The sequence below is a fragment of the Accipiter gentilis genome, chromosome 5 (assembly GCF_929443795.1).
Source record: "Accipiter gentilis chromosome 5, bAccGen1.1, whole genome shotgun sequence".
Lineage (NCBI taxonomy): Eukaryota > Metazoa > Chordata > Aves > Accipitriformes > Accipitridae > Astur > Astur gentilis.
Genome location: NC_064884.1, coordinates 38,272,644 through 38,561,001, shown reverse-complemented (window position 1 = coordinate 38,561,001; position 288,358 = coordinate 38,272,644). Strand labels below are relative to the sequence as shown.

General features: G+C 39.6%; 1 protein-coding gene and 1 long non-coding RNA gene across 10 annotated transcripts; both read right to left on the bottom strand.

The window, feature by feature from the left end:
* Positions 1 to 30,656: 30,656 nt before the first annotated feature.
* On the bottom strand, positions 30,657 to 84,949 carry LOC126038771 (uncharacterized). The gene is made up of 11 exons (XR_007506080.1): positions 84,898 to 84,949; positions 74,386 to 74,657; positions 72,964 to 73,295; positions 71,755 to 71,800; positions 62,031 to 62,368; positions 46,450 to 46,574; positions 45,250 to 45,390; positions 44,912 to 45,099; positions 35,959 to 39,956; positions 34,698 to 34,850; positions 30,657 to 31,339 (listed from the first exon to the last, which is right to left on the bottom strand). It is a non-coding gene; the product is annotated as an uncharacterized LOC126038771 (long non-coding RNA).
* Positions 84,950 to 93,923: 8,974 nt separating this feature from the next.
* On the bottom strand, positions 93,924 to 258,902 carry QKI (QKI, KH domain containing RNA binding). 9 transcript variants are annotated; one of them, XR_007506109.1, is made up of 9 exons: positions 258,077 to 258,900; positions 220,062 to 220,204; positions 193,347 to 193,463; positions 168,811 to 168,865; positions 148,151 to 148,290; positions 107,159 to 107,246; positions 104,549 to 104,845; positions 101,811 to 102,649; positions 93,924 to 97,107 (listed from the first exon to the last, which is right to left on the bottom strand). XR_007506109.1 is itself a non-coding variant. In XM_049801198.1 (9 exons), the coding sequence occupies exons 1-9, from the start codon at positions 258,216 to 258,218 to the stop codon at positions 97,091 to 97,093; spliced, it is 1,071 nt and encodes a 356-aa protein (XP_049657155.1). In that variant the 5' UTR covers positions 258,219 to 258,902; the 3' UTR covers positions 93,924 to 97,090. The 9 variants fall into 9 exon arrangements, 6 of the variants coding, with proteins under 6 accessions (XP_049657155.1, XP_049657156.1, XP_049657154.1 ...); XM_049801198.1 differs by having other exon boundaries at positions 101,811 to 101,885; positions 104,549 to 104,842; positions 258,077 to 258,902; XM_049801199.1 differs by having other exon boundaries at positions 101,811 to 101,885; positions 104,549 to 104,821; positions 258,077 to 258,901.
* Between the last annotated feature and the right edge of the window lie 29,456 nt (positions 258,903 to 288,358).

The window sequence follows — 288,358 nt, the reverse complement described above, 5'->3', positions numbered from 1 at the left end:
TGTCTTGTGTTGCAACGTGTCATCAAGAACCAGGTGCAAAATGCATTCTCACCTGGCTTGTTATGTTAATTAAGAACCTGGTATAAAACTATGGTTTCCACAAGAAATGCCTTTGATTTCATGCACAACACGTCTCATTCAAATGGGAGTAAACCAGAAGTAGCCCTCTCTAAAACTTACCAAGTAACATGATTTCAGACTAAACTGGCACACCAGTTGATGACAAACTCTCAAAATAGAGCAGTAAAACACATTTTGGGGGAAGGGGAGGAATTTAAAAAAATCAAACATCTGAAAAAACTTGCTTCTTCCTGAAGGTTTCATTTATTTATTTTATCTGGAATCCTCTACCGGCCCCTTATCCATGTTTCTCTAATCAGTCTATATGGTACCACTTTTCTGCTGGCAAATCAGCCAGGCAGCTGTGATGCCAATATGCCTGAAGCAAGCTTCAGGCATATCTCTGCCAGTTTAAAACCTTTACCACCTTCCTGAGTTAGACTAGCTCGGCAAAGAAGTAGTGATCCAAAAATCACAACTTAGGAACTTGTGCCCTTGACAGAGAGAAATGTTTCAAAAGCCTGAAATCCCCAAGTCTTCCCTTTAAGAGGAAAATATATGTATTATATATAATATATATATATGAAGCCTTAAATGAAAATTGCTATATATACTTCAGTCAGGAATTAAGTCTTCCATACAAAATGGTTTCCCCTTGTTATTCTTTTCAAACTAGCTCCCCAACAAATGTTTCAAACAATTTGTCCTTTAAAATCCACTCTTCCTCACTTAGAGAGTCATTCAGTGTCACCAGGAGGCTTGGCCAACAAAGGCATGCTAAATCAGACCATGGAGCAGCATTTATAATCAGACCATATTTAATGTTTGCAGGATATATCTGAGTCCAAGAACCACTAAAGGCTTTCAGCCCTATAATTTGTGCTGCAGCAGCAGAGAAGCAAAACAAAATCAGATGGGTGTTAGTGGCACGGTAACATCTTGTCAAGGGCATCTTAGGCATGGCTAAGTGAATCCAATGACATAGGTCACCTTGGTTGATAGGTGTCCACCAGTGAAAAGATGAGGCACCCCATTAAATGCCACCCTCATGATTGAAGGGCAGAGTCTGATGGTCCTTATGGCTGTAAGAAAAGAGGGAACAAGGTGACTCCTGACTTCAGAGGCCCAGGAAAAGAATAGTTGCAATCTTCATGTTGAAAGACAGTCATGAACATCTCCTTTCTCACTCCCCTACGGGCAGGTGGTGTCCCACATGGCCCTTGAGAGCAAGTGCACGACATCTACCCTCCCTAGATCTGAGTTAGCAGACCAGAGGATGCCACAGAAGATGCATTAAACTGGATGACCTTCCCCTGTATGCAGAGAAACCCCAAGCACACCCCCTGCACTGCTAGGTGGATGTCCCTCAACCTCTGTGAGGGTAACTGCCCAGCGCCTGCCACAATGAGAATCCACCCCTTTTTTTTACTGTTCATTCCAGCAGCTGTCTCTCCATTGGTTTGGGCCTAAGGCTGGAGGCAGCAGGAGGAAGGATTTTAATCCCCATCTCAGTGCCTTCTATTTTTCAAGTTTTCCAGCCTTGAAGTTACAGAGGAGGTCCCAGATGACTGTGCACGTAGCCAAATGCAGTTGTCTCCAGCACTTGCTAAAATAGACAAGGTAGGGGGACTAACTCAAAACTGCCGGGTGGTACCTGATTTACAGGGTGCTGGGGAGGGAGTGCCAGTGCCAAACAACTGCAAAAGAGTCTCTTGGAGCCAGGCAGAATTTACTGCACTTTTTATGCAAGACTTAATCACTCTGATGGACATTTTTGTAGAAGGAGCACATTTAAGCCCAATCAATATGGAAAACTCTCAAAGAATAAATAAGACATCTCCCTAGCTCAAACCACTGGTAACACAGAGCCTTTTAGGTGTAGGTAGGCAAGATATTCCTCTAGAAGTTCATTGTATTACCACTCCAATCACCCCATTTCCTACTCTCCTAAAAGTTTTCATGCTGACACCAGAGGCGAGAGGGAAAAATGCATGTTCATAACTAAGCTACTTCAAGGCACTCTTCTTCTTTAAAGTAACTTAAACCAACGGTTTAAATCAAAATTTGTCTTGTCTCCAAGCATCTTAAGGGTCTCTGGAAGATGTTAGAGGGTTTTCATCTCCATCGCAATGTGCTAAATACTACTAGAATTACAGGCACCATTCTCAGCAGCCTCAAATGCACTGGCCTTGACTGCCTTTGAACTTGCCCTTCTAAACTCTTTCCTCACAGAAAACACGATCTAGGACAAGGAAGCTTGTGCTGGTCTGCACCTGCCCCAAGAGCCAGCCTCAGTGCAGTCAGAGCACAAGTAGCTGCCACGTTTTATCTTGACCAGTTTGAGCAAAAGCTGAAGTTTGTACCCTGCAACATCAGTGCTGTTGACACCTGAGCCACTTGGATGAAAGCCGGCTCAGCTAGACTGCTCCTACTGTGGTCACCCCCGCAACTCTGCCGTTGTGCATACCCAAAGGCTGCTGAGCAACTTGCACTGGCTTTAAAATTCCTTAAAACTCATTTTGATGGGGAAATACCTCCTGTCCAGAGGGTTCCAGCTGACAAACACATGTCCACTCTCCAGACCAATAACCCAAGTCTCTTCCAGAGGCCTGCCCATATGGGGGGATTTGTTTTCCGTCCTCCCCTTCCTCCTCCTCTGCCCATGAAAGAGCAGGGTCTCCTCAGTGCACAGCCGGGCGTCCTTGCCAGGGTGGAAACAGAATTAAAAGAACTAGAGAAATTTTGCTACAAAAATCAGCACAGCATCATACCATGCCCTTTGTGTGATACTTTTCCATGGGTGGCTATGGCCTCCTTATTCTCCGCAGGATGACGGTGAGCACACCCTGTAAATATATAGCACCCAAAGAATAAAGTCATGCTTCGTTCAGCAGCAGCCTGTCCCCACTCTGCCAGCCTTTTCTGGTCCTTTTTGTATCACTTCATGAGCCTCAATATTTATCCGCTTCCTCTTTTCATCATTAATAAAATTGTTTTATTTGCACTTCTCATCATCTACAAGCAGTTTAAGAACCATTCAGTGTTCCCGGCACCCAGAATAAGAGAAAAGCCAGTAGCCTTGGCATATAAGAATAGATATATAGTGTCTGAAGGGAATAAAACACAGATCCACATACAAGCCTAGGAAATAAATTTCCTATCAGGGAGAATTTATTCCCACTTTTAGCTGGACTATACTAAATTATACCAGCTCAGAGTGCCCAGCAAGTGATACAAGTGATAAAGTGATTAGTCCATCCTCTGCTACACCTCCGCATTTAGTCCCTGTGGAACATAATTAATGTGCAGTTTACACTTCTCTTGCAAAACATTAATAAACACCGTAAACAAAATCTAACATCACACTGCCCAGCACCACCTTACTTGGGCACCTCCCAGGATTCAATATTTTGCTGCAAATCACCACCATTTGTTTAGACTCTTTCCATGCATGAGACAATACTTATACCCAAGTTGCTAAGAAATAATCGTTCAGGGTTGGAGGCATTGTATCAATTTCTTTAATAATATTGAGAAATAGCTGTATTTCAGTCATGCCATCATTACCATTGGCTAAATATTCAGCAATTTTTTAAAAAAAATGTATCAATTTGGTATGTCAGAGATTATTTTATGTATGTATAAAGGTGTGATTGCTCATCAGCTGTCACCCCTTAACATTTGCTTCATTACTTTATTAATGAAAAATGGACTTAGCAGGTGCAGTCCCCATTACAGCTCCCCAGGCTCTCCCATTTATACTTTTCATAATTTTTCAAAAATTACAAAATATCACATCTTCTTTTCAGTCTCCACCTCAGATTTCCACAGTCACAGCAGTTACTGTCAGATATTTGAAAGGAGTTTACAAATTCATGGGCTAATTTCAGGAACATCACAGAAAATCTATTAGGGCAACTTACCATGTACTGCAGTTTCAAACGCTAATGATTCAGCATTGAAGTCATAGCCAAAACCTTAAGAATCAAATCTAGGAAGTGTTATATATAATATAGCATCTAGTTAGTTTCAATGTGAAATCCAATTTGTATTAAAAGAACTATTAGTTACAAAAAAATTGAATAATGATGAAAAGAAATGATGTTTTAAAGTATAGCCCTGAAAGGGTAAACCTAAGTTTAATCTTTGAAGTTCAGCCTTCCATTTCATTACTGTTTCATTTCGATTTCTCAGACTTAGAATTGTATTAAGACTTAAAAGTCAGGTACACAGCCAGTATGTTTGGATTTATTTGGGGTTCATTTCTTTTGAGAACTATGGTGTTGTGGTTGGGTTTTTTTTCTTTTTAACCTGAAATTAAGGACACTTACAGACTAAAGTGACCTTTTCTTTCAGCACAGAAAAATGTGGATGCTGGAATTATTTGTGTTTGAATCTGTCCACAAGAATCTAGTCTTCCTGAGAAAATATATGTCTTTAAATATATTGGTAACTTCTGAAAATAAATAAAAAAAAAGAGGAGGGGGATGCTCATTTATTAGTCTATCAGCTTTGCTAGTGTATCCTTTAGGACCTTTTTGGATGCTTCATATTTGTCAGCATTTAGGTGACCCACATCTCTATTAATCTTTAATAATTGCCATTCTTTACCCCTAGCAAAAACCAGTCCTACCAGATATGATTGTTAAAGATCCTTTTTCTCTCAAGTTTCCCCCCCTATTTGTCAATGTGCTTACATTGTGCCTTCTGTCCTGAAAAGCACTTACAAAATAATGCTGTGCGGTCCTATGCTTGCAGTTTTTCAGTCTCAAATGCACTAAGTTTACAATGAAAAAACTCCTAATTCCTGATCCTTCAAGTTCTACCTGGACTTTGACAATGAAACTATGTCCTTTCCATTTCAAATATCACCAGAAATAAAACTACAATCTGTCAGATAAATTAAGCCTTTGCCTATACCTGTCCATGTCCCCTGTTTTCATTGGGCTTGTATAGATGTAATTGATTGGAAATTACTATCCTCTTGTAAGGAGCAATCAATAACCTGCTGAAGTCTCAGCTACTTAGGCTTCAATGCTCACCACTGAAAAACCGAGCTCATTAGCTCTTAGCTATAGCTGATGCTTAGCTATGTAGTCTCTGCAGGGCTAACAAGAGTAAAAAGCAGTCAAGACTTATTTCTGTCATAAAGTCAAAGATCTGACTGAATGCACACAAGTAGCAGTCATGCTGAGGAAGAAGACATCATCGTTACCCAGCCACTTTTCTGAGTAGAGCCAGACTATAAAATACATCTATCCATCTATCAACCTTCATGTTTAAGAGTTTAGTGAAATGGCTGAGCTTGGGTTTGCTTGTCTTTTGTTAAGAAAGTAAACAGCAAATACTTAACATTTGTAAATGAAACAGAAAAAAAACACCAAAAACCCCTAAAATCTGTGACACTTATTCCAGTTTTCCCAAACACAAACCCGCATAATTTCCCATGAAACTCAGCCTAAATATCAAGCAGCTTGAAACAAATCAACCACAACTATTTTTTTGACCATTTTAACAACTATGTTTGCAAGTACTCATCGCACCTGAGAAGGCCATGTAGAGGAACCAGATGGAAAAGTGATGATGACCACCTTTTAATCACAGAGGTACTTGATTTGTCACGATGATGAAAATTATTTTGTGACCCATTGCTAACAGTGAGGAGAAGGCAATTTTTTCCTTTGGGGAGGCTGCCGGGCACAGAGCAGCTCCCTCTCATTGCTCTGCCCCGGTGCCTCTTCCAGTATTCCCTTCTGCAGAGGGAAAGCCAGGGAGGGAAGACCGCGGGATACAGCTTTCGATATGAACTGGTTGAAAGCTCCAGCAGTTTAGCACAGTAAATATTTTTTCTCCCACTTTCCTTAATGGCAGAAATCAATACAGTTGACTAATAGCAAGTCTCTCTTTCCTCCAAATGTTCTAATGTAGGAATTTCAGGGAATTAAAACAACCTTCAAAATGACTCTTCTTTGCATTTCTTGTTTTATTTATCTTTACAAGAAATGAACACAGTTCATGTCACTGTTCTTGTTTTTGTAAGGGATTGGCAACCTCCCCTTTTCTGCCTGCAGGCCTTGGAAAAAATGTAATCTGTAGTCGTTGTAAGACCATTCGTAAATGTTTGTGTATTAGAAGAGCAAGTCCCAAAAGAAATGCAGATGTGCAAGTACAAAAATAAGAGGTTTGAAAGACCACAAGCTTCCACAAAGCCGTTCAAAGTAACTTAAAGTGGGCAAGTCTGAAAACGTACAGGTTTTGGGTTTTGAATCTTCCTCCTCATAAAAGTTGCAGACCAAATACAAAGTTCTGGTTTTCTTAGAAAAAAGGGTGTTTTTTTCAAAACAGGCAGAGAGCCCAGCTGTAGCTGCTTGCTTTCTGAAGTTCCTGTCAGCATATAAAGTGTAGGTGGTATACATTATCATTTTTGCTAAAATGGAAAGAAAAACTTCCCTGATTGGTGGCCAAAGTTAATGGGAATTGATAAATTACTTTCCATCCCAGTGGACATGAAATCTCCAAAGTTTTAGATTTCAATTGAACAAGAAATTACTTCTGCAACTCAGTCAGCAGGATCGAATATAACTGTGTTTTTTTAATCTTATCAGACTGTGACAAAAATCAGAAAATTCATAGCTTTGCGACCGCAATATGTGAATGCACAAGTCGCAAGCATCCCGTTTAGAGAATTGTAATTTATGAATTCTGCCTTCGCATTCACAACACTCGTTTAAAATTTAGGAATCCTTGGGATGCCGGGAGGCAGCTCCCCAAGTCCTGCCAGCAGCATCGTCTGGAGGGCCTGGAGGAAGGGACGATGCCGAAAGGGTCGCTCCTTCAGCCAGACAAGCCCTGTTTTCGCACTTCCCCGGGCACACCTTGCTCTCAAAGGCACTCTGAGCGCGCAGACTCAACAGTTAGTTAAAATACCGTGCTAGGCACGAATCCACTGGCTAGAGCTGGGACTTTTTTTCCTTTTTATGTCTCTCTATTTGGCAACTTGAGCAATAAACACTTCCAAACAGTCCTTTAGAGGGACCCGTTGCTGATGTGTTTGCTCTGCCCCAGCAGGCGGGGTGGAGGACCACTGGGGCTGGCGTTCGCTCCCGCAGCGCTGCACTCTGGCACAAGCCCCAGTTTTAGCAGACCGACAGCAACAAGCTCTCGTTAGAAAAGGCGGTTTCCGAGTGGCACCTAAAAGAGCCGAGAGAGAAACTGCCCTCTCTGCCGGAGGCGTTTGCCCTTCAGACGGTTAGGGTGAGCGGCGTGGAGGCTGTGTGTGCCGTCGCACTCCGTCTCCCCCAGATATAAACAGCAGCCGCAGCGAGATGTGCCCTCAGCCGGCCAAGAGATTGCGCCCATCCCTCCCATGCTCTAGGCTTTTCTCACCTCCAGGCTTTTCTCACCTCCAGCGCTGTCAAGGCGACGTGACACGCGGCAAATCCCAACAAACACGGCGAATCGCACCGTGTTTGAGCCTTAGACAAGCGCTCTGCCCCTCGCCCTCTCCCCCCACCCTTCCCCTCTACCCCCTCCCCTGCTGCGAGGTCCCGGTGCTCCCCAAGCATCCCGCTTTGCCCCACGGGCCAAATTCTTTGCCCCGTGGACCAAATTCTTTGCCCCACGAGAGCCTCCCCCCCAGCACAGCCCGGCGGCGTGGCCTGGCGGGGTTTCTCCTGGAGGGAGGCTCACGCTGGGAATGACCTAATTTAGGAATGTGGCACTGAGTTCAGATGCTTATCCAGAGTTTAAGGAGCAGATGAACTTTGTATTCTGAAAAATTTGGCTAGATCTTGTGGTCCTTATTCAGGCAAAAATACGGCTGGCTTTAATGAGAGCTTTCTGAGGAGGGGAGGGGGAAAAAAAAGCAACAATAAAACACCTTAACCCTTAAGCAAAATTAAACTTTTCCCTGAAATTCTCATGAGATATCTGGGCAGGTTTTTTCGGTCTACAAGAACAATTTCAACACTCATTTACCCTTCTGCTTCCAGTCACAACCTGGAGCCTCAGATGTTGAACTAACTGTCAATGGAAAATATCTGAGAAACACTGAAGAGTTAAAGAAAACAAAAAGGTCTCAAGCACTGGACAAACACAACAAAACTTCATTTTTATTCCTGGATTTGTAAGGAACAACAAAAGCATGCTCTCTCACCCTTCAGTAAGAGATCTGTATTTTAAATATGTGTTCTGTAAACATCAAATGCATGTGCAATACCACGTACACAAAAGGTTCTCCCTTTTGACTGTGTAAAGTCCCTGTTTGGTCTGAAATACGTACAACCGGCAAAGGCTGCCAGTGATGCACATCTACCTATGCACAACAGAGAGAGAGTGCTGCTGCGACGCACATGTACTTTGTTATTTGTGGAGGCTCTGTATGAGAGAGCTGGTCATTTCCTCTCTGACAATAACAAGCTCGATAGCCATCTAATCGTGTATGGTAGGAGTGTAACTGCCTACTTCCCACTACAGCCACAAGATACCATTTTATTTCTGGCTCATCTAGCTGTTCAGTCTGTTGTGTCCCTGAGGATAATTAGTCCTGAACACAGGGAAACTCTTTATCTTACACTGGGGATATTCCATCAAATACCTCTTCACACAAAAACTCATTTAAAAGGATAAAAAACACTCCCTGAGGAATTGAATACCTTTTTGGTCTTCTAGTCATTTCCAGCAGGTGACATATCTGAAATCACAGAGCCTCCCTTTGGTGACTAGGTGGAAGCCAATTAGCATCATTTTGAACTGGGGAAGCTGCATCACGACAGTCTCCGAGGAGCAAGTACTATTTGTTGTAAACAAATCTGATTTGCTCAGTTTTGCCTCCCCACAAACATTACACAACAGTCATAGAGAAAGTTGTTTTACAGGGCAAGCCCCCATTGTCACTGAAAACAGGCATTGTTTTTTTCTCCCCGGGAGAGGAAAAACAAACATGACAGTTTGCAGCTACCACAGGTAGTGGCTGCAAACTAAACTCTCTCACCAGAAGTTCCCCCCAAGGCTCCTTTAAATATTCCATGAGTAGCTACGTCCAAATGCATCTCCCAAAGGATCAAAGTACATTTTTCTTTCACTTGACAGGAGGCACTGAGTGGTTGCTATCGGTTTGCTCTTACAGTCCTCTTGCATCGTTTTCTCACAGAAAGAAACATTCTTTGAGGTTTTTCCTGATGCAGTAACTGTCCATGCCACCAGGGCTTTATTTTGGCCTGACATACCCACAGTGTTTTTTCTGGGAGGACAAGCATCTTGTTCAGACCCCACTAAAAGAGGGAGCTCAGCTGTTACAGCAGCTTGGCAAGTCTCTGACTCTGCAACCAGAGGTTTGCTGGTCTGGTAAAAGAAAAAAAAACCAATTAATAGGACTAGGGATGTAAAGCTGATGAACCGTCTAGAGGTAAGTCCTGGATATGCACTACAGCTTACCTAGCAATGCAGGCATGCCCAGATTTCCATACTGGGAGAAATAAAGTACCTCTAACACATTTTAAAAGTAAAGGAGTTAAAGGAGTAGTGCAGCTACACCTGTCTGGGTCTTCTGCATGCAGACACAGCCCTTGTGCACTGAAGTCTGCTGGATGAGAAATTCAAGCAAAGCCCTTCATGGATCTTGGTGGAAGACTGTCTCCTCTGAAGCATGCACAAGAAGCACTTGCTCCTTATGAGCAACATGATGTAAATCTGAAAGGCTTGCATGGTGTCACAGTTCAACCCTTACTAAGGAAAAATTCCCTAATTAAGGACTGAATAATGGTATAGAGCTGAGACATGTTCTTACCAATCCATCAGGCTAACTGGCCATGATACGCTGTCTGGATAATAAATGCCATTCAGTCCTCATTAACGTCCTTTATTAAAACCTACATGGAGAGGGCAGAAATAAAAATTACAAGAAATAGTCCATAAAGCTGACATTGCACATGGACCCCATGGTGTAGGCAGTGTGACATGCTGGCTCCATGGGAGTTCGCCCTTGCCTTGCTGGAGGAACTGGGATTTCCAAGCTTAAGCAGCAGGTCAAGTGCAAGACCCATATCCGAGCCTGCTAAGTTGTGAAGCAGAGAGCTGTGACCAGCTAGAGGACAAAGTGATTTTAGTATTCACGTTAACCTAATATGGACAGATCGGCACACATGTTGCCTAGGTTGAGAGCCCTCTAGTTTTCCTATACTAAACTCCTAATAATCTCCACAGAAATTATTCCAAATTATGAATTCTTTACTGGCAAAGCTGGTTAATAAAGTTCTTGCCCTCTCTCCAATCTCAGGCACTAATTGTTAGTCCTCCCTGTCCCCTGTTTGTGAAGTCATGGCTTAAGGAGGTCACTGAACAAATGCAGATTTAAAAAAAAAAAAAAAAAAAAAAAAACTAAAGAAAACACACAGAAATTTGGAAAGGGCTGTTTGTATTGTTTTACCCTCACAAAACATTCCTTCACATTAGGCAGGGTGAAAGGTTGTCTCCTTCTGTGCATGTACAGCAAGGAGAACATGCTTCTTTTGAAAGGGACCGTCATGCTGTCATCATGAGCAAAATCTGAAGTCCTGGTTTGGTTTTACTTCCATCTTTAACAGGCAAAAACTCCCATTGGTATCAGCCCTCGTTAAGTGCTGGATAAGATGGGGCCCGAATGTACTCTTTGCTACACATTGCTACCGATCTGCTTTCCAGAAGGTCCCACAAACAACAGAACTGTTGTGGCTGAGGGGAAGGACAAACTGCTGTGGGAAGGGACAGGAAAAAATTCAAATGGCTTTGCCACTGGAGAGACCGTAACACAACATCAGGCTCCTAGGTACCTGAGCACCTTGGGAGAACTAAGCTTAGCATCTCTGTCCTGCATTGTCACCATTTTTCCTGCATTGTAAAAGGCCTTTCCCACCTAAAACCACAGTGACAGGGTTTCATTAACTGAGGTCTGTGAAATACTTTAATGAAGACAAATGTTGCGTTAAGTTGCCAAGTATTATACTTACATGCATATTAAGCTATTAACAACAAAGACAGGGAGCTAGGAAGATCTGGCAGAAGCATGCTGAACTTATCACGCTGCGGTAGACCAAAGTGAAGTAGACACACTCTACAAGGCACGTCTCCATAGCACCACGAATAGGATTGCATTAAATGTCATATTTATCTAGACTTCACCATTAACTTAATCATAGTGAGGGAGAAACAGACCCACAAGGAAACAGCAAAGTCTTGAACAATTATGATATATTAAACCCCTTAACAATACTGAAACTTCTGATGCTAAAATTTTTCTACATTTTATTTAATTCTCTTTAACCTCCTGGGGATCTGAGATCAGGAAAACAAAAGGATAAAGCATCTGCCTTCTGCAGCATGCACGTGAATACAAGGACAAATACTGTCAGATGCACTCGACATCTGTAAAAGCAACAGATTCTCTTCAGTCAATTTCTAGATAATGAAAAGGAGTCATCTGTCCCTGAGTCATAGGCAAGGAAGAAATGATGCTTCCAGAAATTCCCCCAAAATGAATTTTGGCAAATACCTCCTTCATAACTGAGGTGATTTTTTCCATTTTCCAATGGAAATTGAGGACATGACAAAGCAAATGAATAGGACTTCTTTAAACTTGTGGGCACAGGCATTAACATTCTGCTGGTGAAACAGGACAGATGAGGAATGGGGCTGGATGAGGTCTGGGATTGGGTTTTGCAGAAATGAGGTGTGTGTTTGGAGCCTGTCAGAGGTAGGAGACATGGTGTCAGATAGGGGTTTAGGAGCGGAGACTGGAAAATCTTATATATTTTGTTTAAAACTACTCTAGAATGCTTGTCTGAGGCCCTGAATCATCTAAGGCCATCCCTTTCTGGGAGACAGGTCATATATAGTTATATAAAAAAATTACATAGCACACTAAATACCTAAGGACTTGCTTTTAAACATGTGTATTATAGTCATCCCACTGCTAAAATCTTTACACTGACCTATCCTGACCCATGTACACACATTTTTTGAAATGCATGTCACTCTCTTTAGATCACAGCAATTTTAAAATTTCTTACCACAATTCCTCCAGGCTCACATATCATTATCAGCAATGAAGACTTTGCAAAGATGAACAAGGTGAAAGCTCTGCTGATTGCACACAGGGATAAAGAATTTGTAACATGTTTAATAATAGTTTTAAAAAGCAAATAAATGCACTACTGTATCCTTGAGTGTGTGTGCCTAAAGCAAAATACATTTAAGGAAAAGCTGTTGAATAAGAAAATTGTGCTTTACAGGTTTTTTTCTGACTTAATTAAAGCTTAAATTTCCCCTTCAGTTTTCATGAGGAGAACATATTTTTAATTACTGTATGTGACCTTTTTATATTTTAGCCTGAGTATCAAACATCCTAAGTATGAAATATCTGGATCAATGAAAAGTAATTTAAAGCAACCTGAATAAATACATGCTTATCTGAAGGAGGAAGAACGTGAAGCTTGCACTCAAATTTCAGCAGCTCTTGATCCCACCGTCTCATGTGGATGGTCCAGAGCATTCAAGAGACCTTGCGTGAGGAGCAGAGCTTTGCCTTTTAACTGGTAGTACAGAGGGTCACACACATGCATTTTCCCAAAGGTTTTTTCCCTTCTGTATTCCCTCTTCCTTTTTCTTAAATTAAATTAGTGCTTTTCATGGTTCTGGGGAGCCAAAGCCCAGCGCACGTGGGAATTCAAAGATTTGTGCGCCACAGGACCTTTTCTGCTACAGGAATTTCTACCTGCTTTTGTGGGACTTTTTCTTCCCCCTGTCCTAATCTGTACTCACTGTAATTAAAAATTTAAAAAATAATAAATAAATCAATAAGCCTATTCATCCATGTAGTAAGGAGTGCTGTGGACTCTGAGAGCTGCTGCTGAGATATATAAGGTTACGTTTAACAAAAGCTAGAAAACAGACATTTGACAATCTTCAAATATCTTGGTTCAAGCAAAGGTACAAAGATAGAGTAGGTTATCAGGAGTGTACCTCACCCCCCCAGCCACAGCACACCCTTTCCCCTCCTTTCATTCTGCACTGAAGTGTAACCACCTGGTTAGGATCAATTGACCTCAGGTAATGAAAGTTTAACACGAAAGTTTAACATAAATGTTTAACATAAAAGTGAAAAGCATGTCTTACATTAGTATTGTGAAAACATATTCTTTTACTGGAGAACAGCACATTTTTATTACAAATAATAGTAAATCTATGAGTTGGGTGAACATTTCCCACCAAAAGTAGAAAATACAAAACACCTGAATGACAACTGCATAAACATCATATAAGTATCCAGGGCAATATGCAATCAAAAATCTACTGCTTTAAAGAATGAGTTCTTAAAAAAAGTCATTTAGCATCATTATAAAGAATAATGCAGTTTTAATGGCATGATGGAACAGAGGGTGGGGAAAGACATGATTACACCACACCATGCAACCTTCATTTGTTAGGCATTGTACAGTTCTTCAGAACTGACTCATTAGACAAATTAACTCTTTGTAATCAATATTGCACTGTGAATTTATTTTGCAGATTTAAAATTTAGTTAGAATTTCATTTAAAAAAGAAAAGAGTGCTTCTGTCTGCCACACTCAACTCGTTAGTCTTATCTAGGACTTTAATTGTGACTTTGTAATCTATAAATGATAAAGCCTGAGTCATGCAAGCCATATGGAAGCATAAAGGCTACTTAAAACACAAAGAAATAAGAAAAAAATACTATTTCCCAGACCTTGCTAGAGGAATCTCATTAAACAGAGGAAAAAAATAGGTAATTCTAGATCATAAACTATTTAATTAGATATGAACGTGTCTGCAGTTTTCTGTTGAATTGTGAAGTATTGTTGAAGGCAGAAGACATACTGCTTTTTTAAGAAGTGGCATATATATATATATATACACACACGTGTGTATATATATACACATTTATATGTGCATTTATAACAGACAATATTAAGTTTAATAAGTATTTAAATTTAAAAAATGCTGACTCATGCTATGTTAGCTTACACAGCTCAGGTGCCATGGCAGTCTCTCAGACTACACTGCCTATGGTGACTAATACCACCCATGGTCTCCAGTGATTGCATCACTTAAATATTGAAACAAAACAGGAGGCAACTGCTCTAATGTGTGTGTTCAACAAGGCACCTAAACGGAGAATCTTTAACTGTTCTAAGAAGTGTGGACATCCTTTCGCCCATGACCGTCCCTCTCTGTCACCCCTCACGCTTCCTCCTGGTCCTCGCCACCCCTGCGGTCCCTGACGCGGTGTTGCTTGCCCAGCTGGTTTTGTGAGGCCACGTGCCAATCCAACAAAACTCATTGTCATTGCATGCGAGATTAACAGCAGTACACAAGCAAACTGATTTTTAGCCTGAGTAGTCCCTGCGTTGCACTGGCTGGCACCCTCACAAAGGTGGGGGAGAGAGATGCTTAACATAATACTGTCATTAAAATAAATGCTTGTGAAACCATGCTGTTAAACAAACAAGAACAGGTCTTCTAAGACTCTAGTAACTCACGGCTTCACATACAGGTGTAAACAACTTTTGTGCCATGGTAGCTAGACACATGAGGCCACAGTGCTCACTGATGACTTCTCACCATTATCAATAAAAAGATTAAAGCTAAAATCCCTAGGTTGCTATCAGAAATTCTCAAACCATTCATAGTAGACAAATGCCTTGACTATCTATAACAAGATCTACTGGACTGACATGGGTTTAGCATGTAAAACCCATCTCCTGGAGAAACTGAACCCAGTCAAAAATAATGTTCCCTAAAATATCCTTAATCTCCAAATAACCCTCCCATAGGGAAAGGCTTCTACTGCACTCTGCACCTAGGACAGAAAAGATCGTGACTCTGGCTCTGAAGAATCTCCCTCTTGACTCTGCAGGAAAGGTCGGTGCCTGGTAATACAACACTTCTCTTTGCCACCCCCACAAACTAGCTGCAGTTCTGCTGAATTAATTTTTTTTTGACAATTAACACACAGCCCTTGCATGTGGAAATACGGTAACTGAGGTGTGGGGGGTGGGGTATAATTAGAGTGGAATATTTAGAATGATATGTCAATATTCCCAATTAGACTGAATCTGAAAATCCAACGTGATGGGTTTAGAGAAGATGGGATTATTTATTTTTAGTGAATAAATCTCGGTATTGGGATTCAGTTGATTGATCCTAATCCTAGCTCTGTCACTGCTTCAGAATGGGAGTTTGAGCAAGTCACTTTTTACTCATTTTATTTTGCATCAGAAATGACAAACACTACTCCTTCCAGCAGAACACTTAATGATGTCCCTGAGGAAACACACCAATGTTTTTACTTATCAGTCTTATTTATGTGATGTAGACTGTGGTACAATGGAAGACCAAAGGGATTTGCCAAAGTTGCCTTTATGGATCAGAGGTAGCTCGGTGGGAAGAGGACAAACGATTTCAGAGGAAGTCTATTCTAGGTGGCCTCACAAGGGTATTAGTCACACCGATGACTCAGAAAAGGTAACTCTGATTAAGCTATTGGCAACCAAACAAAATATGAGTAAGGCCGGTTTCTGAGCACTTTAGCACATAGCACTGCTAATGGCTTTTATTTTATATTAAAAGCTACTACTCAGCAGGAAGCGAAGGACTGGAAGCAGCATCAGAAAGCCTGCTAGCGATTGGCAACCCAACAACAATGTTATGTTACATACAAATCATTTGATGTCGTTTTGAGTACCTTTTCTAATGGTTGAGATAACTCTCCAGATATCAAGCTAATAAAAATGACATGGTGTAATTTGACAAGCCTGAGCAATTGACAGGCCTGCAGAATACAACTGTCAATGAGATGTTGTTAGTTCAAGGTAATACAGCTGCTGTCTCAGCCAGCTCGGTCTCATTCTCTGCAGAAAATCATGAAACTTGTAACCTGTATACTCCAGGCAGTCATATCTAAAACCAAATATCTCCTCCACCCTCCACTCCCTCTGTTTTGGCCTGTGACCCGTGCACCAGGTCTATGCTCTTCCTGGCAATAAACAAACCAACCAACCAACCAAACAATCATAAAGAGCAGCACAGCCAACATTGATGGAACTCATTAATGCTCCTTTCATGAAGGACAAGTTTATCTGCTTAAGTGAATAAAGTTTATCAGGTGCCTTGCAAAAAGCCATTTCAATCACTTTGTCAGATCTTTCTCATCTCTGCCCTTCCCCCTTTGGCAAAGGAGTGGGAGGGAGCTGAGGAGAGAGGGCTGCAATGATTAACTAGAAGGAAATCACAAGACAGCACTAGTGCACAAATTTTCCAGGATTTTCTTTAATCCTTGGCATTAGGTTGCAGGCTCTGTGCTTGTGTACGAATGAGATCATGTTGGTTTGATGATACCCTGGCAATGGACAGTAATAAGAGATCCACACTTAATTCTTTCAGATTTGTGAGAAGTGCCAAATATCATTCTAATAGGAAGCTCTGCTGACAACCGGGAGCTGTGGCAGTGGGGAGAACTACTACCAAAGTGACTCACTGACTGCCCAGAGAGATCTGGGCTGTACAGTAGCAAGGAGTACTGAGTACAGATTATGCTCCACAGCGCAAGACCAGCATGGAGCAGTTACTTATGAAACCCTGGTCAGACAGAGGTAAAAACCACTGACTGCCAGAACCAGCTTATCTCATTTAAAGGAGTTGTGGATAAGTCTTTTTAATGCCTTACTTTCATAAGCTGCAAAGTGTGTCAGACGTCAATCTGGGCAGATCTAACAAGTGCAGGAAAGAAGGAAGTAGAGGTTCATGATATTGCCAACACCATCATTAAGATAATTTAAATGCTGTTTCAATGTATTTTTAAAGTCACTGTGTATGAAGTGAAAAATTGACAAGCATATTGAAGTTACTGTGAAGAGTGAAATATGTTGGCACCATCAATGAACTCCAGCTTTTATGGTATATTGAAGACATGTCCAGGATGTGTGAGAACCATGATTATAGTGCACTCCAGAACAGCTGGCCCAGAAAAAATGCCTGAGGACATTGGAGGATTATCCCTAAAATGTGGCAGGACAGCAGTCCAGAGACATCAAGTACGGTGCTCTTAACCATCAGCTGAGTCCCCGTGAAGAGGTGGAACAAGCTTGGCTGAAATGGGAGCTGTAACCTTGCGGCTGAATGCGTTGCCAAAGAGACACAAGCCCCAGGTACAGCTAAGAAAAGCAAGTCACTGGCCATTACTTGGAAGCGTGACTTGTGGGAGAGACATGAGAAGTTTTATCCTGTAGCACTGCCCAGGTGCAAGAGAGGTAAGGTACAGGGAGAGGTCAGGGCCTCCAGTATTGTTCAAGTGCTTTTAGTAATAAGGTGATTGTGGTCAGGCAGATCTCTGCTACACCTATGTACGGCATTCTGTTGTCCCCAAGAGGTCAAGCTGAAGCCTGAAGGTCTCCAGCCAAGGCGTGAGACAGCTGTGCACCCAGATGTGGGGCCCCAATCCGCACAGAGGTGTAATTCAGTAGGGGTAATTGCAAAATGTTGCCCTTAGGTAGGAGTAGGTGGTGGTGGTTGGCTGGCAGGGCAGCATCTCCGCACGAAGGGCTGGGCACAGACGTAAACCCGCTCTCGGGCATGGCTCGGGCACGCAGCATGGTGTTGCTGTGGGTAAAAGCAAAATGTCATCGTGGCATTAGCAGAGAGGCTGTGTTAGTAGGAAGTGGGAAATGGTCCAACTCCTCCCCGCAGCACCGCCCCAGGCATGATGTCCTCTCCAAAGAAACAGTGGGTCCACTTTTGTGCCTCAATAAAGACACGTGCCAAGCCAAGGGAGTTAAAAGGAGGGTAGGGTGAACAGTCAGAGGTCTAGAAATGATGGTCTGTGAGAAGAGAGAGGAGGATGGTGGTTGTTTAGTGTGGGGAAGAAAGGACATGATAACGCTTTTCTAAAAGGCTGCTGCAAAGAACAAGCAAATAAACATTCTTCATCTCTAGGGAAGGTAGGATAAGAAATAGTGAGCTTAGGCTCAGCAAGAGAGACTTAGTTTAGACATTAGGAAAAGTTTCTAGCGATAAGGATAGTTAAGCACTGGAAAAGGTTATCTAGCAAGGCTGCAGACTCTCTGTCACAGGAGGAAATTTAAGGCCAGGTTGGACAAACAAACAACACAGGAATCCTGTCTCAGAAAGGGGGATGAGCTAGATGATATTAACAGGCCCTTTCTAAATCTACTTTTTGCTGATTCTCTGTACTAAACATAAAAACCATCCGTGACTCTCTGGAGCAGCCTACGTTAAGTAAAGCATGGTTTAGATGCTTCCTGAATAAGTTTTCTGAAAGCAAAACAACCACAACAACAACAAAAAAATCCTAGTGTTGCAAGCTCTTACGGCTTTGTCTTCAGTCTCACTGTACTTTTGACCCATTTCTTAAATCTCTGGCTCCTGGAGTCAAGCAGATTCATGAAAGCTAAGCTTAAATAAGCAAAAATCTGTCTAAAATATATGATTCAGGAAAAAATAAAATAAAACAGATTAAAAGCATGACAGATAAGTACTTCCAGCAGTTGTAAATCCACAAGAGAAGTAAAATACATCATTTAGCTTAAAAATCAAAAAGCAGTCAATTAAAAAAAAATCTTATGATTCGGACTGACTCCATTTTTCAGTGTTCATTCATGTTTAATGTTTTTAATGGTCATCTTCTAAGTCAAGTCTAGGCCTGAAGTCAGCAAAAAAGGAGATTGTGTTGCTGAAGGAAAGGTTCAGAAACCAAATGTCCCTCCCAGTGGGAGGCATAGAAAAATTAGTATCCTCTTTCCAGTCCAAAACTGGGGAGCATCCAGTGAAACCAGCAGGTGGCAAGACAAAAAAAAAAAAAAAAAAACAAATTAAAAGAACCCAACAAATGTAAAAAATGTTTTGTTGTCACAAAAAAATGCAATTAAGAAAGTGTAATGTCTTGCCACAGGATGCTGTGGGTCCTGTGTATGTATGTGACGATGCTGTGAGCATGCCTACGTGTGTGAGACTCCAGCGTGGGAATTCTCTGAGTCACAAATGTTGGTGACTAGGGGAATATTTGGGAGAAAGTATCACCCTGCATTTCCTCTTCTTTCATGGTACCCCCTCAGGCAGCTCTTATGGGTCACTGTTGAAGGCAGGATACCAGACCAGACTTTTAATGTGACCACAGAAAGATGCTCTGATGTTCTTTTACTCTTTTGTTGTGGTCCTGATGAGCTGAGGCATACTGGCAGGGCTGCATGAGGAAATTTTATATCCGTTCTCTGAATAGCAGACTTCTTTTTCCAAGGCTGTCAATCACACCCTGCCAATAAATTCCCTAAATAAAAACTTTTAAAATAAATAAAACCCACAAATAAAACTGATAGTGAAGAATTAGTTGAGTGCATGAATATAATGATACTTATCATAAAAATCGGTGCAGTGTGAGTTTTCATCATCTGACCCGTCATCACTCTGCAATCTTTTTCATTATCATAAATCAAAAAGCATTGTTTGGTTTAAATCACTTGCTGCTTAAAGATGAATCACCTTTGATTTCCTGAGCTTTGCTTACGGCAAAAAGAAAAAAAAGCTTTCAAAACTGTACAACAGTGAAAATTTCTGGTCTCACTTTGCATAAAAAAAAAAACTGAGAGAGCTCTAAAATTTAATCTAGCAAGCAACATAAAATGAAACAGAACTGTGATTTAGGAAAAAAAATATTTCTCCATCTCCGGAGCTATTAATCTACAGTTTGGTCCAGAGAGTGCATATACAGCAGTCTGTGAAGAGGGACCCCAAGCTCTAATGGCTTGAAGAAGATAGGCCCTCAAATGTTTAATCTAACTACAGGTGCATATCTAAGCTTCTCTGTAACATCTGTCCCTGCGGATAAGAAACCACTAAGCGTCCTGCACTGAATTGTGCCGACACCAGCTATGTGGCTTAAAAGCATATCCTGTAAACTGACGACTGATGTGCAAATCACCCAAGCCACCCCAATAGGTTTGCCCAGTGAGCTCTTCCCCTTCTGAGAAGCAGAGTCCTCCACTCCCCTCCCTTCATCCCGCCGCCCTGACATTACACCCTGTGCCCAGAAGTGCAATTAGATTCTTCCCACTTTTTCCAAAGTCAGGAAAAATAGGGTCATTTAAAAAGTCAGTTGAATAAACTGATGAGCCCAATGGGCTGGAACAGCAAAACAGATCACAACTTGGTGTAAGTCATTCCCAGGGGGGAGACGCAGAAGAAATACGCTGCATGCAGTCGTATCTAGGTTTGTTCTGTGAAGAAAATGCTCATAAGAAAAGAAACAAGCAAAAATAAAACAGGCTTCATTCTTTATGTCTCCCATTAGTTAGAACCCTCATGGCAATTCCCATCAATTTAACTTTTGGATGTCTGGCTAGTATCCAGAGAGCACTCAGCTTCCATATGCTTGGCAACGAGAGCAACAGCAACAATGCGCTGCTGTTGTCAGGTGAGGCAGGTAAATCACTGGGTATATCTTCACAAGCCCAATTTTCTGAAACTTGCCACCCAACTTTAGAAAACTGAAATTAGCAGAGTTTGGTAATGAGCCCTGGATGTCCCACAAGCAACCCTACATTTCAGAACAAGCCTGATGGAGCTGGCTGTGTTTGTCCACTCAGCCATATTTTTTGACCCTCCTTTATGCCCATGAGGAGAAGTAGAAATTCTTTCCTGCACAGTGACTAGTTATTTGTTATAGTTATTATAGTTACTATAATACTACAGTTGTTATAGTTACTAGTTATTATAGGCACTATAATCTGAAGAGGGGGGTGGCTGGAGTTGGATGGACATGTGTTTGAATCTCAGTTCTGCTGCTGTCTTTGGGGAAGTCAGTTCATCTCAGCCTCACTTTCCTCTCTCCCTGTAAAGCAGAAACCTTACACACAATTGTGGGGAAAGTGTGCAATTTGTTAAACATATGAAGCAGTAAAAGAGCAATTCATCTTGCTAATTTTAGCTGTCTGTAAGTTAGTATCTGGTCTAACTTGGTTCCCTCTACAGCCCAGGGACAGAGAGAGGCTGGATAAATCACCTCCTTTTCCTCCACTGATTGTGGAAGGAGGCCAGACACCTGGCCACATTTAGGAAAAATTAATACCATCTTCAATGTCCAGAGTCATAGTAAAGGCCAGGAATCTTCTGTTGTTGGCACATCCCAGCCTCCTCTATTAGAAAGCTGAAGGATGCGTTGTTCATGGTGAGCCGGCTTCTGAATTATTCCTTCCAGACATTGTGCAAATTCAGAAGCTCTCTTTTCCTTTCCTTAGCCGTTGATTATTTATTTGAGACATTAGGAAAACAACACTCTCTGGCTTTGGTCTATCACTGCTGGTAGGTTGCCACCTTGCTCCATTGTGGCAGCACATCGTCCCCTATGAAGTACAGAGGTAGAATTTTTTGTATGTGAGCATCCCTTGTCTCAAATTTAAATAAGATTATTGTGGTAACATGCCCACATGCTTTACTGAATATTCCTGGCATTGTACAGACAACCAATACAGACCCCACTTCTCACAATCTTTAACCAAAAGTTAGGTGTGTCTTTCGGAAGAGGACTGATGAAAAGAGTGCAACGGGCTGTTTAAGCCTATAGTCTCTCCTTAGGAGAGAAGACCTCCAAATCCCATGTGTCTGCAGAGATATTGCAGAACACCCTCAAATTTAATATAAGCTGAACAGACATCAAAGAAGAAAGGCTTGTGGTCACTACTGCCTGACACTGAATTCATATGCAAGTCACAAGGAGCTTGTACTGAGTTTTGAAGTCTGACCCGTTGCAGTCACAGGATTATATTCTTTGCTTTACTTTTGGGTGGTATCTTCCCCTTAAAGCTGAAAGTTCTCTTCATCATAAGCAATAATAGCTGGTACTTCAAAAACCAGCTGCTGGTGAATCTGTGGTGCCTTTTGCCCTCCAAGTCCCTTGGCTGAGCTAAAATTTTCTAATATATTATATCACTTCCATTAACGGTAATAAACAAGCATTTCCATAGCAATTTCCATAATCAAAGTTCTCTACTCAAGAGCTCCTCTGGAACTATCAGCTGACTTTGCAGGGAGGAAACCAAGGCAAAACAATTATGCAAAATGCTCAAAGCCACAAAGTGACTCAGACTCCAAGGGGGGGGGAGGGGGGAATTTTAAAAAAATCGCAAAAACTTTACTTCTCCTATCTATGCTTACGCCCCAAGACAATCCCTGTCTTTCACAGCTAGGGACCAATTCGGATACTATTTACACCAAGATAATTCCACTGACACTTGCAGAGTTAGCCCTGATTTACTGCACCATCTGTGAGATCAGCATGCGGCACAAGACACTCTTATGACTGGAAAATACTTTACTGATAAAGAAAATATATATACATATTCCTTCCTGCTCTCTGTTGCTAATCTTTAATAGCCACCTTTCTTCAAATGCTTTCAGCCAAATTTAGACCGAACCAAGAATTTTTCAGATTTAAATAGCCTTGTTAATTGGGTTGGGTGTGATACGTCGTACTGGCCACGCAGCTCCTTTGGCATGCAGTTTGACCTTGCTGAGACACTTGTCCTAGTGCTTCTCTTTTCCATTTGATTCTGTTTTCTGCTTCTTGGTAATAGAGCCATCACCTAGATTTTGTCATTTGCATTGTATCTCCCATCTTCTCAGCAGAAATAACAACCTGCCTGTGGAAAAAAAAATCCTGAAAACAAAACCCTGTATCCTCTACCTACTCATTTGATTACAGGGAAGTCCCCAGTTATACCTGGCGAATTTTAACAAAGCACTGATGTCTCACTGAGTCATCAAGCACTGCTCCTCTCTGGAAGGTATGTATGAACAGCACTGCCTGGCAGCTGTGTTCATGTAGATATAATGCATTGAGACTGAAATAAAATGTTTACTAACACACAAATAAAAAGAAGTGGTCTATAACTAGTGTATTTCAAGTGCTTCTCCAGCTTCATCCTGCCTTTCTTAAGGTATACTTTCAAAGTCATTGAAAGACTAACTTATTAACCTTATTAACAGCAAGCATGAAATGAAACCACTAAGATTAAATCACCCCAGTGGCTCTGTGAAAGATTTGGTTACGCAGGGGAGCCCACTCGCTAAGTTACAGTTTAGATAAATTCCCTGTATTGCTGGTTGCCAGAACTTCTGAGCCACTGCCATTTCTTCCCCACTTTGGCGCAGGTGCCCGACTGGGATGTCCCCATCTCTGACCTTTCCCGTGTTGCAAACTCTAATGTAAACAGAGAAAAAGTCCAGAGCCAAAAAAACCCCCACCTGCCTTGTTGTAAGCAACAACAAGCTGTGTCCTCCTTCCCCCTGCCTCTCAGAGAACAAAGGGAGTGAGATATTAGCAACTTCACTGATGCTTTCCCTTGAGCTTCTGAGGTAACTTTGCAATGGAGAAAAACCTCTGCATCCCAGCAGCTGGGGCTGCTGCCCAGGCCCCCACGGTGGGAGGACCAGGCTTGTTTGCTCCTCGGAGGGCTCTGCAGCGACAGCAGTTGTGTTGGGGCTGCTAGCTCTGCCAACGGAGCCAGCGCAGGTGTTGTCACAGCGACCGAAACATCTGGGTCTGAGACCCAAAGCATCTGTGTTGTCTTTCTGGTTACTGACATCAGTATCTGAGTTAAATTAAAAATACATGGCCATGGGTATTTGTAGGTATAACACGTGTAATTTGTTCTCATGAGCATGTATCATATGAAACACTTGAAAAATACTAATTCTCAGTTCGGATCTTACCACTAAAAGGCCAGTGCTCAGAAATATTTCATTTGGATAACGATTTTAGGGCAGTTGCTCAGATTTCTGTGCTGTTAAACTGATAGTGAGAACTGCGGTTTCTAAAAAGTGCCATAATGTTATGTTAAGGCAGTCTGCATCTCCTCCTGTCTTGAATGTGGCTTTTGTGGGACAAGGTTGGAAAACAAAATTCTTCTCTTGGTTGGTTTGGGCAATTTATTAGTTCTTGATGGTACCTGGATTTTTTACTAAGTATGGAATTATCATCAGCGATATAGCTGGCATATAAGAAAAGATTAAATGGTGTAGGGCTCCTTAGCTTGAAAAAGGAGATATGTGATTGAAGAAAATCATGCAGGATGTCAAGAATGATTATTAGAAGTACTTGTAAAAACTCAGCGGGGAATGCTACTCACTATTCTTTGCAATGCAAAAGGTGGGGGTTGTCACAGAAATCGTCAGGCTGCAGGGTAAAAATGAGCAAAAGAAGTACATTTTTACACAGCACCAAGATAAACTGTGGAACTCATTGCCACTGCATAGTGCAAAGACCAAAAGCACAAGCAGATTCAGGTGCTAATTATAAAAGTTTATAGGAAAGAGCCACAAATTGAAGCTAAATACAAAGATGTGGACCTAACCTAAAGTTCAGGAAATTTGTAAGCTTGCAAGTTATCCCAGGGTATCCTGGGAGAAGGACAGACACAGCCACTAAGCAGATATCCACCTATATCTGCTAACAACATATATATCCTTCTCGCTGGATGTGGCTGGTGTGAACTGGTCAGGGCCAGAGACAGATGGCAAAAGAGGAGCAGAGCCCTGACTGGGTCTCAGTTCAGCTCTGGGTGTACTAATGCTCGTTCAGGTAAGGAACTAGCAATCTGAGCAAATGATTAATTGGCATAAATACCCAAATCCAGACCTAAATTCTGCTTTAGCAATCCTGGCTAATCTCCCCACCAGGAAAACAGGAACTGTAAAAACTTTCTTCTCAGATGTATTTTGAGGACTAACCACATCAAGGCCCTGAAGTGTTTCTAATTCTAGCAGCAGTATCAATAAGCCACTTAACATGTTCATGCCACCTTTGGCCTATGCCTTTAGAACAGCAGCTATTAAAAGTAACTTCATAGATGTTAGTCTTGGCCAGGATCTCAAAACACCCCTCCTCTTTATCAGCTCACAGATACAAGAGGTAGCGAGGGAGCTATTTCCATCAGCGCTGTCCCATTTATCTATGAATGGAGAAAGTCAAATTTTGTCTCTGAATTGGGAGGGGGGAAGAAAGGGGAAGAAAAAGAAACCTGAAGAAAAAGACAAGAAATTCTCACCGCACATATGACAGGTTACTGTAGGTGGAAAAAATGTAAGCTCCCTGGGGTTAATTACAAAGGAAATCTGGAACCCTTACCAAAGTATTAGTTCTAATTACTGCCGTTAGTTGAATCAAGCTGTGTCTTCATGGGGGAGAACTCTAGAAAGATGCAGTGCTCATCTCCTGCCTCTGTCTCCTCTCTTTGCTGCCCACCACCACGCTGCGGTCACACACGCCTCAGAAAGCCGCTGAAATTGTTGTCCAGCACACGCACCTCCGACAGCTCTCCTGCATCCCAGTCTGCAAGCACACCAGCTCTGGCAAATTCTACATGTGTCCGTATACTCCTCCGAATACGCATGGGCCTTAGGTCAGTGCCACAGCTGCTTCAGAGGTCTGCAGAAAACCACCCATTCGCTGTTTAGGGAGATGCCACGAGCAGCAGGGCACAACCATTTTTCTGAGGAGTACCAGCCCCCACGTGCCGTGCTGGCTGCGCGATCCCATAAGCCCCGGGACTGGCACGAGCATCCTGGTCTTGGCGCTCACCGTCACTGGAGCATGGGATAGGGAGGCAGCTCCAGGCTCCCCCAGGCCAATCTCTTGCAGTCGGGGCAGTCACATAACAGCTACTCGGCATCTACAAACACCAACCCCTGTTGCTCACCCAGCACTGCAATCCCCACCATGGGGGAAGAAAGGGAAGGCCAACGGTCCAAGAGCTTCAAAATCTTTTGTGCATCCCAGGCATCGTCCTGGTGCAGAGACAGGGAAGAGCTGGGAGCCCCACTGTCTCCATACACCCCTGGTGTGACTGCGGTACATCCCTTCCCCTGCTGTTTAGCTGCTGGTTTGCATGTTGAGATCAGACTAATTCTGTAGGACCTGAATAGTGGCCTGAAGGTTCCTCCATATCAGTTGCTGCAAAACCAGGTCCTTTGGTTTCCCTGACTCCACAAAACACAAAATGTGGCTACGCAAGGCGTTATGGTTAGTAAAATTTAGTTTGGGACCATTTGATGGACAATGTCTTCTTTATGCTAGATGTTGCACAAAAGGAAGTGAATCTCTTCTGGACAAGGACAGTCACATCAGTTAGAACAGGATTTTTTTGTCTAAGTTTACCTGATTTCCATCAGGCTTATTGCTGTCCAGGACAATACTGTTTCTCCACATACAAATTAGTTTCTCCTTTTGCAGATGTGTAGCTAAAAGGCCAGAATGACCTTAAACAGAGCAGATAAATCAAGAAGTAAGTTACGATGTTCAGCCTGTCTCAAAATACTCGGGCATGCCACACATGAGTTGACATTTACTTTTAACTTCAAAGTAGCTGAGACTGTCTAGTACTCTCAGATATTCTCTAGTATGATCCAGTGCCCTGCAATCTGACCACCTAGAGACCTGGACTCTTTGGAAGTGAGATCTGAGCACTCACACGGTTTTTGTTAAGCACAGGACAAAGATGGAGAGCTCAGGGCAGTCTCATTCCCCAAAGCTGGAAAGGAGACAAGTCACAACATACCTCTTCTGGGTGTATTTTCCAATTTGCATTGTTCCCCCGTTCAGCCATCCCACCAGGTTTACAATCAGAGCTGGCACGCAAGCTGAGCTCCCCACTGGCCCAGCCTGTGTTGTTATGTCCTTTGATGTACGAAGTTGGTTGCTTTCTCCACTCTTCAGTAAGAGGTGCAAGGACTGGAAAAACTGGCAGCAGACCATGCATGCTCCCCCTACCCTGGTGATTCCCCGAGTGACATTTGCTGCTTCACATGGACTCAGGATGTTAACTAAACTGACAAGGACTGCACAGCAGAAAGAGGAAGGAAGGAAAGCACCTGCCTTTCCAATCCAGTGACTGCAAATAAAGTTTCTCTGCATTTAGGAGTCTCTCAAGCACAGCATACAAAGGGTTTTGAGAATCTGGGGGCTCCTGATGAAAGGGCTGTTATGTTATTTTCAGTGCCACAGCCAGGCAGGGATTGTGTTTTGGTCTTCTGAGAACAGAGAGCCTGTTTCCATGTCTACTTGTGCTGTTCCTTAAGGCTCTCGGAGCAACTTCACTGTACAGACTCACTGAGCATTTACAAAGAGAGCAAAGGAGGACTGCTGCTGCCTAAAAAACAGTTTCCATCACCTCCTGCATGATTCATCCATGCCATACGTAAAGTCCTAAGGAGCACACATCCTATCTTTTCCACAATAAATAGATACTTTATTTAAACTGCAAAACCTGGCCTTTTGCTTAACACTGTGAAACATGTAGCAGAAGCCTGCTGTTAGCATTCATACCGTAATGAATGTTAGAAAGGAGATTTAGGTGGAAGTGTTGATTCATGACATAAGAATGGGACCTGAGTTTTTTACAGTACCTCCCTGACATAGTGGCACACCTGCCGCTTCCCAGCTCCTTTCAAAGCTGTTGTCACAGGACCGCTCTTCCACCTCGCATTTCAGCAGTTGGTTGACCGCAGCATCACTTTGCAGATTTTGGGGGAGTGGCACCATACAAGTGATTCTGGATGTTGGAAGCCCCTTGAAATTGAAGGACTTGTGCTCAGGATGAGTTTGTTCCACATTTCCTCCTTTTCATTGAAGGTTGGATGTGCAGATCCATCATGTCTCCACTTGACTCCGCGCTGTAGGCATGCACACTGTGACACAGAGGGATTTTGGCAGTAGAAAAGGAAAAGCTTCAAAACCACTCCACTGAGCCCTGAAATGTGCCAAAATACACCAGGCACTAAGGATGGAAGCCTGCCAGGAAGAAGAATTTCTCAGTTAGAGGGAGGCTGGTGTCCCCAAGAAGGAGAGGGAAAGCTGTTCTCCAAGGACCTCTCAACAAGGCATGCCATGACCACACAGCAGATGTCAGTCCTTCATCCCTTCCACGCCACCCACCGTTTCTCCAGGTGCCCGGTTCCTGCGTGGTGGCAGAGGACCTGAGCCAGGGTGGCCCGTCGTGGCCGATGGCTCTGCAGAACGCTGCCGGAGCTCCAGCTCTGAGCAGAGCTGAAGGGCATACAGCAGCATCTGTGGTGGAAGACAGCGGACCTTTTTCGTTTCTGTGATAATGCACAATTGTCGCAGGTTTCCTATCGCACTGCCTCATCTCTATAACTGGTTTTCATTATGCCTGTGCGATGTCCCATGCCTGTCCTGGTTTATTCACCTAGAGACACAGGAAGCATTGAAGGTTCTCACTGTACACCTCATTTTGTCTACATGATCGCTCAGACAGCCCCCCCAGACTTTGTTTCAATTTACTTGGTTCTCCTTTGCCTGTTCCCTGGGTCCTGGCCAAGGCTTGCATTTCCCCTGACCGTATACTAACATTCTTTCATTTTGCACTGTGTCCTGCTTCCCCAAAACCCCAATCCAAGACTAAGACCTTCTTCTACGCTTTCAAATGTGACCTCCTCCTTTAAAAAAAGGGATGGACACCCCATGGGGTGACAAAGCCGGGCCCCGCTTCGGGGCTCGGGAATGGGCACTGGGCACGCTGGAGCTGGCAGCACCCAGTGCGTGGCTTGGTGCAGCAGATTTTGTAACCACGCTCCAGCGAGAGGACAAAGCCACCGGGGAGGACTTTGGCAGAGGTGGCAGGCAGGGTGATGGGAGCCACAGCTCCTCTGCCGGGAAGGGCAGGGCAGAAGGGAGAAGGGAAGCCCCAACCCAGCTTGAAGGCTCCATGAACAGCACCCCCCGTGCACAAAGCCACCCCCCATGCTCACAGCCACCACATTAGCCTCAGGTGCCGCAGCGCTTAAAGCAACTGTTTTAGTGACAAAACTTCCAGCATTGCACCTTCGTCTGTGGGCTAGAAGCGTAATTTAGATTAAGCAGGAAAGCCTTTACAGGTTAATTAAACACCAATTGCTAAACCATACCCCACCAGTCATTATCTGTGTTTTGATATGGACTTATTACATAACTGTTAAACTTGGTATTTAGCAGATAACTTCCTTATTAGAGAGATTAAACATCTACTTGAGAGACTTCAGTTTTTAAATGTCACCATTTCAGTTTACTAGACTTCTTGCTGTGCTTAACACAAACAGTGGGTATTTAAAGTAATAACAAATAAGCTGTCAGCTGGGAGCACTCAGCAGCAGGCAGGACCTGCCCCAGGACAGCCTTTGCTGGTGCTGCCGGGGGGGCCAGTCCAGGGCCAGGCCACAGGCCCCCTCCCTAGGGACCCCTGCTCCCGCCTCGCTCCCAACCTGCAGGCTGACAGAGAGAACCATCAGCACCTCTTTTCAAAAGCAATTCTTCCCGGCAGCGGTTTGCTGAGGACACGGTGGAGCGAGATCCACCGACTCGTATCAGCGTGTGATGGATGTGGGACTACGTCGTCACCTCAGCTCCACGGTGCCACTAGCACCGGCCTCCGTGGGGTAAAATACGCACATGGTGTTCTGTGCACACAAAAAAAAAAAGACAATCCCCAGCTGCTCTTCAATGAGACATCTGCAAAAATTACCTGGGGTGGTGAGGGTTGCCACTGCCCGATCTCTGCTTTCATAATTCTGGCGTTAACAGGTCTGAAACAATGAACCAGCAACCCATCCAAAGAGTGGTTTGGATGGTGGAGGAGACCACGGGCAGACGTCCCGGAGTCAGAGGAGAGGATCTCGGTGGAAGCGTGCAGTCGGATGCTCACCGGCGCAGGGGACAGGGAGCGCCCATGGCGCAGCGGATCCCCCTCTAACAGAGGCAGGGAAACGACGGCACATTGGAGGACGGCTGCGGGGGTGGTGCAGGAGCTGGGCTGGAGCCACAAAGCCCTGATCTGGGTTTCCTCCAGGTCTTGGCTTTGAGGCCAGTTTCTCTGGAAATCAGCATTTTAAGAGCTAGACTCAGTCACTTGCTGATCTGGATGCTGGTACCTACGCGGGGCGTAGTCCTGGTACCGGGGTGTTACAGCCGTGCAGCCTTATGGCCAAACTAAGTCTCCCTTCATTAAATTTTTGGTAAAAGTGCTTTTATCACTTCCAGAGACAGGGATCTCCAGTTTCTCCAGCAAGCCCCAAGAAGGAGCGGTAGGCCCTGTGCCGGCTATCTCCTTGGCAAAAGTTGGCTTATGCCTTCGGCAAGAACTGGCAGCGAAGAGGTTAAGAATCAGTGAGCCTAAAAGGGTGGTTTTGGAGGGGTGGGTTTGGGGCAACCTGAGTTAAGGAAGCAGCCTTAACAATATAAGAAAAGGAAGTGCTGGTCCTCGGTTTGTTTGTTTATTGTTTCAGCGGTTTGTACTGTGTGTCTCATGTGCTATCTTCATTCCTCAGTCTCCCAGCCGGTTAATTAACCGGGGGAAGCGGAGCTTCCTGCCAGCGACCTCCTGGGTCCCTTCCCATTGTTCCCTGCGCTGACACACAGCGCTGGAGACGGCAGAAAGGGCCACTTGTGTCTCAGCCGGTGAGAAACACTCCAGAGACCGCAGTTAGTTAATAAAACAGATGGGTTTATTGGCATCGGCAAATTTCGACACTAGTGATGCGTTTAATAGGGTTCATCTGAAGAAAATCCCAATAAAAAATAAAACAAGGAGTTTGGGGGCAGGGTGATAAATATAGGAGAGACAAGAAGATGATCCATACCTCCGGCAGCTCTGGCAGCTCTGCCACATCTCCACAGCCTTCGGGGCTCAGCAACATGGTTGCTCAACAACTCTTTCTCTGCGAGGATTCATTAGTCAGCACAAGAAGAGATCCCTACCTCTAAAAGTCAGGCTCAGCTGGCCTAAATCTCATTCAATCCCTGTGCCAAGCGAGGTCTTTAAGTTCCCTTATGAATGCTCCTCAAAGGCCTGGTGCTCTCCTTTCACTTGGTACAGGGGCTTACATGGAAATGAGGATGATTTCAAGCCCCTAATGGTGTAAAAACCTTTTTTTCCAAAGCCCCAGTGCCCTACATGCCATCAAAGTTTCTTTTCTGTGCTTCTGTAACAATCAGGCAGCAGCACCTTATAGAAGGAGTGTGCTTCTCTCAAATGCTGTACGGATACTTCAATATTTATTTTTTTTTAAAAAGAACACTTTGTACAATCCCTAAGCAGGGCCTGAAGCAATGCAAACAATAACAAACAGCAATGGGCTTAAGCTGTAGAGCTGGGATCCAGATGTGCATCTCAACTTGAGGAAAGTTTGAGGGTGCTTAAGCCGGGCGTGGGTTAATCTCCCTGGAAAACTGAAAATTAAGAGGAAGAAAAGGAAAAAAACTTAAGCAGAACATAGTTAACAAAACATAGAGGGGCAAGTCTGCATATCTGTGTCTTTGATAACTCCAGTTTTTTGAAAGATGTGACCCCACCACGTGAGAAGTCAGGAACTGTGATTAGCCAAGAATAAAAGGATTTTTGCTCACTGACATTGGTAAAGGTAAAGCAATCCGTTTTGAAGAACTGCTTTAAAGCACGTATTGCCACTTCAGTTATACAGGTCTCAAGGGAAAGTGGGCTTTGCTCTAAGTCACATAGTTCTGTTCACTTTCTCTGTGTGTTTCTACTTTCACACGAGCACTGTCCTATGTAACTCCAGTCACAGTATGCATTTTAGAAATTGTGCCACATTTGCGCCACTCTGAAGGCATTTGGGGGTCAAAATTCACTCATCTAAAGTTTTAGAGGAAAAGCAAAACACAGACCCTGGGTTTTCTCTTCAGAGGGAGACACCATTTCCAGGGACAAGCTGGTTCCTCCCCTTGGGGACAGGACACGGCCAGAGGAGCGCTGTCATCACTGCAAGTTTTCTTTCATGCGGAAATATTATTTGCACATGCCACATCCAAATGACAAGAGGACTGGCAATCGATCCTGCTTTAAATAGCTAATTTTCTAATGCAGGGAGGAGCGTTTTCGTGGCCATTTCCGTAACAAGATGTTCTACTCACTTCTGGCCCAGCGGCACAGCATCTTGATCTTCCCTTCCCTTCCCTTCCCTGCCTGCCTTCTGTCAACAAACATGTAAGAAAAGAATTTCACCCTGTCAGGAATTTTAGGCTTTTGAAACAGAGCTCACACACTTGACACTACCCAGCCTCATGACAGAGCTGAGCTGTTGCCCAGATGGGAGGTCAGTCATGATTTTTTACAGATGCTTTGGATCAAATCATAGTGCTTAAAAGAAAAAAAAAAAAAAAAAAAAAAAGAGAGAGAAAATAATCTCCAGACGTTTCAGAGCCATGATAAATAATTTAGAGAGTGGTTAGACAAATCATGTGAAAGAGCTCTAAGACTGGATCTTTCGGCTTCCTGATAGGGATACATTTAAATTAAACAGCCAGTAAATAATGAGCCAAAGACCGTCATGCCACTGGATAACAAAAGCATTTAAAGAGCTGGATTGAAAAGATGAGTGGATATTGAGTGCCTGCCGTCATTTCCCTCTTCCGTCTTTTGGTGATGAGAAAGAAAAGGGAAAATAGTAAAGAATGAGCAGGGTCCTGGCATTGTTCGTCTCCTCTTTCCTGGTGAAGAAGTCATCAGAGATGAAGAAGCAGAAGGAAAGCAGAAATTATTCATTCCCACCAGGAGAAAATGGGAATAAAACAGTCACAAAGGCAGGATAAAAGTGTCTGCCTTGGGGAATGCAAAGCTGGTCTGTCAGAGTAAAACCTGCAAGAGCAGAGGGACAGCAGAGGAATGCCCGCCCCCCCCCCCCTAAATTATGTATTTTTGCCTTGCTTCTGTTAGTTTGCATTATTTAATATCTTAAATAATTACAAAAATCCCTGACACCAACTCTTTCAAATGTATTGTGGCAACTGAACAACTTAAAGAGCTGTTTCTCCTGCAAAGTTCCTCTGGGGCAGAAATTAATGTACTGCCACTTTCCAAATATTCCCAAGTCCAGACTGGAGGGAGAAGCGGCTACTCATTTTGTGAAGGACTAAGGAAAGGGGAGCACTGATTTATGCAGAGTGAATAAAAAGCTGAAAGTGACCTGGATACAATGGATGGGAAGGCAAATTGACAAACACTCTCAACTCAGTATCACCTAGCTTGGCAAAATCCCTAATACAATTTGAACCTAAGGACCGTGTATCAGAGCCTGTATGCTTTTGAAGGTGTACAGGCAGCCAGCTGGCAGAGCAGTGGATTCCCCACCCTCTTTTAGGGATGACAGAAGACAGTCCGCTTCTTGAGGGAAACATTTCTACTATGCACCATGGAGCAAGCCTCCGGCTAAAATCAGTGGGAACTGTGCATGATTAAGGACACTGGATCAGGCTCCACATCTGAGAAGTTACCTGCTGCTGCTGCAAAGGCGAAGAGTAGGTGCTGCTCACTAACCAGGCAAAACTCTCTATTTAAAAGCTAACGAGAGATGGCTGAACACAAGGGCTCATGCTTGGGACACCAGCTGCTTCCTGATGACTGCAGCTAATTTTGGCAGTGGGGCAGGAGTGCGGTGCCTATGCAATTTGAGGCAGGATATAGATTATAAACATTGTTTCCCTGAGATCTTGCTGTGCATTGCTCAAAATTGTTTTCAAAGGCGGCTCAAATTAACCCTCCACCCACTCTCCACTGAGGTTAGATGCAGTGATGTTTAACATAAAGACAACAAACAGCCTTTGGACTGCAGACCAGGGCCCAGACTCCTTCTCTCCCTTCCTCCAAGACTTCTTCCTTAACAATACAACTACGCCAGGGCCTTTCCCAAGCCAAAGTACAATAACTATGCTTTTATAATGCCCATTGGCGGTGTATGTGTGCCACCCAGGACGGAGCCTGGTTAATTAAGAAATTCTCTCGGACTGCCTGTTGCACCAGGTAAGCAGCCAGCAAATAAAGAAAAGCAATGTCTCCATTCAACCCCTGCCAGCTCACGTGCTCCCAACTTTGATTGCTGGTGATTGCTTTGGGGCGACGAAGGGAACATAGCAGATCTCTGCCAATGGCAGGTCTAAGTTATTTGCAGACAGAAAGCTGCACTTTTTCTTCTTCAATTACAAGTAGTAACACAAGCAACAGCTAAAGCAGCCAAGCCTTGTTTCCCGTGAGCAGTGTCCCCAGCTGAGCTCCCATGTGGGGTCTCTAGCAAAGGGTGAACTTGCAGCCTGGCCTCCTCCAGGCTGCAAGTTCAGGAAGCAGGAGAAAGAGCTTGCACTGACGATTTCCTCAGATCCTGTAGGATTTACTGTCCGTAAGCACTGTACCTCTCTGCCTCACCAGGCTGAAATCAGCTCATGGGGACAGCTTGGAAGGGGTCTGACACATCTACCCACACACGAACATGGAGCAATCACACAAGCCTTGTTTCGGAGGAAACCGGGTCTGCATTCAGACAACCTTCTTGCCGAGATTAATTTCAAGACTAGAGGATTCAAGCCTTTGGCAAGAACTAAAGAGGACAGAAAAACCTCAGCACCTTTCATTAGCAGCTGTCCTCCCAGTGGTGCTTTACTTAGGAAGTTACACTCAGTTTACGGACAGGGAAACTGAGGCATGGCTTTTCCGAGTTACTTGTCAAACATCGGTCACAACCCAAAATAAAACCACCGCAAGCATGCTCCTGCTCCAGGGTTATGAGGCACAGCTTACCGGCAGGGTGAAGGTCTCCCTTGCCAGCCGTCAGACCATGGCATGGAGTGATGATGGCACAGGGCACCGGTGCACAGGGGCTGTCGGTGGGAAGCCTTCTGCTCAGGCAACCTCCCTCCTCTGACCAGATGAGCGGCGTGGCCTGTGAGAGCTCTGAAACAATTGTTTTTGTAGTGCCAGAGTTAGTTATGTCTGAAAAGGTACCTGCGAGCACGGCGAGGATGTCATTAGGCTGCTGGCTGGGCACTGGAAGATGGATGTGTTGTTCACTTTCGTGCAGGCAGTTAACAGTGCAGCTATTTGGTTACATGAATTTACAAGCTTAGCTGCCGAATAAAGGAGACCACAGGTTAACAGCAAGGGGTGAAGGTACTTGTAAAGGTGCAAGCTGAGCCCTGAACCAAGGCGATTGCCGCTCACTGGGAGCTCCTGAAGCCCATTAGTGCCAGAGCAAGGAGCTGTCAAGATCCACAGATGAGCAGTTAAGTTTGCAAGCTCAGAGGTGACCACGTGCAGGGAAGGGAATTTGCTTTGCTCTCGCATAGTCTTTCCCTCTTCGCTCTCCCTCACCAAACAGGCACTGGCAAACCAGCCCCGAGCTTCCTCCGGCAGGGACAAGGGACTCCCAGCCCATCTTCCCCCAAAAACCACCCTCCTACCTCCACCCCTGCACCTCCCCACTGGGCAGGCAGCGTGCCCACACTCACCAGCACCTCTCGGGAGCCCTCTCGCCAGAAATTACTGCTGATCCCCGACCCGCACCAAGCCCTCAGTCGTGCAGAACCGCTGCACGCTTTGGAAAGCAACCAAAAATAGTTTTCCCTAATAGGCATCTTGCTTCCTCACGCTGTCCTCTCCCCCAAAATAAATAAAGATACTTCAAGGTGTCAGACAAGCCGTCGCACTTTAATTTCTCCCTTTGGCAAGCCTAGCCACTAATTCAGTCTTGTTATGGTTTTCCCACTAGGGACAAAATATATACTGAGCTTTGAAAACCCATTGTGTAGCAGCAATCGTTGCTGTAAGCCAGTGGCTGTTTTGCTTTGTTCAGCACTGTGTGCTTGTGTCTCCTGTGAGATATTGTTTTGTTAAGGCGTGCTATTGATTAACAGGGAGAGGAATTGAATTCCAAATGGGAGTAGCTGAAACGTTCCAAAATGCTGCATAAAAAATGCGAACGTTTAAAATCATCTTAAAGACAGGTAGCTCTCCTAAACCAGACCCATTTTTCCCTCAGGCCGTACCCACCGCAGTATCTTACCTTAGGGCAGTCTTGCAGGTCAGGCTCAGGATCAGGGCCGCATCCTCGCCCACAGCTTTGGGGTTGATGGACATTGCTGAGCAATCCGGGGGCTGCGCCGGGGGCGACATCAGGCTCTGGGGCATTCTATAGGGAACAGCTCCGGGCATTTGTCCTGTCTCCTAATGCTGCCTCAGCAGCACCACAGTCCCCGGTGTGGATACGGTAATAAGTAAATAGGCATAAATGCATCCCAGTCTCCTACAGCTTCATCTTCTACCCTATACAAAGAGATTGATCATTCCCTGGTTGAGCATCAGACAGGTTATCTTCATCTACAGCAGAGGATTTTTTGTCGCCATAACTACCGAGCTGCACCAGGGTAACAGGATGGGATGCTCCAGCAGAGCAGCCGGCGCTGAGCGCTGCCGTCCTGGGGCAGGGGCTGAGCCCACCCGGCCGCCGCCTCGCCACAAGCGGCAGGGAGGGAGGGCAGGGGTCCCATGGGGTGCCAGGCGACAGCCCCCGGGTCAGACCTGCTCTTCTGCATCACCGGCACCACACAGCACGCACCCACGGCTGAGCCACGGGCGATCGCCCCGACACGTCTTGGCCCCTCTCGGTGGCACCGGTGGACTCTGAGCTGCGGCACCGGGAGGCTCGTGGCGGTTTCACAGTCTCCTGCTCCAGACGCTGGCCCATGTATTGTTTTAGCCATGTTGTGCAGAAACCCACAGGAATGGGGAGATGCTGTGACACTGGTTTTCATCTGTCTGGGCAAAATTTATTTCACGGACCTTTGAAGTAATTTGGCGGGGAGGAACTGAAGAGAGAAGGGATAGATTTCTAAATCCTCTTCAACCAGTGCAGCATTTGCACTAGAATAATAACTGCAGGGTTGCAATCTCCTTTGTGCAACCTGCTAGGGGTACTGGATCTACCATCTGGGAAAACCTCGTGTCGTTTAATAAGAGGGCGATGCAAGACTGTACTGTAGGAGTTAGCCAGAGAGATTTTGATAGGGAATGGTATAACTCCTCTAGGATCTTCTGACCATCCCGTAGAAATAATAGAGAAGAATGGAACCCATATCAGGTTTGCTGTAGGATTTAATAGAAAACAGAGGTTTTCATAAGAGCTGATAAGAGGTTTTCATATGCAGCCTGTTGCTGACAGTCTTCAATCACAAAAAGTCTACTTGTGCCACTGTGCTGGAGACAACTTACCAAAAGACACAACGGCAGAGGCAGACAGGAGGACCCAGGTCCCCCTTCCTGCCTGCTGCTGGAGGAATGGCCACAAATAAATGCAACTGAAAAGCACAAGGGACCACAGCTTGCGCCCCCACCACTGATTCCCATCCACTTTACCTTAGAGCCCATTAGCCTTTGTCTTCAAGAGTTTCAGCTCATTTTGCACGTTACCACGTCAACATTTAAGTACGAATGATAGTGGTAGCACATCTGTAAGAACTCATCTTGGGCTCAAGAGTTCTCAATAGCCGCTAAGCCCAGAATTAAAATCCCTATTAGAGGAATATGGAGCTAAAATACTGCCATAAAGCAGGTGGTCTGGAGGATGCGCTTCCTGAGGTGAGATCCTGGCAGTGCTCTTGCCATGAGCAACACCTTCCCAAGCTAGCTGTGCTCAGCCACACAGCTCTCCCAGAGCAGCCGCTTCTGAAAGACACAAACTCTGCGTGCTGAATAGCGCTACTGTACTCAAAGTCTTACATTTCAGCGTCAAATAGAAACGCACCCTGCAAAAATAGAGTAGTGGTTACAAAATACGGGCACATTTGTTTGAAACGTTGTTATCGGAGACATTTCTGGAAAAGGGAGCTTGGCAGGGACAGTCTTGCGTTTCAGCTGAAGGAGCACCGGCAGCAATGCACCCCACCGCGATGTGCGGCAGTGTTTGTGGAAATAAGGGTACAGGGTGGATCAAGAGCGTACGCAGATTACAGCAGCCTCCGCCCGTGTATACATCCCTGGCCCTGGCCCAGGTTGTCACGTAACCCTGTGCTGGACAGTGATCAAAGGCTTCAGCGTGAGCTGAGAAAGTCGCAGAGGGAGGAGGGGGAGCCGCGATCCCCAGCCTCCAGCCCGCTCTTTGTTCGGTTCGCTCACGAGTTTCCCAGTTGTGTTTGAACTCTTGTCTCACACTCGCCGGCGCTCAGCCGCTGCTGGTGTTTTCAGGAAGATGAGCAATCAACCTTGACTTCACATTAACTTCTTCTGAATTACATTTGAGTCCTTTCTAGAAAAGCATTTTAAAGCTCTTTGTTCAAGAGAGGGTGTAGACAGGAGGGGAAAAAAAAAGAGACTGCAAACATGGGGGAGGGAATTAGATTTAAAAGAGCCCTTTGGAGTTATTTCAATTAATCTGGGTACCGGAGACCTCTGGAGAAAGGCTCCTCTTAGAGCTACTGAAGTAGAACAGAGCATTTCAGGGTCTCACTTTCACATTGAAATAACAGCAGCACAGCAAAAGCGCTTTTCCTCCCGATTCATTTATCTTCACAAATGCATAGGGCTGCACTCTATGCCACAGCTCTCAGCAGCAGCTTACCTCTGACATGTTTTATAGAAGCGCGTTCCTGTGCCCTGGCAGAGGGGACAGATGTAGGCGCAGTGCTGTTTTGAACCCTCAGACACGGCGGTTCGAGAAACAGAAACAAACGTTTAATCCTGGTGCTAGTGAAAGAGAGGCCTGCTGGTCATTCCTTACTTTGCTGGTTGTTGATGCTAGTGGCGTGGTCAACGCTTTGAAGCACGGAGTATGAAATAGCTAGTTAGAGGATCCATTTGTATTAGCAGAGCTTTTGTAAGGTGCTTTCTTGATGAAGCAAGGCTGCTTGCCCTGCTGCAGGAGCACTGTGTTTGTTTTCAGTATTTCCATACGTTAAAAAAAAACAAACCAACCAACCAACCAAAAAAAAAAAAACAACCCCAAATCCAAAAAAACCTAAAAGGTGATAGGAAAAATCCTTGCCTAAAGGTCTTACACTTGCATCAGTGGCAGAACTAAGAAAGTCTGATGCAGGCTACCTCTCAACTATACATTTCCAGGCTTTCATCAATCTTAATAACACCAAGAATCTCCCTTAAAACCATCCGGCCAAGACCCAGAGGAACTCACTGACTGCTTTGCTTGAGAAGACTCTTGCCATTTCTGTCTCAGGTAGGTCAATCATTTTAGCAGGAGAAGCTGTGACTGTGTACATTGGCCTAAGTATGTACAGCAATATTTATTTACAAGAGAAATGTGAAGCAGAGCAGTAAGAGGAGCAAGGCTGGCTGGGCTGCACAACGTATTGTAGAGGAGGTTGTAAACGTAAGGTGCCTGGGCCTATCTATTTTTCTTGCAAGCTAACAGGCCAGGTTTCTCAAGCAGAAGTCCCTAATTGACAAGAGTATTTCCTGAAGGTTGGAAACAGATTGACGGCTGACACGGAATAAAAGCCCATTTCCTTTTGGTTCACGGGGGTTCGGCACTGTTGCTGATACCACAAATGTCTGAGCCCAGTATCAGCGCGTACGTAGCAGAGCGAATATTTGTTGGAAACAGAGCCTAAATTATTCATGAAGGCTTTACAGTCGTGAATCCTTTAATTCCTTTATGTCTCCAGTACAAAAGAAAACACCAATGTTCCCTACTTAAAGATATTGTAAAGCAAAATTGGCCAGCAAAGCTTGACAGGTGAAACAAAAAAAAAATATTAATTGTTAAGCATCAGTTACTGTACCTCCCCTGCTGAAATTAATAGAGCTACCACTTGAAACAAAAGCTGAGACAGAGCTCTCAAGGAAGCAGTGGACAAGCTTGTTTGCAGGTTGGTTGCAATCATCCATTCCAGCAATATTTGCATCTTCCTCCAAATAGTGTGACTACAGACAGGATTCAAGGCCAGATGGGCTACAAGTTGGGTCCAGGTACTTGGCAATTCCCATCAATGTACATTTGTTTCCCAGCTATTCCTTCCAGAAGAGGGAATCTGAGATAAATGCTTGTTGCCACTAGAAAAAGGAAAATAGACCTGAGTTCTATAAACTGCTGTTCAGACTCCAAGTTCAGTATCAAAGTACTTTATAATTACTAGTCAAGTGCAGGTCCTGTGGCCCATGACTTTTCAGCAGGAGCTCACAGATACCATTAAATTTTAGAACGAGCTTTCTCATGGGCAGGAAAATTCACTGATGGGCTGCTGGAGTCATCCTTCATCTTCTCAAAGGGTGCTGTGGGAGCTTTCAGCTGGACAATATCTCTCTACACAGAGCAGAGAAATCCTAGTTTGGACAGAAATGCCTTCCACCTGAAAACCTCCATCTTGGCTTACTTCAGAAGGCAATGGGCTACAGCAGGAAAATAAGTCCTTTGTCAAGAGCAACGTCCAGGTCTTTCAACCAGGGCTGCAACTTACTGCTGATTTTCACACATTACTTCTCATTCTTGTGTATGGAAGATCCTTCCTCTGTTCCCAAAGGGGAACTGGCTGCCAGGCGCAGGAGGAACACCAAAATGCACTGTATGCAAAGTTGCCCAGTACGCAGAGGAAACAAAGGGAAGATGGAAAAAATGTCTCCCCTGACAAGTAATTTTACATGTTACTTGCAACAATGGGGAGTAAACAACATTTGGGCAGAAAGGTGATTTTTCAAGCTGACAGAACTGCTTCCAAGCGCAGTGCCTAGCGGAGCCCCAGTCCAAGTGCGCAGCAAGCGCTCGCAAGGCCCTTTTTTACTTACAGCAGAATAGATGGGGCCAGACAGTCTGGCAGCCTCACAAAGGCACAATGAGCAGGAGCCCTCTCTCCCCGTACGCATATAAACACACGCACTCTACAATCTTTCACAGCAACGCGCCAAAGCAAACACCAAATCGACTGTAGTATTTCAGAGAGATGGCCAAAGCTCACAGATATTTTCCATGCGATCCCCTGGAACAATCCAGTGCTTTCATTAGCACAAAGGTGGAAATATGCATAGTGGAGAAAAAAAGAGATTAGTTTTAGAAAGGAACATAAACAGAAGCGGGTCTCGGTTTGGCCGGGATTCATTCTGATCCCAGCAGAAGTAAGGCCAAGGTTGGGCACTAGGGTGCAGGATCAGGCCCACCTCACACAAAAATCCTGTCCTCCTTGGCACAAACAGATTTTCTTGAAAGTGAGTCATGCATTCACATCCTTCTGCTCTGGTTATAAAATAGCAACGAGGTTGAGGCGGTCAAATAGAGGACAGCAGCCAGGCTAGCTGGTCTTAGCGCAGCCATTGTAAAACAGCAGCAGGACCTGAAAAGCTGCAAGGTCCCATCCTGAACTGCTCAGGAGACACTGATCATCTCGTCGGCCTACAATGAATGTCAGTGCCCAGCAGCAATGCACGATGGGGCCAATAAACAAACGGTTAGATTGCAACCCAAAAGATGGCAAAACAGCATAAGTGAAGTATGGTGCACCGGTTGGGTTTCATCATTCTTTGCAGTCTATTTTTGCCACAGAAAAACTTGGCTTGAAGTCTCATTTCATAAACGGTCATCTTCAGCTGGTGATCTGTGGAACCATGGAGTTGGGTGCTTTTCCAGGGGGCTCTTAAAAACTGAGTGTAAAGCCACAGTCTGAAAAGTGCCTCTTTGAAACCGTGCACCAGCTAGAAGCACTCCCTGCTGTTAGTTCCTACTCTTGCACTATGCCTCAGTTGCATCAAGATGAATTTTCATGGAACCGTGGGACGAATCAACTTAAAAACAGGTAAAACCAAACAAACAGAAAAGGATAACTTTTAACCTGAACTGGGTCCCCTGATGATTTGCCATGTAGCCATAGCAGACCTTTGCTGGCACCACTGAGTTAACAACACAGGATTGCAAGGGAAATGCTCCTCAAATTGCATCCTAAGGGAAACAAGGCTCTTGTCAGTAGACTGCTGTGGTCCACTTTCCAATGGGAAATGTCTGTCAGCTAGGTCTGTAGTTTCAACTGTCCAACCTGTTCAGCACACTGAAACTAGTAATACTGAAGCTAAATCAAGGACTTGAGCTGCTGTTAGGTTTCCCCACAGCTATCTCTTCTCCAGGCTGAACAGGCCCAGGTTCCACAGCCTCCCCTCACAGAGCAAGTGTTCCAGCCTAGCCATCCCTGGAGGACCTCAAGATTTCCCAACTGAAATTTTATTTACTGGTCTAAATTCTCACTTGAAAACCTGCATTCACAAGACTCACAAGACTCTCATACCATTATAAAGTGAAACTCAGGATAAGTTTCCCAGAAGACTTGTGACTTTCATGTGAAACCACTATAAAGAAGATTTAATGGTTCTTGCAATAGGAATCTTATGCAACAAAGATAACTGCACGAGGCTCAGCCTCCAGCACACTAGGGCCATGCATAGGGTTTCACATGAAGGTCATGAGAAGCTTCAAATGTTTTCAGGTTTCAAAAGAAATATCATAATAGAGAAACAAAAGCCAGGACATCTTCCATTTGCCTGCTAACTGAAAGGGATCTGACTTGCATGTGTGGGATTCATTTAGCAAAAGTAAAGATTGCAACAGCATATCTTTGGAGATCCCTCCACACAGCGTGGACCACGCTTGAAGGCAGGAGTGAAAACAAGACAGAGAAACAGAAGATGGCAAGAGGCCTGCCCTTCCACCCCTGCTTTTCCAAAATTAGTTCAAAGAGTTAACTCAAAGGAGTTCATCTCCACCAACAGCTGGCAATTCAGGCTGACCAGCAACTGGAGGTGCAAGTCACCTCCTCCCAAAAAGAAATAAAATACAGAAAAGCAATGTCAATTTTAAATTAATATAGGTAGAAAAGCACAACTTATCAGTTCTTAATGCCATTCTACTTTATCTATGCCTAATGCCCTAACTAATTTATCACTATGTAAGATCCATTTACTTTTGGTGTTTCTCCCCAGGTGAATAATAAAGATCAAATGAGTCATTTAACTTTTATTTTTTACTTTCTGATTTTGAGAGACAATTCAACTATGGCCCACAGAAGTTCATATTTCTCTATATTCAGTGGAGAAAGACTGAAGAAACCAGTGAGGGGACTGACGCAAGACACCCTCGGCAAAATTTAGCCTTTGCAAATGCTATCCTCTCCAGGCTTAAGTGCTCTATAACTTCTTTGTTGAAAATACAGCAAGGGCAAGGCTTAATAAACTTATCTATTAATTTGCCTATTAATTTATTAGTTTTTGTTTAATAAACTTAGTTTATTTTCATATTACATTTTCTTGGGGGAAAAGTCCTACTCTGTTCATAGACTTTCCATTTTTATATTTTAAATGCAACGTAAGATAAATTTTAAACCTAAGATTATTTCATGCAGCTCCTTAGTTTTCAGAAATCCTTCTTATATCCGTATCTTCAAATTACATGACACGTGTTGCTTATAAGCTATGTAATAAGTACAGATCACTGAACACCTGAAAAAGGAAGAAATAAACTCAGAAAAGCCCGTATCTAAAAGTAATATATGGAATTCTGGTTAATCCCTCTCAAAAAGCATGCAGCAAAATGAGGAAGGGGACAGATGCAGAGATGACAAGGATAGTCAGAGGAATGGGTCAGCTTCACAGAAGGAGAGACTAAATAAGCCTTGGAAAAGAAGGAGACAACCAAGCAGGGCGAGACAGACATCTCTATGTTTATGAAATAGAAAAGATGAATAGCTAACCCTTATCCATTGCTTTTCTTAACACAAGAGTAAGAAGGTACTAAAAGAAATCATCAGGCAGAAAGTTGAAAAACAAGAACAAAAAAGTACTATTTTACAAAGCCATGTGATAGCACTGTGCGACGCAGCACCACAGGATGCTGTGAAGCCCAAGACTGTCCAAAGGTTCAAGAAGAGATTACGCAAAGCAACGGAAGAAAGGTCCCTTCCAGGCTGTTAGACGGGCACAAACATGTCCCACAGCTCAGAACATCCCAAGCTGTGCAGGATGCAAGGATCAGAGAGGGTTAGGATGTGGCCAGCATTACTGTACGCTTGCCCCATTTCTTCTACTCCTTCCCCAAGTGCTTGCTGTCGTCCACAGTTAGGCGCAGGGCAGAGAAGACTCTGGGAAGCTGAAAGGCCCTGCTCTTGCATTCTCCCTTCAGGATTAGTCTGCTTGAGCTGGCACGCTCTGTTGCTTAGCCGAGCTTTAGAGGTGACGGCATCAGGCAGGCTGAGAAGAAGCACCACAACACCTCTAAATGCTTGCAAGAAAAATGATCCCTCTGTCTTTATTATGCTATAGCTTGTCATATAATAGCAATAATCACAATTGCTTTGTAATATACTCGGAACAGCTTTGGAGATTGATTAAATGCTTCGGCTTCCCTTCAGCTTTAATCAAACCCAGCAGCTGTTTATCGCTTAGAATACTTTAGATCAATAGAGCTTATGCCTTACTTATACCTTTAAAATACCTTTAAAATAGTGTGCTCTATACCAGCTCCCTTGAAGCTGCAAGCAGTAATTACAATGGGATCTTACTCTGTAGAGTTAAAAGTAAGTAGCTGTTATAAAATTGATAAAATGACTTCAGCCACTAGCATAAGACACTTCTGAAAAGTGGCCTTTCCTAGTTGCATATTTGTCCCGCGTTCTTTGATAAAGGAGGGACTATAAAGGCTGTGAACAAAATCCTGCTCAGACCCCACCAGCAGCTTGAACGTAAGAACCAGAGAGCAGGAGCAGGACAGAGCAGGACACCTGCCCCATCAACTGCAAACCTGTCCTCCAAGAGCCCAGCAGCAGAGAAAAAGCCAAGGGTAAGGTCGCCAGGAACTCTGAAGTGCAAATGAGAATACCTCAACTTAGATAGAAGTGCAACAACTAAAACCATCAGCTTTAATGATTCTATGAGATACACTTCTGTCTTGTGACTGCACTCAGCCAGCGATTTCAGAGGCATTACATCAGTAAAGCTTTAAGCATATTTCGATTACATAAAAATAAGCAAAATCCTACCAAAGGCAGCATGAAAACTTCTGCTGACTTCCAGGAGTCCAGGACCTCACTCTCAGTGTTAATCATGGCGAGTTAAGTGAATGAAAGTTGAACTCCAGGCATAAAATCATCAAATCCAGATGAAACATACTGGAAAAGTCCATTTCATCATGCTGCCAGACAAGACAAGACAAACTCTTGGCTGGTGCCTTGAAAAGACAAATATTTGGATAGGAAAAGAAAGAGAGGGTAAAGTCATTGCTTCTAAAATGATATGTTATGGAAAATCATTGCATCACTTTTACTAGCAGTTCACAGCTACTCATTAATTTTGCAAAACTGCAGCAGCTGCTACTTACTGTCTGAGGCCTTCTGGAGCAGCAGAGAGTCTTGCCTGCTCATAAGGGGACAGAAAGCGATGCCCAAGAGTACCACCACATGAAAAATAGTGTTTACGTGGAAGGTGACAAGATTTGATTCATTGTATACACAGCCAGGACCTGTGTTTGAAAGAGACAACATCAGGACTGTTTTTTCCACTGACACGTCCACAGCGATACAGGTCATTTTCCCTAGCAGGAAAGACATAGCAAAGTGGTATTAATGTCATGTTGTGTCAACAAATACATAGCACACCAGGATTTAGGAACCCTTTAGGTGGGCTAGCCCTCAAAACGTCACCTGATCCCAGCACAGAAAAGGGAGTGAGAAAATTGTCAGACCACTTTTAGAAGCACTGCAAAATATGCCACCTACATTTGCTTTGTTAGAGATTGAGGGATATTAAGTTAATGATCATTAAAATCCAATTAAGAATGGGGGGAAAAAAACACTCTGGATGCTTAGAAGGCCCCAGCCTTCCAGTTGATCAGGCAAAGGAAGGAGAAAGCGGATAAAACAAGATAAAGGCAGCCTGCCGTTATCATTGCCATTCAGAAGAGGAGGAATGCTGGATAATCTAGAGCTTTTCTGCTTTATTTTGTTTTGCTGTTTTTCTCAGACCTGTCTGGGATTTCAGCTGTTAAAAAAGGGAGGGAGATGGGGGAAGACAGGCTCTTCAAGTTATTTTATGAACCCAGCAAACGCCTCACACATTTCAATTTCTGCCACTCTGTGTTCCTTTTCACACTGATAACCACTTGAAAGCATCTTGCAGGGGAGAAGGTACCAGAGAAAATAGTTTTGGATGCTCCTTGTTTATTGTATGCAGATCAAGCAGTTCTTATTAACTCAGTTTCCGTTCTTCCTTCATAGGTAGCAGTGCTGTGATATTATTTGCAAGCAGCCAAGGTAATTACCATCCAGCAGGGTCCAATTGTTTTCAATTAAAAGCTTGACTGAAGTCTTTAGTTTTTAATACCATTGTGACCATCTGCTTTCACTGAAGTTCATCAGCAAAGGCACAGGCCTCATTCTAATGCTGCTTAATTATATGGAGGAACTTTTTTTTTTTTTGGTCAGAGATTCATTTTTTCCCTGCTAAAGAAACGGGCAGCAAAAGGGCTGCCTGGTTTCGCTAATAGCCTGCCACAAGACGGAGTATCTGGGAAGATCATTACCTTCCTGGGAGATCCAGCTGTTATCGCACTGACAAGAAGATCCAGGGGACCGACACGAGAAAGCAGTTAACCTCAGCCACCCTCCTCTCCATTCAGTCACTCGCCTCCTTTTTCTTCCAGCAAACCTGAAAAGGCCACAAGGAAGAGTAGTTCATCTAAAAACAGGCAGTACAGTCCTCCCCTGCTGCTTATGCTTTTGGAGTCCTGGCCAGGCCAGGAAGGCAGGCAGGCAATCCCGCCTGGGCACCCGCTCCCTCCTCCTTGCACGTACGGTGAATCTTTTGCAGTCCTGTATCATCTCAGATCTGAGGATCTCCAAATCCCTTACAGGGATTTATTAAGCCCTGCACAATCCTCAGGAGAAATAAGTAAATATAATTTTCCAGACGGGGAAATTAGGGCAGCAAGAGGTTAAGTGACTAGCCTGAGGCCAAACAATAAATAAGTGGCAGAATCAGCATGAAGATCTGCAAAGTCCCAGGTTTAACGAAAGTCTCTTGAGTCCCCAGCTCCAGAGAAGGAAAAACAACACCCCAGCACTCAAATCCTCAGGATGCTTAACTCGTTTACTGCAGTTCTGCTTTATATGTGCCAGCGCTAAGTGTGACTCTTAATATTTCCAATTGTACTGTGCAGAGAAAGGCATTTTGTAGATTTAATGCGGGAACTGCTGTCTGAAGGCAGGGAAGCACGCTTGATATTGCTCCATACCATCAACACAGGCAGGCACACAGCTTCCTTACGGGTGCCTCCTGTCATTTCTGTTACGCACGGCTATTTCCAAGAATCACCCCCGCCGAGAGGCAGGTACTTTGCCAAGTACCAGTTAAAGAGGAAGAATATGTGGTACGACACTGTCAAAGCTGGGGAGATGCACGGCACTGCTCTAGTGGTAGTTTGAATCCCTGAAACGAGAAACCAGAGACCTTTCCATCTTCTTGGCCAGCCATATAGGTACCCCCAGCCCTCGGGTAAATCCCAGAACTGTTCATCCAAGACTTAAATCCCTGCTCCTCACTCATCTTTGAAGAGACAGAAAGTTGGGTTTCACCCTTGCACCCGGGGTGCCTCTCTCTCTCTGGCATGTCTTCACTCTCAGAGCAGTGTTAGACCCATGTAACGCTCCCTCCCACAGGCCAGAAATCCTGCTCCGAGGTGGTACATCACGCAGGAGCACTGTATCTACATCAAGGCTGTTGTACAGCCAAGCCCAGGTCTTCTATGCTATATTGAGGCCTCTGCAGCACCTATGCAACAAAGGCATTGAAACTGGAATCTGAGGCTTGGGAGATAATTACTTCAGCCAATGGTGTAAATTACTTCAGTATTTTGAAAGGCTTGAGGTGGTGTTGTTCAACTACCTTCAGCTATTGCAAACGTAATGCAATTTGTTTCCATAAAGATTTCTTTTAAAGCTGTGTGCAGTATGTGTCCTAAATACATAATTACACACCAGAGTATAATGGCTCATTCGGGTTTATTTTGTAACCAATATGCATTTAAAAGCAAATTCTGAAGGAATATGCAGCAACAAACATGCAGCACACATTCTGGAAGATGGTTTTCTTATACTTTCACTCCTAAGAAGCTCCCAGAGGCCTATTCCTGCCAGAGAAGCAGACAAGAAAAAGTGAGAAGAAATAAACCCTTTCTTTAAGAATTACCTTGAAGGAAACATAATGACCCTGTTAAGAAAATAGTCCAGTAAACACATTTTTGGCATGGGTTTCCTGTGAATTGGATGGCCTAGGAAATTAGTAATAAGATTTTTGCAGCTATCCTTCCTGCGTTTGAAACTAATCCATGCTCATAGCAAGTCAGTATAGCTATTCTGAAGAGTTTTTCAGTGACCTATGCAAAATCACTTGGCAGCATCCGTTTGGGCAGCTCTTACGGAGCTATTTGTGCACTGCAAGAATTATAGAGAAATTTCTGTCCTTTCCCAAAGTACTCTATAATCCCCCAAGAAGCTGGTTTCTGGTGAAAAGTCCTACAGTGACAGGAGCAATAACGCATCAATGCATGCAAGCAAAAGATTTAAGCAGCACTCGGAGTCACCTGGGTTTGATCTCTAAGAGAATTTTAGATAACCACTCTCCCTTAAGTTATTAGTAGTTCAACACGCTGCTTTATTCACTAGCTGTAGCCAAAATTATTTGGACTTTTTTTCCTTCTTTTGTAAATCCACAAGTTGCCATAAGACAAGGAGCTGCCTTTTGACAGGAGTGCATGACCAGCAGTGCCTTTCCTTACATCTTCTCATCAAGATCCCAGCACTGTGAAGAGCACTAGATCCATCCTGCTTAATTGAAAGCACTTAAAATTGAGATGCTGAAATCAGGTACCATCTGCATCAGGAATCAGGCACTTCCAAAGGGCACCTAAGATCTAAATCTCCCTTCAGAAGCATTTCTCTTTCTCCATCAACTACAGAGGCAATTTAGCACAGACTCCTAATTCTGGCACCTGAATTATTCTGCTTAAAGAAGAATAAAAATTAATCAATTCTGCCTCTTTGAAACTACCTGTTGGCTATATTTAAGCAGAGGAGCTACTAGATGTAAGAAGTTCCCTGTTTTAAAGATGAAAGGGAGAGAAATACCTTGCTTTCTACCTTATTGTCATTGTGCATGTAAGTAGGTGAGGCAAAGCAGGACTTGAGGTATCACGAGTCTGGAGCCCGGTGAGCAAAGCCAATGGTTCCGTCTGTGAGAATCCACTTAGGCAAAGGGGCAGGGGGCTGTAGGTCAAGGCAAATATCAGAGTCTTTGTGCGAATAACAAGGACTTGTTCTGCTTTTGTATCTGCCGATGACTCTGCGGCATCCTTCGCAGCAATAAATAAATTAACCCACGCTGTCATGCAGAGAGGCTTTGCCCGTCTTTGTAGAGGCGACTAAAACAAGCATGGAAGGCAGCCCAGGTTTAGCAAAGGCAGGAGGAAGAGCTTGAACTGCATTCTGGCTACATATGAGGCTATGCTATCAAATTTTACATGCAAAGTACACAGCTCATCCCACTTACTCTCTCTTTATGGGCCTGTAGCCTATGCACCCATACTGTATGGAAATGTGCTTTCCTGCCCACATGGAGACCCCGTGCATCAGTGAGCAGACAAGACCTGCACATAAACATACATGAAGTACAGCTATAGGTTTTTCAGTTTGTTTCTGGAAGTGCAAATAAGTCTGAGGGAGGCTGACATGGAAAAAGACAACAGTGTTTGGATGGAAAGTAATAACCTCTTCCTCATCAAGTGAGATAATCCCGTTTTCCCTACTATTTTCAATCTAATATGACTAAAGTAAAAAATCCAAATGTAATTTTTTTCTTTTTCTTTGCTCTTTTGATTAATTCAATAAAAATACTAGAGAATTTTTAAGTGAAAGTATATGGAAAATCACTCACAGCCCTGGGATTTGTCTGGAAGGTCTGCAGCACCTCCCTGCTGGAGCTCCAGAGTGAGGAAAGCTTCATTCATTTGCCTTCCTCCAAGCTGCAGATTCACTGAATCCAGATGGGATCTGAATTTTCAGTGTATGTATTAGAGGTCAAAGAGCTGCAATATTAGTGTTCAGATTTTACCACACTTTTTCAGACCTGAGCAAAAATGAGATTTCCAAGCACATCTGCATCATAACAACTCTATTATATCTCATAGTCTGTTCTCTTTAGATCTAATAATATTGCAGTTCAAGTCAGAGGCAGCTGAGCCTAATGAGATGGATCACTGGAAGATGACCCTTCAGCCTCAAGACACAAGAGGTGTGCCACACCAGTCAGTGCTTAGGGGGAGGCTGGTCACTCTTTTCGGTCTTTCCAGATGATCTCTGTTTTGGTTTCCTGACTTCTTTTACCTCTTCCCCCTAAGTCAGCCCCCCACACACTTTTGGAAACATGTATGGTGCAGCAAAATGCTTCAGACTCAGCTGAGGGTGAGGGGAAAGAAAACTAGTATCTCACACTTTGTACATTTTCCTTCTGCATAAAAGGAAAAGCTTCCTCATTTTTTCCACTGTCCTCATCCCTTCTTAAAGCACCCAGACAGCTTAAAGACATAGATGTAGAGTCTGAGTATCAAGAATCTATGTGAAAAACAACATTATCAGAGGATCACTCTGAAAACCTGTATTTCAGTGAGCTTTGTGCCAATTCCTGAATAACACCCTTAGATCTCATGTACTGTCTTATAATTACGAAAAATATAACTTGGTATAGCATGCACTATGTCAGCTTTGATTATGCCAGCAGAGAAAGACATGGGATAGAGAGAGAGAATAAAGGAAGAATGATGGCTGTCTACTGGCTTATCAATTTACATCTCTCTACAGTAAATCTAAGTCCTTTGTGCTGTCAGTCATCCACTCCTACGGCAGTGATTGCTGGAATATGAAAATCACGGCTTTGAGATCCATTTGTACATTCACATATTTGCACAGCCTTCCTGGGTTTATTGCTTCAGTGGCTGCAGCATCCCCCATCAGCATGGGACCTGTGATTTGAGGCTTGATGTTTCCCCCTACTATGCAGCTTATGTGCAACAGTTCACACCAACATTCTCTGAATCACCACCTCTCCAGTTCAAATTATGAAGGAAAATGGAAAAAACCCTCAGGAAACTGTAAAGGTAACAAATGATCCTGTGTTAGATGACATATTTTCGGCCTATAAATCCCAATAATATGTTGTGATTGTGGCTAAAAATAACACACCTCCTCATCAAATATTTACTGTGACATAAACAGCCGCCTAGCCAACATCATGCTTTTGAACACATTAACAGCAATGGCATATTTTCAGCTGAAATGACACACTGAAAATTAATGAAGACAAGAAGACATGAACAAAAACCATCTCACTGCTGCTGTCGCCTCTGTAGCAACTGTCAGCAGCAAAGAGCAGCTTCCTGGAAATTTCAGAGGTGTGGTGTTCAGAAATCAAAAATCGTACTTGTTACAGGCACAACACGTGGTTATTTACAGGCACATACTACAACTAAATTTCCTAGGCCCTGAGCAGTAATTTAGGGCCTCACCCTTTCCAAGCTCTCTCCCATCAGAACCCACAGCCAGGAGTAGGTCAGCGAGGTTTCTTACTGTTGTAAAATACAAATGGTGGTAGAAAAGCACTTTTTAAAACTTTTTATGTGCCCAGTGAGGGCAAACACTCCGCCATGTAAAAATACCCACAGGACCACAGGTAACCAGCAAAGAGGAGAAGAAGAATCAAAAACCATCCTCACCCTAAGAACCACCTTCAGCCATTCCCCTTACATGGAGTAAGCATTAAAATCTGTAGAAGAGTACAACCCTCATCTAAATACTTGAATAAAATTTGCCTCTAATGGGTTAAGAATTGTGATGCAAGGAAAACAAAAGCCACTGGAAAATATGGCAGGATAATAAATTATTGCCGATTTCCTGAACTTACGTAAGTTGATCAGAATCCCTTAGAAAACTCTCCAAGAAACATTTCTGTCTTAAAATTCTCTACATTAAAAAAAGAGAAAACTGTCATATTCACGCGCTCAGCTTTTGAGCTGCATTCCGTAAGTACAATTCTTCCAGATCAGCAAATCTGTACAATATGGCAGTGTTTGGTTCCCACACTGAATAAAACATGGTCTGTCCTATCCAGTGCATTTATTAGACTCAGCATTATTTTCTCACTATAAACATTCCTAATAGCTTTGGATTATTTTCTTCACAAAGTAACAAGAAGAGCACGAAATCACTACTGTCTTTAAAATAAACACATGTTATGTTTTGGGTTTTTTCCTTGTGTTGAGGCTGAAGTCTCCTAATGCTTGGCACTCCATGGGGCTTCTACTGCAGGAGGTTATTTCCTCCTTGCCATCTCATAAAATCACAAAATTCCCGTGTATGGGAGGAAGGGGTATTACAAGCAAGTAAATGACAACAGAGAGAGCAGAAGGCCAATGTGTTCATAATTTACCCTTAATTTTAATATTTGAGTCCTGGAGTTTGATTTGAACCAGTAGGGATCCTTATCTGGGAACAGAAAATTACCAGCAACAAACAGCCTTTTGCAGCATTTGTTACTGGTAATAAATAACCCAAAATAGCATTTGCTATTTTTGCAGCTCTTTAGAGATCCACGTTACCTCCAATCAAAGCCAGTCTCCCTTACGGCAAGACCATCACCTTCTGCACCATCAGGAGGAACTGGGATTAACCCAAGGTCCACTGAAGTTACTGACAGTGGCCAACTAAGGATGTCCAGGAAGCAGTAAAAGCAAAGAAAGCCCAAGTGAGCCACAGTTATGGCCTTGCATTTCTATTCCATGTCCGTGTGTCATTTGAGCCAGCCTGAATTTTCATTTTAAGCTGCTGCCTGCTAAAATTGCCTTGGTGAGTCAAAGACAGAGCCCAGAATATAGTGTGGCTAACGTCCGGTCTTGACAATCTTGCCAAAAACCTGAAGATGTATCTGTGCCCATAACACCAGAAAATCCATTAAAACGCTATTCAGTCCTTCACCTACTCCGTGTTCTTTCACCTTTGAGACACGTTTTTGCATGAGAAGTACTTGAATGACAGCTCTAGCAGCAGCCTATCACACCAGAATAATAAAGGATTAATTACCTCCATCATCAGCACTCTATTATTATTTGTAGCATCAAGCGCCTGCTCTTTTCTTGTGAGCTACAAACGCCTGGGAACACAGAAAAGAAGACACTGTGCATTAATTCAACAAGTCTTCTAGCCTGCACCTGCTTTTAATTAGTTACTCTCAAATCAGACCTGCAGAGCCAGAAGCTGCAAGCGAGAGCACCACTGACTGCTGGCCTGGCTGGGCTGCCAGTGTAATTAATTGCATTCTTACCATGGCTCTGTCCTCTGCACAAACAAAAGTTAATCATTTACTGGGAAAGTCTGAGCTGATGCTTCTCCGCTATTTGAGCCAGGATGTAGAACACTTCAATAATAGCATCCCTCCCTTTGTATTTACTGCTTGCCTCTAAAAATGACGTGCTGACCACCTCAGTGCCGCTGGGGACCTACACGGAGGCAGGGCTTGAGAAGGTATAAAGGGAAAAAAAAAAAAAAAAAAAAGAAGTGAAAATCTGAACTAGAGAAGTGCTGACCACAGAAAACCACCACTCAGCAGCTGTCCAGAAAACAAGGGCTTGCTTGGGCAGAGGCTTGGCAAAATGACAGCTAATAACCTGGCTGTGTTGGCATTCCTCTAGCCCTCAACGTTACAGTGTTCATGTAACGTTCAAGCTATTCATACATATTAATGACTGTATCCTCAAAGCGCTCTTTCAGAAAGAGGGAAGCATCATTCTTGCTATTTAATACATGGCAAAGAGAGTGGCTAAGGGTCCTCTCCAAAGTTTCCACAGAAACCAGCAGAAAAGCAAGGTCCGCTGCACCTTGGCACGGCTGCTGTTTTCAGCACAAGAACATCCCTCGCTGCTGGGAGCTCAGGCGACCACGGGCTACACCTCAGAAGAGGGCTGGCAAGAAGACAGTGCAGAAACAGAGGTTTAGGCATGGAGCGGATACCTGCGAACCCAGTGGTACCTGTGGAGCGTGTCTGAACGGAGACGGAGGTGTACAGGTCTGAACAGGAGCCTTACGCTTCCACCACTGCAAAGGAGCGGGTGGGTTATTGCTCACAGCTCCACGTCTTCTGCTCCTTCCTCCAAGGATGGCCAGCACTGTTTCCAGGCGGTATTCCTGGGGCTGGAGCGAGGGCAGGAGGGAGAGGGATGGCAGAGCTCGGCAAGCCTGGGAATGCGGAGACGCTTCCTTTCCCTGCTTGCTGGAATAACCCTCTGGGGTGATGTGAACTTTCTTCCATAGGAATAAACTGCGAACAGACTGTTTGTTTGTGAAGTGGGGAGAGGGACTCAACCAACAACAATCTTTGAAGCTTTCCAAACATGACGTTTAGAAAGTGTGGGCTTTCTTTTTAAATCTTTTTATTTCACTTTTTGAGAGCAGCCTGGTACCTCTCTGTTTAAAATTAATGGCATATACTTGATCAAAAATGCTAAAATGCTGGTTCCAGCAAATTACACAGATAATTAAGCCTAATTTCAATAATGCTCTGAAACACTACTAATAAATCTTTGGGCTCTTGCATTCCTTGAATATACACAAGCTACTTCACGAACACCAAATTCCACCCTCACAGCTCCTTTTCTGTCGAGCTTTGGCAACCCCGAGCTAAATTCTGCTGTCAGTTATATCCCTGTAAGTCTGGAGCAATTGCTTGTCCTCAGTGGCATAACTCAAGATTACAGCTGTGTAAATGAGCACAGAATGTAGCTTGAAATGTTGTAAATCTGACCTTCAGCTTGCTTCCATGAAAGGGGAAAACCCAGGAACTTGTTTTCACATCCAGTAAGCTTCTTGAAAAACTACCCTGCATAAATATTATGATTTCAGTCATAGATATAGCAGTATTAAAGCAGAGTTAAAACTGCCCAGTATCTAGGTCTACCGGGAGGGGGTAAGATGCCGAGTGTTATATTTATGAGCTACCACAAGCAACACTTGCTTTTAATCCCTGACACACATTTGCCCTCTACTACAGCACATCAAGACCTTCAGCCTATTCTTGGTTAATAGGTTGCTGTCTGACCTCAAGATACTGCGGGACTTCATCACCAGCAATGCTTGAACATTGATCCCCCAACCTCCCAACCCCCATAGCTGGACCTATCGTTTTGGGGGGGCCCATGGGGTGTGCACCTCCCAGACCACCGGAGAGCATGACACCTCTACAGACCTGGGCATCACCATTGCTCCTGCAGAGCTGTTAGCTCACTGTCCCCTGAAAAACTGACACCAGGCATTTGGGGCCACATCTTCACATGGGGTGGACAGATTCGGTCCTTGTGCCCCCCTGTGCAATGGGGTTTTTTACTGGCTCAACGGCACTTCTGCCTGCACTCTCAAAACACCCATGGGTGGACACAGACTGGGGAATTGAGATCTCCCTTGTTGCCCCGACTCCTCATGATAAGCAGGCCCAGCAAATACAAAAAACTCTCTCACAGCCCTGAGAACCTTCCCAGACACCTTTTAGCCACCATTTCTCTGAAGGGTATTGTAGAAGACTTGTCAAACTGAGGGTATTGCAACACACTTAAACTGAGTTAGAAGGAAAAATATCAGAAAAAACAGGGTTCTACACAAAACACCGAAAAGAAAAGAGAAAATAATAATTTCAGTGTCTTTTGTTTGTAGAAGCACAAGTTAAATAATTCATGATTTTTCTAAACAACTGTTTTTGGAGAAAACATCATTTGCCAAAAGTGCAGTACAATCCTTGCAGGGTTGCCATTTGCAGTTATGAAAGCATAACTTAGTTATTACTTATATACACATCTGAAGCGTTAGCTAGATTCAGGCTAGAAAAAAACCACCAAAATGCTGCACAATAAGTGCTCCTAACATGTTGATTTTGATCATCAGACTATCCAAATCTCTTTGCCCTGTCCTCATATGTCGATGTAACATTCAGAAATCTCTATCAGGCCACTAAGTATAACAAATTACTGGCCTATACATTCAGGACTTTTATCTGTCCAAAGAATAAAATGATGGCTCTGTACTACAGCACACAGCTGGACAAAGCTGGACAAAGATGCACATATCTGTGGCAGCAAGGGTATTTATTAACAGAAGAAGAGCTTGCAGAGGATATGCCAGCATTTTATTCGCTTCTAGACTGCATTATCAATCTCTGGCATTACTGAAAATTAAAAGTCACTGCATTTATGCAAAATACTTTTAAACAAGCAGCACCTCTTGTCTTCATTTCTGATTTTCTTAAAGCATAATTGGATGCATTACCATAAATGAATGAAAAAGCCACTAAATCTCATCACAATGTGAAGAGAGACTGGATCCAAGTACGATGGCCTGTAATTCACCTGCCATTGCAGGGCTGCTTTTAAAAAATGGACCAAACTCACTTCACACTGATTGCTATTTTAACCACTTTAAATATTTTAAAATAACATTTCCATTTTTCTTTCTATATTAAGGAGTGAATGTGCTTTCCATTTTAATTCCCAAACTGAAAAAGCAATAGAACAGTGTTTAAAGAAGCCATTTCACACACATGTCAACACAGACATGTACTTGGATATAGCAGAGGGGGCAATATTCTTCACTAGCACCATCAACAGGTCAACAGACTACTAGGAAACTCTGGCAGGTCAGTTAAGGACCTATATCAATGATTAGAAATAAGAGGGAATTTCTCTTTACTTAACAATGAAAACAGTTTCCGTGACAAAATCCTCCTAGCACCTGGTTTGTTTTGGAAAGTCTGTGGGATCTGCAATGCCTTCGGCAAAAAGGGGCTGTTTCTGTGGAATTGGAACAAGATTACCCACAGGTATTTCAACTAAAAAATCATTAATAAAATTACCTAGATTTAATTTATTCTTTTATTTTTCCTCCCCTGTTTTCCACTAGCTTATCACTTCTTCAGAGTTTGTCTTGAGCTAAATGTCACTGCGAACTGATGTGCTGGGTGCAGAATAATAAATTTCTTCTGAGACCTTTTGAGTTACAGGTCATTTAATATAGTAACTGTGGGCAAGCCAGGCCCCCATTGTGCTCCCACTAATGTCAATGAGTATTTCTTGCCCATGAGTTCAGAAATGGATACCATCCCTGGCTGTGACAGATTGCTCCTAATCTAAATTTGTCACACACTGCCACTATCTGTACCTCATTTTCTGGGTGCCCATCTTCAGGCATCCAAAGATTAATTTGCAGAGTAGGCAGGAGCTATTGGAAGCGGAGGGAAGACAATCTCCGCTTTGCGTGCAGAAACTCTTGCCGTTTGGATGCGGTTGCTGTCCTTCACGCACAGCCCTTACGAAGGAGTCTTCCCCGCTTCCATCCTAAATGCAGGCGAGTAAATGCAGGTGCAAAGGGGAGAGCTTATCTGGTTATTGCTTTGTGTCTGCAGCAGAGCGGCAATAGTCCAGAGAAGCAGAGAACATAAAAAAAGGAAACAAGAACTGGGAATTTATGCCCAGGACAGACAAAAAAAAAAAGCCATTTTGTGTTAGTGCTGGCAGAAAGCTGGGTGCAAAGACACTGTCATTTGCTCTTTGTTTCTGGCTGTAATCAGGATTTGTATGTTTTTGTAAAGACGACCATCCTGAGTTAAAAAAAAAAAAAAAAAAAAAAAAAAAAAAAAAAAAAAAACCAACAGCAACAACAAAAACCACAAAACCACCACACCAGGAAAACAACCTTTTTCTCCTTTCAGTAAAAACTAACCATGACCTCTTGTATCTGGCTAACTTATCAGGTGGAAAAAGATTAACATCATGAAGCTCCAAGCAATTTCAACAAAAGCAAGGTCCTTGAGTTCCCTACAGAGACCTGCCCAGTTAGCTGACCCTCTTTTTTGATTTTCCTCTCTACAACTAAGTTTTTCTGGAAACAAAAAGAATAAGAGCACTTCGGTGCACCCAGTCAGCTGTGAATATGCACAGGACGAAGATGCTCTCCTGAGAATGCCACAGGGAGAAAATGACTGATCCTCTGCAGAGTCCAGGAAACCCAAAACTTCCTACTGAATAGTGAAAGTGACAAATAAAGAGATAAAATAAACCCAAGCCAACCACAAAGGATACTTATTCAGTCAGGAAACACCATCCACCCATAGCCCAATGTTTCACTTCACAATTCTGAAAAGTTTCAATAAATTTTTTCTGGCCTATATACCATGCATTAAATGCATGCATATATACTAGTCCTAAAAGAGTGAAGAGCTTCCCTTGCCAGTTTTTCTGTATCAGATTTTCCCATGTTTACAATGTCTTTCTCTGTTGCTGTGAGATAGACCTACACAAACAAAAATCAATCCCTGCCTCACTGCACAGGGAAACACAGACCCTGAGTAACCACCACGTGCAAACGGTGTGGAGAGCCTAGATTTCAATTCTTTAACCTGTTCAACTCTTGGAAGATGAAAAGCAGGTCAGGATTTTTGCAACAGGACTTTGATTTTTTTCAAAGACTTGTGCTCCTGAGGTCTTCAGATGTCCATTGGAGGGTAGGAGTTACTGGCTGAACAAGAGGATAGCCCCTGGCACACAGCAAGTCCGTAAAATGTGGACTCTGCAAACCCTTAGATGTGCATTTAAGCATATGAGTAGCAGGTGAAACCCTGGCCCCAGTGACAGTTTTGCTGTCAACATCAATGGGGGCAAGATTTTAGCCAGTGGGATTAATTTATGAGATTAATGTAAAGGAGCAGGGCCCAAATTGTTCTTTACTCATCAGAAATGAATAATACTGATTTTGAAGTAATGCCAGATAACCAAATTACACATGCAAACAAACACATTATGATGGACTGCAGCAGTGTAAGTGAAAAATATTATTCACCTTCCAGGAGAAAAGAAATAGTTTTTAAATGAACCTTTAATTTAATCTACCCCTTTAGAATATTAGCTTAAAAGAAAAACTTATTACTCTTTAGGAAATATACCCATAATGGAAGCTTCCCAGGTAGCTCTCATGAAAACATTTAAAATAGATGTGAACACACACTCTAGGTTTCCATAAATGTCAACATTTATTTCTGGTAAATATTGTCCCTTGCTTTATCTCTGCCAGTGGTATCCCCTCAGACCAATAAATCCATGTAGGAGTCCATACCTACTTATTACTCTCATTGGATTAGGAAAGATTACAAGTGACTGCTGCATAGATGTACAGGATGGAGTCCAAACTCTTCCCCCATGGGACAGTCTCACACCGCTGCACGACCCCCAGGAGATATTTTCTGGCTCTCAAGCAGTACGGGCATTCCTGGTGAACCAGGAAAGTGCAAGGGCTGCCCCTGCTCTCAGGTCAAAGTGACCACCGAGCATTTGTTAATGAGTTGTCCCATAGCTAGAAGAGCCCTCTTAACATCCTACACTGCCTTGCTACATATGTCTACCTGGTTGACATGCGGTAATCACATATACTAATAACACAGACCAGAGGTTAGGATAATTTAGCATATTTTCTTCAGAATTCCCCTAGGAGAGATGGAAGAATTGCCATGCCCATTTCTCGAATGAGAAACAGTCTGTACCAATACAGCCCTATGAGCCGCCCTTTCACTACGAGTGTGGCAAATGGCAACCACAGCCAAAGAAGTGGGGCCGTACAGAGAAAAGACTCTGCTAAAAATGAAAGGACTAAATTCACCCTAGGACTGCACTAAGCATACAGGGTCCTGCAAAGCAGACAGTCCGAGTGCAGGGAAGCGAGGGGTAATACAAAGCAATTCACTGGTTTCCCAAAGAAGACAATGCTGGCTGAGGAGGGCTCACAGCCAAGACAAATAGAGATGTGCTGATTGTACATCTGCCCACAGGCTAATTTTGTTGTGGGAGAAGGGAGCCTCGGAAACCTTAAGCTATTTTTCCATCGCAGGAAACCCTTGGTGATGATGGGAATGCACAAACTGCCCATTCTTTCCCTGGGAGTGATTTGTCCCTGGGTTGCACCAGGTGTGAAGAAGTCTGCTGGCACAAGGTCCCTTTGAACCAAAACTGAGGACCCAAGGGGAGCAGGAGGGAAAGATGAAAGCAAGAACAATTTCATGAGAATGTGGAGAATGGCTTTTAGCCTTTTGCTAAAGGCAAAAAAAGGACCAAAGCCCACTGGCCATGAACTCCAGTGCCCCTGAGCAAAAGCCCATCCCTACCTCAGGAGGCTGAGAAATCAAGCGATGGAAAAGTAGCCGTGACAACACATAGCAGTCAGACTCACTGTGAACTTCTCTTTTATTGACCACAAGCAAGGAACACTCAAGAGAATCCAAGGAAAATACACCCTGTGCTACTGGTGAAAAATAAATACTTGTTTTGTGGCAAAGAAGTAACCTGGAAACAAAAGAGAGACTGGGAAGCCACTGTGGTAACCGAGCCTAAAGAGCAATTGCAGTGAAATGTCTGGGAACCCTGCCTCTGTACAAGTAACGATATGTTTGGTGCTCCTGAAGCTGTTCTCAGAACATGCTCTAACAATGATGCATTTGCACAGTTTCAAATTTGTGCTGAAGACAGTTAATTGATATAGATGGAGAAGGCCAAATGGATGGCTTGACCTCAGAACTTGGCCTGGAAGGTATCCTTAGTCTCAGCAGGAAAAGCGCTGTTGATTTTGCATACCAAAGCCTGAGGAAAGGGCATGAGAAACCCAGGGACGTGCTAGTGACCTACCTGGGGTTTCTGTGCACTTAAAGCCACCTCAAGCTTCAATTTGAGTCATTCTCTACTTGGTACAAACATTCCCCAAACCCCATAGGGGTGTGAAACCTGATCCAGTACTTTTCCCAACGCATTGCTGCACAGACTAAGAAGTCAGGAACGATGGGACATGCTCCAGGTCAAACCTTCTTCCCAGGTTTGGGGGATGCTAAGGCCTGGCCTTGCAGTGCATGTAGCCTTCTGCTGGGAACTGGCCCTCCTGCCCCAAGACCCTTTCACCCTCAAGAAAGGACAAATGCAGCAAGGAGAACCCATCCTCAGAGCCAGATAAACCTGCTCGCTCCTTTCCACAGGGTGGATGGAGCATTTCCTGAGATGCAGCTCCTGCGTCCGCAATAACAGCAGCTGGTTGGTCTTCTGAAAGGTGGGAGGTAGCTATCAACTAGATTACTGTTACTGGAGCTATCCTGAGAATGGGTGTTGACATGGATATGGAAGATACCAATGGGCAACGATCCCTCTTGCCTTTCAATCTCTGTGCTGGCTTATTCTGTTGAGTTCAGCCTATGGATTGGAGCCTGAACTGAGACACCAAGTAGCTTCACTGCAGTTAGGCACATTTAGATGCTGCCTTGAAATCCTTCTTAAGCCCACATAAAGCCCTCAGACCTGAACTTTGTGGGGGTTGTGTTTACGAGCAGTGCTTTAACTGCTGAACTCTGTCCCCTGGGTTGGCAGCCCGCCTGCTTTCCAGCAAGGATTCAGGGAAAATCCCCAGTGCTATCTGTACCTGAATGCTAGAAGGACAGCCAGGATCTCCAAAACAACATGGGGAAAAGCCTCAAGGCACCCCAGTGTATTGCAACACAACTGCTGTCATGAGAAGCCTGAGCAGACTCCGAGGGGTGGGGATGCAACGCAGCACCGATGGCTGCGATGTGGCAGCTCTCACATGGGCTAGCCTAATCTGTCTTTGCTCCCCACGGACCTGCTACTAGGAGCCACCCTTTCCAAGAGTGCCACAGTCCTTCCCATCTGCTGGAGGCCCACCTCCTGCCCGGGCTGCTTCTGCCATCCGCTCTCCCCAGGGCGCCGTCAGCAGACCCTCCACCCGGGGTGACCCCCGAGGACACACACACACACACCTACGCCACGGTGGGTGGCTCAAGACAAAAACCCCACAGTGGGAGATCAGCCAAGCTCACGTCCACCCCAAGCAGGAGCCCTGTCACCTGCTGACAAGTGACACACCAGAAAAATGTAGAAACCTTCTCCGCTGCCTTCCCCCCTCCCAATCCAGCATAAATCATACCAAAAGGCAGAAAAGGTAGAAGCCAGTTCGCTTTTCCCCTTCGCTCGCTCACCTGTCCCTCCACCCATGTCCCCTCGCCAGGATGGGAAGCGGAGGTTCCAAAAGTCCCAGACAGCTGTCCCTCAGGTTGTCCAGCCTGGTTGGAAGCAGAAGGTCCTGATGCAGGTGGCATGAAACCTGGTCTTGTGAGAGCTCACCTTGGATGTACAGAGAGCTCAAGACATGGTTTGAATTTGGCAGCTCCCCTCCAAGCTGCCCACTGTTTCCTTGGCGCAAGAGCGAGCCTGGGACGTGTCCCAGCTGGAGTCTGGGATCCATTTTCCTCTATGTGAGCCTCCAAAAACAAAGGGACAGAGACTGTCAGCTGCAGAAGGCCTCCTCCTGAAGTCACTAAGAGTAAAAAAAAAAAAAAACCAGTTCATTGAAAATACAAGCCCAAACACATTTCTTAGCATTTCCATCCATAGTACCATGCAATATACCTTCTGCAAGTGCATTTTGACTATGTCTCTGTTGATCCTGCCTTCTGCCCACTCTGGCTTGTATTTAACTTTCCACAACAGACTATACTCAGCTTTTGGCACAATAGAACAAACAGGTTTCTTCCTTTTTATTTGTGTATGTCATTAACATTAAACACATGATGCTGCAATGACAATGGAACTGATGGCTTAATGGGATGAATTTTAATTTAAGTAATATTTCCATTAATCTAAAAGCTCTCCCTTAAAAGTCTGTAGAATTTATTTATTGGAAAAATTCCAGCATAATTCTACTGAAAATTCTCCTCTGAATGATAATATGTCAGACTTTTAAGGCTCTCTTCTGGCAGGTTTTCTTTTCACCTTTGAATGTTACTGACATAAGAATACACTTCTCCCAAGTCTTCTGTGTAATGAAAAAAAGCAAAAAGAAAAAGAAAGAGGGACTGCTGCAGAAATCACAGTCGCTGCAAAATACCACAGCCCCAGATCTGTCCCCTTGGCTGGAGAAGTGCATCCCAGATTTGTTACTGGTTAATTTTAGGTTATGGAAAATGCAGAGGATTAAAAGGCAGAGGGAAGCAGATGCCATGCAGGCAGAGGCAGCTAAAAGCCAATATCTCTCTCCGAGAGCGCAGAGGCACTGCACCCAGCACAAGAATGTGTTTTGAGGCAAAGCTAAGCTGTGGCAGCTGGGGCTGGGACAGAGAGGTGCAGCTGCACTCGAGGAGGTGAACAAGCAGGCGGCATTCCTGCTCTCAGAAAATAGCAAAAGCCACCATGCAAACCAAATAAACACTGGCCTGTGCCGGCTGTCCTCACACCCACTGTGTTTGTGCTTGCTGGTTGCAGAGCACAGGGGAATGGGATGGAGTCGGAGCTGCCTCCAAGCCCGAGCTCAGCCTGCGGAGAAGGGCTGCTTCAGGTTTGCTCCGTGCAAAGGGCATGGCTCTGTTTGTCTGTCCTCCAAGCATGTGCCATCAAGGGTGCGTGCACGCACGTCTGCACGTGCTTTTCTGTGGGACAACAAACCCAGGTACTCTGCTGTGCAGGCTTCTGTCAGGGGGAAGAGGAAAGAACAGAGACACGTGACGGTTGTCATCACGTCACTTTGTGCTCTGCTGGACGACACACACGATCCGTGGCAGCTCCAATTAGGCAATGGAAAGTGCCTAAATAGGACAGCATGGAGCAGCTCCCCTGGGAGCACATCCCTGAGCTCAGGATGCCACAGCTCCGTCCAAGCGCATTTGTCCAGCCGTCACCTCCCCCAGCCTGGGGACGAGGTGGTTGTGCAAACACCGGGGAGATGCAGGCACGTGAGGATGACTACCTCTCTCCTAAATGGCAGCAGGCTCCCCACCAGCACCGAGCCCCGTGAGTCAGCATAGGCAAAAAAAGGCCCACTCCGGCAGACCCACTGGGCTTCCCTCCTCTCCACACCACCCGCCTGCCCAAACCAGCCAGCCCCAAGGCACAGCTGAAAATGAAAATAAGGCACAGCAGCCCAGCACAAGCCTAGGGCCAGGCCAGCACGGCCAGATCCTCCACCCTGCTGCAGCTGCTCTGAGTTTAGATCCAAACTGAGCACGCTGTGAAACCACCTTGCCTACTCTGGCCGGCATGGGTGGATGTCCCCACGCTGTGGCAAGTCCTCTCCTGGGCTGCGCAGGGGTTAGGTACAGGGCAGTGCTGTACGGAGGCCCTGAAGACATCTGGAGCAGCACCGGTGGGCAGCGCTGCTCCCCCCTCTCCCCACTACAGACCCAGGTTAAGCAGCAAGAGCGAGGTCTAGGTCAGGACACAGCATCCCTCTCCCTTCCTCTCCCCCATCCACTTCCCAAACATCCTTGGCTGTTCCGAACAACCCTGCACTGCAGCCAGCCGCCTATTCATTTTAATTTAGGGTAATTGTCAGTAAGAGCTCAGAAACGAATTGTATGAAGCAGCAACACCTCAGCAAGGCAAAAGTTGCTTAGGTTTTGGAATCGCTTTCAGCCCACGAGAGCCTGTCTCCACCCATGGGTTGTACCTCCAAGACAGGCTGGGCTCTTGAGGAGGGGAGGTGGAGCTGTTCCAGCAGCTGGAGGACTTTCCACCCAACTACCTAGCTCAGTGGTGGGAACGCAACACTCCCAGCAACTCTGTATGGGGCCAAAAAAACCCCCTACTTCTCCTTGCCAACAGGAGGTTTCTTCTGGAAGATGGCACCGACCCCACTGTTCCATGGTACTTGCACACAGACGTGAGTGGAAAAGAGCGTGCTCCCTTCCAGCCGCAGCCCTGTCAAGGTCTGTCTTTCTCCACGGCTAGGGAGGGTCAGGAAGGGCAGCCAGCCCTTCATGTGTGGCCTGAGCCTGGTCAGCATCTTTCACTCTTCATCACTCAGCCATGCCGCCCATCTGCACTGGCTCTGGATATCTCTTTCTCTCTCCCCTCCTCCCTCCACAGACCAGTTTTGTGATACGGCCAAAGGAAGACAGTGAAAAATACATTAATGTTAACTCTTGCCTGGACAATATAAAATGCTCCCACTTTTTGCCACCCAAAGAGCCAAGTAAATCCACCTGCTTTCCACTACATACACCATACCGCTACTGACCATCTCCTTGCAGCCTTGTGTGGGGAAACACATCGCTAAGACGCAGCCATGCTAAATACCTGATACAGAACGCATTGAAGAAAGTCACTGTTATTAGCAGCTATTCAGTTAGTTTGTAAGCCTCTGGAGACAGATGAGGACTTCACCTTCACATGCCTCCTTCTTCTCATTCATGCATTACCCTCTTTCTTTTTGCCTTGTCTCCCCCTCCACTCCTAGCACCTCCCCATGCCCTCTGCAGGTTTCAGCCATGATTTAGTGGACTGGCAGCTCTTATAACTGGGGAGCCAATTCACACTTCTGCAGCTGCCTCAGCCCTTATCACTGAAGCCCTCAGTGGCTCTTTTGCCCCACCTGGGAAGCAGTCATGCTTATCTTCTCTGAAAATGACATTATTCCCACTTAATATACCTAAGAATAGCATGGGGTGTTGTTAAATTGGAAATCTAAGATGAGAGAGCTTGTCTATGGACTGCTTTGCATGGCCACACACAGCTCCAGGAGAGCCATCTAGGATTTGCATCCCCCGGGGCTGAACTAAAAAAAGCAGCATCAAGATGGCATCTGGAGGAGTCCATCCATCTCCCTCCCAGCAGGGCGTTAAGCAGCTACACTAACAGCAGTTGACAGTGGGAAAGTTAATGGGTGCGTGCATTAACCTACATAAGCATGTTTAAGCTAGGAGGGCTATGCAGAAATCAAACGGGTTAAGTTTCCAGGCCTTCTGTTCCAGAGATCATGAAACCAGCTCCAAGGGCTTGAGCTCTGTCTTAGAATGGCAGTGACGTGACTTCACATCATCACATTTTTTACTTCAGACTCATCAGTGCAAACCTGTATGTGTGTGTGCATACATCTGTGTGTCTGTATATGCTGCTCAAACTCCTTTTTTCTTTCATTTCTCCCCACTACCTTCAGAAACACAGATCTATTAAATGCGTGATAAAGGAGGGATTTATTCTTTAGATTCTGAAATTTTTGAGTTTAAACATACCCTGACTGTGTTCACTGGTCCAGGCAAGTGTCAGCAGGCAGCTCGCTGTGGCTTGGCACAAGCCCAGCACCAGCCACCTAACAGATCCGTGCCATAGCACCAAAAGGTTTTGGTGAAATTTTATTTCCTTGGCACAAGCAATAGACACTACTGTTGGGCTTAACAGCAGATGCAGAGCCTTAAAGTAAATATTTCATGATAAACAAGAAACCAGTGTAAACACAGAGTATAGATATATAATTAATGATGGATGCACTCAGGAATGGAGCAAGATCTAGAGCACTTGGCTTTAGACACGATATCCAAAGGAGTTACTCCTCCCTCCAGGTCTGACCTCTGACATGTCCTCCAGGGCAAGCTTGTTCAGCCCAGCTGTATCTAGGAGCTTGAGCTGCCCTAGAAAGCTTGAGCCACGTGGGCTGGGAAGAGGGAGAGGGAATGGGAGCGAAGCCAGACTTGGTGAGTGGAAAATCTCTCCTGTAAAAGCTTGCAAGACCTTTAAGGATCATCGTAATGGCTTTTTGTTGTTGTAGTTGCAGGCATCATTTTTTAAAACAAAGAGATAACATTTGGTTCATTTCTTTCATTTTGGAAAAGGGCAGCTCCTAAGCCCTTATCATTAAGAAATAAGAGCAGTGTTACATGTTCAAACAATTTATGTGAGGATCCTGCCGTTTGTTATGGGAACAGCAAGTACAACTGCAAGTCCATTATCATCCCTCCCTGCCTCTGCATGCACAGCATGAGCAAGTGAGGAAGATTAGGGGTAAAAGCAATGGAGCCCGCAAAGTCAGTGACAAATATTCCGTACTTAAAACCCTCTCTGAGGCTTCCCACACCGAAGTGAGGCTTTGGTTTGGTCAGCAGCCAGACAAGGACCCACTGATTCTTCTCCAATTTACTCCAAGTCTTAAAACCCAGCAACCTCCATTCGTGATCTGACGGCTGAGAAACAAGCGACCCAGCACTGCCGCAGCACTCTCACGATGCCCCGATGAGCAGTGGTGATGGGAGGTGGGTGACAGAACCGATACAGATAAGTTACTACCATTGAAAGGAGTTTCTGGACGCTTGCCCATGTTAAAACCTGCCAGTTTTATCTGCCTTTTTACTTGAATAAAAATCACAGAGCAATAGTATTACATTCTGGTCTTGTTTTCAAACCCACGCTTCCTCTGACCTCCACTCCCCGTATCTTCACCCTCCCACTCACAACTAATCTCTCCCTGCCTCCCCTCGCTTCTCTGTTGCTTCTGCAGACAACACGTTTATGTTGCTGCGAGTCTGCAGCAGCCGACAGACCATTTCTCATAATAAACCACTCCCGGCTGCACAGCCAGGCTGGGCCCCGCCACGTGAGCAGTCGTGAGTTTACGGGTTTTGAAAAGAAGGATCTTTGCACACAAGAAAAAAACCCCACATCTCCTGTAACAAGAACCCATGCCGGGACAAGCACGGCGGGTTGGAGGAGGCAGAGAGAGGGGACCGGGAGGTTTTGGTGCAGCCCTCCACGGCATCCCGCGTGAGAAGTTCTCAGCAGCGAGCCCATTGCGGGCAGGAAAAAGGAAAGTCAAGTTACCAACAGGCAGCAAGGAGTGGCAAGGCACCTGCTGGATTTACTTAGCAAAAGCTTAGCTGCCTTTAAACAAAGAGAAGGTTTCTGAGGAGCGATAGAGATCAAAACAGCAATTTAAGCAGCTTTCCGAGAGCACGGTCTAGCTGTTCGGGCACATCCTTCTGTTGGGCGCTTCTGCCTGCAGATGTAATTTAGGCTCAGGTGCAAACGGAGGGCCCTGGAAAGAAGACGCCGTCTGCTGTGCCGCCGTGCCTGTTTAAGCAGAGAGCTGCGACGTTCCCCTCACGGCGACCTGTCAGGGCAGCGGCCGATGCCGGGCCAGGTCTCAGGGGCAATTTCCAAGGGAAGGTGTCCAGAAATGAGAGGTTATTAGCTCCTACGCCGAAGCTGGTGGCAGCGGGAGAGCCGACCCTACACCCAGCTGCCTCCGCCACCCCGCAGATGCGGCGATGCTCCCGGCACGGGGTCGGGCTCCAGCGTACCCGAGTCTCCGGAGAGCGTGGCAGCTTGCTCCGGTGTGCCGGGCTGTGTCCGAGGGGCCCGGCCGGCAGCAACGTCCCCTTCAACCATCGCAGCTGAAGCTGCCGCCGGAGCAGGCGGCACCTCTTCATCGCTCCTGGCAATGATGCTTTAGCACGGGCAAAAGCAGAAAAGGAGGCGGGGGGAACCTTACCTGGGGAGACTGGGAAATAAAGCAACGAGACCCTGAGCTGATGAAATGCCAGGGGACCAACGGGGCCCCTCGAGCTGAGGGTCACCCCCATTACAGACTCGCTGCTTTTGGAGACAGCAGGGCACCGAGGGAAACCCTCTTCGGAAAGGCTACGTGGGCAGCAGAGGAGGACCTTGCTGGGGCGGGCAGAGGAGGAATTGGGGGAAGTTGCCGTAATTGTTCAGCCTAATTGCGATCAAGTCCTCCTCAGCGGCATTCCCGTGCCTATGGTGTCTTTCTCCCCCTTCAGAGGGAAACAGATTTACAGGCTCAGCTGACATTATTCATTTCACTGGAAATTTGAAAGGGAGCCACTTGTAAAAGTCTGTGTAAAACAACAAAAGAAAAATGGCAGAGGGACAGGGCTGGTGGATATTGACAGTTACAGATGTCTTTATCTGCCTGAAACAGAAGAACTGCATGGAGTACTCCAGCCACCTGCACCAGCAACGGGGTAAGAAAGAAAAAGAAAAAAAAGGCATAGTTAAAGGACAAACAGGCCCCTAGGCTTGAAGAAACACGCATGCCCCTACACCTGAGCCAAACTGCTTGCTGCAGGCCCCTGCGGCTGCCCCTGTGCCAGAGCAGGATTGTCGTGAGGGGCCAACACAGCTACAACGCCGAGCCTGAAGTACAGCGTGGTAACTTCTGAAGCCACGGAGATGTGATAGAGAGTACCAAAGCTGTGGGAACAGCAACTTTGCTCCCTTCTGGCTCTTCTGTTGGAGCCTCAGATGCTTTGGACAGTGATCAATGAGGGGAAAACAACAGCATTTTCCATCTGTACTTGCGAAACAGACACACTGGTACGAGCAGCTGCTGCAACCAGGGCATCCCACTGGCATCTTCTGCCCATGAATCCGTGGCTGGAGCAAGATGATTCCTGCTACAGAGGCTTGGAAAATGCACCACTTTATTGAATAAGAAGTTTTGTACCAGTGAGGGAAGAATCAAAGCGATGTTCCCATGAAACACTGCTTTTAGTATCAAAACTCTGGTGTCAAGGCACTAAGTGAAGGCTGCCAAAGGGCACAGCCAAATGTGCTAAAGCAGTGCGGCACTGAGGAGTTGATGGCTGCAGCCTCCAGAATAGCTCTGGCACCCCAACACATAGCAGGATTCAAGGCCAGACACCTGGAGGGTCCAAAAGCCCTGGCTCTGAGGCTGAAAGAGACACAACTCAAACCGAAGCTACCGAAGCTTCCTGGAACAAAAGAGCCAGTGCAGAGGAGGGAAATAATCACCTTATGGGAACGAGCAGCAAAAGAAAACTTTGAACCAGAGGTCAAAATGCAGACATGAGCCCTTGGGAGCGGAGGCATCTTGAGATAAGGGAGCTCAGAAGAGGGCACGTGGTTGAACCTCCTTGTCTGAATGGGTCCGGCAGACTCACAAGTTCAGCAACGTGGATGGTACTGGCTATCCCCACGCCTTAAGGAATGGCCTAATTTCAAGCAGTGCTGAGTACCTAGCAGGTTCCCACTGAAAATTCAGTCCTTATTTCAGGCCTAGTAAGTGCCTAAAATCCTCACCTTAAGCAGCTCTCTAAAACCACCTCCTCAGGAGTGACAGCTCAAGCTCCATGCGCACACACATACCTGGAGCGCATCCTCACGTTCAGCCTCTGCTGTGCCAGGGAAGAACGATCCCTGTACACAGCTCTCCCTGCTTCATCCCTCTGAACCGTTCCTCCTCCGACACCATAGGAAGCACTGGGACACCACTGCGGATGGTGGGGACCTGGTGCTCGGAGCCAGGATCCCGAGCATGGGTATGCCCACTGGGACCAGCTGCTTTAGCTCACCTTCCTGCTGCTGCCGCTACCCGGATTGCGCTGGGGCTACCAGTGGTGTCAAGGGCATGTTGGCAGGGACAGGTTTCTCAGAAGCAGAGGAGGAGGAGGAGGAGGAGGAGGAGGAGAACCGACCTCTCAGTAACAGAGGCTGAATGACAGTGCGAGTGTAAAAGCAAAAAAAACCCCTCAACCCCATGTTGGTGTGAAATCATTCCTCTCTCAAGCACCAGACCTGATCACCCTAGGGCTGGGACTGCTGCAGAAGACTTTAATCTGTTTTGGTAATGCTTGTGCCTAAAGCGATGGTGGTGCTTGCAAGACAGAAAGACAGGCCTAAGTAAGCCCCTGCTCCACCACTCAGCTCCACAGCCTACCTGATGGTGCCATTGGCACGTGCTAAAGTCTGGCCTAGAGTGAGAGAGGTGTGGGTGCTTGGCATGCATTACCTGCGTTACCAAAAGGATCCTGTAAATATTCCCTCAGCCTCTCCATTGGAGCGTTCAGTTCCTGCAGGGTATATACTCTTTCCTCCCAGGTGCTAATCACACCAAGGATGGGGAGTCCTTCCATGGCTCACTATCCTGGCTCTCCACCAACCCAGACCTCCTCTTCCTCTCTACTCCATGATCCTCACGGATTGGGGATTTCTGACCACAGGGACCTAAAACTATCAACTGGTTCAGTGTCCTGGCAGCAGTGAGCAGGAAACTCGGAAGCTTTAGCACCATCCCTGTGGACACGAATCCAGCTCTCCTGTATCTCCTAATGCTTTTTGCCCAGCAATCCCTCATGCAGAATTTAATTCATACAGTTCAGCACATGTTGGCAGAGACGTGCAGCAGAAGCACCACAAAGGTACCTCTCTTAGAGCTCGCCATAATTCCCCAGTTTCTGTAACTGAGTCCTGTAATTGAATGGATGGGAACGTCAGCAGAATTTTCTATTGCTTACAGAGAACAAAAGCCTTAAAATTTAGCCTGAGTGACCTCTGTGGGCTCAAACCCATAGACTCAATAAAATGCATGGCAGAGAAGAACACCAACACATTTGTGTGGTGTTTTCATGAACATTTTTTTCAGCTAGTCTTGTAATTTATGAGTCAGGGAGATCTGACTTGTGATTTTGGAACATTTGGGATTGGCAGCAAAAGATGCCCCATGCAAGTTTGTACCTCGCTGTCTCTGAAAAGGTCAACACCACTCATTAAGTGATGTGTCAATGCTTTTGCGGATAAAGCACCCACGCAGCTGGACAAGAGATGTACAATGAAGTTGTGGTGTGTGTTATGTTTCATGGTGTAGGATGCTATTTCACTGAGGGGCTGACCTGAATAGGCAGCTTGGTCTCCTTCTGTCTTTGTAATTTCCTTAGATCCTGTGATGCCGGACAATGTTTATGCAAAGAAAATGTTACAATATCCAGCATATTCATGTATCCACCACACAGTAGAGGTGTAAATGTGAGATTTATTTCTGCAAAATTCACCTTCACCTATCTATTCTAGTCAGTAGCACCCTTTTACACAGCTCAGGTGACTTTCCGTACTGAGCTAGAGAGTTCACCAAATGAACGGATTACGTTACAATTTACTTTTGGGATTAAAATCCCTACTTACTGCTCATCTGTTTCCAGACAGTCATGGAACCTGTAGATGGGCAAACCTGCAAAAGAAAAAAACCAAGAAAAAACTCATACACATCTATTAAAACATCAAAACTATCTATAACATGAAAGCTTTCTCCTTGCTCTTCTTAGATAAACAAACCAACCAACCAACCATGTTTGAAATCATGAGCATGTAAAGAAGGATTTGTTTCTATTATTGTAGCAAGCAGGATGCAGCGCGTACTACTGAAAGGTTCACAACTGTGCAGCTCTAAAGGGGTTTATGTCAGAAACACTGCAAAACCCAAACACGGAGCTATACAACAGCAGGGTAGTTCGCTATGGCTCAGTCTTATTATGCAAGTTAATGATTCTGCTGTGTCACAGCTGCACACCCATGCCAGGTGGGTCTCCGGCAGTGCTGGTTTGCATCCAGAGGGGCTGCCCAAGGCTGTGGGGCCAGTGCCCTTCCCTGCCTGGGGAGGTGGGAGTCGGGCAAAAACCAGGGGGTAGGGGGCCAAAGGGGGACCTTGGTCACAGCCCTGATGGCTGGAGAGGTGGGAGGGGAAGGTTGAAGAAGTTTTAACTGTGAGGAGCACTGGGAAGGGCAACTCCTCCTTCTTGTCCCTTCCCAGCAGGAGCCACTTCCCTGCATCCCCCCTGTCCTCCCTCGACAGCTCTAGCCAGCTTAGCTTCTCAGGGCTGTAGGATGGACAAAGCAAATGATGAGGACGGCAGCCGTTTTTCTGCCAGAGGCTTGCATTGCCCGTGCCTGAAACCAGCCCCGTGTGCTGCACTTCATGCTTGGTTATAGCTTTGTGATCTTGTTTTAAGCAGACAACCCACCTTAAGACCTGATGGTGGCTGAAGTTCCCTGCAGGGACCAGAGATGGCTAAGAAAACAGTGTGTTAGTTTGGCAATAACCACGCTTATTGTCCAGCAATTAATAAAAGCTGTGCTTATTAACATGCATTTGATGTTTGCACTGAATCATACATCCGAAGCCTGTTTGTTTAAGCCAGAGACAACTTGGTCTTCATCATGCTGGTTTCACCAGGTACAGTTTTTGGAAACCCTTCCTCTCCTTTTTCTTTACCTACATCACCCATTTTCCTGCCTCCTCCCCGGCTCCTGTGCCCAACGGCAGAGCAGGGGAGGAAGAGGAGCTGCAGTCAGAGCTCAGGACCCTGCTACGGCAGACAAGAGCTCAGGACTCACCTCACAGGACCTGGCTTGCCGTTGCTTTCAGTCTGTGTGCGCATATTGCACCAATCTGCAGCTGCAAGTTCAACAAAATCAAAGTAGCGTAAGGCTAGCGTCACGCTGCACTGAACCAGATCATTGACATCCAGGTGAAAGTTTCAGAGCATCGAATATATGTTTCTTCTCCTATAAGGGTTGCAGCTAAGAAAGGCTCTTCTGCATGAGACTCAGAGAGGCTCTCTCCTCTAATTCCCTGAAGAAAATCCAAAAGCAGAGCGCGAGACCAGCATTGCATTGGTATATTGGCTGATGGGCACAAAATCTTCTGACAAGTCGTTTGCTCGGCCCTGATTGGAAAATATCTTTAATTAAAACACCGCCTCAGAATCCTGAACCAATTTCATCCCAGCTCCACTAAGTGCTTTGTACAAAACATTAACTCTAAAATCTCATTACACATTAGCAATCCCTGTGACAAACATAAATGATAATTTAGCTCTAATGCATTCTGGAGCAAGCCATTTTTAAGAGAGACACATGATATCAGCTTGCTAGGAGAAGAGGAAAAGCTGAATTTGTCTGTCTCTTTATTTTTTAAACAAATGGCTCTAGCTGGTTCAGCAGTGGGCTGTACAAATCATTGTAGTGTGTAGATCTGACAGTACACGGCAGCTGTTTAGCCCAAATCTGGCACTTGATCCTGGGCTGGGTTTTGAAATCCCACCAGCAGTGCCGAGTTCCCAGGTCTTTAAGCATTCAGAGAAGGGAAACGGGGATGGGGAAGGTGGGAATGTTTGTTGATTTTACAGGACAGCAGGGAGGGAGATATGCCCGGAGAATGAAGGTAATCTGAGCTTGCTCAAAACCAAAGGCAGAGTCAGGGAGTGGGAAGGAGAAGGTGGGACTGACTGCCTGCAATCACTGCAGCTGGCTTCGGGGGCAAGAAGTGTGCGTGTAAAAAAAGGCAAGACTTGCAGCGGTGGTGTGATACCTAGCACTGGTGGAAATTTTGCACTACTAAACACTGCACAACCCAGTCGGGACAACAGTGGACACTGCAGTGGTTAATATTTATATTAAGCACAAGAACTTTTTTAACAGTACTTCTAGGCCAGAGGGATGGCAGTGGAACTAATGTTATTTGCACTGTTCATTGTCAGAAAGAAGCTAAACATCCCTTCTTTGATTAACAGCAACACCCCCAATCTCTCCCCAGTCTTGAAAATGACCTTTCTAAATGCTGCAGGCTGCACCTGGAACAACTTTTCCGTGTGCAAGCGGGCATGTGGGCATTTTAACTTTGTGAAATGGGAAAATTATGGCTACTTACGGTGGGATTATGAAGCATGTACATGATGAATATTATACAGGGATTTTAAAACCAGGCAAAACCCAAGCAGCCTATCTTCCCCCACATTTCCTCCAAGTATCACCTACCAGATTTGATCATTGCCTTGAAACCTAGAGCTGGAATCAGGCTTTGTACTAGCTGACGTGCAGTCACTGAAGTTTTCAGTGAAGGGAAGGCTTTTCCCTCATCTGCCACTTTCTGGTTGCACTAGAAATCAGTCAAATTATTTCTGATCAAATTTTGTTTGGGGAAGTGGGAGGGAAGAGGTCGCCTGCATCCATTGTCTTGTCAGAGCTGAGACATATCCCTGTGGCTTTATGGATGCGGCAACATTTCCAGTGGAGACAGACTGTTGCATCTGGAAAGAAAAAGGTACAAATCAAAAAACCTCAACTTCCACAATGCACATCTCTCCCCCATAAAAATACTGAAAAACAGATACGTTTGCTCCAGCAAGGAACAAACCCCCTTAAAACTTGTTGCAAGATGGGTGCAACCTTCAACCAGCTCTTCTTTCAGTCGTGGCTGTGCTGTCACTCTGCCCCACCGAAGTCAAGAAATGTTTACTACCGGCTTCAGTGGGTGCCAAGGCAGCTCTCGAAACCCCTTTCTTGTATGGCAGAAGGAGGAAAATGACCACATTAGACTAAAAACAAGGGCTTCATTTTTCCTTGCAATTGAAGTGTCATTCTGTGATTTTCCCTATCTCCAGTCCTGAAGGTGCTGCCTGGTAATGACAAAGCAACGCGGCTCCATACGGGGAAAGGGGCCGTTCCTGCCCTCTCCCAGCGCTCTGCAGCGGGTGCGAAGCCCAGCGGTCTCTGTGTAGAGATCCGCTAAGTGCATGGCGTTTTACCTACACCTCCAGTCCAAAACATCTAAAAACTATCACACAGATCAATCAATGAATCTCTGCTTGAGATTCAGGCAAAAATGAGAAGCCCCATAGAAGGATTTTGTGAAAGGGCAATGAACTTTTCTGCAGGGAGGCTGACAGCAGTCAGATGGTGGGGGGGTTGTCTGGTTACCGCAAGCCCAACAGTTCCTTGATTTTTACTGCTTAAGTATAGTAGCTTGGGGTTGCATCTCTCTCTCTGTCTTTGCACTGAAGACCAAAGTCCCAAAATCATTCAGCTTCTTTAGAAGACTGTTCCTTGAAGGGTTCTGCTTTTCCACCCTGGCCTGAACCCACCGGTTCTCAGGAAAGCCTCTCTGATACATACTTTCTGGTTAGCTACTCTTACCTCTTCAACTGCTAGCTCTTGCAAAATTCAAAGGGGGAAGGCAACTAACAGTTTACCTTCTGTATCTAATTTTCCTTCCTCTTAGCTTTGATCAGATTAGATTTCTCTTTTCTGAAAAAGACAGAAAGTGGACTTAAATCAGGTATTGGACTTTGCCACTTTCTTATGTTGGGTTTTCCTCCTTGCCTTGCTGCTTATTGCTGCAAAAGCCTCCTCTGCCTTACATTCAGATCAGATCACTTGGAGCCTTTCTGCTGAGCCCACAGATCTTAATTTCTTCACTTACAATAAAGCTTTCCTGAATTACTTTCTTTCTTCTAGAGGGTTTCTCTTCCAAACCACCATCATACTGCCAGATTTCAGCATGATTTCCCTTCCTTCCCCCTTGCCACACTTTCATCCAATACTGAACGCTTTTATCATATACTTTAAAAAATCTTATTTAGTAAAACTTTCAGTAACAAGTAGCATGATGTGAAGGTAGCTCCACTGCTGTAACTGCACTTCTGTTAGGCAGCTGTACTGTTTCTGTCCTCTGGGTTGAGACCAGTGCACCACATTTCAAACAGTTCATCAAAAACTGTTGCCCATCGAAGGGGTGGGGAGTAATTAGAGCTGATAACTCTTCTTTCCTCCTCTGCATGGCCTTTGGCTAATCGCTAAGTCACGTCTGCTGGCTCTGCAGACACTAGTCCATTCTGGAGGGGACCAGCTTGATAAACACTGCAGGCTGGGAACAGGAGCTGTGCTTAAATTTGTGTTTGGCAGTGACGATCAGCATTATCAAGTGATGCTTCATTAGTCATGTGAAGAACTGGACAATGCTGTTGCTTTATTTTACAGCCTTCTGCCTCAGTTACAAATTCATATCCTGACCTTGGTCCATATAACTCCAATCATAACATTGTCCTTCTGTGGTATATCTAACAAAAAGTCATTAAGGTCTTTGATCACTCTTGACATGCTTCACAGCTCTGCCCACATCCCTGTACAGTTGTGTGCCACACGTGCCCGGGACCTCACCGCCCTTGCTCAAAGGCAGCAACTCAGCCAAGGTAGATTAAAAAAAAAAAAAAATAATAATAATAATAAAAAAAATCATTCAACTTGCCCCACTCCTTATTTCAGCTTATCCTAGTGGAAAGTCACTGTCTGTATACTCTGTGCCAATCACATGTTCAAAAACTACATTCGGTTCACATCAAGAGGAATTTACTTCTCAACACTGCTCCAGCCGAAAGCATAAGCTTCACTTTCTGTGGAACACATTGCATTGCTCCAAAAATAGTCTGATACTTCTTCAGCTTGTTTAAGAACAACCAAGCTACCTGTTGGAGAGAAAAGCTGTAGCTACAGGCATGGAGCAAGGCAGAAGACAAACTAGCTCCTGAGAAGCAGCATGGTGCAAAGCAGCAGCAGGAGGGAGCAGGGGCAATACATGGGGATGGGAAGCCTGGGGAGTGCAAGGGAACGGAGGCGGTGAAGGACAAGAGAGAAGCATGGACAGCCCTTGTGTGTGCTCTCAAAAGCATGGATCGGACAGGTCTGAATGCGAGTCAGTTGGGTGGGTGGGTCAAATACAAATAAGCCTGCATTTGTGAGAGGTGAGGTAAGACTAAACTGGCAGCGACACCGCAACGGTTAGACAAGGACTATTCCAGACCTGCAGCTCCTCGTGCTGCTGACTGTGGTTCACCTGCAGCCTGCTTGTGGTTGCAGGAAGGCTCCCCAGTGCTCGTACTGCCTTCCCAGCAAGGGCCCTGATGCTGTTTGCTCAGGTTTTGTAGACTTTTCCTCCGGGGTGGTGTCCACCCCATGGCCTGCCCCGTTAGGCTGCAGCTTCTCCACTCGGCTGGCACCTGGGGAAGGGAAGCAGGAGGCAGAGGCATCACAGCCGCTGGAGCAGGGGCTGCCCTTTACCCGGGACCCCCCCGGCAGCCTCTTCCTTCCCGTTGAATGAAGAAGACATGAATGCATCAGTCTTCACAGGCTAACCATTGCCCGGGTGGAAAACACTCCCTTGGGACTTCTGCTCTCGGTTCTTCTCTCTCCCCCTTTGCTCGACCAGATGCTGTTCTCGGTCAGCAACATTTCTGGAAGGAGTCCGTGGTAGGACACCCACAAGTGCTGCTGGAAGCAGTTGGGAAGCAAGGGATGGGAAGTGGAAGGACTGTATCTGCTTTCACACAGGTCAGTGCCCCCCTTCAGGAGGGGCCTGTGGGGATCGTTGTCCAACTTTGCAGCCTTTGCAATTTCTATGGCACCCTCTGCATAGTCTCCTGTTGCTGGCTGTGCTACGGGGAAAAAATTGCCCACCCCATCGCACCAGCTGTACCAGTCCCAAGGAGAGGCCGCCCCAGCTCGCGGTGGTCGTGCCGTCCTTTTCAGTAACTTGCATTCACAGTGATTTGGGGCTGCCTAGAAATCCGCCACCCGTGCCTGGTGCCATCAGAGCTCTCCCAGGACAGCCGCTTGCCGTGGCCCCTCCGCCTGATGTTGACCCTGGAAGGGAAGCTGGGATAAAAGCGAGCTGTGCCGTGCGTGCTGCTGCAGGCCAGGCGTCCCAGGGCACAGAGTGCGGCCAGACCCGGGAAGCGGCTGGGCTGGCCCGCAGGAGAGCAACTGGGGTGGCCCACTGGCCACGCAGGCGAGTCCTGTAATGGGTTTTGCTCCAGCATCGTCCTGCGGAGCACAGTAAGGGCACAGCCACGGCCGCCCAAACAAATGCAGATTGACTGCATCGGCTGAGGGGACGGCAAACGTAAGGAGGAGGAACGGGGTGTGCAGCAGGTCCTGGTGGGATCAGAAGCAGCGCTGCTTTCACACAGGTTTTGCTTAGCATAAAGGCTCCTCTGATGTTTCATGACTATCAAAGGCTTTGAAATTCACAGGAATTTCAAGGAAGGCAGAAGTTCATCTGAAATGAGAGAAAGATTGTATTTTCCCTCCCACCATATTTCCAGCTTCCCAAGAATTTTCCTTTGAAGACTCCACTGCTCCCAGAAATGTCTTTAGGATGTTTTTAAAGTAATTTCCCATACAGGATCATCACTGCACAGAACAAGCAAACAGTAGAGGTTCAGAAAGCAAAGTATGGGGGCGAGAAGTGAGGCTGTTGGTAAGCTTCAGCTTCTCAACAAAACCAAATCATCCCACCACGTAGTAGCATGGTTAGGAGGCAAGTATACCAGATGTCCGATATTGAAGAGACAGCGGAGGGGCAAGTCTGACCGAGCAGTGTCTTACTGCCTCAGTGCTGGCTAGAGCAAGAATACAGATTTGGGCTAAGGGAGAAATTCCACGTTTTCAAACTTTTTTTCTCAAGTCTGGGTACGGGCAACTCTCATCGGGGAAAGAATGTGCCTGCAAACTGCCTGCAGCAAGGAGGAAGGGAGAAGGGTCTCATGGCGAGGCATTTTGCTTTCCAGCCCCTGAAAGGGGACCCCTCTAACTGGTCTGCTCTGATATCTGGACACAAGGGAGTAGATAAGCATGGGGCAGACTGCAGAAACTATGAGATGAAACTGCTCCTTTCCCTCCGATAAGAGGGAGCTGGTGTTGAACCTATTACTGAGATTATGGTGGATCTGAATTCGTTTCCCCTTGAGCAGCAGCTAGAGAGACAGAGCAGTTGGATTAAGTTTCACTTTCCTATGTAAAATGACTTAACTGCGTAGATAAAACTTCATATATTTGTGAAGCCTCATGTGTTTCCCTGAGACTTGATCTCAATAATGTCTTATGAATGCCTTGCTGATTGTTTAATGAATTATTTTTCTCCCTCTCAGACTGTTAATAATAAATTTTAAGTAGAAGGAATGTACAGGCTGCTTGAAATAATTCCTCTAATATGAATTCAGCTGCAGAACTTGCACTGTTTTGCCTCCCTCTACCTCTAAGCAACTACTTTTTGAAGAGGATTTGGGGGCAGAGGAGTTCCCCCTGTTCTTGCAAGGTAGGAAACCCCTAGGGATGTGAAGGGCAATGAGTGGGCTGCATCGGAGAAGGTCAGCTTCACAAATCCGTGAAGCTTCAGCAGAAACCAGCTCGCTTTGTGTGCATACTGTTGTATACCACCCAGATGGACTTCCACTCTGCAGAGCAGAGGCAGGAGGGACAGAGTAGTTTTGGAGACAGAAGAGGAGGGACAGGCCCGTTTCAAGGCTGTGGTACAGGACTAGAATCTCATCGTCTACCTTGCCTGCTATGGGCTTCGAGAGAGGTTCAGCACAAGTCACATTCACCTCATGTAGGTTTTGCTGTCTGAAGGACTCACATCCAGCCAAGCCAACTAGATGGGGAGCCCAGGCAGGTAGCAGGAGAGGAACGATTCCCCTTGTTTCTGTTGGACTTTTCTCTTGATCTAGGATGAACTGCCCTTGGAGCTGCCCGTGTCCTGCAGCTGATGAGGGAGGGAGGCTGGCCGAGGAGCCCAGGCCAGGACTGGAGTCAGGCATCCCACTGCTGGTGCCGACAACACCCACCCACATAGGAGCGTTACGTGGATGGGTCTCTGTTAAAAGCTCTTAAATGTAAGAGGGTTTTTTTTTAACAGCCATGAGTTAGAAGAACTCCAAGTTCTTAACACCTGAAACTATTTTCAGCATAACCCACAGATTACGAAAGGCTGTCCGTAGTGCAGTTCACTCTGAAGGTTTCATGGATCATTTCACTTGCGGGGTTAAAATAACAGCCCACGCTATACCCATAGGCACGCAAACAGATCAAACTCAGCTACCCCAGTTACTCTCAGGAGCACTATGCTCACAGGGGGAAAAAACCAACTGAGCATTAAAAGAGAAGGAGAGAGTGCCAGGAGAGTAAATGAAGGACGGCATGAAAGACACGGAGTGCTAGAATGTCAGCTGCATTTATAAACTTCCATTATTAGCCTTCACCTTCATCCTTGCCTTTTCCAAATCAAAGTGCTTTCACTTTAAATAGCGCCATGCACGCAGTGGAAGCTGCTGAAAACACCCAGTGGTACAGTTTTCTGCATGCAGCCAAGCCAGCCCATACCTTGCATTCAAACCAAAAGCAAACAGCTTTCCTAATCCCCGACGTGCTGGTACCACAGGTGGAGCTCAAAGCCAAGCGAGGATATTGAGGACATCGCACTCAAGGGAGTGGAAGGTGGCAAAGCGGCCTTTGAAGTGGTAGGATGGGCACTGTCCCACCCTGCAGGGTGGGCACGGTGGAGAGCAGGGAGGACAGAGGGTGCTGGCGTCCTTCGTGCTGCCCCCAGGATCACAGGACCACAGACGTCCCCAGAGACAAGCCCACACGCTTCTCTGCCCGGTTGCTGCACGCCAGCCCAGCCGGCTCTAGCTGGCCAGGTTTGTGTGTGCAAGACGAGAGAGCGGTCTGCAACTGAAGTCCTACTGGTGAAGGTTAAGAAAGGGTTATTCAAATAAAAAACAATTCTGTAGCTTCAGAGGGAAATGCTGAATACAGAAAAACCATGGAAAGCTTCCTAATTACTAATACTGAGTCTTGGGGCATACGTACCTACTACAAAAGCATTTCTTCCTTTAGGAAGGTTTGCGTTAAAACCGCTGTCCCAGGGTCTCCTCTGCCCAAAAGGTGGCCCTGAGGCACACCAAGGCTGCAGGTTGACTTGAAGTCTCAGGTGAAGAAACATGAGATGGGCAGGTCAGCGCTTTTGGTATCGCTCATTAGAGTGACTCACAGCTTAGTTACAAAGCCAGGTAGGTGAGGATTACTCACTGCTCCTTTCAGCTGATCAGAGCTCATCTCTTTCCAAAACCAGGGTCAGCAGTTGTCACCTTTGCAAACTAAGGGAGGGCCGCACTTGCAGCTGGACTCATTACGGTCGTTTAGGCACGTATAAGTCATCACGTGGCGAGACGCCACAGTGCTGCAGAAGGGCAAGGAGGGATGCTCTGGCTTCTCTGCTCCCTCTGCTTTCCCTGTGGCTCCCACAGCACTGCCCAGCTGCTGGCACGTCAGCCTGCCACCACACGGGGCCAGGGGCTCCTGCTCCCTGCACAGGGCACAGTCAAGTCGCAGGTGGTTCCTGGGTCGGAGGCTGCCAGGTTTTAAGCCACTGAATAATGTTGCTTCAAAACTGTCATCTGCGTGAGCCAAGCTGGGGGTCTGCCTTTCTCGCAGGACCCAGAAGCCAGCGAGGCCATTTCGGGAGGGAAAAAAAACCTCCAAGAAAAGTGTGAAAGAAAGAAAAATAATGAAGAACAAGTTTGGGCAGCTAGGAAGCAGAGGCAAGAGGCAAGGGCTGGAAAAATACAAATGACACCAGAAGTCTGAAAAGTGATGACTGGCAGACACCTGTGTCCTTAAAGACATGTAGGCACCTAACTGCTAACTGAAATCAAGGGTGAGGTAGGTATCTTGACACTGTTAGACTTTAGGGTGTAGATTCGTCCCACACTAGCACCTGATTGTCAGAAATCATAGAAGGAATCATGGAATGGTTCAGGTTGGAAGAGACCTTAAAGATCATCCAGTTCCAACCCCCCTGCCATGGACAGGGACACCTTCCACTAGACCAGGTTGCTCAAAGCCCCATCCAGCCTGGCCTTGAGCACTTCCAGGGATGGGGCATCCACAGCCTCTCTGGGCAACCTGTTCCAGTGAAGAACTTCCTTACACCTAATCTAAATCTACCCTCTTTCAGTTTAAAGCCATTACCCCTGTCCTATCACTACGTGCCCCTGTAAAAAGTCCCTCTCCAGCTTTCTTGTAGGCCCCCTTTAGGTACTAGAAGGCTGCTATAAGGTCTTCTCCTCTCTTCTCCAGGCTGAACAACCCCAACGCTCTCAGCCTGTCTTCACAGGAGAGGTGCTCCAGCCCTCTGATCATCTTGGTGGCCCTCCTCTGGACTTGCTCCAACAGGTCCATGTCCTCCTTATGTTGGGGGCCCCAGAGCTGACCACAGTACTGCAGGTAAATGGCACAGACTAACTGAGGACTGAACGGCAGAGACCCAGAAAGGTTCTTCTGTTTCATCCCAGGTATTACAAAGTGGGATAATACAAACACCTGAGGTATCTCCTTTTGCTCTGATAATGAATGTTTTGACCTTAGCTAGTGTCCCCAACCTCCTTATCTATATGAAACCACCATTTTAAAATTAACACTGTTTTCAGTGCTGTATTGCTGACTCCTGCACTTGAGCAAAATTGCTTCAGAAATCAAAAACCACTTGTAGGTCAACATTTAATAACCTTGTATTAAACTGTGTGGTCATTATTGCCCTTGTGTTACACTATGCTCTTGGCAGTCACTACAAGCTCACTTGTAAAAATACCTACTCGTGTCTATACTTTCATCATGCTGGCTTACTAAAATAGCTCCCGTATGGCAAATGCTCTTCCATGATTAGTTCTCTCTCTGCAGCTGTATTGCTTGTACAGCTGCTTCTCCTTTGGTTGTCAGACCCACATGGCACCAAACCACTGACCTCTCCTACATTTGGCAGGGAGCTAGGAAGCATTTCCATATTTCCCCACAATGGTAACATCATTATTTTTAGTATTTGGGATGTTAGAGAATAGGTAGAGAAAGAAAAGGAGATTTCTGCCAAAAATACATGCCCCAGTTCTTAAAAAACCTTTATGTTTCAGGCATTAATACAGCCTCTAGTTATTAGGGAGATGGCTAAGAAAACCCTATAACTAACAAGCACTACAGCTTCTGGTTGAAAGATCTTTGGGCCTTCTTGTAACAATTCACAATAAAACGTCTGGTGGTTGGAGTTGTAGCTTATTTATGAGGATGCCTTAAGCAAAATCAGTATGAGAGGGAGAGGAGGGGAGAAAACATCTGACCAGAAATTGTATTTAATCTATGGAGGAGCAGGTGATGACTTAGGAGATCCAAGAATACTGTTCTTACAGTCATGAAAATAACACCGAACACCGTAGGTCTGCATTCAGGCTACCAAAAGAGAAATCTTGTGAAGCAATAAGGTGGGGCTGATTTTAATGCAAGGAGGAAGCATTTCTGAAGTTTCCATTTTCTTTTCAAAAAGATTCTAGCAGCAGGCAGGGATCAAGTAATTACTTTGCTCCTGTTCACAAGATATCTCAGAATAGTAACAGACCACACACCCAGGAGATGATTAAAGGAAGTCAGGGGTCAGGAACACAGAAAAGCTTGTGATACAGAAGAGAAGATTTGCATGGCCATTAATATTTCATGACTTACCAGCCATGTGGTTCAGAACAAGTATCTGCACAATAAAGTAGAATTGTCTGCCGCCAGGTTGCATCTTTCAAGACATACCTGAGTCACAAAGGTATTATTTACGTGCCTTTACCCATGAACAGACTGCAAAACCCTCTGGATCCTTGTACTTATCGTAGGGGAACCTGGAAGCCCTGTCTGAGGGCTTAGCAGGATTTAAGTGGGGCCTCTGCCCCGGGCTAGACCTCTGCACAGAGTGAGTTTCAGCCTAAAAGCAAAGCATAAGTGGTATTTTTTGTACTGCAGGCCTATTAGATCTGGTGCAAAGGAAAAGAGCTACTGCACCGTTACTACGTCTTTTTAGCCATTATTCTAACCCGTGAAACAAAAGTGCTATTTATAGATGAGTGTACAGGTAGCAGTGCAGACAAAAGACCTTGTATTCTCTGCCATTAATCCCATTATAGACACGTCAAAGCTGGTAATTAAATTTTTTGGGGAGAACCCCCTCATAAACGACTACTTTTCTCCCAGTGAAAAGAGCAAGCAGTGTCAGGGATGAAGCAGAAGTACTTCATCCCAGGATTTTGGCAATTATGCTTCATGAGATTTTATTCTGAGCGAACAGTTTACTGTGGCAGCACAAGCACGTCCTTTCCTCACACGCAATCAAAGCTCGGAATTTTCCCTGCCTGCACATGCCTGTACGCGGCTGGAATAAACAAGCGGAGTGAGTGGTTCGGCTGACTCACCGGCACAGCCAGACCCTCCTGTTGCCGCCAGCCACTGATGTAACTTTTTTTCCTGCCTTTGCAACTGGGCTCTCCCTTTCCCAACCTGCTATCAGCCATGAGGCTCTTGACTTGAAAAGAACATTTGAGAGCCAGAGTGACATTGCTAAATTGTCCAAAGGAGTCCCTCGGGGGCACAAGGCATGTTAGCGTTGCTCGTCAGAGCTGCTGCTACTCTCATTCTCATAGTGCTCTGTGTGTGTGTGAAGAAAAGGGCGAGGGAAAATGAGACGTTAGAGATTACAGAAGTGGGGGGGGGGAGCAGCACAGCACCAGAATTGCACCCAGTGTCTTACTGACAAGAAATGTAAGTCCTTGCCCAGAGAATTTATAGCTGAAATGAGTCTAATAGCACAGGGTCTGATAGCCCCGTCTGCGTGCGTTGCAAATTACTCACATGAGCAGCCCCACCGACTCCGTCTGAAGGATTCTTGGACGTGCAGTCTGGCTCACAGTGATTAGTGACAGGAAACTGCAAGGGAAAAAGGGATGACAAGGGAGAAATTGCTCTAAGGCAACATTATCTACTGCTTCCTTCCCTTCTAAAAAGAGCCTGAAGTTTGAGTATTTCATTCATTGGTTTCACTTTTGTTTTAAACCAGGCGCTTGCCAGAGTGGAAATAATTTATTTCAGGGTTCGCTCACACAGGGAAATCTGAAGACAAATCCAGAGCAGGTGAAAGTCCTACTTCATTAATATAAATTATTATTATCACTGTGACATACATGACAACTAATAAAACTAATAAAATAATGTTTACTTCACCAACATAAAACCTTAGAAGAGTCCTGACGGAGGAGCTAAATCCCCACTTCTACACCTTCCACTATACTGAGGCTGGCCCAAAAGTGTTTGGGTGCCAGCTGACGTGGTTGAGTGTGACTGAGGATAAATTAGCTAATATTGGGCTTTGCTGGGACTAGCAGTATGGCTGATGAGGTGATTCTGTTTTATACCTACCTGCTAATGCTGGCTCTTGCTTGAGAAACCCAAAATGCTGTCTCTTACAAACAGCATTTATCTCTTTCCTTCAGAAGCAAGTAGAAGGCTTACTGCAAAATTGGCATCCTAAATGTAACCGTTCACAGCTACAAGCCTGAGGCTGCAAACATTGTTGTTCTTGCATCAAAGTTAATTATTTTAAGGCATTTCAGTTTCAAAAATCTTATGGTAGCCTGAGAATTGAACAATCAGAGCCTCATGTGATTGCAGAAGAGACCCGGTGTTTGTATGCTAACTTTTGTGTCAAGGAAGAGCCATACCAACAAAACAAAAGGCATCATCCAGCACCTGGATGTGGATTTCAAAAAAACCACCCAATTTTTAAGTTCAGCTCTCAAATGAAGATGGTATATGTCGCAAGCATCCTCTCCTACAGCCAATAGCACTTACGTACCTCTGTTTAACACTAATGCAGAATGCTGCCTCACTCCATCTTTTTCCAGCCCCTTGACTTTACTGTGTATTATAATAGATCTAGGTTTGTAAAGGGCATCATGTGTTAAACCGTCACTGTATTGTAATGGTACTGGGATTGCTATAGTCAAAAGCTCAAAGCTGTTCAACCTCAGCACACAAAGATCAGTGAGAGTATCTGCATGCTGGACTCTTCAGCAGGCTCTGTGAATACCAAGAGCTCTCGGAGCAGATCAGCATTTTCCCAAAAGGCAGCAGAAAATTTAAAAAATCTTGATATTTTGCTGTCTGACGATACTAACAATCCAGCAAGTAAAAAGTGCTGTGTTAGATACTCTAGCACTATCATCATGCCCATCTCCCGTGTTGCACTGGGAAATTCTGCCTTCCACCAAGCAGGTTTGCAATACAATCCCATTTTGCCTGTCCTCCTGGGTCTCAAGTACCATCAGCACTCCCCGCTTCTACATTCCACCTGTGAAGAGACAAAGCAGTGCTGTTCCCTGCAGCTGTGTCTCTGTCCCTTTGCCTGTCCTCGGACTTGCCGACACTGTGCAAAACTGGAATGCAGCTCAGTCCATCCACAGTGAGCCTGCAGGACAGAGAAAGTTATGAACACAAACCAAGGGAAAGCAAGAGACAGCCATCTCTGTCACTGCTGGTACCCACGGAGGTAATCTGGTCTGAGACTAGAACTCAGCTGGCCTACGAGATCATGCAATCTTTTTATACCGTGGGTTTGACTAAGTAAGAAGTCAAAGGTATTTTGTTTTGCTTACAAGCTTTATTTTTAAGTACATTCAATATCGTAAGACACTTGGACACTGTGATGTTACTAGAGAACACTCAGCGTTGTACCGATTGAGCACTCGGCAGTCTTGAATGCAATCATCCACAGCCGACACTCTACCAGGGTACTCCTATTAACCTCATTTCACCAACAGCGAACTGAGGTACAAAGATGCAGAAGGCTAAATTACGACCATACATGCTGTGCATGTGAAAATGGGGAGGGAGACATACCCAAGCAGCTGAGCTGCTAAGCTAGTTACTAGATGGGGATTTGTTGACCGCTACTTTTCCCTCTGCACTCAAGCGGGTATGTTGTCTCTGGGTACCAGGGATTTTCTTTTTCGTTGATGTTGTTGCTAAAAACGGACAAAAGAAGATACGGTGATGGTGTTTTCTTTTATGGAATAACATAAAAACACTTTTCTGATGAAAACCTATGTAATCACGCTCTGTATTTCAACACCTGAATAAGGCCTAGTTCCCACTTCATCTGACTCTTTTTTGTGGATTTGGCTGCAAGGGTCTTGCCCAAAATTGCACAAATCATCAGCAATGAAAGAAGCATCTCAAACCCAGGTGTTCCAAGTGTTAGATTTGTGTCTTCGCCAGCAAGACGTTCCTCCTCCATCTGCTTGGACCGAGTCACGTATATTTAAAACAGGCTTTCTAAATAATCTCACACTCGCACATCCCGATTTAGACCTGAAGTCTTGCTTGTAGTTTTTGTACACCAAGAACAAACTGTGCCACCTGGCCATCCTAATGAAAGGAGAATTTGTCTATGAAATGTAAGACAGCACAGAAGGGGGCAGGGCAGAACCTTAGAAGAAAAGAACATGAAATTCAAATTAGGCTGAAGGAGGGAAAAATTTCCAACAGAGAAATTAACAAGTTTGCTTGAGATAACAGGGAGATATGGCAAACCGGCTCTTCAAGGACTGAGATAATTTCAATTTCCTTCACTTAAAATTCCAGCCTACAGCCTCTGATGAACTTCTTGTCAACATAGCATGGGCTTCTTGACAGTGCTGCTCTTGTTTAGGTTTGTCTCCTCCTCCTGGCTCATATAAAGTCCAAAGTAATTTTATTCATCTGTTCAGGACAGGATTCAAAGCTCTGACATTATTGTTATTCTTTATCTTCTTTCAGTCCAGATAGGTATACATTTCCTATTTTCTCTCAGAAACAAAGCTGAAGATCTGCTTCATTCGTTGCCTTTCAGGGAAAGAATCAAAATTGTCTCATCACTAAGGTTATATGGGAAAAGTCACATAAGAGCATGCAAGTAACTGGATCCAACCTCTACGAAACAATCCAGAGGAGTTACTACTGCACGTGAAGGACTCCAGATTGCACCCATGTTAAATTGCTATTTGCCATGGCAATTAACATGCAGTAACATCTCAGAATTAGTAACAGATGTTTAAACTTTTGGAGATTAGCAGGTAGGCTAACAAAGAAACTATGCTCCCTGCATCACAATTTTACCATATATCACCTAACATCTGAGGCCAAGACCTTAAAACCTTCATTTGAAAAAGGCTGTGCTCTGTGAAAAGGCATATATGTAGGAGTGATTTGCAGTATCTTGTCATTTCACTGCCTCTGAACTGTACGAGGTACATTCTTAGTCCCATGAAAACCACCTTGTCTGGAAATCATAGTTGGAAAGGTGTGCACAACTAACAAGATAAGTATTACACTATTATTATGTTGTGCATTTCTAATGCACATAATACAGTGAGACTCCAAAATAGCAACCCTAGTACCTTTATCATATATTAACATGCTTCCCATAATATTCTTGCTCACTCAACCTGCCTTTTCAGTGTAGTAACTTCAATTACAAAAGTATCCCTTTGAAACACTGTCCTAGAAGGCAGGGACTGATACATCTTTCATGATATTAAAAAGATCCAGATACAAAAGATGTCATTTCATTTTCATAATTTAAGAGAGTATGAAAGCAAACCAGAAGCAACACTGAGACAACTGCTTGCTGAATGACTGACCTATGGCAAGAGGACCTGGGACCTTCCCAGCTTCAGGCAGTGGAAATACCTCCTGTCTCAGAAAGGCCACCCTCAGTGAACTGAAAATCCACAGAATTCATTCTGAAAAGGTTCCACTACCAAAAGTAATTTCTCTGCTTAGCCTCCTCTCTGCATAAGGGGTTTACAAATACGTAAAATTTAGAGAAAGCACCTTTGTTTACTGACGAGCTGCTGAAATGATGCAGTGCTGAGAGGTACCATTATTTGGTGTTTTTTTCCTTGAACCTCACCTCTGAGTTTATCCAGTTTACTATTCAAAGTAGTCAACCTTGTTTGTTGCTGAAGATGAAAACACTTTGAAAATGCAGTGACTGAAATTAAAAAAGGCAAATATTTGCTACGCTATTCTGTAACAAAAATCTTTAAAATATATAGTTTGGGGAGTTACAGGTTATCTGTGGTTGATAATTTTCAGAAGAGTTCAACTCAACAGGAACCATCTGTTTTTAACTGTTTGAGAACTTGATGTGGATACTGAGAAAACAATTGGATAATATCTCTTTCTACTTCTGTTGGTAGACCTGAATGTCAAAGACAGTCATTTCAGACATTGCATTTTGCACTCTTTGGTATGAACGCTTCTTGTTATTTTGACACAGATAATGGTTAAGTTTGTATTTCCTCAAGGGAACTATAGTAACCGTAGTAAAACCATTCAGGAGACATCTAGAAATGTTAGGCCATCCTCCAGAAACATACCAAAACACTTATGCAGACAGCACTGGTAGAACAGTAGTAAAGTCTGTTGATGAAATTTTCCAGTCATTAAATTCCATATACAACTTTAATTTGTAGACCAATTAATGCAATTCCTAGCCGGCACATGATCACAAATAGGTATTACTGACTGCGTGCAAGAGAGAAGGAAGATCATCACAATTCTGTTTTCTAGGGATCTAGATGGATGAAGGAGGGGGTTTGCACAGCACAGCCAAAGACGGCACAGAAAGCGAGGCCGTGCCCACGCTTCAAACCAGGACTGCAGCGCACAGGCGTCCTTGCGTTGGCACCCAGAGTAACGGCAAAGAGGTCAAGGGCTGCTTTACCTCCTCGAGTGGCACCCGGCAAATACCATCTCTACATTCGATGAACTACCGAGATGAAACCTAGCTCAGATACGACTGTATGCCACCACTGTGTTGAGGCTCATCATGGAAAGTATCTTTCAATGCTAATCATGCCAAATTTTTCTTCCTGCCCAGAAGAGTGCAGGAGGGAAAGTGTACCTAAATGTTGGTATTTAGCCTCCTCTCCCCTATTCTACCAGACTCCTAAAGATGCTACATTTAACCTTATTATATGCTTACTTCTGAAGCAAATAATTTTTTATTTAACTGCTGTAAAGTAGACAGACTTCTTAGCAAAGAATACCTTGGTAAAGAAATTGTCTTAAACTATAACTGGTTATTATCGAAAATGTTAAAACACTGTAATATTTCTTCTCCAAAGTGTGTCTCACTAGATTCATACTAGCTAGGGTGGCAGATTTCTTATCTTCATTTTCTGTAGTAACCAGAACCTCCCCCCCAAACCAGTGTGTTAGCTTTACTACAAAGTAGTATCCCTCTTCCTTATTTGCTCTAAACAATTCTAACAATGATGCTTACAGAAGTACAGTAACATCAAGATCACTTGGTCATCTTTAAGAAATTAATAGAACCGGTGCATCCACAAATCTACATTCAAAATGTGCATTGCATGTTTACAGAATGTATTGCATACTCACTTCATTTACAGTTACAAACAGCAGCATATGCAATAAGAAACTCTTAAGCAAAAAATACCCTGGTAATCAGATGACCATGAAAATTTAAGCTTCTTCAACAGATAACACCTTTCATAACACTGCTAAAAGCATTAATGAAAATTGAAGTGTGAAAAATGTACATTCTTTATTCTGCTGTTTAGATACAGAATAAAATTTAACTTTTCAGAAAATAAAACTATAGCTACAGCTTTGAGAGCTGTCAGTTTGCTTTTGAGGATAAAGTACATGCACTTTTTCCAGTTACTTTATTGCACATAATGTACAGTCATAAATGGTGTTTTATTTACATGTGTTTTGGCAACGTCCAGGTTTGTTCTTCCCTCAGAATACATTATTTTGCACAAACAAAACCTTAAATGTTTCACACAAACTGCTGCAATACAAGTCAAAGCATATATGTATATATGTTGTTTTGTGGTAGCTGTTTTTTCAATTAATTCTTCCAAGAGCTTCAGACCTCAGTTAATCTTTGCCTTGGGAGTCAGATTCCTCCCAGTTAGTCTGTCGTCAAAGACGGACATCCGAACGGCTGGCACCAAGAAATTAGCACTGCAACCTGCTGTGCCTAACACCCACCTCCTGTGCAGAACCGTACCACCTGCAATTAGTGCGCAGGCACATAGAAGGAAGAGCACTGTACTTTCGTTAACCAGTTTGATTCAACATTGATTACCATGTGTTAATGTTACGGTTCATGTGTTATTTGGACAGTGTTCCATTAATAGTGTTTTAGAAAAATATATCAAATATGTTAAAACCAAAACAGAAATTCCAATGACGACTACATGCTTTCAGCCCTAGGAATGTGTTACTCAGATTCCGTTCTGTACAATGTGCTATTTATGATGAATGCTATTTTTACCCAGACACAAAGAATTAAGTTTCATATACTCATGCTTTCCCCGAGTTAAAGTAATTGCTTCATGGATGGCAACACACTTCGTTTCCCTGCATTTTCAGGGCAGAGAACTTTTTAGTGGACCCCCTCACAGAGTACAATCGGGGAATAAACCATTTGTTACATGCAGATCTTTGACATACATTTTAATGATATGTTCAAATAAAGTATCGTCAGTATACAGTGAACATATGTTCATTAAAAACACTTGAAAGATGTCCTTGAAGACTCTTTATGAAATATATTCTGGATTGGTAACACCAAATAAAAAATACTCCCTGTGAAACCAAATTTGTTGTACTTTGGTACAACAGTTCACTTTTAAGAAGTGAATAGCATTGCTCAGATTTTACTTTGAAAGGCCCTATGATGTTTTACTTTATATTCTGACCTACCAAAAAAATTAAACAGATTTATCCTAAGATAAATCCCACTTTATTGGATGGAACAGCAACTGTCTAATTGACTTGAATGTATGATCTTTCAAATGTTAGGACAATTTAACCCCAGAAAAATAATAAAGAAAAAGAACAACCTAGCTTCAGTGATGTAGTAATATTGACGTCATCCTCTAAAAATAGCTTGCTTCTTTCCGATAGGCAGGCGAAGTATAAAATAGTTAAATTTTCAGGCAGGCAGCACTTAGGTAAACTGAGAAATGCATTTGGTGGACAACAATAATTAGTATAAAATTTTAAGAGTTTTCCTCTTTTTTTGCGGTTCTTTAATGTACTTCAAAACTTACAGCAACTTTCACTACTGCATACAATGAAGAATGAGATGAAAATGCACTGTGGACAAAGTATGACAGTAGTTCATATCTAATAAAAAACCAAAATATTACAGAAAAGCAGTAGTTCTGGGAATAGAAGTATTCTTCAATATAAAATACTCATCTTTTAGTATCTGAATAGTTTCACCTAAACCAGAGAGAGTACTTTACCAAGTTTAAATGTGTGCCTCTTATAAAATTCTTTAGGAATATACATTATTGGCTCTGAAATGACAACTGTGCCATTATCCAATCAAAGGCCCTGATGTTATCTGTTGTAAATACCTGATTTTTTTTTTTCATCTGCCTGTGGCTGACTTTTAGGATAGCATTATATTCATGATCTGTTAAATTAAAAATTATTTCTGTACAAGCAAAACTATTCTAAATGCATTGATATTTCAGCTGTACCTATACATTTTTGTAAAACAGAGCTACATGCCATTAGAAAACTAACAAACATCTTCATCAGAGCTTGACTATTTTTCTCCGTAAAATAAAGATGCATTGTATTTTAAGTACTACCAATACCGTGAGAACTTAAGTTTTATATCGCATGGATTTCAAGATACGTAGTTTGAAACACAATAAATTAAAGGAAGCATTTGAACAAAGACTCCTCATCTGAATTTTTACTATCTACAGGAAAAAATGGGCTTTCACAAAAACTGTCGATATCTGAAGAGTTTATCAACATCGAGGATCTCCCTTGACATTAGACGTAATTACTGTCCACTTAAGATTACTAATCTAGGAGGATGACCCGGGATATGTAAAGGAGCCTCAGACAGCAGAAGCCTTAAAGAAGAGAAATGTTTCTGTAAAAATATTTGCATAGATGTACATTCAAAACAGCATTTTCACCATTTCAATTCCCTGTGTTCATGTTGCTACAGTCATCCACAGGGACAAAGATCACATAAAGGCAGCCCTGGAATTTGAAATGGCTGTTGCTTGGTAATTTAGTGAAAAGTGTATTTTTGTACTTTCTGCAGTCATTAGGAAATGATCCAGTTTGACCTTTGGCTTACAGAAATTGTACTCCCCTGAGCTAGGCAACACTGATAGACTATAGCAGAAGTACAAAAAAAAAAAGTTCCTTAAAAATAGTGTGGCATGAAGAAAATAAGGCACTTCTGGCAAGGAAAACCCCCAGATTTTGTATTTCGATGTATGGTAATTCTATCTAGAAGTATTTTGTGCTTAGAAACGTCATGTGATGCAACAGTGAATCAGGTGCCAAAACCAACAAACCACGATTACTGTGAGATTAACTGCAACCTCTGAATGGTTCAACAAAGAATCAAACTGGTTTCTGTACACTGTCACAATTTACCAGTACACTGGCATCTTTGCTCTTTTGCTGTGAGCTGACAGTAATTATTTTAGAGAAAGGAAAAGAAAGTGTGGAATTAGTAATGCAGATGCTGAAAGGCAAGTGGCAAGACTCTACAAGAAGAATGCCTCAAAAAATGCTACTTTGTTCCCATTTCTACTGGCACCTATTCCCCAAGGTAAAAGGCCAGAATGACCAAAGCCAACTTAATAGTAGTGTGCAGAATGTCAGCCGACAAACAACATAAAAACAAGTCACATTGTGTTATCTGTGGTCACGTTCTTCAGGGTTAGTCCAGTAACTCAAGACTTTACATTCTTCCGTCTTTATTTGTTTATTTTAATTAAACATGTAATGGTTAATAAACAGACATAGTCCAGAGTTAGTAGGTTGGTATTATAACATTTATTAAAATAATGCTATGGGTTAATAGAAACAGCAAAGAACCAAAGAATTAAAATGCAAGCTATGTAAAAACCCAACTAAAACCCAAATATGTCTAATGTATTCATCCAGTAGCTAACTAAAAGCCCAAGAAAGACAACACTCCCAATATAATAAAGTACTGCAAAACAATTGGCAATTTTTCAGTTATCAAAATTGTGGGTTTTGCATTTTGTATCCTTTTTTCTCAATCAGGAAAAAAATTCTTTTGAATGTTATATAACATACATATAAAACAAGATAGAAAAATACATTATAAACTTGTAACAATGGCTGTAAATACATTATCTTACATGTTTCTCATAGGCAATAGGTTGGTTATGGTACATACATAGCATGAAACTACTAAGATAATAAAGAATAGACAAATACATGTCATCTGTACGGTTACATACAAGCGACACTCCCATCTACCCACTCTAAAAAAATTACATAATACTGTCAGAAAGAAGTCTTAAAACTACTTATTTTAATAAAGAAAAAGTCATTAAAGAATGATAATACTGAGAACCAAGGCATTCAGAGATTTCAAAAGTCATGCTTTTTTTTTTAAGTTGATCCAAAATTTTGTCAACTAAGTTTTCAGAAGTTTGTTCAGAGCAAACATTACTTTCACATGTCACACATCTATTTCATACACTTCCCCTCCCCCCCCAGTAAAAGACCTTTGATAAACATCTAAAATGTCCAGGTTTTATCATAGTTGAGATGAAACTGGATCAAATACTGGTATTATTTTAGCAAATCTCTCTTCAAATGTTCGAGTGTCGCAAGTTTATTCAACCAACCAACCAAAATAAAATCAAAATGGCACAGCATATACTGTAAGTAAAATCAACACAACTGTATGTGTAACAGGAAGACAAAGCCGGTGGCACAATAAACAAAAAGCTAGCTGAATACGAAAGGATGAATGTCTATTGCATAGTAAATAAACTGATAATTATTTCCAGGTGAGACAAGATGTTAGATGAGGTCACCATGCAGGTGCTTAAAAATGTAAGCCCTCTTAGCTTACTATTGACCTTTCATTTGGAAGCTGTGAAGATTTGCAGGAGGAGAATAAGTTGACAAGAGGGGAATAGTTATCACCTGATATTTGCCAAGTTTAGTACTGAGCCCCACACAAAGTTAATACTTAATGTTTTCAGAATTAAATACTGTGCGTTCAACAGCTTCAGCTCTTACAATTGCCCAGCTATATGAATCTCAGGGAAATAAGGGTTAAAAACAAAGCATAGCTGGACTTCAAACAATTTGCTGATGTCCCCCTCCTGCTTATCTTATCTTATGAAAGCCAACGGGCAGGTGTAACAATAGTCAAAGAAGAGCTGAAAATAAATAACTCGCATGCTGTTTGCCACTGCAGGAGCTGCTTGCGAAAACCGGGGACATGCTCAGAGACTATAACTGAAAACTAGCTAAGCACTTCCCATTTCATTATCCACAAAACATCAGTTTCCTGGGTGATGCTGAAGCCTACTATTTTTGATGTATATTTATTCCAACCAAAATCAAGAAATCTCCTCTCCATCCCTGAACAAAAATTACATACTTCCAGCTCTACGAACATTTGTCATTTGACAGTCTCATTTAGCAGGAGACAGTCTGTATCACAGAACCCTTTGGTTTACATTGCACAAGTACGGCATTTGCTATGATTTAAAAAGTAGAGTGGTTGAAATAAAAATGGGCTGGTTTGACAAAAAGTTAGCAAGTATTTTACATAATGAGATTTTGGCAAAGTCACATCACACTAGTATGGCAAAAATCAGGTAATTAATATGGTCAACTCATCATTTGTCTTTCCTCACAGCTTCTTTCACATACTGGGCGACTGAGTGGCATGCAGTAACTTGTCTGAGGGAGAAGCTGATTATACAAGACATTTGACTAAATGACCATGAAGAAAATAAGGCACTTCCTTTTCTTTAGACTTATTCCAATACTTAAAAAATAAAAAAGAAAGACTAAAAGGCTCTTTTGGTCTTTTGTTTCTTGACAACCACCAGAAAAAATCATTTAATGAAATAAAGGGTTTCTTTGTTCTTTTTTTCTTTTTTTATAACACTTGAAAGTATAAAATGCTACATTTCCAAAAATATATTTTTTTTTCTGCACCAGCACCCTTGTATAGTAAAAGTATCTACTTTTTTGTTCATTTTGTTTCAATGCACTACACTTTATCTACAATTTCATTACATGTATACAGCAAATAGGCAAGCATGGCTTTTACATCCTTAATGAAATTTTTTTCTATACAGGGAGGTTTAAAAAAAATATTTGAACAGTTTGCCCAGTAATGTGACACATAATGCATGTACCTTGTTCTCATGTAATCTTCCAAGGAGATTAAAATATGGTTAAAATAATTTAAACTCAGATTTTGTTTTAATAGTGTTGCTGTTTTGTTCTCTGCATTAACGTAGTTCTGAAAAGTCATCGTAATCTGCATTTCATGGCACACGTTCCTTTAAAACATCCAATTTGGCAGGCAATAGAAAAAAAGGCTGCAACGTCTGCCCTTTGAGGGCACCGGTAGTGACTAAACAGCGTATCAAATTTTGAATACTTTTTGGAATCCCTTCCCCAACGACATCCCTGACCAAAGGTTCATGCATGATGCATCATCACACAGTACATTCAGAGAGAGCTTTGACTTCTTTTTTTTTTTTTTTTTTCTTTTTTTTTTTTTTTTTTTTTTTTTGAGAAGAAAAATATTCCTAGAAGTCTCTCACAGTAACTGCCTCTGTCATCGGGTAGTTAAGGGACATCTGTCTCCATCTCATGCGAGGCCTCCTTACCGTTCGCTTGGGGCGGGACACTAGAGGATGATCAGTGCGGAGGGATGAGTTGGACCTTATTGCTTTACTACTATTCAGTGCAGGTTCTAGAACCACTTTCACCCAAACAGGAGAACAACAAAAAGCGGAGTTGGAGGACAACAATTTCTTTGTCTGTTTTGTTAGATGGTAAGACGAACGGACAAGTGCCCCAGCTCGCTGCACTGAAGACAGGCAAGCAAAGGCGTTTACCAGTTAACTGATCAGCAGGCAGGCATGGTCAGGTCATCATTGGGTGAAGAGTTCAGAGGTCAGAAGGTCATAGGTTAGTTGCCGGTGGCGGCTGGGTGGTTAGAAACAAAAAAAAAAACAAAACAAAAAAAAGAAAGAAAAGATAGAGAAGAGATTAGTTCCAGCTAGTGACGGCTTAATGACAACATGAAAACTAATCACAACTAATAAAAAAAACAAGCATGTTTAATTCTGACATACTGATCGACACCATCTACAGAATGCAATAAAATCATGACAGCCCTCCATCATGATTTGGACACGTGAAGGAGAAGCCCGCTCCCACAAAACCGGTTAACAGGAGAAATAGAGATAAAATACGACTAACGACTAATGGTTAGTAGCAGTCGATGAAGGAAATTGGAAAACAAAAAACGATGAACAGTTTTGGAACTGGGTAGAAGATTTCTGGAACAACAGTCAGTGCACAGCATCAGTATCTGACTGCTATTAAGCATTAGTACCTCCCCAGGTGCAAGCATTAAAGCAACTATTAATGATGGATGTGATTATTAATAACTGGTTGTTAAAAGAATGGAGTCATCTAAGGAATTCTGGACTTAGAGAAACAATTTGGTTCAACAAACTATGGGCCAAACAAAGGGTTTTTGTTCAATAAATTTTTTATTGCCTTTCATTTATTCTATTTACAAACAACATGGAATTTCTTGGCCTCATGATACAAAGCAATACTAAACTGTAGTCTAGCAACGTAGGCATCATCGTGGGAACCAGGAAAACGCTCAGCCTGCTACTTTAGCCAGCATTTTCCCGTTCAAAATACTATTTTACACATATAGGACACTTATAAAATGCACTTGCATGTAAACACTGTAAAAGTCCTGCCATTTTAAAGTCTATACTTAAAAAGCTCTAAGTACATCAAAAAATAGAGAAAATATCTAATTGATACTAATAAGGCATTTTAAAACTACAAACAGCTCTCTTTATTCATTTTCAAAGCTAATACTCTGCAAATACAATAAAATCTGACATTTCATATACATTCCTGCTTTATATTTTTATATTTTAAAAGAAGCCACCTGTAAATACTATTTTCTTTTGCCAAAAAAAAAAACAAAACAAAAAACAAACCAAAAACAAAAACAAAACAAAAACAAAAATAAAACCCAAAACCACAAACAAATTACAGTAAAACATAAAAAAGTTCTCAAGTGGAAAGTTATCATTCCCAATGTTCTTGAGCTGTTCCTTCTTTAATCATTCTCTCACATTCTCCTTCACCAAACTTGGTCCACTTAACAGTAGTATGATTTTTTTTTATATATTTTTTTAAGACTTATTCAACAGCTTAATTATAGCTAATAAATTCTGAGGTTGATAAAGTTTTTGTACTGTTGCCATTTTGACTAAGGCAGAGGAGATGAAAGTGAGAAAGGTATTCAGTGCAAAGTCAGATTTGTGCCATTACATAAAATGAAGTCCAGTAGGTGTAATATTCACAGATAGCATCGATTTAGCAATCTTTCTTGTGGGCTGATTTACTTTCACGTAATAAAAATGGCCTATCATTTAGGATACAGTTCATAACACTACGAAAAATTACTACTGTAACATAAATGAGACCACATACTCCCTGAATTTTTTCAGAATCATGCTAAGTGGGATTTGTTTAAATTAAAACGGCTGTTTCAAAAATAAAAAAAAAATAAAAATAAATATTTTATGTGGCACAATCTCACCACTTTACAGGTATACTAGAAACAGACTCTTAAAGCATTTTGATACTGATTACAATTTTGATTAAATGGTATTAAAATTTATATATAAATTATGTGACAGTTGGTTTGGATAAAACATTCAAGAAAATTCTTAGCATTAATATTTCTTGTGGAGTTTATAATCAAAGCAAGCTACCTTTTAAAAATACCAGTACACCTGTGATACATCCTCTGCCAAGTCTCTGGCCTTCTACAGTACACACAGGTTTGTCAACTGTGCAACACCATTTACAGTTTATTACAATTAAATCAGTCAGTCTCTCTGTTATATGCATCAAATTCAATTTTGTATTATTTATAAACTGGGGTTTTATTCTGAGTTAAAATGAGCTATATATTTTTCAACCCTTCACCAATTCTAAATGCTTAGTTGTAAGAGTAAAACATTTACACATTTGGGGATTCTTGCTTTAAATGCAGTGCTTATCTCTAAAAAAAAACAAAACAAAAAACCTCTATGCAAAGAATAAAAACCTACTTAAAAAGTGAATGCAGTAGTACTACAAAGTCATCTGAAAGTTGATTTAGAATTTAAAAATAAACTTTAGACCCAATGAATGCAAATATAGACTTAGTGACATTTAACTATATAAAAAAAAGTTTCTGCATTGAAAAAAAAGTATTTCGGTTTGCTGACATTGTTTTTTATGGCTATAGCTACAGAAGTATATTGGTGGCAGAAAAACCAAATAGGTGAATATGATAAATACTGATAGTATTTTAAGTCTACAACACAATTTTAGCACATTAAAAGAAACTGTTTTATTGCTGAACAAAGTTCTGTTCAAAACCTTTTGTGAAACTGTTAAATCTGTGCAGCGATAATCTAGGATTTCAAATTCAAAATACAATGAAGTACAGTTGTAAAATTAACTTTGTGTAAGTTTCTTAATACACAATGGGTTTATTTAGATAAGACTTTAAAATAACTCTCCTGAAATATCCGCATGGTTTTCATGCTAAAAGAGAGAGGTATGCATGACTTATTCCACAGGAGATAAGCCATGTGTATTTATTTATCTACTTAAGACAGTGGGCTTCCAATACTGCTAGAGATTAACACTGTATTATCAGAAAATGGCTATATTTTAAAAGAAGGTGAAATGATACCAATAATTACTTTCAATTACTTGTAAGTGACCCAGGTGAAACATCTAGGCCCTTCGCAAAATATTTAAAATCTATGTTGAGTAAACACCACAATGATGAACTTAAACTACAAATTGGTATCCCCCTCGATCCCGGACTCATGCTTTCATCAGTGTATTTACTAGTTGTCTCAGGCAAATATCTAATTAAACAAAAAGGTAGTCTCACCTGTCACCTGAAACTGCCACTGCAGATCATGAAAGACCATTAGCAAAACCTCATTTTTGCAACATCAGGTCAAACTTTCAAAGACAACCAAATCCTTACCACCCATTACACTTGACAGAGATAGGTTTTAATCTTCTTTTCTGTTTGCTTTTTTTCTATTTCCTTCCCCCATCTCTCTTTCTTTTGGTAAACACGGGCTATGACCTTATTCTGATTATACCCTGTTGCCCATTGAAGAGTTCTCAAGAAATGAGAACAGGCCAACGGGCTGTAAATAGTGTGCGGTGATTTAGAAGAAGAAGCAATCTTCTAGAAAATTTAAGTAGTGTCTTGTTATCAGCTTTACACTTTCTGTAAAGCATAAGATCATATGAAAGATAAAAGTGTTACATAAATATAGCAAATATCCAGAAGGGGCCTTTTTACTGTATTGACTGAAATATGTATTGTTTCTTGTAGTTAATTTATGGAAGGTTGTGAGAAGTGAAGTGTAGTCAATGTTAGGAGATGTCAAATCTGTCACCTGAATTTAGCTTTTGAATATTACAATATCATGGAAGCCTGCACAACGCTGATTTTGATGAGAGCAGAATAATAATACTTGGCACATAACGCTTTGCATCCTCAAAGCCCTGTACAAAACAAGAACCCCCACAACACCCCTGTGAGGTAGGGAAGTATTATTATCCTTATTTTACAGATGGGAAAACATACATAGAGAGATTAAATGACTTGCCGAAACCCAGAGTGAGTCAGCAGCAGGGATGGGATAAGAATTCAGCCCACATGCTGCTTCCTAGCCAATGTCAATAAACCGAAAATATCACTTTTCTCAATAAGCTTAAATACTTCATTCAGGGGTCCAAAGGCATTACACTTGAGGAACAGGAGAAAAATGAAGATTTACTTTCCATTCAAGGGTTAAAGAGAGATGCCCAAATATTGGATGTCATCTCACCAACAGGACTTCAAAAGTTGCTTCTCCTTCAGGTTACACATTTTAGCAGCAAAAGGCAAATACCAAGAAATAGATTTTGGCAAAAAAAACCAAAACGCCCTCCTTTCCTCCACCCTTAGTAATTCGAACTCAAACAACTTTTGAAGTATTATCTTCACAGCCCTTACCTTTCTGAATTCAGTCAGGTATCTGAGAACATGCATCCTCCTCATAATATACAGTACAGTGGCTCAAAAGTTTATTGGAAAAAAAGGGAATCTAAATCTTCAGATTTCTCCAGACACAGACAGGAGGCATTTATTCCTTTACTTCTTTCTCATTAAGCAACCATCCATTCATTTTATTTTGCAACACCAATCTGATATTTCCACACCAATTAAAAGAACAAATTGGGGGAAGAGGGGAGAACATGACCAAATTAATTATTGCAGCACTGAATTCATAGTGTTTCCTGATGCAGATGGATCTTTAAATAGTTTTTAAAAGGGAATCAGTTATAGCATTTATATTAAATATATCACAAAGTTTATATATTTAATCGAGCTGGGAAAGCCAAGTTTACAAAATGTTTTTAAAACCGCAAGCATTCCCAAAGCTTTAAAATATTAGCTATTCAGATTTTTGAGAAAAATAATGAATGGGTCAAAAGAGGGTATTTGGTTAACCAGCTGTGGTGTTGCAAATCTCATGTACACTCAAAGCACTTCTTACAAACAAGAACTGCAGAACTAAACTAACCTCGGTCTGCGGTCACAATCCTTTGGTAAGGATGGACACGCATATCGTGCCTTCGAACTTTAGTAGCCACCGCACCTAGTTAAATTGCAATTACCAAGACAAAGTTAGAAAACATTCAAAGAAAACATTAACAGCAGGTTTATCAAAATGGATTTAAATGATCATTAACTACAAAAGTTCATTTTAAGAAAAGCAACAAGTTAAGGCACAGTAGTTTCAAATCTTAATCTTAAAAAGAATCTGTGCAGATTAATATTGCATTTATTTTAAACATCCTGGCCTTAACCTGTTTAATCCATTCATTTACAATCCCAAAATTACAGTATTTCATGAAATCTATTAGACCCAAGCACATTTAAGCTTTACTAGTCACATATTCACTGAAGTGCCTTTATTGCAGCAGGACTATTTTAAATAATGCCATCTTTTAATACTGACAATTATTTGCTAACCTTAAGATCACTTCCAGTTCTACCACAAAAAAAGTTTTAAAGCAATTCTTCAAGCCTACAGATTGTGATTTTAAACTTTAAGTCAATAAGTATGAACTGCAATGAATTAGGTGATTAGTAAAGCAAACACTATATAGAACACTTAGCAGTCAGTATACTACTATACACTCATAAATTACAGCTACTCTGTAATAATAGGAGCTAATCCAAATTAATAGCACTATTTTATTTTAAATCTATGTGCAAAAAAGTGCAAGTAAGTCACTGACTGCTAGGCCAAGCTTTTTTCAAGGCTGCTGAAACTAAGCATTTGTTAAAATTCAGATCTGATGAAGGATCAGTTAAGACCGTTCTTGAATTCTTAGCCTTTCGTTGGGAAAGCCATACCTGAAGATAAAAGGAAGGGAATTAAAAGTTAGTCACCAACTAAAATTTGATCCCAACACCAACATCCCTGAAAATACTAATAGGGATGAATTTCTCTGCACTTTTAACGGAATTATGTTAAGACATCTCAGAGGTCCGCCACAAAAATGGACAAACTATAGCATACTATTACTGAGAATGAATGCATTACAAAATAAAACACAATGAAAACCCAATTTAATTCAATTAACTGTATACAACTTCTCAGATAATAGAGCAGATTACTGAGTTATTGATTCTATGCTACGTAAGTGGGAGTGTGGTCTTTTTTAAATAAGATTAAAGATTAAATAAGATTTGGTGAGATCTGTTTTGGGCAATATACCTGTGCTCTCAGCTAAGCCCAAAAGTATGCAGTGGTTTCAGATGCCATTTTAGGAGTAGCTTTCCCCTCCTCTCTCTTTATAGAAAATTCTACAAGAAATCAAAGTTCCCTGCATTGTATTAAATTACTACTATGCAATGATGTATTTCTTTACTTGCTATTAACTGAGTTCAGGAGAGGGGTTTGCCACTAACCAGCAACTCATAGCCACTGTGACGGTGCCTGTAACTGTGACTTTACCCCAGGATGTATCGCAAGTGGACTCACAGATTGAGAGTGGAAGAGCTGAGGCAAATATTTGCATGTTTGTGGGAAATTAATAAACGATGACATTATCATATGCTCACTGAATTTCGGCTATGGGGCAACAGACAACAACCATAAGCTGCTCAAAGACAGACCCACTGCATCCTTTTGTCCTACTAAAATCTTTATTATTGACTCACTAATCCTGAAAGGCAGAAGTCTGAAACACATTTTCTTTTTTAGTGTACAAAATATAACGTGGGAACATGCACACATACAAATAACTCAACAAGTATTTTTCACGTGCAACACTGATTTTTTGCAATACTTTCAACAAAATATTGACTTTGAACCTTATTGCCCAGTGTTCATTAGAGATGTTTAGAATTTGTGTAAATCAATAACTGCCACTGAACACACTACGATCAAAGTCCTATAAAAATCAACATTATGCAGCACCAAGGTCATATGCAATTCCAAAAGAAGTGAAGAGAAAAGAAGATTTAGATTCTATAGTGTAGGGAAGGAAGAAACTATTGAAACTGCTTGTTACATATTGACCAGTTAACTGAATTGTCACAGCTGCTTTATCATTCTCACCTTCACACAGCAAGCCAATGGTCTGAAATATTAGGAATGATGGACATTTCAATCCAATGTATATAAAAGAAGCCATCGGTAAAGTTGCTAATTGCACCATCCTTTGGTCAGAACTTAGTTTGCTTTATATTCATTCACTGAAATTATTTTCTGCTTACAAAATGATTTACAGCTTTCTGACACTGAGGAGAGATGTATCAGTTGTGTACTAAATAAAGCAGCAAAACCTCCAACAAACTGAAAAAAAACCTTTCCAGTCTCTCCAGTTTTGCTACTATAAAGGTATAGCAAAATAGGAAGCTCTCTCTTCCAAAGATCACTGGAAATTAATTTATGTTAAAGAGAGCACAAACAAGTCTTGTATTTCTGGGAGCCCAAATGACTTATAATAGATATCAACTTCCACTTAATTTTTTTTCTTGCCTATGTATCCACCATGTAGTGTCATAGAAACATTAAGATTTTTATTTTCAGTAACGTTATTAATATACTAAACACACACATTTAATAGTGCAAAACATGTTTAAAATGTTGAAGAGTCACACCATTTGAGCAGTCTTCCTAAGCAGTTTTGAAATACCTGAGCTAAGATCGTTGCTTTGGATTTTTTTTCTTTGAGCCCCCTGACCTCTACCTTGCAAATATCATAAAAGGATAAGCAATATGTCATCCACGTACAAAGTTCTTACCTAATACACCACTAGGTTCAATAGGATACTCAAGGATTGATGTAGCTGGTGCCAGCGTGTAGGGGTATTCATATGGTGTGTAAATTAAACCAGCTTCGGGTCCGGGTGGAACTATTGCAGCGGTGGGATGAGGAGTTCCGTTTGGCATGACAGCGGTTTGTATTTGTCTGATCAAAGGCATTATGGTAGGGCCAGCTGGCGTAGGAGTACGCAGGGCAGCTGGTGGGAGAACAGGCGCAGGCCCAGTAATAATCCTTGGAGCCTGGGCTGTTGCTGCAAGAGAAAAGGCAAGGGCTGCTACAGTAAGCAAAGAAATTCAGAGGAAAGTATGGAGATAGCAGTACAAAACGTGGGAAGAATGGGAAAAAAGGGGAAAAGTAGGAAAGAAGAAAAATAAAAGGAAATCATTAGTACATGCGCTGATCACACAGTGCCAAAGCACACCATTCAAATGCAAACAGCTTTCCATTTTCCAGTGTGATTAAGTATGAACATGCAAAATAAAAAAGCCATTGTAAAACAGTGAGGTAGATTTCTCAAACAGGTTACACAGCACAAAAGCTCCATTTAGACCACATTTCTTCATTTATGCTTTCAAGACTACATGAGACTGAGATGCATGCAGGAGATACAAGGAAAATACTGTCATAATCAAATACAGAGTACAAAATTTAGTGCAACTATAGAGTCCACAGATACTCAGTTATGCAGAGCTGCCGTATGAGTCTACAGTTTTTATACATCTTAAAAATGTATTTAAACATACACACAATTCCAATTTCCAGGATCACTCAAGTTAAAAATGACCTAGAAACACAATGCATCTCCTCTCCTACCCAGCATAAGTAAAATAGACTCAGAAGTGATTTCCATATCAAATTCCCCAAAATAAAATACTTCTGTTGTATCAGAAGTTCGCTATGGCCTGGGTTAAAGAAAATACGTGCTTTTGGGGTTTTTTTAAACAGTGCTAGCACATTTCATTATATGTTATTTGAAGCCTGTTGGCACACGAGATGAACAACTTCTTAAACACTAACACATCACCTGGTAACAGTCAATCCTAAATGGATGTAATTTATACTTTGCACTAGGGTTGTTCTACATTGATTTAATTAACTTATAGGTGGTCTGAAAACAGAAAATATGGTGGAATTTTTTCAGATTTGAGATTTCTGTGGCTTTTTAATGATTTTTATTTTTTAAACAAAAGTGCTCAGACTGAATGTGTAATTAAAAAAACTCTCAAACATTTTCATTTCCTTTCTCAAATGGAAATAAAACTAGTATGGCTTCTACAGCTTCAAGTTTTCAGTAAAATCATAACATGAACAGTGAAATTGTCTTATTATCAAAAAGTGAATATTAGTGTGGAAATCTCTAGTCAAAAATGAAAAAAATAAATCCATCTTCCCACTTATACAATAGACCAATGGGAATAGATCAGACAAAGAAATTGCTCAAATTAATATAAAGGTTTCTATGCAACAGCTGGCATCAATTTAAGCTAATCTGAAAGCTATTTTACTCATAAATTTGCAATAATTTAGAGACTAAAATATATTTAAAACTGATCTAGCTTTAAATATTACAGTGTTCATTAGGGCTGAAAGATTTACCACTACCATTGTAGTGGTAAAAACCCTTGCTTATGTCTCTTTTCAAATCAGAATAATTACACTGGTGTAAGCACTCTCAAACTGACCTAACTGCATTCCAACCTTTAAACATATTCAACATTGAAATGGTGACTGTGTGGAGAAACAAATTTGCAAATATCAGTAGGCCCTTAGTGAAAAGACTGATTTAACTGTGCTTACATTTGACATCTGTATCACAGCTACAGCTCAAATTTACTTTGGAACAGTATCAGCAACTACATTTTCAGGAGGAGAAATCAGATTTTTCAACTAGAAAAAATAATTTGTATCACACATAATAGCTATATGCTTTCATTAGTAGGTGTGTGTAATTAATTTTCAAGTGTAAACCTGTGCATACATGCGTTTGCGAAAGCATTTTCACACAAATGTAATGGAAGAAATAGTAAAAATGGCTCATTACATTACTGATCCCTGTGAACTCAGCTGTGAAATCGGTTGATGAATTGTTGGAAAACATAACATTGGGGGGACACATGCAAGCAAGATGAAAGGAAGGAATATAATACAGAAAAATGTATTCACAGTATCCTGAACATCTGTAACATTTTCAAATTAAATCTCTAAAAATAAAATTGAAAAGGAGTCAATTGTCCTTTACATGAATCAAGGAAAAAATGACTGTAAAATAGAAAAATCTGGCTTAAGGGTTGAATTTTTTTCAACTATGTATTTGTAAATATTTCAACCCAGACATACAGTTTAAAAAAAAAAAGGGGGGGGGGGGGGGGGGGGGGGGCGGGAGAACAAACGAAAAAAACCCATAACTGACATAACTTATCTCCAGAAAGTTGATCTTTTGCAACAGCTACCTGCTGTTTTGTTGGGTTTTTACTGCCTTTCATTCTCCAACACAGTTGCTACTGTACATTTTCCAAAAAGTAGCTCTAGGAATCAAAACCTGCAAACATTACTACAGCATTGACCCTCGAGCTTATGACATGCTTACGTGATTTGATGTTGGCATCTCTGTAGGTGCCATTCAGAATTGCAAGCTCCATCAGCTGCATCTTTTTAAGGCTGTCTTCTCCTTCTGCCTGTGTGTGAAAAGATGGGAAGAAAGTCAGGCTTATTAATTCACTAGTGCACAAGATCTAAGGGACCTAGAATAAAATGCCATCAAGTTTTAACCAAAGTACCTGCTTACCATTAGTCACAAAACCAGTAAGCTTTGCCAATTTTCCTTAAAATTAAGTGCAAGTTGCTTGTTGTCTATCATTAAGTGGGTTGACAAATATCTTAACAAGACTTTTGAAAAAGGCTCATACCATAAATTATTAAAATAGGGTTAAGTCTAAGTCATGTTTGATAGAAACCGTTTAAGGAAATTTTTTCTCAAGTTTTAGTAAACATTTTCAAGTACCCCTAAAGAGATCTTTTAAAAAATTGTATTATTGGACTAGAGGAAGAATAGACACCACAAATTTTAAGCAACTTCAATTTATTGTAACTTGCTCCACTGTAGTTGATACTGACTACGGGGTGTGGGGGGGCAGCCACAAACAAAAAATAAACAATAAAGTTCAAGTAGCTTTCCAAACAGGACATCAACAACTGCTGTAAGATAGAATTCATAATTCTGGCACATGCAGATGTATTCTGATTCTGACATAACTACTATTTACATACTATACATTATTCTTGGTTTTGCTTCAATATAAATTACTGCCCTGAAGTTACCTAACGCCATTGGTATCCTGCAGCTTGCGCAAACATTATGCAAGCATTCAGTGCAAAAGCTTACTCTTTCAGTAAGTAAAAAAATATTTCTAGTTAGTCCAATTTTTGTTTTAAGACCTGACATTTTCTCATCTGTCTTTCCAGAAATATTACTATTTGTTTAGTCTACATCCTATCAAGCAGAAAACAAGATTGTGATATAGGAAACCCAAGAGAGGTGGGTCAGCATCTACTCTGATGTTAAGTTACCTACCACCTTGCTTCTTGTATTGAATGTCACTGCTGAAATTCTCAGTCAGATGGAAAAGAGGGCAGCTTCAGTGTCATCTGCATTGCATTCCTCCTTTGCTAAACAGGGTTTCTTGTATTTTTACTTATCTTGCCTATTCACACAATGTTTTCCAGATATTTGGAACAGCATATTTCAAGTTAATGGGAACCTGGATAATAACATACTGTGACATCCACTTTGAAAATCTTAAAGTCTGATTTCAGAGAGAGTTGTTCACCTGTCTTAAGCTACAACTCTTACAAATGGTTTGAACTAGGACTTCCAAGAGCATGAGTGATTACAAACCCCACAGAATTAAAAGCCACAAAGAATAGCAATCACCACCCATAGCCAAAAAAATTCTATTAAATAACTTCGCATCCATTACAGCACTGCACCAGTGAAACATCCATCTCAAACTAGGTAAGAGTTAATAGGATTATCAACACACAGTGTTCCAAATGTACAGGAAAATATTTTTTCAGGCCAGTTTGCAGCAAAATATTGTTATACATATTTTACTCCCAAACTACAGAGAAGTAAATTACTAAATTACAAGACAAAAAAAGTTTTAAAATTGTATCTAAGCAACCATAGTACTTGGCGTGAGGTATGCTCACAGACCACCACCCATTGCAATGGAAACTTTAACATCTGATTTTTGTCAACAACTTAAAAGCAACACAGTAAGATGGGTCAACACTAAATTACTTTCAGATGCCAGAAATGAAAGTCCTAACTCTAATACTGAGAACTTGCATAAACACAAAGATTACACACAGTAACAATTTATGTTGTTAAACATTCAGAACGTACTGAAAGTTAGACATTTTCTTTATATGTTAAGTACTGTGTGACAGACCAAGTTAACACTAATATTGAAAAAGTAAATACACATTCAATTACCATTTTAACTACAAATTAATTGTACAGTTAAGTACTGTACTATCCAGAAGCCTCAGACTCCATACTCATTAAAATGAGACCCTCTGGAATACAAAATGTCCTGATTATAGCATGCTTAATGTGAGATATTCAGACTTACAATTTACATGCAAAAGAAATGTATTTGTTTTTAGAAACTATTATTCCTTTGCATCTTTACTGGTAAATTGCCTAGACAATCAAGATGCAATAAAACCAATTCCAAATCTATCAGCCTATCCAGAGCTCACAAATTCTTGTAATTTTGGATATACCTTATCTAATTTATTTCAGTAATAAAGATTTTTAACACATTGATTCCTCTTTTCCCCTCCCCCATAATGGTTATATTTTGTTATTGGCTTTTTGCTTGGGCTCCTCTATTTATTTATTTAATTGAAAAACCCCCAAACGCTCCTCACAATGTCACCTGCATCTCCCATATAGTTCCATTAATGTTACTAAAATCGCTCACTTCCTCCAAATAAGAGTTCAGGTGATTGATCTGGCACCATTAATGAGTCTCAGTAAATGCTGAATCTTACATTCCACTTGCTAGGATAATTTTAGTAACTCTAATCCCAGATTTTGCACCACAGTGAATACTTCCCAAATGTAACTATTTATAGGATAATAATTTTAAGACAGAAAACATTTTTTTCCTTCTGACATCCCCCAAAGGAGGCATTAAAACAACTTAAAAAGCAATAAAAGACAAAGTAATCGTTCTTACTTTGGATCTCTAACATTTGCCTATGGGTCACTATGCTTGCTATGAGAAAAGATGTTGCAATTATTTAGGTTTTACGAAGTATGTTTACAAAAATAGTAATGGACTTTGGCACACAAAGCAGACCAACCGCTTAACTTTTATTTTTGAGATTTACTTCTCCGGAGTACTACTCAGCAGCTGATAAACTTTTGTTCTTTTAGACAGACTCCAAAACATCGTTTAAAACTTCTCCTTAACGACCGTATCGGTGATAATTCACAGGTGCAAGACGTGGACTTGCATTACTAGACGTTGACACTATCTTTCAACTTCTGGTATTGTGTTTTCCAAAGCATTTATTAGAGAGAAAAAAACCCCGACCCGAACAAACCAACCAACCAACCCACCCCCAAACAAACAAACATAAACCCACTTAAAAGACATCTTCCAGCAGACCACAAGGTCACCGTTCCCGCTCCTCCCAGAAGATGGCACTGTTCGTTACACAATACCGTCTCCTCCAGACTCGGGCGCTTGGCACTAATTGCACCCCCTGGCAGTGCCGCTCCGAATCCCGCTCCCCCCTCAGCCCCTGAACCTGCAGCGGCCCCTTGCCCCCTCCCTTCAAGGGCTCAGTCACAGAAGCGGTCAGGACCCTTTCGGTACGCTGTCCCGTCCTTCCTCCTCCGGCATCAAGCCCTCCGCTTGAGCATCGGTCGCCAACAGCCAAGCCCTCAAATTTCCAAGAGCTGGGCTGGAGCGATGGGCACACGCCTTCGCCTGCCCTACCCTCTCTCCGCTGCTGACAGCTGATGAGATGAGGCACACCGCTGCAATCTAGCTTAGCTCCAGGCATGTCTGCAGGCGCTCTCTGTTCAAGCAAAGAGAGGTTGCATCAGGGACACAAAGGCAATCTCTAAAGGGACAGTACATTACCTGTACAATACCTACAACAAAGCTCAGTCATTTGTACCGAAAGGAAGCTACTTTGAGCAAACATCAATAAGGTCACTTAAAGCCAGATTTGCATTGCTAAATTGAAGCTCAAGTGATTGACTCAAACCTCTCATCCCCTTAAATCTCCAGTGCTTTCCTTGTATTTCTCATGTACGATATAACATGCAGATTAAGAAAAAACCTTAAATGGTATCTTGAAACATAATTCTTTCAACGTAAGCACTTGCAGCTGCTCACTGAATACAAATACTGAAGAGATGCAAGCAGTAAATCCTAACAAAGCCAACTGTGCGCAGACAGCAGCGGTTACCATTCTGCGAACACTCCACCAGTACTCCTCACGGTACCTCAGCTCTACTTGGACCAGCAATCAAAACACCTGAAGGAGACCAAATGCCAGTGACCACTATCATTTTAAGTAACTTGTTTTCTGATCTTCATCAGAGTAGGAATTATAGTCACAAGGGTCAAAACGCCAGTAACAACTACAAGTGCCACCCACCTATGTGAAGTCTCTGGAGAGACACTTCCCAAAATAAAACGATTTCAAATGATTTCAATTTCAGTGCTGACCACAGCGATGCCCAGCTAAACCCACAATTCCATCTCCTACATTGGGAAATACCGTGTTTAAAAAAAAAAAAAAAAAAAAGGAATGCAGTTACGTAAGTTAACGTAGTAAACTGCTATTAGTAAGGGCTTGTTTCATGTCATGGAATAGGGAGCTCAGATAAAGCACTCCATCTGATTTTTTTAATAATTTTTTTTCATTATCAATGTTCAAGCTATAGTTCAACCTCAGATACCCCAAGATCCTCAAAGAATTCATTTAACTAATGCTTCTGAAATTATTATTAGGCACTTAAATGCCTCCGATTCTCACATGCATACAGTATAGCCTTAAGAGTATCATACAGTTTAACTTCTTATTTATACACAAAACAGACACACTAACGGTATCAAGGTGGAAGACAGACAGGCATACAGACCCCAAACAGAAGCACATTCACTGTGCTATGTCAATTATGGACTTCAGAAGATGACAACAGTCTTCAGAGGTGACAGGCAGACTGTTAGATTCTGTGTACAGTCAACTCTGAGAAGCCTATAACAAATTACAGTAGAGAAGGAAAGACAGATACTATCTTAAACAAAAAGAAGGATCAAGTAGCAACGTTTAGTACGGAGCAGAGATGCACCAGGTAGCACCCAGTGGAGCCAGTCCGTGCCCATACTGCCCTGCCATACTGCTGCTGGACCCAAACTGACCCACATGGAAGGGGACTGCTGCTGAGTTAATTCAAAAACCAAACGATCCCCTCACTTGTATGATAGCAGGGATACCTTATCCTGATAAAGCTCCTTGAGCCTCACAGTCTTACCCAGCTAAGTCGCAGAACGTACTCTGATTCTCATTATTACCAACGCTGGCAGGGAAGGCTTTCAGCACTTCTGTACAAACGTATATACTTTCCCTGTATCATGCCCATTTTCCTTTTAAAGTAACTGCTTTAGAAAATATAACAAATCTACTTTTTTCCTACATTCATGATAATATAGATACACTTATTTAGGTGGTGTTAGTGACCTTCATTGACAGTCTAGCTTCCAAATATCATGCATTCTGGATGACATTTTTTCAATCCTGTCACGCATCCCTGCACTTCGGCTGAATTCTCATGAACTGAACTGAGCCCAACTCTAGGAAAGGCTGCAGACAGTTTTATCTTGCCCCAAATACAGCCAAGTCTGGCTCTGGTTAAGGGAGCAGTCCTTTATAAGCTGTTCCAAGGCTATCCTTTCAGGTTCAGAGCAGGAGAAGCCAGTGGAAGAGGAAACGATGGTGAAGCACAACGATGGATTCATGCAGACTACCTGCCTGCCTGCCCCACACCACCTCTGGTGAGACAGCAATACCCAACAGCAGCTTGGCACCTTTCCTGCCACCCCTGGAGAGACCTCTTCCAGTTACCACATTTTGTCCCAGTCCATATGCTTTTCTCCACATTTACTTCAGGTAGAGAATTTTTCCAATAACACATTGTATTTTTTAGTACACCGGTAAGGCATTAAATAATTGTACACATGCTCCAAACAGAAGGGCAAAGAACTTGGCAGTTACGGAAGAACCCTATACTAATGAACACGAATAGATACTTAGAACTCTTCCTCAAATAGAAAAGTCATTTAGAGTTGCCACATACAATAAACGTAACTTTCCTACTACTGTGTCTCTGGAAATACACATATTAAATACAAAGACTTTCATTATTCTTTAAACTGCCTATCTGTATAGTATAAGCCACCTGCAATTTATTAATTTAATAAGAACTGTGGTAAGACACAATAGCACCACTGAACTATTTTAGTGTTACTGATCTTATCCTTCTTGTCCAGGAGGCACTGCAGCCCCTCAGGGGTCTGTCACCCTGCCTTCCTACAGTTCCCAGCTGCTATACAGCCGCACAGCTGCAGCTTGGAGGCTTGTGCTGTGACACTCCCTGGACTCTCCAGGCTCTAGAATGCTTTTATCTCCCTGACAAAGAAAAATGTTCCACTGCAATTCACTTGTAGATCAGTAAGTATTCCTAACATACCATGCGCCAGTCAAAGAGCCTTTACACATGAATGTCTCCATTCAGGGACAAAAACCTTCCATTCATAATTTATAAACAAAAAAACCTCACAAACAATATACTACAAATTCCTAGACATACACGTATTAAACCAAAAAACAGATCTCGGACATCAATATATAGTGAAATGCATTATAAAAGATCATAGGCTAGAACACATTGGAATTCTTGAAGCTAAGGTATACACGCTTAAAATCTATTCTATGTTTGGAAGGTCTTTTTTTTTATATCTAAGTTGTTAAAAGACTGAAGTATTTATAGCAATGAAATCCTAGGCAAGATGATGACAGGTAACTAGATGTAAAACACAAAGAAAAGAGCTTTTAAAAAAAATCTGAATGTGAATACTTAAACTATTAATCAATTACCCTCTGCAAGACATCAGATTTCACTTTTGTAAAGGCTTTTACTTCTGGTAAGCTACTCTATTACTCCGTGTTAAGGAAAACATCCCATCATCCCTTCTCCTCAAAATATTTGACAAAGAATCCCAAGTTTCCCATGCCCAGAATGTAAATATTGATAGTTAGAAGTTGTTGGTAAACATGTGTTACTTAGACTTTCTCATCCCTGATTACACATGCCTGACATTGACGGAGCAGAAAGCCTACAACATAGCTTTGTTCACGCTGAGAAGAATTTGCCGAAGAGGTCTTTTCTGGCATAATTTGGCAGCTATTCTTGTATCGGAGGAAAATTTTCAAAATACTTTTGAGACAAAGTATAATAAATCACTACTTTAAGACCAGCCACATTTCTTAGAGCCCTGTATGCCATCAACAACGCTGTGGCATTGAATAGGTGGCAAGCTACAGCTCAGTTATTTCTCTATTTCCTTTTCAACACCGATGCACACTGCTATGTCTATGAGGACAGGCAAAGATAAATTAGCATCATTATTTCTTCTGGGCAACATAGTCTGCTTATCTTCTTCAAAGCAAGCTCTCAGTTCAAATGATATGCAAAGAAGACTGTGCTGTTTCACTTGACAAATTCATTGGTCATAATGTTAAAGATACACTAGGGGGAAAAGGCAGCGTATCTTTTTACACTTCCCATCATCTTATCTGACATATCCCTGTTTAATCATGATACTTGGCTTACCAGTAATATTTTCGAGAGTCCTTATGCCCTCCCTCCCCCACCTTCCATTTCTGCAAGAAGAAAATACAGATAAGGTACAGAAAATCAGCATGTAGTGCATTTTATAAGCCAGACTGAAATACAGCATCAGTGAAAGTCACAGGTTTGCTCTACCATATACCCTCTGGGTTCTAGTTGTTAATATATTGTGGGGGAGGGGGAATCACCAGGAGCATTCTGCTTGACCTTAACAGATTTTTACATCTGTCCCAACATTTCTTTAGGACAGACGTGATGGGCTCGTCTTTAAATCACAGGGTTTTGGGCTTTCAAGGAAATAAGGTCCCTTGGGTCAGTGATATTAGACACTCAAAAATACTTCATTCCAGAATTTGCTTTATTTTTAGCCTTTTTTTTAAAATTGCTATTCCTCTTTCGGTCACGCCTCAACCTTTTAATGGTGTTAATAAAATCAGTGACAAGAATCTCTATACACCACACAGAACAGCTTCAGCAATTCATAAAGCTCCAAAATAGGAATGCCTCTTTCACAACATATATATGTATATACCAACCCCCCCAAAACCCTAAAAGAAAAAGAACATTTATACAGTACCTTCTAAAATGTTTTGAAAAAGACAGAATTATACTGAAATACAAGATTTACTTGTTAGCACAGACTTTTGCTAACATTTGTATTAAGATTCAAATGAAATAACTATCGATAATGCAATCTAAAGCATTAGATCTATTTTTAGCAATGCACAAGCCCAGTTAAAAAACTTTCAGAGCTAAACACTTTGGTTTTGGTATTTCTGATTTTGGAATCCTAAACATTCAAAATTCCTCCTCACTGATTAGTTTAATACTGAAAGCAGGAGCTAAACCATAAGCACACTGAATGAGATACTACCAGGCTAGCGTCTGCTACAAATTGCCCACATACGGCTCTACCAACAGCATCTGGGGTACCACGAACATCTAGGAATCAAAACAGAGCAGAAATCAAACATGACCTATATTATGCAGGTCTTTTTTCCAGCAGTAGCCTTTTGAACAGACTGAATGGTGACAAAACACTTTGAGACTGCATTGACACACTCCACTTATATCGGGACAAGTGCTTTAACCCATCCAGAGTTTTAAGTTAATTATAAAAATAATTTAAACAACTTAAGCTACACAAGTACTAGGATCAAGGTGGTTGTTCTAACAGGTACAGATTAGAGGCCATTGTTAGAAACATAACAATGGAATGATGAATTAAAATACTTGTAGATAACTCTGGCCTGACCTGTACCATTTATTTTTCCTCTGTCATCCCAGGAGATTTCTATTCAAAGTTTAAGTTTATACACTCTGAATGGCTGTAAATTTCCCTTAAGTGCAAAGACAGTGAACTCAAGATATTGGGGGGCGGGGGGGGAAGGGCAGGGATGGGACAGGACACAACACACAACAAACCCAACCCCATTAAGGGCTTTCAAAACTTGTATTTTGTTGCAAACACTACCAGTGCCAGCTAATTTTGTTTCCAACTATGCTAATGTTTTAGTACATAAACAAAGCCTTTCATTCTCAAAATGGTTTTGAAATATGGACCCCACGTTTTCATATGGAAACCATGTCCATTATGTTTTTAATCTGTTACCACACAGAAAGAAAAAAAAAAAGGCTTATCATATAAAATTTAGTAACCTAGAAAGAACGTGAGAAATCTCTCTCTTTAGAGTAACAAAGGAAAACTAACTGCTGGTGACAAGGAGTACAAAGACTTTCGCTGTGAATTGGCACACATCTTTCAAATGTACCTTCTCTTACGTGTTTCATTAAACACAGGATTTAGGGCTGCAGACTACCACATGGGAATTCAGGCTGCATTAGTAACTTTTAAGACATTTTTATCTTCAACTTGAGATGTCCTGAAAAGGTAATATTGACTACTTAAAATAAATTCATGTATTATAACACAGAGCAAACCCATGAATGTTTAGGCTTATCCAATTATAAAATGTTAGTATTCAGGGAGCAGTGGTCTTCCAATAGCTTCTTAGACTGTCACACTTACTGCTGTAGTCACATTTTCAACAAGACTCCTGAGAGCTAAATGTGATTAGAAGAATTGTTTTCTGCATTTCACCTACATTCCCTTTTGTAAAACACTCGCATAAATGGTTTTATTTTCAAAATAAAGTGCAAAGGCACAGTGTTGTTGACGCTGCTCTTTCTGCACACACAACCCCTAATGTGGAGTTGTCTAATGACTATTTGATTTAGAACTCTGTATAAAGCTACCATCTAAATATTTTGTTTTTTAATGTAAGATGCCCCAGAATTCAACTGACCTAAGTTTTAAATTTCTAGTCCAACTGAGGAAACACAACATTGGAAGTTTAAAAGTATATACTTTCAGTAATTCTCCACAGCTGCTAAAAAGTGAATGAGTACTAAAAGCTCACAATTACTTCCAGCTGCTTACAAGTATATGAGCAACCCATAGCTCTGTTGAATGTATCATCACATCTATGTCTTATGTGCATTTTACTGGTACTCTAAACAGATGCTTCCCCTGTTCTTCTTGAACTCTCAGAGCCGATGAAGTCCAAAAGGAGGAGGTGGTAGTATTCCAACTGGCTAGTCTCCTCTCTTGTGCGGCTGGCCATAACCCGCTTTCACACAGCTTAAAAATACAGAGAAGTGAAAAAACGAATTGTGTGCACTCTCTTTAGGGGACAAATATGTCAATCATATGACCTTCCGTTTGAAGGCTCAAGCTGCTGAAGGCAGCGTGTTGCTAGGGAGAAGGCTTTCTTTGCTATTTATTGAGCTTTCTTTTCAGCTGTTACAGACCAACCAATGCTTATTTTCCAGAGACAGGAGGGAGAACTGGGCGCTGCCTGGCAGAGGCTGGCACAAAAGGCCTTTGAGGAGAGCCTCTTCTTCCCCAGGGACCCGCACTGCGGGCCCACCGCACGCCCCGACTCTCACGGAGAGCCGTAACCCGTGCCCACCTCGCCGGCCCCGTAACCCCCCGCCTGCCCCGAGAACGAAAGGCGAGCGATTCTTGCCGCCGAAGGCTGCTGCTGGGAGCCCGCGCTGCCGAGGAGCGGCCCTGCGTGCGTACCGTGAGTTGCGCACCGGGTGAGAGCATCAGCTATTACTAAAGCACTCGTCCGACGATAAACCGACAAAAGGCGGCATGGACCCCAGCTAGCCCTGCACGGTTATTCCTGCTGTCACGTAGGAGCCGAGGGAAGGCAGGGAAGTTTCTTCTATCAGTATGTAGCATCATTTCATTTCTACATAACACAAATTTAGCATGAAAAATAATTTTAGAGGCCTTACAAGGCCAAGCCTCATACATTGAGCCAAAAGACTTTTGACTTTGTAAGTATCGCAGAAAAATATACATGCAACGGATTTGCATTTTGTAATAAACTCCTTCAATCTTAGCAACTTCAGTTACAAAAGACTAGTGGATCCTTAGTAAATCATTAGGACTCATGCACCATACTTCAGTTTCTTGTAACTACTCCAGAATAGCAGAAGTGATAATAATTTGACTTTTTTATTTTAATGCAGTCACATAATTTTCCAGTGTAATCATCCAGAATAATTCAAACATACGCAAGTCTTACTTTAATTATTCATTATAGTTCTTGGGAAAAAAATAAAATAAAAGAACTTGAAGCTGGAGTAAGACCCACTGATCGTGTTAAAGAAAATTAAACCAGCTTCTTGTTTCAAGATATTCACGTCTTTGGCTTCAGGAATTTATCACATACTTAAAGGTCAGTTTTTAACATCCAGATTTTGACGAATAAGAACCACCTATTTTCCATAATATAGTAACACAAAGGAAGTTCCTCATGATATTCAACTTCGTATATAAAATTTTATTCTGCTATATGTTTTAAGGGCAGGTTATAAATACTTAATATTAAAATTAGGAGACATTAACAGTAACAATAATTTAGTTTTAAAAGTATTACTAGTGCTTTAAAAAAACAACTTATATTCTGAAAAAAGGTTACTCATTCGCAATAAAAATAACTTTCCATTATTTACCAATTTGCACAAGAAATATGGATTTCAACAATTTATATATATAGCATAGTTCGAGAAACTTTCCTAAAACTGTTGTTGTTCAATTTAAAAAAGCTACCCCCCCAAACAAAACCAAAAAAAACCCAACAAGAACAAACTACCCCCAAAACCAACCAAACAAAGAAAACGCAAACCCACCACAGTTTCCATAAAAAGTGTTTTCTGGAGTCTGGGGCAAAACCTACACAATTTTGATTTTTTTTCCCCACCCAAGACTATTCAGATGCCTTGCATAAATAACAGCATCTACCACTTTTGTATGTGTGCCATGTTTCAGAACTGTATCTCGCACAAGCAATTATAGGTAACAACAGTTCACATACAGAAAAGAGACTGTAGTGTAACAAAGATGTCATCTTCTCTCCAGAAGGGACTGGGATCATGAGGTATCCGAGTATCAGTGAGAGACTCGACAAAATAAAGGACTGGTTAGGGTTAGCCTATTGGAAAGTCCCCAAGAAATTATTGACCAGACTTTTTTACCTCTTCTGTCCTAGAATGCTATGTTACCAGAATTGACTAATTAGCATTTGTTTTCTATATAATAATTAAATGAACCTACACGACAAAACAATTAAGTTCTTTAAGTCTAATTTTCTGTCCTAGAATGAGAGAAGTATGCATCAGACCTATCTTAATTGATTTCACCATCCTTCCCTGCTGCTCTACACACCAATTTAAAAATCTGCCTCCTCAGCAGAAACAGACACTACACTTAAGTAACCATTTAGCAGGACTCACAGTACAAATTTGATCAAATTTCACTGCAAGTTCAAGGCTATATATCAGGACAGAAATAATAAAGTTTTCTGCGCTTCTATTTGTTGCTGGTCTTCACATATTTTATAGTGTTGTATCTGAACAGCTTGCTACAGCCTCTGGATCAGATATTATACCAAAACTGGTATTAATGGTTTTCTTTTTTGATTTTCTAAGCAGCTGAGTACCTGAACTGAAACAAACTGCAGCCATCAAGCCACCCTGGATCAATGTTGTCATGTCATGCTCAGGAAACCATTCCTGATAGGATAATCCTACAATATTTCTACATAGGATCTCCCTTGTAGCCTTCCAACTACCCTTAAAAGCCAAATGCTATTTTATCAACTTTGCAGAGAACAAGCAATGTTAATATTAAAAAAAGAAATCCACCCTAATAACACCTAACTGTTCCAAGTGGTAACTTACTTTCTTCCTACAAGATCCACTACAAGTGCCTTGCCCATCACTCTCACTCTATATTGTATTGTGAACTACATATTGACAGGCAATTTCCACCTGTTTTCAGAATGATCCTTGAGTCCTTGTTATACATGTAAAACTCTCCCATTTCTAGACTTCATCCTTGATTGTTTCTTCACATCTTTCTGTATAAATCTGTTTAAATATTGTTCAGACATTCTGGTTCTCTTAACACTTATTGTTCTAATCCAATCATTAGGAGAAACCAACTCTTTCCACTTAGATATTTGAAATGCATACAATTAAACTATCTTTCAGAGACTGTAGAATTATAATTTCATATTCCAGTAGACAAAGTACAAACCCATAAGCAAAAGCAGCCTAAAATACATTTTCTACAATCGGATAAATCACCTTAGTCCCGCTTAATCTCCTGAACTCCAGAATCTCATGAATATTTCAAAATAATACCTAAATTCACATATTCTCTACCTTTATGGATTATATACTTATACACAGTATTTTGCATTAAAAAGCTCCTTTAATGTGTATAAAAATTATACAGAGAAATACATCTCCCCCTCCACCCCCCAATCAAAAAGTCAAAACAGAAGAAGTACAAATAAAGCTTTCAGTTAAAAGAAGTGGCTCAAAAATTAAGAAGCAAGCCTAAAAAGGAATGCAAATTTTTGGACTCTGAGAGTAACTGAAGAATATTCATTTACTCATCATCAGTGGGAAGAGACAAAAGAAGTCCTTTTCCTTAAGTCAATGGAAATATAGACAAAAAAGGTCCAAAAGGCCTAAAAAGCTAGGGCAATTCTGAAGCAATCCAAATAAATGGAAAAAATGAATGGAATTTTTTTCCAGAATTTGTAAAAACAAGCTGCTGTGTATCTGCACATGATTGAATTCAGAAAGCTGAGACCTTAACAAACAGAGAATGGAATGGGAATCAATCAGATGGAAAACTTATGGAGAATAATTTCAGAGGAAACATGTTCAGGCAAGTTTACCTAGGAAATACAACAACCAACGCTAGAATGTAAAAAATTAAAATGCTATCTTAAAACTTTTTCCCAGGCTACCAATTAGTTCTGGACAATTAGGCTAATGTTTTACACTGCTATCAAAGGAGTCAAAAATTATTTTTGAAGATGTAAAAGGCCTCTCAGCTGGCACTCCTGTGGTACTTTAAGCCAATTTAACTGGTGGTGGTCACAATCCTACTCTTTTCTCACTGTTGCTCTCCTGTATCCATCACTGAGCCATGTCAACCTGCTAATCTGTCAAGACAATTTTTTTTTTTTTAAAAAAAACTGAATAGTTTTCTGCCAGATTACAAAACTGAAAGAGCTCACTGCAGGCTCAAATGTGTGCCAGCATAAGGGAGGAGAGATTGAGGGGAGCTGAGACCTCCCCTGTGCAGAGCTGTCAATTGACTCAGCTGCATGTGGAATTAAGAGTCTTAGTCTTGCTAATTATGAAGCCCAGCAGCCTAATTTCCAAACTAGAAGCACAGATTTTTCTTTTCTAACTGGAACCCACCACCTGACAATGAACTGAATTATTTTCTTATTAAAATATTTAATTTCATTTTTCTTATTCCTCTTTCTCCTACAATATTATTTTTTTATTTTACTCAGTTTCTGCCCTTTTCTCTTTACTTACAATCATTCTCCTTCCTGATTTTCTTCTCTCTTGATGTTGCCCTTCAGAGGAGGAATACCATTATAGCTTCCTTGACCAACTGTACTAATCACGCTCCTCTAGTGGTTACCTTAAACTATGTGAAGTACACTTTCTCCATTTGCAGATTTGCTTATCAGAAACAAAGGCTACAATCTCCACCATTTACTTACTACTACAAATATCTGTACACATTCATGTTTTGCAAACCTTTGAGCTTCTTTGGTATTTGCACTCCATGTTCCAAAAACACTGGAAAAACCTAATTTTAAATATCTTCTAAAACATCATCATCCTGAACTAGCAGTCATTTTTACACCTTAGACCACCAACTTTAAATCCGTACCAGTTAAGTAGTACATACAATACTTACAAAGCTCCACATTAACAAACTGAAAATAATGCATGGTCTGACAGTGTGAGGACCCTATAAAAATCAATTTCCTAATATTTTTTTTCCTTTTTCTGTATTATATTCTTCTACAGAACTATCCTAAGTAGGAACTGCTGATTTTTTTTAGCTCAGAATTGTATACCTTAGGATAATGCATTTTATTTTCAGGCCTCCGAGTTCAATGTTAATTTTAGCATAACAGTATATAAACACTATTCTGATCTGGCGTTCACATACCAGCAATACACATGCATAGCTTCTGCTCCCAAAAGCTTACCAGTTAATGACTAAGTGAAAAGAACTGCAGAAAGAATCAAACTGTTGGAATCTAAAGATCAGAGGCCATTGTAACAATGCCCCAGCAGAAGCAAAATTAAATGGAGAATGGATAAAAATACTTTAAGAGAGTTTATCAGAAAAGGGGGAGTGCCTTGAGAAGAAACAGCTGCTACCCCTACTGGTCTAGCAGAATGCACATTTCTTTGATTCTCTGGATTCCTGGACCACCAGGAGCCAAGTAGCCTAGAAATAAAACAAATTAAACACAGGAACAAGTACTTTCCACAGCTTCCGACTTCTTCCCCACCACAGTATTCCTGTGTCCATACCCCTGACACTTCCTCTGTGTGCTCTGGTGCTTGTGAGACATTCAAGCAAGGCGATTCCCCTCTCAAAAATCACCAGAAAATTTTGTGGGTTACTTTTCTACCATTTAGCAAATAAAATCAACTCATGGAAAGGCCTGACAAGTGTTATTTTATTATATCCATCCACAAAATAAGTAGTCTGAAGTTGGATTCAGCAGCGAAGAAGAAAAGGAACTTTTGCTTCTAACTGTTAAACAGGCTCATCACATCTCATGAAAACATACCATAGTTGGAAACAGATTCAGAACTTAGCAGGTCCAAATCAGTTTTACCTAAGACAACATAATAGGTAACTTGACTTCTATCCAGATTTTCTTTATATGTAATACTTTTATGCGATAAACCCATAGGTTTCTCTCTGCACTGCTCATGAGGTAAAAGAATATTCTTCAAAGAAAAGATGCATCTTCTGTTAGATAACCTCTCTGATGCATGTCTTCATTCACTCCAGAGAAGGACGTTTCTGGTGTGACTGCTCAATAATTTTCAGGTTATGAAAACCCTTCATAAAAAAATTAAGTGAAATATTAGGTAAGAATTCCACTTTTTCCTCCACTTTGCTCCCAGGTATTGCAAAACTGTACGTAGCCCAGATTCAGTTATCAGTAATTATCAAATATCCCTATCCCAACACACAACCTGGCAGAAAAAAAGTTTAAGCTGTTCCTGTGCTCCCATTGACACTTCTTACTTCCACCTTGGCTGTGCAAGTCAAGCAGAGGGGAGGTGAGGAAGAGGGCACAAGACTGGAACTAAGATAGGTCCCAATCAAGCCCCCAACCTATGGAACCAAAACTCTGAAATGCAGAAAGAAAACCAACAAAACAAAAACAAAAAGCAGAGTATGAAATTTGAAAACTGTAATCCAATAAGCCTTTTTTTTTTTTTTTTTTTTTTACTGCCTGCTTTCTGTAAATACCATCGGTTTGCAGAGCTCCTGTAAGGTATGGGTACTATGGATCTAAGCAAAGCAGTCAGTTCAATCCAGTATCCCAAACAGTTTGCTGTAGCACTGCCTTTTCTGTATTATTTTTTTAAAATGCTGTTAAGGTCCTCTAATCATTAGGCATCCCTCCTATAGCACAAAGTGTAGAAGTACTCATAGTTTCAGTTTTGCAAGCCACTTGACAAACACTTAGATAATAACTTTAAATTTTGCTGTCACCTTCCACTTCATCTAAGAAAGTATGGGGGTGGGGATCAAGTCTGATTAAATCAATTTGCTGGCAATTTTAAGCACACTCACTCTGGAGCACAAATAATTAATATGAGGAACCAATATTTCTCGAAGTAACTTTAAATGAACAGCTAAAATTCTGAGTATTAGTAGTAGTAAATGCTGCTCTTGTCTTCATCTAATTTCTTTGGAGATAGTTCTAAAGTTTCACAGAGACAGTACCCTGAGGCTACCAAACAGAGGTTCAGCTGCATCATTAGTAACAGTTCAGGAATTTGTTAGAACATAGCAGCTGTTCAACTATGGAATCACCAGCACAAATTTACTATTTTGCTTTGCTAATTTACAGGATTCCTGCTAGTGATGTAAGATTATATCAAGGAGTTCTAAGCATATTTTTACTGCTTTAAACAAAAGTCTAAATTACTGCCATTACTGCAGTACTGCTCTCTTTTTAATTAGTTCCTCCACCATATCCCAATAGTTATGATGAGTAAAGATTTGAGAGACATACTAAAAAGGATCACAAGAAAACATTTAAGCCTTAAGCTACATACCCAATATAAATTATTCTGCAAAAAATATTGCATGCTATTCCTAGTATGACATGTCCTTGAATACACATCTTTAAATCTAGTATCAAAGTATTCAAGCATGTATAAGCTTCCCTACTTCCGTCTGTAAGTTATCAAATCTAAGTGTCTGGCAGAACATTAGTACATGCTTCCAAACAAGCAGCACAAAACACTGGTCATCAGTTCTTACCACTACAGCTGACTTCTTGAGCACAACTGAAGGTTAAACAAGCATAAGTGATGTTCATCACTTGAGGCATTTGTGAAAGCACCAAGTCCATCTTCTCACATTTCAATAGCATTGGTGCTGACAAAGAAGTCAGCGGGTCAAAGCCCAACTCCCTTCAGAGAGAAGGCAGGCCTGAGCTGGGAAAACATTTACATGTGACCCGAAAAAAACAGTTCGAAGGGCCAGAGCACCTTATTTGTTTTCAAACGAAACCTTCACTGCCCTCCTCCCCTTTCAGAAGCAGATTTGACAAGTGTTGTAATAAATATTACATGCACAGAGGAAAGTTGAAATCAATAGCAGGTTAATGTTTATTGAAACAATAGAGAGAACCATTTTTAATAGCATTACTTGAAAATAGATCTAATCTAGCAAAGGAAATTCAATTTATGTTTAGAGCAATCAGATTTTGTTTTTTACTCCAGGGATTTGTTGCAAACTCTGTCTCTCAAAATGTGCTTACTGTACTGTATTTAGCAGAAACAGTTTAACCTTAATAAGCTGATAGTCTGCACGGGAGCATGGATCAACTTATTCTCATTAAGAATGTAAGCAGCTTTCTAACAGCCTTCTTTGCTGTTCAGCCTATGCCAGAGAAAGCAGGGTTCTCTCCTCTAAAACCCATAATTTATGAGTTTATTCAAACCCGCCAAATTGCTTTAAGTAAACGCCTCTTATATTTGAAAATTCCCATGGCAACTCATTTAGTTTGGCAGGAAGGCAGACCCAAATTCAATCCTTTTATCCTCCAGCTAAACCATTACAATGGTAATTCTGCTCTGACACTCTGAAGAGACTGCTAATTACTGTACTCGGGTCCCTAGACAGATTTCCCATTCAGATTAAAATGGCTGTGCACAGTAGAGAACAGTAGCAACACCTTTGTGTACAGGAAGGGATGTACTCTCACATTACGGCTTTTTACAGGAGAGGCTCCATGACTGCAAAGACGAAGAGTCTTCTATATAGAAGTTCTGCAGAACAAACATTAAGGAAGGAGAAAACCAAGGAGCATGACAGCAAAGTAGACAACTGAACCACTAACTTAAGCATTTTGACTACTGAAGAAATTCAGTCACCTCTCAAAGGAAATTAATTCCTCTTCTGTTATTGCTACTATAAACTGCATGATCTGTAGCTTAGACTATTACAAGGAACTACATAAAACACTACTGAATATTGTGTGTTGTGTCATTATACTGAATGGTTAAGCGCCCACGGTCTCACTGTCACCAGAATATCTCAATTTTTAAAAAGCCAGCCAGGGCCTTTTACAGCGTTATCTATTTTGAAAAGGGTGTGTGGCTATTTTTGTGACAAAGCTTCCCCCCCCGCCCCCCGACATTTTTAATCAAGAAAATGTGAAGGAAACTAATGACTGCTCCCTTGCTCTTCTGCCCCAGCTGTTCCCTCTTCCATTGAAATGTAAACAGCAGCTCAATGTTGAACAGAACAAACATTTGCTGTCTCTGGACCAACATGTATTTTATTGGAAAAGCCTAAAGCCTGGCTTAATTTTGTCTTCTTGAAAGAACGAAGATGGTGTTCTTGCTGTCCTCCCATAAAATTCATTTTCTCGCTACTCTGAAGAAGTGGAAGGGGTAACTTTTGTTTTTGAAAAAGTGAGGAAAGGGAAGGCATGGGTATTACAAATGTGTACAGCAGCCGGAAAATCAGACAAGAGAACATACTCCCTGAGATGAATTAACAAAACCAACATCCTCCCTAGACTAACAACTTCCAACTCATTGAAAGAAATGTTCTTGGAAAAAATCTTAAAATACATTAGCATCTTTTACAAGCAATCATAAAAACAAGCACTAATCTTCAGATAAAATTTGAGTATGCTCTCCTATACATACTACCTTCTTCCCTCCTTAATGTGGCAGGACTAACTACCCTACACCAATGGTTTAGCACGGACATCAAAAACAGGAGTTACCCAAAAGAAAGCTAGGAGGAAAGAGCAAATGCACTAGATGATAGTGATTACCAACTTATGAACCCTTAAGTATTTTTTCCAGTGGAGGCAATGACCTCTTTACCAAGAGTTCTGTGCACATGAAAATAAGTTTGTATGCTTTTATTTATTTTTAAATCTTCCATAGCTCCTTTATAAATAACCTACAACTCCGCAGTGTTATGGGATTATCTCTTGAAAACCTGTTTTAACAATGTATCCTAGTTAGCTACTGATGGGACTGTATTAATGAATATGGATTAGTTTTGATCAGCCTGCATTTCAGGTTCCACTAAACAGTGTAGATCCATCCAGTGAAAGAGTCAGACAGGATAAAGAAAGATACTTGTCTAAGTACTGCTAGACCATTCTGGCACTGAATTTGAGGCCTTCTATGGCATTTAACTTTGCGAACAACATCCATGCCAGTGAGCTGCACTTCAGAATGCATGTGGCTGGTTTGCACATGGCTGTTCATTAGTGAAAAAAGTCACAGGTGCGTGGTTAACCAAACATGCATTTTAAAGAACCATAAGCTAAATGGTATGGCTATGGGTGCAAAATTGTCTCATAACCCTTTTCAGAAAAGTAAATATCAACCTCAAAATAGGTTGTCTCTAAACAACAACTTGTTAATTTTTTCAGGAAAGCCTCTCCATTTTGCATAAGAATCTGGCTGAGACACATAAGGTATGTTTGACAGTGCTGGCTCCAAGAGGTCCTTACTTCCAAGTAACTACTAAAGCTGGGAATGCTTTGGATACAAACCTGACCTCCCTCTTTCTCAAGACTACATTTAATAACTGACCTATCTTGAATGACTTTTCTTCACTTCCTTTCACCTGTATAACCTTAAGATAAAATAAATTCAACTATTCTCTAAGTTTTATAAGGATGCTACCTCCTCTCTTGTTTATAACCCACAGAAGAAACCCATTTATTGATATGCCTTAGTTAAACCTTTGTAAGCCCACATATGAAACTGACTACTTCACTTTTACAAAAAAAGGTTGAGGCTATTGTCATAAACGTATTGCTAAAACTTTTCTACAAGGTTCAGAGATACATGAATACCAGTGCTCCTCCCACATTTTCCAAAATTGCTCACATCTACAGATTAAGTCTTTCTTTTTCTTTGTTTTTGTTTTAAACTCCATCTCTTAATCAGCTTGGAGAAACAAAACAAGGATGCCACAGATATGGAAGATGCTTATAAATCACCCCATCACTTTAAAACTTTTATGAAGAAATACTCATAATGAAGCATGCTGTTGTGCCTTTCATACAATATAATGTGCACAGCACAATCTGTTATCAGGATATTACATCGGTTGCTCCATTCAGAAACCGAACTGGTGCACAGTTAGGTGACCTCTCAGTTAGGACTACTTTTATCCCTTTTCCTGAATGCTGAAGATCCGCTAGACTGAAGTGATCAAAGTAATTTATTTCAATGCTGTATTCTTGCCATTTTTTCCTGATTTACACTTGACTTTCTCATTTGCTTCACTTACATGTTTATTAAGCTAAGCATTTAATTGACATTTCTAACAAGCAAGTCAGTGAGGAAAAAGAACAAACTGTTGAATACCACCTTCAGTCAGTTTGTTTTCCACCAATGACCCTGACCTGAATAGCTTTTGTTTCTAGTCATAGTTAGTACACTTAAATAATTTAAAAATAATCTGTTTACACGAACAGTATTTTAAATGGTCAGCATTAAAGTACTATTTTAACTCCATATGGCTGCCACTGGCTTCTCACCAAAGTGGCCAATCTGTCATACAACCTATCAACATTTGCCCTGAAGTTTGACTGTCTCTTGCAATGCTCTTCATTAGAAAGAGGGTTTCAGACTTTTTTATATATATATATATATATATAAACCCCCGTAGTTAAGCTTTGTTTACACAACGCTGGCTATTCTTGTACTTATCATCACATTTCATTCAGACATTTCAGCTGCAAAAAGATGTGTTGTCAGCTTCCACTCAGAGGCCTCCATTTACTCCCATAAGCAAAGAACATACTTTTACAATTCAAAGTGTTTTGACATTTTCACATAAGAAAACATTGTTGCAGTGAAATGAAAGATATTCGTACTACAACTACTCTATTAGCTTTTAAATCCTCAGGATGCATGTATACATTTATTGTCTTCTTCTGAACAAAAGCACTGCAATTTTGGAACAATTAGCTGAGGTGTCATAGAAGAAATATTCAATTTAGCTGTAGATGTGTAAGTTCAATAGGTATTCATCACAAGAAAGATAACTGTAATACGCCCAGCATATCCAGGGCTGTACGGCAACCAAGACAAACAACAGGAATATGTCTCCAAAAAGCTTAAGAAAATGTAGAAGCACCAAATCAAAGCTATGTGAAAAGAATGGTGTAGCGTCACTAAATATTTCACTGATGAGATGAAATCAATTAGACTCGATGCTTTCTGAGTCATTTCAGGGAACACAGAACATAAGCCTAAAAGCTGTTTCAGATACATGCCCAGGACACGACTACAGCAAGGAAGGAAACAACAGGTGTGAGCGTAACAGAGTTACACTTATATAGTAAGCTGTTGTAGGAAAACCCGCAATGAACTGTTGCAGGAAAAGTTATGATCATTGGTGAAGACAGTGTTTTAAAAGGGAAAGATCTGAATGTAACTGGAAAAAGACAGACCCTTTATGTAAAATGCAGGACTGAGAACAACTATCCTTTTACTCATAAAACCAAGGTACAAGGATGAACTTTTGACCTTTTCTACAAATGACCTAGCTTTGGTCATTATTACCATTTCTTTTAGAGCAAGAACACCTACAGTAAACATCACAACAGTCTGTCTTGCTTTCTCCAGATGAAAACTTATCAGAACTAGTACAGAACTAGATGTGTAAAAGTAAGACACATTCTTAGAAAATTACACAAAATGGAAGCAAAGCCAACTTTTAAAATGTTGGGAGAGACATCAAGCAATGCATTTAATTTCAAAACATATTGTCTGCTTTCCCTTTTTATCTAAAATGTTGTAATAGCTAACATCTCATATTTGTTTTCTCAAAGTATGATTTTAAATTCCATAATAGCTCAATTCATAACAATTGAGAAAGTTAAACTTTCAGTAGCTTTCATTTAAAGAACTACTGAGATATTCTAAACTTACTGCATTTTTGCTTTAAGAACAGATTTACTTCTAAAATCCTATATGCAATGGCAAACAAGAAACCCAAAGACAATTTAGCATGAAACATTTCTAATTAAATACAGCCATATTATTAAAAGCATCTTTTAAGTATAGGCTGACTCATCTAAGAAAGCAGTCAGACCCATCTGGCCCAATTACTGAAGCAAAGTCTAGAACTTCTATCAACAGGAAAAAAAAAATTACTCTGATATATTGCTCCATCTGACCTCTACATGCAATTCATTCAGTGGTTTATAAGGATGCTAGTGAAGTCAGGACTAGTATCAAAGAATAGGTACAAACAATCTAAAATAATGTGCTTTAATCTGAGATGTAAGGAGCATTTGAGATAAAACCATACTGACGCATTAATTGTGCTTTCCCAAATTATATTAATTTTTTCTTGAGTGCCTGTTGGTGTTCTGGAAGTCTGTTACATACCTTCATATGCCTGCAAAATATTCAATGCGTACCTAGGCTGCAGCATCAAACATTGCAGGTATTCCTCCACATAGAGTGTAAGTACTACAACCAGAATGGAAGATCAGTTCCTCTAAACAGGAGTAGTGCAGAAGCCCATACAAGTAAACAGCTCTTTAAAGTATTTTGTACAAATTTTCTCTTCAGCATGTTAGACAGATACTGAAGTTTACAAGCATATTACCTGTGAGACACCAACTATACATATTAAATATAGTATGTTCCCAAGTACTGCATATAAATTCTTCTACAGTTGAATGAGTTTCACTTCCACCCTCCCCAAAAACAGCTCAATCTGCAACTCCAGAGATATTGTTCGTCTTCATTTAAACCAAATAAGAATTAATGCCTGGTGTTATTACTTAATATTTTAATAAGGACACAATTTCATTTTAATTTTGGGGTTTCTGATCATTTTCTAGGTTGAAGACTACACCGTACACTTATATTTAGCAACTTATGAACAGAAAGCTCCATTTGCCTTCTTTGACAGTCTAAGACTTACATGGCTAACCTTCAGAAAAGTGTAACTGCAAAAGAAATCAGTGTCTAAAAATACAATTCAGCATTCTAAATAAGAAAGATCTTCAAAGGTGGTATTCAACAGTTTTCTTTGGCCTTTTTCATTTGAACCTATTTATACTAGCATACCATGCTGCCTCTTCCAATACCTACTTACAAAGACTGATTTTTGGAGGGTAGAAACATCTGCTATGAAGAAATCCTTGAAATAATTTCTTGATTCACAGGAGAGTGCATTGGCCTAAATCTCCATTGCAATACAAAATACATATTAAGTGCAACCATGTACTGCAATCAGAGAAATGCCACTTATTCTATTCCCTACCACAAACTTATTTTTGTATGTTTTACAGTGCAGCACATTTGATCTCAAACTCTTGCCATACAAAGAAATTCATATGGAATACTAAGAATTTTTAATCAAGAGTTTTGTTACAGAGATATAATTAGCAGTACTGATATAGTAAGTTAAATAAACTATCCCTCCACAGTTTAAAGACTCAGAATATAAAATCTGAAAACATTTAATGGTAAGGTAATGGTTAAGCAGTCATTTCTAGGAAAGTTCCCCATGAAATCATCATAGTAAAACCAACATTTGATAAAGACATTTCCTCAAAAATCTGAATCTATTGACATTAACTTAAACTATTTTGGAAATTATATTTTGTAATAGAGAAACTTTCTCCAGGAAGTTGTCTTTAGAAAATTATCTGTGAAAGAATACTCTCTCATGTAACCTCCAGAAATGAAAATTAAATAGCATCAGGATGAAGTATAGTAATGTTCCTAATGAATTAGCTCCTCCAAAGAACACTACTTTGTTCTAACTTTTTATTACCTATGCGATACAGAAAGGACATACGGTCTTGGGAACTACAAACTCCAGAACACTTTTAGAGCCATGCCTATTTTTTAAAACAGTCAGGAAAATCCTCACAAGTCTTACAATGACATAATTCTTTTAGGATTAAAAAATCAAAACAATAAATCAAATGAATAACATATATTGTGGCAGGTTGACCCTGGCTGGACACCAGGTGCCCACCAAAGCAGCTCTATCACTCCCCTCCTCAGCCGGACAGGGGAGAGAAAATATAACAAAGGGCTCGTGGGTCGAGATACAGACACGGAGAGATCACTCAACCAATTACTGTCACAGGCAAAACAGATTCGACCTGGGGAAAATTAACTTAATTTATTGCCAATCAAATCAGAGTAGAGTAATGAGAAATAAAACCAAAACTTAAAACACCTTCCCCTCCCCACCCCTCCCTTCTTCCTGGGCACAGCTTCGTTCCCGGATTCTCTACCTCCTCCCCCTGAGCAGTGCAGGGGGATGGGGAATGGGGGCTGGGGTCAGCTCATCGCACCTGGTCTCTGCCGCTTCGTTCTCCTCAGGGGGAAGACTCCTCACTCTTCCCCTGCTCCACCATGGGGTCCCTCCCACAGGAGACAGTCCTCCACCAACTTCTCCAACATAGGTCCTTCCCACGGGCTGCAGTCCTTCACTCACTGCTCCAGCGTGGGTCCCTTCCCATGGGCTGCAGTCCTTCAGGCACAGACTGCTCCAGCGTGGGTCCCCCACAGGGTCACAAGTCCTGCCAGAAAACCTGCTCCAGCATGGGCTCCTCTCTCCATGGGGCCACAGGTCCTGCCAGGAGCCTGCTCCAGTGTGGGCTTCCCACAGGGTCACAGCATCATTCAGGCATCCCCCTGCTCCGGCGTGGGGTCCTCCCTGGGCTGCAGGTGGAGATCTGCTCCACCGTGGACCTCCCTGGGCTGCAGGGGGACAGCCTGCCTCACCAGAGTCTTCCCCATGGGCTGCAGGGGAATCTCTGCTCCAGCGCCTGGAGCATCTCCTCCCCTCCTTCTGCACTGACCTGCGGGTCTGCAGGGTTGTTTCTCTCACTCCTCTCTCCAACTGCAGTTTCTGTTGTGCAGCAACTTTTTTATTTTTCCCTTCTTAAATCTGTTCTCCCACAGGTGCTACCACTGTCGCTGATGGGCTCGGCCTTGGCCAGTGGTGGGTCCGTTTTGGAGCTGGCTGGCATTGGCGCTGTTGGACATGGGGGAAGCTTCCAGCAGCTTCTCACAGAAGCCAGCCCCCATTACCAAAACCTTGCCATGCAAACCCAATACAAGTTTCAATTATGGCACGTTTTTCTTTCTGCGAAAAAAGGTCACGTCCTTTCTGTGGTTAGTATGACACTTCAGAAACCAGAATCAGCTGAGCTGTGCTGCAGCAAGAAATGCCATCTTCATCTTAAATGCCCAAGTCACTCCTGAGAGCAAGAGATCCAGTATTAAAAAAACTGAATCAGACATGAACCTGATTGGCAATGGAGAAGAGCATAAGTGGTCGCTGAGTGGCTTTTCTTTTTACCTTCCAAAGAACTGTTGAGGAATTAACAGGATAGTCAGGACAACTGGTGCTGACTGATCATTTGCATGTTCTGGAGGATCTTCCACTATATAACTACTCGTAACATGAAGCCATCACTGCTGCACCTTCCATTACTGCCAGCATACATTGCCCAGGGAAAGCAGCTGTAAGACACCCATGACAGTCCTCAGTTCCAGAATGTGGATGTACAGCCTATACTGATTTGCAATCTATAGACCTGTATCACTTGATCTTGAGTGAGGTTCACCTATCAGAAGCAATAATTATCCTTTGCACAAAGCGGAAAAACAAAATAGCATTCCACTACAAACACTGCCAGGATTTGCAACAGATGTGAAAACTTGGAAGGTTGACTGTCCCTTCATAAATCACTTAAAATCTGACATCTGAGGTCATCTAAGCACACAGGTGCCAAGAGACCTGGGTCTCAGAGTCAAAACAGCTGCTGGTATTACTGAAAGATTCCATTTATGTTCAATGCATGAAATCTGCTACAAGAAAGATGCGGCATAAACTCTGAGAAGTCCAGCATTGCTCTCTGAATTCTGCACAGTAAGTAGGAAACAGATGTTATTTTTGTAAATGTCATCCTGAAATTTAGTGGAGATACAATGTTTAAAGCAGGACCAACCACATCCTTTGCAAAAAGCTAAGAGTCATCTTCTACAAGCTCATCATTCAGATATGGAAAAAAGGTGAAGCTTTATCTTTGTTCGGAGACAGTGCTTCTCTGAGGATCTTTGGACATGGACAGACAGAAGTCTGCACTGAACTGACAGTGTCTCTGGCCTACCAGGAAGAAGTGAAAAAAGTATCAAAATCCTAAATGACTCAAACAGGGTTCTTAACTCCTTCCCAAAGCAATGGACCCATGGATGCTAGAGTCCAGATAAGAATATTTTCACAGATGAAAAGTGTAGTTGCTAAAGCTGCAAGCCTTTCGAGTTCTATAAATATATTCATCATTACGTGCCCATACATGAAGCAGCAGAGATGCTGTCGGGACCAGCAAAAGAACTCTTGAAACCAGGAACCAGTCCCGAATTCACAGCGAGAACAAAGATTTATCTGTTCTACATTTGAGAGTGGCAGAACAGTACAACAGACTGTCAGTTGTACTAGGGAGAGTAAGGGGTATCTCAAGAGTAAGAAAACCCAACCAGTTTACCTGAAGAAGGAAGACAAGATAATGAGCAAATAACATAGCAGAGGCTTTTGTGCAAGTCAGTACATAAAACTGCTGAGTGTGCACAGAATACAGAAGCAACCAAAGGTACTCTTTGTACATCATCTTGTAATTTTGAGTGCAAGGTCTGGATGTGAACCACAAAGACCTAAGTGACAGACTGGGTCATATACCATTTTAAAAATTCTTTTCCCAGAACATCTTCTGTAGGAGGCTGCAGGACTCGGTAAGGATTCAGAAATACTAGTTGCTACGGTTTTCCAAAAGCAACGTATTTGAGATGAGGCAGCAGAACACAACATATAGCAAAGATTCTGAAAGATGGTGGAGAGTCTACAGAAGACCTAAGAGACTACTTCCAAATGCAAGCGTGGATAGATTTATGTACCATAAAACTGTGCTCGAGAAAGGCACTCATTACTGACATGAGAGGCAACTCCACTTGGATCAAATCCTTCAGGATTATGAGTGCTCTCCAAGCAGGTTGATACTGTGGGTTTAAGGCATTCTTCTCCTCCCTTATTCAAGTGTACAGAACTAAAATCTACAAAATGGACAGGAAAGCCATGCACTGGTTAGCATCCCTAATATACCACACTTGAGGTATCAAGAGAAAAGGAGGGCCCTGCACTATAACACCAAGTACTTCCTCTAGGAAAAGGAATGAAGACTTAAATAATAATAAGATCTTTTTATTCTTCTGGATCAACAAACACTAATACAAGCGTAGGAATAGTCACCTGTATCAATCTCTCTTTTCCAAGAAACTCAATGGAAAAACCCTTTAAGTTCAACCACGCTTTCTACATGGTGCCATTGTTTCTCCTTAACTGTGGATTATGTGCCACACAGGACAGATGATGTTGTCGGCCAGAAACGCAACACATCCATGTTCTTTTGAGGAAAACAAACTTTTATCACCAGAGATACAAAAATGCTCCCAACAAAGTTAAGGAAGTGTAGCCATACGCCTGACGTCAAAGCCAGGAAAAGAACCGGTCTGATTAGTTACACATCTAAAGAATGCCATGATAGTAAACTGTGAAGGTATGTAGAGAGGAGCACTGAAAAGATAATTTGAAAAAAAGATTCTCCTCTCCCAATCCACAGAAAACCATGATTTCTGTGCTTTTAAGTGCATTATTTAACTTGTTTGGATTGGTAATACATGTTAATTATATTAATGCTTTAAAGGAATATAGACATGTTTACTGTTGAATTTCTATAATTACAACTCTCAAACTAAGACTTTTTTCTGAAACTATTTTTTTTTTTTTATTATAAGTAACAGGCTGATGTTCTAAAGACCTTTAAAGACAAAACTTCATTTTTCTACTTTTTACATAAGCTTCCCTTGAAATACAAGCTGCTTAGAGAAGTCACAAAGGAGTGACATTTACTGTTCTCATGCCAGTTAAGGTTCCCTGCTAATAAACTGGTTTAATTAAACAGGATTGTACTTTGGCACATCTGTGAAAGAAATTAAAGTAAAAAGCAAAGATTATAAAAAAACCAAACTGATATCAGAACAAAAAAAGAAGTGGGTTTTTTCCCCGCTATGAGCTACTAGAGCTATCTCCACCAGAAAGAGTTCACTGAATCTATTAAGAGAAGCCATGCCTTAAACTGCAGGTGCTTTTCATTAAATGATATTTAATCATACATCTAGTTTCCTTGGTTCCCTTCAACCTTAAAATTGGGCTGAAAGGGTATGTGTGAGTCACATGAAGGAAACTGATTAAACAGATTAAAATGCAGCAAAAAATAAATAAAACCAGTACCTAGAGTACATTGGGGATTATTTCTCAACTACATCATCATAAAAGTTGTCTCAGCAAAGATTTCTAAAGTTTCCAAATCAATTTGAGACTTTTAGTAAAAAAAATCAATTCCTAGATTTCAAACCTAAACCAGAGATTGTTACTATCATATCCACACAATCATGCATCTTACTTTAAAGTTCCTAAAAGTAACCTAGGCTAGGATTTTTAGAAGAGCCTGTATGCCTCAGAGGTACAAAGTACTATGAATTTTAATGGGATCTAGTTACTGGACTCACTTAGGATCTTTTAAAAAAAATCCCAGCTGCAGTAAGTAGTGAAAGAAGGTATTATTTAGTGATGATTAACATTTATATGTTGGGACTGCTACAAACAGATTACTTCTAACAGCTGCAAAATATATAGAATGTAAAGCATGGCATAGTAAGAATAAATTACACTATTTATCAGCTTTAGTGTCTTACACACTTCACTTTATTTTCCAAGCACTACAATAGGATTTACACAGGAACGAGATGACATTTTCTCAAATGGTACTGTTAAGAGTCCCTTTAAGGCTGCCCAGTTGAGCACGATTCCTAGGTGACTCTGCAGAACAGCTAATCTTCCTATTTACTTTCCTAAGGAAGACAAGACATATCATTTAATACCTGGTTCACTAAAGCCTTAAAGCACAAAGGCCACATAGCTGGATATATATAGTTTTAAAAGTTCCTCCACAAAAATATTTCAGTAATACATAGAATTTACATGAAGGCTTATGCAACAAAACAATTTCTAAGATAACTTTAAACTAATTCTAAGCTGAAATCAATGAAAATATTTTGTATTAGCACAACTTTCTGCACAAACACCAAGAATGTTTCAGTTTCCCCCACAATCTCCAATCTTATAGGATAACATAAACTTTGCTCGCCCTTCTGTTTTCAGGACCACCTGCAAAACTACAGATTGCTACAAAAGAATTAAGTGTTCCAGTAATGACCTTTCATATAATTTTTTTTTAAGTAAACATTTACCCCTCAGAGTATTTTACAAATCAGTAAGGAGCTACCACCACACTTCTACAGATGAGGAAGTTAACATTTATTTAGAGTATCTTTGCTAGCATAGGGGAAAACAAGTGTCTCTATGACCAGAGGAATTTTTAAAGCCTGTTTTTTTTCATGTGTATCTTTCTTGAATCTGATTGACCTTTGGATCTTCGCAAGTAACAGATTTCCCTGAAGCTTTCCTCACTGGTGAGTAATAAAGCGTCTCTTTGCAGAGTTCTCCACCATCCACTAAGACAGGAGCTCATACTGCAAGGATCACTAAAGGAGTCCCTCTCTACAGCCCAACCTTCTTTGGAAATCAATCAGTTATTTCCAGAATGACTACTGAAAGGCAAATACAGGCCTTGCTTTGCAGGCTTAAGAAAAAACAGTATTCTTCTCAACACTACAGCAATAGTCTATCTGTTCCAAATGACAAGAAATACCATTAACTGAAAACTCAGATTAGCACATTATTACCATATATACCATAGTGGGTTAAAAATGCGGGAGGAATTCTGACATTCCTCTTAGCTCCCTTTGCCTTTCATAATTTATCTCTCAAGGTAAAACAAGTGGTTATACTCTCTCAGACAGCTTTCCTGCACAATATGACATGAAGATTTTATTATTCAACACGTCTGTTGATAGCACTGATTTTGATTATAAATTCTAACAAACTAGGCAAGCAAGCTTTCATTTTAAAACTTTGAAACTTTTCTTTAAGACCCTGGCAGCTGGAGGTCTACTCATTAAAAACTAAAACCTCAGACCAGCTGATACAGAAAAATAAGGCCACTGGCTGCCTAACATAGCCAAAAGGCTTAGCAAAGAACTAGAATTGCCTACTTGTGTAACTTCTACCACTACAGCATTCAAGCGCCCACGAGTACATACAACAAATCTCTAATCCTAGTTTCATTTCACCTTTCTAGAAGTATCATTTGCTTGCATTAGTACAACTGTATCGGTAACTATGGTTCCCAAGAAAACTAGACCAGTCAAAGTTTAAATTCTGTTTTCAAACTAGGACATATAAGCTACCAAGTGGGGAAATCCCCAAAAAGCTACTTCTAAGATGAGAGCATACTAGTGCATGCAATTACAGGACTGAAAATTAGTCTTCATCAATATTACTAAAAATGATCTTAAGACGGCCAACTCCATATGGTGGCTTTGGAGGTTTGATTTTGTCAGTCTCATGAAAAAGGACTTGCAATGTAAGATTTTAGAAACTGTAGAAAAGTATCAAAGGCTGGATTCATTTATTTATAAACAAAGCAACTGAAATTCTTAGTATCTACAGCTGTGTTTGGTCAAAAAGAAACCTTCACATTTTCCAGGCCACTTAAGTGGCTGCAATATCAAAGGATTGGATATAGTGTTAGAGAACTCCGACTTCACTTTCCAATACAAGACTATCTACACAGATACTGTTGAAGTATTAAAAATTAGCTAGTAATGGTAATACTGAAGGTGTAGACACCAGTTCTGTTTTCATTAAGTTATCCCTATTAATAAAAAATGTTTGAAAATAAGGCAGAGCTTTTAAAATACTTAAAATAAGTAAGATACAAGAAAAATTTTTTAAAAAATACCATTTGCAACAACACACACACAAAATGTACTACTTGATTAAGTCTTAAATGCTTCTCATTAATAAATGTTCTGTTCCAAGCAAAGCAACTTTCCAGTAACAGCTCATCTAATCTTTCGCTTTCCAGGACAGTTTACTATTCTCCAGTTTAAAGTATGTTACGAATGGCCCACTCCAAATTGATGTAAACTATTTAAAATAGTTAGCTCCAATCTCTTCTATCATGCTCACCTATGTTTCTCCTGATAACAGGGTCCAGAACATTCCCATAGTAAAACCTTAGCCTATAAACATCTTATGAAAGAAAGAGAAATCTTATTAGTCCTCCACTAGAAGCTCAAGCATTTCTGTAGTGTTTAAAAAAAACAAAACCAAAAAAACCCACACTTAAGTTTTCTATTGAATAGTAGGTAAAAAACCCTGGGCACTTTTCCAAAGGTTAGAATTTTCTGTGTTCTGATGTCAAAATAGCATAGTGTAGAGCAACTTGATGACTATAAATCATCAGTCAGCATAAAACCACAGATGTCTGTATGACAAGCTTTATTTATGTACAATTAGAAATCTAGATTTCAAAACTAACACTGGCAATAAAAAATACTTTAAATAGCTGGAAAAGGGAAATGTTTACCAGTTACTTTACTATAACTTCAGACAAAAATCTTTGCAATTGTTAAGATCCCTCCAGAAACCACTGCCAAGACAATTTCTACATGAAATGATCTGACCTCCTTAATGTAGTCCGGTTAATATTTAGTATAAAAATGTGTTAAAAGTGCAAGACAACAAGTTTCTCCTCTTTATACTATGTCTCCCCCTGAATTACAATTCTAAAATTAGCATTTCTTCCACTTAGGTATAAGGCTGTGATTTCAAAAACCAAAACCAACCAACCAACAAACAACTGTAACTAGAAATGAAGGATAAGGAAAATAATGCATGGGTAATTTGTTGGAGTTTTCTCCTCATCTTTATCAAAATGGACAGACAAGGAGAATCATAGCTTCATCATCTACTTCTTGCCTAAGGGGAAAAATATTTTAACAAGATTTTATATAAAGATCCCAGCTTGCATGTTCTGCTCCAGGGCCATTAGTAGGAAAAGAACAAAGATATGGAAGAAAGAAAGAAGAAAAAAAAAAGGCAAAATAAGACTAAAGAAAGCACTCGAAAAATAGCCAAGAATAGAGGAAGCAAGTTTAAAAAATGGGATGAAGAATGAAAGAAAGTTACAGATACCACAAAATGAATTACCAGAACAGGTCAATGTCATTTTTTCTTCCACAACTACCAAAACCAAACAGATTGAGCACATTTCTGGAAGAGAGACAAAACCCATGTAGAAGCTAATGAGAGCTCCTAATCAATGCATAATCCTGCTTTGGAAAGGCATGTGCCTACTGAGTTTCAGGCAACAGAGCTTCTTTGTTTCTCTTCAAGAAAAGACTATTTTGTAAGTTTCCCAAGGTCTTTTTCAGAAATTACCTTTTCTCAAGTTACACAGTTGTAACACCTTAAATAAATGAATACAGAGGATGGTGGTATACACCTCAAATATTTTGGACAAGACGGAAAAGGGCCAAAGAGAGATGGTATTCAACAGTAACTGCACATAGAACTGATTTCCCTGGATTCTAGAAGCCATCAAAGATGCCCAGAAAAAGATTCAGAGTAACAGCTGGATTAAGGTGCTTAGAAATAAATAACTGTTCGAGAAGCTTCTTTCTCCCATTAGTATAAGGAAAGCCTAGGGAGAACAAGAATCAGTATGAACTGCTACCTAAGTTATAAGCTAATAAAACTGGAAACATTTACATAATTATATCTGATCATGACTACCTCCCAAATTTGTAAAATAATAAACTGAAATATGTGAGGGCACAGATCATCATAAATATGTATTTATTCTTTAATTATTTGCTAACTTTTTGAAAATGGAAAGTCAAAAACAAATTTATAATCTTAAAGAGCACATTTTATATCCCCTTCTCATGAACAATCTTCTGATGAATAATACTAGTTTTCTCCTTAGTACTATAAAGATCATTTCAGGAGAGTTGAGGAATTTAACAGTGTTTAAACAAGGTTTAATTCAATTAAATCGTGAATCACCTACATATCTTGTAGTAAATATGGTCTCAAAAGGTCATTTCCATCAACAGACATTATTTTGGTGGTAAGGAGCCGCTGGTCTACAGTTTCCACCACAGTACACAATGACGGAGAGAGCTGCTACACACTTGCAGCTGGCCTGAAATTAATTTTGTTAATAGACAATACTAGTGTTAAGCTCAAAAATTTAACACTGCAGCAGCATATCAAGTACAATATTTAAACACTTCCTGTGTGAACTGTTCTAAGAGATTCTCATCCTCATTTTTAAAACTCAGACTTCCATTACAGTAAGAACTTTCAGCAGAGTAAGACCGTTAAAATGCATACTAGAATTTACTTAAGGACTGCTCAACGTAACAAATGCTTTATTCAACTTGTGAATAAGCTACTGAAATGACCAGTACTAGACATACGGGACAGTGGAAAACAGAAGAGGAAAACCTACATACTAGTAAGCTTTCCTCTTTTGTTTTCCACTGTCATATTCTGCTACACTGAGTTTCTGATTATTTTGTTCTCATCCTATCTGCAGGTGAACATACTCACTCAGTTCTACAGAAGTTTAAGTTTATTTAAGTGTGGTCTGCTGCAATCCCATTTTTCCCTGGCTGCGTGTTCTCATTCCATCACTTCTGTCAGTGCTAAAACAAAACTGACTCCGTAGCAAGTCAGCTAATCCAAGGTTAAGCTCTCCACCAAATGGACTTGCTACACGGTCAGATGAAGGCCAATACTCTCTGATGCAAAACAGGAAGCAGGAACAGCAAATCATGAAGGAATGGCAGGACTGCAGCAGCCCTTGGTTCATACTGTCATGGAAACATTAAGTCTGCTTCACACTACTAAAAATAACACGCTATCACCTCTCCTCCACATCAAAAAGTTTACCCACATGTTATCTAGCAGTCACTCCCAAGAAGTTTGTCCGCTTCATTACCCTACCTACAGAGATTCCCTGCTGATCGTTTACATGATGTGCACTGTGAGACAATTGCATCAGAACTGACAAAAGAGATGTAACGCAGGAATTGCCTAAAGAGCTTTTAAGGACAGCGGTGTCCTTTTTCTGCTACTGTATTACTTATTCATTTCATAACTTTAATTGAATAAGCAGCAAACAATGGATTGCACAGCATGACCAGCATTTCAACAGGGAGACTATAGAAGGCAGCACTATATTCTCACTCGTGAAAGCAAAAATGTAAAACCAGCACACCAAGCAGGAGTGAATTAGAGCGCGCTATTCAGGGAAGTCAAACTTGCATGCAGAATTTATTGTGGCTTTTTAGATGGCTAAAACAAATTAAATCTTCTCCTAATATCTTTTAAATTTCAAGCTTTTGCTAGTCTTAGCTACAGGGCAACATATTATGTACAGCATTACTACAATACCCACTTTTTTTTTTTTTTGCTAAAGCATGATCAAAAATTCTTAAACTAAAATTCCTTCTACTGCATCAGGTTTTTGCTATGGAATTCACAGCACACAAAGTTCTCAGTGTAAAAATGAAGACATCCTTCCATTTATTTTAAGAAGTTGAAAATAAACCACAATGGAAATTTACAACTACACTTACAAGGAAGGTATTAGAAATTTAATTTAATTAATGAAGAGGCCCCACCTCATCACACTTGCTGAAGGCAGTCCTTGGGCAAGAAATGCTTTTAATTTATCCAACTGAAAAAAAATTAAGCATTCTGCCAATACTACTGCCCCTTCATTATATTGCCTCCTGTTACATAAAGAAAATGTGTTATATATAGAAGTGACTAAAACCAGAAATTCCATCAGAATAACATCTCTAGTAACAGGGAGTAAACACAAGGAGAAGAGTTAGTGAGTACTTACATACCAAGCATCACAATAAAGAACACTGCAATTTGTAAAAATCATGAAGTATACAGCACGTTAAGCTGGATGGAACACTAGAATGTCATTTTCTGCTCCTGTTTTGATAAGGAGTACAGGAAGCATTTAGAAGAAGAAAGCCTGTGAGTAAAATCCTTGCACATTAGATGGACTACCATGGAAAAGATTCCCTTTAGCAAAGCAAGCCATTCAGTGTAAAGACAAAATGCTTGTACTGTGTTTTGCTAACATCTCTTCACAATTTAAAGCAACAGATACAGAAGAAGAGATTGTATCCCATTTAACAGAGGCATTTTTGCTTAACCACTGGGTCATGTACATTTGTTGTGCCTGTCTGCATTACACCTTCATACAAAGCTTTAGTGGTATTTTTGTTGGCATGCTGTATTTCAAGACACTGAACGTAAAGAAGAGTATCACGCTCCATGACGCTTACAGTGATTAGTTTGTTATTTGATTCTTTTACTGAATGATTTTTTTCTTCATAGCAAAAAGATGGCTAACATTATCTTCAAGGTGAAAATCAAATCCTACTTCCCCAGATTTCCTTCTACTATTTATTATTAATTCCTCTGCCTTCTACTATACAGAATATAATAATCCTTTGTTTTATAAACAGTGAATGTTATCTGTTACAATCTTTTGACACAAAAAAATAATTCTTAAGGTTTTTCCCAGTCCCAACTTTTGTCACAGCTGATACTGAAGGCAGCCATCATCAGCACAGGTTTTCCCTATTTTCTCTGTGATCTCAAATTCAGTTGCAACTTGGTGAGGCTGTTTTTACTGCACTACAAATAAAACAAAATACAAGATCTTAGAGTGTTAAGTTGCTTGTTTTCCTCTGAAAACAGCCAGTATTTCTTATCATACTGCCCTGGTTAACACATCTTCTAAGCATTCTGTTTGCTGCTCCTACTTTTACCTTACTTTTTTTCTGGTAGTGCCTTGCACTTAACCTTACCAACCCCTCAGGCCAAAGTAAATTCACCGAATAGTAAAACCTTAACTCAAGAAGATTCAATCAATCACTTTCAGCAACTGCATCAGCCTCTTGGGCAATTTTCAGGTATTTCCACAGTTGTTCTCACTCTGATTTTTACTACTCTATTATTCGTTAAGCATAGCTATTTTCTCTCTGTTGTTTATGAAAGTGTTTAGAGGTGAGAGTGTACGCTTTGCTTCCTTTATTTCACAGTTTCACTAATTCAGACTTATTCAGCCTTCTGAACAGCTTGCTGGAATCAGACCACAGCTATAGCAGCAACTATGATATGGTTAAAGGACAGTAACATCAGTTAATCCAGCACTCTTCAGGCCAGTTTGGTATTTCTGCTTCAACATTTGAAGCTTTGTAGCTCTGCAAAGTTGGTTTTGTTTTGATTTTTTTTTTAATTTAACCTGAAGACTGGCAAAATTAATTTCCAATTTCAGCTCTTCCATACAGCAAGAATTACCCAAACTTTCCTCTATTACTAAGTGGTTTATTAGGTTTTGGTAATTTGGACTCTATAAATTTATGTTATAGATCATCTTGGTGTGGAAACTGCCTTCTAGTAACATCTGTTTTGCATCCTTTCCTTACTCCATTTTTAAATTCCTCAACTACAACACTGAAACATCTACTACTAAACAGGATTAAAAGCTTAGGAACACTATCGAAGACTGATGATAATTGTTGTCCAAGGCATAAAGCTGCTACAAAATAAAAAAAAAAAAAGACCACTATAAAATTGGTTGTTTGACTATCATCTACTTTAAGTCATAATTAATGGCATCCCATATTAAGGAGTAATTATCTCTTATATAGCATGGTTTTATTTGTGTTTGAATTACCTTAAAAAATCATTGCCATTGATATTCATCTACTCTAAGGATTTTGACATTATGAAATCAATATTGCTACAGTATTTATTTTAATTAAGCTCAATGATTTTTTTTGTTTAAATAATGATACTTTCCGCCATGCCATACAGCTAAATTTAAAGATATTAGAGACTGAAAAGTCTAAAAATCACTATTATATGCAAGAACCAAATGTCCGAACAAAATTAAACAGTCTACTGAAACATTATTTCCTACCCATTGCAATCTTAAAATTCCATTATTGTAGCGGCAAATGATACAGACAGTTTGACAGGGAGAATCATTGACTAATATCATGTTGCAGTTGTCTTCAGACAAGACAAAAGCAGCAACCCAGTAAAACTACAGCTGCCCTGACGCAGGTAGAGCAATACAAAAAATCTGAAAAACACCGATTCCAAAACAAATTAGAATAGTTAAGTAGAAGCCAGAAATACGATCTTTTCCTCAGAGAGGAAGAACATGGAGTTCAAAGGAAAAACGGGTAAAAAATATTTGCCTGAAATTTGAATTCTGTTGTATGTGCCCTATTCTATATAAAGACAGTTAGTATAAAGGCAAATTAGTAATTAAAGAGACCTGGACATCTGTGTAATAGGAGTATCTAGAAAACACGTTCAGCTAGAAGAGTTTATTCAACACTTCTTAGAGCATGTCAAAGCCTTACATATTTCTAGCAGAGGAATTCAGCTCTACTGCCCAGGACCTCAAAGAATAATTCCAAAGCCTTAACAACGCTGCAACTTGTTATGTTATAGTTAATTATTACATACATCCCCTTACACAGGCTCTGAATTTCTTCTTACGTTCTGACCAGTATCTCACTGAACTATGGGAAGTGGAAAAGAATTAGTGCTACAGAACTTGAAGTACAGCCGAAATAAAAAAAAAGGTTTGCATCAAAGAAATATAAATTAAATACAAAATAATAATAATTTTTTAAAAAAGTTTTGGCCTTTCTCCTTAGGGAAAAAAAAAATGGCTTGTTCAGCCAGTCTGCCTCAAGTTGTCCTTTTTATTTTTAAAGATAAACTGTTTGACTATACCACTATCTTGGTAAAAAGCCAAGACCACGTAGAAAAGGAAATTAATAATTCACATCCAGAAGGAAAAAAAATCACTAGTGATCCAGATCCATAAAGATGAGAAGAAACAGATTTTACTACTGAAATAGTCTCTGTTCACCCAAGTACCTTCAAATGGAAATCCATTTTAGAAATGTGCCTATTTGTGCACTACTGCTATAAAATTTAATTAGGCTTTTTAATACCTTGAGTATAAAAATAACTGATTATTCCAAGAAATTAGTAACCCAATCCCATCTCTAACACTAGCTTGCTTTTCTGAAGTGTATCTCAGAAAACCAAAGCATTGTCACCATACGGCAAAAATGAGACTGAATTTTCTCTCCTACGCAAACTCAAATTTCATTCAAGTTGGATGGAGATAAAACAGAAATACATTGATATCTTTTTATCAATTTTAATCCTCTGACATTTATTTGGAAAACAGTAATAGTTGCAGGTATTCTACCACGTGAATGAGAATTTCCAATTTTCCATTCATACATTTTAGAGCATCTTTGGAACGTTGCAACATCCACAATTTCCCCCATCCTATTATAATTAGCTAGGATTTCTTCTTCTCCTCATACTTACTCTGATTATTGAAAGGTTTATGGCTTCCTTCGTAGAAGTTTTCAATTTGTACCTTTTTTACCCTAATTTTTCAACTCTCAAACTGCCTGAAACCATAATTTGATTAAACAACCATTTTTTATACTAATTGAACAGATGCAATAGGTATTGCAAAAAACAAGTTCACCTATATACTAATTCATTAGTATGTACTACACATGCCTGTTTCAACGAGGCATAATTTTCAGAAATGAGAGCCAATAGACCTTTAACTCTTGCACACGTAATAAGCACCCCTCAAATCTCTTATGCCTACCCATAATATATAAAGATGTTAATGAAATGTACTGACAAAGTGTTTTTCAAATGATGCTATATTTGGACAATAGTTAGCCCTGTGTTGTTGGTTGTTTTTCTAAAGGGGAAAAAGAAAATAAATAAAAATCTGTAATCAGGATTATAGAGCTCCCCCAACTGATTAAGTTACTAAATGAGGCAGAATATTTTCAAGACAAATTGCTGACTGACACTATCACAATGAAAAACTACTAATGTATTCATTTTTTGTGGTGGCACAAAACACACCCAGCCACCAGCTCCAGAAACCCAAGCATAACAAACATACACAGAGTATACACCTTAGCACTTCAGACATAATGGGTGTTTGTGACCTATCAGGTCATCTTGAACATGACCCTTCAATCATATTACTCGGGAATAAGAGGGAGATAGAAGAACCAACAGATGTTTGACAAAATTAATTCTGTATCACACAGAAATGAGTTGTGTGTTTTTTAATCTATTTGCTGCATAGTAGTTAGAGAATGAACAGAAGGGTTTCAAGTTCTGGCCATATAAAAAGTCTTTTTCTTATTACCATTTCTAATCATGACTATAAACTCAATCCTAATGTGCTCAAGATCTCTTTAGTAAATTAGTAAATTCTGAAGATCTACTTTCTCCAGTTTTCGTCTGCTTTCAGAGATTGACAATGTGCAATGCGAAGAGGTCTAAATCACTTTTTTTTCATACTTCTTGCTTAATATTCTACCATATTTTGTTAATTCAAAAATTAACTCTATCTCCTGATCTTTGGTAAGTTTTAAAAACACATTTTGAATAAATGTGCTTATACAGCTTGTGTCACCACAAGTTTCCTCACGGCCAGCATCTGTTAGCATTCACTAAGCACCCAAAATCACTAGGCCATTTTAATACCACCTACTACATTCTTTCACAAGATAATCTCAATTTTTCCCCCTACTATGGAAAATTTTTCCCCCACTGACAAAGATACAATTTATTTTTATGATTCTATAATGGCACAAAAGTGGTGGTAAAAATCAGCACAAGATGCAAGTTAATGGCATGGGATGCTCTATACAGCCATGCTGAGTCACCTTGCTTTAAGTGAGAAGAGATCATCTAAGAGAAGGGCTCTCACAGGGTAATTCTGGTCCCTGCAAAAGGCTTTAAGTCATCTGGGCAGAAGGCAGTTTATATTATCAGGAAACAAGACAGACAACCCATTTTCCAGTTTCACTATGTTTATTTCTCCCCAGTATACTGACAGCAAAGTTTTTTGATACTGTGTTCCTGAAGGGTTTTGTTCTTTTTGGAAGGTGTTTAATGTGATGATCTAAGAAAACATGCCGCCTTTTCTTAAAGTATCAGAATCATCTCAAAGCAAAACATAGAAGCAGGTCATATTTCCCCAGCCTTAAAGTGAAGCATCCTTATACTGAAAAAAGGTGCGAAAGCTAGCGTTTGTAACAGTTCAGCACTACCTGTTAAAGGTGGTCAGAATTTCCTGCATCTATATCTAAAACAGGCCAAAAAAACCAAAACCCATCTCTATTCTGAGGAATAATTCAGTCTAGGATGAGACATTTTAAAGATCACTAGAGTATTACAAAATAATATCTAAACTTCATTTTAGTATGCCGCTCTGCAGGCTTACTTTTACTGCTGCAGTATTAATTGTATTTCAGAAGTAACTTCTAGAAATAGAAATCAAAGACTTGCATACAAATACTTACTGCAGGTATCAGTAACTTTTTTACTTCTTCAACAGCCCTCTTCAGTTTTATTTCTGCTCTGTTCTGAGCATCCTCCACAGTGATAAGTACATGTAAATCTTCATTCAGGTGTTCCCAGTTGGGCTTGCCTCGGTTCTGTTCTTCCTAAAAAAAATAAAATTAAAACACAGAAGCTATGAAGCACTGTTACATTCTGTATAAAACCATCACATAAACAGTAGACAAACTCAATTCTGCGAATGGCACAAAAGGTACTTTCAGCAAGATGGGAAAAGACTTCTTCATACTGTGGAGACTGTTTTGGTTTATGTGGTTACATAACAAGAATTTAGGCTTCAAACAAGCTTTTGGGGAATTTTGTTTGTGTTTTGGAACGTCATACTTTTTTTTTTTTTTTTTTTTTTAATTGCAAAACAAATGTAATTTCTTAAGAGTACCTTTCCCAACCAAACAATGGAACAAGAACAAGAAGTACTACAAACACAGTATTGCTTTCAGTATCCTTTGGAGCCTTTCAAGGGTTAAACAGATAAAACATACTGGCAATTAAGCAACCTAATATTTTCAAGAAAAGTGAAACAGACACCATACATAGAAACTCCATCTGAATCACTCCAAAGGACAATAAAGAGAGCAATTCTTCAGTGTTAAAAATCGTTTTTAAATACTCATGAAGAAAAGGTTCAAGAATCAAACATCACAAAAAGAATAGAAGTTGCAATTTTCAAAGCAGAGCTACATGTACTGGATGAAGGGCAGAGAGGAGGAGATGACAAGGCTTTAGTACTGAAGTCACAGAAGAGCATGTAACAAGACTGTCACCATTACACAATTACTCCGTTACATCAATGGCATTAATACTCTCAAAGATAAATCTTAGTAATGTTTTCAGAAAGGGAAGGCATGCTAAACAAACATTTTTTTAATGTAAACATTTTTAAACAACAGATATCAGGAAATTTAAGTAACAGTCAAGTATCCAGTTTTTCAATAAATAAGATAAAGAACACAACACAAAAGAAACTTTCCAACTCCGTTTTTATTAAACAGCAAATAAAGCTAGCTAAATTTCCCAGAAACATAATTTAAATTTGACAATATTTAAAATTTAATAAAATTAGTAAAAAAAATTGGGGGTGTCAAAACTGTAGTAAAGGAGAAAAATTTATTATAACTTTTGAATCTAAATAAAGGCCCACATAAACAAAAAACATTTATTTAAAACTTAAAATCCTGTGCATAATAAAAGAGCCTCCTATTTGTAAGACAAATATTTGTAGCTTAACCACAATTCACATTTAAAAAGAATTAAGGCAAGCAGTTAATTGCAAATGTGTCTTTTCCCCCAAATTTCATTAAAATTCTTCTAGGAAATCAGACACATAGAGGAAATGTTTGAAGATTTAATGCCAAGAAATACTTGCAGTACTTTATATGAATATATACCTGAGGGAGCACTGTTCCTTAGAATGTTCTATCCTTAATTCAGCTGTTTTAAGTCCAAAATATTTTGTGGAATAGACAAGGATAAAAATGGGGGGGGACGGGGGGGGGGGACGACAGAATCATAAGATGTATGGAAAATTTATGTAAAAGAATCAGTACTTTGAAGGAAATTCCTTTTCACTATTCCTCATGTAACATGCACATATGCGCTACTCCATACTATCAGCTACAGTGATTTTATTATTTTTTTTTAAATGTTATCTTAGACAACTTTCTAAGCAACAGTGGCTGTGAAAATATCTCTGTGAATTTCAGAAGCTGAAAAAAGAAAGAGAGAAAAATAACCCTCATTTATAAAACAGAACCTGACGCAAAGCGCAGCTGAGTTATAACATGTTCTCTGCTGTAATTTAATCTTTCAAAGAACTATCTACCACAAGGTATTTGCAGCTTATTTCACTCAATCATGATCAAAACACCACTATTACTATTTAAACAATTCAATTTATTATATTTTTTTTAATCCAAAGCAGGAGTGAGTTGTTTTCTTTTAAGATGGTGACAAGCTATATTAATATGAGGGAGCACACGGTATTATGTCACAGGTATGACGAATGAGAGAAGGTTCCTAAACCAGCAGAGGGCAGAGCAAGAAACATGCAGCTACATCTTCTTGCACTGGTGGTGAGTTGGCACAACACTGGCATGGGAAAGGTACTGGTTACTAACATATGAGGTGCATGATAAACCTTCACAACTATGGTACCGCCAGAAAAAACCAAAAGAGGGACAAATTACAAGAAAAGGTGTCCCTAAGTAACACAGCAAGTTCTGTTCCTAAAAGAGAAGGAATGTCTAAATGAAGTTTTTGCTACTATGCAATTAAATGGCATGCTTGTATGTAGTGTGGGCAAGCATAAAGGGGCCTTACGGCACTGCATCAATTTCTTCCATAATTAAAATAATACGGTGCAAAGTCTCAAAAACTTGGAAGACTTGGACACATTACCACCTGTTGGCAACAAAAAACAAACTGCACACTGTCATAGTGGATTTATGCCTGATTTCTAAGTTTTAGAACACAAAATAATATTTTCTTTGCTACATAAAACAGCATAGCCTGCCTCTCTTATTTGGTATTTAAATATTTCAGATTAACATGATCTCAGCTATTAGTGCTTTACTTCAAAATTGTTCTGGTGCAGCCTGAGGACTTTTTTGGTTCAGTTTAAAAAAAACAAAACAAAAACCCCCAAACAACAGATGCCCATAGGACAATAAACATATGATACTGTGTATTTTTTTTTCAATAGCCCCTAATTTACTTTTAGGTCGAACATGTTGTGTGTAAGGTCAATAAACACATGTATTACTAGGGTCAGACCTCCCAGCACAAACAATCATACAAATACTTATCGGTAAGATCTGTAAGGACTAGTATATGACTAGTTCTATATATGCTCTTCTATTGTCATGAAGTACATTAATAAAAGTCCTGTTCTCGTGGAGAGTACTATTTCTTAAGTCAAATAGTAAGACTGAAATAAAGGTTAAGAAGAATAAAAATCCATACAATATGTTCTGAAAAAAATTTAGTTAAAAAAAATAAGAGAACAGAGTTTGGAACAGGCTTCCAATTTCTTCTGTTCTACTTCAACGCACTGGGCCTTCGAATTCCTGCACTGCTTCCATTCTGTCCCACAAGGTTGCTTTCTTAGTGGGTTAACAGTTTTCCAAATGTCTTCTGGTTTATTGAAAATGCTATTTCAACGTTGTATCAATAGGTATGGTGGATTTTTTTTTTATTGTTTTTTAACCAAAAGTGGGAAATTCAGATCTACACTAGGTCATTCATTCAAACAAAAAGTCAGATGCAAAACATATGACAGGGCCAGGCTCATGGGAGGAGAGAGAACCTGCAACCTCTCGCAGTTAAGAGCTGCAATTTTTTATGCTACCTCATTCTCCTTTTAAATCCTGAAAGATTGGTTTGGAAAAACATATTTTCCCCCAAGTAAAATCTTTACTTAAATTAAACTAATCCTCTGTGCAACAAGTCTTGAAAACACCTTTTCCCAACCCTGTCTTATTACAGAAAAGGCTGAACGGGTAAATTGAATATATCTGGAATTCAAGTTGGAAGGTATCTTTCTTAAGACTCATGAAATATAGTCCAAGACTTTAAGGGTGGGTTAGGGTTTTCTTTTGAAACTGGGGAGAAAATGGTGAAAAGATGGGCAGGAGAGAATGACTACAACTTGCCCTTCTGCTTAACTTCATAGAAAGAAACTACAAACTGGGGCAACCTTGAAATGAATTGCAGCTAAGACAAACCAAATTACTTCACAGAACCAGAGAATGGTTGAGGTGGGAAGGGACCCTGGACATCATCCAGTCCAACCCCCCTGCTCAGGGCAGGGTCAACTCAATCATGTTGCTGAGGGACAGTATTTAAATATCTCCAAGGATGGAGACTCCACCACCTCTCCAGGTCACCTGTTCAGTGTTCGACCAGTGTTCAGTCACAATAAAAAAAAGCTTTTTCTTATGTTTACATGTAATCTCTCTTATTTCATTGTGCCCATTGCCTTTTATCCTTCAGTAGCAACCGTTGAGCAATTTGGCCTGGTTGCCAGGTCTATCTATAGAATAAGCAGTGAGCAGTAACAGAAATTGCCATGAGAGTTATTCTGGACAAAAAAAAAAGTTACCACAGCAGGAAGGGTATGCACATAGAAGAAAGAAACAGCACCAAGAAAACCAGAAAACCTGAATAAAAGACTTGGGGAAATGAAATTCAATTGCATATATTCAAAATTATATTACATACACAAGAAGTAATTTACAGCATGAAGTTTTCCTGCATCCCAGAGATTGTTTATGGAATAATTATACAGGAAAAATGGAGGCAGTGAAGATCCAGGAAACTACAGAGTAAAATGATTTATGCCACAACTGTGGGGAACAACAATATTAGAAAAGCTTAATTACAACCAAACTATCTTGTCTGCTAAATTAAAGAACATTAAGAGCAACATAACTGGCAGATGAAATTTCACTGTGCTCCCTCTTTGGCAGAAATTTCAGTATCCTTAAATATAGCCTAATTCTGTAAACAGATTTTGCTTTCATTCTGTTGCCTATGCCTATACACTCATTATCCTCCGGGTACCTATATACAATAATGGACTTGAAGAAACTGCTCAGTATTTATCTTGCTATTAAGGTCAATGGATTAGGTAGTTTTTTTTTAAAAAAAAAAATCTTGCTTCTAACTCCTCAAAATTTATTTGCACAAAAATAAAAGAAAAAGTAACATAACTACAGCATTTTTTTTCCTAACTATTTTTCCTTTTCTTGGGGAGGGATTTAGGAAGAAGCCAAAAAGCAGGCAGAGGATGCAACTGACTTGCATCTATACAGCCAAGATTTAATACTAGAAAAGTTGTTCCATGAGGAGAAATACTGAAGTCCAGCTCCCTGTTGATTTGTGTCCTGTGTTCTCCATACACCTCACCCTACCACAGTAATTCCAAGCCATGGTCTTAGACCTCCTGCATCCCAGTCCTTTAAAGCCACTTCTATTTACATCTCCATATCCCATCCCAAAGCTTCCTCCTTAATACCTCAACTATTGACTTAACAAGAGAGAGCAGCTTACTAGCTTTCTGTAAGGTATGCAAAGCAGATGACTGAAAACTCAGTACAACCCTTCCCTTGACTAAAGATATTACATTAGACCTCTATCTAGCCAGTAATTTTCAAAAAACTTTAAACCCAAAGGAAAGAAGCACCTGTCAAAATTGACTAAAATTGTTCAAAAGATTCAAATAGTCAATGGGGAAAATATTTTCAAGAAAGCAAGCCATCACAAAATATTTTATCAAGAACTTAAAAAAAAATCTCAAACTTTATTTCTCACCACAAAGGCCTAAAGACCTTCACAGTATTGCTGACTGACTGAAAATAAGTTGACGAATTAAAAACTGGTGAAGTACAATCCAGTTGTTTCCAGCTGTCAGAATGCCATTAAAGGAAAATGAAATAAACACTGAAAAGAAATACTTTCCTAATATCTCTTTATATGCAGGCAGGGATATATTAAATAGACAATAAAGAATGCATGCAATGGGGTAAGAGCAGAAGGAAGTTTTCCACATGGCTTTTTTTTTTCAGAAAGCTATGCCCCATAGTATTTTAAAAAGTGCAACTCCCATCCTATGCACTTTTCCCACTCTACCTCATGCAATTTCCAGTAATGTTGGCCACTAGAAAATACAAATACAGCTCAGTAGCAACAGCGGGGGCCTTTTAAAGAAATAAAGCCACTGGCTCAAGGAAATGTTGAGAATGAACCTTAGTATCCGCACTCATCTTAAAGTGATAAGTTATTAAATGCTGTTTTCACTGACCTATTACAACAAGCTGCTCTCCCTACTGAATGACAAAAAAACCCACAGAAAAGCTAAAGTAAAAGGGAGGAAGGTTTTCATATAATGTCAAATTGAATGCTATAATTAAAAGGCATCAGAACAGCTTTAGTCCTTTAAAGCGTACAAAGGTTTAAGTACATTCTAAGAAGTTTAATTGAAATTATCCTAAGATATAGAAACAGTATAATCACTCATAGCCACTTCTCCTGGTCAAACGCAGGAGCTAAGATGTGGACAGAAGCAATTCAGCTATTTAGTAAAATTACCACAATATATTTTGTCTAATAAATTGTGCTATAGGTACATTACAATTGACAGTAGTTCTAGGTGAATGCTTCCTTTCCATAATAAAAACATTCACACATATGTATCAAAGTTTTAAAAATGACTGGAAGGGCAGTTTAAAAGAAGCTGTGTGAATTAAAAAAAAAGTTAATGTTGATTTCAAGCAATTTTGAAACAGAAGTTAAATTTAACTAAAAAGTGATAAATTAGAAAGGTCATTGTAAGCAAATTCTAGTCCTGCTGTAGTTTAAGTGTTTTCAAATAAGAGTTGATATGTATTGTAGCCATGCAACAACATCAGGTGTGAATTAATGAGCCCGAGAGAAACATTCAATACTGATTACACCTTACTTAACAACCTTTTGTTGACACAGTTGAACTGGTGAAACCAAGCCAGAGTAATCTAAGAAGAATGTTCTTTTCACTAAACTAAGTCATTACTCCCAACCTTTCATAGGCCACAAGAGTTGTCCATCTTGAGCTGTTCAACGTGTAACTTTTATTCTTGTAACTGCTCTCTGCCAACCTGAGCTACAGAATTTTAAGGTTTTGGTGTCTCTGCTGCACAGATAGCTGAAAACAAACATGTGGAAGAGAGAGGATTTCTGTAACATAGCGCGCAAGGAATAAACCACTTAGAAGTCTCAGATATACAAATAACTCCACATCAGCTGATACATATTCAAGAGAGCTCTAGCCCTAATGAAACAAAAGTCACTTGAATCGCCTCTTACTGTTGTCTTATTGTATCCTTTTATGACCAATCTAACAACTACAACAGGTTTGCTCCCCTCACCCGGACAGTCCTTACTCCTCCACTGGGACCGGCCCCAGCGCCAGGCCAGCCTTTGGAGAGCCAGGCCAACATGCTGACGCAGCAAACCCCCCCCCCCCCCCCTTTCTCCCCCTATCTTCTGCTGGACAAGTGAGTGAATAGGATCATAAGGGGCTACCGAGTTTCAACACAAGGTCAGTGCTATAATTGGGAAAGGGAGAAGATGAGGGACCATATTTTAACACATAACTGCCACTTAGAGACTGGCTCACCGTATCTCACAAGACCATCCAAAGTGAAATCTAATTATGCATGTGCCAGCGACAGAACGCAGTTATCTTTATTATCTGACATGAAGCAACTTGTTCGTCTATGTAAGAACTAGGTGCTAGTATGTAGTAGCAGTTGTAAATACAAACATGGAGTTTTCTCCTTCCATTCTTGATAGTGAATCTAAGTCTTGACAGGACTGATCAGTGAAAAACAAACAAAACCTGAAAAACACCCCCCCACACACCTGTATTCACATGATATACTCCTGATATTAACATTTCAATAAAAGCTGTTTACTTTAGAAAAGGCCTGCAAACAAAATAAGTGCTTAGGTAAGTAGCAAAAACAGAGGGTTTTATGAGATGAAACTTCAAGCCAGCCCTGCAAAAAAAAACCCAGCAACAACAAACCAGTTTAAAATGATGCACTAATTACAGTATCTGTTTGAACAACAGAAGTAATTTTATAACATGAAGCATCGGAACACACTGATTGTCCTAACCCCTGCTGATAAACTGCTTTAATTGTGCAGTTACAGTAAGGCCAATTAACATAGACTTTTGCTCCTACTGAGCTTCCAATAGGAGCAGTTCACAAGCAGAAAGCTGGTGAAAAAATAATGTAACAAAAGAAATGCTGACGGAGTAGCACCTGGTCAGGGAGAACACTGTAGCTTACTCCACATTTAGACTTTCTGATGGAAGTTTTCTCCTATAGAAGCAACAGATTAATTGCTTATATTAACAGACACATACTTCCTGTTTTGAATGTCAGACAAGGTAGTATTCTTTAGTATGCCTTTAATTATCCATTACTATTGTATACTAAGCCCTCTTCAAAACAATTCTGGATTAAGAAGTGCGTGTCTTCCAGCTCACATTAAACTAGCCAGTAGCTGTCAAACATTGTCAATGGGCATTATCTAAAAAAAACCTTTTAAGAACTACTCTGAAAAAATCTGATGGCATGAAACAACCTAATGTTTAAACGCACAGAAGAGGATTCTGTTCTCCGTCTCAGAGCCTCAACACAGACCAAGCGCTGCCCCAAGTTCAGACCCGCCCTGCAGTCAAAATGGTTCCTACGCGCAACGAAACACCACACTGGATCTTTCCAAAGCTGCGGCTTCACAGCACAGCCGAGCGGATCCAACACCCACGGTGTGCTGACGAAGGAGGAAGCCCCTGTCACCGCACTCACATCCCCCCGGCTCTGCACTGTTATAGCCGGACAGTGCATGGCTCCCGAGTGCGGAGCCAGCAGGAACTCTCCATCCCAAAGGGTAACTTTCTGTGAAATAGGCAACAGGACTGCATCTCGCCGGGATTTTCTTCTTGTCTATTTATCTCAAGTTGTGCCAGTGTGAAAAATTAAGAGCAACGATTTGTGGAATGAGCTGTAGTGTCGAGTGCTATCAAAACCCAGGAGCCTGTTACGACTGAATATTTCACTGTTTGGGGATGAAAGTAAAAAAGTTTTGTAGGCGTCAATATCCTTAGGAAATAAATGAGAATTTAGCACGTGAAATACACAGAATAAACACAATACCTGGATATATTTGTTAGAGATGAATGCAATTGTTAATACTGATACTTAAAATTACCATAAAGTGTCAAACCTTACCTAGTCAGGAGTGAGGCTGTTCGTTTCTCTGACCTTGGACTACAGGTATGAGTTTTAACATTTTAACTTTACCAGTACTCCTGCAGTAGTAAACTTCATACGGAGACAGAGTTATGCTGATATCCAAGTATAATTTTATTCCCCTACAGAAAAGGGAATAAGCAGTGCAAGGCACTTCACAATACTGTGATTATTTTCACACATTGACTGTTGTTAATGTATCTGTAAACAACTACCAAATTCCCAGAAAAGAAAATGAAATACCAATAAAACCTGAATGCAATAGTATTCTTGATTCAGGGTTATCTTCAGATGGCTTTTTAAAGGGAAGTACCTCCATATTCTGAATCTCAGGGTACTAAAGATATTTTTAAATGAAGGCTTAGATCAACAAAATCTAATCTGTGACAGCAGACACATTCCTCAGAGCGTTCTCTAATCAGGAAATACAGACAGTACGTTTATTTCAATTCGTGACTCAAGTCCATTCATTAGCAGTCACTAATGAAATTAACTTCAAAATAACCTGCAACTGTTCTAACATCACTTCTGTATAAACCTATCTGCCTCTAAGTTTAATGAGTATTATTAATCAGTATAAAGCTGATTCTGCTGTTCAGCTTCATATGGAGAAAGGCTGACAAAAAAGTAACCATGCACTTTTATACATAGATATTATTCAGTTTACCGAGTCTAAACATACTTTAGAATTTTATTTTACCATTGATTGATGGGATGTTAAAAACAAAACAGAAAATATATCCAGAATAGACCAGTTTTTATGAACTAGTTATTCCCCCCCATGATCTAAAAAGGTATTTCTTACAGTAGGATTAACATGTCAGTAACATCATATTTTACTATATAATACTATTAAATTTATTCTTTTAAGTACATGAAGATTCTTTTGCATATCTCAGTTTTTACTTAAGCAGTATTCTAGATGTATTATATTCTAATTTACCACTATATTTCTACCCAGGAGGAAGACTAGTACACTGGTACCAGCCTTACTAACGCATGCTTCTCTATTCCACCCGAAAACTTACCAAGGCGTCTAAAACTCTGCTAAAGTACATGCTGAAAAGCAAAATAGTCTTAATTAAACTGAAAGTCTGATGCTTGTTTTTCATCTGGGATTCTCAAACTACAAGAGCAGAAAGTGTTGACATCCAGAAGCACCTCATCTAATATACTTTCTGAAACTAACTCGAGGCATAGCAACTTCAAGAAAGTTGCTTTAAGAAAGAAGTTGCAACTCCAAGAAAATGCAACTTAACAGTCCAGCAGTTGGTACATTGGTTCAGGAAATGACAATCAAGATCCTAGTACCACCTCAACCAAAAATACATCAACACCACCATGCTGACGTACCAGGAGTGCTCTAACATCAGGCCAAAGAAAGGCAGAAAGAGGCACCTTCCACTTCGCCCCTTAAGGCGTCAGATCGCTGCCCAGGAGTGGGAAAAAAAATAAAAAAAAAATATGCACAAAATGCTGGAAGCATCTCTGGCCCAATGACAAAGGACATCACTAGGAGGTGGGTTCCTGTTCTTTTACTTAGGACTAGAGGCTTGTTGCAGTTCTGAAGGATTGCATAAAACACATAAATAGCACTTTGAAGAGAACCTTTATTTCCAACCTCAAGGTGAGCCCCTTAGTTTTTCCTTTTTCCAAACATATGAAACTTTTACTTTCTTCTGTGCAACAAACACAGAAGATGGAAAGCATCATCAGAGCCTGTGGTTTAATGATTTGGGAACTTGATGGAAATACCTGAGAGGTGCTTTCACATTTCTGAATACTTACTCCTTAAGTACTGCTACCACTACTCCTCAGCTGTATTTAAGTGAAAAAAGTATCCGTTCATTGGTTCCTCAGTCTTCTAATCTACACAGTATAGTGCTCTTGAATATTTCTTTAGAGATATAATAGTTAAAAAAACCCCAACAAACAACACAAAAAACACTGTTCTTGACTGCAACTTGGACTACTGTTTACAGTATACTGAATTTTGAACACTGCAATCAATGTAGTATTAGTCACTAGCAATTGTAAAAGAAAAACATAAAACAAATCATATTTTTGTATTCAACGGAGAACATGATCAGCTCTTAGGCTGGTAGTGTAATTTTACACTTTTTGAAACATTTTCTTTCCTCTTTTGCAGTACTATCATGTAACTTTCATCAACAGTAACTGCCCCAGATAATTGTGGCATCGGTCTTCACTGAAATTCAACCATTTTTGTTTCTCTAATACATGTTTTATTTCCTCTCTGCCTTGCTTAGATTTGGTTGCTGCTTTGAATAGCAAACCTGGTCAACACATCAACACTCCCCTCCTCAATAATTTGAGCTCCCTGTTAAATTGATCTATTTTTCTCAGTTAAGCTTATCCTCAAACACCTGTGCTCCCACTCTTCTACAACAGCTCCACATATAAGTGCTGTTGAACAAACCATGAGGTTCAAGAAATAACAAAATGAAACTGCGCTTTTCTTCAGGTGCTATTCTTGCTTAATCTGAGCATGAATTCCAGCAATTTCCACTCATTTATGTTAAAACTATGAAACAGACAAAGTTACATTAATTCATACATAATTTATTCCATTTCATTTTTTTTATAATTAGGAATAAATGACTTTTTACTTTCAGACTGAATTTACAGCTCTGTTGAAGAAAAGGAGGACAAAGAAATACAAAGAGAAAAAATGTAATAGCTAAGTGACCTTTTGGAGCGATCAGAATAAATAGAGCTGCTTACACCGTGCATTTTAATGCCAACATATCCACACTTCTACTTCCCTAATCTCAATGTGCCTATCACTTCCAGAGTCCAGTGACTCAGCCTCAGCTTGACAATCCAATGATTTTGCTTTTAGTGTTTCCTCAAGGATGAGGTGCATATATGCCTCATATATATATGAAAAACAGATTCATATATATATTTTTCATATATATGAAAAATAATTTCATATATATATGAAAAATAGAAGATCTATCAATAGGGATTCCTCTGCATAAATCTAGGTGAAGGACTTATGGGAGCATATTGTAAAGACAACTTTATAGAATGACAATATAGTCACAACAACCCTTCACTTTTTTTAGTTACAAAGTAACTGTAAGCTTTTAAAAGAGAGAACTACTCCTCCCCATTTTCTCACACTGTTAACATTTGCAATAATACACGATTACTAACCTCCTTAACATCTTTTCAGAAACTGCTTAACACTTAGTAAGAAAAGTGAAATTTCACTCACTCCAAATTCTTGCACAAAAGTATACGAAGATGTCACTAGAGAATATTTTTAACAGAAACTCAGATTGAACATGTTAACATAGCCTCAGTGTGCCAAGAAAATTGAAAAGTAACACCTCTTAACCCGCCATGTAATAGACAAGTTTCAGATACAGTTAAAAACTCTGCACAGAACTGCCAGCTAAATTTAAGAAAATCAAAAGGAAAACTCTTTCCTATTCCCCCTCCCCCCCAATACCCCAACTGAAGTAAAAAAATAACAGCTTCATAGTTTTCACTTCTCATATGCACAAAAATCTTGTAACCTCTGTTTAAGAATATGAACAGTTACCACTGTTTCTTTAAAATCAGATGACTTGTAATGCAAAATAAAATTATTTTTAATGTTGTTAGCTTTATTTTAGGACATTGTGATCTTTAGGTTTTTACTATTTGTCAAAGCAACAAAAATAAGAGACTCATGACTCAAACCAAACATACCTAGGTAGTATTTAAGCTTTGAATAACTTGCCGAGCCATAAAGAAACTGTTCTTGCTCAGAGAAGTTTAAAAAAATTAAAACAGGGAAAACAAACATTCATCACCTCTGGTTTTTTAGATTGGTTCAGGGGAAGGTTGGAGAGGGGAAAGGGTAGAGGAAGGGGAGTAATTTTAAACTTTAACCAGTGACACTTTGCCAATAGTACTTTACTGCTGGGCTACAAGAATGCAGAAAAATGCAGGAAAAAGGCCGTGCACAGAAAAGCAAAGGTGTTTTTACTGCCAGGGCCAGGCTGATACAGTTGCAATGCCAGAGCTTTAGCTCAAAAGCTGTATCTTACAGTGATTCGGAATGGCTCTTTCTGTTCTGGAAAAATTTGTAAGTTAACAATAACTGTGAGTTTTGACAAGAACATGCACAGTCAGACTGCAAAAAACAAGGGTGAGGGTGGGGTGGGGGTGAATAATCAATGTTACAACAGATCTCTTGCATAAGCTGAAGTGCTTTGCAGAATCCTGTCCTTAATGAAAAAAAGGGTATCAGCATTGGTATGATTACACCTAGTATTTTTCTTATTTCCCATTTCTTATTTCAATCCTTGGGATGAATCTGCCTTGAAGACTTCCTCAAAGACGCATAATGAAGAGCAGGTGTCTGAATCACTCCTGCTTCCTGTAGGTCTGCAGGGATGGCAAGATTCAAGCGCCTAGGCAGCTAAATGCTATTCTGACTAATGAGATTCAAATCACCCCTTATGCCAACAAGAAAATGTAGTGCTCAACACAAACCAAACTTTTTTATAAGTGGTTGCTTAAATGATTATTGTCAGCTTTAGACACAACATCTGTGCTTATAATCAGAACATTGATCTTACATAGTCACCTCAGAAAAAGAAACTCTCCCAAATCACAAGTCAGAACGATTCTGAGTTTTCTTGTATAGAAGGCTTCCTTCCATAGACTTCAGTTCAGCAACAGAGCTGAACTGGCAACTGCTCACTCCCACCAAAACGAGTGGCTCCATTCCTTTCTCCTTCCCCTCTGCCGCCTGCAGAGTCCTTCCCTCTTCTTTGCACCAGCAACAGCTCTCGCTGGGCCCTTCTAGAGCCAGTTTAACATGGCAGCAAACTCCTGCTGTCAGATGAGGTTTTGCCCGTTTAGCAAGCTGAACTGGCTCAGTGACACATCCTGCCAGTAGCAGACTGAGCACACAGGAGGGCACGGGCACATCCCTCTGTAGGAAGCTGCCAGCTGTCAGTCACACCTTGAGCAGACTGCACAGCCAGCAGCAAACCGCTCACAACGGGCTGAGGACGAGGGAGACCTGTGCTCCGACTGTCCGACTCACAACCCTGTAGACACACGGGACACTTAGCGCTGCTGCGGTAAAATCGCTAGTTGTACTGTAATACATAAATTGCTATTTAAAAGTTAAGTATTCTGAAAACTCAGGTTTCCACTCACCTTAAGTTAGGCATGCAAAGCAATCAACATTTTCCACTTCAAACGTTACATCTCAGTTGGTTACCTGAGAAATGAACATACTGTGTCCCATTTATTTAAATAAGGGCGCAGCAAAGAAAAAAACCTAGTCACTCACAGCACAGTGATTTACTCCAAGGAAAAGTTCATTTATACAAAAAGGTTGTAACTAGCAACCTTAATTCTAGCATCTTCTAACTTGAATTTGCAATCTCAACACTCTTCTTAAAAGTGTGTAATTTCACCAGAGACATCAGCTGGGTTTCAGTGGCCCTGTTTCCCTGTTCATCATACAGCAGCACTAATACTGTCCCATTACATAAGGCTTTAAAAAAAAAAAAAAGAAAACAAAACAAAACAAAACGCCTTTTGTAATCACTTAGGAGTGCTTTCCACTAACGAATTATATAATTAATGTGTCAGTCACTCGCTCTCAGTGCTTTACACAGTGATTTCTCCCACAGTACTAAATTCTGGAATTTTCAGATTTACAGAAGCATTAGAAGGATGCCTGCATTTTGGATTAGAGAGGAGTGAGACCAGAAATGATGCTCAAAGTTAATTCTGCAGTCAGCAGGCCTTGTGAAACTATTTATTACAGAAGGGCTTTCTCATAGTGACCAGGTACTGTTAAGTAGATGACTGCCCACAGTTCTTATCCACTGCTTAGATGACGGCTTGCTCTGCTCTGAATAGTGGCCCCTTCTACAGCCCATGGGTCTTCTGAAGAAGATAAACAGTCAAATTCATTGACTAATGTAACAAACTTGTCTTCCACAGAATATTGTTAAACAGACATTATGCTCGGGTGGCATAAGTTTGCACCATATTACCAAATATACTGTGGTGTCCAGACAGGGTAAGAGGTTCTTCACCAGTTGGAAACAACTGAAAAGCTAAATTTCAGTGTCACTCTAATCCGTATAGTAACTGATTTGCTCCATAGCTACAAAGCTTACCAGTTAATTGCAACGTTTTTATTCAGGTTGAGCCTCCATTTATACAGGTTTTCTGAGGTTTTGGGTTTTGTGTCTGTTCCCCCTCCCCCCCCCCCCCCCCTTTATTTTTTTGAGGAATGGGCTGCATGAGCTTTGTGTTCACTGCTTTGGATTCATACTATGGTAATAGTTGTAAGCAGTGCATAAATAATATTGTAGTTATGTTGTTGTCCACGATTCATTCAACTTTTTCTTCAACAGTGACCCACAATCAGTAGTACAGTACTGAATATAACAAAAAATATAGCATTTCTACAGCATTTTATACAGCATTACTGCTAAGACTGTTAGACTTTAACACATTTAATAATAAGTCTATCCTTATATTTTATCTCCATCCTCTTATTTTTTTGCTAAGCTATTAAAACAGCAAGTTTACTCTAAAACTATAACTTAATCTGATGATTACACAAGCATGTATGAGTATGTCTTTCAGTTTTAATCATTTTACTCCCTCCTCTTGAAATAGTTCCGTTCTTCCCATATTTACTGGGTTGCAACAATCACAAAACAAATTTATTTGTAAACAAACAACCCAGACAACAGTTCAAGACAAACAGAAAGTAACAGGCAAGATACGAATGCAAATTAAATAAAACTAACTTCTACTTTAAAAATAAAGCAAAATTTTGTTATAGAGAATACAGAAAACTCTCGCGTTTGTCACCGAGTACAGAATACAGAATCAACAATAAATGTCAGCTAATGAACTAAAGTTGAGTCCTTGAAAGAATTACTGCCTCAGATGATCTCAGCACACAAACGTTCCATGTATTTATGACTGAAACCTTGCACACAGTCTGTAATTATATTGTTTTACTGCAGCAGTTGCCTCAAATCCTTGCTAGAATTATATGGGATTTGACACACCCAACTTACCACCTAGATAACTCAAAGTGTGACCACTGTTCCAAACCTTCTTTATGACCAATTTCATGCAACAACTCTATTGACTATAACGACTGCAGAATGAGAGGTATCCAGTATGTGGCATGTGTTCTCAACAACAGATTAAAATGTAGTAATAGTCATGCCAGTTAAAAGACTGTATAGCTGAGTGCCAGCTTGGCACTGATATTAAATGGCTCTTAAGAATACTGCTGATAATATATTAGGGAAGCCTTTCCTACAGTACAGAGATGATCTTCAGAATCAGTATCCCCCTTTACCTCTCAGGTGACATCAATCCAGTGGTTAAAAAAAATAAACATCAGTAAGCCACAACTTCAACACCTCATAGAAATTATAACATTGCAACCCATCAGTACTCTCCGGTGGCTTTCACGGAGAGCTCTCTGGGCTCTCACTGAATCTGTCCTTCAGGTCAGGGTTTGGAATCCCTTATTCGCTTTCCACACTCATGGAAATGAAAACCACAAATTTTTCAGTTCATTTAAAATACTATACAATACCATCAGTTCTTTATATAGTACGTGTGCAACCCATTTAAAATAAACACCTGTTACGGGTTTGTGTGGCACAGTTTTTTTGGTAGCAGGGGAGGGGCCGCAGGGCCGGCTCCTGTGAGAAGCTGCTGGAAGCTTCCCCGGCTCCATGTCGGACTCGCCGCTGGCCCAGGCCGAGCCCATCAGTGACGGTGGTAGCGCCTCTGGGAGAACGGGTTTAAGAAGGGGAACCTGCAGTGCGGGAGGGGATCACCATGTGAGAGGAACCCCTCTGGGGATCCCGAGGTCAGTGAGGAAGGAGGGGAGGAGGGGATGCCCCCGCAGCCCGCGGTGAGGCGGCAGGCTGTGTGTCCCCAGCCCGGGGGGGGGAGCGGGGGAGCAGAGGCCCACCTGCAGCCTGGGGAGAGAGGAGCCCACGCCAGAGCAGGGGATGGATGCCCCCCCAAGATGGCCGGGACTCCATGGGGAAGCCCGCGCTGGAGCAGTCTGTGCCTGAAGGACTGCAGCCCGTGGAAGGGACCCACTCCGGGGCAGTTTGTGAAGAACTGCAGCCCGTGGGAAGGACCCATGTTGGAGAAGTTCATGGAGGACTGTCTCCTGTGGGAGGGACTCCACGGTGGAGCAGGGCCTGAGTGCGGAGTCCTCCTCCCCCTGAGGAGGAAGGAGCAGCAGAGACAAGGTGTGAGGAATTGACCCCAACCCCCATCCCCCTGCGCTGCTGGGCAGGAGGTGAAGAAATCAGGAGTGGGGTTGAGCTGGGAAGGGAGGGGTGGGGGGAGGGTGTTCTAAGGTTTGGTTTTACTTCTCATTATCCTGCTCTGATTGGATTGGTAACAGGTTAAATTGATTTTGGTTTTTTTCCCCAAGTTGAGCCTGTCCTTTGCATGTGACCCTAAGTGGTGAGTGATCCCTCCCTGTCCTTATCTCGACCCATGAGCATTTCTTTATATTTTCTCCTCACCCCACTGTGGCCAGGTTGGGGGAGGAAGGGGGCAGTGAGCAAGCAGCTGCGTGGTGCTTTGTTACCAGCTGGACTGAAACTATGACAACACCTTGTGAAAATATTTAATAGGAAAAAGCAATTTTAATTGAAATTATTTAAGTAACATTTCTGTAAAGGAGTAATTACGAAAAAATATTTCTGATAATTTTTAAACTTGAAAATTAGTCATTACATAAACACAAATGAAAGTGAAAGCTATTCATAATTTTAATTCAAAGTTAAATATCACCATATTTACATTGCATACATACATACTAGTCTTCAGAGAGAATGTCTAGATATGCATCCTTCCAGATCACATTCAATTAGCAGTCCTACAACTGCTGTTTAGGAGACATCATCATCCTTCCAAGCAAGCATCCAGTTTCATATGAACTTTTTGAATCCCACAGATTTTGGTAAAATGTACAAAAACATTCATCAAAGGAATGTGATTTTTTTAAAATCTCATTAAACAGTGAATGTGCTGACATTTTCATTTGCAAGATTTTCAGTAAAACTGAGTGCGCAAACTGAATAAAAACTACAATTAAATTATCACAGCTCCACTGCTAGTTACCACAATATGAAAAATTAAGACTTATTTAATTTTGCAAAATTTCAAGTTCTGCTTTTCCAACACAGTGCCCAAAGAAAAAAACATGGGTAGATCTAGCTATTTCACTCAGCTAAACAAAGATATTAACAAAGAGAGAAATATCATGAATAAATACTGGACATATTAAAAGAACCAAACAATGTCATTACAGTATGAAGCCACAGAAGCAAAGTAAATCCTTGATGAGTTAACCAAGTCTGAAGACATTTGAAGTGAGTAATTTTTAATAGATTCCAGTACATTATCAGAAACATGCAAAAGTTATTAAAAAAATTAACTGCTTCTACTCTTTAGAAGACAAGTTTCAAACTTGTTTTGTTAAAATGTCCATTATACACAGTTTTAGATTGCATGCTTATCTGCCCCCACAAAAATTCAACCAAAGTTTTACAGTTTAAATTAACACACTTCTGAATAACAGAAGTAAGATGGTAAGGCTGGGGAGAAAAGGTCATTACATGCACGCCATTCTTACCTTCTACAATGGTTTCATCCATCTTAGAAAATAAGACAGCATTGTGCATGAACTGAGGACAAAAATAATTACACGCTCTGCTCATATCCTAGAGAGATAGCCTAAAGAAAGGTGACTTCCTTCATTCTAAATGTTTCCTACTCTTCAGGAAAGCACATGCATAATCCCTTTGTTCAAAATGCTTTTCCAACAGATGACAAATTTACTGCCAACTGACAGGTGCTGATCTCCCACTTCCTGACCAGGCCACTTTCTTTTTCCCCTCCTCTCCCTTCTCAAACTGGCACAGGTATTAATCTGGGTCAATACAGGTTATTAACTAGCAAAATATTTTATCCCACTGAAATATACTCTCACAATAGCTGACCAAAATCTAGTTTCTTTCCTGTCCCCATTGTAGCCCCCTAACATGGGACAGCACATTTCCCCCCACCTCCCAGAAGAGAAGTAGAGCAAAACTGTACCAAATACATGTAATCCTGTGCTGTTACAAATGATGCAAACTGTCTCTTTTTATTGATGATAAGGAAGAGGAAGGTCCAAAAAAATAACTAGTTTCCTAACTGAATAGGTTTGAAGAAGGTTCTTTACAAAGCATTCAAAGAAACATGGTAAGAATTAACAGTGTCAGCACACTATTCATATTCTCCATGTTACAATTGTAGGCTGCCAACAAAATTAAAATATCTCTAAGTATTTGCAATTACATTTTAATTTTTGCACTGTATTATAACTTAAGAATTCATCCAGATGTGCCATAAATGAACTTTACTACTTTCACACATGAAAAAGACACCCCAAAAACTGAAAAATTCCAGACCCTCCCAAAAAACAGCTCTGCTATTTCAAAGAAGTAAAACCCAAGTATACAGTTTCACAACTTCACTTCCCAGTTAGCACCCATCTAAGTGTCATTCACAGTCAAAAAATTCTGCTCTGTTTCAAGTGTCTGCATCTTTAAATAAGAAAATTAAACACAGCAAAAAGTTCATTAGTGGCAGAGAGAACAGGTATTTCAAGCCTGTATTTTCCATATTTTGTGTCTAAACCCCCTGCATTTATCGTCTTTAGATGTAAAAAGCATCATCCCCACAGCATACTAAGAAGCCACAGTCATCCAGCTCAACTAATTTAAGAACAATTAGTGCATTTCGCCTAAAGCCTGTAGTCCCACAACAGTTTAAGCTATTCTAAATCGGCGCTGCTAGTCTTACCTTGATGTACTAAAGTGCTTGCAATTCCGTTCATGGTTCTCAAAAGGAACAGGAAGTTTCCAGATTTACTTTTCAACTGGCTTAGCACTGAAGCACATCATCATAGTCATTTAAACCACCAGTAACTGCCACAAGGAAGGGAGAAAGTATGCCTAGCCAGGGCTGTGCGAGTGATACTGAACAGCAAGTGTTGACTTAAGTTGTCCTAAGAGCAGCCAGCCCTGGAACTGCAGCCTGAGATACCTGAAGGACTCAAATTTCCTGATGAGCAGTAGCACTCAGAGGCTGACTGATTTTTAAAACTTCAGCAATACAGATGGATAGTCCCTTCCTGCACCCCCAATACAGCCTTCAGAAAAGAGCAAAAATACTAATTTAAGAACACAAGTGATACCTTCAGGAGAAACTCAACATGAGCCCTCAGAAATGTCCCCAGCATAGAAATAATTACAGGTTTAGACCCAGTACATAAGAGGTTGCTGAACTGCCCTTAGTGAGAATACTCCGATTTGAACACCAGCAGTTGGAGGTAGCAAATATTAGCCACTTAAAAAAAAAAAAAAGAAGAAAAAAAAGAAAATCACTATGATGAACCACCCAACACAACTGACATTTTGAAGATCGGTTCAAAGGAAAAAACTTCAACAACTATTATCACAAAAACTTTACTAATATTAAACTTGTATATTTTTACACCAATTAGGTATTGCAAGGGCATGTAACTGATGTGAAGCCTGTCAACAATCAGTAAAAGCTTAAATATCGTTTTCTTCACATTAAGCATACGAAGCAAATTCACCATTTAGGGAAGCAGGGGGGTGAGATTCTTTTTCAACAAGGGTCTCCTCAATTACAGGCCATTTGCAAAAACTCACTGGAATGTTTACAAGAAGTAAAACATTTACTTGCCTCTACCTCCAAAACTGCTGGATCATGGTTGTCTCTGCTCTTAAAGGAGACCTGAAAAGCAAAAAAAAATTGGGCTTGTGCCCTATTTTGCTTCTTTAAGATGTTTAAGAGAGCCATGAAGAATTGGAGTTAGGGTTTTTATTTTATCCTGCAAGGGACACAACTTCTTGCTTCTTGTTTACCCTTAAGATTGAAATCTCAAGAAGCCATAAGACAACCTAATTAAGGAAAAACAATGCAAGAATCAACAGAAGCTAAGTAACAGAAAAAAGAACAAACTTTAGTTTTCTTCCCCTACCCCCACCTCTTTCAAGTTCTTCATTTCAGTGACAAATAACAAAATCCCTTTCCAGAGTTAAGTGTTAAGTATTCCTGCACTATCACTACTGGTGATTTATACAGTTTTATGAAATTACACATGCTAAAAAAAAAAAATCAGTTAGAAATTTGATTGAAGTTGCGTTTTAAAATTTTAAGATAAAAAGCAATCAGAAAAAAGCTCAAGTCCTTTTCAGGGTCTTTTTATGTTTCAAAATAGCACAATAAGTAGAAAAAACAATTTTTAGAAGGTCTTTGCAAATGGGAAAGTATGAAAAAACCACGAGCTGGCTAGCTATAAAAGGGAGACAAACATAACTTGCTCTTCCACTACTAACATGCCTATAAGACAGTTTGTATGGATGCTATAGTGATGCAGTTATCAGAATATAAAAGCTGTTGCAGTGGTTTTTCTTAAAAATAGTGCATTTCATCTGCTAGCATGAGGCTAATTTAAAAAGGAAAAAAATAAAATTTAAAGTCAAATTCATACTAGATGCAAATGAGCAAAGAGGATAGCTTATGAGCAAAAAGGATAGTTTATTTTAACTAATACCCATTGCTGTTGGGGCAACCGTAACAACGAGATGGTATGGTACCATGTAATCCATTCAAAAGACAGTTTAAAGCCCCTTCTCTATTCTTTCCACCCACACTTCAACTATGTAATTACTATATATGAAAGAGGAAAGCCCAAGTTTTCTGGCACATAGGGAAGTTAAAAATATTGCCTTTGAAAAACATGCAATCATCAAGAAAAAAAAGCAGGATGCCTAAAAAATATGAAAAACATATCTGAAGTGCATTAAAGTACATACTTAAAACTATTATGAGAAGTTACGTTGTCTTTAAATTATATATCACAGATAAACAACGCACAACCAGTGCAGGGTTGTAGTCAATGTTTTACGTTAAGTCAAGTCGGGGAACTGGCTGAAGTTCCTCATCGTTACACACATGGAATGCGATCTTGCTGAAATGCTAAACCAGCATCAGACAGACTCAACACCCTTCTCTAACAAAAGAGTATTTTACTTTGATACACCCGGATAGAAACACCTGGTGACGCAAAGTATAGTTTTTCTTTCAGGGACAGCACTGGCTTAAGCAACTTACTCAGATAATGTGAATTCTGCACAAGGGCAGGCCAAAGACCTGGCCATCGTTATTCTAGATTTATTCTTCAACTTAGCTCTCTCTATATTACCAGCAATTAGAATGGTACACCACCAGTTGCAACAAGCAGCAGGCACAGATTCAAACAGTACTGGCACTCAATTAAATGGTCCAGTGGCATAATTCAAAGGTGGTTTGTTTTGGTTTGGTTTTTTGTTGGTTTGGGGTTTTTTTGATTGTAGTTTTGGGGAGTTTTGGTTTTGGGGGGGTTGGGGTTTTTTTCTTTGTATGGTTGGTTGGTGGGTTTTTTTGTTTGGGTGGGTTTTTTTGTGGGTTTTTTTTTTTTTGGGGGGGGGAGGGGGTGTCCTTCTACAGATGAACTATAAGCAGAGAATGGAATGAAAAAAAAGAAAAAAATAAGAAATTAAACCCAGAAAAATTTCATCTTTCTTTAAAATACTGAAAAAAAAGTATTAGAAAATAAGTCAAAATTAAGAAAATCAAGTTTAGTTCAAAAGAGTAACTTAGAGGTCTACAGAGCATCGATACCAGGATCAGACACAAGATTCTTGTTTCAAAGCTATGAAGAAAGAATTCACAAAATTATACTGTTCTCTCCTTTCTGTTGAAGAATCCTTTTCATCAAAAACTTCTTACTTTACTGGGTGAAATTAATGGTGAAATAGCAAACTACAAGTTAAAGTAAAAACATTTTAATGTTTTAATGCAGACACTCATGTATCTGATATCATGGAATGTGAAGGTGAAGCTTAACTCTACAAGTGAAGTTTATTTAACAACAAGCTACCACTGAAAACTGGGATGCTGACTGCTACTTCCCCTGAGCTACCCTTGCTGCTTAGACAATTGTGCAGTGGGCAATCTGAGAAACTCGCAAACTCAACTGACTCCTGAGGATGCATATGAAACAGTGGGAACAGATGTCCTAAGGCTTTTAATGGGGAACTGACCATTAGATCAATCCAAACATGGTGCCATATCACACTCAGAAAACCTTCAATACTTTCTGATAGCAAGAAGATTTTGTCCTTTGAGGACTACTAATGTGATTAACTTACAGAGCTCAGGCATTACTCTGCTTAAGAGTGTGCGAGAATCTTCAATCCTGCATAATTTGACAAAAAAGTAAGTAAAGACCCTTTGAATTAAATTCTGATTTAAGGACATCTGTGGTTATTTCAATACCCATTTACCACCCACTTAAAGAAAAGTGTATTTATATTGTGTCAAATTCACTTTAAGATTACCAAACATACCAATGACACACACAAAAAAAATCTTACTTTTTTCCCTAATGTTTTTAATACCTTTTTTACTATGCAATTTATCCTACCCATGCAATTATTTCTCTTGATATACTCCTACCTATGCAACGTTTTCACACAAAGCATTAAATCCCATTTAAATGTTATGGAACAGAAGTGACTAAAAGAGTGGCTAAAAGACTTTTGAAAAGAACTGAGAATTAAATCAAAGTATCCCAACTACCAGTTTCAATGCTACTCTCCACAGTAACACACAGTAATCAAAGAAATTTATCTTCTGCTATAATTTACAAACGATGCCCAGGCCATATATGCAAAACCATATGGTCTCACAGGAAAAGGCACCTTCACTAACATGTGCTCAGAAAAAAATTATCAGAAAAAGTTGTTGATAGGTTTTTTTTTTCCTCTTAGTAAAGCATGTTTTAACTGTTTAACAAACTACAGTAATACACGACAGGAGTGAAAACAAAGTGCTCAGTGCAAGTCGTGCTCAGCCAAAGCATACACAGTATAACCTCTATGTTCTCCCTGTTCTACCCCCAATCCTTACCCTGCACACAGGGTTAATAATTCTAAGTAGGGCATCACGTTCTCATAATGGGGATAATAAAGTCTGAAACCAACTGCAATAAAATTTTAGCATCTCGACTGACTTAGTAGACAGTAGACAACTATTTAACACAACAGCACTCAAGCTCCACAAGGCAAGAAAGCGATACACTGCAGATGCAGCGTACGCAAAGTAAAAAGTACATGTAGTACATCTATGAAGAAGTTAAAACAGATCAACAGGATAAAACACATAGACAAACCAATGGATGAACAAAGCACTTAAAAATAAAAGCTGCGATCTTTGAGACATGAGGTGTCTGAAAGTGAGATGTGAAGTGTTTTTATTTGGGCACTTAAATATATATAAACTGTTTTAACCACTTTCTCTAACATAATACAACATGCAGGTTAACTTGCTATTAGAGTTTTAAAACCCTGCCCCATCTTAGGCAGGAGATGTTATTGCAATTCTTTACTCTGAAGATATCGACGAATAAACTCTTAAATCTGATAATCAAACAGTACATAAAAATGCCACACACAAAGTTTCAAAAACACAGGCATGCAAACGGCTTTTTCCAATATACATACATAAGTAGAGGCACTAAGAAAATAAAGAATTAAACTAAGAAATAAAGTTTGCACTGTATATATCCACCGAGAGTCCAAAGAGCAGCTGAATTAACTCTGAATAAGCACGTAACATCTGAAACTCCAGGCACAGAACAGCTCCATATTGAGCTTTTCATTTGTGCATTTCAAATGTTTCCCTTCTGTAAGGGGAAAAGTTTGGTTGTTTTTTTTTGTGGTAGGTAGATAACCATACACAGCCCTGTTAGCTAAGTCATCCCAGGATACTGAAATCCATGCATTCTGCAAGTCCTAATATTCACCCCCACCTCCAAGTAATTACATAGCTGTAACTCCTGGTATGAAGACAGCATCAACAGCCGGGAATCCAAAAAAGTGGTAAAATATCTAGTTTGATACATATGAAAATTACTCTTCTCAGTTGCAGAAAGAAAGAAACTGTTTATCATCATAGAAAATGTATTTGTAAAAATCACAGATAAATCAGCATTTATGAATACATTTAGGAAGGAAATGCATTCTGCTACTGTTGTCACTATTCTGTGGAGACTAACAAACTTGTTCTCAGTTTCCTCCTGATCTCTCAGGCCTGCTCTTGTTCATCTCATCAAATTTCCTGCAGAATTGCATTTCCTGTTGCCTATTAGTGAGATCATGCCTCACTTCCTTTTTTTCTCTTTAAAAATCCTTGAAGACAGCCTCAAATTTGTTGCACAAATGAACATACTTTTTCTTTTCTTAAAACTAAATCTCCAAAACCCCTGCTAAGCCTGTTTAAATAAAGTTTTTCTAAGCTAAGGGCAGTAACAAGACACACAACAATAGCTCAGTACTCTAATCATTAAAACTTGTTGCTGAATACTCTTCTTGAATTCAGGATTAATGAGGCACTACCTAGTATTGAAGTGCTCTAGTCACAGCATGACTAAAGAAACAGAACTTTATATATATCTATGCATGTGTGTCTGTGTACCAAAAAAATCTACGCAATTAAAATTTAAGTTTTCTGAAATTAGATGTAGCCAAACCACACTGGAGCCCCAAAATTTTAGCTTGATCCTCACCAATACACTATTTTCATTTTAGCATATAGGAATATACATATGAAGTCAATGATGCACAAAGCTGGATATAGGGAAAAAACCCTTAAATTCAACCTGATTGTAGAGTTGATACATACTTCAGCAGTATACACGCACACTATATATACATACATATATATATATATGGAGAATGACAGTTTTTGTGATTCATATAAAACTTTGATAAATTAAGTGTTCCATTATACTATATTGAAATTTTATCCTGTACATCTTACTGGTATCCCTCTTTCTATACTTAATCTTAACTCAAGTAATTTTTTTTCCCATTTCAGAGACTCTGACCAGAAGGAATCGTCAGGATGATCTAATCTGGCCTCTAATCTATCATAGGCCATTACTTTTCAACAGAAAAAGATCTGCTCTGACAGTAATCATTACAAATTGGTTTAGAGCGTATCCAAGGTCATCATAACTTGACTCTACTAATACATGGAATTAAAGTTGCTTGGTTTTTTTTTTTAGATGGATTCTTCACATTTTCTTGAAGAAAATTCAGAGTCATTCAAAATCTGATTTTAAAAAATTCTTAGCTTTGAGGCACGGACATTCCAACGGCTAAATGGTAAAGTCTCCTTTCTTTCACGGTAGATTTTGAATTTTTACCCCTTGGAGAATCACATTCTCCTCTCAGCTGTTCTAATGGCTAAGAAAAGGGAGAGAAGGGATAAAGAACATCCATATCGCCACTATCGACTTTAAAATCTTATGTAGTTGTGCTCAGGATGACCTCAGTAGAGAGAATACTTCAGGTACCAGATTCATGCAAGTATATTGTTACACAGCTAAAAGGTAGAAGTGCAAATGTGAGACGTAGTCTGTAGGTCCCAACCTTAAATAAAATATTGGTCACATTTTCAGTCTTTTAGTCGCTGATCCTACATAGGCAGGATCTGAGCCTGCTGGGAATTATGATTCATTGTGTACATATGCAATAAAAACAAGTTTTATGACATGCTTTCAACAGTATTGTTTTCATCAGAGAGAAAAAAGCATGTCTAGCAGGTGTATATATATTTATTTCAAATGACAAGTACGTTCAACTTGTATTATGGGGGGAAATAGAGAAGTCTGAATTTTCCTCACGTGGTATGTATCCCTCCCCTGTCACCAGGATGCTTAACAAAGGGTATTCTTCTGGAGGACTATTTGAAGAGCTAAAAGTCAACTCTCAGCTTCTAGGTTTTTCATGTCCTAAAGCTTCTTTGTAGAAGAAATTTGAGGAGTTTTTCTCAAACGTTACCGAGATAGTAAGCTTTTGCTATTTGAACAACTGTATGACTTCACACAACATTTTTGTCCAACTTAAAAATTAAATTCAGGAAAAATTGTTGATGGGTGAGTGAAGAGAATTACCTAATTTGTTCATTCCAGGCGGCATTTTTCAAATGGAAAAAAAAAAGTGACTGCAAGTCCTAGAAGAATAGTAAAGAACATAAAGGGAAAGCCTGTTCATGCAAAAATAGGGTCTAGGAAGGCAATTACTAAGGGAGAAAAAGTTCATTTACTTTTCCTAATGTTAACACTGCAAATAATTTCAACACAGAAATTTTCCTCTCTGAAAGAAGATCTGCATGTAGAGATTATGTGACAATACAGAAGATTAATACCTATTCAAAACTGAATATCACAACATTATTTTTAAAATTTTTATATGGAAACAGGAAATTCCTTTAGAAGAAAACACATTAAATAGCTCATCCAAAATCTAACTGAAATACCTAATAAAGAAAATGCTGAAAAAAATGTTAGTAAATTATTTCCAAGTGACCAAAGTCTATGAAATGTAATCAGAACAATTTAATTTAAACAGAAAAATCTGACAGGCTCATTATCTTTGCTTTACAGGAAAAAAAAGTACAGCACCTCCATTTAAGACTATTTGTTCTGAAAGAACATAGCCCTCAACTTTATCTGAAGTTGGGATTTTATACTAAATACCTGAAAGTATAAGGAAGCCTCAACAAACTAGCTTCAATAGTACAAAAACTATCTGTGACTGGACAGCGTGGGTTGCAACACTCACCTATGAAGTGAAATGACTATTCAATGAGCATGTCTGATCACAGGAAGCTATCTAATCACTGCAGAACCTAACCCTACATGGATGAGCTAACACAGTTATACTAATACTGTATTGAAGCGCTGCTATGCCATGAAATAATTCTACTAATCTAAATGCATCTCAAATTCACATTCCACTTTTTTTTTTACAGTGAAGAAGAAAGAAAATTGGAAAAACAGTTAAAGAATGGACAGAGATCATTCCACTTGAAAATGCCAGATCATAAAACACCTTATCAAATTCTTATTTAATGCTTATCACTGTTTACTTTGTATGAAAAGTGAATTGTGTGGTGAGTAGGAACAAATTTACATTTATTGACTTTACAAATTATCTAAAGAAAATGTAATCAAGTCATGTGAAAATTAAATAATTTCATTGAATTTATCACTTAATATGCCAAGAAAAATATTTACTTCAAAAGAAAAGCAGACTATTTCAAGAACATGCCATTTATGAGATCTCATCTATGCAAGGCTTTCTAAAGTTTTCTTTCTGTAAGCCATGATAAATTCACACAATTAAAACTTTTTTTTTAAACCTGATTTTTCACTGCTGTTTGCTTGCGTCCTGTGAGATTACAAAGTTCCACTACCAAATAAAAGCTAGCTTTCTGCTCTTTAACAATGACACTGTTTAGGTTTTCAAAAAACAAGAAAATCTTTCAAGTTTTCCATACCTCAAAAGCCTTTTAAGGTACTGTTTTATCTGCAAATTTATTTTTTTAAAATTCTACGGTTATATCTAAGACTAGTCATTACTGCTAACCATTCAGTACGTGCAATACGCCTTCTGAACACACTTTATTAATTGTACCTAATTATTGTAGGCAACCGATCTAACTTTCTGCATGTGACCTCTATTTACCTAACACTTGAAGCTCTTAAATTCTAGTTGAATTACCATGCATTGTCATATCCACTGAGATCTTGAGAAGAATTTAATGTACATACTTTAAAGCCGTTACAGTGATTATTCCACTCTCCACTTACTGTTTCATACTTTTGGCCAAATTAGTCTAGCATCAAACGTTGAGCTTTCACTCCAGAATAAAGCTGTTCAACCTTGTTGAAGACAGACCTTCGAAACTTCGTAAGTAAAGCAACCAAGCCATTCCTTAATTTCTTTGGATGAATGACATTAAAAGCATTTAAGTGTAGACTGTAACGTTTCTATACCTTTTCTTATTGTCTACTGATATATTTTGTAATGTGTTTTGTACATTTTTATTTTCAGAATATTCTGCAGCATTGCTACCTGAAAGAAACAAAAGATCCACACAGATTACCAAGTCTTTCTTCTACATGTACTTCCTTGCCTTACTCATCGTTGTTATTTCTGTTTAGCTACTACTCAAAGAATCCTCTTTTTCTGACAGGTAAGTAATACAATTAAATTTCAAAAACCAGTGAAATAAGGACCCGTGGCAACACATGCTTCACAGAGAGGAATGACATGGAACAAGATAGGGCAAGTGTCTTCCAAATTTCTAACTTATCACAGTTATGGATTTTTTTTTTTTAACTTTTGCTGTAGTCACTATTAGTAAAGTGCAATATTTAAGAGTTATCAAGAATTAAAAAAAACATAAACCCAAACAAAACCACAAAACAAAACACCAAAACCCACCACACCAGAAAGACAAAACTTCTTTTTCTTTACTGTCACTAGGTTCATGGAAAAAAAAAAAAAACAAACCCACAAACCAAAGCCACCTCCAAACAGCTGAAAAAATCCTGTTAATTTTCTTCACCTCACGTCTTCCTCAACAGATAAACGAGGGCATTATCACCGTTTAATACAAGTTTTAATTGAGTACTGTCACTGGTGGGAAGAAAAGTGCAGAACCACTACTTTCCATATCAAACAAAGCAGGTAATTAACAGCTATTCTGGCACAATCCCTTATCATCAAAATACACAACACTGTTAAGTTCTCTCAATGCCAATGCTTTGCTTCAACAAAGGAAAGCTGATGTTTCAGGGTCACATTCACTCCTTTAATACACAGGCATAAATTTACTGCTCAGTCAGACACCTATAATTAAACACAAGAAGAATATAATTCTGATATTCAGACAGGCTTGCATACGAGTGGGATATTTCCCCCTGTAAAGATGATTGCCTTTCAGTTTTTGGTTTCAAGTAGCTACAGTTCACTTAGTTTTGATTACATAGCAATTAGATATGCAAATACAAGAGATCTAAAAAAAAATGTTTTTTCAAATGTCAGATTGTAAGCAATCAAGCTTATTCTTGTCTCCTGTACACACAAGCTATTCATTAAATAGCTATTGTCTTAAAAACATTCCAACAGATTGCATTTATCAGGGTTTTAGAAGCAAATATGGGAGTGCGCATTACCCAGAACACAGCTCATCAGGGAAGGAAAACGATCTTACAATTAATTTAATACATACACGATAGTGGTTAACTAAGTTGGAACTAAATACCATATTCTTTGGGCACTTTTCCCGCTACTGCTATTATCAATACCTAAGCTCACTGCATCTTCAAATTAACAAAAACTCATTAGTTTGTATATTTAATGATACTGTGTTGGTAATAAATTTCACAGCTAAAAATGCAGAATTATTGAATATCTATTTTTTTCATTGTATCTTGAAAATGCATTCATATGAAGAAAGTCACTATGAAACCACATGGTTGGTACAATTTTGGCAAGAAAAGGCATTTTGACACACCACCCCTTTTTAATTTTTTTTTGAGAGCCCATAGACATGTTCTATTAGAAGAGTAGACTGGCTGTTTCATGCACGTAGTTCATATATATGAGCTTGGTTCTTTATGACACATTTCATGGGGCCTCTAGAAGCAGCCCACAGTTTCAGAGATCCACTGATCACAGATTAAAATGGTGGGAAAGGATGTTTGGCAGCAGCTCTGAAGCGCCTGGAAAAGCAGAACTACTGCAGTATTAGATGGACTAGTCTTCAAAATATGGTTACCCACAACTATGGTCTATCATTGACAGTCTGAAAGCTTGGTCTTGCAAAACTCTAAAGAAGCAAGAACAAAATGGGATGGGGGCAGGGGTTGGTCAGTTGTTTCTCTAAATGATCACAAAATCACCTCCAAGCTAACAGGAGGGGGAAAAAAAAAAATCCCTAAAAGCAAACCTGTGTTTTCAGTGACTCAGCTGTGAGGAAATGTACACTAACAAAGGAAGCTGAAACAGTTCTTTCCTCAGGCTTAGTTTTCAAGCCAGGTAACTGAAGTAAATAAAATGCTTTCCTAGTTGATTCCATGATTGCCAACCACCCTTCAAGGTGTCTCTTGCAGAAGCACAGATCCTTTTTCAAGGTCAGGAAAGCAGCAAAAATTATAAGAGATGCCCGATTCAGCGGTCTGTTTAAAAACCTGAAAAAAATCAGTTTAACTCTGAAGCCTAGCTGCAGGGCCTGAAATGTTCTGGAAACTCAGATACAAGGAAACACTGGAAAGGCTTTTTACAAGAACTGACATTTATGAGCCAACAGATGAATGTGTGTGACAAATTATTTGACATTTTGAGGGTCTTCAAATTCGCTTCATTTTTTTCCCTTTAAATTTTCAACTTGATTTTATCTTTCCCTCCTCTTGCAATAAACGAGCCTTATTTAACCAGCCATTAAGGCGAAACTCATGGCCTGTCAGCTTGCTGTTGTTGCCTTTGCAGCATTTATATCCCTTAAGTTGCATCTTCCCTAAGGCTCACGATAAACAACTGTTTGAGCAGCAAATGTAACCTGCGTATTTAAACTCCTACCCACTACAGCCTGACGTAAAGAATGATACTGCTGACAGGGGAACCCGGATATTCCCTCCCAGTGGTTCCCCTGCAAACACTCTCCCATCTATTATGTGGTTCTCCAAGGAAGATGCTGGAAAAATCCTGTATCTACCACTGTGAAAGGCCAGGATCCAAAAAGCATACTCAAAATGCCAGATTCTTGCCAGTTTCTGCATCCAGCAAGATTGGTGGTACAGCATTATCCAGTCAAACTATACTTAATACTCCAGCTTGCAACAACAGCCTATTGAAAGTGGGTTTAATAGGAACACAAGTAACAGGCCACATGATGCATTTTAACCTGTTACACTTTATTCTACCTGGTAGATTCTTCTACTGTAAGTCATGAAACACGTATTCAATTAGACTGCAAACAATACGTCTGAAGCCTGCAGTAACCAAATAAAATCAGACTTCCTTAAGAGAACTGAAACAGATAATCAATAGGAAATGTGTTTTTCCTCTTTAAAACATTTGTTTCTTCAGGTGTATATAAGAGACATAGCAAATTCAAAGTATCTGATTTTTCTTAGAAATGGGGAAGTGTGGGTTTTTTTTAAGGGAAGGTTAATTTTACTACCAAACTACCCTAAAAAGGTGCATTTCAAGCTAAATTGAACTTATGATTTAAAAGGCTGGATACTGAAAAATTCCACTAGTCAGGCTGCAAAAACCAATTTTGCCATTTGCAATACCCTTGTCTCCTCACCACAGATTGACTAATTTCCAGATTAGCTTCAGTATTTCAAACCACATTAATAACTATAAACCGTATCACTTATTTTGGCTTGTAACACAGCTTAAGACCTCTTCTGATTAATGCTGTTTTGAGTCAGTGTGAGTTAAGAGATTCAAATTCTAAGTCTTCTTGTCAGTCAAAATTTACGTGAACATTCAATTCCAGTGTTTTCAATTTGAAACATAAATGATTATTTCAAAGCCACCTCAAAAACTGCTTGGTCATTTGAAGCCCACTTTCTCACTAGATGGAGAGCAAATACAACATGTATTATCAACACAAAACAACCTATACTTTTCTTTATAAAAAATCATGTTAAATTTTAAATTTCTTTGTTAACTACTAGCTTTTAGTTCTTCAAATTAAATTTACAATATGTTTTGTCAGTTCAGCAGGCTAGGTAAAACAATACACTCCCCAAGACCCCCAGCAACCTAAAAATTAAATTCCCTTGAATACACATGGTTGTAAATATATGGGGCATTTGAAATCAATTGTACTGCATCTTAAGTGGCTCCCAAATAATTCTGTCAAGTGGATCAATTAAATCAGTCAGGTACTTCAGGTGGATTCAGACAGTCTGCTAAATGTGGTTTGGCATTCCAATCCTTTAGCAATGTCCGATTGCCAGAGAAGCATTAATCATTTCTGTAAGGCTGCAGGACTAAACATTCCAGATAACCATTTAGAAAAATACTCCAAACTGTACCACAGCAGTGACAGAGATCGTATTTAACATGCTAGGGGTTCCATCTTTCAAAAAACTCCTTCTTCCTTAATCAACACAAACATGCAATTGCTAAAATGAACAGCAGCTTTCCCACAGAATGGACCACGTGCTTTCAGCACTTCTTTCCTTACACTTCCCAGTACCACCATAGCAGAAACTCTAAGGACCAATCAATTAAGGTACATGATGACACTTACAAATTAAAAAAAAAGTTTATCTAAGCCCAAACATCAAAATCTGTCATCCAGAGTTTAAAGATCCTATGGATAGAAAAGGAACTGGTATTTTGCCATGGAGAAACGTGGGAGCCAGAAGAGAAAAAACACTGAGAACTAGGAGACCATATCCATGCATTAGACAGGATTTTGGGAACTGTTCCCAGAGCTCCAGACTGCAGAGACGGTACACTTACAACACTCAGACTCTATCAAGAGAGGACAGGAGAATGGAAAGACCAGTTTTCAGCTTTTCATTCATAACACTAGGGTCTTGTTTTGCTGGCTATTGAGCTGGAAAAAGTTTTCTTAAGACAAATTGATATCAACACTGTTAAAAAGAAGAAAAATCCCATGAAGAAAACCACCATAATACCAACGCTCAAAGAAAGTAATTTAAAAAAACCCTCCAAATAATTGAATAATCCCACACCAAAACATCCAATTCCTTTTTGCCTCCATGAAATGTTATCCTCACTGAAAACAGGTATACCAACCTTGTACCATGACACATGGTCAGAAGAGTAAGAAAGATTGGGAAAAAATAACACCTGCACCAGACTTACTAATCACAGAAGAATTTATTATCGTAATTTACATAATAAAGTATTATATCCAAACATTTAGGTTATATGCACTCACTGGCCACATGCCAGATCAAGGCATTCAATTAATAGGCTGTTCTTTGCTTTCGAAGACAAATTCCTTCCATTTGTGCATGGAAAACCACCATTAGCATACTTGCAAAATGATGCATAAAAGCCAGGACAGCTTGGTTCATAATTACATTGCCTATTTTACTTCTGTCGGGAATCAAAAGGGATTTCAAGAATTCTAGTTGAGATACCAATTAATCTTAACCTTTAATTTTTACTCATTCCTCATGTCACATCTACAAATTACCTACAGAAACCTCTAGCCAAGTCTTAGGGCAACATTGGTATCTACTCTCCATACCCTCCACATCTGTTCAAAAGCTGCTACATTCAGAGTTCATGTTCCAGTAACTTTGAGGCAATTAAATACTGCAAATTCACCAATGACCCTGACTCTTAGGAAAATTTTTTTTAATTATATTTTTGCTGTTGGATTTTTTCATTCCCTTTCAGATGGTCTTCTGTACGTTAAATCATTTTAACTGTTAATTAGTTAGTAGCATGAGAAATCTGTCATTGATTTTCTTATGCCTCGTGTTACCTTCCTTGCTTGAACTACTAAAGTCCCCCAGTTGCAACACTATTTTGACTCCAGTGTTTGTATCATTTCCTACCTTCACACAAATATATGAAGTGTTGCTAGAAACCAAAACTCAGTGTGGTGCACTTTCACAGCATGTCATATTCAGAGAATAAATGAAGCACCATGGAAATTAACCCTCCTTTTATTACAATGATTTATAAAGCACAATGACCATTCAGGAGGAGGTCAGCAAGGATCAAGACGGAAAAAGATAACCAGAGAAGGTCTTCCTAGAGAGCTAAGAGGAACTGTATGTCAAAGTAAGGAAAATTAATATAACTTACGAAACAAGGGAGAAGTTCATGAAGTTGGGGGGGGGGGGGGGGGGGGGGGAGTTGACCTAGTTCAAAACAAAAGGAAGAGAAACATTGAGGGAGAGGTTAAACCATGACAGAGATTCATGATCCTACAAAGACTCAAGAAGAAAAAAATTTCCCATAGCACTTGATATGAAAATATAACTGCTCCGTAAATTATTTTTGATTGCTCTCTACACTACTGTGCATATATATGTTCATTCCCCATAAATATTAGTTCTTCACACATGAAAACATCCTGGTCCTCCCCAGCAACTCCGTGGCAAATTCATGACATTTTTTATATCAACTAGACAACTCCTCCCTGTACTGATTCCACCTGTTCTCATCAAGTTTTCTACATAATTCTATAAATACCTTCTAATGAAACCACCCAAGTGTTTCATATTCCCTTTTTTTTTTTCTTATACCCAGAGTCTTCCTGTTACTTCAGCTGCCGGATATTCTGTCAGGAACACACAAGCTATTGATTACCTGAATGAAGTCAGTTTTGCAGATTTTACTTTCAACACCCAAAACCAGCCTAATGTTTTCTTCATTTCAGGCTATTATGGTTAGAGGACGAGTTTTTGGTTGTCTTGTAGAAATATAGTACTGAATTATGATCCAAATTACATTCAAGAATTACTCACATTAACAAATTGGTCAAGCAAGCATGAATACTGTGTGTTGTGTGTGTTCTATAGTGAGTTTGTGACAGGTAACAGTCAAATCAGATAATTTACACAGAATGTCAGATTCTCTTAAGTTAAACAGTCTCCAAGCAAGTTCAATACTGGCCATTGCTAAGTCAAGTCTTCTACTATTGTAACAGTAACAAGTTTCCTTTTGCAGAAAAACAGATTTGTGTACCTGGCCTTAACAAACATTTGAACAAATTTTCATCCTTTCATGCAGGTACTCAACACATACTTTAAACTGATATGAGTTTTAAACACATTTCACAATGTGCATGCACTTCAGTGAGTCCTACATTCATCAAAACATTCCCCATTTACTGCCCCAAAAGATGTGAAAAATGTGAATAATTAGCAGACAGAAGCTGCTAATTATTCTCAGAAAAGGCTAATAAAAATGTGCAACTGTCTGTCAATAAATCCCTCTCTATATCTGAACAGTGTAAAGAGACCAACAATAAAATCTTGCAACTATAGCTGGATAAACTGTAAAGTAAGGATACTGTCCCGCTGCATACCATTAACATCTACACAGCTACTTGAATTTCATTCATATCCTTAGCATACTGTACCGTAGGACATACCTAGCAAAAGGGTAACCTGTGATTAGTAACATCCATTTTAATCCAAGTCTAGGCAAGACAAAGGCTGACACAGAGTCAGCAGATCTGAGAAAAGTGGAAAACTGTCATCCTCTAAAACCAAGTTTAAATGGCAAACCACTCGGACATTTTGGGAATTACAGTTTGTGATTGTTACTATGCAGTTCACTTTTCCAAGTTGAAAAGGAATCCAGTATCTCGCCACAATGAAACACTACAGATTGTTTTCTGGATAGAGACAAGTAAAGTAGCAGAAAGTCAAATATCTCTATCCTCTAAATGTTCAATTGGTAGCTTAAGTATTTAGTTTCAGCAATAGTGGCATCTTCTTCTGTGCTTACTCTTTTGCTCCATGCTAAAGAGCCTTCCTATCAGCTTCAGTAAAATTGCTAAATCTGACCCTAAGGAGCCATATCCAGGATGGTAAACAACCTGTATTCTGCCTGCCAGCAGCCCCCTCAAAAATACAGAGAACCAAGAGCTGCCAAGAACAGATGCCTACTCGGGAAACACACAGGCATGCTGCTTTCCACCCTGAATCAACAGGTTCTGCCTCCATTCCTGCATTTAAGTAGACTCAATCTTCACACAGGACCGGGAAATTCCTGTGAGCCTCAAACTAAAGATGGCCTTTCCAACACAGAAACCCAAGCACAGTTTCATGATACTCAGCAAACACTCAAAACGCAACCCTGAACACAAATTATTTCTGGTAAGGAAGCTTATAATATCACAACATTAAATCTTAAAAAAGTTCAAAAAAAGCCAACTATATACCAAACACAAAATCATCCACTGAAGGGCAGCCCAATAGGTTAAGGTTAAAGCCTAGAAAAAACTAGAATCCAGAAAGAGTTCAATGGTGCTGATAAACGAGAACAGTGGTAAAGTGTGCAAAACCACTAGTTGTCCTTCACAGCACATCATGAAGATAGGGAAATATCACTGAATCTATCATTTGTGGAATCTCACAAGAATCAACACCCTCGTTTTAGTATTATTAGATAACGCTTAACACTATTACCCCTGCAAGAGAAGTTTAAAGTTCTAAGAAATCACATGACTGCACGTAAGAATGCCCATACTCTGCTAACAAAGTCTCACCTAGTTCAGTAACTTGTCTCTCATCTGTTTCTGCTGAATAAGTGTGGAAAAACTTTCAGGTTACAGTAGATTTTCATTATTTAAACCATTCGCTTCTTTCGCTACTTTACTAGACAAAGTAAAATGTAAATAGATGATTGCAGACAGTTTTGTCAATACCTCAAAACAGTTCAGTATGAATTGTCCCCCAAGCCTTTCAAAACTTCTGTTCTAATGCCAGATACAAACAGCTGTGAGCTGTAGCCTAGTCAACTTTGTATAACACAATTAAGACTCTGTGCTTCCCACCTAACAAAAGCTTAGGAGTAATTTTGCAGAAAGACAGTTTCTACCATGGTACAGATTGAGTCAATTACTGTTCAATAGACACAGAATTTTAATTTATAAGCTAGAGACTTGTTTATACACAGATGTTCAGGCAATGATTCAAGATTCCCTTGATATATACCTTTTCCACTACACTGCGTGCTAATGTTCTCCAATTTTAACATTATCTAGATTCTCTTGCCTCTTGACCATAAGGTTTTTTGCTCATAGGAAACTGACAGAAAAAAATAAAAGGAAAGTAAAGTATAATTCAAGGTGGTTTCTACAAGCATGGCTTCAATTACGCTCTTCCAGTGTCTCTAACAAAGTACTTCTTTAATGCCATTAAGTCAATTATTTCCATACCTAATTAGCTCAATAACCAGTTCACTATTTACCAGTTTAACTGCTCTCAGAACAAAACGACATATAATCAAGTTTTGATATCAAAGTTAATCATAGTCAAAGGCTTCAGCTAATTCTCATATTACATAGGAAAACATGCCTTAAGAGTGGTAAAAACTGCTCAAAGCTGCAACTTTGTACAGAGCACATACAGAAATATATCCAATATATACTGGATATATTCAGTATGTAGCCAATAAAAAGCAAAGGTATGTATGAGAAACTTAACCTAAATACATGCACTGCATTAGATACATATCAGTAATATTTTCTGAAAGATTAACATTGCTGTGCAATAATTCTTAAGACCCTAAGGCACCTAAACTTTTCTGTTCTTCAAAATAAAATAATTCTGCTCTTGAAAGTAAGAGTGTTCCTCAGACTGTTAAGTGAAAAGACTTTTGCAGTAAATTACTTCAAATAAGTGTTTGTCAGATCTTATATAAAACTTACAGAAAATGTTATCTTCTTGTAAAATTCACTTTCCCATACATAACTAAGGTAATTGTGCCTACACTGTATTCTTCATTGCAACCAATGTGAAGTGAGCAGTTTTTATTTAAGGAAAAGATGTATGCAAGTAAGACTTCAAAGATGATACTCTAGAAACTCTGGACTACAAAACCCCCGTAAACAGGCTTAAAAGCAGTCAGCCTTCAGTCAGGTTTAATTCAAGAAATAACATGTGTTACCTTCAATCTTGCTGCCTTTTGAATTTCGTGAAGTATAGTTTCTACTAGTCAGCCATTGGTATTTAAATATGCCATTAAATCAGTAACTTGCTAAGAAGATTTTTTTTTTCTGTGATTACTTTTTTTTCCTTTTTTATATTATTAGCTGATCATGTAAACTCTTATCTTTTCAGAGGGTCACCACTCCCAGCATACCAGGGATGTAACTCAAGAGACTTCTGTTTTGTGGGTGAAAAGGGAAAAAGGCCATACTTCAGCAACTCTTTAATAAAAATATTAAAATCCAGCTTTACAACTCCTCCTGTGTTCAAAATAAGTGGTTACAAATGCAATAAAGGTTTTAAAATTGGAACAGAGAAGCCTATTTCTTCCACTACTGAAAAAAAATACTAGCTTACAAGCAACTGAAATTATTTTCATTACTTCTTATCTTTTACAATGAAACTCTAGGAAGGCAAAGCGGTATTGACCACCAAGTATATTCTTAAACAGGCTTCAGTTCTAAGCTAGAGGATTTTTCTTCACCACATAGCTACATACAAATTCTCATACAGCTTAATATGGTACATTCTTCACTGTGTATTAAAATGGCAGTTGTGATATGTTGAATATGTAAGTTCAGTAGGACCTTTATATGAATAAGACTTTTTCATTTAAAGTTAGTTTAAGAATAAAAGGCCAATTAATACAGTGGTCAACAATTAAGTATGAAGAAAGCTTCCCAAGTTTGATTTATCAGTTTGAGAAATCAAACTTAATGCAGACATGCATACGTATGAGAAAGTGTTTAGAGGAAATTTCATTGCAGATGCTGCTAGACATCATTTCATTGTAGATGCTGAAGTTAATTGTTCCCAGGGTAATATCTTAAATACTGCATTCTGAATGCCTTAAATAATTTTCTAATAAAAGTTTATAACCTGAATGCAGTAGATTCAGGAACATGCTATATAGGCGATACCTCAATCTTAGCTGAGCAGCCTGCTCATACAATGACTTTATAGTCACAGAAGTTGATAGCAATTGCAAGTGAATGTAACCATCAGTTTAGCAGTCTCTTATATAGACAGGTTGCAGCTTTCATGTGCAACAAAAGTTAACAAAGCATGATCCATGATATCCAACATGCTGAACTGCCACTGCCTCAGCCAGCAAGTTTCTGATAAGTAGAAGACAATTAATTTTAAGAAATAGTACCCTGAATAATGGATATTGGAATGGGATTCTGACAGTAAGCATTTAACCTTCAGAATCCCACTGGTATTATCAGAAAAGGACAGCCATTCTAGTCACATATTAGGTATATGGACTTGCTTTTCACTGTCACATGCCAATATCCCCAATCACTTAAAGAATTCCACCCCCTCGTCCCCTGTTATTCCTAACAGTACTGACAAATACTCAAAAATCAACCTTTGCAACTAGTTACAGAATTTTTTTTTGCATTGCCATTCCAAACCATGGCCATGAAACTCTCAAACAGCAGCAACATGTTTGTGTGTAGAGGCAGATTTTACAGGCAACAGGCCTGAGCCATGAAATTTATTCCCAGAAAACAAGAATAATGATGGTTGGTCAACCTTTCATTCTGAAACACAGAACAACTTTTACCTTTTGCTACCATATGCTAAATATATTCCATTTCAACATGTGTGTCAGCACCATAGCTTTATTATTTGTTCACACATAGTACTTTTACAGAACATAAAAGTTGAGCATCCTATAATTAGGGTAGCAATAATAGGGCTTGTTTAACAAGATGCACTACAAAGTACGTCTTATTTAATGTCAGTAACTTCACTTTATAAGCTAAACTGAATGTTTGTTAAGACCTTCCATTGGAAATCAAAGCATATCTGATGGTATTTCAGAGACTAAAAGGTATTAAAATATTACAAACATAATACTTCAATTCTATACAGAATTGTAAACGTAGCAAAATATCCTGATCAAAAGACAGTTAAATTTTGCCACTCTAATCTTTTCCTCAAGCTTTGTGTAGGTACCAAGGATAATTTTTTAAGTCCTTTTTAGCCTTACTGTAAAAAAAAACCAAAACAAAACTGGAGAGTCCAAAGAAATTGAATTATCTACTTACTATGGCAACTCTGCACCAGCCAAAGGTCAAGACTGATACTAACCAAGAGCTTGCCTTTTGTGAAACCTCACCTTATTTCTGCTTGCAAGGTGAACAGTGATGCAGGAACAAGTAAGCTGTAGGTCAGGAACCACAGATCAGTTCAAACAATCTAATACGGAGCGAAGTGCAATAGATTTGAAGCTATTGCACTGGATGAATGCATTGAGTTCTTCAAATTTAGAACTGCATAGCTGCCTGCCTTTCTCTTTGAAGCAACCAATTCTAAGAAAAAAATTCTGTGTATCCTAACAAGATGCTTCCTCACAAAGTAAAAATGAATGATGCTCTGTCCTGACACACTGTTCTAGAAGAGACTCTTGACTAAAAGTAGGAAGAAATGGGAAAAAACAATGCAGTTGACCAAGACTGCCACAAACCAGCAGCCTGATGCCATAAGGCTGCATACGCCTCTAAGTAAGATACTGGCAGTCAATGTGTTCAAGAGCACAGAGCTGACTCCCTATGGGTGCGTCAGTGTCTGTTTTAAGGAATTCATGTAAGACAAGGGAGATAAAAAACAACATTTTGCTTATCCATCATTGGACAGTCTTCCCTTTCATTAAGTAGCATTCTTTGAATGTTAAGAAAATTGCTAGTTTTCCTCATTGCCTAATGAAAAGTACATTCAAACTAAGCAAAAAATGCCTTGGTCTTAATAAAGTTACACATTCATTAGCTTTTGATGAATGCTTGCAACCCCTCTCCCCTCCCCAATAATCTCCTTCAAGTACCTCCAGGCTCTAATCACAATATTCTCAGTAATTAAGGTTTTGATTTTAAATTTGTCTAAAGCTGCCTAGAGAGATGCTCTGATTACCAGCTGAGCCTCAGATACAAACGATTTGAGGATTTCCCTTGCTTTCTGGGGGAAATCTGTCAGCAAGTTTGAAGATTTGATGCTAGTTCAAGTGATTTGGCCATGTGACAAAGATATCCAATTCATTACTTCTGTTCATAGGCTCACACAGGGGAGTAAAATTTTCTACAAAGCAAATCCGGATGGTTTATTTTCCAGCACATCAGTCTTTGTATTTTCTCTTGGATTCTGCAACCATTAGCAAGGTAGGAAGAGAAAACTAGATGGACTGTTTACTCTGGGAGATGGTATTTAGTACCATGTAGCTGTCACACTATGGATTGACACTGGTTTAGTAATTAATTCCTTCTCATATCCAATAACACTTCTTCTATAACTAGCACTGGGCAATCAGGTTTGTAGATATCAAATATACTTACAAAATATATGTACAAATTAACCTACTTTTCTTATCTCCTCCCAATTTCAAAGCAATTTAGTCAAAACCTGGAAAAATCTTGAATACTCACTTTTCCAAATAACATTGACCCTAGATGAAAGGAAAGGGTGTTGAAAAAAAATTAGCATAACCTAACCTTCCATGAGAGAATACTATTACTTCTGTATTTTACACTTGGAAGTGCATCAGCATTTTGAAGTAGAACCTGCAAAAAGAGAAGCCCCTTGAGAAAATAAATAAAAAATAAATAAAATAAAAAAAGGCAGTTATCATTAAAAGGAACTGACTGCCAAAGAAAGCACAGTGGTGGGAGGTCGCAGGCACTGAACTTAACAGCTGTCTGGACATGGTCCTGGGCAGCCTGTTCTAGGCGACCCTGCTTGCAGAGGAGCGTTAGATAAGAGAACCTCCAGAGGTCCCTCCCTTCCAACCGCCACCATTCTGTGAATCTGTAGTAGACGTTTCACAAACTCCAAGGCCTACATGAACGTTGAATGGATAGGTCAGAACACGTTGTGGTGACCAACAAGATTGTAGAGAATGTGCTTATCCTAGCTGGCAGCTGAGAGTAACAAAGGACATGGTGCACGCACATGACACTGGCTGGTGGTGCTTAAGTGCCTGCCCTGCTGATAGCATAGAAACAGAACATCTTCGGTAGCTGGACATACCTTTACTGGGACCTAATATAAAAAGCACTCAAAGAATGAAGGCTGTACAGCTCCAGCAAAAATGCACTGTTAGTTACACACTGGAAAATGGCTGCCATACCCGATGTGGAATTCATTGGGCCACTTTGGCTTCTGTTTAGGCTAGTATGAACAAGAAGGACAGAGAAGAGATGGAGAGGCAGGGAGGAGGGATTATGACATGTAGGCCAAGGAACACACAGCAATTTCCAGAAATCTGAAGTAATCTTTACTCTTCTAAGTGCTTTCTAAGAAAGGGTCTGCAAATGAAACATTTACAGGGGAAGGGGTCTCTTCAGAAGAAAACCTGAGACCTCAGATGCAGGTGTTTTTTTTTGTTTTTTTTTTTTTTTTTTTACACTACTGTAGCTGATTGCAAGTATCACTATTGCTAACACAACTAAGTGTGCTTTTCCACACAGCATGGTCAATCTGTAAAACTTTTAAGGATGTATCAGACCATCATTGTTAATGACCATCTTAAATATACACACGTTCACTACTGACAGTGAGATGCTATTTGTGGACCATTAAGCTTGGGGCCTCAATCTATACTTATAAACTTTCTAAAGAACAGAGGCCTATATGTTTTACCTTATGATATCTACGAACATAAATGAACCAGAACTAACATTTTTATTCAGAAAAAAGTTACATAACCTAACTCCTGATTAACTACACCAACGCAGAATTACCATTCCTTAAACAAGGAGGGAGCAGCAAGAAACTTAAAATCTGGCCATGAATTAATATAACAATTGCATTATTGATAAAAATACAATGTCTTTTAAAAACTATGTTTAAATAGGAAAAAACTGAATGAACTTTTAAGTACTCACTTTTTTCAAGGTATCAGGCTTCTCTTCAGAATTGGTGAGTTTGAGAATTGCAAACTAAATTTTTGTATATTCCACATAGCGAAGATTTACTTTGTTACACAAATAATCAGAAGTCTTAACATCTAATTCATCTACCAGCCAAAAAGTGGTAGCTTTCAAGAGTAGATCAAATAGTCTTCTCATAAAAACTAGGTGAAGTTTGCAAACTCTTAAAGGGAGGCAATATTTTTACTAAAACTCCTGCCCCAGGATATTTTTTTTTAAACAATATGATAGAATATGTAAAAATTTGACTCCTATTAACAGTCACAAGCAAAGCTATGTGATTAAGATTGTTCGCATATTGGCAGCCATACACTTTCCTTCAAAATACAGCATCTACACCCACGCTATTTGGTATGTCGGGTGAAGCATGGTGAAATTTTAATACTCAGAATCTTCTACCACCCCCCAGTTGTAGGAAATCTGTATTTCATAATCCTATACAAAAATATCAACTCTACAAGTTCTATTTAACCATTTAGAGTCTAAAACCCCATAACAGTAGGACTTGTTTATATGTTAAATGTGTCGTCGTGTCCCCCCCCCCCCCCCCCAGCCAAGAGGTAGAAGGAATTCCGGACATGAACTATAATGTTTTAAAAAGAGAAACCTTCATAAATCAAGCATTTAAGACAACATTGCCTTCTTACTTCTACAGAACCTAAACAACCAAAAACTCTCTAGGTTAGAATAGATCTTTGCTCAAAAGCTGGCAATGTAAACTTCCAAAATAGCTATAGGTAGAGTAAGAGAAATGGTGGTAACAGTATTACAGCAGATTATGAAAACAAGAAGCACCAAATGAAGTTTGAAAGGGACACAGTCATAAGCTCTGGGAGGTCTGAGATTTTTAACTGGGTAGACATTATCTATTTTAATTGTTATGTGCTACATATGTATCGATAGAATGTGGCTGATCAGATAAGGAAAAGAAGGGATTTTCTAAAGAAAGCACCAAAAGAAATAATACTTATGGGAACAAAGAGGAAAAGCGTATTGTTAAGTGCACATTTCAAAACTGCAGTGGGGATGCTGGTGCAACTTCAGTAGTAGTAACCAGAGGTGGAAGAAAATAACTATAAAATAAACCTGCAAAAATAAATTACTTACAGGAGTTACCCCAAAACAACTTAACATTCAGGATGGCTCTATCCTGAAAAGTGTAGTTTCCCTATTTATATGGGCAGAGCACATATTATATAGATCAGGGCAAGGAACAGCCCCAACTACATTGCAACTCCACCTGAACACAAAACAAATCCAGAAACACAGTGCTTCTTGGTTCATTCTGACAGAATTCACTGCTAGAAATGCATTAAACATTTTTCCCAATCCACGCTGCTTGCACAAATCACTACTTTGCTATTTCAATACGAGAAAGTTTTTAAGAACACCTTTAAGGTTAACAGCTCTTCCTTAGAAAAATACATTTAACTTTAATTTTTACCTTTACCTTGTGAAATGTGGCATGATTAGAAGTTATTACTGAAGAATACTTTATAATTGCTAGTTAGACTCCCAACTGCACCATTATGGAGCATGTGCATTTAACTTCTTTAGGACTGGTTGTGTTGTTTACTAAGTTTGTAAAAAACACTAGAAAATGAAAAAGCATATAATAAGTACACAACAAATCAGAGTAAGAGAGACATAAGCTTACCCTCTGTTAGGAAATAAAACTATGCATCTGAAACTACGCTACCTTTCAAGAGCTTACCTTCTTTTTGTCCCTCATTGAGCCCTTCCCTCGGACCATTATCTTGCATCCTGTTTCTGCCTCAAGCTGTTTAGCTGTTAGTCCTCTGGGCCCAAGGATTCTTCCAACAAAGTTAAACTGGGGAGGGAATAAAAAAAATTATTTCTATAAAATCAAGTAAACAAAATTAATTTAAAATTTAACATGATGTATTTCTGTCTCTAAAGCATCATCAAGTGTTTATCACTTTAGAACTCTAAATACCTGAGGTTAAAGAATGAGGTAAGTACTATTTTCACATATTTGATACCTTTGTGACCCCTGCTTTGGGCGATACAGGTTTTAGGTGAAAACAGGTTTTGAAGTTTAACATCTGGTAGTCTAGGGCAGTGGCAGTCCTAATTTCCTCCTCATTAAATCATATGAGATCTTACAGAAACTACAAAACACCCTCCCTCATCACTAACATGACCAGACACGCTCATTAGTGGGTAGGCCAACAATGTGCGTCCCATCACAGAAACACAGGCATTACGGCTGCGTAACGAGACACGCACACAGCTTGCATGTGGTGGGACTGATGGGGTGCCAGGTGTAGGTCCCATCCCATAACAGCACAGGGCCTTCAGGAAAGGACCCTAGACCCACTATTCATGTGCTCCCTGCCTACAGCTAAGGAGCCTGCAGAAAACATTCTTTTTCACCCTTCCGCGCTGTTTTGGCGGGCTTGATCTGGCCAGCATGCTGCTGGCCAGCCACCCACACCTACAGAAACTCTTCTTTGTCTACCTGTGCCATAGCACTTCGTTCAGGAAAAAAAACTGAGGCTAGTTATGTATTCACTTTAGGTTTCATGGGCAACATGCCTGGAAAACATTGTATTTGCCATATATATAAAAATATAAAACGTGTGTATATATATGCGTATATACAGACACATGACAAAAACATGTCATTTTTTATAAGTTGTATCCTTTACTCAGTTGTGCATACACATAGAGCAAGTATTTCATGTTTAGTTGGCTAACTTCAATATCAGCAGTCAACACCCTGCCTATACTTAATACAGTAATACCGCCATTTAGCAATACATAACATTATTTCCTAGTTATTTTCCAGGGGTTTTTCCCTTTCATTATTTTCAATCACACATTCAGGAAATTATGACATAAATAAAAAAGCACTAACCGAAGGTAGCATTAAGAACATATAGCAGTACACTGTGACAACTACAGTGTGAAGATGAAGCACCAGGCTCTAAGGATACATACATAAACCTAGGCATTTCAGAGTGAAGATTAAATTCAAAGAAGATATTAAGAGAACAGAAACTCTGCAGTAAGGACAGAAGTCTGGATATTTTAGATCATGGTAAACAAAACTATTCAATGGAATTGTGAAGAAGTTGTTGGCTTTTACTTCCTCAGCTAATTAAAATTGGTTTTGAGTACTACAGCTCAACATATCTGAAATCTTTATAAAACTGCAAAGACCAGAAAACATTTAGAAGTCAGCAGAAATCATGAACACAAGCAAATTAAAGTTCTTCCCAAAAATAATTGTGTTTCACAACGGCTAAACTGTTCATAGGGAAGATACACTCCCAAAACTATTTAGTATTTCAAGCTCAAAAAACAAAGACATATTATGAAGTCTGAATCAACTGTCAGAGGAAAAAAATAAAGATTCAAGGTATTTGTGAACACATACACAAACTGTGAATCATAGGAAATTAAGGAAGACTCACTAAGACTGGATAAAGCAATGAACCAGCTACAAGTGATAAACGTTCAGCCTTGAAATATTATCAAAATCCTGCATTTGTTACACATTTCATGCTTAATACCAAAATCATGCCACTATCTTACATAAACAGCATCTTACTTGCTTTTCTCCACAACCACACTTCCTGCACACTAAATCTTTAGGTATCTATCCCCTTCCACTGGTAAAGCTAAAATAATATCACAAACGTGACTTTAAACCACTCTTCTAACCAACACATAAGGTGACTAGCATTACATTCTCTATCTCCCAAAAAAAACAGCAGTCTCCAACGTTTTGTTAACTTGGATCATGATTAAAAGAATAATCAAATTTTAAGGTAAGATGATTTGCATACAAAATTTAAATAGAACAATTTATGTTACTAAGAAAAGAAGCAGGAATTTGCATTACTCTCAAGCTTGCAACCTTATTCATGTTGTCTGACCACTATTTAGAACTGTGGCTTCTAGCTGAGAAACTGCTGACTTAAATGGCAACACATTCTGTTAAATGTTAAGCCAGTTTCTATTCCAGCTACTCCCAGAATATTCTCCTTAGAGAACTTTCACAAATTGTTCCAAGGTAGCTCAAGCCCCTGTATTTTCTTTCCAGACTGTATGCATTAGCACCTTGAACCTTTTTCGGATAGATATTCTTTCTAAAACCCTGACTGTTCTTGTTACCTCTCTTGGGCCCTCCAATTTGTTCATTTCTTAAAGCAGGATGCCTGGACAAGGCAATACTTCAACCGAGACCTCAACAAGGTTAAGTTACTCAGAGCAATTATATCTTACAAACCATAATCCTATTAACACATCCCAGCTTCTCTTTCCCTCTCCAAAAAATTAGTTCCTATGTTTGGTTCAACATTCACTGACCCCAGATACTCTTCTCCATTACCTCTGCCTTGCCAGTTTTCCTGTTTTCTATTCATATGCAACTTTTATGCCCCCATACAACAACATATTGCTCTACATTTGCATAATGAATTCCACATTGTTGACTTCAAGCACACTAATTTCAAGACAGTTTTGAATTTTAATTCCATCTTTAAAAGCATTTGGTATGACTTAATTGTTTTCTAAGCGTACTTTCTATCCCATCAACCAAGTTATTCTTGAATGTGTTAGAGATCCAAGCTGAAGGAAAACACTGCAGGACCCCACCTGAGGTGCAGTCTTAATTAAGTCATCAGTAATCAATTATCATCGTTTAAGCTAACTGTTGCTTTAACAAATGATCCCCAAGCTTCTGTGCCAATGGATCACAGTCAGCATTCAGTTCCTCAGACTACTGTCTCAAAGTCCTAGCTGAGAATTCCATAGGAAAAAAACAATTCTGACTGTCTTGAGAAGGGTCTAGGTAGAGAGAGTAGTGACCAGCAGACCACAACTCAGGAGCACAGTGTAGACTAAGCCTTCTAGCTGGACAGTCTCAAAAGTTTTACCAGAATCCAGTTGTATCAGGAGCTACTGCTTCTCTTACTTGCCAGCCCAGCTAGATTATCAAGCAGAATTATCAGAACCAGATACATCTGACAAATTCAAAAGACCATTTTAATCACATTTAACTTAAGAGTTCTTTGTCTCATACTCTCACCAAATCGCACTCTTCTTCATCACCTTTGTCTCCCTACAAACAACACACCTGTGTTCAGGAATACTGTTCGTTCTAACATTTGTACAGAACCAAAGCTAGGAATATTTCCGTGTAATTTCTTACAGCTTTTCTCACTCTGCACTTGTCTGATCCTCTAGGATTCACCTTTCCCCCTGTGAATTGTTAGAAAATAAACAGCAGCGGTTCACAAATCAGTTTGACCAATTTAAGACTGCATTACTTTGAACATACCCAAGCTCACACGTGTCAGAATTAGCAAGTATGCTAAAAATTAGCAGAAGTGACCCATGCTAAGATTAACTGCTTCTACATCAACAATACAGAAATAGCAATAAAATACTTCATTTTCCTTTATCAAGTTAGTTTCTCCTTCCCCAAAATTAATGTATCTCTGTACCGAATATATTTTTGTACACCTAACATTTTCACTTGAGGTTTTTCACAATTATTTTACTGCTGGGGTTTTTTTGGGTTTGGTTTTTGGTGTTTCTTTTTAGAAAAGCTGAACTAAGCTTTATTTTTGTGTTCTGAAATATTCCTATACAAACTTGAAATAAGAACTCCAGAAACAACCTCCAGAAGAATGTGTTTGTGAAGTGCATAAACACAAAAGCATCCTATGCACCACCTAGAACCCTTTACATTTTATGAACAATGAGGGGACCCAGGAAGCATACAAAACTAACAATATTCATAAAAAGCCAAGAATTAGAGTATCGCACTCAGGTGCTGAACTGTTTTGCTGAAATTCCAACCAGTTACACCGTGTCACTCTCCCTCTCTGCCTGTTTCTCTGCATCATCACTCCCGTTCCCTTAGTTTGCTAACCTTACAAGCTTGAATTTTCTGGCATGCACAAAATACACACACCAGCAAGATCCTTTAGTAAGACATTTGTTGCCTTTCTTTGAGAAGATGCCCAAAATACACACTCTTAAGAAAAGAGACAGACAGCATACTTTGGGGGACTCTGTACGTGAGGATCTTTGTTACTGAAGGTATTTAAGCAGAAACAAACGTATTGGGGAAAAAAGTTGCTCTAAATCCTAACGTTTGCATCTACTCCGGGATATTAATGATTACTCTGTAGCAACTGACGCTCCCAAGAGCTGACAAAATTTCTAGCTGGTGTCCTACCTAACAAGTCCACTGCATCACAAATTCCCTGATAAAACAGCTTGTATTCCCTATGCACAGAACAGCTGTTTCCCAAGCAGAGCAGGTGCTTTTATAGTCCTGTACTTCACCAGCCCCTACACCCAGAACAAAAGTAGTAAAGGAAAATATGAATGATCTATGCTAAAGATACTTTTCTAGTAGAAGGTTGCAAAGAAGCATGTCTGATTTTTACAGTGTATGGGAAATGCAGTGTTTAAGAAACTTCCCATGCAAGTTAAAATCTGAGGAACTTGAGGGAGTCCAGTAGTACTAAATTACATACTATTGTTGTGCCTTTTGTATTTTGTGTTCTCCTTTGAAACCTGAAAGTAAGATATAGCAAGATCTAATTTATCGGATGAAAAAAAAAATTATTTCCTTTATTACTGGAGAATAATTTGAAAATCTGATTTGATTAGAATATCCAAATCCAGCAAGACAGAGCAAAAGCACATGCATTTGGTTAAACAATTATTTTGCTCAATTAAAGACTCATTTATTCTACCATCTTATTCGCAAATGTTCCAATGATTTACTATACATTAGATTTGCAGATCTAGTTACTTATCACTGGAAAAAAGCCCAAACAAGCAATTCTTAAAGTCTATTTCAACTCAAGTAAATCAAGAAAAGGCTTGGAAGGTCCTCAGATACAATGCATACGTGAGTACAAACATTTTTTACACAGCCTAAACATTATTTTAAGGAAAATCTCAGTAGTTTCTCATTATACCCAAACCATGCTTCGTGTTGACTTTAAGAATACTTTAAGACATAATAATAAATACTTAAATTCAGCAAAAATTCTGAACGCACAATTAAAAAGCCCTTTCTTTACCAATGATCCACAGTCTACGTTTCTAATAATATGGCATTTGGTCTCACCTTCGGATCTCCAACTAAGAAAAATCACATAAATCCTGTGAATTCCTTAAAAAAACCCACTGTAGTTAATACAACTGAGTACTTGTAACTACAAATAACCACTCCTATGTTGTTTAATTCTTAACTGTCTGTAGAAATCAGCTTCAGTATAGTTATGCCATACATGAAAACTTGTTCTCCACTGAGACTACCTTCACACATCATGAATTCCTCTTTTTTTAAACTGTAACACGACACAAAAACTTCAGACTTCTGCATCAGTTAGAAAGCAATTTAGCCCTTCCCTTATTCATACTTTTTTTCCAATTACAGTATTTTATTTTACAGCTCAGTTTAAGTGTTAGCCATAACTCTGCCAGCTGTAAGCGGATTTCCATGAACACGGAAAACTGTATCTTATATTCATCCTTCCCATACCCAGATCATCTTTCAGACTGTATACTAATACATTAAACAAACTAAAGCACCCAAAAATGTGGTTCAAAATGTCCTGGTGTTTTAGTTTGCTTTTTAAAGACATGGAGAGCAGCATTTCCTGTTCACTTCATTTTCCTATGCTTTTCCCCACCAAATAAGAGGCAGCTGAAGACCAAGGCTCTGCATAGTTCAATGGTTAAAATATGTCAAGATTAAGAACCAACGAAAACTGGATGTTATAATGGAGAACATCTGGTAATTTTATCTTAAGCAGCAATGCTAACAGTCAGTTTAGCCATTTTCGGGGGAACCTTCCGTGTCTTCAGATCACAATAGTCCTATTCCAAGACCATTTGGGAGATGACTTAATCTGACAGAGTTACAGGCTAAAGTGCTAACTGTAGAAATGAAGTAATGAAGAGACACAACGGAACTGCAGCAAAAAGAGAAAGGCATTCAAAAAAAAGCGCGATAAATGTGTATGACACTCACGATGTTGTTTGTTAAATGTGACTCTTCTTTGTGAGCAAGATTAACACTACTCCCAAGTATTAATAAATTTCTTAAAGTTACCATTAAATTTGAGTACTTATTTTCATGCATGGTTTGGATGAAGTAGTGAATGCATTTAATTGAAAGATATTTATATGCAAACTAAAATTCGAAATACTACCACAGAAGATAAAAAAATAGCACTACGCTGACAAAACATGTCATAAATAATCAGATGATGAGGCTCTGAATGCAACAAAAGCTTTCACTGACCCACCAAAATTAGCAAATTCGGGGTTTGGGGGTTTTTGTCACTTTCTTTTTAAAGGAACATTGTTTTAAGATACTGGTAATACAGTTGTTTTTCCATAAAATACTTCTGCATTGATCAGAAAAAGCCTGAATTGCTTTAAGCTGAGTTTTAGATAATCATAAAAAACATCCGATTCGATTTTTTGAAAGCCTGTAACTTGAAAAAAAGAATAAAATCACTTGAAGTACTGGAAAACAAAATACAGCATATTAAACCTTAAGAAGGCAAGATCATATACTTTCAGTTAGGTAGTTTAGTGTTTCATAAAGAAAACAAAACTTGTAGCATAACATATATAGGTAGCTTTGACACTACTTTCTCAGAAATTTCATCTGAAACATTTTATAGGAGAATAGAAATAACTTAAATAGGCAATATATCCTGTCTTACACTGACTATGCTTTCCAGCAGTAACATTTTCCAATATTTATTCAATCAACATTTCATGACCAAATACCTGATTTCACAATGCTAACTTTGTCACAAAGTTGGTTTGGGGTTTTTTTTATTCACAAGAGCAGCTGTAGTGATGTATATTTATATACATATATAAATACACACACAAACACACACATAGACATACTTTTAAGAGAACTAACATGTACATAGAAATGATTTCTTTTCCTTACTCAAAATGACCGTGAATAAAATTGCCACCAATGGTAAGCTAAGAGCAGGAACTCATTAAAGACATAGCCTTTCAGTTCACATTTACAGCTCCCCCCATTTTTTTTAGTCAAAATATTTTCTTGAAATACTTCGAACTATTACCACTATCTCATCCAGTACAGAAGATGATACCACTAGATTTTTGATAGGTGGTGATTAAGGAAAGAGAAAGTCTCTTCTCCCATGAATAGAAAACCTCAGATGTATTTCATGCCTTATTAATTATTTCCAGTGATTCAACACCACACTCATCACAACAAAAAACAGCTACACAGCTTCTGCTGAAGAAAAGCAGTAATAAGAACTGCTACCAAATAAAAACAAATGCATCATATACACAGCTTATACGGTGACCATACCATAGATTAACTGAAAACAAGGAACAAAAAGTTTACATACAGAGCCACTTGTACACATTTAAGAAATCAAATGGAAAAAAAGTATAATGTTTCAGGAATAAAACAATTTTGAAATTGCAAAATTTTTCATTGACTGCATTAGCATGTATTTTGAGGATTAAATATGCTCCAGTGGAATCTGGCAAGTGTTTTGCATAGTTAAAAAAAACAGTCTGATGAGATTTTACATGGAGAGGAGGCTGACAAAGCAGATGGTATTAACATTGTCAATACAGTGAACATGGACAGTAGTAACCACATATAGAAGTTAATTTTTACATATAAACTAATACCACTTGTGACAACAGTGAAGTTTTCTTCTTCCACAAACACCTAGTTATAATAAAAGACAGGCTACAGACAACAATGCATGAGAAACATTCCCTCCATCCCACAGCATGTTTTCCAAGCAAAATAACCAAGTAAATGCCAAAGTACATATGTAGTGAATACCAGCACGACACGTATAATCTGCTTATGTCAAATATATCCACTTACATTTGCTGGGTGTATCTCACATATGCCATTCTAATACTATAATCAAAGCTAAATGAGAACTATTGAAGCATTTAAGCGATGAAGTAGTAAATTAGAAATGCTGTGCTGTAAGAAATTTACACATAAGTTACCATCAAACCTCTTCTTCATCACTTAAACACAAAAATAAAACTATTAAGGTACTGGAGAACAAAATACAGAATATCAACCCTCAGAAAGGCAGGATCTTTCGTATTTGTGATTAGGTAATTGTGTGGTGGATAAGCAAACCCAAAACCTCTAGCACACCATTTGAAATACCTTTGGTGTTACTTCAAGTGTGAGAAATTTAATCCCGACATTTAATAAAAGGGTCATTACAGCTAAAAATATCTGAAGTATGTCAAATTCTCTAAAATTTTATTTGTCACAAAGAATACAGCAAAATCTTTATCACTGGTGAAAAAAGGAGATAATGAAAGTATTTTTCTTTTTCTTAGTTTAGTAAATGGTCAATCATAATTTTCAGTGCATATGTAATTCACTAAGACTGGTTCCATCTTTATTTAGTTCAGTGTATACTTTTTTTTAACACAGATTATATATGGGGGGTTTGGTGGTGGGTTTTTTTTTTTTTTGGTTCCTATTTCACTTACCATAATCACTTCCCAACATCAAAGCCAGAGAATAACCCATCTTGTTACAGGCAAGAACTGATAATTATTGTGGGAGTAAGACAAGCTTAGTCTAGTTTAAAAACTTCTGTAAGTAAAATATTTACTAATGCAAAAATAAAGGATATGAACATAGTTGTAATATATTACTAAAACATAGTATTTTTGCAGCAGGAGAACAAAGTTAACATTCACTGGTTTGAAGTCTGGGATACATTATACACAAGTATCAGCATCCACAGGAATATGAAAACAACACATCAGTGCAGAGGTTTTGCTTATTAGACATCTCAGAGGTTACAATGAAAAACTCAGCTAGTAACAAAGAGTAAATGAGCTCTCTCCATACAAATACCTACATCTACTACTCTTTCCCAAATCTACATTTAACCTAGGTACTACATAATGCAGTTATTGCAGCAGCAATTTTGTTAACTTTTTTAGTTCCTTTATATTAGATTATTTTTTCATTTTTTTTAAGCACAACTTCTTAAGTCAATTGCAACAGCATAGATTCCATGGGATCTCCAGAAAGGAGAAGTATCTCCAGAAAGATTTTCAAGCTCACTAGTGAGCGCTATTTGGGGCAGGGGAGAATGGCTTAAATCTCAGTTCTAAGCTCTGGCGTATTTATGGGCATAGCATACATGAGTCAGTCCTCCTCTATGCTGTTTAACCTCTAAAACACCCCATCCAGAAAGCTAGTAAAATGGCATCAGGACAATTGAGACACTGAATAGTTAACATTATGTTCAGAATTAAAATCTCTTGAATGAACATGCACACCCTGCAAGCCAGCTGGCTGACCAAAACTGAGCATAATATTTAGCATTTGTCAGCCAGTTAGTAAACAGACCTTGCCTATATAGAGATGGCACACAGTCTTTTAATATGAAATGTTGATACAGATTTATCTAAGTTTTCCAGTAAAGCTTTAATAAGACAGTACAGAATCCATGATGAACAGCAACACCTCTTTCTCCCTGTGAAATGAAGAACTGCAGCCTTCCCTCTTGGGCATCAGCAATACATGCTTTCATGATTTCAGGGATGGATTACCATAATAAACAGTTTGGCCTACCTTAAGAACTGCTCATTTATTACTGTTTCTTACTAATGAAGTTCTCTGGGTAACATTAAAACAGGGAGTAGAATAAGTAAGGACTTTTAAGAACTTTTAATACTAAAAATCAGGAGGGGGGGGGGGGGGGGGGATTAGATTTTTATTTTTCACTTCAAAAAGGTAAATCTATTAGTTACAAGAATTGCAAGTATTACATTTTCCAAAGGGTAACCCTGAGCCCTACTCAACTATAAAGTTCTCTTTGCTAGTGCCTATATTCCAGCAACATTACATTATTTAACAAATTAAAAACTGCTTCAAATTGTGTTCTGGAATATGTCAAACAGCACACCATGTAATTTCAGATAGAAAACTGACGTTAATTGAGTGATAAATTTTAATAAATATATTGCTTGCTACAATAAAAACTAAATTGTTTTTATGGAGCAGTACTGTACAGTTAAAGCCCCAAGACAGCACAGCAATGTTAAAGAACATAACCATCTTACAATAAAAATATCAATTTATTCCATTTAGAGATGCCACAATTCTGCAAGGTTAGTTTTATTGCTAGAGTTTACTTGCCAATTACCAGATTATTTACCTTCATTTAACTGAGCAGAATATCAGCCACTGGTGATCATTCAAAAAGCTCAGAATCTTTTTCTGATCACTGCAGATGTAAACTAGACAAACCAGATTATCCATGTGATGTCAATAAAATACAGTTTTTACTCAGCAGACCGCATCCTAATGCTTAAAATGCTCCTCTAAAAAAAAGCAAAAAATAAAAATGCATTTAAAAGTATAGCTGGGATTTAGAATGAATTACCAAATCCTTTAAATCCACATTATTCACCTCTAATAACCTCTGTGCTGAAGGCTTTGAGAGCTTGTTTAACTGACAAACAGCTTTACAAACCCCATGTAAATACAATGGATCAGATTTATAAAAAAGGAGGAAAGAAAAAAAAGTATCAGGCTAGCTTTCCAGGTCATTTTAATAATGGTAATAGAGCTTTCTGTATTAAAGAAAAAAGAAATTCCTGAGCACAAATTTAAAAAAAAAAACAGCCAAACAAAAAAACCCCCACAACACACAAACCAACCAAAACCACACACACTGAAGTATACAACTTTTTGCTCCGAATTCTTAACTTGCATTTTATAAGAGAACCTGAGTAAATTATCAAGTTTTCATATTAAATACTTGGTGTTTCTTTCAGATGTTCAATTTTTTTAATAAAATGTTATGATGATAGCTAGAAATTTATCTAAATAACACTTCCTTTTTAGCACAGAGTTTCTAACACACAACAGAAGAACCTCAGCAGTAGCTAAACCTAGTTAACTGAATGCATTACAACTAGTCAGAGAAGCTAACGTACAGTTTCCTTTGTTATCCGTTTTAACTAAGTATCTGTCAGAATTGATTCTCAACATGCAGCCATAAGAATTCAGGATGCAGCAATTCCTGTACATCCAAAAAACAAAATCTTCAAAATATATTTCTCTTGTTATCTAGTGTACCAACATAATTCTCATCCACAAAACCACAAAATATAACACTATCTTCCCATAAAATCTACTTTCAGCTCCTCTGGGCAGAAGATTCCACCTGATTTTTTTCAACACAATGTGTATATGTGTTATCAAAGGCAGAAAAGATGCAAAAAATATTTTTGTATGTTAACACAAAGAAAGTATCTTTAATCTCAAGGGCACTGTTTTGCCAGATTAGCTGCTAACGAGTTAACATCATTTGTTCATAAATTATTTTGCTAATTTGAAGGTCATTCTATCTAAGAGCACACCAAAAACCTAAATATCCTATAACCTACTAAATTTGAAAAATTACCACATCCAACCAATGCTCAATTCAATTTTCTAAAAATTAACTGAAGACATAAACATTTATGCCAAGACATTTACCATTTAGTTTAAAATTAAGTGATTACTAAGGAGTTTTACTGTTCTAGACTGTTCTAGGATTGTTTAAGGATTTTGTTTTCTTTTTCATTTTTCTGTAGCAAAATGACACTTCCATCATATAATTTCAGCATTAGATAATACAACCTTCAGATGGAAGCTAGAAAGCAATCCAAACAAACCAAAAGGGAGATCTACATTTTTTTGTGAAAATGAATTATATACTGCCACCATAAAGACCTTACATTACATTGTCAAAGAGTCAAGAAACTTTAAAACACTGCAGAAGTTGCATTGCTTAAGTTGCTTTAAATGGAAGCAGCGGAAGTCAGATAAATGGACTACAAAGTTTGAGAGAATTAATTTAAGAATAAGTCTTATATTACTGACCTCTAACACAGAACTATAAAAGCTGTGTACTTCTGTTTTTTACTGTACAGAACCAAATAATCACTTGGAAAAAAGCTAATATTAAAGACAATCAGCACTTGCATCAGATCGGTAAGAAGGAATAAAGGCAAGTTTATTAAATTACCTACAATTTTGCTGATATTTATTCTGATATTTTTGTATCATGTATCACATAGGTAATATTTGCATTGACCTAAAAAACTTAGAGAATTCAAAACAGAGATCCACAAAGGGCTGCTGTACTAATTCAAAAGGTAACAGCACTTCATAAATGGTATCATGTAATAAATGCAAGAGAAGATTTTCAACTGACTAGATATATATATAGCTCCACAGCCATAAATCTCTCTATACAGAGGTACAGAAAAAAAAAAATAAATCTGACTGAACACAATACATCAAATTCCCTGAGCAAAGAAGCTCAAATCTCTCTAATCTCTTTTACTCAAGGCCTGAAAACCATATCCTGTGCATCATCGTGCTACATATAGTCCACCTGAACTTTCATGTACCTATTTTAGTACTCTGTAGAAAAGCCAAGCATATACTAAGACAATAATTTAATGCAAGACCATCTCAAATTGATAGAAAACCACTCTGACAGGACTATCGCAACAAGGAGAAGCAGCTCCTATCATGGGAAAAAAACAGCTCTTAACATTAAGACGAATGAGACTCATCTATCATTGTTGCAGTCTTCTAAGAGCTGCCACTAAGCTCCTGCGCTACACATCCCTTCTACAAACACTCCAACAAACTTTAAGGAAAGGGAAATACCAGCTCCTCCTAAGAGGAGGAGATCTGGAATTTCCTGATCTCTCCCAACCGTGTCAGATTCTGTTGCTGCACATTTAAGGAAAAAAAAAAAGTTATGCCTGTCCACATTTAAGAACAAAAAAATGGCAAAGTCCTTTCCACTAAGGGCTTCAGGCTGCAGTACAGTTTCACTCTGTGTAGCCCAGGGCTTCTTTCAGGGCAAGGCTGGGCCCATTCCTTCTCACCTGTTGAACCCAGTGGAGGACTGACGGCCTCTAGGGTGTCCCACCAACACAGACACTTACCGCAGATACGACAGAGGGGACAGAAAGGCTTGTTCGTTACTTATTTACCTGTTGAGGAGATGTAAATGAGGTTTTGCTCTTCACTTCTCTTTGGGTCAACTGACAGCTACAGGCCAGGAGAAACAATAAAGTTTGGGTTCAAGAACTAAACAAGTTCTTGAGAAGAAACAGTACAAACCTCAATCAGCAACAACCACCAAACAATATCAAGCAGCATTAATCTTCCAACTAAGGTGCTGGACTCATTTCAAGCTTACATTCTAACAGCCTTTACTGCATGTAAAAGAACTAGGTGTAGTTATAAGTTACATATCAAATATGAAGCTTTTAAGCAGTTAAACACTGATTTTTCCAAACATTAACTTTTCTTTTGAAAATGCATCAACTATAAAAATCGCATTTAAATCACATGATACTTTTTTTACATCTCTAATAAAAGGGAGATGAAGATATATAAAGTTTATACCATTCATGTTTTCATCTATAACAAAAACTAATACTTAATTTAGAAAAGAAAATGTTTAACTGCAACATACTTAATCAAGTATCAAATTGTTTCCAAAGAGTCTCATTAAGGAGTAAGAAAACATCAAAAGAATGTTACTGTAAAATTACCTAACCAACTGCTTGAATCAAAACTAAGTTAATTTTTAAAGTAACTTTCTTTGGACAGCAAAGGAAGTATTAATTTATTTTTTGCCCTGAACGAGCCATGGAAGACCACAAAGTTTTAGACTAGTTTTATAAAACTGTTTCTATAAAATTAAGAATTTTACGTTACTAATAAAAGCACTTTGTATCAAAGTTTGTCCTTCCAAACTCTTTAACCTTCCCTGTCATTAGGGCTGACTGATAAGCCACCAGCTGTTTTTCTTCTTCCTCGTGCTACAATGCATTCTCTTCCTTTTTAAGGCTAGTATACCCAAGCAACAAACAGCAGGACTTCAGCCAGCTGCTAGAATGTCACAAACCTATATATTTAGCTCCCATCTCATTTATTGCCATCCCTCGGTGTCAACCATTTCATGTCCCTTTTGCTCCCGTCCACCGACATTCCTCACTGAGCTGACAACACTGCAGGCTGGATCAGCAGCCAGGAGGTACAAGAACACACAACAACAAAGCAGAGACCTTATCAGTTATCAAAGACAAAAGCCAGGCCTTGTCAAACATACTCAAGGTGAAAAACACTGTGGGTTCCCCCCGCTCGCTCCCTAATTTCTGATCTCGTTTCCACCATTCATAAATTGTGTAGCTGTTTATATAAATAATAACGTTAGACCTTTAGTGAAACAGCAACTTGTTCTTTTAGCATGTTTAATTAGCGTTATTGTATCTTCACCTAATAGGACAGAAATCCTCCTGTTTGTACTGTATTAATTGCACTATTTGCTTCACTTCTGCTTCCTCGATGCTTTTCATACATACTAATATAAACTGTGCATTAAAGTCACATTTGCTTTCCATTTAAGATTGTTTTAAACATTAACCCTTTTCCTCATGACACAAGTTTAAAGAAAATCTTAATAGGGTCGTTTCAATTCCATTTCAAGTAACTATAAAATAATATCCCTCAAAATGAATTTTATGCTACATGTTCTGTTCATGTAAAAACACTAATCTAATTACTGTCATATTTTGGAAATAATTGGATTTTAAATTGCTTAGAATTATCAACATAAGTGAGAAAGCTGTAAAGATAGACAAATTAACAATTTCATGGTTTTAAAATAGGAATCTCTGTTATCATTAGAGGCCCATTTGCAATGATTTAAAGGCCCACAGTACAGTTTGGTAGTTCCCTCCTTTAAGTGGTCATAAAAACCTTTAAACAGTAATTGAAAGATTGTTAACAGAAACTCTTTCAGGAACTCAGATCCCGTGAACAATCTAATAGTAGGCATGTTTAAGTGAGATAGTGAATAATCTGTTTCATCCCATCCACTATGATGAGGTTTTTCAGAACAGTGACAAGACACCAGTTTCAATAACACCAGGAGATGAGTAAAAATTGTTCAATTCCATGCTCTACTTGGGAATCGTGACACATTTATCTAGAGAATTAACAAGTTGTGCTGTGTGTAAATCGGTCTCCAAAAACCTAATTGTAGGTTCCAGCAGTGCCCTCTAAGCTTCACAGTTTACATCATTAAACTCATATTCCAATAACAATGGATCCTCAGGATATACAGTCCAACAACTAATTTCCATAATAATACCTTTTAATTAGATGTGACTACATGTGACATTACCCAAGGCACTTAAAGTTGGCAATTTTGCTGTAGACTACTTCCAATTCTCAGTAATTAGAAGTGAGAAAGAATGTTTAAATTGGAGCACCATTGCAGATAGCGATACTGTTGTCACAAATACTTTGCAGAAACGGAGATTCTTGTATTTATGGGACACCATTCCCTTTTTCAAAATTATCAGAGAAATGTAGTCACTTTTCCTCCCCCAAACAGGAACAGCTGACCAAGCAGAAACAGGCTTTGAGGTTATACTTAAGTTTATGCAAAGGAGAGGTGCTCAGTAACCACTTCATTTCATCTTATTAGTTACTGGAACTTTAGACAAAATTCTGCATCCCTTTCAGGCAATAGATTTTATGCTGAATTATTCAGAGTTTTATAATTCTAAGTTCTAAAAATACATTTATTAGTCACCTTGAAAGGTGGGAGGAATCACAAAAATTGCACACTCCCAAATCAGAAGACCTTACAGCTGTATTATATAAATAGTAATTATTATTTTTTCCTCCATAATAGCACACTTTAACAAGTCAATAAAAAAAAAAAAAGGTAAAGCACCACACCAAGCAACAGAGCAACTAAACCCATGATGAAGGTGGATAGTATTGTTTTGTGGATAAAAGTAGGCATAACCAATGACAGCTGGGATGAAAGTTTCCATATTCAACCAAGAGATACTTGGGGGGGAAATACATTTTATGAAATTTCTGAAGTGAGTGACAAATTAAGGTATTTAACCTTCCTAAGCATAAACATGCTTTCCATTCATTTGACTGATTTTAATTACCTAATTTGGCTAAATTGTAATTTATAATCACAACCAATATTAGATAATTTTTGCTTTGCTCCTTTACTTTTACACACATTAGAGTATTGGTAACACAACTACAATCTGATTCATAGAATTAAAGCTCCATCATAGAAACAAACTGATTTACACGAATTCACGGAGCGGGAGGGATCAGAATTCTTACCTAGTTTGAGACAAATCAACTTCCAAGACACTTATGTATAACCTTAAATATATTGAAAAGGCTCCAAGTATTCCAACAATCAGAACTACAAAATTTCTCCATTTAAACAGAATGGTAATGTTCCATTTAAACAGAGAATGATAATGCTTAGCCACAGGAGCTTTGTATATCCCAGTCAATTTCCGTGTACATAGATCGTGCTGCATTAGGTTCATTAGGAGCTGATTTACCAAACTAGGTCTGGAATTTCATGCCATGAAAATACTGAAATACATCACAGAAAAGAATATTAAACCGTTTCATCAAAACAAAAGCAATCCCCCTCCCAAAAGTTTAGAACAAAAAACAGTAGGGTTATATAATTGGTAGTGTTTGTCACTTCACTACAGACTTCAAGTGACATGCTTCAAGCAGAAAAAAGACTGGTGGCTTTCAATGTCTACTTGTTGTTGTCCAATTATTTCTTCTAAAAAAAATCATAAATAGTTTTTTCAATGTTGACTATATTTAAAGTGAAATTCCATTCACCTTCCAAAAAAGCTGTTACAAAAATGTTCAATATATATGTACAGCTGCCAGAATCAGTAAATTTACAGAATTCAAGCCTAGAACTGCAGAAAAGGTAAGACATGCACAAGGTATCTCGAATTATAGTCCTCCGAATATTTTCTTTAGTGCTTTAAGGTCTCATCTACCTTGTTTGCTTTAAGTGACTTCTGCTAAAAGCTGTTGTATTACCAAACCTTAATTCTCTGCTCTATCTGTAAGAAGGTAATAAATAAAAAGAGAAATGAGGCAAAACTGAAAAGCACCTGAAACACCTTAAAAAGTCCAACTGGTCAGAAGCATTTAAAGGTACAAGTCTCACAACATACACACTATAGACTTATATGCTTCAGCCAGCATCAAGCAGTCCAGAGCAGCAGTACTACAGTAGTAACTGCACCTTTACATATCAAATCATATTGAATCTATTACCCTAAACATTTACAACACTACTAAAATAGGATCATATCAACAATTACTACATTTAGGCTTAATTTTTAACGAGCTTTTGCCTTTTACCCAGGGGCTTTTAAAGTAAGGAGACAGACAGACATTACCACAATCAAGAGTTCTGTGATGACCACCACAGTCATCGCAACGGTAGAGGAACCACTTCCTATTTACCACAGGAAAAAAGGCATAAGAAAGAGTTATCATAAAGCTTTGAGATGCACTTCAAGTTCACATGCCAATCCACCTGTCTGTAGTAACATATATCTCTATATCCTCCGTTATCTTCCAACCCTATTTATGCTGCAAATCCAGAGTTCCAGGTCCCTCTCTTGTTCAGTCTGCCCATCTGCTGTCTCCCTGAAGAAACTGAAATCCTTCAGAAAGACTCACAAGCCTTTGTTTACAACTTTCTAGATGTCAAGGACAACATTTACATTTGTGGAAGAAAAAAAAAAAAAAGGCAAAATATTATTTTGGCCAGACTAACTTCAAAACAATCTAAAGAGATCAAAGCCCAAGAAATACTATTTTAGTATTTATGTTGAATGACAGCAACTTTGCTTTACTTTTAATGCAAGTGACATTCACTTTAAAAACAACAGTAATCAAATACAGTCAAATGAGTTCAAACTAACATTCAATTACATTAAACAGTATGATCCAGAAGTTGAATATGTTAATTTGACTAATATATTCATTACCCTCAGCACTAAAGATACGTTAACAAGAAAACAAATGGTCATTTCAACTAATCACGATAATAAATTTGCAACAGGAAATCGGAGAGATCTATTTTATGCAGCATTCACATTTTTAGACCACCTGTACTTGGCAGAGAAACAAAAAAATAAATTTGAGAGACTGCTGCATATTTAAAGCAACTTTAAATCATAATTCAGTTGATCATCTTCCCAGAGCAAGCAGTCCCTGTATCACTAACAACAGGGTACAGCCCTCAACGTCCCTTGACACTACAGATCATAATGTTTGTAACTAGAGTGAACTTAAACTTTTAGTTCAGTATGTTCTGATTGTTTATACACCACATAGCTGAAAGATATTGATCAAGCCTATGTCAGTACTCTACAGAAGCAGAATCTTCTGAAAAAGCATTAATCAGCCTAAGCAACTGAAGTGTTGGGTGGATGAATGTACACCATTAGTACAGGTGCATGAGCCTTCCTGGAAGACAGGGTGTACTATGCTATATAATAAGAAACAACTAGAATGAAAGCAAGTAAGGTGTAGAAAGGAACTGGCTGCTCATCAACCAATATTATTTTTCTTAAAATACTGAGTGTATATGAAAGAAAAACAAAAGCACACAGTTTCAAAGAAGTGTAACAAATCTCAAAAGGAATCCATGCCTCAGAATTCAACTATTTTACACTGCTCTTAAGAAACATATAAAAACTTAGAATTGTGAGTTAATATTATGCCAAAGTAACTGAAATGAACCAACGGTGTCCAACTACTGTTCTTACTGGCTTTAAAAAATAGCAGAGACTAATTGAATAAATCTAACAGATCCATCCATACAACAATGGATGAATACCTATTAGTTACACAATCTCAGAATCTCCTACTTGGAGGTATCTACTGAGGTAGTATTTATGTTGTATTCCAAACCCAACATTCAAAACTAAGGCAGGTAAACAACAGTTCCTAAGCTATGAAACAAAACACAATAAGAAAGGAAAGATCTAAACAGAAAGTTTACTCCACAAGCTGGTATTTGTGTACAATCTTCCTCTCAAACAGAATCATGGAAAAAGACCAAGTGACCAACATCAATGAGATGCAAATGCAAAGAACAACAATCCTGTTCTTCGGAATTATGGATCAAATTCCAATCAGAAATGAATGCTATAAATGCAACATTACACTGAAGACTTTTCATTGACAAGTGATATATACTTTAAAATGCATTAATGAGTTAAGAACTTCAGAAACAGCAGAACCTAAAACCAGCACACCTCTTTAAAAAAAAACTAGTCAATGTTCTTGCTTAAAAGGCAACTTTATTTTTTTTAATTAATATGTACCCCCAAGATTTGTAGGCAGACTTATTCTAGCAATAAGCAATAGACCTTTCAAGTATTGAGGACATATAAGCTGATTTTTACTTGATTTAAGAGATAGAAGGAAAATATCAGGCTGATATTTTGACTGGTACTCAAAACTACTTTTAATAGCAATTCTGGATGGGGCTCAGTGCCTTCTTATCCAAGCGAAACACGGAGCAAGCATAATTAGTGAAGACTTGCATTTCACTGATCTACCTCTATGAACTTACAGAACTCATGCTGTTCTCTGACAAGAAAGTATTGAATTACTTTTGCAAGGGCAACTCCATAAAAATCTGAGCATACAAACAGTAATACCTAAACTACCAAGCTACTAAAAAAAGAAGAAATATCTAATATGCCTGTCAGAAGCTTACTGACCACCAGATATGGAGGAGAAAGGGGAAGGGAAAAAAACCAACCCAACAAACCCCAAACCACAAGAAAAAAAGGAAGATGGCATGGTATAATTGCCAGGTTAAATTTCTGGAGAAAGTACAGCAGCTCAGCGTTAGAGGTCTCCTTTGTCAATTAACCAGAGGGAAAAAAAATTAAAACCCTCTTCATTCTCAAGAAAGGGGTTTTCTCTCTGTGCTTCCTACCTCCTTAAAACATTGTACTTCTCAACTACAAACCCCATCCTTCAGGGGCCAACTTCAGCTCTGAAGAAAAGGGAAGATCTGTTGCTGAGTTGGAATAAGTGAGTGCATCTACTAGGGATTCTGATGCCTAAACAGTAATTTGTAAATCCACATACATAATTTAAACACAGCTCTACCTTGCTCTATTAAGTACGGTTTTAGCCCTTACTGATGTATTTCCACGTTTACTGCAGTCCCCAATCCTAGTTAAAGTACGCAGGACGTTAATTAACAAAAAACTACCAATGAGTTCAGCAGGTATACCTGACCTATTCACAACAGCAAGCAAAAATGTCATGCTGAAGCTCTTCCTCCTCTCTGTATAAAACCCTTCTTTACTACAATAAACATCTGAAAGAACACATTGAACAAAAAAACCAATGAAAACCAAAATATTCCACAAATCTCTCTGCCCCACAATTGACCTTTCATTATTTGTATTTGCACACAACCCTTCCATAATTCGTCTTGCAAGAGCTACTACACAAAGTGAGTAGAAGTTCTGAGGGAAACCAATTCAGTAAAAGAAAGCATAGACAAACTGACACAGAGTTGTAGTACATAATCAACTGAAACCATGCACCCAAATATTTCTGCAGTCCATGAACTACAGAAATTTATGCACATAAAGTGCAGAATTCTAAAACAAGAGAGAGTATTAAGAAGATAGCTCTCTTCAAACAGATTGGCAACTGAAAGCCTAACTCTGCAGAGACAACTACAATTGAGAGATGAGCCATAATGAAAGGCACCGTGTGAGCAAAAAACAAGCATCATAGATGTTGACTACTAGGTCTTAACTTGCTCTTCAGAAAGTTCAGTTGGACGCATCCTTTGCCACCTCAAATTTTATAATTCCCAAGTTTAACCATTTTAAGTAAGATTAATTTATTCTAACTAAAATTTTAGATATTTCATTCACATAAAAACAACCAGCATCTACAAACTGTTTAGACTAATTTTCTAGGCTATCATTCTCCTTCAGCACTTGGCTTCCCCACACACTCCTCTTCATCCATGGTGTAGAGAAGGCACCCAAACGTCTAGCACTAGCTGTTAATGTCATATTAGAGGACTCCTACCCATGAGTTGGACCTGTGTCGTGACTAAGTAAGAAAAATAATCCACTACTTTCTATTAGAAGTATCATATACATGCTGAACATTCCTAAAAGTTTAATCCTATGATGTTAATTTGAAGACATTACTAATACAAGCATCACCATAAGAAACTGGTATCCTAACAAATATGTTCAACTTGTGCATCAGTACCAGATGGAACTAATTTCTTCTTCCAGATTTCCAAATTTATTTCAAAAAACATTAAGGGAAACATTGTTCCTAGCCAAAGCAAGTGCTATTTACTTAATCTTTACTTGTCTTACCTCCACTCTGCCTTCTTTTTTTTTCATTTATACACACACAAAACAGAGTATCTGCAAATAGTTAAAGAGCAAAATTTGAAAGTAAGAATAAAATGGGAATAAGAATATTAACAGATAAATGACTAGGTAATCACCTGTCTAACTTAACTGCAAGCACTCAATGCTTGATGACTTAAATGGGGAAGAAATAATTCTCACAAGGATGACATATGGACCAAGTTCATTGATACTGCTGAACTGATGCTGAGCCTGCAAGATTACCATCAGAGACTAAAAGACAAGGGTTTTATCTTCAATGTATTCTAGACTGTCTTCCATCCTTTTGCCTCCAAGAACAAACATGCTCTGGAGATTTGAAAGGCTTATTTCTGAATAAAATTATGACAATGTATGTCATCTTTCAGCAAGGTGCTACCAAAAAAAAAAAAAAGTAACCTATGAAGTGTGAACCAGGCCTCAAAAAGAAACTTATCTTTCAAAAAGGGAACCAGATGGTCAATGATGGAAGGATATCCAATAAAACATTAGAAAGGGTAAAAAAGCTTCATACAAATATTAAGGCATGTCTCTGTTTTATCAGCATCTAAACAAAGGGACCTTTCTCAATTAATCCATTCCCCTACCATTTGCAACCAGATCGCGTAAAGCCTCTCATAAAGTTCAAACTCAAAATTAACTTTTTTGCTCCCACTACTACTAGAATGTTTTTCCAAATATCTCATTGAGAGTGGAAATAAGTAATCAAACTCTTTTAGCTGTTTCGTATACATTTGTACTTGTATCAGTAGTTGAACTTTTGCCAAATCTTCTTTTGGCCCTGCTGGTACTCTGCAACTCAAGTTTACTTACAGACACGAGTTATATTCTCCCTTTCCTTTCTACTGCAAGGGTAAACAAGGCCAGCTCTTTTAGCCTCCTTCCCTGTTTACCACTAGGGAATGAAGAGCTTAAGTAAAAGAATCAGAACAATAAATAAAGACGATGTTATCATTTTCCTAATCCATATTAGGGATGCTATTAAACTCTGATATTAACAAATTGAAAAAGGATTTAAACATTTTGTTAGTAAGTTCCCCATAGTAAAATGAATCCCCGTGTTCATCGTTCTGTTGTACTAATTAAACAGTTTTAACTAAAATGGTCAGAAAGTACGCACAAGCTGTTTATCACTGCTGGCCTTTGAGCTTCAGTATACTCAAAGGACATGCTACTTTAGATGCGATAATTACTGAGTTCTTACATTTTTACTGAAGAGGCACAGAAGAGTTCCAACAGAGAATTTCACATTAATCAGAGCTAACAGGGTACTTATTAATAATAAAGCCATGATTATAATAGAAAAACATTTATTCAGTCCAACATTTGTAGGTACTAATTCCAAAAACTGTTTAAATTGATATCAGACAGAAAGTTTAGCCTCAGCTCTTTAGGGAAATTCAAGAAAATTAATCATTTATCTGAAGCATAAGAAATGCTAAAGACTATTAACTATTAACCCACAAACAATAGCATATCCTCCATTCTTCTGCTTCCTAAGAGCTCAATTTTCCTGACATCTTTTCTTCTTACTCTTTAAACTCCGATGGAAGATATTTCTCCATGAATTGGAAATGCCTTCAAACTGTAACACCAAAGACTTAAATGAGCATACAAAGATTTAACTGCAGAGAGAACACATTTTTAACTGAAGGGCAAATTATGGGCAACTAATGGAATTTAATCTTCTGGGTACCTTATGCACAATTTCTCTCTCAAGTCTCAGGAGCATATACATGGTCCAGAAAAGCTAAGTAGCTCAAATCTCAGTTTTAAGACTAAAATTTCTATAAAGATCTAACACCTTCCAAGGGTGCTGCTAGAAGAAAATAACATATACAAGTATACACAATTGCATTACTGTAGCTTGCAATGGAAAAACAATGAGCCAGAAAGCAGACCACCCCAACAGTTACACTAATTATCAGACTATGATTACATCATGGAAAAATGCTCCTTATTAATAAAACATAGAAAAGAAAATTATTTCTTCTTTAGCAAGGTTTTTGCATATTTTGCACTTACTATTACAGAAGTAGAAATGCAGAGTCTACACAGTCGGCATTTAAAAACTACAGGCTGTTTCAGAAAACTAATTTTTTTGAAAGTTGAGCCTTGCATCAACTATGGTGTTGGAATAAAAATTAGAATAAAAATACTCAATATGCAGTCGTATAAAAAAATTAAATAACTGAGAGACTATAGTGGATTTTATATATTTATTTTAACTTTGAAATTTGATTTTATATATTCTTTCCTCTGTAAGGTACTCAAAGGACAGTCAAACAGTAATATTGAAGTGATGTAAGCTATGAAAATTTACTGTTTCATCTTTTATACATATACATATGTATGTTTATATATACATATATAAAACATAAGCTCATTTAAACTTATGGCAGACCATTATTTTCATGCCTCACAATTAATTTAAGATTCTGTGCACAAAATACCACTACAATACTATTCAGTATTCACTATAGTCAACTAATCTATAAACTTAAGTCAAAAAATTTGCCAGAATAAAAGTTTATTAGAAGATCATAAAAGTTTGTTGATTTTTTTTGTTTCTGTTATTAAAAATATTACTAAATCTCCATCAGAAAACAGTCTCTAGTCACTCTTTGAATAATTCTTAAGTTTATCCATCTTTATGTCTTTGTAAGGTATACAAGGTTGTCAGTTGGAAGAGGACAATGGCAATAGAAAGAATTAACTGGATTTACATGACAAACTCGCTCTGGTAGTCTGCACAGCATGTCTTCCCTGTATCTGATAACAATTAAATCAATTGCTAGATATGAGTAAGAAGTTTCATGCAACACTGTGTGATCGCAATGAAATCATCTTTACAGGTGAAATTAATCTTTATGAGTGAATTTTACAGGTTTTTTTAAGACAAGTTGGAATCACTGCACTTCAGACCTTCTGAACACTGTAACACTGTACCAGCCTGAATGCAAAGCAGGTTATTTAATTTCTAACTAGCAGAAAGATCTTAGAAAGGGCCTACATAAAAACCCACAGCTTTTTTTTTTATGTAGTGGTATATTCTAGTTGCTTAATGAATTACTGAGGCCATGCACATCCCGTTCTGAGCAGATAGGAACAAATACAGACAACACATAGACAGGCAGGAACACCGGGCTTGGCTCCCCAATGAAGCTTGAACTGTCAAGTACCACCATAGTTGTAGAAGCTATACATTTCCTAGCAAACATTTCACATCATCTCACAAGAACCAAATACCTTTTTATTCCAGGTCACATGTATACAAATCACAAATCTCTCCAACTTCTGAATTTGTAAGAGTTTATTAAAATTAATTAGTGACCACTTCAAGGGCATTCTTCTGAAGGCACACAAAGAGCTAGCACTAGCTAGAGAGATTGTACACTTGAAGTTACACAAGTGCTTTGACAGTAACTAGAGACAAACTCGTTCTTGCTTTTTTACACTGCATTTGACAATTAACTGGCAGTGAAGAGCTAAGCTACCACACCTTTGATTTCTAAAAGAAAAGCTTAATAATAATTATAGGAAATCCAAATTCTTTTTCCTCCTCCTATCTCATGATCCTGTACAGCAAGCATCAAGTTCTGTAAAAACTACAGCCAATAACTAAGGCAACTCTTCACAAAGGATGCATTGTCAAGTTATAAAACAAAGATTTCAACAACTAAACTATGTCTTAAAAAGCCAATAAGCAATACAACTCTAAGATATATACAGATATCTAAGTACAGAGCTACTTAGATCGCTTTACAGAACAACTGCATAGCACAGCTCCTTTCAAAGATCTGTAATTCCTTGGAGTTTCAAAAGAATCACTGTTTTTTGATTGGGAATATGTATGCATGTACATATATGTATATAGATAGGCATATGCATATATTTAATTTGGAAGAGAAATGGAAGGAAAGGGGAGAGATGTCCTTACTGCCAATGCAAATTCTTTGAATGCTTTTCTCAGTACACTTTTTTAACCCAAAAGAAACAAAACAACGTTGTGAAAACTGAAAAGGGAGAAGAGACATTTGTCTAAATATTCTGAGTAATGCCTTGCAGTTAATGTTCTTAATGAAGTATGGCACAATGAGGTTTTATTTAGAGGCCTGTATGTTCTAAGCAGCATTAAAATAATAATGCGAAATTTGAAGAGCTTAATCTAATTAATGATATAAAGAAAAGCCACAGAAATACACAAGTGTTACTTCCATTTTTTGCTGTTCTGTACTTTCTTCCACTTTATACCACTCCAATGTGCAAATGCCTCACTTGGACCCAGCACTCCTCCACTGCAACAGGACCTCTAAATTCTATTAGGGAGGAATAACACCATTTCTTATTTTGGCAGTGATCAATGAAAGTGGTTGAGGTAGATTTTGACAAGACTGTTTTTCCTGAGTTAAGAAACCATTCGGACCACAGGAGTTCTTATTAGTTCTTCTAGTTAAATGAAACCATTCTCCCTCAAAAAGGTAGGTGTACAACAGAACAGAACACCCAATGGAGAACCTAACATTGGCATGCAAGCAAGAAGCTTTGCTTAAAAAAAAAAACAACCAAAAAAAAAAAAACCAACCCCAAGATAAAGACACTTCTCTATCCAACAGAACTGGTTACACAGGTATGGGACAAACAGTAATTGAGATTAAGTACGGTCTCGAAAAAGTCTCTAAAGGGTCTCTAAGGATTCTCCAACTGACTTTTAGAAACACACTAAGAGGGGAAAAAACACTGCCCCAATAACTACTTCCCTCATAAAACTTACTACACTGTCTCAGGACTGACAATACTGAATGAACAAGGTAATTCAGATTTTAGATCTATGGCTTCATAATCCATACTAGTTTGGTATTTAACATAACCTTCTTCCACTCACACTCACTACAATTCAAGCCACCAAGTGGAACATACACTGCTTCCCTACAAAGTATCTTGTCAAAAGCAGTTCAGTGTGATCCAAGGGTAGCATCACATGAAATTTACATTTGAAGACGACCACAAGGATCAAAAAATAATTTAGGGACTAAAAAGATATACTTACATCTGGATATTCTTTTACAGGCACATATAGTTTCTCTTGTAACTGTACAATAGGTCCCACAGCATCTGGTAATTCTGCACTTCTCTTCTCCGTACTACCATTTAATGTGTCGTTATACATGTCTTTCCGTACTCTGCTAATTTCTGTGGGGGGAAAAACGTATATTAGGTATTAAATACAGTAACAGATTATAATCTAGCATGACAGTCTTCTCTTTCTAATCTTTCCCAAATCCTAATGCCATTTTCTTCCTCTCTTTATAAGCATCACGGTAACTTGAAAGAAAAATCTACTCTGGTTTTGCTTAGGGTTTTTCTGTGTTGGTTTTTTTTTTGCCGTTTTTTTTTTTTAAATTGCAGCACCCATCTTAAATGTTTTCTTCATGTCTGCTGCCTACTCATCCTGTTTACAGAATTCAGCTATTGAGTAAAAATTATGTGCAGCTCCTTGTAACACAAGATTGTTCACATCATTTAAAAGGTGTATAAAAACAGTTCTTTGATGTATTTGTTAGAATAAAGTATCTAGAAAGCAAAAAAATTAGAAATCTGTACCTAAAAAAATACAAAAAATGCACCTATACAGTACTATTTGCTAGTTACAAGATTAACTATAGCATTTGGAAATGAAATGGTACGTCCTTCAGCAATGACAAATCTGACAACTCAAGGGTGTAGTTACTGAGCACATGGTGTGACAACAAACAAGTAAATACTGTTCTACCGACTACCCCCCAGTGAGATAATGAAAAAATGAAGACAAGTATGGTATCAGAGACCTGAGCAACCTCTATATACACCCAAAAGTCCTACTAGCTCATTGCAAAGTAATGAAAAACTCAACAGCACCATGGAGTGTCACAAGTGGACTCGTAAGTACTGTTTCTACCAATTACACCTGTATTACCCACACCTTGAGGTATTTACTTGCAAGATTAGCTCAGTAGTTATCAACAACATAGTTAAAAATAGATAATTTGATTCAAATCCAGGTTAGTTTCACTAAACTGTAATGACCTAAGAAGGGACACAAAGCTTTCTCTTATTTAACCAAACCCCATATTTAACAAGAGTTTATATTTCATTTCTAGAACTGTTAAACTGGTATTTAAATTGCTGTTGTAAGTATAAAACCCCCCACATTTCATAACTTATGGAATCCCAACTAGTATAAAATTTTCTCAATTAGTTTATTCTACTGTCACTAAAGGATTACTTAAAATGAAATCTATTAACCAAGTTCCAAACTGAAAACTAACATTTAAACACACATTGATCCCAAAGCGCTAACACTTCTGATAGTGTGGGCTGTAAAGCAAAAACAGGTACCAATTCCAGTCTTTTACTTAAACTGTTAAAACTGCTTTCAAAATCTTCAGAATTAAAATGAAACTGAAAAGAGAAGTTTTATGTTTTCATCTGACCACAGGAAACCGCGGAAACAAGAAGTCGCTTGAAACTCTAGCAGCAGACAAGAGATTAATATAACCTCTGTTTCATAATCAATTTCTTCCCTGGCAAATCATTTATAGCTGAGAATTCACCACTTGAAAAGCTAGGGGGGAGAGGGAGAGCGTCAGAAATGACGCATCTCTGAACACAGCAGACCTAATTTTCAACTGAGTTAGTCTGAATTAATTCTAGCAAACTTACTCTGCATATTCAAGAACAAGTCTTTTCTCTACTGGCAAGTGACATACTCAATCATGTGTCCTATACAATGATTTGGTGGTTAACACCTGTTTAGAATGGAGAACACAAATTTCGTCATCATATAATCATAGCTCAAGGAAAAAATCCACAGCTGCTTCTACACTGACAATTTTGGCAACAGGCACAAAATCCTCAGAACTACAAGCAGCATTTATACTGGCTTCAGTATATAAAGAAATTCTTTAGTACATCTCTTTGAACAAATATTATTATCTTTTCGCAGACTTTGTTTCCTTTTCATTCTCTTCAGATTCTCCATTAACTTACACTACACTGAAACAAGCCAACAGCCTGCCCAAGTACTGAGGCATAAGTAGCAACACAGTCATTTTTATTTATATTTGGCAGCTTCAGAGTAGTTGCACTGAAAATTGCATTTTAAGTTGTATCTTTCATCTAGAATATAACCACTAACATTATATATCCTAGTTTTCACAGGAGAGAGAGAACACTTATTTTAATCTTTGCCTTGCAAATACTTACATGTCACATTTGTGACACTGTGGAGCCAAACATTCAGAACACACATAGACAGTATGATAAGCTGACTTGAGGACTACCACTGAATTCTGGCTTGTGTGAAACCTAAGCCATCTATCACGCCTCAATCGTTACACAGAATTAGGACACCCACCAACTCAGGATCTTCTACTCCACTACAGGACCAGACACATGAAATTTAGTTTTCTTTGCATATGTAGGTTTTTATCTTCTCTCTCTACATTCAAGCCCTTGGTAACACCAACAAATATCAGGACAGGGATAGTCAGCTACATTAACTCAGCATTATCATCGGCTCCTCAAGTGCTACTGTTTCTTCTGCTTCTTGGCATTTTATCTTCTCTCTTGCCTTAGATGCCTTCCGTAAGACCCCAGAAGAAACATTCAGAAGCAATAGGTGAAATAACAAGCACGTATTCCCAGGGTTTTTTTTAACTGCTGAGCAGGTCTCCAAACTCCCTTTCTGTATAACACACTACCTGGGAGCCTCTCTTTTCACTTATTTTGTATTTGGCAGAACTGAAATACTACTGCTTAAATTGGAAGATAGTTAGATCAAATCTCCAGTTCACCCATTCTCTCTCACTTCTAACTATGGATAGAACACAATCTATCCTCCTTCCCAATTTGTTAGCCCAGCTGACCACAAGCATTGTGCCAAATACACAACCCAAAGTTATTTATCTGCTTAATATGCATCCTGGGTTTTTTCAACATTCTGCTGAATCTTTTCACACATCTTCAAGATTATTTTTTTTCTTCAGATGCCTGCTTCTTGTTTAATCACAACTCTTGTGTCTCAACAAGAGTCCATACAAAAGTATTGAATTTTATCACAATCTTTCCTTTTACTGTCTCCATTAAACCAAATTCAAGCTTATAGTCTCTTGAGTATCTTGCAACTTTGCCACTCGCTTCAAGCAGTTATGCTTATCTGTAGAACTATCTGCTACTGTATTTCCAGCATCTCCCTCAAGAGTTTATCAGAAGTGCAATAAGATTCCAGAAAGCCTCACCAGCAGCATGTCAGAAAAGCTAAAAGCTCTACTCTCCTTTCACCTCTAGCAAGTAACCATTTTATTCTGTTCTGAAATACTTAAAAATCTGAGGACAGCAGTAGTACAAAAGTAGGAAGGTCACATCCTCAAAGCACACCTTATTATTTTTTACCATTTAATGCACATATCATTATAAATAAGAGGAACTCAAGTAAACAGCCTTTTATTTAGATTTATTTCAAGTAATTTTTTACACACCATCAAGCAGATGTCTCGTCTTCCCTTCCCAAAAGCTTTGGCATGTCTCTCATGAAATCACACTTTCCAAGTTCATTTGCAAGGCTTTAGCTCCTCCACATTTACAATTCTTTACAAGTTCTTCCACCATGATATCTCAAAGGAAGCCAACTGATTTAAAAATAAGGAAAGCTTTACTTTCAAAGCAAACATCTAAGTACAGTTCTAACTACTTTACCTCTATCTTAACACCACAGCAGTAATTATGTTGTATAACACTCTAGGGATTTAAAAGAGTTAGTAAGGAGAGCTACTTAATTATAATAGTACATATGGCTAAAAAAAGCATACAGCAGTTCCACCATACCTCTAAAACCTATAAGCTCTGCAAATGCAGAAACAGGCCTCCTTTTGAAAAGATATATGTACCCATCTCTACTGTAGGTACAAGCAGAATCTCATATGAAGAATTTAAAAGTCCACATTATTCACCTTTAACAATACTCTGGTCTGCACATTGTAAGTATTAAGTTTAGCAGTAAATGACAAATTTGTCTTGCTTACAGCAGGGCAGTAAAGGAATAGACTCAAAGACAGACAAACTGGTTTCAATGTAATTATCTTGTTCCACCTTGTTCCACCTTAATATGGCATGACATAGTCACCCATGGTGGCAATGACATACATTCTGGTCCAGGAGAACATTTTTCTTCCTCTGTCCCTGAAAACTATGCAAGCAGTGTAATCTCTTGTTTCCTTCATCTACAGATAGTATTTTTCAATCTCTCTAACACCTTTCTAATATATGATCTGAGCAGGACACACTGTTTATACTGACTACATTTGCCTACAGAGATGTACTTTTTTTTGATTTCTTCATGACACTTAACAATGAAATATTTCTCCCTCTTGAGCACATGAAGGACTGTGTTCAGATGAATGTTTGTCATCACATTAAAAACCACCAAGAATTTACTGCTTTTCAGCTGTCAGTTATCATTCCCTTAGAGGAAGTAAGACTCTGCACATGTGTTTAAGACTGATTGCAACGTAAAATTGGTTTACATAAGCCACCCAGAAAGCATATTCAGAGTAGGAAATCACTGAAAAAGTTCAAATTCTTCCTCTCCCATCACCTTCAGTTGCAAACCACCCTCATCCCCAGTGCCCAGAGCTTTAGAATTTCTCATCATGAAGGCTTCTTCTAAATTATAAAGCTTTATTTTCTGAAAGAAGATAAGACTTGGACACTGCTTTTAAACCAATGCATTCCTCATTGCAGTTTAAACTAGAACTAAGAATTTGAAAAGCTGAAACAAATCTTCTGCCATTAACAATTTGCTCCAATTTAGCTACGGCTGTTTAAAGAGCTAAACTGATGCCACTCAGCCTATGTTCCTTCTGTAAGTTTAACAGAAAGCCTTCAAAGCACACAGAATTTAATTCTTTAAACTAAAGGAAATAAGTGTTTATCTGTCACAGAAGAGCTACTTATCTATCATTCTTGATACTTACAATACACAGCAATTGGGAGTGGAACCAAACAATAGCCAGAAAGAGATTCAGAATGAATCAAAACACTAACCATCTTGTAGCACCAGGAAGCATGCTTCCTTAAGGAGGCAAAGCACCACACCTTTAAAGATTCTCAATCACAAACTAGCTTCCATATTAAAAAAAAAAAAAGTATGAGAACTTTTTTAAAAGTTAAATTTTTAAGAGGTATGGTAAGAAAAAGTTATGTTCATATAGCTAAAAATCTACACGGTACTTCGATCTCAGTGGTGCATAGAACATTTGGTTTTCTACTTTCTCACAGAAATCAAGTTATGCCCAAAATATCAATGACACTAAATTTTTTACATACAGCATAATTTTATGTATTTTGACAGGAAAAGTTACTTCTTACAATAAATTTGTTTCTTACAGACTATGGCACTAAACCCAAGTGTAATTAATGCCTTCAATATTTCCACAATAATTTTTTGTGAAAAGTGAAAAATTCTGATAACCATCTACCAGAGATGACTTTCATAAGTCCACTCAAATTCATGAGATCAGCATGCATTGAGCTGAGGGGGCAGGCAGGGAAAATAGCTGATTCAAGACCCTTCTCATTCTTTAGTATGAAGTAGTTTAATTTTTTTTTAAATGTGTAATGCAACAAAATGCATGCAAAAAGTTAATATTTTAATGAAATATTTTTAGTGTATCCAACTGCTGCTGGATTACCAGTTTAGGGATATAAGAGGTAAAACAAGAACCAAAACAATGTGACATTGCCCCATTTATGCACTAAGCTGATAAGCACTTTTTCCCAGAAGAAATGAGAAAGAATCTGTAAGTTCTGGACACCACCATTGAGAGTATGGCATAGAAGTCATGCAGCAGTGTCACCCCTCAACCCCCCCCCCCCCAAAAAAAGTTTCTATTTCAAATTTCAATTCATCTTTTAATGCCTTGGAAAAACTCTAGTTTCTTCCCCTTTGTTCTTCTGAGCCCAATCTAGCAGTACATTTTCAATGATTAAACTGTCAGTCCAATGATAAGTGGGCAGCACTTTCAGCAATTTATCAGCACTCTCAGTATCAAAATTCAGTCATTTCTTTTTGCAAGAAAAGCCTGCAAAACTCCTTGTGTTGCAGGCAGTTGTAAGGTTTGCCTCAAACTGACTTCAAAAACAAATAGAGCACACTCATCTGTTCTCTTTGTACAAATGTCAACAGAAAGCTTTTAAGTGCTTTATTATTGGTGGAACATTGCAACTCATGTGTTTTCTAATCTAGCAGCTTTAGTATGCTTACTTGGCAAAGAAATAGTTGGTTTTATTCATCACAATTTTAACAGTCTTCAGTGTTAACACCAGTGCTGTTTGCTACTATTGCTGATGCAGCAGAAACAGCAATGCTAGCAAAAAATCAAGTCATTTTTAATATTGTGCCACATGGGCCTGTACCCCACATGCATCATCAATGTAGTCTAAAATGTTGGCAAGCACTTACTCTACCTACCCCCTGCTATTAATCAGTGAAATGCCTGAGCATCGGACAAACAAGATTCCTATCATCTTTCCTTCAGAAACCAATACAGAGTAAAAAAAAAAATTTTAGACAAACATAATCAAGCATCAAAGCTGATAAAACAGACAGTCCAATTCTGACAAATTTTCATACATCAGCAGTTTTGGTTTAGAATATGTCATTGAACTCTGACATAATTAACTGGCAAATTTAGAAGTCATGCATTTGCTTCCACTTACTGAAACTTGCATTTACGTTATTTAATACAATGGTATGTCAGAACAGGTCTGATCAAAAGTCCATCAACCCTGCATTACATCTGACAGCAGCAATCTGCATTCACTTAAAGTAATATAAAGGAGATTAAATACAGTCTCTTAATTTTCTTGGTAAACTCAAAAAGCTGTACATTTGAGATGTGAAGTCCTGTATCTCTTCATGTCCCAGTACTGTGCTCCAAAAAAACTAAAAATCTTTAGCATAAAAATCAGTTTAGAAGTTCCTGAGAGGATATCTGAGTCTTTCAGCAGTCTACTTGGTATCTTCAACTAACATCATCTAGCAACTGACATACACTATCCGTCCACATCCAAATGAGTATCTTTGTAAAACTGAAAGCTTCTGGAGGTAATTAGCCAATAGACAGAAAACAGTACAACTAAACTAAAGAGAGTCAAGGAAAATTAAGTGGTTTAAAAGTCAACATTAAAAAAATCAGGAAAATTAATCCAGAATATTCATCTCAAGTCTCAGCATTAGATCAAGCTTACACAATAACTCTGTTAAAGTAAATGAACATACACTGTTCTGCTTCCTACAAAATTTCCTTACAACATGGGTTAGATTAACAGTGTCAAACTCTTCAAAACATTTTCCAGTACTAAAGTCCAACAGCATAGCACGACTGCTGAAGCAGATTTGGTGGCTCACATTCATATCATGCTTAATTATTACACTTTCAAAAATCTTCTACTATAGCTCCCTTTAGCAGCAAGTTGCCTCCAAATACTTAGTTACAAGTAGCACATTTATGCATACATCAAGCTCCTAAATCTATTCAAGGTTTTTGTTTGTTGGTTTGTTTTTTCCATACCTGATACAGTGAATCAAGTGTTTGGCAGCTAACCATAATAATAAACAACTTGGGTATCTTTGATGCAGGAGAATCATCAGTAATACAATTCTGTATGAACCACTAATTGCGATCAGAAAGATGAAAGGAGTCATCCATTCTATTAGATTTAAACAACAGTGTTACTTGTTGCTGTTTAAAAACATCAGCTTAACAGTATCATCTGGAACAGACAGAACGTCCATGGTTTTAGTTCCTCAGGTGTGCATGTTTTAAACAAAAATATTTTACCTCAGTTTACTGTTTTTTAAATCCCTCTTCGAGAACAATGCAGACTGACTGGTCTGCAATGGACCTTCTCTGCCCAGACACTATTCCATGCTCCCTACATTTAAATCCATCCATTCACAACAGAATCAATTGCTGTTCCATTTCTACAGTTATCTTCAGCATACGAAATCAATTCCATTTTATGTTGAACAACTATGAAGTCAGGTAATGGGGAAGCTCTCCAGTTAAAGCCAGAAGGACATTCTCTCAAAAAGTATACTGAGCACTTCAGAAAACAACTGCCTAATTCACATCAGAATCCCCTCGGTATCAGCAAAGAAATCCCATGCCCTGTGCTATCCCGCCAGTATGTGCAAGGAGTGTCTAAAAGTAAAAGGCAAGATGTTATTTGACAACCTTTAAAACAAAAACTAATTTAAACAAATTCCTAGTTCAGAGCCTCCAAAATAATCAGGTTTGAAGTTTAGTGGAGAATTGAAATTCTGATGGAGTTATCTAAATCTGAGTTTTGTTTATTCTTGTAACTGAGAGGAAATCAAATACTGAAAACTACTAAAAAAATAAAACTACTTGAAAGAACTAAATAGCAGCACCATTAGATTCTTTACTGCTTTCCCAGGGTGCATCTTAACACTCATCACTTACAAAAAAATAACATAAAACGCATACAGGTTTTCTCAATCTCTGGAAACCATCCACAACCATCCTCCAGAGTTAGCAATTATAAGAAAACATTCCATTGGTTAATGCACTCTTTGTCTTTTGAATGAAAGGAGTGAGGGCATTATTTTTACTTCCATGATCACCCCAAAATAGTTAACTATTCACTAACACAGTCATGTCATGGTAGTCTTCTCCCTATTTTACTAACTGTTTTAAGGCCAAAGTAAATTTCCCATATCTTCCACATACAACAGCAATCTGAGGGAACACAAAACTTTGTAGCTAATATATAGTGCTTCAGAAATTGTTGGAAACTGAGTATGCATAACCTACGTGCTCTCTGTTTTTTGCATACCTTTGTATCAGCCTTTCCTTGTCATAAAACTTAATCTTCTACAGTACATGTACAGTGATCATGTGATATCTAGCTTTTTTAAATGTATCTGGACCATACATCAATACATACATACTTGGTGAGTTAAAGGAAAAGAAAAAATTAGTCAGCATTAGCTGATTAGTCATGAAGAATTAACATTATGCATTCTTTATAAAAAAATATACTATACTGCTATTAAGATGCTGACAAAAACACCGTATAATCGTAAAAACCCGGATTTTGGCACTAAGTTTTTGTACCTGTGACATGTAAAAAAACTGTGATCATTGGTTATCAACCGAGAAATTTACCTAATACTGCAACACATGTAACACCAAATACTGAGAAAGCAAACATATCTAATCATAAGCAAAGGACTTGGTTATAAAGTGAACATCTCTAATTCCAACCTGCTAGCACAGCAAAACAAAGCTATTCCAGTATTTGTAACAGCAATGTCTCTACATATACAAAGTACTATTTCGTAGGAGGCTGACCTGATAGCTTTCATCACTTCAACTGAAATCTAACCCATTTGAATAGGACTACTTCCTCTCACTTCCAACTCACTTTTTTTTGACTGTTCATGTACAGCAGTAATACAATAACACTTTTAAACACACCGCTCCCTATCACATGGCATTGCTTTTACAGGCTGCCCTACCCTGGCTCTGTCAGCCTTTTATTTACGAGACTAAGAAAGTAGCAATTTTTTGGTTGAGGAGTACTAACACTGACATTGACAAGTTAGTAATCTACCACATTAAATACATTAACTATTGCACTGCTCTGACATGAATGCATTATCAAGATGACCTATGCGACTTCAAACTAACTTTTATGTATTGGAAGATGTCCCAGATTTAGGCAGTACACAAACAAAATCTCTACTTAATCACAACCTACTTAACCAAATACATAAGCAACACCATAGCTTAAGAAATTTGGTAACACAGCTGACCAAACTACTGCCCTAAATTAAGTATTACCCATCTGTGTTAAAAGATTACATGTCCAACCTACCTTTTAGCTTATATTTATTGTTACGAAGCTTAATTAGCACAGACATCAATTCTTAATATAGCAGTAGTCAAATATTCCTGCATGTGATAAACTGACAGATTTACCCATTACATTGCTGATGAACCAACATAAAAAGTTGTTTTAGATCTGGCTTTAGCAAGCAGAGAAGACCTCAAAGGAGATGGCCATCAAATCAAGTTATAAACCTTGAACAAACAGAACAACAAACTTTAAGCTTAGATTTCACACCAGGTGACTTTGATGAAGTAATGGACCTTGTTAGCAAAATCATCTGAACAAAAGAGGTCAAAGATAAATGCTGGAAAAAAACAGAAACTCCGAGTTGGAACTACAATAACCAAACATGTACTCATGCAGCAAAAGGCTCCAAAATTTAGTTCAAGAATAAATATTCCAGCCAGATACATTAGTCCATTTGTATTACTATGGCAAATTTCAGAAATGTTGAAGAACTTAAAATACTGGCATGAAAGTCTCTAAAGCATACTACAAGTTTACAGAAGTTACACTGTGCTAGGCTAACATAATAACTATGAGAATGCTTAAGAAAACAGAGCAAATGCTGAGTTTCCCATGCAACATCCTCCATGGAATTTAACTAAAGAAATGACGATTCCTAGAAAAGCTCTTCCGTGTATAAGCTAAAACAAAGTGACAATAGCTGTGCTAAAAGTAGAACTAATTAAAACGAGGTTGACCAAAGGTGATGGAAAACCTCATAAAAGGGCAAACTGAATAATCTCTAAAAATGAATTAGTGAAAGTGCAATCTCACTCTGAATCGTTAATGCTGCAAAACTAGGAGGTTCTTCTCCCCTCCCCCCCCTCCCCCCCCCCCCAAGAAAGTTCTGTTTAACACTAACAGGATGCAAAACCTGTAATCACACACTGACCAGGAGGGACCAAGCAGTGACAGCAGTGGAAGAGCAAATATCTTAATTGATGTAGCTCTGTATGGTATTTTCAATAAAGAATGGAAGAACTGCATGAACAACTCTGTTAAAAAGCTGTATACAATTCTGGTCATCCTCATTCAGAACATATACTGAAGATATGAAAGGATATTTGGATCACGTAAAAACAGACAGCCACTCACAGGAAAAAATAAAGAGGTTGGCTTGCGGGGTGGGGGGAGAAGGGGAGTTTAGCTTATTATCAATACACTGGCAACTGCCACCATATTAAGAGTTAAAAGGGCAACATGTGCTGTAAAATTAAACATATTTTAACTGGCCACAAGTAAATATAACAGTAAAAAAAACCCTCTGAATTTGAGACATATGATTATTATTTTGGTGGGGAAAAAGTTGTTAAATCAAAACATGATCTGTTTTCAGATAACATATATGATACATAGCTTGGAATTGGAATTCCTTACCAAGACAGTCTTCAAATTACAACATATTAGATAGGTCACACACCAAGAAAACAATAGTTCTGTATGCAGATGGTTTATCAAAATGCTGTATGACCCACACTTATCATATGTACAGTAAGATTAAGTTTTTTATGTCAAGCTGCAGTCTTAAAAAGAAACCATTAAGAACACTACATCTGCTAATACCTACAGTTTTACCTTACTGCAAATTGTAATTTATTATACAAGCATAATCAGAGACAGTAATTTATAAATGAGAAATACAAGTAAAAAATTTTAGTAACAGCATTAAATACTTTAACTAAGGTGTTGAAAGGATAAAAAAATGCTTGTATTTATGCTAGGTAGTACATGCAGAAAATCACACTACCTAAAAACTGTCACTGAGTTCCTCTATTACAACTGTTAACTTCAATTTCACATTGAAGTGATTAAGATAACCACTCAGCTTTGAAAAGCTGCTTGTTTTTCATCAACCTAAAGGAAAAAAAAAGTGTGCTTGAATTCACTGCAAATACATACACCTGAATAATCTTCTAAAAGATAAATATACCCATGTAAACATGGTTCTCCAGGGAACTGAAACCTGGCAACAATCAAACCAAATGTCACACAACTGAGGCCTAACTTTGAGGCTAAAAAAACCAGGCTGTTTGTAATTGTCATTTTTACTAAACCTGAGTATTTTTCCAGACTTGAACATAAGTTAAACTGAAGAGACATATTAGTATACTAATCTTACTGTTATCCATCCTTTTGTACCATGCATTAGTTCAGCCATCTGACTCAACACATTACCAGCAGGCAGGAAATCAGCAAGGCAACTAACTTTTTCTAAACATGCACAGCCAGCAAAACTTTAATGAAGAGAATCAACTACCACTAAAGCATCAACCTCTGATAAAGTGAGAAACAAGAACATTGCTACTTAGGTTTCTTTTACAGCAGTGAAAGGTACTACCTGTTATTTGCCCTATTTTATTTATTGTTATTCCACACAGTGAATGGAATGTTTAATCTACTTTGCAGTTAGGTATGTTAAAATATATTTAGCCCATCTTTCAAAGTTTTATTTTCTCCAAGAAAAAGTGAAGCTCTTCAACTACAAAAATCATCCATTAAGAGTATTTTTATACTCTGACAAAATCCCATTGACTACCAGAGGCATTGCTAGATTCACAACCTTTTTGCTCCTTTACATGATAAACAGATACTCACTTTCCAAGTACAGGATTCTTGCTTCAATAAACACAGAACCACACTCACTCCCCTCAACCATAATGGAGCTTTCACTAAGAATAATGAGGCTGTAGATGGCCTGCCTACTCTGTAAACAGTAGTAAATATTTGGTTAGTGATACCACTCTTACTTCTATAAGTAATCAGAATAAAATAGACTAGGCTGGGCCTTCCGATCATCCTTCTTTGCCATTCTTACACACAATACTTGATTTGCATGTAGCATCAGGCCCCTATTAGGCAGATCTGCCTTGACCAGTGAAGTACCCATAGCCAAAACTGCCAAAACAGAGTATTTTCGTCCGCTTAAGTCAAAACTACCTTGAAGATATCTTCATAAATGTGCATCACTTCACAGGTACATCAAAGGTAACTTACACACTTTGCCACAAGATTCCAAGTGGCATGGTTACATAGGCTGTCACAACAACAATCAACTAAAATCTAATAAAAAAAACCCATAGCCTGTCCTCAAAAGACATCAATTTCACTCTCTTCAGGAACGTGAAGAAGTTACTATTTCTTGATAAATTACTACTAACTTTTTCAGAGCTGCATAATGTAACTATACTGGCAAAATTCTCATGTACTCTTGATGCCAAAATACACAGCAAAAATGTCATTATTAATTGAAATAATTCTTCAGATTTCTAATCCACAATTATTATTACTAAACAGTAACAATAATTATTACTTAACAATAATTATTACTATTACCAGATATTTAGGCCCTGCCTTAAGACAACGCAACAGTAAGGTTTCATCTTCAAGAATAAGTATAATGCTTCTTTCCATCTAAATAAATATACACTGTCTTGGTCTATACCTTATTATGTCTTTAAGTTAACATTCTCTTGCTCAACACCAGGAGGTATTTTCCAAAAAATCTGAAGGAAGCGCACTTTTCTGGGAAGCAGACCTTTATGAACAATCTCATGAAACACCATAAAGAAATCAAAGAAAGTGCTTGCAAAAGTGACTTCCCCCCCCAGATACTCGAGACAATTGATTCTAGAATCCATATCCCAAGCTTGAGTATTTAAAACACTCAGTGCGTACCTTTAGCTTAAGTTGAAAACTGAATATACTTACAGCATGCTTTGGTATACTTTACCAAAAAAGGAAACATGACTTTATGATGTACTTCAGGGCACAAGAGTCTGTTTAATAAGCATTCAGACCCTTTATGAAATAAATATTCTCTACATAATTTTTTTTCTGTTTGGTGGATTTTTCTTTGTTTTTACAAGAAGTTTACTTTGAGACAGCAAAATCCAGCACAATATGCATACACAGAATAAGAAAACCACAGATGTGTTAAGCAACGTATTTAAGATAATTGACAAGTTTTCACGTAATTGTGACTATTATTCATGAAGCAAAAGTATGATCATTTTTTCCTCTTCCTTATTTACCCCTTGTTTCTTTAATCTCATCATTATTCTACAAGTCACCTGTGATAGTCACTCAAATCCAGTAGCAGGATGGTAGGATACTGCACCTTTCACAGAGACAGGTCTGATCCTTACTCCTTTGCCAAAACAGTTCAGAGAACTGCTGCCTGAGATCCCCCAGTATCAGAAACATCACTTTTCCTGTGAGAAAAAAGCATGCCTGAAAGTCCTCATCTCTGTGCATCTTATGGATCAGTATTACTTCCACAAAACAACTGTACTTGTACCTGGCAACTTGCTAAATTCAACTAGTCAGCTAAGCTGGCATTTTTACATTCAAAGACCTCTGCCACATGAAATAAGGTGTTAACCGACAGCAGAAGATACTATCCAGCAGCAGAGGAGGAATGGGACAATTTGCCTCTGGGTTTCACAGGTATTTCCTGACAGCAAAGACATGGCAAGACTCCAAAACCTTGGCTTTACTCCAGGCTCTGTAAAGCAGTTTCCTCTAGTAGACATGCTTTTGCCCATTTTCCTCACCCCAAACCCTCTCCTATCCCAAATCATCTTTTCTCCATACTCAAGTCCCATTTTTTACCTATCAAAGATACAATTTCTCATTCCTTCAGTTCTTCAGTCAGTTCTAGTTCCCACTCGACATCCCCTTATACCCCCAAACAGTCCGCAAACCATGAAGGATGGCTACATCAGCAGTCTTTTTTGTCCAATCACAGCATCTTCCTGTTCTTAAAAATAAAAAAAAAAATTCCTTCTTAAAAGCTGAAATCAGAAGAAAGCAAAGCAATTGTTCACAACACAGGAAAGCGAGTCTGTTCTCTCAAGTCCATTCCCCAGATCCACAGAAATCAAGAGCTGCAATTACATGGCCCTCTCGGGTTGGAGTAAAGCATGCCTATCCACGGTAAGATAGCTCAGTAAGAGAAACTGGATGGAGGTGCAGCATATACTCAGCAGTACAGTCGTTTTGGACATTTAAGTGCTCAAATGCAAACCTGCAATCCGTCTCATCTGAATCTAGGCAGACTGCTAGACAAAATGATAAATGCACTTGCTTTAGCAACCTCCCAGAGCAAGTTTTTTAAGAAGTGTATTTTTTGTTTTAAAATAGTAAGACTTTTCCCCCTATGTTCATTCGTTAAAACTTCTGCACTGTTTTAACTGAAGCTTTCAGCATAGTTCAGCTGAAACTGAAACGACACACTTGACATGAGAAGTTTTAGGTAATTCTGCAAAGTTACATACAACACAAGAGATCATTTAGTGGAATACATAACACAACCTTAATCATAAGTTGTACCAGAGCTACTTAAAAGATATATGACAGCATGGCACATTCCAGAGGTCGTGTCTGGAGCTTTACATTACAGTATTCATATACTTCTTCAGAAACACACCCATATTCTGGATGACTGAAATAGGATTTCGATTTATGCACTAAAAATACTAGTATTACTGGTATCATGTTAACAGTGTATTTCTTTTCAGTGTGATAATGTTTGGTACCAGATACTACAGAGAAAGATAACACCATATTTGCTTATTTGCTAGCCTACCCATAAAGTCACGATCTGAATTTTGTTTCATAGCTTATCTTATGCGTATTAAGGAGAACTCCCCCCCCCCCCCAAACCAAACAACAACAGACCACACACAAACGACCCTCCTACATCCCCCCCCAAAAAAAACACCACTGCCACCACTACCGTGATCATTTGTAGATGTATTTCAACTTTAAATACAGGGTATCAAAATGGAACCAAGATGAGGCCTCAACTACACACCAGCTTACACTACTGCTTCCAACATTAATTGCCCAGAACTATATTCTGCCCAAGCAGATGAACCATTACTCATTAAATCACAGCCATGCACAACTACTAACGGCATATAGTTGAGGCTACATTACCAGAAGGGAAATAAAATTTTAACACCTACTATGTCAAATGGGAGTAGGAAAGTTTCATTTTCTTCCTCCATTTAACATTCAAGACTTGTTTTTATAAGCTTTGAGTACAAAAGCAGCCAAAACCTGAAACAGCCCGAAAGGCATGTATTTTCTGCTAGTCTCCGTCTCTTTCCCTCTACCTCTTCTCTTGCACCCACCTGTTCCCACATACTGGCTGCAGGGGGAAACATTTCTGTTTTGAAACCATCTTTGAAGGATAAAGAAAAAAGCATAGGCAAATAGTCAATCCCCTCCTGCCACTAGACCTGCAGAGCATCTGATAAGAGCCTGACTGCCTTCAATTACATTGTGCTGTGGAAAAAAAACAACCAACCACAGAACAGAAAAACCCCACAGAAGAGCATAGAAGAGCTTTTTGGGGTCCTCTATCCATCACTGACATTTTAAAAACTCATTTCAACATGATTTTCTTATAGAAAATGGAACCAGACTATCAGACCATGAAGTGTTCTTGAAAGTACCAACAAACACTCTAGGTAAAGTTTATAAAGCTCCATACAGTGTAGTAAGGAATTAGAAATACAGCCAGTAACACTAGTTATAATTACTATTCAAAACACCCTGGATGCATGCTGAACACATTTCAGCTTGCCAGGAAAAGCTTACGTGAGTAAATTTTATTAGTTTTTCCCATTAATGTGATGAGTGTTGAATGAAAAGATCTTGGTTGGTATATTTTTCAGCTTTGAAAGGCAGCAGCATTATTGGTATCAACTGTCATACTTCCTCTCAAAATTTATAAAAAACCCCAAAACATCAACAGTGAACTCCAAATTGTAGCTGTGCACTTCGAATGGGGACATAAATACTGGGGGCTTGGCACTCCATTTACGTAAGTGGCTGCCATGACGCCCTAACTCCTCAAGGAGGAAATAAAAAAATAATCTATTTTTGGGAATAAACTGTCACCTGCAACATCTTCCCTTAGGTCAGTAATGAAATTAAAGTGAAGCATGGAGATATTACTGACTGCATGATGGAGGAAAAGCAAATTATTTAGATATATGGAGACCTCTTCAGAACTTCCAATACCAGAAAGAGATCCTAAATTAAAGTTTTCCATTGGTATCAATATAGAAGCACATTCTGCAGTGAGATTAAAAGACACCAGCATATTTAAGCAACCTACTTCTCATATTTACTAAGACTTTGCCAAATTATTTCAAGATTGTGAATTACATAGCTTGCATTGGAGAAACTTACAAAGTTCACTTTTTCTGGATTTCAGTAAACTGAGTTTTGACCACTTAGATAAGTAGCAGCAATCAGTAAAACTGGGAAGTAAATTCAGTTTCTTATGTCCTTCCCATCATTTTGCACTCTTGCAAGAAAAGTAATCAAAAGGCAAGTCTAATTTTACAGATTCACACCCCCATCTCAGTGTATTAGTTCTTTCCCATACTTAAGCAAACAGTACTAAATAAACAATCTCCTCTTTCTGAAATATCTGCTCCTAACACAACTTTCACATCTGGTTACGAACACGAAACATAAAAAGTTAAGGGGGGGGCGCGCGCACATTTTTGTTTTTAAAAACATCTCCATGAAATACTATGAACAAAACCAAAAATAAAATTGGACTTCCAAGCTTTTCATAAAGTTTTCTCAAAAGACATTAATTCTCAGTTTAACAGATTTTGGCTCACAGTCAGATTCACTGATCAATTCCTAAACTTGGGAATGACCAGCTGCCCTATTTAAAAAGTCTTCCTTAATGACAAATGCCAAGATATGTATTTACGAGAGACAAACTGAAAAGAGAGCTTTACAAATTCAGTCAACAAAGCAAAACAAGAGCTAAACTATGAATGGTAAGGCTGCAGTGAACAATACTTATGAAAGCTATGAAATGTTAGAATAGATTAAGAATCTTCAGGAGGACTGGAATATAAAGTGTAGCAGATTAAAATCCAATGCTACATACAAAGTAAATTGCATGAAAAAAATTATGTGCTTTCTTATACATTATACTAAGGTTCAACAGTAACAATTCAGAAAAAAAGTCCACAGCATTCTGAGTAGCATAACAAAGACATTTAAAAAATAATGAACTTTAGGACCTCTAAAGAAACATAATGGAAAATAACAGAGCATTTGCTGAAAATAAAACAATGGTTACCATTACAGAGTAAGTGAGCAGCACAGAACACGTATCAGTTTAAATAAATAAAAAATTTAAAAGACAGAGTGTGCCTTTATTGTTTATATTATAAAAGCATCAAGACCTTTTGTACAGGCACTGTACAGAGAATCTCCCACTTTAGCTCAAGCAAAAGCTCTTTCTGAAAGCTTATAATGTAGGTATCAGTATGGGGAAGTAGAAAAATTAGGTGACAGTAGTCAGCACAACATATTTGGTTACAAGGAAAGACCCAAAAGAAAAAGCAGTTTAGACAAAAGATAAAGATGATGAGATAGGATGAATGGCATAAAGAAAGTAAATGAAGCCAATTTCCCATATTGAAATCCAAGGTGAAGACCACAGTGAATGAAAAAAAGGCAGCAAAACGAAACCCATTTTGATATAATAGAGACGATACTGACAAACTGCAAACATGACTTTATGTAACTACAGAGGATAAATACCCATGTAATCACTGTCATTAGAAATAGACTTTACAAGCTCATAAGTGCACACACACACACACACAGAGAATTAGTGATAATAAATTAGAATACCCTCCCCTCTTTCCTTGATGGTCACTTGCTCCAAGTTGATGTATGCAACACAAACAAAAGCCAGTAGGAAAAAATTAACTTGAAAATCGATCTACTACAGAGTGTTCAAAGAAAACAGAGCATTAATCATACATTGTACTGACAGTAAAATGTTACTACCAGCAGTTTTGTTATGTCTTACCACTAGTTGTAACATGAGTTGCAACTCATTTTTAAGAGGCTATTACATTCTTTTGGGTTTTAGGTTTTATGTTTGTATTTAATCTGAAACTTAGAAAAGATGAATGGCAACACAGAAGCTTAAGTCTACACAGACATTTAATCAACAGGAAGAACGAACAGTGAAAATAAGGCTAATCTTAACTAAATGGGAGATCCAAAGAACTATCACGGTGAGCAGTATGAAATTACTTCTGCTCTACTTTACAAAAGCAAAAAATTGCATAGTTAAAAAGGCAGAACACCACACATCCCAGGAAAGAATTACAGACCTTGAGAAAGCTGTAAAAAATAGAGAAAAAAAAATATGACACTACAAGAAAGTCCAGTACTCTAAAGGAAGGAGACTGCATATCCCAAATTAGACACAAAAGTCCAGAAGAAACCAGAAATCTAGTCCATCAGAATGACATTACTCCAGAAAGTCAGGATTGCTATACCACTTCTTCCTTTGAAGGGTAAGAAGAGTTAGTAATATTTAACAGCACGCTGCTGCTGACAAACAGTGTCATCAACTGCCTGTCTTCTCAATCCCAGCTGCATAGTTCCTTAACATCTCTCACACCAGCTCTGCCTTATTACACCAGTTCAACTCACTAATCAAGCAAAAGATTACTCATACTTTTTCTCTTTTTTGTTTGATTAACTTTCTTCCAGGTTACTGAGCTGAAAACAGATCACTGAAAGATCCACTGAATGGCAGAATTAGCAGAAAGAAAGTAACGGGGACACCTTCCCAAACAAGAATCTCCTTTTTTGCATCAACCTACTAAATTAGTTCAAAATCATCTTCCATAATTTCTCTGCAAGGTTTTCAAGTAATTAAAAAAAAAAAAAAAACACCAACAAAAAAACCCCACAGGTCCTACAATTATTTTGCAGTAAACAGGTTGGACAATCTTCTTTTTCTGTTAACTCACAATACACATTCCAGTTTCAACTCTGCCCAAGACCTGTCCTTGGTCTTTCCTAACTGAACGAGCACCTCTGAATGGTTACAGTCAGAAGGCAATAAAAAGCACAGGAACAGGAGCAGAAGTTCTATGAGCTAACTCTGGATGTCTGTATACATCTGAATTTGTCTACCTGCAGTAAAATAAGAATTTCAAGGAAAAGTTGGTCCCTCTTACAATAAAGCGTGGAAGTCCAGTTAATGTGTTCATTTGAATCTACTGCAGTGTCAGAAAATTAACATAACGTAAAACAAGACTAAAACACTACTGCACATTTCTCAAGCAAGTTAGACCACAGTTTTCCTGCGACTAGAAAATAATATAGAATTTACATAGAAAATATATTCTATAGAAATTCTACTCTATATTTTCTATAGAAAAAATAGAAAAAATCCAAAATGGTGAGACACTTTCCAGAACTTGTCAACCATTCATTTTATTTTGCTACAAATCTATACTGCAAGCAAAGGAGTATGGATGAGCTACTTATTAACTACAGAAATGGTGTGTGGTAGACTTGCAACAACTGCCAGAATGAGGCTCAACTGTTTTCACCATACAACTACTTAATAATCCTTGTGTCTTCTGGTAATAAAGGGTACCACCTCTTAGGAAGCTTTACTTCACTCAAAAAATAAATTAAAAAAATAAAAAAAATAAAACCTATCAGGATTGGTAACAGGTTTGATTTTCTAAAGGACAGGACAAAGTTAAATCGAGAGCAAGAAATGAGCTGCTTCCATGTCATACACTTGCTAAAATAGCATTCTTCATGTTAGCCCAGAAATCAAGCTGTATTTTACCTTTGGGAATTTTACCTTAGGGATCATATGACAAAGAGAATCATTCTAGTACAGACCACAGTTCTGATTTAAGAGGAGAAACTGGACCAATGAAATATTGGAAAGAATATCCTTACCAGGTTGTTCCAAATGCCACACTTAATGTTTTGCCATTAAGTGTTCCTGTTCTCTTCACCTTAAAGACAGTGACAAAATCCAATGCTATTCATTCTTAATTCTGCCTGAATAACGATCACCTCTCAAAGCACCCAAAAGAGCAGTCCCAAACTGTTGCAGTGAGTACATTCAGTTAAGTGTCAAATAAAAGCATAGATTTCTAAATGAATTTATTTGCAATTATTTCTATGAACAGATGATAAGCATATAAAGTTTTAGTAAGCTCCCTACACAAAGTTTTCTCTTCTTTTTTTAATATAGTGGTTACCACATATGGGAATCATATTTGTAAATTCAGTTCCTACTTATCATATAGGAAGAACATCAGCATTTGGCATTACTAAAAATAAGAGATTGATTTGCTGAAATGTATCAGTGCCAACAATTTTGAAAAATGCTGTGCCTCTATCAGAAATTATGTTACCTACTATTAGAGAAAGTATCCTACTTCCAGTGGGACTTCTAGACCAGTTAAATCATTTATGGCATTTCTTCTCACATAAGTGTAATACTGCAAACAGCCTTCAAATACATGGACATGCTTTTTTTAAAATCTCAAATCACGTTAGGGTTAAATCTGACATAAGGGGAAATCTGTGAAGCAGTTGTTAAGTTTCAATTAATTATGCATATTAGGTCCTACTTTTTAATAGGAGCAAATTTCAAGCTAATAAAGGAATAGATTTTTTCCAAAAGTCTAACTATGTAAAGTTTAAGCAGCAAGGTCACTTTTTTTATTGGAAAAAAAGAAAAAAACAACAACATAACACTGTATCTAGTTCTTAAATAAAGGAAGACTGAAGTGTCATCCATCTGAACTAAACAGGCCAAGCAAAATACTCTGCAATTCCTATGTTCTCCTCAATGTCGAAATGGGTGGATAAATTTAAAGCCTGCTCTCTCAGGAGTTGCTTTATAGGCAATTTTCCCCCAGTATCAAGGTCTGCAATTTCCATTTGGCTGCCAGTTTGCGATTAAATTCATCACCTTTATTATAAAAATGTGCTGCACTCCACGGCCTGCTGCACAAGAATCGTAAGGAAGACATTTTTCACTGCTAACAGCAGCATCATTCCGAGGCAGCCATCACATCCATTCAGACATTAGCGTCTCCAATGTAATGCAAGGACCTATCACTCACATGAAAAAGCCCCAACAGCGGGTATACCTCAGAGGAAGTTCTTCACAGGTGGTACCTTTACTTCAACTTTTTCAGTAAAAGCCACCATTACCTCCTGTATTAAGTGTTTCTAGAAGTCAATGGTTTCAAACAGGTATATTGACATAAAACTTGTCTACTTGCATTAATCAAAACATTTCTGAGAATAAAATCAGTCCTCATACTGACTATACCCTCACATACACTTTGTGCTCCTTACTAAAATATATGAAAACATCTTGAAACATTTGTACTTTTAGTAAGCGCTCAACAGGATTTTTTTTTTACGTACATTTGATCCTCTTATATTAACTGTCCCTTTCTTTCCTGCAGACTTTGTTTTCAAATTTCCACCGATTCTTCCCACCTCTGCATGACCTAGTCTTCCTTAAAAGTTTTTGGGCAAGCCTGAAAAGTACTCAGAAAAACAATACCAAATACTCACTATCTCTTGATATGGAAGTCATAGGAGCAAACACAATTCAAGCAAACTATGCTACACGGTTTAATGTCATCCTCCACTAAGAATCGAAAGAAATGCCCTATCTTCATTTTGCTTCTTTTTATGAATGTTACCTGAGCTGAGTAGGATGATAACAAAATCTGTACTTAAAAAGAAAAAATATACTACAGGAAACACAGAGCAGCAAAGTGCTAGCTACCAACAGGAATAAGAGCTAACTAAAAGCCACATGCCAAACCTTTATGAACCTTGGGAGTTAAATTCATATTGGTTTGTGCTTCATTAAATAAGACTTTAAATTACAGTAAAATAATGAAAGATAATATGCAATCAGCAATTAAAAATATTAAGCCCTTAGTATTCTAGTAAAAAAGCACAAGAATGTCATTTTAGCACATGGAATAACTGTATTAGTCACACTGAAAGGTAATCAAATTATATTAGAGGTAACCAATCTATATGCACAGTGTAACTTAATTTCACATTAGCTCTTTTAAGTATTAGTCAGTTATATTAACTAATGCTGCATTTCGAAAGGTGCATTTCTCACACTGTTTTTCAAAACCACTTTGTTATCAGATAAGCAAACAGTATCTCATGCAAAGATGATGTATCTCAATAGTCAAACTATCCTGTGATATCTTAACTCATTCCAAGTTATGTGGCCACATAAGTGAAGATAACATTGGAAATGGTAGTAATGTTGTTCTTGTCAATTCTTACATGCCTTTTCAAAACATAAGAAAAACCTGTTAAACCGTAAATTAACTGGTAGAAGTTAAAAAAATTGAGTATAATCATGCGCACACATCAGAAATTATTAAATCCTGCACAACTGAGATGTTTTGCACTGTTATTAGGTGGGTCACATGAAATAAAATGGAAGTGCCATCTAGACTTCAATGACTAATAAAAAGAACATATTGCATGGCATTAGCAGCAGTGTAAATTAGCAAAATCCATCTGAGAAGCCATTTCATAAACATGAACTCTAAAAATCAAAGTTAAACAACCAAAGGCTCTTTAGCCTATTTGTCTATAAAATTAACTGCAGAATAATATACTAGAAACTTTATTTTGGCAATAAAAAATGGCATCTTGTCACACTGTAATTAATTGGTTTGCACTGCAATGCAGCATAGAAAGCTGATTTCAACTCAACTTTATTGAAAACAATAGCTTTGTATTTGCAAGCTGAAGTTCCGATTATTTCACAGCCCAGTGCGTTTAACAATTGGCACATCAAGTTCCGGGACTATTAGACGAAATTATCAACTAGATAAGATAATGCAGCATCAGTGTTTACCTCTTGCCATTACAGCAAAAGCTGAGATAGGAGCTTTTCTAACTGAAACCACGATGAGAGAAGGATTACTATTTTGTCAAAATCTGTAGAATTAACCAAAATGTTCTTTTTATAGAGGAAAGTGCTCTGCATGACACCAATAGATACCAGAAGACAGGCAACAATCAGCATTAAAAAAATTCCATATGCGACTTTGCATGATGATATCAACCATGTTCCATAAGTAAATTTCAACATTGTATTTAAAGAATAATATAATTTTTTAAATAAAAATTTAATTTTTGCTGTCAAAATTCGAAATATGTTTACACATATTATTAAAACCAGAAAGTTTTATTTTTAATTAAAATACTTAAAAGTAAAAGCTTATAATTCTGATGTTTCTATGCTACACAAAAACATTCTTCATTCATAAAGAGAACGTTTCAGTTAACCAAAGTACATTAAAAACTGTCACATATATGAAGTCTAAAACAGTAGACTCCACCTCTCCCATTTGGCTTTACAACTATAGCAATCTAATGTATAACTTTTAATTACATCAGAAAAAACCATGATTTCTAATCATATTAAATCTTGACCCTAGAGACAACATCCGTAACTGGGTACCCTCTTTCTACTACTATAAGAGAAGGGTATTAACTAGTACCACTACTACAAGAGAAAGAAAGGGGGAGGAAGAGAGGTGGGGAGAAAGAGTGCAACCCTGTCTATATACATCCATGGTAGAAACAGACAGAGAATATTAAAACAAAACTAATATTTATTTTATCTGATAGCCAAGATCTCTGCTACCCACAGAACTAAAATGTTGAAGATAATGTAAGTTTTTATGGAGTAGCTACAGAATCATCAATTTTCTCTTTAGCTGACAAATTCCAGTGAGTTTAAGAGCAGCCTCTTTTAGGAATAAACTAACAACAAAGCGCAGTCCACCATACAAATTGGAACATCCAGTATTTAAACTGAATTGTAACTATAAATCACATGTAATTTTTTAACACAATTTTATAAGCTTCTAATATAATATAGATATGAATTACACTAGTTCCAGCTGTTAATTCCACCAGAAAGGACATTATAAATTAAGACTTTATATTCAGGATTGATTTAAGCCATGGATTTACTACATAGGCAGGATCCACACCTGGACTACTATGTATTAAACAATGTTACAAGTTACTTTTTTTCCCCCCCCAAGTTCATTTATTACTAACACCAAACAACAGGTCCTACCAGCTCACAGAGCTCTCCATAGGGGGAAGAAGTCTGGAAAAAAAAACATTTCCTGAAATATTTACAGCGAAAGGTACTTGAGCATCTGGAACTTGCTCTAGTATCCTTGTTCATGTATGGCAACAGCGTGGCTATTTTAATGGAATTAAAATTGAAAGCTACATATGCCCTTAAAGACAGTTTACTACTGAAATTATTCTATAATAATAGCATACCAAACAGAAATTAGCAAGCTACATCTCTTGTACCTACTCTTGGCAATTAACATCTTAATATTTTGGAGTTCCCCTGCTGTAAACTGGATTCTATTGACAGATATAATTAGATCCTCTACATCTCATGTGGGTAAAACATCATCATACTTGCCAGTTCAGTAGATACGTAATAGCAGGAAGTCCCAAGAAAAGAATAAATGCAGATAATTGGAACAAGTTCAATTTACATAATGGTGAACACAATTTGTTTTCAGGATCACCTTTAAGTTTCTAGTTGCAAAATCTTAATTTGGCCCATGGACAGGGACAGTTGCTATAATGAAAATGCCTTTAAATCAGTGGTCTTCAATCTTTTCCACTTACAGACTAACAAAAAGTTCCCAAAAGACGTGAAGGCTCAGTGTAGCCTATTTAAATCTCCCAATAACAGACTTCCTTTTTCTTTGTTATCTTCAGCAACTCTTCATATGCAGTGGGTCTGCAAATCGTAAGATTGAAAAACACCATTCTGGTAACTCATATTGCTTTTCACTTGGCTCCATTAACTTTGCAAACAAAAAAGATGCTGTCTACTTCAGAGAGAACATGGTCTCAGAGGTCTATCAAACACTATTTTGTTTTCACACAATAGCAAATATAAACCCTTAAGGGTTAGGTTTAGGAGAAAAATCTCTTTGATGTTACTTTTTGTGCAAGTGACTGCACAGTTTCACTGATGGTGCTGCAAAATGAAATATGCCTGCTTTGTAATTGTTTGCTATGTCAAAACAGGTTAGGACAAGAAGTGACTAGAGTAGCTCAGTGTGACAAGCACAAGGAAAAATAATATAGATTAAGTTTGAAAAAGTACATGCAGAGGAAATCTTGATTAGATTGTACAAACATTAACTTCAATATTAAGTATCTCCATCTCTCTTATCCTAAGAAAATGTTCTGCCAAACAGATGATCTGAACCAGATGACAAGCTACTTCAGATCTCACACTACAACAGTTACTGACACCTTTGTATCTCGGAATTATTCTCCATTCCTAAATCAAGTGCAGTGTATAATCTCATAATGTTTGAAGGCTAACTTAAATTTTTATATTATTTCTGTAAATGGGAAACATTTTCTGAGCAGAAAGACATTCCATTTCAAAATGCAAGTACTTCAAGAAAATGTATTCAGATTTTTCTGCTCCTTTCATATAATGATTTGATTAATTAGTTTCAAGATCAACATATAATACAATTTTTGTAGTTATTTATACAGTAATATGTTCTTAAAATATCCGATGTCCTTTGTGTTAATTTTTTCATGATACCGATATTGATAGGTGCATAGTATTTGCATCCGTATTTGTGGCATTAAGTTTCATTTATTAGCTTAACAGCCTGGAAATTACCCAGGTTTCATTACTAGCAATATTCATTCCTCTGCCTTCCAATAAAAAAAATAATTAAAAATATTGTGTATGGCAGCATAAGCTGGTACAACTATATATATTACATACTACGAGAAACTACTAATCCATAACTAGTCTAGGAAAAAAGCTCGTTAAATATTAGTGCTTTATTAGTATCTTGCCTTGTATCTGAAATTTAACACCAAGAACACACAATAAAAGTTTGAAAAGAGAACACAATATCCTTCTGATTATTCAGGAACACGTTTTAGTGTTTAGTAACAATAACTCAAAACTTTCAGCAGCCAAGTTGCTTAATCCAGAAGAAAAAATATACTGAAAATGTAGTTTGATCTGTGTAGCAATTTATACTACAACATACCATTATACTACACTAGTTATGACTACTACATGACATATAGAAATGCTTGTCTTCGATACTGATTTCAGTATTGAATTCTGCTCAGGGCTGACAAAGCCTGTACATATACTCCTTAGACTGCACATGTAGGTTTAGTTACCTACAGTAACTAAAAAAAAATCCATATAAACAGCCCCCACACAGTAAGGAACTTTAATGTTATTACTTTAAACTGTTCTCCATGTATCAAGTGTTCAACAATTTGATACAACAACTGGCAGTCAAAAACAATTCTAGCACAAACCATACTAAATGGGATTAGAAAGACCTGTGCACATGACAAAAACCATTTAGTTATGCTATTACATTGACAGAAGCAAAAAAGCAAAGTCAATTTTATTTCCGGTTTAACCCCCTCAAATTCACAACTATTTTCTTTATCGGGGTGGGGGGTGGGAGGGGATTTAAAACTGAAAGTAACCAATAACTGAAGTAACTGAAAGCTGTGAGACCTAAGAAAGGTTAGAGCAAAACCTGAAGCAAAATTAAGTTCAGAATAAACTAAATCTGCCTCAAAGTTAACTTATCCAAATTTTTATTGCCAAATAAGGTTGCTGAGATTGAAACATCAAGGGAAGTTCAGGAGTCTGTCTTCAAAACATAACTCACATTTATCAGTCCTAAAGATTGATGCAAATCTTTTTCAATAAAGTACAAGCCAAGTGTCCATCTGTCATTTTAAGCTGTTGAATTTAGTAACCTTCTTGAATTGTAGAAGGGACATGTTTCTTTTCTACTCAGCCAAGCAAAGGAGTGCAGTCCCTCCTCACTTAATTACCCAGCATACACCTAAATACCAACTGCCATCCCTCAACACACCAGAGTTAGCTGTAGTGGCTATCTACGGCAGCATCCATTTCTCTTCAATTCATCATCGTCAGCTTTCTTGCTGACACTCTTCAGAGCTGCCTAGTTGATGAATTGCTCTGTTATTCATCCTATGTTAATCCGAGGCTGACGCAAGAATACCTTCCTGAAGACACTTAACAGTATTAAAACTCGGCACTACCAAGTGCCCTCAGTGTGCATTAAACCTCCCATTTGGAACCAACAAGATTCCTCATGAATAGTTATGAATAAAATACAGTTACTAAATCAATAGGCACTAGGTTTATGTACCCCACTACCTACAGACAGAGCTTCCGCACAATTCCTTGCTTCCCTGGAAGCTACAGCTGAATTATTAGAAATTGGAAGTACTTTGATCCATATAGAATCTAACCTCAATTAACCCTATATAAAGTTGATACAGGTAAGTTTTTCCCCTCCTGCTCCTCAAAATACCAGTATATTTCTTAAGTGCCACAGTTCTCTAAAAAAAGTTCTTTAAATTCTGTAAGCTTAATAAACTTTTCTCAAGAAAGCTAGTTGTACTTTCTTTCAGTTTCTTCCAAGGTGTATTTGATCTTTAGACAATGTTTTCTCCAGATTTTTTTCCCAAAGGATTATGTTAATCTTGTCACAAAAAGAAAATTTATCCACAGAGAATGAACACAAAAATACCACAAGAAATTTCAAAATATGAGACTCAAATCTCTGTAAACATGTTATTATAACAGCTAAATATACTTCCCTTCTAAAAGCAACTGCAGTCACTAATTTTGTACCTAAACCAAAGTATCGTTCTTCCACTCAAGACATTTTAATACACATATAATTAGTCCTCCTGATGAAATCTTGGTTAGAATTCATTTCTGATCCCTACCATATCATCTGTGCCCAGATTTTGTTCAATTCTATTTACTAGTTGAGCACAAAGTTGACAGAACTGTGTGAAAATTGGGAACAAAAAATCCGTATAAGGAATCTTGCTTCAGGTTGATTCAGAGGCAGTATCAGATTTCCATAAAAGCCTCAAGTGATTTAAAGAAGTAGTAATTCCTTCATAAACTGACTGCATGAGGCTCTCTGACTCTATCTTTACAGTTGATACGATACTTAAGCAATTAAAGAACTACCAACAACTTGTCTGCACCATCATCTAACACGCACCATTTTCTCACTGCGCAGACAATCTTCACAGCAAAACCATCATACTTTAAACATGACAGCTGGGCCTATTACAGCATTTTAACCTTCAACTTTAACACACAAACCCACTGTTAGAGAACACACTTGTCAATAGATTATACATGTAGTATTTAGGCAAAGTTAGTTTGGAAGGGGGGGGGGGGGGGAGGAGAGTGTGACAACAGTTTGACAACTTTTGGAAAAAATGTCCACATTGATTTCTGATGTAGGGGTGCAGCTCATTCTCTTTCAAAATGAGACAAACTGAAACTAACTAAGAGCAGTATGCACAGTCGAGCAACACTGCGGTCAGAGAATTTTTCCTTGTGTTCTCCTCCTCCCCATTCCTGCAAAGAAACCAAAGACGTTCCACAGCAAACAGAAGTGGATTTGGCTTGCTCTGCAGCTAAAAATTGAAAATTATACATTAACTTTTGATATAATTATTTGCAGGTTATGAGATTAAGCTGCATTAATAAGAACAATTTGCTACTGTTTCTAAGTGATAAATAAATGGAAGCATTATGCAACATCAGCTGAACGTTTTAGTTGAGTTGCCATTTAAATATATGAACCAGAATATTAAGTTTTTATTAATACTTGTGCTAAACAGATCTGTTGCTTACTTCTTAAGCTTTCAGGCATACTCCATCTCCTAGACACTAATGAAGAAAAGATACTGCAGTTAGGACAGGACATTGCGACCAAGTAATGGTTACAGAGATTTCTAAAACAGTTCTTTAATCTGAATTAGACAAAACAATAAGCTTCATCATTTCAATAGCTGAAGGACTTAAAGAATTCAGGAAAGTCTGGCTTCCATCTAGTGTCAGCTAGTCTGAAAACAGTCATGTCCTTAAAATTTTGAGTGGACCAGATGCAAACTCAGTTGGCATCAACTGTGCTGTTGAGTTTCAGACTTTAAAGTAAATTTTTAAGCAAATGTACTGCTCTCCCCCAGGCTCTGCTCTACATCTTCAGTATCGAGCCACCTCAGCCATTGTGCCAACACAACTACTCTGAGATCACATAGGGCAAGTTCAGTAACAGCTCTGATCTGTCTGAAAAGCAAGCCAGCACCACACAAAAACAAACTCAAAAAACAACCCACAACCCTGACGAGTCCAGAATATCAGCTGACCTTTCAATCCAGAAACTGATCCACCAGATAAAGAGTATAAAATACTGTATTATCTTCCCCTGCCTCTGCTCTGACATCAGCAGCCACCCTGATGCATTACCCCTCAGAACTACGTAACTTCCCAGCAAAGTAACAAGATTTTAATTGTTTCTCATGCTGGTATTTTTTTCCTTTTTAAATCTAGTCTTAAAGAAGCATGAATATTGAGAAGGTTATATACTATTAAAAGTGTTAACTGCCCCATTATTAATATGCTCAGATGTCAGCCAGTTGTCACACAAATTGCTTCGTGGTTTATTCCCTTTAAAAATGGGGGATCCTGAGGACCTGCCGGGGCAGGCACTTCCCGGAGCATTGCAATGGCGTTACTAAGTATCGAAGCATTGCTCTGGTACACCCTGTGGTGGGAACACAGAAAATCTCTGATCTGCTACAGGATGGAGTAAAGCACAAGTATTCAGGTGCAGCTGCAGTCAGAAATATTTTGAAAACCAATTCAAAAAATTGACTTCCAGTGTGCTATTCAATCAACTATGCACCACCAAAAACGCTAAAAGAAAACCCATTAATGGCTACCTATTGCCATTTCCCTTCAAGAGAACGATTTTTTGCAATGAACTGAGATGCAAAATTGACTACTTTGATACCAAGTATAAAAATCAATTCTCAAATAAAAAGTAATTGAAAATATCTTTTAATTTTTACTTAGTATTTTAAGCCATGAGAATGAAATAAAAAATCCTGCTAGCATCACCACACTCACTCCGAGCACTAACACCTGCTAAAATAACTGCAGAGTATCAAAAAAGCTGCAACTTCTAGTACTGGACCCAGACAACAGAGGTTTAGTAACACAACCACCTGACTACAAGCACTTTAACTTGCACTATCTTTTCATTGTTGTTCTCAGACACCTAACTGGCTTGCAACAGACACCTTTCTAATGGAAAAAAGAATTAACACTCTGGAGGGGCACCTCTACTAATGAAGCTGGATATTAGTTCTCTTTAAAGTTGTCATGGTTGCTGTGCTCATTCAAGCATCCATTGCCTCAAAAAATCTAAGCTCTGCTATTAAAAAGCTAACTCCACTTTATTAAACGATTCCAAGGAAAACAACCAAAAGAAATCCAAACCCAGAAATTACTGTAACTGCACCACACAAGGTAACATGGGATATTTTTTCAAGTCAAAAGTAGAAACGTAATGTTGCTTAACTTGCAGCAACGTAACTCTTTGTCTCACCAGAGCAAAGGGATCTAATTCAGAATATAAACATTACACCTATCATCTGTTTCAGGATACAAACAGCTCCAACGTCCTTTGCAGACCTAGATCCTCCTGCTACAAAGCCACAGTCATATCTTACATGGTACTTCTGCTGACCTAACCAATTGCATTAAACATAATGAGATTAAAAACATTGGCAGTTTTACTGTTTCTACTAGTTTTCTTAGCACTGGGTTATTAAATTTCAATAAAATGTCAAAAACAACAGCATATTTTCATAGTATGCATTTTGATTAAAATCAGCACAGAAAAATTCACACAGCCCAAATGAGTTGAGTTACGTTTCAATAAAGACAAGGGTCAGTGAGTGAGGGCATTTCATTACTTCACAGCTTTCCTAGCAAGGCATTTCCCCCATCTCCCCCCTCTCCCACCCCCTGACATTCCATACAAGCAGTCAAATATAAACCATCGGCCTCCATGGCAGACTCCTGCTGTACTTCAATCAGCCTGAGCTGTCAGGATGGTCTGGTAATTAACGTTAACACACATCTATCCTGTCAGTCACGGAATATATACCAGATCAGCATCTAATAATACATCTAATTAATAGGATATCTGCATCAGTATGTGTTCTCCAAAAAGCAGAGCATTTTAAGGTTACAGACAGTAATTAAAGACAATTTAAATGTACTTGCTTTTCTGACAAAGTCCACACAATTCAAATCAAGTATCCCATTCCTAATTTGGCATTGTTTAGCATACTCAGAGGAAGCAAGTTTTAATATAAGGACTGAAACAGATAACCTGGTCAAAAAAGTTACTGAACTACAAAAGTAACCATTCATTTCATGTCCAGCCTTCTCTTCGCACACACAGCGCTCAAACACCAGCAACTCTTTTCTGACTTGACCTTTTCTCTTTTGTAAACTTCATTTTCATAATTAATACATTCTAAGTGCTCTCTTAAAATCTAGTAAGTGTTTCTCTGTTGGTGGTGGTTGGTGGGGGGGAGGTTTCCAGTTTACTGTAATATCAACCAATACACCTTCAGTTTTTCCTTTGTGCATTATGAAAGCATCGCGTGCCACTCCCTAATCTAATCGGCACTTGGTCAGTTGCTTCTAACCACAGCAAGAGATTTTTGTATGACACTAGTTACTTATTGCACACAATTTCAGATGAGGAAAATGCAACTCAATTCCAACCCTAAGGAACAAGGACCACTAAACAAAAGTGATAAAAATTTCAAACAGGTCTCTCCCAATTTAAAGACAAGTAAGTCAGCAGCTCCTGTACAGAACTAAGTCTACTATGGTTACTTAAAAACCCTCCGATGACAGACATTTTAATAATCAACTACTGGTAAGCAACAGTGAACAAACTGCTTTCAAAACATGAGTTTAGAATAACTGCTTTACTAACTTAAAACTTCTATCAGTCAAAACAACAACACCCATCTTTTTAAGTTACATGCCAGGCAACTGCAATCCTATAAATATTGCAGACACAGCTCCAAAAATAACTTCTTTTAAAAAGAACTGAACCATTGGGGGGGGAGGGGGGGGGGGGAAGTTTTGAGTATTTTTGCCCAAGCTAAAAAAATAAAATAAACTTTTTCTTAAGTGCAATGGACCTTTTGTTTTGATGTTATAAGAGGCTGCCAAAGAATTAAAAAAAAAACCAAACGCACAACTTGGAACAACTCTTAGGAAGTTTTTGAACACACAAGTTCTAGAAGCTTTACGACCTCGTTATTATGAGACAATCATAAATCAGAAAAGTGCTTCAGACCATAACCTTAAGATTTAGAAATTATTAAATAACCAGATTCAAATGAGCACTATTGATAAACAGCACACAAACAACACTCAATGCTCTTGTTGCATGCTGTTTTGTACAATTTTAACATTAAACTCAAAGTTTAAAAATTAGTCTGAGACCTTCTGGGTAAACACCTATCATAAGGCCTTTATCCTAAAGAGTATTCATCTCTCAACTCTGCATTAAGAGGCGTGGTCTGTAATGAAATAATGGGGTTTTATTGCAAGATCGGATACAACCAAAAACCAGACATGCTAATGTGGCCAATGCCCCTTCATCAAATCTGACAAGTCAGCAAAACCCTAGCTAAGCACAGGCTACATTTACATAATCACAAACAGTAAGGTCATGTACAAAAGTAACTGGATAACTTCTCAGGGAGAACTTATTTACAACACCAGAACACAGTTCTTCAGTCCTAACTCATGCAGACATTTTCGTTAAGATAATGAGACCGAGACAAAAACTGCAGTTTTGGGCACTGGGCTCTGCAAGTTCATGTGTACTTTTCTCAGTGAGCACAGTAAACAGAGCACACAACATCCAAGAAAAATGTATCCTCCTTAATCCCTACCTCCAGGTTTTTACAGCTACCTTTGTTATAACTGCTAGTCAGAAAGAGGCAACCTATTTGACATGAAATCAGATTTCTCTCCAAAAGCTAGATGCATGGCTTAATTTACATTTAAATGTAGACACACTTCTAAGTCACCTTCAACACAAGTTTGACAGGAAGGCAAAAATTTTTGAGGTATAGTTTACGGAGGCAAAATTAATTCCTGATAAAGTCTCCATCAATACCACTTTAAAAAAAAGTTCAGACCACAGGTTTGATCTGCGTACACTCTGATCAGGTACAACATTCTGACCACTTACAGGTTCAAGAAAACAAAATGCAAATATAAAAATTACACTACTCAGATCCCAGTTAATAGTTTAGATGTGTTTGTTCACAATCTGCTGAAAGAATAAAACCAAAGTACCTCGTTAATTTCAACAGGTCAGAGTGCAATTGCAGAGTTTGAAATGTCCAATTTCTTTTAAAAAAATAGCACAAGAAAAAAGGTACAGCTTTTTTCATTTGCCACAAAGGGGACCATTAAAATATACAAGTTGTCAGAAAAAAACAATCTAGGTTAGACTCATAAAAGTTAGCATCTGAGAAGCTGAAGCGCAAAAAAAAAATCAGGTCACATTTGATGGTGCAAACAATTACAGGAAATACAGCCTATTCCACATTCAGGAAGAGCCCTCTCTTCCCACAGGTTTGCACTAGTCTGATAAAAACAATCCAGCTTCCTAGTTATTATGATGTGCACTTTAAACATCCTTGTTAATCCACAAAAGCCTTATTTACACATATGAAGTTGAAAGCATGCATATGCAAAAATATCTGTAACCTAAACAAAACTGTGACTTTCACATTTTATTATAAAGTAGTTCTTTAAAAAAAGTTTCCTCCATATACCTCTCACATTCAAGTTGATCCTCAAACCAAATGCCATAAGGCAGATACCATCTACTAAGTTAAGCACTAAAATTTTCAAAGATCAAACACTAGGATAGAGTTCAGAAAGGAAAATGTGTTTTGGATAACACACACACCACAGAAACAGGCCAAAAAAAGTAGATGTACATTCTGAAACCTAACCAGATTAGGTGTATTGTTCATCTAAACCGATAGGTCTGTTTCTATCTCTTGCATACAATTACAAGAAGTAATCACAACACAAGCCCATCTGATTTTTGTTTTTAAATACTGGCATGTAAAAAATAAATAAAACGCTAGCATTCCAGGAGAGAAAGCAACCCCATGCCTTATTTGTTTGAATTCTTAGGGATTTGACTTCATTTGTTCAATCTGATCAGCTCAAAATAAAACACAAAGACTGATCGTAATATTATTCTTCTCAAGCATAAACAAAACCTTCAGGAAAATGGTTGTATAGTAACTAAAAAAAACCCCAACCACCTACCTAAAGCACAAAACAATAAACTAGAAGCAGCAAACCAAATTGGGGGAGGGGGTGCAAAGAAGGAACATGAACACTGTAACTATTTTTAGATTATGTATATATAAATCTATATACACACACACCTGCCCCTAATATTTGGTATTCTCAAAGGTGCCATGAAACAACTGATGAAGCTATTAAATATTATACTTGTAAGTATGCGTTCTAAATCTTGCAGACCTTCCTAGCAAACCTATAGCTTGCTATCGCTAAACCCTTCTGGAGGATGTCAGCGTAGCAAATAATTCAAGATATTTAACACAGTGCCCCTTTGGTAAGCAGGATAGATGTTTTACAGAACAAGTTGTTCCAACTTCTCAACTGTTCATCACTATTGACTCTTCCACCTACGCAATACTGTGTGTAAGCATACAATATATGTGCGTCCATGCAAACAGAGATACCTGCACAAATCCACAAGTGTTTTGTCATTCTTTGGTATCTTCTAATAGATCTGTTAATTTCACTACTCGAGTCAGTAATGGTGTTCAGAGGCCAGCCTCACGCCTCAGAAAAAAAATAACTGGCGCCCCTTAGTGTTCAAATTTTGAAGTCTTGAAGCAATTTACTAGATTTGCATGAAACTTTTTTTTCAACATTCCGAAAAGTTTTCTGCCTCCACACTACTTCCACCCAATTGCCAACGTAAACAGGAAAAGCAGAAAAGCTTAAAGGGATAGCAGACTTCTTCCTGAGACTATTTAGAAACCTTTAGAAACAGAGATAGTACTTTATTTATTTTTCTTTCAAAGAAGAGTGTGAAGAATAGCTCCAACACAATCCTTAAAACTTTTTCAGCAAGAGTCCCCACAGCCCTCATTTTGGAACTCCAATACTTCGCAAAACAGATTTCCAGAACTTTCAGGATTTAAAAATATATCAAAAGACGTAACGATTTCAGACATTCCTTTTTCAGTGTCCTTTTCGTATGGGGAAAAGTTTTTCTTTCTTTTGTTCTCTGGGAAGAAAAAAAAAAAGGGGGGGGGGGGTTGGGCCTCCTCTGGCCAAATACATTAAGTTGAAAAGATACAGGAATTTAAAAATCCGACATCGAGCCTCTGGAAGGCTTATTTGTGCTAAAAAGGAGTCTTCTCAGTCAAGCTGCTTCTTGATGTTTATTGTAAATCTAACTATTCTGAAGAGGTTGTTTGCTGCAGTGACCAAGAATGTCAGTTTTAAACAGTTTTACTTTTCACATCTGTATTTGCTCCAATATAAATTCAAACTTCAACAAGAGTCTTGAAAATAAAAATACAATCTCCCATTATATCGCTTCCCACAGTCCATTTTTCAGTATTCTTCACTGGGCTTGTTTGTTGTTTTATTTTCCTCCTCTATCATTTATTTCAGAAGGTAGCATTTTCTCGATATGCTATTTTTTGTTGTACTACAGTCACTATCTCATTTTTACAGTCTTGGAAGAGGGCGGGGAGTTGTTCTACCAAATATAACCAGCTCTTTCATCTTCCGAGGTCAACAACTTCCCAAACTTCTTTTAGCGAGGAAGAATATGTCCGCAAACAAGAATCCTAACTCGAAATCTTGAAATTCAGTATTTCACACTAAAAATCCCAACAGGTTGAAGTGTATAAATAATTTATGGTTTTATCATATTCTACAAAGCTACCAAACGCGATTAAACAAACAGGTCTCTCTAAGTCTCCAGAAAGCCTAGGTTTACGGTGGTAAGAAAGGTAATGCTTCTAACAAGAAAAGCAAACCTGTGAACCCAAGGATACAGCAAATTTAAAATACTAAGTGTATCGCCTTATTTTTATCACAACGGGTCTGCTACTGTAGCGGGAAGACGTATGGGACGCGTGAAGTTCCCACCGTATGCTTTTTTTTTCCTTTCTAAAATGAAATTATTTGTTGTAGAAACGCAACATTAAAGGGAGCTATTTAGGGGGGGAAAAAAGGGGGGGGGAGGTGACCCCTCCGAGGCAGGAGCGGGGTGCGGGGCTGGGGGCGGCAGCGGACGTTTGGCAGGAGTAGAAGAGACAATTTCGTAATTCCTTTTTATTTTTTTTCCCCCTTCACTAAAGTCACACGTAGGAGTCTCTCAAGTTAGTTTCTTTAGAAGGTAAGGACAGCCGAAAGAAGAAGAATTTGTTCGCTTCCTTCACGATATAGGAAAACCGTAATTAGTTTGTGGCCAGTTTGGGGTGGGGTAGAGCCGGAGCCGAAGAAAGAGCTCAGCCCCCCCTCCGTCTTAGTCATTCAAGTTCAAGCAGCTTCCAGAACGGCCAAACCTCGACACCAAACACCCTCCCAACCCCACCCACCCCCCCCCCCCAACCCGGGGCCCTCCGGCCGGGCCGAGGGGGGCCGCGCAGGACCCCCCCGTCCCCCGCCCGCCCTTCCCCTCCTCCCCGCCGCCTTCCCCCAGAGCACATTCCTGAGCTCCGCTCCCTCCCCTCCGTGCGGCAGTCACCCTTCCCTCCGTTTTAGGGGACGGTGCAGGGAAGAGAAAAAGAAAAAGAAAAATAAAAACCGGGGGAGGGGGCGGGGGGGGGGGACGGACACAAAACCCCCAAACCCCCGGGGAGAGCGGGGACCCGGGCTGCCTCTTCCCCCTCCCACTCGCTCCCCGAGTCCCCCGGCACCACACGGCCGCGGCCAGGGCGGGGAGAGCCCGCACTTCCCCTTTGTTTTAGGCTCTCCAGCCGGGGGCCGAGAGCGGGCGGAGAGGAGCGGGGAGAGCCAAACAGGCCCCGGGCTCTCCCCCCCACCCCCGCCGACCGGCCGGGGCCGGGGGGACCGAGCGGGATCCCGGGAGCGGCGCGGAGGCCCGGGGAAAGGGGGTGGGGGGGGGTGGGGGGGGGAGGGCAGGGCAGGGCAGGGCGGCGGAGCGGGGGAGGGGGCGGCCGGTCGAGCGCTGTTACCTTCGTCCAGCAGCCTCTCGAGGTGGTTGAAGATCCCGCAGAAGTTGGGGAGGCTGCTCATCAGCTTCTTGTCGTTCATCAGCTGCATCAGGTAATCGGGGCTCGGCTTCGGCTTCTCCTTGGTTTCCATTTCCCCAACCATATTCCAAGCCCGCGCAGAGACGGCGAGCGCCCGCAGCAGCTCCGCCGAGCAACGCGACCGCGGCACGGGGCGCCCGGCTGGATCCGGGCGGGCAGGGAGGGAGGGAGGCGGTGGGGGAGGGGAGGGGGCGGGGAGGGGAGCTTCCCCGAGGAAGGAGGAGAAGGAGGAGGATTCAAATCCGGAGACGAACGCCGACCCGCCGCCGAGTCCGAAGGACCGGGGGGGAAAAAAAAAAAAAAAAAAGAAAAAAAAAAGAGGAAACTCGGTCGAAACCCCCGTGCGGGCTGCGCCCTCCTCCCCGGGCACAAGGACCCGCCGCCGCCTCTCGGTGCCGCCGCCGCCGCCGCTTCCCTGCGCCGTGCGCCCTCGGCCGGCGCAGTCCTCGGTGTGTTCCCCCTCCTCCTCCTCCTCCTCCCGCGCGCACACACGCTGAGCCCGGCTTCTCCTCTCGGCGCTGCCCCCTGTCTCCGCGGCGGGGGAGGGAGGGAGGGAGGGAGGGGAGGGAGGGAGGGGACGAGCGGGGCGGGCGGGCGCTGCTGGCGCGGCTGCCGCTTCCGAGGAGCCGCCGCCGGTGTCTCTCCGCTCTTGCCGCCGCTGTTGTTGCCGCCGCGCTGCGCCTGGCGTCTCCTCCTCTCCGCCCGCCCGCCCGCCCTCCCGCCGCCGCCGCCGCCGCCGCTGCCTGTGGCTGGTGAGTCTCAGCCCCGCCGCCGCCTCCTCACTTCTCCTCAGTTCGCTCCGGAGTTCGCTTCAGTTCAGGCTGCGCTGGCAGCAGCAGCAGCAGCAGCGGCGGCAGGAGGGGAGGGGGCAGGGCCCGCGGGGGTGGGGACATGCCGGAGGGGGCGGGACGAGGGGCGGGGCGCCCGTTACTCGGCGGCAGCGCCGCTTGGCGGAGCCAGCTGTCGCTCCCTTTCCGCTCCGGGGGCGCGCGGGAGGCGGGGGCCGCCGCCGCCGAGCCGGAGGGGGTTTATCTCCCCCCCCCCCCCCCCCACACACACACACACTCCCGACCACGCCCCCTCCCAGCGTCTGCGCGTGGACAGGCGGCGCAGGCGCGCCGCAGTTGCGTGCGCCTCCCGCGCGCCTCCCCCCCGCCCCGCGGAAACACACGCGCGCGCACGGAACTCTTCTAAACAAAGTCGTGTTCCTTCACCTATTCCGCGCGGGAGGCGGGGCCGGGTCACGTGCCCCCCCCGGGGGCGGGGAGAGCCCCACCGAAGGCGCGCGTGCGCCCACCGTTTCCAAGGCTGCCTCTGCTTCGTGTGGCCGCGGTCTCGCGCGGCAGACGGGGGGCAGCCGAAGTGGGGGGGGGGGGGGGGGGGAAAGAGAGGAGGAGGAGGAGGGAAGCGGCGGCGGTTGCGTTTCGCCGCGCATGCGCCCGCGGGCGGTGGGCGGTGCGGGTGGCGGAGCGGCGCGAGGAGCGATTTCTAATCGGTGAAGGGGCGGCGGGGGCAGGAGGAGAGCGCGGCGCGGGGCTGGGCTGGGGGACCGGGGCACCGGGAGAGCGCCGCGGCGGCCAGCCGTAGCCGGCTCGGTGGGAGCTGCTCTCCCCCTCCGCCCTCTCCCCGCTGAGTCGGCCGGGCGGCGCGAGCCCGCCTGCCGCGGTGTAACGGCCGCCTCCGGCCTCGGGAGGGGCGCGGAGCGGGCCGGGGGGAGGGGGGCGGAGGAGGAACGGCGGCGGCCCAGCCGTACGCGCCGCCGACCTCGGAGCCATCGCGGCGGCGGCCCCCGTCTGCGGCCGGCGCTGCGGAGCGCCGTGCCCCAGCCGGGGCGGCCGGCGGGCAGCCCGGGCCGTGGTCCCGGTGTCGGCACTGGCCTTCCTGCCCGAGCCTCGGCAGTTAGACGCCCTTTTGGTTTTTTTTTGGTTTTTTTTTGGTTTTTTTTGCTGACAGGGCAGCGCCGTGTTTTGGCATCGGCCGCGGTCTTGTCTGACGGGTTTGGATGGGAGACGCGATGGGAGCGGCAGTACCCACCCGGCAGCCAGAACCAAAATTAACGTGCTCCATCCACTGCAGCCGCAGAGGCAAAGCAGCGCGACGGGGTTGCTTGTACGTATTCCTCCTTCCCCGGGCAGCGACTGGGGTTCTGACTTGATTTTTGATACTTAGGAGGTGGTCAGAAGGCTTTGATGCAGTTTTCATTGGCTTGGTAGAGCTTATGTTATAAAGGTAGACAAAAATTGCTTCATGCTTCGGTTAGTTTGCTGGAAACAGTCATATTTAATAGGACTGGGTATGAAGTCTAGCTGTTGCTTGAAGTTCTGTAAAAATTCGAATGTATCGTCATACATACTGCACGGTATTGGAAGAAACTTTAAATACTAGGTTAATCGCAGCGAACAGTGCTTCCAAAACCAAAAAGAAGCACAGACACGTTGTCGCCTTGACAGGTGAACAATTTTGTTGGGTATGGTCAAGCCCTGTTATTCTACGTTTCCTGAAGGATGTCCATTGACTAAGAAGTAGAGAAAGCATAGTTCTCATAATAGCAAAAATGCCTTAGATTACTGCATTCCTTCCAGTGTTTATTGTATTTTTCCCTTTTAGACATGTAGAACTCATTGTTCGGACATGAGAATTTTTATTTCATTTCAGGGGTTTGTTTACATTACGTAGAAAATAATGGCTTATGTAAGAAGTCAGCTTTACTGCTTTCATGCTTTTAAAAGCGTTTATTCAGCATGAAAATACTAGCTTCATTACCAAAGAAAGAGTAGCAATGCTACAAACCATTTTTTTTAAGTGTAGGTTCTCAGTCCATCAGTAGCATGCCCAAAGCACACTGCAGTATGGCTGTGATGAAACAATACCGTTTCTATTTAGTAACAAGATTGCGTTTGCTCGTTTCTCACCTTGTTTTAAAATTGTGACAAGCTAAAACACAACCTTATATGCTTAACAAATTTGCCATCCTTTTATTTATCGTAGATCAGTCTGAAAGACAGTGCATTTTTTAGCTCTTTATTTGCTGGTTTTTAACCAGTGAGTGAAGGCTCTGTTTAACCCTGAGAAAACTTGCTGTCAAAGCCTTTGATTTGATTAAGGGCATCCATCAGCCATCAGGCTTTCATCTTAAAATGAGGTGAACGTAGATAATGTTAGAATAATTGTTCTGGACTGCTGATTCTCACAGTAAAAAATAGCATATGGAGACTTTTTTTCAGCAGATTTGGTGCAGCTGTTCCCGTACCACTTCATTATTGCTTCCTGCACATAAAGTGCTTCCAGTTCTTGAATATGAGCAGGCAGTACAAGGTAAGAAATACCAGCACAAGTTGTTGCGCAGCAGCTATCAGTTGTCTTACCTACTAATAGGTACAATGTAGCTTATCCTGAGCTATTTTGCGCTTATTTACTGGAGAATAACACGCTGCACATCAGCAGTTATTGAGGAATCACGCAGTGCAATGCAAAATTCAAGCTCTAGTTTGCTCTGTGTTAATCTGAATTATTTTCTCCATCTGAACAGTACAGAAATTGAGGCAAAGCTATGTGGTGAAGCTGCCCATGCATTAGGCATAAATTACTTCAGAAAAATTCTCATCCTTGATTTTTCCATAAATACTTAAAGACTCTGAATTTAAATCATTGGAAGAATGCCCTTGGAAAAGCTGAATGCTTTAACAAAATGTAGATAACTCACCATTAGTTTTAAATAAGCAAATCGGCACAATACCTTTTTTCATCAAGTATACAATAAAAACAAGAAAGCTACCTAAAAGCCCCTCTCAGCACACCTTATGTTCTTCTCTCTGCCTTTACCTTCCCACACTTCTATATCCCAGGAAAGGGTATTTTGAGAGTGCCTGGGAGATGAAAGTTGAATTAGTTCTGGTTAAAGAGCTGTGAGAAGGTATAGCTCCCATCAAGACTGGTGTGTCTGTGGCCTGATCTACAGAGGCACTCGAAGTACTCATGCACTGTATTGAACTTTGCAGCTCTCCCATGGGGGAAGAAGTGGGAGAGGACAGATACAGGCTGGGTAAACAGGTCCTGTGGGCAAAGGGGAGAAGTTGTGTGGTATTGATGGTGGAGGGGGAGGAGGGAGAGGGAGGTTGGTTGGTTTGTTTCAAGGTAACCAGGTCCTGTGGTCATCCAGGGTTCTTTAGGTAACTACTCAACACCTTAACTTCTCTCTAGATGCAAGCAGAAGTCCCTATCTTTAACTCTTGTGTTTTCATCTAGGTAGCCCTTCTTGTATCACGCAACCTGTAGTAGTCTCCAACAGCTCCTCTTTTAAGGTGAAGTTTTATTGCATTAATCTAATCATGAAGTAAGAAAAATTATGATAATGCCAGCAGCAGCCTCTGTGTATTACAGTAAAGGCCTGCAATGATCATAAAAAGCAAATTCAATTACTGCTGTAATGTTCATAGCTGATAGTACCTTAGGAAATAGCAGAGCTGATGGCTACTGGGAAACATACTCTTTTAGGTAAAGTGTTGGCTGTTACATCTCTGTTGACCAAATCATAGGCATATACAGCTGGATGTCATCAGCCTTCTGCAACCCTGTCTGTAACAGGAGGGTATCAGTGTGCTATACTACTCTTCTGTAGGGAAAGAAGCAGTTCTTCCCTTACCCATTACAGTCACTCGAGGAAAAAAAATACTGTGTGTGTGATTCAGTATTGAATCGTACAGGATTGTAGCTGCCATAACTGTAATGCAGCAGTCAGATGTAGCCACTGCCAGATGGACATCTGAAATTCATTCATCTCTGCAAGGTGATTAACACACAAACAGAATAAGGTCTACAGCCAGACTAAAAATCTCAAGAACCAAACATACTGAAATTTTGTGATGTGTCTGACGACAAAAACTTATTTCCTTTGACATTAAGCCAAGCCGACAGGTAACTTTTCAAACAGAAGCCATAGTAGTGCATCATTCAAAGTAATAAGCAGATGGCATAGTGTTCGTAGTCTAAAAAGGGATGTTTCTGAGTGCTGTGTCTAATCTTGGAAGAGCTAATGCCTAAATTTGTCCACTACTGATGCTAAGTGATGGCTGAAGAAGTGGAATGTACAGGTTGTAAGCACACCTTAGTCTGGAAGGGTTCAGATTGGTATCTTTTATACTTAAGGTACTTCAAGCTCTACAACTGTGAAGAAGGGTATAGTAACCCACAGTATCGCTCCTGTTAGAACTGGCCATTCTGCAGGTTGGAATAAAGGAGACAGAGGAAGAGGTATCTTTGTGATTCATTCACTTACACTAGAGTAGGAAGAGCTGCATTCTCACTGTTCCTGTGGTTGTGTATTAATTAGGTGGTCATTAAGATGGGGAGAAAAGAAAATGCTAAGTCAAACAAGAAGACATTTTCCATCTTTGACCTAAGTCTTGTACCTGGCAGTTTTCTTGGTAAGGTATGTATTCCATATACCTTAAGTTACTGTGATAGGATACTGTTGCACAGATAGGATGGAGGGGCCTGAATTCTGCTCATAAAATTTTAAGAATTTTGTTTAACTCTCAGTAGTTAGGGAAGGCATGGGTATCTCTGTGTTAGGCTTCACCTTATCTAACTACCAAATACTCATGGTTGTGCACAGAAAAGATGTAAATCAATATATAGCAGAATATATTACATCAATATTCAAGATTGCCACAGATTAATCGCCTAGTAGATTGTATTTTAAAGTAGATAATTTCCATGAGTATGTCATGTCTATACGTGCTGTTTCTTTATGTACTACTATGTGGGCTTTGCTCCAAGAGCATTCTAGCAACAAGAAAAGGCGTGTCTGTCTAGAGAGGGTGGTAGTTCTGCTAGGCTCCTGAGAAATCTCTGTGCATTAAAAACAAAGTTTAAATTGGTTTCATTTCACACTCTTCAGTAGGAGATGAACATGAAGTCTCAGGTATGCCAGTTTTATTACGGTGTTGCTGAGAAAGGCAGAAAACAGTGAGAAGGAAGGAAAGAAAAGAAATCTGAGAAAGGATAGAAAAGAAAAAAAAATTACCAGCAATTAGAGAAAACTAAACCGAGGTACTACATTTTAAACATAAAATTTTACCCACTTCATCATCTTGTTCATAACAGCACTTAAATTTAAAAGCTGGGGGGAATAAAACAAATTAATCACAGAACATACTTGAATCCTGTATTTTTAAGGTATGTTTTACCTCCAAGCTCATAAACTTCCCTACATCTTGTAATTTATAAACGCTTGCATTGTTTTGTGCATTTTACTGTTGGATCATGAATAATCCATATTCTTTCTTGCTCACTAAAAGCAGCCAAATAATCTCTTGAAATATACCATGCACGTTTCCAGTGTTTCTAATCCTATGCACAGCCCTATAGCTTCAGTTAGCATGCTAGATGCTACATTTCCCATCTGTACAGTCACAAAATTACTACCTTAGCTATGCAGCTCCAGGCTTGCATAGGGGAGAATTTCAAATGGCTTCTGGCCTGTCCCTTTCAGAGAATTTCTGTATGGAAACCCTGTGTGAGCCAGCCTGCGCCACACGTTGCAGAAGCAGGAGTAGCAGCGAGTGTGTATTATCGTAAGTGCTGCCTAACTCTGTGGAGACATTGAATCGACCACTGCTAAATACAGTATCTGTCATTGGATTCCAGCTAACACACATACTAGTTTAAAAGACTACAATATTAGGATATCTGGAAGTTAAGACTATTAAGAGATCTTGGCCATTATTTCAGACATACATTTTTTTTACCTTCTATCCCGTTTGTACTAGATTTCTAACCTTAAAACTATCCAGGATAATGTTCCACATTTTAATTGATGCAGTTATGTCAACTACAGTAGTGCCCTCAGCAGCTTTTTTTATTTGCTGCATGTAACTAAAAGTACAATGTTGAAAGACGTATTTCTGTGTAAGATACGTAATCAGAAGTATTTTTACTTTTCACCATGATGAGAAGTGTTTTCACCTTCACTATAGGATTAAAAAAAAAAAAGAGAGACAAAGTTCATGTCAGGGACACTTGCAGACTTATTTTGGCAACCACAGTGGCAAACAGCTGACAGCTAAAGAAACTGGTAAGTTCTGTTTTTCAGGTGCACCATACTGTATCGGTTGATTTTGAATACAAATGAAATGTTTTCAGCCTTAACTTTGTGGATAGATTTAAATTAACCATTCTTCTCATTACTACTAAAGCCAAGTACAGCTTGAAATGTAATTGATACATTAATTTAACTTTTAACATATCTGAAATATGAATGTAAGTTTATATTGACTTACGCCGAGGGATTGCTAGGCGTGTGTTGCTTATGCTTCTTAATGTTCAACACTCAAAAAGCAGCAGTTCTGGCCCAAGGACCTTATATTTAAGTGGACAGAAAACATCTAAACAAATTATAAGAAAACTTTGCATTTTTTTTAAAACCTTCTGGTAATGAGCAAGAAACAGTTGTACTGGCTGAGCCTTCTAATAAAATGTAATTACTAACTCTGAAAAATCCAGAATCTTACTTTGACTAGAAATCTCCTCCCACACACACACAAAATACTTTATGTATTCCAAGTCTTTATTGAATACAAATCCTTTTTTTAAATGTATTTAATGGTGAAGGGAAGTATCTGGAGTTAAGCTATGAGAAAAGAAAGGGACCAAGCAATATGAATCTTAAAAGCTTCTGCAGATGAGAGAATTGCTCAACAGTGTTCATCCAAAGCAAAGGACGGAGAGCAGTGCTACAGTGGTTGTCGATTACCCACAAAAAGACCATTGTGCTTCCCTGCTATAGTGTATGCAGAAGCTTGCTCTCTGCTTTATCTGTTCATGGTTATCTCTGCCCTTTTCTCTAAAAGGAAACAGCAGTGTTCAATCTCTTAATATTTTTTACGGTCCTTTTCAACTTTAGAAAGCCTAAACTTTGTTTTGTTTGCAGATGACTTACTGTCTCACATTTGCTTCTCCTACCCACAGTCTTTATGTTGAGTGTGGGAGGTCTTTCCTGGAATATAGCAGCCACATACATTGTCGTTATGATACGCCCCAGAGCCCATTTAACAGTTTTCTATTCTTCAGAAGCTATGAAACACTTTGTAGTAAAGTACTTCCAAGTTGCTTGGGTGAAAGCCATTATAAAAGTGCAGAGAATTATTGCTTAAGCATTTGGATGAGTTCAGGATTTCCTCATAGAAACAGGAAGCATCTCAAATCTCATGCCATCTTTGTTGGCGTTTGTAGGCTGGTGCATCATAAGTCCCTATTTGACTTGTCACTGGAGCTCGAAGGACACATCATAACAATCAGTAAAACATGACTCTTGGGCTTGAAGCCAAAAGGTGAACATTTCTGGGTTGTTAGCTAATCTAGGAGATCTGACTTATTTTGAGCTACAGTCACTTCATAGAAGATCATATGATCTTATTTAGCTAACAGTCTATCTGATTATTATTTAAAATTAGTTAATTGCTTGACTACAGTAATTCATTGTTAGAAGTTTGTAAGCACAATAAAGGGTGGAATTCACTTGCCTTACAGTATTCCACTTGAATCTCCAGAAGGTCACTTTTCTCTCATAGTTGCTGTATCACATCTGCCAGCTCTGTGTGGATGTCTCTTACAGCTTTGGGATGTCTGGAGCAGCTGCTGTGAACTGTTGAACTGTCAGTTGAATCTCACTGTAAGCATGCAGAAACATTTTTGTATTAACCACTTTTGCTCTCAGAATAGTCTGAACAACAGCTTGGCTTCAGGATTTTGACAAGAACTAAATTACTCTGTTGAAGGTAATGCGGTCATTCCCTAGCTTTCCCACACTTTCAGAAGTGTGTTACTATTTTACATTCATCAAGTCATTGTGTTGGATAGACCACAGAGTAGAGGGGCAAGGGAATAAGCTGAAAAGTTGGCTACAGTGTAGAAGCAAAATGGAGTAACCACCCAGATTTAGATAGTAGTGGTAAAATCAGTGCAGCTAAATTTGAAGTGTCTGGAAATTACACTTTACACTGTTGGCCATCTCTCAAATTCTAATAAATTTTTATTATTATTCTTAGTTTGAAATGTTCTGTGTTTGGTCTCTGATTGTGACTGAAATACAGGGAAGGGAAACCTACGCATTTCCTGTAGATTCAAATGAGTTTTGAACAGATCTACTTCACATGAGTCTGGATATTCCTGTTCATTTAGAACATGAGAAGTTTCCATGTACGTGTTACAACTTACAAGAAACTTGCAGAAGTTTTTAAGGCCACTTTCTCTAATAGGCAGCTTTATATTATGGAATGTATTGTATCATTCATAAATAAAGATGGTCACTGAAATGTTAACATTATCTCTTACAGTATTGTATTTGTTTAAAAATATATATTTGAAAGTTTCATGGACTCTTTTCTTCACCTTTTAGGTATTTACATATCAGACTAAGAAAGGTTATTGCACTGATTACAGGTTTTTGTTTTTACAGAACAGGTGTGAGTTGTCTCTGTTTTTAGCACACACATACCCCCTACACACCCCAAATCCTGATACAACTGAAGAACTGTTACCCTATCAGCTTAAGGAGCAGAGAAGTGCAAAAATAAGTTTCCCAGAGAGTGTACTCCGCTATCCAGTTTGCATAATAATACTGTTTTGTTAGGTATTAACAAACAAATATTTAGTCTGGTCTGACAGTGTGCTCAAAAAACAACAGGTTGTGGCAGGAACTATAAAGCAAACAATACTTGAGGCAAGGCAGGAAAAAAGTTACCTTGAATTTTTGTAATTCTGTTTTGATTAAAGAAGGTCAGCGTGAAAACAGGTATTAAGTAATCCAAATTAGGCAGCCTGCCTTCTTCCCACCCTAGAAAGGTCTGGAAAGTCCCTGTTATTTGGGAAGCTGGCAAACCACTTCTCTGTTAGAGGTGGAGAGGAGGCACTGCTTGACTTAGAGCATTTCCCCATCTCTTAGAATTTTTCTAGTTGCTTTTAAAAAGTCATGACATAGCCAATCAGATGGCTGTTTTTCATGCCAGAAGGTCTTCCCCTGAGCAAGTCAGTTAAAGTATACATCCCTACCTTGGTTTTCCTTCCAGGTAATCTATTTATAGCTACCCATGTGAGTTTCATTACTAGAGGCATAATTGATCTTTTGTCCCATTTTGAAGTTTGTATGCACCTGTCTTACAGGTTAGGAGTGAAATCAATTATACCTCTGGCTACAGATAGATCTTGGTACTTCATTAGAAGTTTGTCAGTGTAGGTGGAGTCCTCTATGTTAGATTGACAACAGGTGATTAGTGGGGGAGTCAGCAGCTTGCATGCTCAGGCTTGTACCTGCTGTTACTTTGATATGCTCACTATTTTGGGTTTGGGGAGGTCTGGTAACAAAAACCAACCAACCAACCAACCCCCCCCCCCCAAAACAGCTGAGTTCATTTAAGGAGGAGACTGAAATAGAGATTAATTTAAAAAAAATATACTTGGACTTTTCTGTTATTGCAAGTACAAAATAGAAGATTAGCAATGTAGTAAGATGAGTGAATATTATAAATATTACAAATATATGCAAAATTACCATTTTGCATGTAGTATTGATGTAATTCTCCTGTAATTCAGTTCATATGATTGATGTGGAGCTTGATGAATTGAGTAAGTTACATTATTTCATGCTAACTTTGTCCTCACAACAATCAAAAACCTGCTCTTTTGGCTGCTTGTGATAAAGAATTCTGTTACATGTGAAATCATTATTTGTGTCTAATTATAGACTTTACGGTTTAGTGGCCTTTATGCCCTTTTGGCTGAAAAGGGTACCTAAGCACAGCAGTCGTAGATCAAAAGTCATTGTATGTATGTAGTGTGATGTAATCCTTCAAAATTAGTTTGATCTCAGATCATGAAATAAAAAATAATTATTGAATGTATTACACATTCCCTTATTTTTAAAAATAAAAACACAGAAGAAAAATTGTAGAATTCCATATGTGGGGTTGGACTAGATGATCTCGAGAGGTCCCTTCCAACCTAAACAATTCTGTGACTCTCTTCAATTATGAAAATACATTAAATACCGAATTTTATTGGTGGTCTTTTTTTTTTATCTGCAATTTTGGACTTTTCGACAGTTGTTTGTTAGAAATAGTGGAGTTTAATATATATAAATATATACAGGACTTGGTCCAAATTGTCTGGTTTTGTAGCTGTACAGCAGATAATAATATGCTTTAAGTTACATTGTGATCTCATTACTTCTCATTAATTGTCAAATTACCTAAAATTGCTTTTCATATAACCTACCTGCCCTTTTATGTAAATGTTTTAAGTTTGTATGCCAGCGTGTGGACCACAAACAAGTAGAGAAGCATTTAGAGACATTTCTCCAGCTTCTGAAATGTGAAGTATTTTGCTTCTCCACTCGAAAAATTACACGATAGAACAAAACTAGGAAGACAGCACGCACATCCTTTGCAACATTGTCTTTGCAAAGCTTGTCTGTTAGGTCATGCGCAGAAAACAGCCAAGCAGTGAGACTGAGATTGTATTGACAAGAACAAGATGAATGGCCCCCTGGAGACTATGGGGTTTGTATGCTCGTTTCCACCACCTTTTCATCCTTTTGTACCCCCTTTCTGTTCATATGCAGATTAACTCAAACCAAGTCCTCACTAAATACTCTTTTTCCCTTTAGTTTTGGAAGGTAGATGGAGGATCTAAATATTTATGAGGCTTTTTTCCTCTGGTTTATGATGCACTCTTGTTGAATGTTGAGGAATTACGTTAATGAATGCATGCCTGCACACACAGACACAGAAACCAGGCAAAAGAGAAAAAAAAAAACCACACAAAGCGTTGTCAGCTCTAATGTTGGCTCTTACTAAAACAGTTCCCATGTAAAAAAAAAAAAAAAAAAAAAAAGGCAAAGAGATTTAAAAATCTGTTGCCAGGAGAAAAATAAATTGTATGGCTGAGCACAAAAGAAAGAACAAAGTTTCATCTTTGCTTTCCTCAGCTGCAAATGTAACTCTTGTTTCAGCTCTGAATAAATTTGAAATAAAACATGTTAATTGAAAAATGAAAGCTTGTCTAAAAAGTCTTAACTGGATTTGTGGTTTTAGTAATGAAGAAAAGGCAAAGCTTCAGTCCTGTACAAGGTTCCTTTAACATCAGTAGTAATAAACATGATACATATTTTTTTGTATGATACAAGGTGCAGTTAAGTATTATTTGAGTTATAAGTCAAATAATTAAAATAAACTGGTTTTGCTATGATTTTGCAAACTTAAGTACATTTATTTAGGGGGGTTAGATTTTATGAGACTGAGGGGTCTTCTGGAAACTAAACTGACTTTTTTTTAAATTAAATATATAGAACATGCTGAGATTATAGCTAGACATACTAGAATATGAATTTATTTTCAAATGGGTAGTTCAAAACTAACTTAAGGAACATGGTTTTTATAGATGGAAGAATATATTGCATTAAAATACTAGAACTGAAATATGGATTCTTTTAATACTGTTTTGTCAAGAAGAGTCGTCTCTTCAACCTTTACTCACCTCTACCTTCCTTCTACCCCTTTTTATTCTCTCATGCACGCATAGCTGTGGCGGACAGGGCCCTAACTCATACAGGCAGGACAGTAAATTCTTTCACATTCATGAACCAGGACATGAGATCTTAAAATGTGCTCTTGTGCTATCATTTAAAAACTTAGTGAAGCAATTGCAGAATGTTAGCTCTTCAAGCGCAATAGTATTTCACTGTCTAGGCTCTGGTTTTCATATTTATAATATGCCTATCTGAATTTCATAAAACATTGGCCTAATAAATATGTTTGTGTTTTTATTTTACTTTGTTTTAAAGGTATTCAATTTCATATGTAATTAAATCCAATAAAGCCATCTACATTTCATTTATTCTAAAATTATTGGTTATGATCTTAAAATATTCGCTTTGCTATTTTCAGTGACTTTGCCTGTGATACCCAAGGGTTAAGTGAAACACATTTAACTTAGCAGATCCCAAGACACTGAAGTTGTATACAATCCAATAAAAAGTTAGTATTTGACAAATAAAATTGCATCACTTTTGTTTAGCCTTTCATCCTTTAACCTGCATCTTCACCCTCTTAATTTTTTTTTCTATAAGCCTACATTGCCAGTTGTGACCACAGATAGAATTTTAGATATTGTTGAATTACTTAAACCCCTTAAAAGTGATCCAAAAAACTCAGTTTTGTCTATTAACTGGGGAGATTTCAAACTTGCCTGGACTTGTCTGGCCTGGGCAAACTAAAGAACTTACGTGGGATCTTAGTGAGACATATTTGCAGATCTGTATAATGACTTGCCTCTTTCTTCTGTGGGTGGATTTGCAGGGAGGGGAAGGAGGAGGACTTCCTTCTAAATACACACATGTACAGGGGACAGCGGGTTAATAAGCGAATGAAGAAAAAGCATCAAGCTGGTAAACACTGGAGGAAAAGAGCAGCAGGGCAATGAGATACTTGAATAAGCTTTGAAGAAGGAAGAATTGGAAGCAAGGTACAGACAAGCTGGGGAAAAACACTGAAGAGTGATGCGGTGGTAGAGGCAGACATAGTGGAAAGCTTTTGTATGGAGGATGGTAAGGGAAAACCAAAGTTGAGAGAGTCCTTGGCTTAAGTAGGGGCTTTTTTGGTTCCCTTTAAGCTATTAATGCTCCCAAAGAGGGGGAAAAAAGTGGCACACAAGCCAAGGTCATTGAAAGTAGTTTTTGGGGGTAGGAAAGGTGGATGAACTATAGGCCTAAGTCAGGGGGCAGGTATGTCAGACTCTTGTAAAAGGCGTTCATTTGCAACACAAGAAAACTACCCCCCAAAAAAAAACCCAGCGCAAACTCCCAAACACCAAAGAGGTGGTAGCCCGCAGGAGTGCCATATTAATGATGAGGAAAGCAATTATCTGTACTTTGCCCAAAAGGAAACGACACAGGAAAATACAAGAATTTACAAAGAGAACAAGCCTGACCTAGACGTCGTACACGTACGCCCACCAGCTGTGTCTCAACCCAGCCCACTGACGATAAGGACAAGGCTCCTTCCGCAGTCTCGGAAGTTTATGTCGAAAGGGACCCATGTGAGGATCCAGAAGGTCCTATTTAGACCAAAGGGACTTCTGGCCTGTGTATTCGCTAGCTCACATGCTTTAAATAGAATATAGGACATAAACCAGTTACCTAAGATGAGCACTTATTTTCTTCCTCTGAAACCCATTTGTGTCCATACATTTCTAACCTATTAAAGTAAGTTCTGCTTCCAGAAAATGAAAATGCACAAATGCAACTGCACGAATAAAATGGTAATGCTTTCAGTGGATTCTTAAAGGCAAGACCACAAACCTACCTAGTGATCTTCTGCCTTGTGAAGCTTTACTTCAGAAATAACCAAGGGTAGGAGCACATTCTTCGCTTTCCTGAATCAGAGTCCTACAATGAATTCAGACTTTAGGTCTCAATGCAAAATCCTAATTCCTGGAGAGAAAAAAAAAAAAAAAAAAAAAAAAAAACCAACAAAAAAAAACCAACCAACCAAACAAACAAACAAAAAAAAACAGGTCATGGAACTTATTGTAAGGACCCAAATTACAGTGCTGTCAGGATTACCAAGCAGGTTAAGATTTCCAACAGTAGAAACTCCCTTTTAGTTGTCTGCTAGATGAAGAACTCACTTCACTTTTTTTTACTATTTTCCATTGTCTGAATTTTGCTCAAAATCAGAAATCACAAGATACTTAAACAACAAAAAACACACCACTGGAAATTGCAGGTAAGTTCTCTAAACACTCATCTTTGGTGAACACTAAATGAGCAATCTTCCTTTTTCCTAAGGCTGATTCTGAAGCGCTGTCACATTTTATCTGAAGGCAGTGGGGTGCAGCCATGTGTTTTCAAGAAAAGTACTTTCTTGAGTCCACTTAATCTTCAGGCTGGGATTTTTCCAGATGGATTCCTGCATAAATTTACCTTTTTTTTCTTCCCAAAAGAAGTTTCCTGCAGCTGAATTACAGCATTTTAACAGGAATCTGCCACTCTGCCTAAGCTATGAGAAGTCTAGCTGTTTCCATACTAGCGTAACAGAGTCATCTCACAGACGGAAGATGTATCTCCACGGATGGCACTGAACTGAAAAGGAATCTGAAAGGCAATTCTTTTTCTTTTTTTTCTTTTTGTGAGTTTGATGTACACGCTTACAGTATACCTCTTTGGTGCCTAAACAATTGATTTAGGTGTATAATATGAAAGTTGCCTGTCTCCTTCTGTACTCACTGATGCCTCAATTTCTGCTGATAGAGCTAGAGCTCCTAGCAGACAGAAAGCCTACAAAGCGCTGAAGCCACAATTACCACAGTGCTTAGAGGTCTAGCATAAGATGTCCCAAGACAAATTTCTCAAAAGACATTCTACCCCAACATTAAAAAAAAAAAAAAAAAAAAAGAGGTGAGTTTTTTCATCATCTCTGAGAATATCAACATAGCAGGTCTACAAATTTTCTCAAGTTATTATGGGTGATACATGCTTTTTTCTTATCGCACGTAAGCAATGTTCAGATTAACAGCTCAGATTCACGAGCATAGTTCTATTAGGACTCCCTGCAAATCTAGTTTCCAGAAATACTCTTCAGACACCTAACCTTCACGAATTAATTGATGAAGGAACCTGAGCCCGCCTCTAGACACAAAGATGTATTACCTTAGGTACAGAAGTCCTCAAAGGGTTGAGCGTTGTAACAGGAAGGCTGCGAGATGCTGGTGGAGTAAAACAGAACATCATTCCTCCCTCCTAGACAAATCAACTCCAGATTTCTTCACTAATCATCAGAGGTTAGTGGTTGTTCTTCCCCAATATCAACAGTGCCAACCTGGGAAGAAGGAAAGAGGATTTGGGAGCATTTTCCTCTCCAAGCACAGTATTTTTCTTACCCTGCTTTCTCCTGTTTGAATTTCTCCACGTAAAGGGGGAAGGGCAGAAGAACAGGCTTCTGTTTGATAACTGTTTTCTTACCTGTTACTTTTGCCAGCAGAATCTGCACACTTAATAAATACAAAGTGATTATTTGAAATGCCAAAGAAGATACAGGCAAAACTTGCAGACTTATGTGAAGAAGAATACAGGATAAACTAATATGGAGCCTGTACTATTATTTCAATACATATTTCCTAGATCAGAACATAATAATTTGGCACCATTCCATTTCTGCCATTTTTTAAGCAATAACCATTGCTAATTTGCTTGTCCAGGATTTTCTTCAGCAAAGTGTGAGAATTTTTGTTTTAAGAGCTGTTGAATATCAGGAATTAAATCAATGAAGGAAGCTTACAGCAACCTCAAGCATCTTTCCTTCCTAAAGATCATTTAGTGTTCCTAAACTGTGAACCGAATTTGTTTGCACAAGTGTAATTCCAGCAAATATCAATGCTCATAAGCTGAATACTAATTACATTATCTGATTTTGGAGCATTCTAGAAGTTTATTTGTGAATCGGTTATCTTTGGCTTTCTTTCATTTGTCATCTCGGTTTTCACAAAAAAAAATATCGTCAAAGCTGGAAACAAATTGATTAACATTTTGTGATGTTTGTCTGAGAAAAATACAAGGGTTTGTTTTGTTCTTTAAACACTGCCTTAGTCATTTTACCAGGGTGATTTTTAAGAATAATGTCATATAAATTAGGGTAATGATTTAGAAAGGCACTGGAATGAGACAAAAGGAATCTGGATTTAATCTCAACTTTTGATGCAGATTTTCTGGCTGCATCTCTTCCAAAAAGTTAAACAAACAGGACCAGGACCCAACCATGACTGTAACGCTAGGTGCCCTGGGATGGCCGTGTTCTGTTAAGATTTCATCCAACACAGTGTGGTCACCTGTCGAATGGTGCCCGGGAAGTCTTCGGGAAAGTGCTAGCTGGCCTTGGGGGAAAACTGTTCTGACACTTGAACAGCACCGACACCGGATACACTCCCTGGCACTGCTTAATTTCTCAGGGCAGATGTAATCCTCATGTGAGTTTGAGCAGTGCGTGGGATTGTTCTACTGTTAAGTGCCCCATCAGCGAGGAATAACTATTTTTCCTTTCTTCCTCTTCCTGCTACATCTATTTGGATTATAGTATCACTGGTAAAAATTGTCTCTTCCCATTATGTATAAGCCATCTATTACAGCAAGATGATAGTTTTAATTTAAAGTTATTAAATAGTATAGAGTATATAGAGTAACAACAAAAAGATTGCCAAAATTTAGAAAAGCCTGACAAAAGGAAATCTTCATGTCCCCCCACAAATATATAAATATTTCTCTAAGTGTGAATCTGTAAATATACCGATATATAGTCGTGTGCATATACATTTACACGCACATACTAAATTGTGCATGTATATATGAATATATATAAAAAAATATACCGTGCAGAAGAGTTTTGCATTACTGCATCCCTCTGCCAGCAGAATTAAGATAACAATCTGTTACACAGCTATTTGACAGAAACGTTATAGTTAATTAGGTGAACTTATTCTTGCATCATGAATGACACTTCTAAAAACCTGGACCCGTTTCCACATGGGCATATGTGACATTTCACTCGAAACTGACAGTGTTTCACAGAGAAAATAGTAGCTAGTCTCTTTCTGTTAATCTTTTGAATTATCCTTTAAGATCAGGTTACATACCATATCATTTAAATTATAGCATGGAAAAAACTATTTATGAAGGATGAAGTTAACCACAGAGATGAGGGACAGCACAAGAAAAGTAGAACCCCAGCATGGGACAGGTGTTTTAATGGCTACATACTTAAGACTGGATTTCCTTCTAACAGTGGTAGCAATATATGAAACCAGAAAGGTAAACAGGAAAGGACAACAGTAACTGCACAAAGAAGGACCTTGCATAACAATAAAAACAAAGCAAACAAGCTTGTAAGTTGGAACCTTTAAATCAGGAATTCAGAAACCTATAAATCTTTTTTTCTTTTCTTCTAGTAATCATAGTTTCAAGTAAAATTGGGTGAAATAGCCAAGAAATAAGCAAAGTAGCTGTCTAATCAAACTTCAAAACAGCAATCTACAAATACTCCAGACTTCTGGGTTTACCAGCGCTTGGAAGCTCCATCAAGAATGTGCATTTAATACCAGCTGCCGACATTTCCAGGGCCAAATGTATTGACTAAATACTACAGTGTGTGGCAGAACTTCCTCAAGCAATGGTAAATGATGTGACTTTGCAAGCTGATACAGTACATCCTCCCTTAGTCCAGGCAAAGGAGAAGAAATGTGATGGAGCCAAACACTTATTAAGGCCCTTCAGACCTGATTAAAGTCAAATTGCAGGAAACGTTTACTTTAATATAAAATATGCACAGCAACACAACCTTAATTAGACACACATGTCTCTCAAGATATCAATAAATGTTTCCTTTTTGATAAGTCTGATTTAATAGACTGTAATAACAGGGGAATGTTTCTGAAACATCATTTAAGGAAGTGGGAGAAATAAACAAGCTCAGATATTTAAACCTCAACACCAATTAGCAGAGCATTCTTTTAAAAAAATATCTGAATTTCAAGTTTATTTAGCTTCAGCCAAACACAATAAAGGCTTTGTTTTTAGAATAATTGGGTTTGAAACTTGAGAAACAGCTTCTGGGCATTGCTATCTTTGTTCACAGAAGGCTACATAAGCAGCAAAACCTGTTGGATGTTTTAGGCCTTAGCGGTGAACTCAAAAACAAACTTGAAGACAGACCTCCCCATCTGAAGGTTTTTTGTTTGTCCAACCTTTGCATGAAGCAGGAATTGAGAGGTCAGAGATGGGAACTCTTGTGTTGAGCAGCTGTGGGGTAACAGCACGGTGTTCGCCTTAACCGCGCCGGTTCTCAGCTGGGTTAGCACCTTACGAAACCCTGAAGCAAACAATACACGGCATGCGCTTTTAGCAATTTCAAGCAAAGTCTTCTGTGTTCTTTCACAGAAATACTTGCACTCCCTTTTTGGCCATTTACACCACAGAAAAGCTTTTGCAGTTTGCTTAAAACGGCCAAGAACAAAGCTCCAATATCTCTTCTAAAGGTTTATGTTCCAATTCAGACACGGAGTGTTTGATTTGTGTTGAACAGCAGCTTGCTGGTTGTATTTCAGAGGTGATGACAGAAGGAAAAACTGTCACAACAAAAGACCTGCAAGAAGAAACAAGGGCCCAATGTGTCTCCAAGCACAGAAGACGGTCGAGGGGACGGTTTGTGTCAGGAGCTGGTAATGGGTGTGAAATAAAGTAGTGATAACGGATTTAATCCTTAAATCTCACATCATGCCATAACCTTTCTGTGAATGAGCCCAGGGCTGCAGAACAAGGAGATCCCTTTCCTCTGAGACGATGTTCTTGCCGGCAAGGTAGAGGAGAACGAGCAGTCCTACACGAGTGCAACCTGTGAAAACGCTTACCTGCATCTGTACCAATATTATTTGATTTTCTCAAAATGTTTTCCTGAGTATTGGTGGGCTCTGGTTTTTCCCTTGTGAAAGTGAATGGCCTCAGTTATTCTGCTGAGGTTGAAGGTGAATGGCCTCAGTTATTCGTGGTACGTGAAGCAAATGATTACTGTTGCTCAGGTTCTTGTAATTCAGAAGTAAGAATATTTGAGCATAAAGTCTAGGTTTTTAAACTGGAGAGAAGATTCAGCCCACCTGACATCAATAGATATTTTGATTCACTGATGCCACTATTTCATCCCTAGTTATCCAGAACAATGATTAAAATTACAACATCCCTTTGAAAGGGGCTTTTCTTAAAAATGGAAAGAAAAAATTTAATTCCAAAGACAGTATTTGAAAGGTGTTAAAACTGTTTCTCATATAGATGGTGTCTGACCTGTACAATAAAAATGGCAGATATTTCATCTGTATTATAGTTCCTGTTGCATCATAGAAACATGCTGAAATAAAAGACCCCAGAATAAACAGCAATAGAAAACAGAGAACTTAAAACACCAGAAAACTTCACAGTATCATTAACTGCAAACAAACTGAGTCTCAAACTCAGCATTTTGTATTTCTTCATGACATGACTAGCTTTTTAAAGACACATAAAATCAAAAGCATAAAACATGTTTTTGAAGTGCACATACATGCAGAGATGAACTGGGACACTCAAGAATATTATGAAAGAAGTTAATTTAATTTTTTTTGTATTGCTTTATTACTGATTATACCACATCGAAGAAAACCCTGCATTTTAGCAATGGTTTTGCTACATTAAAATCAGTGGAACTACCACTACTGTGCGCTCAGTGGAAGAGGACAGATACTGCATGATGTCCTAGTAGGTAACCTCTTTTAAATAATTTGGATGTGGTGCTGGATTATGTGCATATTTCCCTTCAAGCCACTAGAACACAGAAATGGCCAATCCATCACAAGGCCTTTGATGAAGGGGAGTGGGGGAAGAAAAGGGCTGTAACTTAGGTTCTTGTCACTCCTGGTCTCTATCCTTCAAAAATGTTGGGGAAAAAAGGCACTGGTGCTGGAGAATTTGATTTTTCATAGATAAATGAAAAAATAACACACAGAGAGGACATTCCCCAGGATCAGAACGTAGAGAGGTTTCTTCTCCTTCCCCCCTCACCACCACCCCCAACCTACTCAGGTCTTCCAAAATTTAAAAACCACCAAGATGACTTTACCACTTCTCAGAGAAAGCCTCAGTCTCAGCAGATGGGAAATAAGCCTTTTTTTTTCTTTTCTTGCTGCCAGAAAAACACAACTATTCATCAGGAGCTGTGATGCATCTAAGGAAAAGGAGAGTGAACTGCAAACAGCAGACAGAAATCAAGCGGCAAATTAACGCCGCAGGTGCCAGATCACCTGCAGAAGGCGGCGTTCTCTGAAAGGAGGCGGCAAATATTCATCAGTGCGTATAGGGGTCAGGAGCTATAGACAGAAGGAAAGGATTTAGCATACAGCTTTAAGTGCATCCCAACCTCAGCAGCAGCAAAAACGTAACCCAGAAGTAGGGAAGCGTAAAGAACTGGAGCAAATAACAAAATGAACCCGAGAGGAATTCAGAGGGTGGTGGCAAAGGACACTCCTCGTGAAGAGCGGGGATAGAGCAGCCGCAGTAAGCAGGTGATAAACGGAGTGCCGCGGCATGACGGCACACGCTGCGGAAAAGAAAGTTTGTAACTGCAGGCATTTTAAGAATACATTCATTCATTGAAAACAGTGCAAAGCTCACTGTGTCTGGAGGGCCAGGGAGCCGTCCCTCCCTGAAAAGTTAACCCACTTTTCCTTTAAAAGTTACTTTTTTTGGTGTTGGACCATACGCTTGTACACATTACTGAAACTTTCCCCCTGTTTTGCCTCTATTGTGCAGAGTATAAAGGGCCTATAACTTTCCAGCTGCATGTTTTTACCTGTGCTTCCATTACTAGCAAGTCTGTAAATAAACTCTATGAGATTGCATGCTGCACATAATTAGGATATACCATTAAAAGCAACGGTAGCCCTCTACCCTCTGCTACTGCTTTGCTTATTATATTGCTTAGATAATCTACTAGATCCAGCATTCCTTGCTCTCCCACCTACAAGAGACATTTTTCCTCCCTTTTCTGTTTCTGTTCCTTCTTCTGTCCCCACCATACACATCTCACATCTTCAAGTTCCCTTTTTCCACTTACCCTAATATTTCACTGCCATGCTTACCTCCAGAAGAGATATACCTCATCCTTAGCCTTCCCTAACTTTGTTTTATTACTTCTTCACTATTCCACTTCTCACCTTCCTTCTGCCTCTGAGCACCAGACAATCCCTATAAAGCCTCTCAGGTGGCTACATCTCCCTTATTCCTTTCACCTGCTACTCCAACTTCAAACATGTAATTCAAACAATCAAATCTACTCAGTTTGTTGTTCTGCTACATCTCTTCTCATTTATCTCACAACTCCTGACTTTCCAAGCCTCCTGCGTGATTTCTTTCCTGCCTAATTATCCAGGCTTCTCCGGTGGTGCCACTCTCACTGAGCTGTGCTACACCGGTCGGCTTCCCTATGCCACGTGTCCCCTTGTCCCACAGTAACATCCACTCTTTTCCCATGGCTGATATTCCTGAAGTGTCTATTTTGACTCAACCAATGTCACAGTATTTCCACTGTCACGGCAGCTCTCCATTTGGCTGTGTTGTGCGGACACACAAAGGTTTCAATTAGCATGTCAGCTTGCCAGGGCAAGGATCTTTCTTGGACTTTAACGGACTTTTTAAGCGCATAACAAATGCAGAGATTTTGGCACCACCTTATTTCCAGAGGCCTTATTTTGTGGAAAGTAGAGCTCAGCGCTTCCTCTCCTCCCCATCTCCTCTTTGCTGTTCCTCTGGTCCATTTGGATCTCCTGGCACAAACATGATTTCACCAGAGTTGTTCTGCAGTTCTGTAAAATTGCATCAGTCCCAAAGAAATGTAGAGGTTTCTGGGTTGACTGTTACTGCCCGTTATGATAACACATGCTGGCTGTTGTGTCCTAGCGCATCAAGAATTTAAGGTCACATGTTATTGCAGCTACCCCTACTAAAAAGGACTTAAGCAATGGGGAAATAAGGAGTACAAATCAAGAGAGACATGCCTTGTTATTCTTCCACAAACGTTTTATCTTTCCTACAATTAAAATTACACTTTACTATCTTGGCTCATACTTCGGGTGTTTCTCAAGTAAATCTTGTTACAGAAGTACTGTGTCTATGTGTCACAGAGCAGAACAATTAATATGACTTACATCAGTCACATTATGAAATGGCACCTTAACTCTCTGCCTTTCATCCTGCTATTCAGCAAGGTCTGTATCTTGCTCTACTGAATACAGAGAGAAGCATTGCAGTGCAACATCTGCATAGGCAAGAATTAGAGGTGTAGTTTGTATAATCAGATTACATGGCATTGTAAAACGGAGGCGTAATTTAAATAGCTTTCAAAATTTTTTTCAAGGCATACGTTACACTTAAAGGATCGATTTCTTCTGCCAATATTTTTGCAAAAAGTTGAACTGCTGATTATTGCAGACTCCTCTGTGCATCAGATGGGATCCTGATTCCATATTCAGTTTCTCTGTTTTTCCAATAAGTGCTCAAATAACCTTCCCAACAACATACATATTACTCCGTCAGAACAGATGGAGTTTATGCACAACTGGCTTTTTTTTCTATAGCCAATCGAAATAAGCAGCCAGACAAGACAGAAATTTGCTGAAATTCTGAATTCTTTCTGCAGGTTTAAAGATTTTATAAGTTATCATTCATTGATTATGCAACATCCATGGTCACAAGCATCTGTTGGTTGCATATGGGTGTTTAGACAAACTCCGGTTTTTTATGCTACTGCAGAAAATAAGACACAAGCATGTAACCTGATCAAAAAGAGGAGCACTACAGCAGCTTGGTTTGCAGGATGAGCTCCCTGCCCCCTCTGAACTGGGGCAGAAGCAATCAGTAAGCGAGGATGTACTGTATCATACACCCCAAGTGCTCAGGGACAGACATGATAAAGTCAAATTTTCCCAGCTGGGCAGAAACAAGGGGAGCTGTGGCTGAGATTCAGCTCTGGCAACTTACAGGAAGATTATGAACAGTTCATAATAAGCAGAAGTCTTTCTGGCAACTGTTTCCTATGTGAATGCAGATAATCTATCCATTTGGAAAAACTGCAGACCAGGTATATTTCAGGCTCCTGAAACTCATGGATTTATTCCTAATCACCAGAAGACATGTTTATACATCGCAGAGCTTTATTATCAGAACTCTAGCCTTCAGATTTCTGCCTCCAACCTCAGCTGTTTGTTTCAGTCCATTCCGCTCTATGAACACTGGAAAAGATGAATAGATCCTATTTTGTACTCTTTCCTGTTCCTGACTATCAAAAATTCAAACCCAACCATTACAAATGCAACATTTTCTTAATGGCATGCTTTGTTAAGTAGCACTGTTCAGTCCTTTTGAATATGCCAGGAACCCAGGAAAACAACTTAAAAAAAATTTAGGAAAATTACTCTGACTCATTCAGCTTGTTTCCTTTTTTCTACCATGATGAAACACTGAACTGGAAGAATGAAGGCTTCCAGGGAGCACTAGGGAATTCATGTCACTGCTGAGTCCGTTAAACATATCACTATGCCGTCCTTTTTTTTTTTTTTTTCCCCCCCCAGACTCAGAATTACCAGGTTTTTAGGTTGCTCTTCCTAAAGGTGGAAGAGAGGAACATACTAAAGAAATAATAGTAAAGTCAAGAAAAAAATCTATTACTGAATAAATAGAAAAAAAAAAAATCCCACAACCTCAAACAGCAGAAAGACAGACAGAATGAATTTAAATCAGAAAAGAAGTTGGGTTGACTTGTCTTGATTCTTCCTGGATTTTCTATCCTGAGTTGAGACCAAGTTCCTTCAGTTCAAAACTCGGCACATTTTCCCTTCCTATTCCACTTTCTCTCACACATAGCCTCCTTCAGAACTCTTCTCCTTTCTACCCTTGTTGTCTGAGTCTAGTCCTGGCTTTGAACTTTCTTTCTGAGTATCACATCTTTATTTTTAAAAAGCTTTTCTTCTATGAATCTCAAGCCATCTGATCAATTAACACAATAAAGTTAAACTCACATAGACTGGTTTTCAACCAGTACTTAACCCAAAGTTCACTATTTCTGTTTCAGACCTGAAATCCAAAAACATTTTTCCAAAAATATCATTCTGTCTAGTAAAAGAGATTTATTTCCTCTCTCTTGAAAGGAGCTATTCTTTCGTGAACACTAGCACCAGTGTGCACTTGGACCCAGCTTCTGCATGTTGGTGTCCTGTGCTGTATATTGTATTTCTCTGACTTCCATCGTGAATTACTCAAAACCAACACCATGCCTATGATAAGAATTTTATCAAGGATGCTCCGCAAATAACAGTACTGTGGGAGATCATCTTCGTCACTGCTTTGCTAAAGTTCGGTACAGCATTTTGCTTACTCATTGTACAATAGTGGCTTGTTTAGGACTAGCCTGATCCAAAACCCACATTCAATGTATCTAGATTTTAGAAAAACCCCAAAGTTCAAGGCAAACTCCAAAGTCTGGGTGTAGGTTTGTATTCTCACCCCCCCCTCTAACTCACTGTGGCTCCTGCAGTGCAGTATGCTAGCATTGATGGCTTCATTTCTAGCCAATTTCTTTTCTACTTTCATCTGGCTTTGTTTTATTCTTTCACAATCCAGCACCTCTGTTGACACTGCAAGATAGGAGTAAGTCACATACAGAAGGTCATGTTTAGATGCTGCAATATATTGCAGAATAACGACAGAAATAGAAAATGGCAAAGCATGTGCAAAAGTCATCTCATAACTTTGCCAGGGCATTCTGGGTTTTTCTTAGACTGGGTAGTATTTTATTCAAACTCTTGCAGAATACGCATCAGTATTTTTTGTTTCAGGTAATGAACATGGTCTGCTTAAAATCATGTTCCTCCTTCAATATAAACAACCCACAGCCTCTATACCTCCTCTATTTAATCCATTGTAGCAAGTAAGGGGGGGTTGGGGGGGGGGGGGGGAAGGAGACATTGCAGAAAAATTTCCTAGCTTCTGTTTCTCGACTTCCAAGAACTGTTGGTCTTTTATAAACGAGAGAGGAAAAAAAAAAAGTCCTTGCATCTAGAATCTGCTGGGTGCTAATTTGACATGGCAATGAGATGAAAGTTGGATTCATGCTAGTTTCAACATCAGAGGATTGGAATGTAGCCTACTTAGCATAGAAGTCAAACAAGTCACTGGCAATAGATTGCTTTCCACTTCTAGATCTGCTAAATAAATAGAAAACTAATTAACAGTGTAGTATGGCAGATGTAGCAGGTTTGAATTTCATTAGAGCACTGGCTAAGAACTGAAAGAATCGAGAAGTTGTTATATGTCCTAGTGTCTAATGAATCTTTCATACTGTTTTTTCCGTGGGACAGACAAGATACTATTCATGTGCCCTCCGTATAAGAATTTCCTGATACATTTCCACTTAAAATAAGAATGAAAGTGTAAGCCCTTGAAATTATTGCAAGTATTCTTTTCATTTTCCATAAAATTACTTTGATTCCGAAACAGCAGGACTATGTTTCTTTGCCTTGTGGATTTCTGTTCAGCTACTTAAAGCTTATTAAATATGTTTTTCACAGGGCATTTTTATGTTTCATTATCTATATTTCTTTCTCCCTGACAAAAAGCGATAATAGGTTGTACTTCCTGTAGCAGTTAAGAACAGGGATCACACAAAGGAATATCTATACTCACATTCTGAAAGGAAAAAAAAATTATTTAAGGCATTTATTTTTAGACTTTTTCCCCCTAAACACACATTAAATTAAACTTCCTATATCCAGAATTGCATAACCAGATTTGGCAGTATTAATTAACAATAAAAGTAGTGTTTTGCCCCATAAGAATCAATAAGATAATTATGTTACTTAGGAAATGGTAGTCATATGATTTTGCTTTCAGTGCATAATGAGTAACATTAAGTTCTGTGCAACAAAAAGGTTTTACAAACCAAACCAAGCCCTAGGACCTGTCTGAAATTCTTCCAGGAAAGCCTGATTGAAGCCCTGTAGCAACTACCTGATTTTACTAACTCTTATGGGTATGTATATATGCTTGCAAACACATACTCATTTAATCAAGAAGCACATAAATTCTTAAACCATGTACTCCCAGGAGGTAGTTTTGGCTGGCATGCAGGAAATACCAGGACCGTTTCTGTATTTTAATATTTGGACCTTGGAACATTTTTGTCACACGGCACATAGCTTCATTACTAGGCAAAAAAAGAATTAAATGTCTTTCAAGTGGCCATTATAAAGCTAAGTGCTGTACATAAATATGCATGAGAGGTCATTATTGCCAAGAGATGATGCTTAAAAGGTTCAAGTGTCTCTTACTAAGATTTTCCTACTTGCTCTATGGCAGTAGAGCGAGTACTTCAAAGGTGTAGTTGCATCTCCAGAAAGTGATTTCTGGTTTTTTGGCTTTTACCTCTTCCTGTTTTCTTGCGGGGTCTCCCAAGGATCCAACACAAGCTCTCGGGGATCCCCAACGGTGGGCTGCTAAGACCGTACGCTGGAAACCATCCCCGTAAGCAGCTGTGCTGCCTTAGGGATGACCCGTACCGGGGGCCCAGCTGGGATGCCAGTCAGTCCCTGGGAAACGGCCATCACCGCTACGAGACCGGCAGGTCACCTGCGCTCCGCAGCCTTCGCTTTCAGCCTCAGCAGAAACCAACTTCGGAGCCACGCAGGTGTCTGGGGTCCTCCTTCCCACAGCACCACGCGGCTCCCAGCCGGCTGCGCCTCACAGCCCCCGGTCGGACACGGCTGAGAAACAGCCCTCCCGCGCTCCGCCGCTCCGGCGGCAGGCAGGGCAGGAGGGTGGCAAGGCAGCGGCGCGGCTGGCTGATCGACCACCGGCTTCCCAAAAACAACGGGAAAGCGCAACACAGCGGGCAAGGCGTTGAAATCGAAAGAGCGGCCGTGGGTGCGATGGCAGGGCTGAGGAATGCAAACATACACTCCTGGTGGCTTTGGATTTCAGCCTAGTCTTTGACAAGGCCAGACCCAGAAAAGTTCGTTGCAGTCAGTATATTTAGGCACAAGTCTGTAGCCTGATGGGGTTTTTTCCCAGCGACGCTAGGCAGTCACATCTCCCCGAGATTACTGTGGGAGCTGGATACAGTCAGCAGCTGTCTCCAAATCTTGGGGCAGACTCTTATCAAAACACTATTTTCAGCAGTTCTGTCGTGCACAGGATACCTACAGCGGCAGAAGCTGCACTTGTCAGATGCTGCATTTACTGCGTATTTCCCCTGCCCTTCCCCCCCCTCCCCCAGTACTTCCAGTGGGGATTTTGGCTCTCACGTGCGTATTAGCTTTGTATGATGTCATTCTTCCAACTGAACAAACCTTTCCAAAATGCTTGTCAAATCTAGAACTGCTGTGGGTTGTTTGTCTTTTTTTTTTCTTTCTGAAAACATGCGGGTAGAAGTATGAAATACATATTCCCAGCCTTCACTCCGATGCAACAGGAAAGCTTGCTCTCTCCTCAACAGAGGGTAGCCTGGAGAAGGTGACTACGTGGTCCCTGGCTGAAGCTGCTCCTTTTCTGCCAAGGTAGTTAGTCACATCCTCTGTTACAGATGGCTGACTTGTAGAAGACCCCAAGGAGCAAATAGATCCTTCACTCCTGATCATAAAGCTAATTTACTCCTGTGCCTCCCTCCTCCAAATCTCGGTTTCTACCATACGACATGATTAAAGTGAAAACCTGTAATTATTTTTCTGTTTCGTTTTTTTGCTTATGATTTCAGTCACTTTTAGGAACATGGTCTGTAACCCCTCAGTACCTCTAATTCCAGAGCCATGGTTCAACTTGGGAGTATATTGGTTCTTACTCTCTGGTTAATGCATCCCCTTCTTGAGTTATTGTCTTTGCATTGATCTCTATCGATTCAGTTAAAAGACATGTTATCCTTGTTTCCATTTCTGTGAGGGAGATGTGCTTGCATTACGGGACCTTTAATGGCAAGGTTATCTCTCGTGTCATAGCCTTCATCTGCAACGTATTTTACTGATTATTTTTCATGACTAACTCTCAGCACAGAGGCTGCTCAAGAGATGGAACAATCTACGTGTCTGACGCTGTTCGGTATTTTACACTTAGCTAACAAACACACCCATGCAACAAGGGTCACTGCTGGCTTGGACCTATTCTTCAGTCATAAGGAAGGGTGTCGTCAAACCTGTAAATCTATCCAGGGCACAGAAGGAACAACACCCAAAAGTATGCATGTTAATCCAGCAAAATGAAAGCTGCAGTAAAGATTTGTTAACATCGTCTGAGAACAGCAAGGAAAATTGCAGAGGAAGAGCTGGCAGAAACTTCCCTGCTTTTTTACAGCCAGATGTTAAGCGAGACAAGCGGAGGTTGTATGCTTAGACAAGAAGCTGTTTGGAAAGAAGGGAAATGACATAGCTGTCAGGAGGTTCACTTCCTCCGCTCAAAGGCAGCCTGGTTTCCAAAAAAACCCTGTGCTAATGAGAATGTTGCAAATGCAGCAAAAGTAGCAATAGATGCTTTTTTGCTAGCTCAGCAAAAGAAAAGAAAAAAAAAAAAAAGAGGATTGTTTTTTCCTCCTTCCTCAGCTAGAATCACCTATGCTTGTGTGCTAGGACTGCGGTGCTTGCTTGGCAGGCTACGAGCTACCTGTTAGAGCAGAGGACCAAACCTCAGCAAGCCAGCGGCGGCGGCTCCATTACCGATCTGAGCTCGGGACATCCTGGGAGCTCGTGTCTGAACACTTACTGCAATTTAGGGAAATGAAATTCTGACTCCCAAAAATAAAAAAGGAGAAATGAATCTGACCAGCTTTACATCGATTTAGCTTTCTGCTGGTCTGTGGCATGTTTCAAAGACCAGAACAGCTGCCTTTCAGAAAGAAAATAGGAGCCGGGGCTAACAACATTTCAGCAGCTGGGTTTGCCTGATAAATACCGGTTAGATGCATCAGCCTCCAAAAGCCTCAAAGTCAAACATAATCTCTGGAATTTTAAGCTTCTTCTTTCCCCACCATCTTCCAGCCCCTCCCTGACAAACTATTAATTTTAAAACAATATGTCCCTAAATCCTATCGCCATTCTGTATGGTCACCAAATCACAAGACGAGACAGATCCTCAAGGGAAAACTCATGTCCCTGCATTGTCAGTAATGAATGGAATTATTTTATGCTTCACAATGCCCTTGAGAGGGGAGTCATACCAATTAACATAACTGGGTTTTTCTTATTACATGATTGAAATTAATGAGACGAAAGGAAAAAAAAAGGGCAAAAAAGGAAGATGGTATGGAGTGGTGTTTTGTAATGCATTTTGATCAGTAAGTTGAGGATGCATGACTATATTAGCAAAGCCCAGCCCCTCAGAGATAAAAATTGCCTCAGTACTGAGGAATGTGGACTCTTTTTGTCTATGTAAGTTCATCAGGACTGAATCCTTTTTTCAAAATAAGGTTTGTGTAATATTTAAGTGTAGGACAGGCCTTGTGTTTACACCTGACATGTTACTCCTTGAGTTCACTAAGGGTAAAGGTCTCCTAGAAGAGAAGTCCACATGTGCTGATGGAAGTGTAAGGTCTTGACTGTCAATGT

Bases quoted from the DNA above. Each gene is read 5' to 3' on its own strand.
- QKI (XM_049801197.1), bottom strand. From the start codon at position 258,218: ATGGTTGGGGAAATGGAAACCAAGGAGAAGCCGAAGCCGAGCCCCGAT. The intron at 220,205-258,076 runs GTAACAGCGCTC...TTCCCCCCACAG, and splicing joins CGAGAGGCTGCTGGACGAAG to AAATTAGCAGAGTACGGAAA. The intron at 193,464-220,061 runs GTAAGTATATCT...TTCCCTCCCCAG, and splicing joins CTGTAAAAGAATATCCAGAT to TTTAACTTTGTTGGAAGAAT.